The sequence below is a fragment of the Ixodes scapularis genome, unplaced genomic scaffold, assembly GCF_016920785.2.
Source record: "Ixodes scapularis isolate PalLabHiFi unplaced genomic scaffold, ASM1692078v2 PGA_scaffold0__279_contigs__length_252992795, whole genome shotgun sequence".
Lineage (NCBI taxonomy): Eukaryota > Metazoa > Arthropoda > Arachnida > Ixodida > Ixodidae > Ixodes > Ixodes scapularis.
The window spans coordinates 137376032-137636879 of record NW_024609835.1 but is presented as its reverse complement, the minus strand read 5'-3'; the positions used below and the strand labels follow the sequence as shown (position 1 = coordinate 137636879).

The 260848-nt window shown below is 44.6% G+C and overlaps 1 protein-coding gene and 1 pseudogene across 1 annotated transcript; one reads left to right on the top strand and one right to left on the bottom strand.

The window, feature by feature from the left end:
- Positions 1-87529: 87529 nt before the first annotated feature.
- On the bottom strand, positions 87530-89037 carry LOC121835545. Its single transcript, XM_042289902.1, has 2 exons — positions 88525-89037; positions 87530-88330 (listed from the first exon to the last, which is right to left on the bottom strand). Exons 1-2 carry the CDS (start codon positions 89008-89010, stop codon positions 87620-87622), a joined length of 1197 nt encoding a protein of 398 aa, XP_042145836.1. The 5' UTR covers positions 89011-89037; the 3' UTR covers positions 87530-87619.
- A 17378-nt stretch (positions 89038-106415) lies between these two features.
- On the top strand, positions 106416-211826 carry LOC120838122 (annotated as a pseudogene).
- The last annotated feature ends 49022 nt before the right edge of the window (positions 211827-260848 follow it).

The window sequence follows — 260848 nt, the reverse complement described above, 5'->3', positions numbered from 1 at the left end:
CCCGGAACGGTAGCCCGCCGACAGCTGCCGAGTACGCACCGAACGAGTTCACTCGTTTTCCAGTCGCTAGCTTTTGGGTATACAAGCGACGAGTACGGCACGGCATAGCGCACGCACGGCGGCAGCCGCCGAGCACGGCACCGAACGAGTTGACGGGTGTTCCAGTCGCTAGCCTTTGGGTATACTCACTAACTCTTGCTACATGTGCTGGATAACTACCACGTATGCAGAATTAAAACAAAATCAGCTTACCTTCTTTTTTTAGACGGCTAGCGCAACAGAGGTAGCCGTAGGTGCCGCTCGGCCTGCGTGCTCGTTCAACGAGAACGACCATGACGTCACGCCCACATAGCGGCTGATTTCCAATGTTGCCAGAACCTCGAGCGGCTAGTTTCGGTTTTGTCGGCCGCGCCCCAAACACAACTTTGAGACGGCGATATCTTTAAAACTACGCACAATAACGAGAAAAAAATTACACCTTTCAATTCAGGGAGGCTGACTGCACTAAAAACAGTCATAATCCCAAAATCGAAAGTATGGACCGGAGTTGCCCTTTAAGGGGGCTGTTTAGAGCGCATGCTGAGAGCGAGCTCAGGTTAATAGGCTGGTAAGGCCATAAAATCTTGATGGTGTGGAATGCACATTGCGAAAAAACCGTAAAAGCTCGCCGTCAGCACGTGCTCAGCAGTCGCGCATACGCAACTATGGGCGCCTGTGAGTACTCCCTATGAGAGGCACATCGAGACTGCAGAAAAGGTGACGAAAATAACATCTTTTATGCCGGGGTAACACTGCTTATATATCATTAAAAAAAAATCTGTACACACATTCGAACGCGAGTCAACGCGAGATCCATGCTTCGAATGCGCTTGACAATCTGTTCTAGAAGCTTGGCAAGCGGCATTCGAACCACGGATATTGCGGTGACTCGTGTTTGCAGACTCTCTTTTGTATGATGTATGAGCAGCGTGACCCCGGCTTTATGGTCATTGACGGGATTAGGACGAAAAAGCGTCTTTTTCGGATTCCCAGCCTACAGCACGAGCTTGATGCCTTTCGCTATACATTGGGCGCATGTAGAGCACTCTCGAAGCTGACGAGACGCCGCAGTGTCATCGAAGGTGCGGAAGCTCGCGCTGCAGGCGAGACAACTGAAAGAAAACTTCCATGTAGTTCTTAACGCGATTTCTTAGCACCACGCTCTTTTCGACGAATAAACGTTTTACAATCGATCAACCTATCAATGCACTATAGACAATCTTTTTCTTGTCAAAATTTCTAATACGGGAGTTTTTTTTTTGGCGATTTCCATCGCGGGTTTTACAAACCTACTCTCACGGCTTCGTTTGTAGACCGCCGGGCGCAGTGAGTATCAGGTTCGCTCGAGAAGGCTGACGAGCGAACCTGCCGCCGCGGCTTTTTGTTGAAGCCCGCTAGGTGTCGTCGATATCGCTGAACTCTAGGTGGCTGTATGTCTGTCTGTCTCAGGGTGAAGACATACGTTTTTGCCCTGAATGTGCCAGCGCGTGACGCTCTCGCGCACTCTGTGCGTGACTTGGGCGGTAAAATGGCGTCTATGCATTAGCCAAGGCTACGCGCTTGAGCTGAGTGACAGCGGATTGAGCGCACTTCAAAATGCATAAACAAATGATTGGGCCGAAAAATGGCTGAGATGTCACCACTCAAGCAAAAGCGCGCGTGTGTATGAAAGCACTCACTGAATTCGTCAGCAGGAGATGGTGTTAGCCCCTGACGTCAGCAAACGCGAGAAATGGAAGTACGTGCACCTATCTAGAGTTGCCAATTCAACAACTGAAAAAACATTTTGTATTTAACACTCCCGAACTACAGTAAGCCTCGTTACAAAAGCTATGTTAAGCGATTCTGGAAAAGTTCTGAACTCATTTCTGCCAATCAGAGCGTTTCTTATTTATGAGCCTGCTGGATTTAGAAAGTGATAAAGAAGAAATATCCTAGCAAAAAGAATTAAACTTAAGATCATTCAATAAGAAATGTTACAGAGAGATAGAACTACTATTTCCAGTAAAACATAACTTATTAAAAAAAAAAAAAAAGTAGAACGAGGATCGTATCGTTAAACATCTAAATATGAAGCTCTGAAAATCCCTAGCGTGAGCAGGTTTTAGTAAATCATGATTGTAATAATGCAGAGTCCACAGATGCACGTTTTTATCCACAGATCATAGCTTTATTACTGATCTGTGTATCGCGGTTTAAGTTTGATAGTACAGCAAACGTTAATACACCATTCATTAAAACCATAACTCTAGATAGAGCACGCAAACAGTGTCGAATAAATTTGATGCAAATTAAATGATAAATACCTGTCTTCTTCAACTCGAATAGGGGGTTTGTTTAACTCGATGGGCAAGGTTGTATGTCGTGGTATCCTGGTAATTAACCCAGCGACAAGCACATTTGTAATACATATATTAAAATCAATCAAATACATTCATTGATCAATGCATACAAACCCAACCGAGTTTTATTAACTTCGATTATTAAAAGGCGTCACTACTTTTATCTTCAAGAGCGCAGGACTAAAAAAAGTGAAATGTAATTGCAAATAAGGTAAGAAAAAAATAAAACATGGTGAAAAGAACTGATTAGCTCAGTTCACGTCTATAGGTTGAAAGGTGGGAAGCAAACTAAAATCAAAGACAATCATTATTTCCAGAACGGTAGTCACTCAACGGGCAACAGAATAACAAAAGGACAGAAAAACGAGACCGTCTCTTTGGCTTCCTTTCGGACCGGCGTTCCCAAGTGGCGCCTACCTTGGACGAGCAGTCGGATCTGCGTCTCGTCCTGTCCATAGTCGTTGATCACCTCGCAGGTGAAAATGCCCGAGTGGTCCCTCTGGGCCTCGGACACAGACACCGTGGACAGATGACCGCCCGACGTCGCACTCTCCATCACCTTGAAGTGACTCCTGGGAGGAATACGGAAAGCATCTGTAGGCGTACAGGGACACTTCCTGGTTCAGTAGGAGCTAACACTCGACTGCACATGATAGTCTAATGATGTTTTGAGGCATACTACTTTGTATTGTGGTTAAAGGAAAGGAGAAAGTAAAAACAAGAGTAAAAGCACATTGATGGGACGATGACGAGCCTGGACTTCAGAGCTTCGCCGTTCTGAGCTGTGGCAGTTAAAGGCAGCTCACACATACATCGCAGCGCTATATTAAAATTAACGCTAATGCGGCGCTAACTTGAACATGAGTTAGTACTGATGCAACGCTTTGTAAACGCTGTATCACTAATACAGCGCAGAGTCATTACTGCATCAGCAAGGTCATGGCTATTTCCGGCATTGACTAAGGCTTTTGTTATTCGCCACTCCAGCAACACGGACGGAACCTAACGGGCAAACACTGAACTGGCCAAAACAAGTCCTTTCGCGATTTCCGCTCAACTCCTAGGGCTTCCCTGGTTACATGTTGTCGGTGGTTTGAGCGAGAAAGCAATTGTTTCGGTGACTTTGTTATACCTGTAGTATCAGCTTGTTCCCAGGTTGCCCTGTACGCAACCGCGTGAACCAGACATTTCGCGTTGATCAACGTTCATCAGCATCATGAATGCACTGTAGGCAGTCCTTTCACCGCTTTTTCGAAGAAAGTCAAGCCTCTAGAAGCTCGCCTAAGCCTACGCATCGCCGCAGGCTCGAAACGTCGAGGATAAAAAGCGCGGCAAACCATTTTAAGTTCAATGCTTGCTTGCTGATGTCCCAGCGTTGTGCGTAGAGCTGGCACACAGCACGGCATGACCTGTATTAGACCTCCATATTTGCCCGATAGTGGCGCCCCCTATAGTTCGCTGGAGTCGCAAATACTCATACGTCTCCTGCACGCCAACGAGCGCTGGCTGAAGTCGGCTGCGTCACGCCGGTTAAGGCCCTGTCACAATCAGGAAATACGGCGGCGACATCAACACAGCATGTTCATCGACAGTTGATCCACTGGGTTCTCGGTCGCTCTCTTACCCGACAGATATGTAAACTCCGGGAACACCAGCACAACGCAGGCGACAGCGATAATGCTGCCTCGGTGTGACGGCTTAATTTTGTCAACACAAACAGCCGCAACTTGTGTTGGACGTCGAATGTTGCGCGAATTGGTGGATGAGCGAATTTTGTCTTGACAACACGAACAAAACAGATAGCTTCGGCGGCAGGGTGACCGACAGTAAAAATCGACTCAAATAAAGCTTTGGCAAATGCTATTTAAAGAGATAATGAACACGACTTAAAAGTTTTGTTGAACTGAGAAATATAGAAGTCGTGTGCATTCCAGGTAATGTTGACGAAGTTTTAGCCTGAAGTTGGCGATTGCGCGCCGCATAAATTAAATGAACAGATCCAGCAAGAATCACACCGGGACTGATGACAGCGTCGCCCTAGACTGCAAAAAATACCAGCTTTCGAGTCACATGGACCACGTGACATCAATTTTGGTTGGTTAGACTATTGGTCGAAGTGAACCGAGTTCGCCCTTCTTCCTTTTCGATCGTAAGTTGTTAAAAAGGAATCGTCTTTTTTCTTTTTTTAGTATTGAAACAACGAAAACCATATATCTTGTTTAAAAATGTTCCTGCAATAGAAATAAAATACTATTTCAGTCCGCTGACGCGTGGACTCATACAACCGAGCGCTTTTCACTCGTGAATATTGGGCGGGGACTGACTTCAAAAGCATTTAGTGTGACAACGATATAAGATTTCTTTCTTTTGTCGCACAAAAAAAAAAAAAAAATAGCGCACCATGGTGTTTCGTTTGTTTCGTCGCTCGATTCTTCGTCCCACGCGTGAAAGGAGCTGCAAAAAGTGTTCCATACTCATACCGGTACCCCTCCGGGTCCAAATCAAAAAGCCTCTCTTCAGACCTCGTCTAGTATGCCCCGATTTTTTCCTGCACATCCACGCAGCCTTTCATCCAACGGGACCTTTCAGAACCTGTGGTGTACTGAAGTGTTGTGCGCAAATATGCAAGAACAAGGACATGGGTAAACACCCCCGCGCGAGCCCAAGACTCCGCCCCTTTAACGCCGAGCCTCCTCGAGCAGGCTCATACTCGTGTCATGTCTTGGGACAGTAAAGCTGATGACGTCCGCATTAAGCCTGTCACACTGCGACACGTGACAGTTATTGTACTTCATACTGCGATAGCTCCACTCGCAACGGGACTGGCAATAAACGATGTTGACAAAAGATGAGGTCCATACACAGTTGCGTTTGAATGCGTTTGACTGCGTTGCGTCGACAAACGGCCTCGAGTCACTGGGTCATCCGTGCTTCGTGTCAAGCGTGCCAACCAATGCAAGGAGTAGCTTAGCAACCTGCACACGAAGCACGGATGTCCTTGTTCCTAGCAGTCGCAATGCGGTACAACGCCCTCAAACCACAAAGCGCCAGTACAGCTCACCAAGCCATCTACGCTCATGACCACTAAATTCTACCAAAACCGACGGTTCACCGGTGACGTCACCTCCGTTTTAAAGAATGTTGTATGGCGGAAAGGTCGAGCGCCAGTTTCGGTTCCGTTGATTTATTTTACAGGAAATGATAAGCTTAATAGGACTGCGCAAAAAGATTGAGCATATTGCCAGTTCCCCAGAGAGTCGGAAAACACTATTTACTAAAGAAAAAAAGAAAAGATTAAATTCCTCTTCATAGTGCCTTTCACAATAATCAAGTCGAATGCGAATGCTGCTCTCTTACATTTTACGAATGTTATTATTGTGTATATAAGACAATCGATTGTTGAAAAGGTCACAGCTAAGGTAGTGAACATTTAAATGGTTGTTGGAACTACAACTGCCGGCAGCCCAGTCCACATTACTACTGAAGTAATAAAAGGACACAACTACTCCCCCGTTGAAAAAAATCTAATAAAAATCAACCAATCATTTAAAAAAGCGAGCGAAATTAAGACGACATCCAACACCGAGAGTGATTGGAAATATAGTCATAAAAAGAATTTTTGTTATTTTTTTTTTTACCGGAAGGCTCTTCAATAGCTGACAAACCTGCTACCCCTAATCGGGGATAATGAGTAAAGTGGAGATATTGGGCCAGTTGGTTCATTGCAAGCGAAAAAGCGCCGAAAAAATACAGGGACACAGACGAAGTCGTCTGTGTCCCTGTATTTTTTCGGCGTTTTTTTGCTTGGGGATTATGAGATCACTGCTATTTTTATGATTTACGCCCCCGCACGGAAGTGGCCCTGGTGGTAGTTTTCTGTCCTTCGAAGATCGAGCGAACTGGCACTCCGTACGAGGATATTTCCATCCACGCCGCACCGCACACGATCGAAGGTAAACAAACAAAATGGCGGAGTGTTCCCCGTGTTGGCCCGGCCTTCAGCGCGGTGTAACAGGGCGCTCTCCGACTTTCGGGGAACAAATCGGCGAACCTAGTTGCCGGGCGACAAAACAACAACAAAAGGACATGTTTTTCAACAGTTGTTGTTGCTTCAATGTGAAAATCGCAGGAAACATGTTTCCTTCGTATTGACGGACAAAGTTGTCCAACTGTTTCCTCCATATGACAGCGTCTGTACTCTGCGCACGTCAGAAAACGCTCCCGTCTTCACTCCTGCCTCAACTGCACCGACGGCGGGCTGTCACAGGGACGTATGCGCAATACGCTACCTCAAGCGCGTTTTTTTCTTTCCCTCTCGCAGCTGTTGCGCGTCGCTCAAGTGCGCATAGCATGCTGGGAGATTGGTCCGGTGGTTTCGAAATGGCCGGCCCGAGATGGGCACGAACCAGGGTGGAAAATGAAAATGAAGACGATTTAAATTGCGATTTAAAGCAATATTTAAATCACGCCGGTTTTACTATTACGATTTAAAGAAAACTTTTCTCGTAAAAATAGCCCACACAATATATTTAATGTTCAATTTGCCTATAATTTATTGCTTTCTGTGTGCATTTGATTTGCATTTAAATCGGGTAATCATCGAACAAATAAAATTCATAGCAGGATGAACACAAACAAGAGGCGGTGCTCTTCTGAGTTGATTAGAGGGTTGATCTTTCTTGTGCCCTCCACTTCGTTTGTCAATTACGTAACCTCCAATTGGAGGACAAATCAGAGCGCCAAAGAACGAGCAATTAGAGCTATTTTACTGACAAAAAATCAATATGTTTTTGTTCTAGTATGGCGGGATTTACACCAACAAAAAGCTGTTAATTGTGCACTTTCAAAGGTTTAAAGTTTCAATAATTCTTCGGCATTGTTTTCAGTAATCGGACGGTTTGATCAGTCAATCTGTTATATAAAAAACACATCTGAATGATAAAGAATCCCTTTCTCTGCTACAATGTTTTAAATAAAATAAACCTGACTTATTTTATTCTTTTTTTTTATATCATGGCTTCTTTTCTACACTGCTACAAACCTATTTCGCGCCCGCGACGCCAGCGTGCGCTGAATGCCGCCGGTCGCGTTGGCTGCGCAAGGTTGGCGGACTCTGGAGTGTATGGTTTTTGACGACGTAATGTCGCAATGTTACGCTTGGGCGCGTGCAAGTTACCTTGGAGTATAAAGGCCGGTTCTCACATGAGCAGCGCTACATAAGCGCTGTTCTAGCGCTGCTCACGTGTCGTCAGCTACTTATCGTCTGCCATGAGCAACAGTTTTGACGGTGGGCTACAAAGCTGGTGAAGACTCGCGTCAGCACGCGCTTAGCGCGAGGTCAGCGCTATGCTTGTAGCGCTCTACTGCATGTGTGAACACGCCTTAATGGGGTCATGAAACGATTTTCCTACTTCTTCCTGCTTAGCTTTAATCCTCAACTCAAATGCGAATAGACCTATTGCAATATTACCCAAGCATCAAGGAGAATGCAGAGATTGGTGTTCCACGCGCCACACGTGCACGCCTTCCCCGTATAAAAGATTCGAATTAAATAACCAAAATAAATGAACGCGCGTGGAAGATACAATATGTTTGAGGTTTTTGCTTTAAAAAATTTACTACTGCTGAGGCCAGCACGTGCGGTGCGTGGAACACCAATCCCTGTATTCTCCTTGATGCTTGGGTAATTTAACAATAGGTCTATTGTGAAACCACGTCGTCGTGACATTCCTCGGCACCGGTGCGATGACTCTTAGCTTCTACCGTGCTTTTTACGCACACCATAGAACTTGTCAATCGCCAGTGACGATAAGTTCCGTCAGGGCACTCATTGGCCACGAGCGCGAATTCAAATATTCGTCGACGGATTGATTGTTGACGAGTGCATACGTCCGAGTGACGCAGTTCTCGTGTCCAGTGAGTGATCTAGGCTCGGCTAACGTCAGGTTGGCACAGCTGACGCGCTTTTGGAACCGCGGATGTATCATAGTGAAAAGGCGGAGAGCTTCCGAAGGAAAGAAGGTACAAAATAGTCCGCTATGTTTTCAAATGTTCGTACTGAAAAGCTGGCTTTTGACTTTCTACCCTCTTCCTTTTGGCCAACTAAACAATATGCGATTAGTAAAGTCCCAGTTTAAAATCATTTATCTGAGCCAGAGATTCGTTTAATGGCCCCATTAAAAGTGCCATAATAGCTCTGCGGTAGTGCTATGGTTAATGTTACAGTATTTTAGACAATGTATTTAATGCCCGGGCACGACGTTGTTGACGCCTCATCATCAGAAAGCTCGGAGTCACCGCTTTTTGACCCTCCTATGATCAACATGGGTAGCTATACCTGAAGTGAGCACGAAGCAAGAGAAACTTCAATTTCAGCTCCATTATTGTGTTTGAATTCGGCATAAATGTTGACATTTTCCACCAGTGGTGTAAGAGCGAGAAATATAACCAGTAATTCGTTGTGTAAAATACTGCGGCATTGGAAATGAAATTCGTACAATAGGTATGAACGCGCGAGTCGTAATGACTGTAGAATTTAGACGACGACGTACTCGATGGACAAATTACGAATAGCTACAAGAAAACCAGTTAAACTGTCCACTAAGGGTGGTCATTAACTCAGTTTGTGCGATGCAGGCTTTTAAAACACTCTGTCTGGTTTTCTCATGTTCCAAGACCTTCCGTTTCTCATTTCATGCCACCGCATTTAACGATTAACCCAACGACGCATTCTATATACCGCGAGGCAGGCGAGCGAGGCCGTGTTGCCCGGCGCAAGGCGGAACCCGAGCTCGCCGTCGCGTCGCCCCATCAGCGTGAACGTTGCTCCGCGTTCTAATCGTCGTCCCGCTAAGTCCCTCAGCGGACGGGAGCGAGCAATCGGACACCAGCTGGTCTCATTCGAAGGCCTCTCCCGCGGCACTCTGCGGCGCGTTCCCCTCGCGGGCCTCCTCCCGCGCTGTCCGAGTCGCGGACACGGCGAAACTGGACGTCACTTTATCGCTTGACATCCTTCAACACCTCGGCCAACAACATTGTCATTTCGCGAGAAACGGGCCAGAATATCCATTCCCCCGTTTCCACAAAACTCTCCCCTTTATGTGAGTTCCTCTAGTTGCCCCGCACTCCGCCGACCTCGCGAGCTCGGCAGTTTAGCTGCTTCCTTTTCGGGGCTACGCTTCTCTCCCTCCTCCTAACCGAATGACATCCCTAGTATTCCCCTCTCCCTCTCCTCTTTTCTTTCCGCCTTCCCTTCTCCCCTTTATCTTCCTTCTCGCCCCGTTTAATGATCGCCGAAGCTGCAGCGCAGTTGGGAGCGACACCAACACGCGGAGAATGGGCCAGGAGTCGCTGGCACCAGATGGACATTTTTCTTCGGTGCCTTTCGCCGGCCCTCATAGATCTCCGCTTTGGCGGCCCCTTTGCCCTTTCGCCCCCACAGAGCCATCGTGGCGGAACCCAGATGGGTTCGCCGATTGAACGTGGCTTCGTCGCTTCGGTCGTCCCTCTGGGCGCGAGAGAAAAAAAAGAGCGTACGATTTGTGCGTGTCCAGCCGGCGTCCGTTGCGGCTCCAGCTGATGCTGATGGGCGCGTCGCCGAGGGCTCGGCACTCCAGGCTGGCGGCGTGGCCCCGTCGAACCGTCTGGTTACGGTACGACTCCGTGAACCGGGCAGGCACTGCGAGTGTGCGAAGGAAACCACGTCGAGCACTTGGGAACGGGGCTCAAATTAATATCTGCAATCAGTTGCCATAGTACTCCGTTAACCCCGACTCCTTTTCACTATATATATAGAAACCGAGAAAGAGGAGGAGAACAGAGCGCGCGGGGTCGTCACTGCACCCGACTTTGATTGAAACGAATATAGGGTAGACGCTAAGCTAGCTGTCAGTGTCTCTACTCACATTTGGAACGCGTTCGGTTGCCAAACGCAGGCGTTCAGTGTTCCGCTTTCGCATTCGAACGCGATTGAACGGTGTATAGAGACAAAGGCAGCTAGCTTTAAGTCTACCCACAATTCATTTCGATCGGAGCTGAGTGCTCTGCCGACCCCGCGCCCTATCGCTTTCCCCTCTCCTTCAGTTTCTGTGGGCTGCAAGAGCTTGAGCTCGTGCAGTGAGAGTGTCGTCCAAGGCGACATTCTTGCTCTTTGGATAAAAGCTTCGCTCATGCTTATTAAGAAAAGGGCAAAAAAGAAGTTAAACATTGTGCAAAACTTAGTTGTTAGTTTCTGCTTACAGTTTAACATTTAGAGCGCATCTCTTAAGTGCTCGTTCCCGTGTGTCACCATCGGCGTAACCGCGCGCGTTGCGTTATGGTACGTCACACACCCATACACCAATTCAATTCCCCGCTAACCTTAGAGAGGGAACTGAATGAGTATATAGGTCTGTGACGTCCCATAATGCAACACTGAGTCTTCAGTTTCCCCGCTAAATTTAGCGGGGAATTAAATTGGTGTTGAGGTCACGTGACGGTCATTTTCCGGCTACATCTAGCAGAGAAACTGGATCGTGGGGCGTCATTTTCACCGCTAAATTTAACGGGTAAACTTGGTTTGTGTTTAGGTCACGTGGCGTCAATTCTCCAGCTATATTTAGCGGGGAACTCTGAAAGGAGGGGAGGTTATGGAGGAGGAGGGAAGGGTCCTCCGTATCCTCACCTCCCGTACCCTCCCATTCTCCTTCTTCATATCCTCCTCCTCCTCCATACTCTCCCCTCCTCCTCCTGCGTACCCTCCCGTCACGGTATATCGCAAGAAAGAAAAACAACAACGACCAAAAGCTGCGCTCTAATTTCGCACTACAGAGATCTGTAAACGTCTTTCAATTTTTTTTTGTGGATAGACTAATAAACGTCAAGCGCGCTTAGTAACGACCATTTTATTATCGCCGGACTCCTCATGAGACTGCCACTCCTACTGATCAAAGAACGAAGAACCATTTAAACCAATCAGCAGACGGAAAGTACAAACATTTCTTGGTAGGCCCTAGGCTCTGGCTGTAACTTATTCAGCGGGTTGCGCGCAGTCCATCAAAACTAAAGTAACGATATACTGGGTGTATCAAGGAGTGGCCAGGCTCTTTAAACCGACCGCAATATTCGGTTTCTTAACCTATCGCGGTACGACTTTGTGCAGCGTTGGCCACAGATGGTGCATTTTTTTTGTAAAATTTGCAAAGAGCGAATTTTCCCGAGGAAAAAGTAAAGAAAGAAAAAGGCTTAGCTCCTATGGAAATGCGGCGAAGCCACCGGTCTTCAAACAATACGGCGCCGTTTTGCACGGAAGACAAGAGATGGCGCAAGCGGTCGCGATGCCAACTGCGCCAACGAACGAGCATACGGCACCGAGAGCCGGCGTCTTTAGCAGACGAACTTTTCGACTCAAAAGCGGAGCGAGCTTTTCTGATATCAGTTGCCAATGCATTATTTCATCATCCTTACTCATAAAACATATTGAATGAAGACATAATCCATTGGAAAAATGGTTTGTCGGGATATTTTCAAATTTTTTGGGGGGGTACCGATGTCGTCTGCTTTGCAGTTTCTTGTTACAGCGCCTGTTTTTGTTACTGCGACTGTCGCCGCCTGCGGAACGCGCTCCGCTTTTGAGTCGAAAGGATTGTCTGCTAAAGACGCCGGCTCTCGGCGCCGTATGCTCGTTCGTAGGCGCAGTTAACATCGCGACCACTTGCGCCATCTCTTGTCTCCCGTGCGAAACGGCGTCGTATTGTTTGAAAACCTTTGACTTCGCCGCATTTCCATTGGAGCTATAAGCCTTTTTCTTTCTTTACTTCTTCCTCACGTAAGTTCGCTCTTTGCAAATTTTACAAAGCAAATGCACCATCTGTGGGCAACGCTGCAGGAAGTCGTAGCACGATAGCTTAAGAAAACGAATTTTGCGGTCGATTTAAAGAGCTTAGCCACTCCTTGATACACCCAGTATAACTTTCGCTGAATCTTAACTTCAACTAAACCGCTGTAATTAGTTGTCGTCCGCTACACATGGGAGAGTTTTATAAAAACCGTTGCCGTGTTCCGCGTACCGCACCACTGGAGCCTTAGAAGCATATGTTTTTATGTGCGCGCCCGGAGTGATACCGTGACCGCGTAACGCGCGCTTTAAAGCATGCTTCAAAGGCTTTAGTAGTGCGGTACGTGGAACACTGTAACGGTTTGCTAAAAAGTCTTTATTATCATGCATAACATACTCTTTTCACGTTTTCAGGTATTTTAGAAAGAAAAAACAAGTTCAAACACAACACCATGCACGCTGTCTCTTTCAAACATACGCGCAGCGGATCGGGTAAAGCGAGGCACGGGCTCATGCTTCAGGGTGCTCTCGTGGCGCAAAAAATGTCCTCAGATATTTAAGCAGCAAAGGCGTCTGACACGCCAGAAAATTCAGGGACGCGCAGAAATCTCTTTTTACAAGAGAGTGCTCAGAATCAAGCGGCCCTGAATCAGGTAACAGGAGCACGTCCTAAGCTTTCCATGCGCATTACCGTTTTGGCGGCGAGTTTGACTGAGTATTACTAACTACTGAGCTCGCTTTCTAAATGCTGGTCACCGATCTCCACAGCGCAATTATTGCTTTCTTTTGATGCAGCTAATAAAATCAACAAACTTGCCCTTTTTTCTAAAATAAATTAAACAAACTACATACTGCCTCTTGGCTATACGGATGATGTCTCCTGAATGGGAGGCGAAATGTCCAATTAAATTGTTATTTCTTCAATGTCAAGTCGATATAGTTTGTTTAATAATGATGAATCCCGGCTTCTGGAACATTTTTGCATTAAAAATATTCAGAACAAGTTGCAGATATATGTTGGTAGGCTGTTTTGTGGAGAACATTTGATGAACGCACGCGCTTTTACTTTCTCCTCTGTGTTCTCAGAGACCCAATGGCTGCGATCCGTAGAGCTTGTGAAATGATGATGTTAGAGAAACTCTTCCTTAGTTAGAAGTGAAATTTTGCGATGGGACAGGCTTCAGACGCTCACTCCATACTCAGTGTTGCAAAACAGACTTGGAGCTTAGGTCAACCTGTTTGCCCACCCTTCTCATCTGCTGGGCCAGTTTCGTAGTTTGAAGCGAGTGGCTGTCCAAATAAAAGTGAAAGCAAAAGAGTTTTCAGGGCGAAGTATTCGAGAATTCCACTGCAAAACAAAACAAAACAAAAAAAACCCGAAACAAAATATCTTTGTTTGCTTTTAAATTTTGTACCGAAACAAAAAAAGAAGTGTACAAATAATGCTTACTCTCTTTTTCTTCCTCTAACAGAGCACGAGAACAGATTGCCAATTTTATTCTAGCGAAACGTTACTGAACGCACTAGCACAGAGACGAACAAACTCGCAGGTTCATGTGTTTGTACTTTCAGTAACGTCCAATAGACCGATCTCACCAAGCGCTCGGGGCATGCGTGACGCCGCCATAACTTTAGTTCGCAGGAAGCAGGCAGCAGTGCACAAGACTGAGGGGGATCGGTGGCCGAGTGGTCTAGCGCACACCAGCTCGGAGCACGTGGAGCGAAAGCTCGCGCTGCAGAACCCAGGGATCCTGGGTTCGAGCCCCACCCCTGCCCGTTTCGATCTGGATGAGCATCGTACCGGCGTGCGGTCGTGTATCACTACTGCGTGAAGCACGTTAAAGACCCCAGGCTAGCGGCTGTACCGCACTGGCTAAATTTCTCATCTACAGCTGGGAGACTCGTCGCCCCTGTGAGGCAGACCAAGTTCTAGGCTGTATAAACACACACACAACCCAATTTTTTTTTGCACAAGATTTCTCGTGCCGCCTCATGCTCCACACGCGCAGAGCTCCAGCGAGGTTGTCGCACGTGCAGATCGAAAGACTAAAGTTCCCTCGATGCATTGCGGCAGCGGCGGCGTAGTCAAACTGGCTGGTGAGATCGGTCTCTTGCAATCATCGTGCACACCTTTTACTTAGGAATAACATGACCCAGAAAAATTTAGCGTCGCTCTTTCAAGGAAAATCGTTCGTTAGGCCTCGCAATTCGCTGGCTAGAAGGGTTACGTTGACCGCAGTAATTGGTCCCCTACGTAATCTGCGGGAGGGAGGGGGGGGGGGGGAGAGTACACAACTGACTTGTACTATGGGTGCTCGATGGCGCATGCATGGCTACTCTCCGAGCCTGGCACAGGTGAAACAAACCGGAAATTCGATGCTTGTCCCGGAAGCCTGCTGGACTCTATTCAGTCGACGTTTCGGTTCGTGTTTTTTTGCGTCATTGAGTAGGTTTGATTATTCCTCGTTTTGTATTAAATTCCGATAATAAGGCATTTGAACGTGGGACATGTGCGCACTTCATCGACTAGATTCTAATAATGTCAACATCCAGTGGCTTCCCGGAAGACTTCTCGGGTCTGCATGCTCTCTTACTGCGCAACAATCATGCTCTCTCGAGATGGCGAGACACAAAATCCAGCGACCTGGACGCTGTTCGAAGCAGCGCTCGGAAAGCGTCGAAAACCTGTCAAGCGCTCATTTTCGGGACAAGCCGCTTATACGTCCGGTGGCTGTTTCGCTTCATACCCGTTTGCTCAATATACCATAGAGTTCCCTAGTGGAGATCGGCGGAGTCGACAACAACATTTTGTCAACGGCTATTTCTTTTTCCAGAAAGCGCGTGTAGTGGGCATCGGGCAAAGGGGTGTCCAAACTGGACATTACAAAACGCACGACTCCGACAAATCGTGAAAATTGAAGCGGGCGCGTCCGCTTCACGCCCGCTTCAATTTTCACGATTTGTCGGAGTCGTGCGTTTTGTAGTGTCTTGTTTGGACACCCCTTTAAGCTGTCAGGGCCTAGTTGTTCTTCAAGCTCATTCGAGCCGGTCGCTCTGCGTTTTCTCCCGCCGTCCAAGCAGACTGGCGTGGAGCGACATGAACGCCCCAGGTGTCCGTCCCGCCGCGCGTTCGTAATTCGCGACGGTGCTTACCGTGGACCTTGAGCGTGATGACGGTGCTGAGTCCCGTGCCGACGCCGTTGCTTGCCTGGCACAGGTACGACCCTCGGTCGGCCACGCGCACCTGGGCGATGCGCAGCGTGCCGTTCTCGAACACCTGGTAGTCCGGCCCGCTCAGGATCTGCCGGTATTCCGTCGAACCGGGCTCTGGACGAAAAAAAAAAAGACGGCACGCCTGGTCGTACATATGCTTTAGGTCACTGCTGTAAAGTATTTCGCGCGTACTAATGCGAAAAAGTACAACGTAAAAAAACAAAAACGAAAAACAACAACTGCGAGTTCTTTTTTTTTATTTTGCGAAATATGAAGCAAGTCAACTACGGCGAACAAATAGAAGGATAATCGAATGACAAGAAATCAAAATACGATTAAACCAAAAAAAAAAAATGCACAGAGACATTGTGCGAGTGAAACGTCACGCGTAGTGTCCCTGCGCACATCGCGTTTTTTGGTCTAATTGTATTTAGAAATTCGTCATTCGCTGGTATGTTTTTATTGGTTGCCATAATTGGCTGTCTCCATGTTCTGCAGGAAAGCTTTTTCAAGTACCTTTTTTTGGGGGGAGGGGGATTGTAGGTGTTGAATTGTGTTGTTGGGTGATGTATCAGGCGGTAATATTATTTTGGGTGCCCAATCATCCTAAACATAATAGATGCATAACCAATGAAACACACGTACGCTTCCCCTCACCGCTCCCTGAAGTCCACAATATACAGGGTGTTTCAGAGAACGCAGTCCAAATCGCTCTTGCGAAAACTACTCATCGCAACAAAAAAGGGCTTGTGGCGTTTTGGTCCTGGGCCAGGGGCCATTTAGAAAAATTATTAAACTCCGGGATAATTAAGTATTTAATTATTTTTGCATAATTATCTTTTTTAATATTGTGTTTAAGGGCATGATTTAATTTAGAAAATTGCTCAGCATCATCGAAAAACACTAAATCAACAAATCGCCGAATGATAGAAGGCACGCGAAGCATTTTACGGCTTTCTGAAAGACCAACAGAAACGACGGGTATTTAAGTTTCGGTTTGCTATCGGAGCGCATCTCAGCCCCGGCGGCACCGCGACCCGTGGAGAAATAGTGCAACCAACCTCTGCTGCACTGTCATCGCGCGACGCAGCACAGGCTGGTTGCACTATCTCTCCACGGGGCGCGGTGCCGCCGGGATTGAGATGCGCTCAGATAGCAAACCGAAACTTAAAAACCCGTAAATTTTGTGCGGTTTTTCAGAATACCGTAAAATGCTTTGCGTGCTTTCTATCGTTCTGCAATTTGTTGATTTAGTGTTTTTCGATAATGCTGAGCAATTTTCTAATTTAAACCATGCCCTTAAACACAATATTAAAATGGTTAATTATGCAAAAATAAATAACAACTTAATTATCGCGAACTTTAATAATTTTTCTAAATGGACCTCTGGCCCAGGACCAAAACGCCACAAGCCTTTTTTCGTTGTGATCAGTAGTTTTTGCAGGAGCGATTTGGCCTGCGTTCTCTGAAACACCCTGTATATATACAGGCTGTCACAAAAGAAAATTTACACGGACTTTTTTACCGCAAAAATAAACTAGGCATCGCCGAACGCTCATTCTTCGCCCAAAGGTAGCGCTAGAGGTCAGACCACATGCCAAAGTTTCAGCCCGATCCGATAACTTAATCAGAAGTTATAAGCGATTTTCTGAAATTTTAAATGTGAAAATTGCGGCCGACGGAGCTTTCGAATACATAAGGCTCTATTGCATCAGAAACCGAAACCAGGCAAAAACGGGCTCCATTTTCCCATTGAAATTTTCAGAAAATCACTTATAACTTTCGATTAAGTTATCAGATCGGGCTGAAACTTTGGCATCTGGTTGTGACCTCTAGCGCTACCTTTGGGCGGAGAATGGGCGTTCGGCGGTGCCTAGTTTATTTTTGCGGTAAACAAGACCGTGTAAATTTTCTTTTGTGACACACACACACACACACACACACACACACACACACACACACACACACACACACATACACACACAGACACACACACGCACATATATATATATACAGGGTGTTTTTTTTTATTCTTACACATTTGTTTAAAAAAAACCGTGAACGCTACACTAATGCGGGTTGTGCAGGTGGGTTATACGGTCAGGCGGACATTATGTGGGTGGCTAATCTTTGCGATAAGTCGGCTAATTAATTAAAATTTGTTAATTAACTTTTTAATTAGTGAAAATAAACATATGGTTTCAATTAGAAACTTGTAGCGCATCATCGAAAACCACTAAATCAACTATTTTTGGAAGGATATAACGCCGGGGAAGCATTTTACCGCATTCTGTAAAAGCGTTCCATTTGGACGCGTTTCTAGATTTCGGTTTCTTATCGGAGCGCATCACCGCGCCCGCGGTCCTGCTCCCCAGTGGCTGAGACGCGCAAACCACGTGAGCCGTACTTCCCTCCATTCTACGATAGTGGCGAGGAGGTGGCTTCGCGCCGCGACCGCCGGGGAGCAGGATCGTGGGCGCGTAGATGCGCTCCGATAAGAAACCGAAATCTAGAAACGCGTCCAAATGAAGCGTTTTTACAGAACACCGTAAAATGCTGCCCCGGCGTTATATCTTGCTAAAAATAGTTGATATAGGGGTTTTCGATGATGCTCAGCAAGTTTCTAATTGAAACCATAAGTTTATTTTCAGTAATTAAAAAGTTAATTAACAAATTTTAATTAATTAGCCGACTTATCGCAAAGATTAGCCACCCACATAGTGTCCGCCTGGCCGTATAACCCACCTGCACAACCCGCATTAGTGTAGCTTTCACGGTTGTTTTTAAACAAATGTGTAAGAATAAAAAAAAAAACACCCTGTATATATATACATATAAGGTGTTTTTTAAGCTGAACAGAATATGTTTTTTTAAAAACCATGAAAGCTAGAATAATGCGGTCTGCGCAGGTAAGTTATACGGCCAGGGGGACATAGTATAGGAGGCTAATCGTAACGATCGGTCGGCTAATTAGTTAAAATTTGTTAATGAACTTTTTAAATATTGAAAATAGACATATAGTTCCAATTAGAAACTTGCTCAGCGTCATCGGAGACCACTAGATCAGTCATTTTCAGAAAGACTTTGAGCGCGTGAGAAGCGTAGTAGTGCACTAAAGTTACCACTCGTGGAGTACGTACAAAGCTAGTGGTTGCGGTAAGGTGCCCGCGCAATTTTTCCATCTCTTATCTAGCCCCGGACTTGTACCTGCTCCACGAGCGGTAACTTTAGTGCACTACTACGCTTCTCACGCGTTCAAAGTATATCTGAAAATTACTGATCTAGTGGTCTCCGATGACGCTGAGCAAGTTCCTAATTGGAACTATATGTGTATTTTCATTAATTAAAAAGTTAATTAACAAATTTTAACGAATTAGCCGACTGATCATTACAATTAGTCCCCTATACTATATCCCCTTGGCCGTATACTCTCCTGCGCAGACCGCATTAACCTAGCTTTCGTGGTTTGTTTCTAAAAATATGTTAAGCTTAAAAAAAAAGAAAAAAAAGCACCCTGTATATATAAATCTTTCATATACTCTAGAGGCCCTCTGTCAGAGGTTTCCGCATATATATTTTTTCGCAATGCGCTAAAATTGTCAGTCATTGGTCGTTCTGGAATATATATTAGCGGCAGAGGGCATCCATCTTTTCCCAGTTTAAATTCAGTGACCATTAAAATAAGAATGCAACCGTTTTAATCAATGTATAATCTACTCGAAAAAAAACTCAAAAATTAGTCTGCATTACGGGGTAGCATACGCAAACATATTTCCGATGCCGCACTATCTACGTTAATTATTAGAAATAAATTTAAAAAAAATCTATTGGAAGCGTGGTACTTTCCAAAAATTGCAAACCCTTACGTAACCCGTCATGTGAAACACAGCGACAGCTGAGGTGTGAGGTCGGAGCAACTAAGGTGCCATGTCGGAGGAGATGGACCGAGTGAACGTAAAAGTGCGAGGGAGCCGCACCATAGTGTCCGCATAAGCCGTTTCCTATTAAACCCACTAATACCCGTGCCACACGGGCAACTCGAATGCCATTTACAACGAATGACATTTGAGCGGACGGCCAATCAGCGCGCGACACTCCGGGCGTGGCGCACTCCACGCGCGACAGATTGCGAGCTGATTCGCCGATCACACAAATGTCATTCGTTGTAAACGGAATTCGAGTTGCCGGTGTGGCACGGGTATAGCACACCCGGCGAAAGTTCTATAGCGTTTGGAAACCAATGTGGGTGTTTAAGTAAAGAGCATTTCAACAGTCTGCGTAAGAGCGGAGCCACTTCGGTACAAATAGTCACACGTGCTAAACGAAAAGCGCCGATTGAACAGGGACAAGGAAGTAGGCAAGACGAAGTGCACTTTCAGATGAAGATTTATTGAAACACGCACAATATCATATTTTAGGCTGTTCATTTAGAAAATAAATCTTTGGATCTGTCACTTGCTTTCTAAAACATAATGAATCGTAAAATTCTAAGGAAATTTTAAATGCGTATCTCCCGAGAGTTGTTGTTTCTGCTAATTTTGAGTAACATGGGCACCTATCCCAGTGCACTGCCAGATTGTCCGGTGGGGACTGTTTTGCTGACCGTGCATGTTATCTCTCTACCATGCATGACCATGCATGTTATCTTGCTTGCTTGTTATCTTGTTATTAGCGTTTCTTGGAATGTTTTGGCGGAGTGCCGAAAATGGCCCGCGTCGATATGGAGCGCGGTCGACGGCGCGAAACCGCTTAAGTGTTCTAGCTGTCACTGTAAAACAACGCCGGATAGCCAGTTTTATGACACTTTGGTGTAGTCATTTTAGCTCTTGTAGTGTACCTTAATATATTAGGTGCATGAAATACACCCCACGTAACGAGCAGTAAATGTACTATTTGCAACATTTTGACAAAAATCAAAAAGGTCACAAAAAAGTCCCTTTTTATGCGAGTGCCGCTGCCAAGTCCTTTAAATTTAGGTTTACATTTTTCTTACTGCAAAATGAATAAGCAGTTTATTCACCTTGAACCCATTTTTTTGCACCAAAAAACAAAAAAAAAAAAAACAAAACACAAGCGAAGAAGTGAATAAATTTCCATCGCGAAAGCCAGGAGACCGGACTAAATTATTTTAAATTAAGCGTTTTATAAATTGAGCGGTCGTATAACGGCGTCATTCCTCAAGAGGTCGCCCTAACACCACCACCACAAGTTTAGCCGTTTAACTTGAGCAAAAAAAGAGAAACTAACCCCGTGACACTAATTTGACTTTCTCTCTCCCTTTACATTTCCTTACACCGAGCTTCTTTCTTTTCTCTTATTATAATATTTTAGTTTTTCGAGACAGCGGGAGATCCGCGGAAGGCGCCAAAAGAAGAAGAAAAAAAAAGGGCAGTTTATGAGACGACTCCAAACCCATCGATTCCAATCGATAACTTCACCGCTTCAATGCCGGGAGGAGCGAGAACTAATTACGCGAAACTCCGGCGTGCGCACCCAATCAGCTGAACGCAATTAAACTAAAAAGTATTCTCACCCAACCAATCAACGACAACAACGAAAACGCTAGAACACAAAGAAAAGTCGCAGCCTCTAGCCGCAGTCCCCACACCCTCTCCCGCTCTCTTTTTTGTTTTGTTATTGTTCCCCAAATTTTAGAAGGTTTTGAGGGGGGGGGGGGGGGGGGGGGGTTGCACGCGAACGTCAGTTGGGAGACACTTTTGGTTCTCCATTTAATTTTTCTCCATTCCACCCCTCTTCCTAACCTTTTCCTTTTTCTCTCGCGCGAGAGCGCCTGTTTAACGGTCTCCCTCGGTATATACGCTCTCTTCTTGTCGATTCCCGAGAAATCCCGTGAGTAAACGCGAGGTACGACAGGTGTCATCCATCTTCATTTGCCGAAAGCTTCATTGTGCCCTTCCCCCCCCCCTCTCCCCCTTTCGGTACGTTATCTTTTTCTCGGTCCGAAATACACCAACGTACCGTCCCGTCGCCCGCCGTCAGAGCACGGAGAGAGTGCGCGCGCGCTGATCGTTAATTGGCGATTACCGAGCCGTTAATCTTGCCTCGGGATTATTTACTACCCGTTTATCCACTCCTTTTCAATCATCGTGAAGGTCCTCTGCTAACGGCCGCCGCGACAGGACGAGTAGCGGTAAGAATCAGAAAATAAAATAAAAGAAAGAATGGCACGTACCGAGAAAGCAATAAAAAATAAAATTAAATAAACGCCGGCGAAAGGAGCGAGCAAACGGGAGTTAATTATAACGGCCGCGTATTCTCCACCACCGCTGCGTAGCGCTCGGGACAAGATTAGGCATGCCATTGGCGCGTGCGTTCTCCCCGACAGGTTAAAAGGAAGCGTGTGTAATGAACCGAACTTTAATTTTTAGAGGTGCCCGGGGATTAATGAAAGGCCGAGAACAATTACTTTACCTGTAGAAGCGGTGATACGTAGTTTTTCATTTTAATTCTTGTAAAAACGTGTTTTTTTTGTGTTTGTTTTGTTTTGTATGTGGGAGGCGTCTGGTGTCGGCGTCAGATGAAAGATGAAAGAGAAGGCTCTCGGCCGAAACCTCGTTTTTATCGGTTCGCGTATCGGGGATTGGGGAAACTACCTCATGCTTGCAGGGTGATCGAAAGTATGTGCATGGCGCTTCCTAGACTCCTGGTTTGTTGAAGTTTCTGACTGGGCAGAGTACGCTTTCGAACCTTATTTGGTTAGGGTCACACTGTTTCTCGATGCATGTTAATATTCAAACGAGCCATTATTAAAGAGAATGTTAATGAGTCCGTAAAACGTCCCAGACAAAAAAAAAAAAACAACACATTATTACGTTGTGCTGAAATATCCAGCTCTATAGACTATAATCCATTAATATTGACGCGTCTCGTAGGAGCACACTCCCGCGTTTTTAGTTTAGGAAGCGAGGCTGATACGTCATGTTCTATATGGAGAGCAATGAAAAGTAATTTCGCTGAATAAAAAAAATTATATGTACGCTCGTTCAAAAACATTTTTTTTGTTGCAGGTTTGTAACGGTAGCATTTTTTTATATTGAAAAGTTCGAATAAGCTCAATTAAGGGTGTGATTTAAACCCTGATTTAAAAAATTTGGAAATATTTTTATGTTCACTGGCAACTTAAGAACCGTAGCAGGGTGCGGTGAGTCGATCGACTCCCGAGCAGCTTACTAACGCTCCGCGGTCAATGAGATTGCATTATTAGCCGATACGGGTGCCGAACGACCAAACAGAAAGCGAGAAGTGCGAACATGTATAAGTCACGCTCTGCGTTTCTTAAAGGGATGCTTCAACGAAATTTGAAATATACCCATCATGTTCAGAAATAGACTGAATATCATCCACAACATCCGTAAATGACAATCGCACGTTTTTATTTTGAGCCTGACGGCTGTATTTTTCGTTATAAACGGCCCACTCACGCAAGCGCTCGGAGAGCAGCCAGCGGAGAGCACGTCACATCCGGCGCAGTCGTGACGTAGTCTGCCTCGGGATGAGCAAAGCTGCGGCGAGGCTGACGTCGTCAGGATGCCCTAGCCGTTTCAACCACCGCAGCGATCGAAGCACGCCAGCGATCGGGCCACCGCAACTAACCGCAAAGCTGCTTTTGTGTGAATTTAGAGTGACGGGTTAATCTTGTTAAATCTTGTAGAGCGAAAATAGTGATGTCTGGGACACACAAAAGAGAGTCCCGATGAGAAGATAGTTCCTCCATCCCCTCCTCTCCCCTCTTGTGCTAACCGTAGAGCTCTCGGGATGACGTCAGGTTCAAAGCATGTATTCGCGACTCCAGCTAAACGGGCGCCACCAAGCGGGAAAACCTGGAACCAGCCGGACCAGGTCGCTCCGCGCTTCTCCACGTCACTGATGGCTTTCGCGGACAGGTGTCGTCGGCGCGGTGGCGAACGAAGTAATTTGACGAAGGTCCGAAAATTTCATAAGTTTGCCCGAGTCTTCATTAGTGTGGTGAAGCCTGAGTAGATTGTTTCCTTCCATTGCATGTTTGAAAGCCCGTTTATTCCACAACACACGGTCGCGTGCTTTCGATTTCTTGGATGGGGAGGAATCACGGAAAAACGTTTTGATTTCTTGCCTGTCTCGAATCACATTCAAAGTGACGACTGCTTGGTTACTGATAAGTGGTTTCTTTATAAGGATGTAGAACAGTGGACTGAGGACGACAGACAAGGTGTTTCACTGAAGGGAACACCAATGTTGCAGTCAAGTGAATGGGAAGGTTCGATAGCTGCTTTTCTTGAGTTTGGTTGTGTTAGATTAGCTTCAGGTTTGAGCCACCCACGCCGGCCGGTGCGTTGGCTATTCATCTTGGCTGCTTTTCGCCGAAAAAGCCTCTGGAACATACTGAAGAAGTTGGGCTGATTTCGGAATTACATGATTCAGGAAAACCTGCTCGCTGCATATGATTAATGAGGGAAATTATCTGCTTTCAAAAGGTGGGGAACGCGTCTCGCAAAGCTAGAAGCTGTCACGACATTATGATCTATCGCGCCTCCAATGTTTATATTATACCCCCGTCGAAGCCAGCAGCAATATACGTCTACATTGCTCGGGTTGACCGGTCACAAAAAATACTCATTTTCTCCGTTCAGGATTCGAAGTCAAGTTCAATGCAGAGGTTCTGCGTAAATCTCCGATGAAGACTCTCTTCAGTTTGTCCGTATTCGTCTCCGTGCTACCGGCTAGAACCATTTGGCTAAGTTTAAGTAGCATCTCTCTGTCTGTCAAATATACCTTTATTCAGCAACTCACCTAATAGCTAGTCAGCTAAGCTCATATTTCAACCCGAAGAATATACTAATATCGCTTTTGTGGGACCATAGTACGTAATATAATACATAACCCGCTCATCAAAATGACTTCTCGATTGCTACTAAAACCTGAATTAAAATACGAGTTTCAGCTGCTTAGTGGGGCGCCAGCGGGTTAATATGCTTCTTGGCTCAAGAAGCGCTTGCTTAATTTTCGTAAATTTCCTGCAGCCTGTGTTGTTGACCGAGCAGACGACTGGAGCTGTTTCTTAAACGCCGATACGCACAAAAGCTGGATTTTGCCGACAGGTAAGTCGCATGGTCGAGGCATGCGAGTTAGCTGAAAATTGCTTTCGGTTTAACAATTCTGTAGTCATCGCCGCTTTCCTTAGATGATCAAAACTGATTAGAGTTTATTACCATCTCTCCGGAGCCCATAGTTTCGGTTTTGAATGAAATTTCCGAAACGAAAGTTTGACATGAAAAGAACAAATAACGCCGGGAAAACAAAACTATGCTTTGGAAGTTTATGTGCACCGGGTACACTTAACGGTCTCAGTTCAAATACGTATAAAATTGGGCATTAAACAAAAGAAAATTTGTTAAATTGAATGCGCCACCCGTTCAGGTGGCCCGGCCGAGCTGACGCGACCTGGACCCAGCCACCATTTTTGTTTGGTGGTGGCGCCCCCTACAGGTCGCTGGAGTCGCGAATGGTGATAGGCAAGACAGTCATCGTCACTACCTGTCAAGGTTCCTAGACGGGCATTACGAACGAGGCTTTAGCGACATCCACCAGGTGCTCTTTACTAATCGTTTAATTCGTTTTAAAATTCCTTTTCGTGGCTTTTTTTTAACAAGATATAGGTGTGTTCGATGTGATACTTCTCCTTTGAACATGTATAGACCAAAAAATAAGCGCCGAAATTTCGTTGTAATATCTTTCTAAGCTGTGGTCAGTGACCATAGGCTGAATATGGTCTTACGTCTATCGAAAAAACAAAGACAACGCATCTTATAGAAAAATAAAAACGATGACGGAGATCCCTTTGAAATGGTTTCAACGGCGTGACCCAATGACAACAGACCTCCGTCCAATCACGAGCTAACGGCCAACACGTCACCGGTCACGGATGAGGATAGGGGGGCGGTGTGGGGAAAGAGAATAAAGCTCCATCTCTTCTAAAGGAGCACTTTCGTCTTTCCACGCAATGAAGCGGAAGCAAAAGAAAACAACAGCGCCAAACGGCGTAATAGATCTCCAGAGTCGAGCTGGAAGACCTGGCCGAATCGGGCGCCTTTTTATCACGGCCGCGTCCGAAGAAGGGCCAGCCTCGGCTCTATCTGCGCGGGATTAGAGGTGGGGATCTAATCGCGGGCCGGTCATCTGTCAGAAGTGGCCGTCTTAAGCCTTCTCCATGGCTTCGCCAAAGGGACGCCGGCAAAGTTGGCCAGATTTAAAGTGTCGTCAAAGGCCTCTTAGTTTCCTCGCCGTCCTTTCTTTCTGCCTCTTGCACTTGGCCTCTTTGTCTCGAGCCCCGGGATCCGCGGGCTGCTTAGTGTCGCCGCCGCTTTTCCGCAGGACTCGAATTAAACTTCAATCAGGCCACGAGAATATTTTACGGTGGGAGGAATACACGGAAGGGGAGCCTCGCCGAATATGTATTAACGATCGCGGCTATGGTGAGGGGTATACGGTCGTCGAACAACGTAGTCGGAGGAAAAAAAAAGTCTTTGCTTTGGCAAGGGGAAAAGCAAACGTGTTGCCTAAAATAAAATCTGACAAAACACACACACACACGCACACGCAACGCATACAAAACGAACAGATCACTTATCGAACGACAATTTTGATGACGTGAACGATACGTTGCGGACGTGTTTAGGGAAGTCATAAATCGCCAGCTCACGCTTTGCGTAATAGCAAAGTAAGCAGTGACGATCAGTGGCCTTCCCAGAGGGGGGACAACTCTGTGGTCTGCTAGCGGAGCCAAGATCTTGTTTCCTATTTGTGGGTTGCCGTTTGTTTACGAACGTGTGACGTCACCAGTTCCATCATGAAGACGTTTGTTTTGGGCGCCGCGTCTAATGATAATTTGATAATATTGTATAGGAGACCGCATTTGCGATGCAGTCCTTTGCGCCTGCGCACGAGCGATGGAATGGGGCATCGACAAAAAGTTTAGTGTTCCTTAAAATGTTCACGTTTGGCGCTTTGTTAAACAGGTTTAGATTCATAGATAGTTTTGCGCGACATACACATTGCCTTAGTTGAACTTCAACCCACATTAGCGAACTAGATAAACTAAAACTCTACAATGTTATACCTGTTACTGTCATATTTAAGGCGGGATTTTGCTTCCGATCAAGCTGCGACTTTGAACACCGCAGCTTTTACCACTCTTTTTGTGCCGCACGAAGGACGTCGCAACTTCGGAATCGCAAAACAAAATCGCCTCGTGTGAATCAAGAATTAAACTTGATGCACAAGGAAAAACAAATCTACGGAAAGGCATCCAGAATTGAACAATACTAACTCCAACATCTCCAGCGTCATTAATATTCTTTCTCAAAATCGTTTTTGTCCGCTTCGTTAGAAGCACGGATCTCCTCCTGAGCGTTTAATTATCTAAACGTCAAATTGGTGTTGACTTTTTTTTTTTTTTTTTTTGTCACGGTTGAGGTGAGGGATATTGCGAGGATTTACGCCTGATCAAAAAATAAACAGATGAAAAAAAGAAAAAAAGAATCGCGATTGGACGTACCGATTTGAGCCTGGACGGAAATCCCGATGAAGCCTCTCTCCCCGAGGACATGTGCCCGCGTGTTGACTCCTCTAGACTTTTGCGCACAACTCGAACCCAAGTTTGAACCAAGTGGTGTGTGCTATGTTGCTTTCTTGATTTCTTTCGTATCTTTTTTTTTTGTTTCAATCTTATTTGCCTTAGCGTCACGTGCTATTTGCCCGCGACGCCGGTGCGCTGAGAGAAAAAGTTACTGAGTTTATTGAAGTACTTCGCGAACACTCTTGTTCTTTTTTAATCCATGTCGGAATATGCGCGGCTTTGCACGTTTTCTCAAGGGACGAATGCGAGTTTCGCCGGCGACAGGAATGGTACCTTAAACCCAGACCTCCTTCGCAGAAATGTACGCGCATAACGTACACTTAAGTTAATATTTGGAAATGTAGGCAGGTGGTAATCGGCCGATGGTCAAGTCAGCGGAAATTCCCAAAATGTTCGTACACACGTTCATGCAAAATATATATCCTGGCTTTTATTTTGTTCATGCCAAAACGTACCCCGAAAGTAATGGCGTTTTGCGCAACCAAATAAAATTTGAAACTGATGGTCGGCACACAAAATAAATTAGCGAGAAAATTATATTTAATGACGATCACAATTACTCTGCTCAAAGTGTATTTGTCTACGATTGTATTTACTACTACATAAAATGTTATGAATTACAATTGCGCAGTGTCTTTGACAGTAATGTGTCCCAATTACTTTCTTTGAAAGTCAGATATTTCTGTGATTTTGAATGGACCGAATGTTTTAGCAATGAAATGTATTTGTTAACTTCTTGCCACATTGTTCTTGGAGACAAAATACCATGTTTTATATTTGTCCCAATTTATGGCTTTGTTTTGCCAAGACATACAAGAAGGCATGCCACCGAGCTTTCAAGAATGATCTATATTTCAATACTTCCCTATACACCACTGACATTGCTAGAATGTTTTTTTTTAGAGCAGTAAATATCTTGTTTTTTAAAACCCCGTCGGGCAAATTTAGTGGTTGCCGCAATTTGGTCGCCGCTTTCAGTGCGTAGCTTGTAATTTAACCCGAGTCTGAAGCCGAATTCATGGGCACACAAGGAATGGGTCAGATATTAAGTCGCCTTCTGACTGAGCACTCGTGTCCAAAACAGGTCAAGGGACACCGCCCCAAGCTATGACGGCGTTTTATACGCGGCAAAGCAACTGCTAGGTGGCCCGAATTGATGTAAAGGTTCTACTCAAAGTACATGTAGTACAATCAATATACATAAACGCTGAGTGCAACGAACTAAAACTCCAAATCTAAATTTGAAGATCGCACAATTCTAGAAATTTCTACCTAAAAATTGGTGGGATAATCATCACGCACGAACCACAACACAAATAACTTTTAAATTGTCTTTCCCTCCGACTCTGGAAGACAGGGCCTTTGCGGTTGAGATGAGCCGTCTTCCATACGATGAGAAACTGAGGGAGAGGGCGAGATGAGAGCGCGAGGGTGAACCAGAGCCTAGTTTGTGAACACTACAGCGGGTCCCACCATGCGCGGAGGTTGGACCCAGACTTGTGCCTATCTCAAATTCTCTACTCAAGATACTGTATTTCAAATAATTCTTGAAGTATCTTATTATCTTGCCATTACTTTTGATCGAGAGTGCTTGATACTGTATTTCAATTACATTTTTGAGTATCTTGTACTCATTATCTCAAATATATTTTTGACATTCCGCCATTTTCCGAGTTTTTCGGTATGAAGTGGCGTGGGCGTGGCACGAGCAAGCGTCAAAATTGTTTCGAGCAACCAAATCCTGTTGCTAGCTCCGATAAGCTACGGTGACTTAGATTGAGCTCGTGAAATGATCGCTTTTTAACCCATTGTGACTAATATTTCAGCCTAAAGTTCGTACAATGAAGGTTTTCCCCTCACCTTCCCTAAGGCGCCTTTTGTTTCCCAGAGTTTCTCCCCCCCCCCCCAAAAAAAAAAACCCTCAAACGAAAGGGGTGGTTTTACGGAAGTGAAGATTGCCACCCAGAACGGGAAAAAACTCACGACAGCAATGCCGATCGCAGTGTCAAGAAAATAACAAATAAAAAAAAAAGAAGTGGACACAAATATGAGACACTTTTTTTTGCTTGCTGTATATTTGACCCCAATACGGCAAAACGTCGAGTTTTTTTATTTTATTCTATTTTATTTTTGTCGTTCGTTCGGCACTTATTGCTCTCGCGAACACTGTCTCTAAGCGAACATTGATAAGCAGAGAACAGGACAGGAAATTAACAATAAGTAGGATGAACCCTCAAAATGTCAACAAAGCGTCCCCCAACGCTGAGTGCCTTTCTAAACGCAACCTACTTAAGAAGGTGTGACCAGTGCAGTGGCTATTATGTGGGCTCTCGTTGTTATTCATTCACCAATTTCATTACCACAAGTTCGTTTATAGTGAACTCCCCATATAGGAATTATCTAAGGCGTGATATTCAACAATGTCATTATAACTTATATGACTTTTTTTTTGTCCCAGAAATATTTTCTAACATGTATCAGTAATATCCCGATCCTTATAGTTGGACTGCATGATGTCTTCTTTTTTGTTGTGTCAATTTTGGGATGTTGCGTGTTAATAAACCATTCTGGTAAACCAGATTTGCGCAACTAATTCAGTTTGTCACTTACGTTGATACAAATTACGCAATGTGGAAGTATCTTCAAAAGTAATTTTCTAACTGTTTAACATTTCTAACTCGAGATACCTTACAGTAAAAGTGACTTGAGTAGTATTTGAAATATTTTATGAAGCAGGTACTTAGTAACTTAAATACTTTTATCGAGTATTTTGTCCAACACTGGCCTTGGGCCCCACATTAGACGCGACAAAATAAATCAATAAATCAAAACTCTTTTCGTCGGAGCAAAGTGCCGGCGCAGAGGACGCAGGTGTTTCTAATTCTGTGTCTTCTTTTCTATCACGCGTAAAAGGGCAATTAGCATTCGCTCTATTTCAACCTTTTCGTGCGCGGCTCTCTCTCGTTCCGTCTTCACCCTTTCCGTCCTCATAGAACACCCCGCCTCTTCGGCGAAGCGACAGAGCCACCTCGCTGAAACACGCAACGCGTAGACACCTGAAGTCTCTGTTATGCTCCGACGTTAAGCGCAGCGAACGCAGCGTAGCGCAGAACGCGCGCGTTTTCTTATTCGGCGAGCAGGAACTCGATATCTGAGACCGATGAGTATCTGTGCGCTGCGCTACGCCGCGTTTGCTGCGTTCGACGTCGGAGTATTTAACGGAACCCTAACGGCGAACTATTTAACGCCGAATGAGAGCCAATGTCATCGGCACCGTGGCAGTCACGGCGTAGCTTTCTTTACGAAATCGATTCGCCGTCAATAGACACAGTCTAACCCGGGGGCCACAGACGAAGTTTTTACTGCATGGTCGACTTGCCCCTTCCAAGGGGCCTTGGGCTCGCGATCCACGGTTGAGTGATTTGTTCTAGGTTTCATCGAAGAAATAAAAAATAAAGGCGGAACGCATTCGGAGACGACTGTGTGTTGTTTTTGTTTACTCTTTCCTTTAACTTGTTTGCTACAAACGGTCTCTTTTACTTTATTCAGATCCAAATAATTTAGCCTTCTACTGCCCTCCGTATTATTGTAATGAACCCGTCGGTTCACGGGTATTTCTCTCTCCTGTCAACTGAGGAAAGGTATAAGAAAACTTTTAAGAAAAAGAGGAAGGTAATGAATATAAATTGTAGTCATTGTGTGTTGTCATCTTCATCGTTAAATTTAAAACGAAAGTATCTCGAAAGTAACTAAGTTACTATGACGAAGTAACTGTAACTGTAACGCGTTTCTTATATTTTTGAGCAACTGTAACTTCACCTCCAATTCATTTTTGACAAACTATATGCAACTGTAACTAATTACTTTTTTTTTAGATATCTTACTCAAGACTGGCCGAAGGTTGGGGGTTCGGAAAACGCGCCCAGTCGTTCTCACGATGTCAGCGAATATAGCTGCTTTTGTTTCTACCCACTGCTCGAACGCCAAACGCCGACGTCCGGTGTTCGAACGCGAAACACCGCGCGAAGAGCAGACGCCACTCCTGTTCGCTCTGATTGAAGAGAGACGGACAATAGAGACAAAGGCAGCAGGCCTTTGCGTCTACCCACTAATCTGTCCAATCAGAGCTTGGCGCTCTGACGCCCGCCCGCCCACTCATCTCCTCCTCCCTCTCTGCTTCTGTTCGTACATTCCGTTCAGCGCACGCTGACAGGGGAGTAGGCTACGCACGTGTGGTCACCGGACCAATGAATCACCTGCCTGACATCGTCTTACCCAAGCTTCCTCCGAGCTCGCATGCGCGGAGAGCATCATCACGTGATCACGTTGTTAGACCAACCAGACCGATGTTTGATTGGTCTAACAAGTGCGTCACATTTATCATCCTTCCAGTATAGCGCTGGACCAATGAACATCTTTTGTTAGCTCGTGGCTCTTTTTTTTTTATTCGTTTTTATTTTTCTAAAAAGGTAAAAAAAGCAATACAATACTGATAAATTTTTTAAGTAGGTACTTGGAAACTTGGAAAGATTCAGTATGTTTTTCTTTTGTTAGGCTACTTGTATTTTGCTGCCCTCGTCTGGAAGGAGTATTGGTATAAGACTCAGTAAAATACCGGGAAGGAAAGCGCGTCTCACCGATGCCTCTCTGCCAGGTCACTCTCGGGGGCGGATGTCCGTCGGCAACGCAGTCCGCGCTCGCGCTGTGTCCTTCCACAGCCGATGTGTCTGCTGGCTCGCGGATCCAGTGAGGTGGCACTAAAATCAGCAAATGAGAGAACGGAAACATATACGTGGTATAACGGTTTGACTTTGACACCGTCCCTTCAGCCGCACTCATTATACTGCTTGTACGTCATACAAAAGGCAGGGCATTCGCTGCAGAAATGACGACGGAATCATGTGCGGACACTCCTCAATCATCTTCGAAGAATATTTGCTTTATACGTATGTCTATGCTTCGAACACGCCTGGAGACAGTTTTATGATAACCAATGTGACAAGACCGCTTACGCTCCGAAGTTTCTTAGCGTTGGCGGATGACAAACTCACGCGGCGTTGATTGCTAGCTGGACTACAAAACTTACTTCTTATATATGACAAAAAATAAAAGAGTAAACAATGTAATATGCAAATAAAAACTCCATTTAAGTTATTGCGGTTAATTCAACGTCCAATACTACGTCTACCGCGATGTGATTCAAATTATTCGTGTAACGTAAGTGTTATATGTAACATAAGTGAGCCAAGTTCGCGTTTATACATAAAAGAGTCGACTATCCAATGATAAGATTTCGCCGAGCGGTGAGTAAATACCAAAAATTGTTGATGGCGAAAATATAGCCAAATAAGTTTTGAATCCATCGCATAAACGGGTGTTCAGTTACCTTACGCAAAGTAAAAGAAGACAATTTATTATTCAGTCGGTTGTAAGTCAGTCGACATCGGAAAAAAAAAAAGAGGAAACTGCTAACGTGCTCTTGCTGTTCGTATTGCGAAGAACAGTAACGCACTTCACTTCATATAACCAGTTTGATCACGTGCGAAGAGAACCGTTGAGTTGCGCTTAGAACCGGTGACCTTTTCTTTTTCGAAACGTGCGCAGAATATCTTTCACTCTAAATGGCGAAAGTTGACAAACACGCGTTTTGTTTTTATGTTTTTCATCCTTTCAATACTCACTCGTTTGCTTATTTCCTTGTTGCCAAAGTTAAAAGTGGTGCTTGGACATAGCCCACAGAATGTGGAAATCTTTTGTAATCCGAAAGCAGCGAAAATCAAGATAAAAAAAAAAGGAGCGAGTAGCGTGTTTGAAGATTACTAGTTTTTATTGGCCCGAGGCTGGTGTTGTTTGCACTCCTTATCTCCTACGCCGCGAGCGGTGGCAGGCACATACACGCACAGACATCCTCCATCCAAATCAACGTCTAAAAACGAAATTTTTAAAGAACCAGGACAAACAAGAAAGCGAAAATCAAAAGGAGATATAGCGGCGGTTGGCGTATTTTAACGCTGCAAACACCGGTGAAAATAAAGCCACGGAAGCACATTGTAGCTATTTGTGAAAAAAAATAAATAAATACATTTAAGTGAGACCAGAAAGATTGGTGTCTCGTGTGTAGAAGTACGAACTGTGCGGAGAGAGGCTGAAAATGGCCGTCTGTAATCTATAAATCAGAATGATAAACCAAATTAGAAGAAAAAACATATGTATAAAAGAAAGAGTTTGCGAAAAAATGATGGAAGAGAAAAGAAATCGCGAGAGACGAAATACGATAAGAAAGAAACAAGATGTGCTGTGTTTTCCGGGCAAAAAGAGACTCAAGGAAGGTGTTACAGTATATACCTAAAATAGGGAACATTTATTTCCTGCTTTCTCCCGGTTCTTGCGAACTTCGCAAAATCCGGCAGCTGAGCGCTTTTATCTTTGTAGGCGCGCCAAGGCTACAAAGTCTTTACGCTTTTTTTTTTTTTTGTGCCCCTTGTTTGTTGAGAAGACGCACTAAAAGAGCGGACAAAAGCCATGAGCGCGAACGCCTTCTAACAATGTCTGAAATAAAAAAAAAAAAAAAGAGGTGAGTCATTTCGAACCAAAGTACCGGTATAACCTGTCTGCTTTTAGCTGGGGAAGAAAATGTTTTTTTCTTTTAGTAACTTAAGCATTGGACATAAAACGTAGCAGCTGTAAAACAGGGCCTAGAGGGGTTCTTTAATTGAGGTACTATAATGCGAGCATGTTATGCCGTTTCACTCGAAGTCCGACTGCAGGAGACGCTGCAATCGGAACGACCCGATCAACCCACTGCAAAAGTACATCGTCATGGCGGTCAACGTCACCAATTAAACCAGTCACGCGGAGGAAAGAAGAAAAGCGCTGGATCACGGCGAATTTGCTGCGGGCTGCGGGTGATATGGGTTTAGGCTCAAACGAACAAAGACAACGAGCACGAGCACCCTGACGATGCACTTTCGGCGCCACGCTGGTTGATTAACCCCATTGAATCGTAGCGTCGGTTACGGTATAGAACCTAATATTATGAAACAGAGGATAAGGAAAGTCTTGGGCTGTTATATTACGTGTTTATATCAGCTTTTATTAGATATCACGGAGAATGTTACAGATTTTAAATCGATGAAGATTCCGTTTTGACAAAATGTACAAATGTTGGGCTCCGAAAAATGCCACATTACTCAATTACATACGGTATGCCACCAACGACTAAAAAAAAAAAAAACACGTTTTTTTTTTTTTTTTTTTAAATGGGCGTTTGAACAAGGTGGCGATTTCTTCGGGATAACGTTATTAACCGCGGTGGACGTCAGGTTATGAGCATAAGGCAATAATTAACGAAATAATTACCTCAAATCTGCCAGCCAACGTTTAAAACAGCGGCTCATTCCAGTTAGAGAGATGTTCGGTGACCATCGCCGAAATATACCTAGCTCTCGTTCGAATTCAGAAAACTCAATTTTGCTTCGCGCTATTCTCTGGCAAATATAAAGGGGCGATGGAACCATTTTTTGTACCTTGTGCAAATACCGCTTAGAACGGATCCCTGACGTCAATGACATGTGAAACACCCGTTCGTTTTTCACCACACGCAATCGAAGTCGCAGAAAAAAATTAAAGAAATACGAGCAGCGTTCTCTCCCTCAACTCGCAGCCAGTACAGGCGGCCATGCGGTCTGGAGCCGATTATAGGCCGCCAGTGTTGATCATATATGGGGTTGGGAAGGCACAGGACACTCGCTGAGTTCCAGACATTGTTCTGGTTTGGTTATTGTGGTCATTTCAGCGATTGAACACGGGCCACTACCCGAATGCTCCTTCAGCTATCGATTATCACGAACGCAAATCGAGTTCCAACGAAATGCTCGGGTCCAATCTATGAGCCGCATTCAAATATCGCCACTGGAGGATACTACGGTCTCCCAGTTAGGCCATCAAGTTTCCCCAAGGAGAGATTGAATGAAAACGCTCGCTTTTGTCCTTGAAATTACACCGCGACAAAGGAGTTTCCCGGGTTGTGGCGTTGCGTGCGAGTATCCTTGAGTCCCACCAGCGCCAAAAGCTCGTGTAAAGTGAAAAAAAAAAAAAAATATTTTAATTGAATATAATTGCACCGCCCCTTTAAGCCCAGGGAAGACTGAGATATCGAAACTAAACCCAAAAGTGCGACTAAAGCCTCTCCCGGAAGCGACATGCGCTTCCGCAGCGGGCGCGGGTATCGAGTCATTTGCTAACGCGCTGCATATTATATTATCGGTCAAATATCGGCGCTTTAGCAGTCGTCAATCGATCAGACATCATTGAATTTTCTAAAGCCGAGGTCGCACTGCTCATACATCACACAGAAGACAGTCTGCAAACACGAGCCAACGCGAAGTCCGTGGTTCGAATGCAACGTGCCAAGTTTCTCCTTGAAGTCATTGCCACGCGGCATTCGAGGCACGAATCTCGCGCTGACTTGCATTCGAATCTGTAGGCAGACTGTCTTTTGAATTATGTATAAGCAGTGTGACCCCGGCTTAAGGGTTACATGTTCGAAGAAAAAGCGCAACATAGTCTGTTGTCTTCTCGGGCACGTAGCTTTCGGCACGCATTGTTTCTTTCGTTATTGCCATGGCAAGCATTGCACATAATAATTTCGCCATTTAGTAGCACGAAAAAAAGCAGCTTTATTTATTTGTACTGACTGGAAACAAATCTCTAAATAATATGTACCAGATTGTGCGAATATAAAAAAGTAGTGTATTCTAGATAATGAAGTGGCTAATTATTATTTTAAGTTCGTATACGAATGTTTGCCTCCGTCAACAACAGTATTATAAGAAAATATTTATTCCAAGGTGCTCTAAACAAAATTCTCAGTCGTTGGTGACACGACTTGTATATCGATTTCAACAATCATAAAACGTGTTGAACGGGGTTCAGACCGTCGGAAATCAGTCTATTTTTTTAATAAAATATTGTTCCACAAAAAACAGCCTCAAGCAGTAATTGTTTGTTTTACTTAGACGACACAAACAACTATTTCATTAGAACATACTCAAAATTTTCTTTTTGTTGAATAAGTTGGCCAGGATTATCTCAACAAGGCTAAAGTTACAACACGCGTGCACTATAATTCTATCGCTGTAATGCGCTAACAAAGTCGCGTTACAGCCTGGTAAAAACAAAAGGAAATTGAATTACCTCAGGATAAATGTTTTAATATATTTCTTTAGATCTTCGAAAGCTCAACTTCTTATTAAAAAATAAAGAAATTACATCGTCTTCCGCTATCTGTGTTCTTTGACGCTGGAACTTTTGTTCAAATTGAAACCTTCGCAGAAATGGGAATGTGTGCGAGGAAGTATGAGCGGATCACCCGAAGGAGAAGAAACTAGTCTTCTTTGCCGCTGCCGGTGGTACTTTGTAATGTTGAAGCTTCAAGAAAGAAAAAAAAAAAAAAAAAGAACAAACGAAGAGCAAATGAAGACGGGAGAAGAAAGAAAGAAAAAGAGAAGGAAGTCGGTTACCGAGTGGGCCCAGGCTAATGAGGTAACTTCTTCACTTCCGGACCTTCACTTTTCGTTCATTCAAATTGAGAAACATAGTTACTTATGAAACGTAGAAAGAAAAAAAAAAAGAAGTAAGAAAGCTATCGTACAACTCTTTCTTTTTTTGGTCGACTTTCTTTCGCGATCTTTATGGCGATATTTTATGCGTCGTGTTCACTTTTCTCTTTCGTATTTCCTTCTACCTTATTTTTTTTTAAAATAATCTAGCACACATCAAAAAAAAAAAAAGAAAAAAAAAAGAAAAGAAAAGAAAAACAACGTTAGGCTTATAGAGGCACAATGTTTACGAATATATATTACTCGTTTATTTTTATTATCTAAATTATTTTTTGTAAATATTTACGTGTGTCACAAAACAAAACTACGTCCCCCCAAAAAAAGATCGAGCAAAATTATTTAGCTAGACTTCTTTCCTTTTTTCTTTTTTTGCTACGACTGTCTGGAGAAAGCAACAAGAAAAATAAATATCTAAATACATCCCTTTTTTATTATTTTTAAGCACCGCTTTCACAAAACAAACATAAACCAGTCAAGTTAAGAAGAGCGCCGTTCATTTTTTTTTTACCGGACGTTTTCACGATGTACACGTAAAATAAAGCAAGATGCTCATGTTGCAGAAGAAGTCATTTGCAACGGAAAGGTAAGCGTAATTGTACCTTCCCCACCCCCTTTCCCACCTCCCCCTAAAAAAAAAGAAGAAAAAAAAAAAGAGCATGCTTCTAAAGATTTAGAAACTCTGAGGCACTCCTAAATGAGTGCGCACACGCACACGCCCATAAGACATACTTAGCTGAAAAACATACCACGGAGGTGGGCGGCATCTATGCCTCGACGTGACATCTAGTCGAGCATTACCTTTCGTTAGGATTCTAACAACGAATATATATATATATATATATATATATATATATATATATATATATATATATATATATATATATATATATATATATATATATATATGTAGTTACAGGGTGTTTTTTTTTTTTTTTTAAGCTTTACAGGTTTGTTTTCAAAAACGTTGTGAAAGCTACACTTATGCAGTTTGTGCAGTTGAATTATATGACCAGGGGGGCATAGTAGGGGGCTAATCGTAATGATCAGTTGGCTAATTAAGTAAGATTTATTAATTAAATTTTCAATTAATGAAAATAGACATATGATTTCAATTAGAAACTTGCTGAGCGTGACCGAAAACCACTAAATCAGTCATTGTCAGAAAGACTTTGCGCGCGTGAGAAGCGTAGTAGTGCACTAAAGTTACCACTCGTGGAGCAGGCACAAGGCTGGCGGATGCGGGAAGGCGCCCGCAAGATATTTTCGTCTCTTAAGCGCCTCAGCAAGACATGTACGAGTTACTCAAATAAAGTAATGAAGTTAGGTTACTGAGTATTGGCCTCAAAAGTATTGTGAGTAGAGTAGAAATCACTTAAATGGAAAGTAATTGAGTAAATTACTAACTACCGTACAAAGTAACGAATTACTTTTGAGGTTACTTTTATATTTTTTATGGTAAAAAGTAAGAGCATATATGATTTGATCCGTTAGAAAAATTTTGCTAATCAAATATAAAGCGGCTTGTATTATGCAGAAATGCTTTAATAACTGGTTCTGCTTCACGCCTAATTGTTTTGTTCTTTTCTGTTTTTTGGTCAATGATGTACTGCGCCGCGGTGTACCATTTCTAGTTTGAAGTTTAGCACTACCTGAGCTTGATTTTGCAGACTGTGTTTGCTTGTTTACAGTGTTGCGTGAAATACAACCAAAAAGTACTTGAAATAAAGTACAAAGTAAATGAGAAGTTAAGTACTTCAAGTAAAGTCGTAAGTACAGTCGTTCTTACGACTGTACTCACGTAAGTCGTAGGTAAAGTACTATAAATGCAATGTACTTTCAAAGTAAACTACACATACTTTTTAACACAATTTTTCACGATGCCCTTTCATCACCTATACAGTGTTTTTTTTTTTTTTTTTTTACTTCTATGAATTTATCCAGGGGTATTCGGAGGTGCATCAGTTCTCTCGGAAGTGGCGGCAAATATTGGATAAAGTCCAATCGCCTCAGAGTAGTTACTTGACTCTCGCTGACGAACTATTTAACACAATCATCTAATAAGGCCTTATTTATATCGGTCTTATAGCCGTCTTTACTTCACTGAGATAAATATCCAGGTGACGTCTCGAAAGATGTTAGCGCGCTTTTAGATGGAAATACATCATTATTATGTTTTCAAATTTGGGGAATGTACTTTGAAGTCGGGAGTTGTACTTTCCGCGAAAAGTACCAGAAAAATTACTTCAGCGATGTACAAGTACAAGCTCAGAACGCATCAAATAAGCTTCAAAGCGAATCTGCTTTTTTTTTTTTGCTTTTTTTTGAGTGAGGGGTTAGTGTGTACACCTTCAGTAGTAAACGAAAGTTCCAACGTTGGGGGGCAGCGGGGACAAGCCCTTCCTTCAAATGCGTCAAGTCTCCTTGTGCTTCGGGGCACAAAGAAACGCCAGACTTCGGCGCTAATCCCCCAGTTACTTGGCCTCACATGCGACGTGTCTGTCCGCTCCCTGCGCCGTGGAAGGCACGGGAAAATTTTAGTGGTTTTCGGACACATGCTTCTCCCTCTCTGCAAATATCAGCTAATCTTCAACATTATATCTTTTAGTACAGGAATGTCTGCAGATAAGCAAAACTACCACTAAAATTCAAAAGTAATTTGTAATTCGAGTAGGTTACTCAGAAAAAAGCATTTAAAGTAATCTACAAATGTCTGAAATAAAAATGTAATTAAAAGTCATTAAGCTACTCAGAAAAGCAGTTAAACTGTAGTAAGTTGAGTAGAGTAGTGGAACTACCTACAAGTCTGGACCCAGCCTTGTACCTGCTCCACGAGTAGAAACTTTAGCGCTCTACTGCGCTTCTCACGCGCTCAAAGTTTTTTTTCTAAAATATACGAATTTAGGGGTTTTAGACGACACTCAGAAAGTTTATAATTGTAACAATGTGACTGTGTTCACTAATTAAAAATTAATTAACAGGTTTTAGTTAATTAGCCGACTTATTGTTGCGCTTAGACCCATGCATATACAGTCATGTCTCGTTAATACGGACGCCTCCGTTCCCCAGAAAAATCGTCCATAATGTGAATCGTCCATAATAACGAATCAAGGTCAAAAACACAAACATTAGGTAATAATTGTTAAAAAAAAGCATTGTTTATTTCGCCAAAGAACGAGGAGATATGAGTTTGCACTGACGCTTTCGATCCCACTTCAGTGTCCGAAAAGCGCAACACTTCGGCCACTTGAAGTGCACGTTCTCCGTCCCCCTCCTGCTCAAGGTAGGCGATTGCTGTCTCCAAGCCACGGTGAGCTTCACATCGAGTAACGGTTGGTCTCTCTTCTTCATCGGCTGTTTCTGTCGGCGCAAAGTTTTCGACAAGTTGATGACCCTGTTGAGCGGATTCACCGACAAGCTCCATGATCTGCCCGTCGCTCATAGGCTCCCAGCTGTTAGTCTCTTCGTCTATATCCAAGAATGCCGATGCCTCTTCATCTGGGTTTTTCACCCCGAGTTGTCGAAGAGCTTCACGAAGGGCTGCGAGCGGAAGTTCATCCATCGGATCCTCCACCTCCATAGCAGAGCTGTTAACAAGAATATCTGCGTGACGCCAGCAGTTCACAATGGTTTGAGGCCTCACCGCGTCCCACGCCCTCTTCAGCTTTTGAAGGCACCACCTCAAGTCAACAGTTTGGGGTTCGTTGTCTTCCGCGCAAGCGATGTAGTGCCGCACAAGTTCACCTCTGTAGTGTGCCTTAACCGCGCGAATAATTCCTGCGTCCAAGGGCTGTATTTTGGCGGTCATGTTGGGTGGAAAGAACTTTAAGGTAAGGTTTTCATAGTCCGCACGAACAGAATGGCATGATGCGTTATCAACCAACAAAACAGCCCTCCTCTTCTCAGCCTTCAAGAAGCCGTCGAATTTGGCCAAGAAGATTTCAAATATCTTTCCTGTCATCCATGCTTTCTTGTTGCAATTGTAAGAGCAATACATGTTCGGGTCAAATGTCTTTCCAAAACATCGTGGTCGCTCCGCTTTTGCCACGACAATGGGCTTCCACTTGTGGGTGCCGCTCACGTTGCACAAGAATCCCACCGTGATTCTCTCTTTGCTTCGCTTGTTTCCAGCCACAGGTTCGGATGCCAGAGTCGAAGATGGGCCCAACTTGTAAAAAAAGCCAGTCTCGTCGAAGTTGTAAATATCATCTGGAGAATACTGAGCAAGAAATTCCGCAAGCTGTTTCCAAACACTGGCAACGGCGGCTGTATCCACGCTTCCACTCTCTCCATGAATACGGTGGCTTGAAATTCCATGCCTTCTCTTAAACCTGCTGAGCCAACCCCTTGAGTAGTTCAGGTCATGAATGTCTGCATAAAGACGTGAAGATTGCAGACATTAAAATAAAACCACTGCAGAGAGAACAGTTATTTTAACGTAGATGCGTAATTGCACAAGAACGAGCAACTAGAAAAATCATTAGAAGAAACAACATTTTTGGGGAGGAATGCGTTACATTTTGAGAAAACATTTTCAAACTCAGTGCTTAAAAAGATACGCTCAGAACTCACTTACCCATCGTTGTGCCGAACTCCTTCGCCTTTTCTTGCAGCATCTCGTCGCTGACGGCGGCCCCTCTGGAGCGCATTTCCGCAAACCAGATGTTGACGGCCTCCTCCAACTTCTCAAACTTTGGGGGTCGCTGCCGGCAGGAACTGGAGCTCGCTGTGGGAACGCTCATCCATTTCTTTGATTCTTTTAGAATTGCGTGGACTGTCGATTTTCCGAGATCAACGCCAAGGTTTTTTCCACTCCACTCTTCCACGTACTGAACAGACGCTGAAGGCGTTTCAATTTTGAATTTGCATATCTCCTTTTTCTGCTGAGCAGAAAGCTCTGTCCGTTTACGCTTAACACCTGTCATCTTCTCCACCTCCGAAATGACCGGAGAAGCGTCCAGCCTTGCCTCTTGCCTCTTATGCACAACGAATGTGATTCATCACGTATGCCAAACCGGAAGGAGATGGCATACGTTTAAGCTGGAAAGACAAGAAACAAAAGAAAAATGACCACCTTCAGGCGCGCAGGTCTTATCTCAAGGGCGGAGGACAATAGCGAATTCCGGGTACAAACTGTGACCTCTACGATTCACTAACCTTTTCTTCTGTCGGGTATGTGGACTCGCCTTCAAAGTAACCAGACGGGGAACAAAAAGGCAATGGTGAATTCCGAGTAGTACACACTGGGGTCACTAATATTTTTTTTTCGTGGACACGTGTCCATATTAACGAGACAAAAATGCCTGTATTTTCCCGTTTCGTCCCCAAAATAGCCGTCCATAGTACGGACTGCGGGTTTCTGTGTTAACGGGACAGAATTGCATGGCGGGAGACCGGTCGCCGAAAATTTCGTCCATATTGCGGGGTGTCCCGATTAACGGGGTCCATATTAACGAGACATGACTGTACTATGTCCCCCTGGCCGTATAACTCACCTGCACAAACCGCGTAAGTGTAGCTTTGACTTTCATAGCTTTGAAATCCTGCGCGTTAAGTCCATGACGTCACAAAATGGTCGTTGGCTCAACGAGATGGTCATTCGCTCTTTCCACCTCAACGTGAAGGCGAAGCCGATCTACTTCTCCTCCACTCGCCCGAAATGCCGAGAGAAAACAAGTGGAAAAGAGGTGACTACCGACTAAATCGCGTCTCGCGCCGTCAGTATTGGATATGCGGAGGGCAAGTTCGTCTGCTTCTTGCGCAGGGGGTAGCGGTGACGTCAGAACGCCGAGCCCTGACTGGCTGATCGCGACCCCCTATCTGAGCGTCGTCTGCTCCTTTGCAACGTCGTCTGCTCGCAACGCCGTCTGCGTCTGTCTTACCTTTCCTGCGACTTTCGGGAGTGCAGAGGCCAGATTCCCGAAACGATCTTACGCCAAAAATGTGCGTAAGACAAAACTTAAGAACAAATTCGTATTCAAAAAACCAAATTTTCGTAAGTTTTGCGCAGGTTACGACGAAATCCTACGACAGCTCCGAAGCTGTCTTACGCACTTCTTACGATCAAATCAGCATGGCCGACAGCGTCGCGGTCGCGACGACCCACGGACGTTTATTTTTCTACGTGTGCTTCTCACGCGTCCCGACTTCAAGCAGCAAGAAAAAAGTAAAACGTACTTGAAACAGACCACGACGAACAAGAACGCAGGATCCACAAACACCCGGGAAAAGCTCCAACGGCCACAATTACACCGAACACGACCAAGCGAGTACGGCAGTTAGGCCTAGAAGGCACTCCGCGACTCGGCGACCATCTGTCCACGACTGGCTGGCGTGCTGAATGAAATATGCCAACGCGACCCTTGTGAACCCTTCCCGCATTATACTTTGATCGCTGACCTCAATTTTGGATTAAGAGGTCAATTTCTTCCTCTTGTTATCACCTTGTTTCCCGAGGCAACGGTGACTCTCGCCGGTGAAAAAGCGGTGAATCTCCGACAGACGCAGGAAAGGTAAAGCAGCCATCGCTTTGACTAGCAGACGTAAAGCAGACGACGTTAACTGCGCCAACCCGCCGACGCCGTTAAAGAATGAGGGGTCTCGCCGCACAGGAAAGGAGGGAAAGAGCATTTGGGAGGGAACTTGCGGGCACTAACACGCTTACTCTCGGTTCTTAGCAAACAAATCTTGGCGCCTCGGGACACCTCGCCAGTGAGTCCTTTGACTTCCCTCCTTGATGCGCGTCTGCTAGTTGGTAGACAAAAACAACGTACCGCTCGAGTTATTTCGTCTGCCCTCTCTGACAGGCGAAGTCGAGCTCGTTCGTAAAGATACTTCCGAAAGTCGCAGGAAAGGTAAGACAGACGTAGACGACGTTGCGAGCAGACGACGTTGCAAAGGAGCAGACGACGCTCAGATAGGGGGTCGCGATCAGCCAATCAGGGCTCGGCGTTCTGACGTCACCGCTACTTCCTTTCTCATGCGCAGAAGACGAAAATGAGCCCACTTGCGAGGCGTATTGCTCAATATTTTTTTTTTCGAGCAAGATTAATTTTTTGTCACGCGTGTTCCGACCAGACTGTTTAGACGTAGTTCTAAATGTTTCTTAAACGGTCCAGCAAACTCTGAATAAAAGGTTAAAAAGCGCGAACAAACGAGGACAAAAAAGAAACACGGACGACACGACAGGCGCTTCACTCTCAACTGGTTTTTATTAACACCATTGTCACCTATATATACACATTGCCCAAACCACATCGGATTCAATCGCGACAATCAGAGCCAACCTTCCAGAAACACCATCTCACTCTGGAGCAAAGACAATTTGTATTTGTATTTGCTCCAGAGTGAGATGGTGTTTCTGGAAGGTTGGCTCTGATTGTCGTGATTGAATCCGATGTGGTTTGGGCAATGTGTATATATAGGTGACAATGGTGTTAATAAAAACCAGTTGAGAGTGAAGCGCCTGTCCTGTCGTCCGTGTTTCTTTTTTGTCCTCGTTTGTTCGCGCTTTTTAACCTTTTATTCAGTAATGGACCAACTAGCCCAAACCCAAGTTTTAATGCAGCAAACTCTGCAACTCACCAAGTTGCCAAAATCGGTTGACTCGAGCGAGCGAATTGAGGCGCAACGAAGAGCGCAGTCAAGGCTACGGCGTGGGCATAGCCAACATTCAGTTAAACTTCATCACCATTGCCCCCTTTTGCTTTCTTTTGCTTCTCCGAGCAAGCGTAACGGGAGACGTCAGAAACGTTTCTTCTCGGTGCTCAGCGGTGTCCACGTGATTGGAGTAACGCGCCTGCGCAGCGCGATTCTTGGAAGCCGTCGGCCGCCCCGCCGTGGTCCAGCCGTTACTGCCGTCTTTCGCGTCACAACCGCCGTCGTCGTCTCACCGTTTGTGATTATTGCCTCTCTAAGCTTCGTCCACACTACGGTCACAACTTGCGCAGACTTATGCCGCAGTTGTTCAGAAGTCGTCGAATGTCGTAGACGCCAAAATGCGGCGAAGAGCGCGGTGCCGGCGACACTTGCGCCTGACACTCGCCCACACCACTCCCTCCCGTCGTTGCGCAAAGAATCACGTGACATCTCGTACCACGTGATAGTCATGTTCTTGGCGGCCTGAGGCCAATGTTGCCAGACGGAACCGAAGTTCCGGTTTCAATTTCTGCTCGTGTTTAAAATTAGATTTAAAATATATATATCCCCTTTTTCGCGAAGCAAATTCTGTAGTTTCTTTTACTAGGGCTTTTTAAGGCGAAATCAGTCATTACCCTGAAATCTTCGGAATTGAGCACACTTGCCTAAAACCCCAAACGAAAAAAACAAACATACAAAAAGAAAAAGAAGCAAAGACTCACAGCCGGTAGCGGAGAAAATTATTTCTCTGCAAAAGGGTACAATCGTACGTATTTGCGTAACGTGAACCAGGCGCTTTGGCTGAAGCGAACACGACCCGAAATACTCGAGGCCTGCGAAAAGCCACATCTACCTCCATGTAACACCATCACATGTAACACCATCACAACTGAGCAACTGGGCCCGATGCTGAGCGCTCTTTGTCGCATTGACTGGACTCGAGGCCCAGCCGAACGCTGTGATGACGTCAAGGTTCTAGTGTACTGGTTTTGATGATTCTAGGTGGTGTTGCTCAAGCACACTGCGACATCGTATCGAAAGTGACACCTCTTCAAGCTGTCCGCTCCCATCAGCCCCGAGCCTCCTCGAAACTCGGCGCGCACAAGCGAGCGAGAGCGTCAACCGGCGTTCCATCCCCGCAAAACGAGCAAAACATTAAAACAAAAAGCTCCGTTCCAGAGCGTCAACGAAACGCCATTTTGGAAGCACGCGCGCAGCGGCCGCAAAGCAGGTCGTTACGTCGTGTCAAGCGCCGTCGCGGGCCGCTTATCGTGCGCACCGATGTTCGCCATTTGGGAGGCAGGCGGGCGGGCCCCTTGTGCTAGTTAAGCTCGTTAAGCGTCATGCCAACTAATGAACTGACGTCGATGTCGCCCTAATTGACCGGCCTTCTGCGCGCGATGGCGTTGTGATGGCGATTATATTTTAATCAACCGGTCGGCACGGCCGGCTGAATGCGAGCTTAGGGTGGCGGCTGCATCCTCCGCCCAAGACGGGAAGCCCATCGTTTTTTTTTTCTTCCCCGTTTGGGTCTCTAATCTATTCGCCATTACCTCACTTGGTAGTACGGACGCCCGGCTATAGGCGGAGCTCGCTATTGGCGCCAAATTGCACTCCGCGTGACGTGTAATGGCTCTCTGATTATGACCTTTCGCGACGCGCGCGACTGGAGCTGGGCGGCGAGTGATGCGTCAATCTGGATTGTCGGATCTAGTGACGACCGTCTCGCGCGGAACTCGACCCGGCGATGAGAAGCGGGCGATCGGCGGCGGAGGCGGTGAAGGAATGGGAACCGTTGAGCGGACGTTACGGTTCGTGGGCTTCCCCTTTCGAGTTGCGAGACTGACCTGACGACGAGATCTTTCAAATTGAAGGAAAAAAACGTTACAGACGTTAGAGTGCATAATAGGTTTAGAAGGTAAAAGAGGTCGAGGAGCTTCAAAGACTCTATGTACTGCTATGAACTGCTTCAGAATTTACGGCTTTCTTTAGCGTCAAGTAAAGAGGGGAATGAAAACTATCGCAAACGAAATCATGCTCCTTGTATATCTCGGGCGAAACGTACGCCAATTAAATCACAATCTTTAAAAAAATTTTACCCCCCGGTTAAGTAGCGATTAATTTAAAAACCTTTATAAGAGGAGTCATATATTTGTTGTTATTAGCTCGGGCTAGGTTTAAACTAATTGTTTGACGATAATAATCCCTAAAGAAGACAAACAAGGAGGACAAATGACAACCACAAGACTCCAAACGCAGCTAGGTGACTGATGCGAGACCGAAAAACTCCGCCTGGTCCTGGTATTGAACCGAGACCTCTCCCTTTCCAGTGGAGCGCTCTACCAACTGAGCTAACCAGAAGTTAGACGTCAGTGGAGCAAACAGGTTTTATCAACGGCCACCAGTCTAACACTAACCAGGGTGAACGGCCTGCATTTTAAGGTTAGGATGATAATGCAATTAATGCAAAGTGCAACCGAGCTGGACAAGAATGAGGATAATAATCCCTGGAGGAGGCCGTTCAACTTTGTTGGTGTTAGACTCGTGGCAGCTGGTAAAGCCCGTTTGCTCTACTGACGTCTAACTTCTCGTTAGCTCAGTGGGTAGAGCGCTCCACTGGAAATGGAGAGGTCCCTGGTTCGATACCAGAACCAAGCGGATTTCTCCTTCCGCGCACAACTCACATAGCTGTGTTTGGAGATTTGTGTTTGTCCTTGGTCCCCCTTGTTCCTTTTCTCCAGGGATTACTTTCGTAATTCTTGTCCACTTCGCTTGAACCTTTGCAATTAATTGCGTTATCGTCACTAATTCATTGCCTTCTGTCCATTGATAGGGCGAAAGGCATGTGGTGGAAGCTCACTTCCAACATAAAAAACAACATACATTACTATGGCGGCAAATTAATATACAAAAGAACTTCCAAAGTACTTTTTTTTTTTTCAGGACACAGTATTTGGTTTTTGTCCCAGATATACGATTTTTTCTGGTTGCTGCTTAGTTCAACTTTTTTACGGGTCTTCAGCAATTTAGGGTCACAGCATACATTGTATGGAGTCATATGCCTATTTATTCGGGCCAACTATATAATCAACAACGGGGTCCGTCGTTGCAAAGTACGGGGCGCCCAACACAAAGAAATGGGCGGTTTCATTTGGATTCAGGCAACGAGGTGCAGTCGTAGTTTTTATTTTGCTTCAAATTTTTATATTTTGTGGCGGATGTTCCAAGAAGAACAATCCTTTTTATTTTAATTTCCTGACATGTTTAGTTTCTGAGAAAAAATCTCAAAGAAGCGGGAAAGAACGACGAGGCTTTGACGATTTTCGCGTGTGGCGTTTTTGAATCACTCTCAATCTCAAAGTAATCAAAGGAGAGCGTCTATAATTCTTAGTGTGATATATATGCAACTAGGTAAAACGATATTATAACTACTATTTATTATTCGTCGCTCCAATCTTTGTGAAAATCCCCAAATATGCCTCCGCGAACAACTGTGACCTAAACTATAGATTTTGTTTTTGATCGACTATATTCAGTATCGCGTTTAAAATAATACCAGGTGTTCATTGCCTCCCAAATTAAGCAAAGTTTGTGCTTTTATCACGTACGAGTACTGAGATATAAATTATGAAACAGAGAAGGTTTTCACTTTCGTTCAATATCAGCGCGCTGTATAAAAATAAAAGAATTTTCTTTTTCTCGCGTCGCGTGTTTTTGTAGCGTGAGACACACTGGCCGAGGTTGAGCAGTTTCGCGTGGCTCCTGGAGAGCCGTGCTGCACATGCGCGAGGAGCAGTGACGTCACACGGCGCACAGCTGGCGCACCGGAGCTGCCGCCGTCGCGCGCTCCGCCGCCGCCCCGCGCGCCTCGCCGGTCTGCGCATTCCAGAGGAGTGACGTCATAGCCGCGGCAGACGCACTGGCGCCGCCGCGTGCCCAGCTGTGCGCCTCCGTTGCGCAGTAGCCAAGTCTGACGCTGCACCGGAGCCGCTTGATAGCGCCTCTCATTTTTTCACACCGTTATTTTACCCAGAATACATTCCGTTAGAAATACATGCACTGGTTTTGAGTTTTAAGCCTCTAAATATGCCAAAAATGATTCTGTTCTGTTATCAGGATGAATTTCGCATTAAAAATATAAAATTTCGCCTTTAAAAACCTAGGTTTCTAATAGGAAGTGCATTTTACTCTAATGTTTTACAATATCATACTTTGATATTTGTAACGTAGTATAGATTATATAGCGGATAGGGTTTAGGCTTGAGTCCTCTCTAATCATGGCACCGGCGGGAATTGTCTGAGAGCCCGCTTTCGGCAGTTGTAATTTTAAAGTGTTTAGACGTTTGAAATTGCCAACTTGTTATTATACGCCTAACGACATCAATGCCTTTTATATGATTATTTATTAAATGCCCGTTAGATTAATATAATAAAGAATAAAAAATACAGCTATAGCCCAAAAACTCACCATCAATATTTGCTCTTTTTTAGCATATTTAGAAGCTTAAAACTTAAAACTAGTGCATATACTTCTAACGGAATGTATGCTGGCTATATGAAGAATGTAAAAAAAAAAGACGCGACGCAAGAAAAATTAAAAAAAAGAAAATTTTTTTTTATACAGCGTGCTGACATTGTAAACCTTCTCTGTTTCATAATTTATTTCTCAGTACCCGTATGTGATTAAGACACAAAATTGGCATAATGTGGAAGACAATGAAAGGTTCTACACGTGGTAGTATTTTAAAAACAAAACTAAACATAGTCGACAAAAAAAAAAAAAAAGGATCGCAGTTTAGGTCAGTTGTTCGCGGAGGCATTTTTTTTTTCTTTACAAAAATTGGATTGACGAATAATAAATAGTAGTTGGAATGTCATTTTAGCGATTTGCAAATATTCCACAAAAATATATAGAAGCTATCTTTTGAATACTTTGAGATGGAGGGTGATACAAAAACGCTACACAGAACAGTCGTCAATTTAACCTATAAACCCACCATTGGCATTTGCTGTTTTTTAGTATATTTTGAGGCTTAAAACTCAAAACCAGTGCGTTTACCTCTAAGGGAATGTATTCTGGGTGAAAGAAGGGTGTAAAAAAAACGCGACTCAAGAAAAAAAAAATTAAAAATGTTTTTTTTTATACGGCGTGCTGAAATTGAACGAAAAGTGAAAACCTTCCCTGTGTCATAATTTATTTCTCAGTACTCGTACATGATAAAAACACACGTTTTACTTAATTAGGAAGGCAGTGAAATGTTATACATGTGGTATTATTTTAAAAGCGATACTTAACATAGGTAATTCGAAAAAAAATCCGCAATATAGGTCCCAGTTGTTCGCGGAGGCATATTTGGGGATTTTTACAAAGATTGGATCAACGAATAATAAGTAGCAGTTGGAATGTAGTTTTAGCAATTTGCATATATATCACAATAAAAAAATATAGAAGCTCTCGTTTGAATACTTTGAGATTGAGAGTGTTTAAAAAACGCCACACACAAGAAATCGTCAATTTAACCCATAAACCCACCATTGGCATTTGCTGTTTTTTTAGCATATTAAGAGGCTTAAAACTCAGAACCAGTGCGTATACCTCTAACGGAATGTATTCTGGGTAAAAGAAGGGTGTGAAGAGAACGCGACGCGAAAAAAACTAAAAAATTAAAATTTTTGTTTTTTATATACAGCGTGCTGAAATTGAACGAAACGTGATAACCTTCTCTGTTTCATACTTTATTTCTCAGTACTCGTACATGATAAAAACACAAACTTTACTTAATTTGGAAGGCAATGAAAGGTTCTACACGTGGTATTATTTTAAAAGGGAAACTAAACATAGTCGACTGAAAAAAAATCCGCAATTTAGGTCACAGTTGTTCGCGGAGGCATGTTTGGAAATGTTTAGAAAAATTGAAACGGCGAATAATAAATAGCAGTTATAATTCCGTTTTACCTACGTGCATATATAGCACACTGAAAAAATATAGATACTCTCCTTTGAATTATTTGAGATAGAGAGTGATTAAAAAACGCCACACATGACAATCGTCAAAGCCTCGTCATTCTTTCCCGCTTCTTTGAGGTCTTTTTCCTCAGAAACTGACCACGTCAGCACATTAAAATAAAAAGGATTGTTCTTCTGGGAACATGCGCGACGAAATATACAAATTTTAAACAAAATAAAAAATATGTCTGCACCTCGTTGCCTGAATCGAAATGAAGCCGCCGCATCTATAATAATATATGACTGAAAACCCCGAGACACGGACGAGAAGGGAAATGTCAAATGTTTAACCACCACTAGCTCGTTTGCATCCTAACTTTTTGTTCAATAATATATGTCTTATACTAATATTCGACCTAATTAATCGCTAGGCGCCGAGAGGCTGAAGAGCACGCTGCCACCATAAATCTAGATTCTGGACCACAGAAGAAGAAAATAGATGGTGCTATGGAGATATTTCTTATACAATAAAGAAATATAACAAAATTTCTGGTGCCTGTTTGTATTGACCGTTTTCTTTGTGGGGATCACAACTTTTGGATATTCGAGGACTTGAAAAGCGTTTAGGCGCAAGCACTGCGTATTCGGGAGCACTCTTACGAGTTGTGTACGCTGCCATTTGGTTTTAATTTAAACGTGGCTTAGAAACTAGACCCGTGCCTAACTAGAACGTCAAAAGGTATACTTACTATTTAATATTCCACGTGGCTCGCTGATGCCGAGGCATTAAGAATCCTGCTTGGTTCCAGAATTCCGGGTGTGCACGAACAATCAGCAAATAAAGTGTCTTTTTTTTGTGACTACAAGTACTCATCGCGTTCTGGTTTATGAGCCCAATTAGCGAGTAGTCGTCAGAAAGTTCTTAAATAAATAGAGATTTTTAGTTTTCGGTCAAGTTTGCGGTTTGAAGTGACATAGAATGGCAAGGTCGACAATCTTAATCATCGTTTCTAAAAAAATCATCTGAGAGACTACTTCATGTGAAGAGAAATGTACGTCATTGGAAACTGAGAAAAACAGCGAGCTCACCGTGGACACGCAGAGGCGCGGTGTAGTTGACGTAAGCAGCGGCGTTGGACGCGAGGCAGGTGTAGTTGCCGTTGTGGCTGGGGCTGAGCGCCTCGATGGCCAGGGCCACGGAGAAGGCGTCCAAGACGCGCACCTCCAGGTCTGGCCCGGACTTGAGCGGCTTGCCGTCGCGCAGCCACGAGATGGACACCGGCGGGTCGCCGCGAGCGATGTTGCAGTACACCCGGGTGCGCATGCCCTGGTGCAGGTTCTCGTCGAAGGCGAACCTCTCGATCAGCGGGGGCACTGCGGGACCAAGAGGACAAAGAACCTTCCTGCCGTTGCCGATGCTTCCGTGGCCGACAGGAAAGAGGTTACCGAGTCACGGCCTCTTCGATATATATGTTCGAGTGAAATATGCAATCGCGATATCATAGTTTCGGAAAAGGATTCTGCTTCTGCCCCACAAACTCCGAGACAAAAAGGTATCTTAAAATGTTTGTTACTGGCATGCTTTGAGCCCTGCTAATTGTTTGTACAAAGAAGGTGTTGATATACGCCGCCACTACAGTTCTGTGTAGCATTGTTGAAGAGACGAGCGCGAGTGTGTTACTTTAATCGTGGGTATTGAACCCAGGATTCCTGAGTTTTGCAGCACGAACTTTCGCTTTACTTGCTCTAAGATGCAATGCGCTAGAACACTAAGTCACGGATCCCCAAAGATCAAGGAGAAGCGAAGTAAACATAGAGGAAATGGAAACCCAATGCCAGGAGTGCAGATTCTGATACTCGGTTAACTATCAGCTACTGACTCCTCGGTTGAGACGACAATGAAGTTTTTAACAGAGGGAATGTGATCCTGCAATATCAAAACACTCATTAAAACAAAGAGGTATCTCGACGAACTGTGATTTATACATTTTCTGCGACGATTCTCCCGACTCTATAGGGGCATTCACACCGGGGAAAAATCCATCCCTTTGGTCTTCGGGATGCGCATCCCGTGGTAACAACGTCACGCTTTTCCGCGGAGCCGCGCTGATGTAGACATCCCAGGGGGATGGGGAGAGCTTTTGCTCGGGCTCCACAAACGCTCCATGTCTTGGCTTGGGATCTCGTCCCAATTGGAAGTTTTTGATCGCGTGTCCGGCAAATTTACAGATTTTGCTCGCCGAGATGCTGGCGGTGGCATCAGGATCGCCTAACTTGTTGTGGCTTGCGATGTCGCGAATATCGTCCGAGGCACCCGGAGGAGTCTACAATATTTATCAATGCCGCCCTCGAGCATTGCTTCAAGCCGCTACTGGTACAACTGGTTTTTGATTCGACGTCCTTTGTGCTGCATCCACCCATTCAATACGCATTTTACTTTTATCAGGAAGCATTATGTCGTCTTCTGCATCAAACAGCGCTGCTGCCATGATCGCGTATACCGTTTCATGTAATCCTCTATTTTCTACTCTCGTCATCGCGCACCGAGCTATGCTGTCGAAAGTGCAACCGCTAAATGCGTCTGATAGCACTCAAATCCATCTCGGCTCCCTGTTACAGTGTTCTAGAAGGGGTGTAGTGGCAAATGCGGCGCGCCCTTCGTGAGGCCTTCGAAGCGGAGGCCGCTGTGTGGCGCTGGCATAATGCTCCGGGAAGGAGGGACTTCAGAGATACTTTGAAAATTGTTTTCTGCAGCCCCTGTGCACCAAATTGAAAAAAAAAATCTAAATATTTGTGATCTTGGAGGCCATATGATGACGATTTAAGTGCGCTAACTCAAATACTTCTTCTTTCAAACGTCTTTATTTACAGACCAAATGAATGAGCGCCCTATGCGCTCTGCTGTATGGTCTTTTATCTCGTCGTCTTATGTGGCCCTGGTGTTACCAGGGGCAGAGAGACGTCGGGCGGCGGCGATGATTGGCTCGTATTGCTTGAGCAGCCTGGAGCCGAGTGGGGGCGCCTGCGGGTCCTCTAAATATCGGAGGATCGCCTGGAATGCCGCCAGGACACGACCAGGGTCAGGAGCGGATGGGGGGTTGAGCCACTCAGTAAGAGTGGAGGGGGGAGGTGAGAGGGTTGAGAGCGCGCGAACGCGGGCTGTTGAGTGGAGCGGGCAGTCCCACAAAAGATGGGGGAGACTAGCAGGAATGTGGCAGTGGGTACACTGAGGGTTGATATGGACCTGGGGATACATCTTTGCAAGCAGGGAGGGAGCGAGGAGCGCTCCTGACCTGGCTTGCTGTAGAAGGGAGGTCTCGTGGCGAGTGAGAGGAAGGTGGGAAAGAGAGGGGAAGTCAAGGGGGTTAGCCTGAGTAGTCAGGTAATGACGCCATCGGCTGGCGTGCTCCTGCCGGGCTTCGTGTGAATCGTGAAAGGAGCCAGGTGTGAGCTCCGGTGGCGTAGGAAAAGTAGGGGCCCCGGCTCGCGCGGAGAGAAGTTTAGCGCGCGCAAGTCGGTGAGCCCTTTCATTGCCGGGAATGCCGCTGTGGGCGGGCACCCAGTCGATGAGGGGATGGTGGCCGGCTGTCCGGATAGAAATGGCTGCCCGATGAATCTGAATAGCGATGGCAGATGATGGAGATGAGTGGCGGAGAGCACGGATGGCTTCTTGCGAATCTGTATATATTACGATTCTGGAGGAGGGTACCAGGGTTGAAGTGTTAACGGAGGTTAAGCAGTGCAGTATAGCACAAAGTTCAGCGTGACTAGAGGAGCAGGGGGTCATGAAAACTTGTGTACCGCGTCGATGACCGTCGACATCGCACCATGCCGTGCTGAAGATTGGAGTGGAGTTATTGTCCACAGCCGCGTCCGCGTAGAAAACTAGAGCCGATGAAGAGCGAACAAGGAGAGAGTGGAGATGTCGGCGAGCAAAGTCGCTGCGGCGGGCTTGCGCTTTTTCACCCATGTTCCGAGGGAGGGGACGGAGTGCTGTGAGACGGCAGAGCTCCCATGGCGGGGGTGGGGTGGGTAAAGGTAGGAGGTGGTCGATGTTGTAACCTAGCTTACGCAGTGTGAAGCGCCCCGCTAGAGTGGCTCGGAGTCGAGTTTCTTGAGTTGCGATCTGGGTGGAGGCCAGGTCGTCAAGGCTGTTCATCTGGCTGCAGCTGGTGAGCGCATCGATTCGTGTGTATCTCGGAAGGCCGGTGACAATTCGTTGCAGTTCCCGATTAATTATTTCGAGCCTGAGTTTTTGGGTGCGGGTAAGGTGGTAGTACGGGTAGCCGTACATAATGCGGGACACCACAAAGGCCCTAGCAAAGATACGGAGATCATGTTCGTGCACCCCGCGGGAGAGGTGGGCTACCCTGTTTAACAGGTGGTTCAGCTGTTTCGAGGTGCTGATGGTACGCTGAAACCAAGTCGCCGCCCGGCTGTCTTGGTCGAGGTGAAAACCAAGAATCCGGATGCTCGTGCGGCGTGAGATGGGAGTACCTGCGAGCGTGAGCTGAATGCACTGTTTTTCTGCTTCTTTTGCTGGTGTGCGACGATCGCCATGAATAACGACGAACTCCGTCTTGTCGGGAGCGGGAGCGAGGCCAACAGACTGGATGTAGTCGTGAATGATGTCGAGCCCAGCTTGAATGGCATCCTGTTGGTAACCGGGTGAGCCAGAGTGGGTCCACAACGTAATATCGTCGGCGTAGATTGCATGTTCGAGGTTAGGCACCTCACTAAGGCGGGAAGGAAGGCCAGCAAGGACGATATTGAAAAGTAACGGAGAAAGAACGGACCCTTGTGGAACGCCCACTCGGTTTGTATGGGTGATTCCGTGGGATGAGCCGACGTGAACAGTGAAAGTGCGATCTTCGAGAAACGCCGCGATTAAGTTGTATGCCCGACCGGTGATGCCTAGCTGTTGTGCCATTGAGAGGACGGAGGAGTGCGGGACGCTGTCAAACGCCTTGCGCACGTCGACCCCTGCCACAATACGAAGATGCGGTGATGATGTAGATAGCGTATCGTGCTGGAGGCGGCTCATGACGTCCTGAGTGGAGAGTCCAGGGCGGAACCCGTATTGCGATGGGCTGAGCAGCTGGTTGGATTCAAGCCACCACTGCAGACGGGCGTTCAGCATGCTCTCAACTGTTTTGCAGAGACATGATGTGAGGGATACTGGGCGTAGGTTTGTGAGAGACGTAGGTGGTTTGCCGGGCTTCGGAATAGGACATACCGTCGAGTGACGCCACTCGGAAGGGACGCACCCAGAATCCCACACCAGGTTGATCTCCGTCAGTACGGTCTCTTTTAGGGCGGTGGGAAGGTTGCGAAGTTGCCCGACGGTGATGTTGTCAGGGCCTGGTGCACTGTGTGTGTTTGCCCTATCCAGGGCGGCCTCGAGTTCGTGGAGGGTGAACGGGGGATCCAAGCCGATGGGCTCGGGAACAGGGTGAATACGAGTGTAGCACCCAGGGTCATGCCGAGATGGTTGTGGAAAAAAGACATCAGACGCTCTTTCCGCTAGCTCCTCGAAAGAAACGCCTTCGCGGAGGGCAACGGCAGCGGCAGGTTGTCTAGGTTTGCGGTCTCCAAGGAGAAAGCGCAGAAGCCTCCATACTTTGGAGAGATTGGTATTACCGGAAACGGAGCTGCACATGGAGGTCCAGCGGTCAGAAGCCAGTTCCGATGTGTATCTCGAGATGGTGTCTTGCACCTGGCGCAAAACCCTGAGGAGCCGACGCGGTCTACCAGATCGGCGGTAGCGAGCCAACAGGCGTATGCGGCGGTTCCAAAGGGTGAGTAAATGTGCATCAGGTGCCGGAGCGTCCCCGGGAACGGTTAGGCGTTTGGTGGCGGCCTTGTGGGCACACTGGATGGCTTGTATAATGTCTGAGAAACCGGTGACGTCCATGACAGAAACCAGGGCTGCCCGAAACTTGTCCCACTTGGTGATAAAGGTGTCCCGACGGGTGTTGTGGTGAGATGAAGTTGGAGATGGGAAGTGATAATGTAAAGTGATGGGAAGGTGATCGCTGCCGAGGTGATCGCTGTGACCTGCCACTTCCAGCGTTGAGGGAAGCGAGCCCAGGTCAGGTCGGGGCAAGTATCTTGTTGCCGGGAGGTTTGGCCGATACGTGTAGGTGTGTCTGGGGTATTCAGGAGGGAAAGTTTGAGTTCGGTGAGGTCCGCAAGGAGCCGTGTACCGCGAGGAAGGTCAACATCGTAACCCCAGGCCGTATGTTTTGAGTTGAAATCACCGCATACTATAATGTCGTCCTTGGGGTAAAGACGAGAAAAGTGTTTGATGAAGGCGACATTTAGCGGCTGCCTGGTGCGACGATTTAGCGACGTGTCGGGGGTCACGTACACAGAGAAAAGAAGAACAGGTCGGTGAGGAAGGAGGAGCAGTCGGCAACCCGTGACGCTGGTGATGATGGAGCACCACTGTGATGTGTCGAGGGGAGTGAATGGGACTGAGCGATGGACATACAGTGCGGCGCGGATACGAGGCAAGGAGGCACTAGTCTCGGCGTCCGGAGCAAGTCCGTCGTACTGTGGCAAAGCCGGAAGTGGGCCGTTGAGTTCTTGTATAGCGAAGGCAGCGGGTGTGTCAGATGGAGAATGAAGATGAAATTTTTCGATAAGGTCTGCTTTTTGCGTCGGAGCGAGCGACAGTTCCATTGAACAATTGTGGGTGCGCTAGTCATGCTTAGGCGTGAATTGCGCGGGAGGGCCGAATGGAATGATGCCCTGCATCATGAGACGCTCAATGACTGCACGGGTGCAGGTATCCACCAAAGTAGAGATTGACTGCTGCATGGCAGCAAGCTGTTGCAAGGCAGCTTGCGTTTGTTTTGTGAGAAGGGCCATTTGTTGGGTCATGGCCGTTAAGTCGTCTACTGCCGGAATTGGGGCGGGCGTCTCGCGAGCGGTGTTGACAGCCTTCACGGCTTCTGCAAAGGATGTGCGAGGCGGTTCCGATGTAGGGAGCTGCGTGTGGGTGACAAAGGCGCTGAAGGCCGGCACATGGGATTTAGCGGCGAGAATCGGGCGGGAGTCCGTCTTGGGCGTAGTAGTTGTCGATGAGGCTATTGGGATCGTTAGCGCAACTGGCGGCATAGCTGGAAGTGTGAGGGTTGGAGTCGGGGGCACCGATGGGGGTGGTGGTGGTGGTAGTGGTGGTGGTGGTGGTGGTGGTGGTGGTGGTGGTGGTGGTGGTGGTGGTGGTGGTGGAGGAGGCTGCTCCTTCGGGAATCCTCCGGGTGGCGGACGACGCTGTGGAGCCCCGCGGTCTCGTTGAGCCATCATGCGTTGAATTTCTTTTCTTTTTGGGCAGGAGCGGGCCGTGGCGAGATGGGTCCCGCCGCAGTTCCGGCACTTGGGTTGGGCAGACGAGCACTGGTCTGTGCCGTGCTTTGGTGCGCCGCACGTGGCACAGCGGGCTTTGTCACTGTTAGGGCATTGCGTACTGCGGTGCCCGATGCAATGGCAGGTGTCACATATATGGGTTTGTCAATGGAAAGGATATACACGCACCGTGAATGAGCCCAGGCCCACGCGGAACGGGAGGCTGGTGCCCTCGAACGTGATTAACGCCGACCCAGAGGTGCCGAGAGGTCGTGGCTGGAGGATGGTACATTTCCGACAATGAAGATGCTGCAGGAGCTGCGCGGAATCCATACCACCAGCGTTTTTGATAAAGCCGCGAGTCTGGCCGCGTCGAATAGCCTCGTAGGCTTGGACGGGCACTTGTTTCTTGTCGATCGGTATGTATGTTATCTTGAGTAAAGCGTCACGCACTTGAGAAGAGGTGGCATCGACCGCGAGTTGGTTACTGCGGTCGAGGTACCGTACTTGGTAACGGGGTTGTAATGATGGGTGAGATTGGAGGCCCGTTTGTGTAGCGATGGCGGAGTCAATGGTGAGGAAAGGTGCGTCCATGATCCGACATGGCTGGGTTGGTCGTAATATGACGGTGTGGAGAAACTCGCTTTGGGGCGAAACGGCTTGAGGCATCCCAGACTGGGCCGTCTTACGGCGGCGAGACACGGTATGCCAACCATCCTCTAGAGCGGACGAGGCATCATTGGAGTGAAATGGACGGCACGCGGGTGTGGCGGTGAACTTGACGGTGGAGGAGCCGAGGTGCGTGTTGCGAGCACGTTTAGTTCCATCGGCGGCGTAGCGGATGTGGTACGGGCTGCCAAGAGGGGGGAACTCACCCGTGGGATCATCATCACCAAGGATAGAGAATGGATTCCGAGTAGTGATGGCAGTTTGCCTCGACGCGGCACTGAGTGATGAGTGAGGCAGTGAGATGCCTGCGTTAGCGGCAGCAACGGCGGTGGGTGATGCGTTCGGGTTTAGGGTTAGCGAGGCGGTAGCAGCCGGCGTAGGCGCCTCAATGGGCTGAGAATCCATATCATCAGGTAGAGGGAGGTCCTGGGGGGTTCCGACGGTGCCGAGGGTCGTCATGATGTCCTTACGGAAGTGTGAGCCGAAGCTCAGGCGTAAGGAGAGCGAAAAATGCCAAAAATTAAAGGAGCTGAATCGAGATCGGTAGGAAGAGATGACGTCTTCTTCTTCTCCACTCAAATACAAAAGACCGCTTCAGCTTCCCTTTAAAGTGAGACGAAGTATAGGTTGAAGCATATCTTCATATTCTAGGTTTTCACGGGAAAAGTGTAGGTAATGCATCAACTGCACATATCCCGTTTGTGGGAAGGAATCCCCGATGCGAATAACTTAAAGTTAGAAAAAGCTTTTGTCTTACTTCTGGAGTTAAAGAGGAACCGAAGACAATCGGCTGATACGGCTGAATTTTGCTATGAGGGTTTTGACCTGAGATCTCATGCAGCGAACACTAAAGATCTGTGCGGGCTCGGGCTAGCCCTGAAGCCCTAGCCTGACTCGCCAGACGGGTCCGGCACGGGCCAATATATGAAAGCAACACCATCCGCTGCATAATATTAAAAGGCCAAACAGAGTCCTAGGCGTTTTTTTTAAATCTTTTTGTTTTCAACTGGAGTAAATGGTTTATATATTGTGAGAATTCTATGTACACCCGCTGGCGAGGAGCTCCCACGTTATCCACGACCAAGCAGACCGGATTGACCCCGTCCGTATACAACTTGTTCAAAACATAAAATAACCACATAAATGCATAAAGAAACCAAGAGCGAAGTTTCGGTCCTCTTTATCGAGTGTTTAATGAAGAGGACCGAAACTCCGCACTCGGTTTCTTTATGCATTTATGTGTTTATTTCATGTTTTGAACAAGCTGCATACGGACGCAGCCAATCCGGTCTGCTTGGTCGCGGATAACGTGGGAGCTCCTTGCCAGTGGGTGTACATAGAATTATCAAAATATATAAACCCTTATTTATAGCATACTGCAAACCAAGATGGTTCAAGCAGGAGTGAATAAGAAAGTAAATCACACACCGTACATGACAATATACAAGCAATACCTTCAACAGGAAGTACAAATACAGAACTATTATACAGAGCATAAAAAGCTACCAGCAGCAGAAGGAAATGTAGCACTGAGGACCTATGAAGTCATGAAGTGGAAGGAAACGGCTAAGTGGGAAGAGAATTCCAGTCACTAATTGTTCAGGGGAAAAAAGAAAATTTAAAAAGATTGGTGTGAGCAAAGTAAGGTGCCAGAAAGTGTGGCTGATAATGTCTGGTCTGTCTCGTAGTAACGGGTTGTATTTATGAGTGCCGATTAATAGAAAGCCTATCATTTGCTTGAAGATACAAAAACTTCAGCCTAGCCTTTTTATTTTTTTTCCTGTAACAAATCAATTTGGTTTATTTGCATTGGTGAGGAGGGAGAGTCAGATCGTCTGAATTTATCGTAAATAAATCTGACTGCCCGCCCTTGAACTCGTTCTAGTTTATTTATAGCGTTTTTGGTAAAGGGGTCCCATACAATGCTGCTGTATTAAAGCTTAGGTCTTACGAGTGAGCTGTACGCTAGTAATTTTACATTAGAGGGCGTATTCTTTAGTTTGTGCTTAATCAATCCAAGCTTGCTAAAAGCAGCAGATGTTATGTTGTCTATATGTTTAGACCAGCTTAAATGTTTGTCAAATGTCAGTCCAAGATACTTATAATTATCTACCTCAGAAACGTTATAGTCCCTTATTTTGTACTGAAAGGAAAAACATTTTTTTTTGGTTCGTGATTCTAAAGAAAACAATTTTCTCGAGATTCAGGCTCATCTTCCATTGGTCGCACCAAACCTGTATAGAATTTAAACTCAAATTCAAATTCAGTGCTACTTGATCACTCGGACACGTTACTTCTTTAAACAACGCACAGTCATCCGCGGATAAACGGATTCTCACACCTGAGGCAACAGTAGAAACAATATCATTACCATATATCAAAAACAGTAATGGCCCCAAGACACTTCCTTGGGGTACTCCGGAAGTCACATCAAGCATCTCTGAGCAGCCAGCACCAACCTCTAGACACTGTTTACGGCCACGCAGATAGGAGCCAATTCATTTTACTATGGCTGGATCGAGACCAAGACTTTGCAATTTCAGGAGTAGTTTTTCGCGTGGTACTCTGTCGAAAGCCTTGCTGAAGTCGAGGAATAAAACATCTATCTGCCCAGATTTGTCCAACGTGAAGGGAAATTCGTGTACTGTAGTAACAAGCTGAGTTATTGTTGAATACCCCTTCCGGAATCCGTGCTGAAACTCGGTCATTAAGTTATTTCTGTCGATGAAGTCAGTTACCATATTTGAAATCACATGTTCTAGTAGCTTACACGATGTACACGTCAAAGAAATCGGTCTGTAGCTGCTCATAGATAGGTGGTCCCCTTTTTTTAACACCGGCACAACCCTTTACTCCAGTTAAAAAAGAGATAAAAAAACGCCTGGGACTCCGCTTGGCCCTCTAGCATTATGCAGCGAATGGTGTCGGATGTTGGTCTCATATATTGGCCCAAGCCGGACCCGTCTGGCGAGTCGGGCTCGGGCTTCTTGGCTAGCCCGAGCCCGCGCAGATCTCTAGTGTTCGCTGCAGGAGATCTCAGGTTAAAACCGACACAGCAAAATTCAGCCGTATTTGCCAATGCGGGCCAATAATTTTCGTACCCGCGGTGTCAGCCATCAAAACACTATGCCTGCGTGACCTTGCACTTCCCGAAGTCCTACATTGACGTCCAGGGAGGGTGGCGGAAGAAGCAAGCGTACAAATAAAAATTGGCTTGCTCTTTATGTTTATACAGCCTTGATGGAGATGCGCCTCAACGGGTAATCGGTCTCTTAGCTGTAGATGAGAAATTTAGCCAGTGCGGTACAACCGCTAACCTGGGATTTTTAACGTGCATCACGCAGTAATGATCACACGAACGCGTGCCGGTACGAAACTCATCCAGATCGAAACGGGCGGGGGCGGCGGGGATCGAACCCAGGAGGTTCCCAGCGCAAGTTTTCGCTCCACGCCCCGAGCTGAGACGCGTTAGCCCACTCGGCCACTTCCTCCCTTCAAGCGTACACTCATTGCGTCGTCTTTTATAACCGATCGGCACGGAGGTTCCCCTATCAGAAAGCGCCGAAGCGCCATCTTTTGACCTCAAGGGCAAAAGGAGGTCACGAGGCGACTTCGCTTTCCTGAATCGCCTCGTGAGCACAAATCCAAAGAGATGGACGCACTCATGAAATCGCGGGGCGATAATATATGCGCAGGTTGGCTTACAAACATCAGGCAGTAAATTCCCGCATTGTGCGCAGTCGGCTCTTTTACATTAGGAGGAGGACAGATCGGTGTATTGCCGTATACGTATTTGCACAGATTAATCGTCCCATTGCATTAGCTCCGCTGATTGCAGTCTGGTTCAAATGCAGTTTCCAGCTTATGTTTTTGTCGTATGTTATACCTAAATACCTCAAATTGCCAACCTGCACTATTATTTTATTTCGAATATGCAGTTGAAGCGGTTTACTAATCATCAACTCGAAAGACTTAAATTTCGCTCCTCGTCGCATTAATCGAAAGACGGATATTTGTTAATTATTCCAGACAGTTAACCTATAGTATTAATTTAAACAACGTGAAGAACAATAGACCGACCTCACCAAGCGTTGCGCGCATGCGTGACGCCGCCATAACTGTAGTTCATAGGGTGCAGACTCCAGTTCACGAGACAGCTCATATCACCTCGTGCTCTGCTCGCACAGAGCTCCAGCGGGGTTGTCGCGCGTGCAGAAAAACTACAGCTCCCACGATGCACGGCGGCAGCGGTGACGTACTCAAACTAGCTGGTGAGATCGGTCTATTATGCGCTGCAATGCTCAGAAATCCCGGGCTCAGTCTTCGCACCTGTTGGTTTCGACAGGAACGATCATTGTACCGGCATGACATCCGAGATCACCGGAAATCTCGGATACCGGGGTAACTGCGCGCAGCCTTGCCACAACTAAATCATGTATGTAAAAAAGAAGAAAAAACGGGCTAATATAAAGTTACTTTTAACCTAGGTCAAGTCTCAACTGTCAAATCTTCCCGCGCTCTTGGGTTGCGAGAACGTGCTACGCCAATAGCACTTAGAACACAAGGCCTGCACGCTTCCTCCTCTAAACGTCACCACTAGTGGACACCCTCAGCGCCCCCTAGCCAGCTTGGGTGAGTTCCATCGTCTGCTACATTGTCTGCTCCATCGCCTCCTTCAGTGGTTTGTGTAGCAGATAATGAAACAGCTACTCAGGCCGAGCGTCTGTTGCAATAGCATATGATGAAGTTTGACGTTCGCGTGGAGCACCAAATGCATGAGTGAAACTGCCCTACTGCTGTGCGAAGGGCTGCAAAGCCCTCCGCTGGACGCTGGCACTGGATGCCATTGTTGAGGACACTCTTTATACTCCGTCCACTCTTAAGCAGAGAATGCAGCCAACGTCACAAGCACGAGTGCTCGAGGTCGCTGCTTTGACGCGTTCTTCCGCAGAACGAGTACGCGCGCTAAAAATGCATGGCTCAAAGCCAGGAGCGCGTGCTAGCTCGCGCTCCTGGCCCAGGGAGTGTTTGCGTGCACGCTGCAGATGAACTGAAAGCTTGCTATCAGCTCGCGCTCAGAAGTCGCGCACACAGCTCTGGCCGCCAGTGAATACGACGCGGTTGTGAGGCGGCCCCTACTCTCGTCAAGCTTCAGTCTTTTTACCGCTTGGGCCGGGTCGGGAATCCATGAACCAAACGTCATGCGCAGGCCTTGTCTTCTAGGTGTTATTGGCTACGCGCGGAGGAACAAGAACTGATTGGCCACCGACCGTAAATGTTCCTCTAAAGGCAAATTTATGATCGTGTGAACGGGGTACTACTTCACTGACCGAGTTACTTGGGGGGATTGGTAGCCGAGTGGGCTAGCGAACACCAGCTAGGAGCACGTGGAGCAAAAGCTCGCGCTGCAGAACCCAGGGATCCCGGGCTCAATCCCCACCTCTGGCCGTTTCGATCTGAATGAGCATCGCGGCAGCGTGAGGTGATCACTACTGCGTGATGCACGTTAGAGACCCCAGTCTAGCGGTTGTACTGCACTGGCTAAATTTCTCATCTACAGCCGGGAGGATCGTCGCCCGTTGAGGCAGACCAAGTTCTAGGCTGTATAAACATATACCGCAACCCAATTTTTGTTTTAGCGATTTACTCTTTTTTTTTTGCAACAAAGGGATGGGTCACCTTTTTTCGTGTCAAGCTAACCTCATGTTGTTCTAACATCCATGTGACCAATTTGTTTATTGATGCACAATGTGCATCGAAACTATGTGCAGCACGCGTGCTTCTTTCAGCATGTTTGTAAAAGGAGCTGCGATCAGGCGGATCTCCCCCGGGCTGAGTGGAAAAACTAGTCGGTTCAACGGCGGTTTTTGGGGCCAGCAGCTGAACACGGAATTTGAATTTGGGAGCAGGGACCAAAGTTGGGCATCGATCCCAACTTGCTCGGCGGCGATCTCGTGAGCGACGCTTGCACAAACAGCGACGGCAGACGGAGGCGACTGAGAAACTCATTTCCACCGGGCTATTTACACAGCAGTGGCGAATTAGAATGAGACTCCCGCGGCGCTTTCGGAATCATTGTCTGATGCTTTGAATCCAATTTTAGCTTGGCAATGGTTGAGCTCCGGGTCGCCTCTATTGATCCGAGGTCTGCGCCGAGCGAATAAAGGCTCCATTGTGCTCCGCCGAGAAGCGCCGACGAAGTTGACACGCGTTTAAATTCTACGTTCTCTCTCCCTCTTTCTCTTTCTCCGGAGCTGCACTGTTTGTTTCCACTGTAAGCTTTACTCGCATTTGTTTCTCAAACACGCATATTCTCATCATCGGTGTTACGCAAGCCGGGGCTCATAGATTACTACTGAAACTATGTATTTACTGCGTTTTTCATTCACTGGTGATCATACAGTGCTTGTGGTGCCTGCACATTTCGTGCTCGGGCCACACGCACGAACGCTCAAAATGGTACCGTCCGGAAACTTTATTTTAATCGTCTATAGATAATCGCAGGCATGGCGCCTCACTGGTGCGCCATGCGTGCAAGCAAGTGCAGCGTGCGCGTAAACGTAGCTTTGGCAAGCTTGCGATTGCACGTGCTTATCCGCACGAGCAGAGACATGGGGGCGGCCAGATGCCGTGCTTGCAATCGTCTATTAGCGGCGATATGTTTTGGTGGCTCCCTCGTATGATTTCCTCTCGTGACGTCATTACTTCGCAAACAACAAGTCCGATGGTGATAGTAATGAGTATATCTGGTGGAAGCTCGAAATATTTGCGCTCTGAAACTAACGCTGCCAACACCGCCAAAATATAAGATCTTCTATTCCTTTCATTTCCGTCGAGGAGAAATCCTTTGCTGACGTAATAGTCAGCATTCGACCAATCGTTGAAGGCCGATGACAGCGACGCTTTCAATTGCTCACGTCGACAATAGGCCTTCCCAGAGAAGAGCTTCTGACCGGAGCCATTTTCAACGTTCGTGCATATGGCGCGTGGTTTGCTCGCTATCCAAAGTCACCAAGGTGCGCGTGCTGGGCTGTGGAGATCGCACACTGGCCTGTGGATTTATAGACGCTTTCAGGCAGCTGTGCATGGGTGCCGCCATAACTGACCTTCAGTTTTTATTCCCTCTTATTCCGTTCGCTGCACATCATCATTACCATAGCAGGACAGGTCATTGCCATTTTAGGTGTTACTGTGTCCTCCTCCCCAGCATAGGCCTTTGTGGAGACCCACCAACGCCCGCTTCAGTGGCTCGGCATCTCAGTAAGACAAGGGAAGGTCGGCAATGGCGGCTAAATTTGGCGCGCGCTGAAAGCGTCTATAAACATTCGACGACGCGAATTTCAACGTTCATGCCCATGCCGCTCCCTTTTTCCACTTTTTATAGTCCGTTCCATACTTGTGTATACAACTAAAGGTGAAGCTTGGGCTAGTCCTAGTTGGCATGGCATATTTGAGCGACAGACATAGCGCTGTCTATGTGTTCATCCGGTCTATCGTCCTTTGCGCTGTTTTAATGCGCAAGTATACAACGCTGTGGAAGGTACTGGTGCGAGCGCATGAGTACATCTATAGTTTCGTTTACGCGGGAACATGTGCAAATGATCTGCGAGATCAAACCCCATACTCGCGCCAGCAGCTTTGTCAGCGTTGTACAATAAATATAAAACATAGTACAGGGTGATCCGAGGAGACGCCAGGCTCTTTAAATCGACCGGAAAATTCGGTTTCTTAACCTATCGCGCTACGACTTTGGGCAGCGCTGCCCACAGATGGTGCATTTTTTTTTTGTAAAATTTGCAAAGAGCGACCTTACCCGAGGAAAAAGTAAAGAAAGAAAAAGGCTTAGCTCCTATGGAAACGCAGCGACGCCACCGGTCTGCAAACAACACGGCGCCGTTTCGCACGGGAGACAAGAGATGGCGCAAGCGGCCGCTACGCCAACTGCCGCCAACGAACGAGCAGACGACGCCAAGAGCCGGCCCTTTAGCAGACAAGGAACTGCAGTTCCTTGCGGTTACCGCGCCTGTCTTTTTGGTTTCGGCGACTGTCGACGCCTGCGGAACGCGCGCCGCTTTTGAGTCGAAAAGATGGTCTGCTACAAAGGCCTGCTCTCGGCGCCGTATGCTCGTTCGTTGGCGGCGTTTGTTGCGCCATCTCTTGTCTCCCGTGCGAAACGGCGCCGTGTTGTTTACAGACCGGTGGTGTCGCTGCGTTTCCATAGGAGCTGAGCCTTTTTCTTTCTTTACTTTTTCTTCAGGTAAATTCGCTCTTTGCAAATCTTACAAAAAAAAAAAAAAAAAAAAAAAAGCACCATCTGTGGGCAACGCTGCACAAAGTCGTAGCGCGATAGGTTAAGAAACCGAATTTTCCGGTCGATTTAAAGAGCCTGGCGTTTACTTGTATCACCCTGCACAAACTAAAGCCACTAAATAAGCTACGCTTCAGAGTAACGACACTTCAGACCCCATGGCGCTTAAAATCATGGTTGCCAATTATCTGAAACTTTATCTGAATTTGTAGGAAGCGTTTTTCCGTCCTCCAGAAATGTTAGAACAGTTCGCGACAGAGCAAAACGGTATTACCTGAGCTTCCTTCTACCGTGTCTATAAGCTGCGGAAGTCGCACTTATGAAATGTGACAAAAAGACTGCCGCAAACATCCGCAAGCTCTGTAAGGCAGAAGCAACGGCCAGAAGCGCACCTTCAATGATGATGGTAGCGAGTATTAATGCGGAGCGCGCGCTCTCTGACAGGCGCCGCGCAAAGGGATTCCCCCTTCGGAGTGGAGTTCCACAACTTAGTTGGTTCTAGTAACGTTGCTATAGAGCAATCAACATGCACGTGCTGCACACCATTCCGATGTTTGAAAATACAGCATAGCGCGCGCGTTCGTTGCTTTGGTAGGCTATGTTTTGGTAAAAGGGCATATCAGGCGCCAAACGTAACAACACCTGTCTCTAGCGCAGTGGAAGGCATGGGTTAAGGCTAAACTCCATGGGACGAATTGTGTGACGAATAACTGGCGAACGCCGCCCGTCGGCACGCTCACTTTGCGCGCGACGTAGAAGCCACTGTGTTGACTCCACGCGCAGGGAAAAAGCCGCCGGGAAAAATTCATGGGTTATTCCCAGCATATTCGTCCCATGGAGTTCAGCCTCTAAGCTGACAGGGCAATATGGGGTTTTAGAATAGGGGGCCCCAACGTATTCAGTTCACCGAACAGCTTGGAGCGTAGAATTGCTCATGCGCAGACGTTCTAAACACGTGCACAGCATCGCCATCAGGCTCTTCGGGGCTCCCAAACATTGCGGCCGCTTATTATAAAAGCCCCATTGAATGCGACAAGCACGAGCTAGTCCGTACTCCTGACTTTGAAACGTGCTTTTCTAAGGGCAGCCCTCGTTTCGCGTGGGGACATTTCAAAGCTGCGATCTCGCGCCTGTTGCAGTCACTGCTATATAAGCACAAGTAAAAGTAATTTGCCGCTAGAAGGTAAAGACAGCGAAAAGTTAGTTCTCCACAAGGAACGCCTGATATGTCCGCTCGAGATAAAAATTTTCCCCACACTCTTAGAAAAAAGGGTATGGATAGTCCTCCCTTAGGGGAGGAACGGTCTTGTAACCTATGTTCCTTTAGAAAGGGAGAAACTTTCGTCCATGAAGCAGGGGAGCAAAGTTCCTCCGTCGCTTGCATCTCAATATGGCGGCCCCGAATCAAGCAAATCGAGCCCAATAAGGCTTGACGAGGACGCTACGTCTCTTGTACGGGACGAGAGGAGCAGCAAATAAACGCATAACACGAGCTTTCCGCGAACTGTGTTTATTTCCGAAGCCAGATTCCCGCCACAGGCGTTTCGAAAGCAGTCTCTCAGTCTTCTCGTCGACAGCACTGCGATGTTAAACGGAGACAACCGATACCCATTACTTCGCGCACTTTGCGTCTTACCTTAGGTGTTCCTCGAGTCACAATTCCTTCGTCAACCGCAAATCACGGAGAAGGGCAAACTCAATCCGCGAACCAAAAGCCGCTCTCGAAAGAACAAACTCGAAGCCGCTGTTTATCGCGTAGCGTGAAAGGTTGAATCGCTAGCCACCAGATGGCGGGGTCGCGGGGTCAAGCAGAGTAATTGCAAGTAGCTCGGCTAGGTGGCGCTAGGTACCGCCCCATTCATGTTCTACAAAAATTAACTTGCTCCTCCCAGGCCACTACTGCGCTTCATATTCGGGATCCTCTACTATACACACATTACGCATATTACAAGCATCAGGTGAACATACATTGAGCACATACACGGCACACACAAATATCAATACAACGGAACACCACACAAACCCGAACACTACAGCCGTGCTCTGCGTTTCCGTCTTTTATACTGGTCTTTTTGAACGTACGGAACTTTTCGGTGACTTCCTAAGCAATAAAATATATTCCCAGCATGTTGATTTTTTTCCAGCAATGCCATACCCCTGAGAGTATTTTAAATGGCTCAGGGGATGAATCTCTGATTAAAAAGTAAACGCTCGATCATGCCGTAATTATTTGAAAGCCAATAAATCAAGCCGCCCCAATGCGGTTCGAAGCCATGAGTTTGTTTCCCCACACGGCACGTCGTAGCCTGTATTTCTATTGGTTTTTCTATTTGTGCTGTTCGCGCAAAGCTGCATTTGCCGTCTTAAATTAATCTCTGTAGAGCGGATATTCACTCAGCTGGAAGTGATGCTTCACGGGCTGAGAAATCGCTTTTCGATCAACTTGAATGCAGTCAAAGCTGCGACTAGCGGCAGGTACGGAGCTACGCCGTGGCGAGCTTGAAAACTTCTAGCGCTCACCCCAGCGCGCCACTTGGAGGGCAGTTTCTCCAGGAACCGTAGTATATTTAAACAGCAAAATAAAAGGTAGCTTTTTTTCCGATTTCACCTACTATTGTTTTTTAATGCTAAAATTAAACACAGTAAATATACGTACTTTCCGTCACGATTTCGTACTGTTGTCCTTTCCCCAGAGCGCAATCGCTGTCGGGGACGAGACAACCGACAGTCACATTGGCCATTGTACGATATGAGCTTCTACTGTTCAGACCAGCGTTCCAACATGACTATCCGCACGTTGATCGATTGCACGTAATCCCTCAAGTGGTATTAAACTTTTTAATGTAAAGCGGAATGTCAACCTGCGACACCCCGCCCCCTCCGATCACGGCCCGACCAGCGGCATCAATGCCCTAGAGTTTACGATGCCATCTTCTTGGTACACCACTGATACGCGAACACACGGTCACATCGGCGATAATTCCAGTCTTCTGTTCACAACCCACGACACTGCCATCACGATGTTGCAGCTATGTTGTTGACACGCACAAATACAGAACCACGTTGAACGCCGGTCGGCACTCGGCATCGGAAAACAGAACCGAACTCAGCACGGAAGGCACCCAGGCAGCCGGCAGCAAAACCTGCCTGTCTTGGACGCAGTTCCTGCGGTTTCCATAACGTCGGAAACGTCGACACAGTTCCGCGTGGTTTCGCTACCGTAGTTCCGTGCCGCGCGAGTCCCGCAATCCGGAGACAGCCATCCCCCAGTGTACGTGGCGCTGCTGGCACTGCTCCGGAACTTCGCTGTTTCTAGCGGCTTCGTTTGCTCGTTTGATAAAATTAGTGATAAAAACGTCAATGCAACCGAAATGTTCTGCTCGTTTAGACTAGAAGATGGAATTACAGGCGGCCTTCGCTGCCGCTGAAGCTCAATCAACTCAACAGCTCTTTATTAAACAACGTGCGCGGCCTGCTCGAAAAACGAAACCGAAAGAAGATGAGTCGGGAGGGCGAAAGCTTTCTCCCGTCTGCCTGGAGAAGGAGAAAAACGTTTCCTTCCTCCCCTTTTCTCGTGTCCGCTTGGGGGCGCGTCAGTAGAAGGGAGGAAGACGCGCCGTTGCTACTTTTTTCCTCCATTTTTTCTTAGAGTGCAGTGCAGTACGACTGTTAGCATGGGGCCTTTAACGTGCGTCACACAGCACTGACATATGAGCGCGCGCCGGTACGATGTTAATTTCATATTAAAAGAGACAAGGAGAAAAATAAAAATCAGGATTCCTGTTTCTGCAGTAGCGGCATAAATGTGAGCCCAATATAGTATTTGTAAGAAATGAAAATAAAATGGTTAATTTACAATGGAAGTATTAATTAGAGCAGGACACTTTAGCATATGTCTTTAAATGCATGTAAGTTATATTTTTTGATATGTTGATAGTTTATAGCACAGTTCACATCGCGTGAGATGCAATATGTATAGATGGTATTCACTAGCTGCCACGGCTGAGTTTGTGGCAGCCAAGCATGTACTAACCGGTGAGCTTCCACAACCCGTACTCAGCCTGCGTTTCAAAACACCTAGAGAGTCGCTATACAGAGACGATAAATAGGAGCTCGTTTTTAGCATGCGTCCTATACAACGGGATCGTCTACGTCATCTGGTTAATGTCCTTGCATTGTGTGAATACCATTTATAGGATGTGTATTTATGAATATTGATATCGTTTTTCCACGTCTCCAAGCGCATGTTTTTACGACCTGATTCGACAGCCCTATATTCTAGAGACCGCTCGCAGCATGAGTACTATTCAATTCGCGGAACGACTCTACACTTGCAATCCATCGATTCTGCCGTCTTGGACATTTGTACCCTCAGAAATCTGTGATGAGTTTACATAATATAACATTTCTCTCTGAAACTGACGACTTTCATATTATATTGTATTGCGTTATTTTAAAAAAAGCAGTATATAACAGTAACAGTGCGAAAGAATCTTGGATGTTGTCCTGAGGGTGCATGAAGGAATCTTCGTGTCACGCTAGGTGAATATTATACTGAGTCCAGCCCCGGCGGCATTTGTTCTTAATTATCCACCTAACATATCGAAAACCAGCCAAAAAGAAACGAAATTAAACTGCTTGCTCAGCGCCTCAAGGTATGCGCAATGTAAGAGCCAATTTTAGGGACAGTCTATCTTTGAATTCGTACAAGCTGTCGGCGCCATCTGCTAAAGAGTGTAAAGTATGCCCGTGAGGTCTTCTCTCTAACCCTACTTTTGCAGCCTGAAAAAAAAAAAAAAAAAAAAAAGGTTGCGTGGTGGTTAAATCTGATGGTTTCTAATTTTATTTTGTATATAAATAATGATTTTGAAATATTTATACTGCCAATATACTCGAGTGAGGGCTCAAGAACATATGCCTTGTACGTATTTTGTCAAGTGTGTTAGCTTTCTTGTAAAGGAACAGGATGAACTTAAAATTAAATTTTAATATAACACGATTCCTCTAGCACAACACACACCGATGTTTTCCCCTCTAGCAAATACGTAAACAGAAGTCGCCCCCTTTTTTGATACCCGGGCGATATCTGCCTTAGATACTCATAATTTCGAGTATGCTCTTATGGAGCCTGGCTGCTAACCATCAAAAGTGAAAAAAGAGAAACCAACATAATGCATAGATTATGTCTGGAAAACAGATCTTTGTTCAACGGAAATATGTTTGCACTAAAAGGCGAAACCAAATGTGTCTTAATTAAATGGAAAGCCAAGAAACGCTGTGGTCACCGACCTCTCAAGAAACACAGGGCGGGGCGAGCCCCGCGAGCATCTCATCATCGCTCCGCGGCCAATCAGATTGTTTCATTAGCCAACAAGGGCCGAGAAGAACCAATCACGAAGCAGAAACACTTGGACATAATGAGCCACGCCCCGCGTTTCCTAAGCTGTCGGTGATTATGGGCGCAGTTATTGAAGCCCGTATTGGTTTTTGCTTTGCGAATCGTGTACTATCGAGACCGGTTACAATACCGAAGTCAACGGGAATCAAAAATCACATCGCTATATCCGCTATTTCGTTATAACTGACTTCGTTACAACCGGTATCGACAGTACAATGCCGAAAGCAAGTCGTCTGCTACTTGCACAGGGGTTGCTGTAACGTCAGAACGACGTCAAGCTCTCATTGGCTTGGATTGAAAGGATAGAGGGTAGACATCAACGCTAGACGCCTTGAGGCATCTAGCGTTGATGCTCGCCGCGACATCACCCCTGAGCTCAGCACCGAAAAAGCCCCCTCCTCCTCCCCCTTTTGTCACGCCACTGCAGCTTATTTATATCAAAAAATAAAAAAAAAACGCAAAAAAAAAAACTTTGGTATTGTAAGGGACGCTGCCAGGGAAATACTTCCAAAAGGCGTTCAGACTTGTGCTACGCTCCGGTCTTTTCAACATTTTCAGAAATAAAGTTACAAGTTTTTTTTTACGTTTTTTTTATAACATTCCTAAAATAATTTTATGTATCTGCACTTTCAAAATGCTCTAGCGTTTAGTTTTACACACATCAGAATGGAAGTTACTAACTGCTATCAACTGAATAAGCTCTACCTAAAAATTAAGCCCACGATGTATTGCTAAATGTGAAGTTTCACGTAACATCGCGAACCTCCTTTTTCAATTAAGACTCTTTTTCAACCCAGTGCATAGCTTAATATGTACCGCGAGTATCAGTTAATGGCTTTTGGAGTTCTCTGCGAGAAAATAGATGAGCGGGTATTTTCAAAGCTGTTGCGGGGAAAAGTGCGTAAAGCGGAACAAAGGCTGTACAACACTAGAGCGCACGACACAAGAGCGCCGACATTAGAGCGCCGACAGTGGAGCGTCGCGACGTTAGCGCGCGCGACACGAGAGCGCGCGACGTTAGAGCGCGCGACTCGAGAGCGCTGCGACATTTGCGCGCGTGTCATTAGAGCGCCCGTCACGAGAGCGCACAAGTCCAACGCGAGCGGCCCGACCCGACCGACCACTTGTTCGGACATCGCGTGCTTTATCTGAAATAGGCGGGGATTTATGCCACGGCATTCAGCAAGGACCTTACGAATAAGTCGACAAAAGTTTTGCGTGTGGCAAACCAAAAAGTGTTACAAAAAGCTGACATCAGAAAAAATATGAATAACAGTAGCATTCATTTCCGCAGGAAAAATCATTGCAGCTGACCTCGCTAATTAGTTTTTTTTTTCTGTATTTTAATTGATAAAGTTCACCACCGACCTGACTAATTTTTATTTGAAATTATTTTATAGCGTTTAGTAGGAAACAAACTACATATAACACGCTTAACCGTATCCTGGTGTTTTCAAGATCAATTTCGGGAAAGGAGCCCTCGTGCCAAGTGTAATACGCTAACCATTCATACTTTCACAAATGATAATTGTACTAAACGCTTAATCAGGGAACCTGTGCCGACAATGAAAATGAAATATGCGTTGATGTCAGCGTTGCAGAGGAATAGAGCGCTGTGGCAAGACCGACAGCATCCGATGTGGCAGGCACCATTTCCTACGCGATTCCCGGAATCTGTACGCTATATAGATCTTGACACATTGATGCTCTGTCTTTGGAAACGTTTTCGTCGGAAGAAAGCTGGCCTGCGAATCCTACAATCAATCCTTTAAATTTACTACCTGTGGCACTATACTTGTGTTGAAGTTCGGTGTCTATGCAGGTTTAAGACTTTTGTGTTCGAATTTTTATTTCTATATGTTTGTGCTGCGGTTTTTCCTTCGATATTCATATATTTCAGAAATCTTTGGTATCCATATATTTCCAAATCAAAGCACTCTCATTCGGCCCTAGAAGATTCGACTATTTCCTAAGAACTAAGTTGAAGAAGTTATGATTCTGTAGAATGCAAAGAACGGACAAAGTGATAGACAAGTCTTTATTCTTTGTAGGCTCTTTTCCGGGAGATGCAGAAAGGGCATTGCCTTTAGGTTGTGTTCTATCAACAATAGAAGGTGACGTCGTCACCGCACCCGACGCATCAACGAATGAGAATTTTGGAAAAAAATTCTCAAATGTATTTCACAGATTTCCAGGGGAGGTATTCCTGTATCTGTCAAAAGGTTGGAAAGCTCCGCATCCGATAAAATTGCGCTGAGCTTTGCTTCAATGAGTTTTTTGCTGATAGTTTTTTTTAGCGGTGAGCTCTCTTCATTACGGCCATGGACGTCACAATATATTCTGTTTAAAATTACGTGAGGCACGTCTAAATAGCCACCATATAGATCGGAGCCCAAATGCCTGTCAAGTATAGACCAAATATATCAAAAAGTAAACTATTTATAGACTATCCGAGAGGCGCACCACAGCAGCGTCAAGAAAGTCTCGCTGCTCCACCCAACTGCAGATAGTCCCGGTACCTATATGCCCCACCCCCTTCCCCTGCCCCCTTTTCTCTCCGATGTCAGTAAACAATTGGTTAGAAAGAGTCAAACCTGTTTTCTTTTTATTTTTTTTACTAAAGGCGTATTTAATCAATCAAAAATTACCAATGCTTCGATCCGATGAGTCGCACAATTCTATTCTGCCTGTGGAGCCCCGGGTACATCACACATTTTACGGTGTTCGCTTAACTGGGGTGCGCTCTTGTGTCGTGCGCTCTAGAGTCAAGCGCGCTACTGTGGCAGCGCCCTCGTGTCGCGCGCTCTAATGTCGGCGCTCTGGTGTCGCGCGCTCTAAAGGCGCTCTCCCAGCTCGCGCGTGTAATGGGCTGTAGGGCTGTAGTCTCAGCTTAAAATTGAACAGAGTATTGCGCATCGCCGAACGAAAGAAAAGAATGTAGGTGCTTTTGATTAAAAGCTTAAAAACGTCAGCCAATGGTTGATACCCTGTGTTGTACAATGTTGATTGTAACAATACATTGCAAAAAAAAAAAATTTTTTTTTTTCACTAGTGACATTAGGGTTTTTATACACCAAACGATCCAGGTGCGAATTCGACTCACAAGTTCGAAAAAAAAAAAAAAGAAACAGTATGTGTTATTTGTAGAATTTTGTGTTTTCGGAGTTTATTTTTCGCAAAATTCGGAGAGTGTTTTTCAGAGTTTATTTTACGCTGAAATATCGGTGTTTATCCAAGTTTATTTTTGTTGCATTCCCATTTTTTTTTAAAATTCAGAGTTTAACTTAACTGACTTCTTAAAGTAAAAAAATAAAATTCAAAATGAAAATAATGTCAGGATGCCATTCATCAGCCTCTCAGATAGGGAATTGCAGTATTTGACTTATACCCTAGTTACACTAACGCTCTTAGCTGTCATTAAGCCAACAACAGTTGATTCAATCGCGATAGGCTGGAGTTACACGGCGTCGCCATTGAGTTAAACTGAGCCTGGCCTATCTCAGTTATACTCTATTTCACCTCATGGTATACCGCAGTAAAGACTATAAACGCGAGCTCCTTGCTCTATAGGCACATTTCGGCGGCACAAGCCTCCACGCACTAAGGGCAGCTGCCAAAGCTATGAGCTCGCGCTTCCAGCCTTCGCTGCGGTACAACATAAGGTGAAACGAAGTATAACTGATGGGGTTGAGCTCCAATAGAGCTAAAGATGGCGGCGTCCGCCGTATCACCGCCCATGGAAAGTGCCAGCGAAGCACTCACTATTGCGGAAAATTGGGGAAGGTATCTAGAAACTATCGTAGCAGCAAATATTGTCGGAAGAGGTATGATTCGGTGCCAGAGCTGCCACTAGAACGATCACGGCACATCGCGGAAGCGAAAGCTCGGCGAGGGCGGCCATTGTAATATCGGTGCTGATACCACTTTAGTTGTGTTTCTTTTGCTCGAATTCGAATGAAACGTTCTGATTATCGTTTGTTTACTAGAAAAACTAAAAAGAAGTTAATTTTATTTTGTGTTAAGTGTTTCTATTGAATAAAATGTGCGTATAGAATTCATTTGCATTGCTATTAAAACAGAATATATATAATGTGACATCAGTTTTGGTTTGGTTTCGGTTTCACCCATCGAGTTAATAAATAACTCTATGGTTTCAACTCTGTTCCTTGACACGCATTTAAACTGGGGTTATAAGACCTATATACCGTGTAACACCGGCCAAATTAGTTGAGCCCAGTAACAGTTGGGAGATGTCAACGACCGTTGGCTTAATAACAGTTGATAGCGCTAGTGTAACTAGGGTATAAGTAATGCTAAAATAAGCTAAGCTCTTGCAGCACAATGTCTTTTTCTGGTTTCAAAGATGCCAGGATTGCTCACGAATATCTAAGGCGAATTGGGGGGATCGGTGGCCGAGTGGGCCAGCACACACCAGCTCGGAGCACGCGAAGCGAAAGATCGCGCTGCAGAACCCAGCAGCCTTGCCCGTTTCGATCTGGATGGGCATCGTACCGGCGTGCGGTCGTATATCACTACTGCGTGGTGCACGTTAAAGACCCCAGGCTAGCGGTCGTACTGTACTGGGTAACTTATCTACAGTGGGTAACAATGTCGCCATGTTCTGGAAGGCTAAACTCCTGCCTTATAAACAACTAACGACTATCTTTTTTTATGGCAATCCTAGCTAGGCAATCCTATTGGATACGTGAAACGTTCCAGCGTCACAAGCGTTTAGCGATAGCTGCATCTCGTGGGTCCACCGATATGCAATCGGTGTCACGTATAATAAATTTCTCGCTAAATTTGGCGGGCAAGCTGAATTGGTGAATAGGTCGCGTGACGTCAATTTCCCCTCTCAATTTAGAGGAGAATGTGACTTTATATGAAGGTCACGTGACGTCAATTTCCCCGCTAAATCTAGCGGGGAAACTGAATTGGTGTTAGTCACGCGATGTCATTCTTTTTCGCTAAAAGCGGGGAAAGCGAATTGGTGTTGAGGTCACGTGACGTCAATTTCCCCGCTAAATTTAGCGGGAAACCTAAACAATTGTGCAGGTCACGTGACGTCAAGTTTTTAGAGGGCAGCTCTTAGGCGGCCGTTTCCGGGCTGAGCAGCGTCGTCGTCGGCGCCGGCGTAACCGCGCTAAATTTAGCGGGAAAATTGACGTCACGTGACCTCAACTACAATTCAGTTTCACCAGTACATTTGGCGGAAAAAATGACGTCACATATCTCGGTGTCACCTCACCTATGAACAGATTCAGCTTCTCCTCTAGATTTAGAGAGAAAATTGACGTCACGTGACCTCAACAGCAATTCAAATCCCCGCTAAATTTAGCGAGAAAATTGACGTCAAGTGAATTTAACACCAATTTCCCCGCTAAATTTTGCGGGAAAAATGACGTCACATGACTAGGTGCCACGTCATCTATGAGCAAATTCAGTTTCTCCGCTAGATTTAGCGGGAAATTGACGTCGCGTGCGGAGGAGGAGGGGAAGGTACGGAGGAGGAGGTAGGAAAGGAGGAGGAGCAGGAAGAAAGGAGGAGGAGGGAAGGTGGAGGGAAGAGGATGAGGAGCAGGAAAAGAGGAGGGGAGAAGGTAAAGAGAGTGGAGGAGCGGAGAAGATGTGGAGCAGAAAAGGAGGGGGAAGGGAGGATGAGGGGAAGAGGAGGAGGAAGAAGAAAGGAGGAGGAGTGGCATCCCGCTGGGGGTGCCACTCGAGCGCGACAGAACAAGCCTCGATCCGCGATCCAGCTTACTACAATGGACATCAGTGCTCGCCACTCTCAGCATTTCTTAAGTTGCTGCTTACTGTGTGGGGAGCAAGTCGTCTGCTTCTTGCGCAGGTGTTGCGGTGACGTCAGTACGACGCCGAGCTCTGATTGGCTTTGATTGAAAGGAGAGTGGGTAGACCTAAATGCTACATGCCTTGAGGTCTATACCCGCTATTATGCTTTTCAGTCAGCCAATAAGAGCTTGGTCTTCTGACGCAAGGTTAGGCAGAAATACTCAAAAATGTATTTGGAAATACAAATACTGGGATATATTTAAATAGTAGCTAAAATACTGATACTGAGATATATCTGTAAAAGTGTATCGCGATACGTATCGGAAATACATCTTAAAAAGAGGCAAAAAGTATTTGGAAATACGAATACAGGAATACATTTTAGGGTGGGCAGAAATACAAATACAGAAATACTGATACTGCAATACATTTTTTAAATTTGGTTGAGACGCCAAATGAGATGAAGCTTGAAGTTGGAGGCTTAAGTTTTTTACCCTAAAATTACTTTCCCGTAGGCTTGGCAGTTTGCCTTGAAGGTAGTGATTTCGGACTACGAGGAGTCTTCAATGGGCTCAAGAAAACGTTCAATCAAGGACTGACCGCGGTCCCTTCCCTGAGATCCTGTCTCTCTGATGAGGGATGCGAAAAGACTTCGACCTCCAAATAAATTATATGTCATCCTAAATCACCACGCCCCTGTTCAATAAGGACGCCTCTGTCAACATTTATCACATGACGTCACGGTGGAATGAACTGGCATTCTTTATCTGTAGGTGTGACCTTGAACACGAAACTTTAGCACGCTGCTGTATGAAAGGACAATACGTACTTTCGTTGTAGGTTACCTCGTTGAAGATCGAGCAGGCAGTGTCATTTGAATCTTTCGAGAATAGTGGACTACTTGAAGTATCCTGGAACACCTGTCTTATCTTCTCTTACGTTTGAAAAAACAAAAACAAACAAACAAACAAACGATACGGTGGCATCCCTGTTGTAAAGGGATGCTCTCTGCCACTGACGCATGGATTGCAGTCCTCAAGGTTTGTTTTGCATACTCGAAATAGAGACCTCGTGGATTGCGACTTGATATTGCCGGCACAAGTGCGTGCTCTCCGAGAAACAGTGAGCTCGAGACGAGTCGCAGGTGAACGAAGTCTGGGTCGGCTCAGCGAGGCCACGTCTGACTTCCTTCCTGGGTTTCGGATCACCAGAGCAGCGGATTACTTTCACGTCGGCGGATGACGTACCCTTGAGCCGTCCAATATTATGGGCGCAGCCACAGGAACATTCGAATATGTGTTGAACTTCTCTGCGTAAGTCATCCTACTCTTTCAAGTCAACCACCGCCAGGCTCTTGCTGCAACGGACTGTGACTCAGCTTTGCCGGCAGGGTGTACTGCGTACGCTAATGCAAGAGAGGTTTTAGCAGCGGGCATTGAATGTCAGCAAATAATAACTCAAGAAATTTCTACCTAAAGACCTGCGGCAGAAGATGCTCTGACTCCACTCCTGGCACGCCACCTAGTTTGAGTCCGCGACTACGCAACGCTTCTCAGAAGGGAGAAGAGGACGCATAGGAAAATAGTTTGGAGAATCGGAAGGAACCTTGGTGAGCATGGTAACAATTCCCCAGCACCTCCTTGGTGCTGGTTCCTTTAAAAATAAAAAACAAAATGCGTTCGATTTTTTTTTATTGGGGGGGGGGGGGGGAGGGGAGTATTTCTCAAGGAATGTAACGAAATACATTTCACTTTGATTGTATTGCAACACAAAGGAACATTCAAAATGTATTCTGATACAGGAATACTGATACTGACGAAAAAAATGTATCGCGATACAGAAATACAGATACGAAATGTATTTCTGAAACACTCTCGCGATACATTTGTATCGCGATACTGCCCAACCCTGTTCTGACATCATCGCAAACCCTCTACAAAAAGCAGACAAACTTTCACTCCGCATAGGAGTTACTCTTCAAACCATGACGCTGCACAGGCGCCAAGCTAGGACTGCGACAAGCGTTCACCCATAGTACTGCTTACCTTTGACCGACACGAAGAGCTTCGCCCTGGCGGTTTGTCCCTGCGTGTTTGCCGCGATGCAGGCGTACTCTCCGGCATCTTGGACGCTGGTGGCCAGCACCAGCAAGGTGCCGTTCGGGAACACCTTCTGTCGGTGGTGGAACGGCAGCCGGCGTCCGTCTGCAAGAACAAGAACGAGGTGGATTCCCGTTCAGACAAGCACGCTGTAACGAGCAAATACCGCAGACCCTCACGGCCACTTTCTGAGCCCACTTAAATATCGAGGGGAAGAACAAAAATACGAAGGTGCATACCGAGAGCGTTGCGCTTTTGGTCACATATATTTGGGAGAGTGTGAATTAAATTAATTTTATTAAAACGTTCTAGAAATGAAAGTAATGTTTAATACGGCGCTAGATTGGTGCCAAGTAAGGCGTACGTTGTAATTTGTTTCAATTCAAGGTAAACAAAACCACACAAAGAAGAAAAAAAAAAAACAGCTTGCACTGTGACACAGAGAACAACGGGAGTAAAGGAAACGCGGTAAACATAATTTTGAGACCTAGGTTTTTGTCGACCTCGAGATTTATCGAGCACTAAGCTCAGATTTCGGAGACAGCATTTTCAACTTTTTTAATAAATAGGTTTCAGTAAGATCGCACAACTATCGGCTGTAAAATGTGAGCCCACTAAACGGTGTTGATGTTCGAACCCTGAGAATGGAAAGGAAACTTGAAGTGGAGATTTGGGCCAGTTGGTTCATATTGCAAGCAAAAAAGCGCCGAAAAAATACAGGGACACAGACGAAGGGAAACAGGACAAGGCGCACTCTCAACTGATGTTTATTGAAAAATTCACACGTTATATAGCCACACACACACACACACACAAAAAAAATCCTTTTCTATCTACTCAGCCCGCGTTTCAAAAATTCAAACTCATTTGTAGATAAGGATACCGACGTGTCACTTATACAATTCTTGTCTCTGGTCCTAATTGCATACGCCTCGTGTAATTCCCGCGACACTTTATCTTTGTATCTAGCCAAAATCTTGGTGTCATTCAATATGCAATTAGGACCAGAGACAAGAATTGTATAAGTGACACGTCGGTATCCTTATCTACAAATGAGTTGGAATTTTTGAAACGCGGGCTGAGTAGATAGAAAAGGAAATTTTTTTGTGTGTGTGTGTGTGTGTGGCTATATAACGTGTGAATTTTTCAATAAACATCAGTTGAGAGTGCGCCTTGTCCTGTTTCCCTTCGTCTGTGTCCCTGTATTTTTTCGGAAACTTGAAGACCCACTAGAAAAGACAGAAAAAAAAAAACAAAAAAAAACAACAACAACAGAAGACAGACAAGCGTCTCACACTTGTTTGCTACTTTTCTTTTGTCTTTTCTAGTATATCTTCATGTTTCCGTCTCAGTCTCAAGGTCCTAAACATCGTGATTAATACGCACCAGGTTGCCTTCACGTTGACCATTTTTTCAGCCCACTAAAGCCTGATTCACATGGTAATATTTTACCAACTCGCGATTTTGAAGTTGCGACGTCGCTCCTGCGGTAAAAAAATACTTGGTGGATGCTGCGGGGCTCAACTTTGCAGCTGCGAAATCGCACGCAAAATCGCACCACGTGAATCAGGCTTAAATGTATCGTGCAGAAAGCGAACAAATATCGAGTTCAGACATTTACTCCCATGTTTATATATTTGCAAGGTCACGCTCAGTGTATTCTTAATAAATCAAAACCTTTAAATGCGTGCTTTCAATTCCTTACCTGCAACCTACAATCTTATCTGAAAAAGAGCAAAAAGAACTATATATAAATACATATTTTTTAGATGTTTTTTTTTATCTATGAAGCTCGATGCATATTCCACTATCGCGTTCACATATACGTAACACAAAACTTGAGCCAAAAGGGAGATACAAAAAACAACCAAAAATATGAGTTCAGCAAGTTTGGTCTTTCTCCCGCCCATTCAAAAGGCTCCAGTATCGTTACGACGAATTTACAATCTTCGAACGGAGTCTCGAAGTCGGGGCCGAGCTCGCAGGCTGCTTTAACTAAGCAAGGTACCAGACTCCCTTTTCTTCGCTCTGTTTTTCCCGCTTTTCTGTTTTACTTTCTCCTCTCCCGGTGGAGAAACTTTGTCCGCGCTTGCCGGTCGCTCCTTCCCCATTGGATACGAGTCACGTCTAGGTGTTCCCGAGGAGTGCTTTCCTTTTTTTTTTTTCTCTCTCTCTTTCTCTTCCTACTTGTCGAGGCACTCCTTCGCCGAGGCATCGGCTGCCAGCGTATTGATTTCCGAAGGGAGACTCCAATTAAGGAAGAGAGAATTTGCAGTTTATATTGGAAGCGCGACCCCTCGAATCTTGGGATCCCAGGGGCTCGTGCAAACTTTGCCTCGAGCTCTGGCTGCGCTTATTGCGAACAGCCACACTCTGTAGAAACGAGCGGGGACGTTGTCGCTTCGTGGACGGCTGGCATGGGCTCGGTCGCCCAGCCGCCCGCGTTAATCGAGGGTATCCAGGTCTGGCTCAGAGCTGGCTTCGATTTTGCACGTTAAAATAAGAAGGCAATAAAAAAAAATCTTTAAATAAAAGTTTATTAATAAAAATTAAAAAAAAGATACTCAGATTTTTTTGTTTGTTTGTTGTGCGTTGAGAGTTCTCGTGTTATTTGTTTCTAGTCTATTTTTAGTGCTTTCATATTTTCGGGCATGAGTGTACATGCTTGTAGGGTTACTTCGGCCTATTGATATATATGTATATATATATATATATATATATATATATATATATATATATATATATATATATATAACACGGGCACTTCACACCATCGTACGTGGTCTCCGAGGAGGATATGAACGAATATGTGCAGATGAATGAACCGTACTTAAAGGAGCTGTGCAACGATATTCAATTGGAATGTTTTTCTCTCTACACGAGCTTACTGGCACACCTGGGACTCAAGGATACTCACACGCAACGCCACTGGCCAAGAAACTCCTTTGTTGCGGTGTAATTTCAAGGACAAAACCGAGCGTTTTCATTCAATCTCTCCTTTGCAAAATTTGATGACGTAACTCGGGGATCGCAGTACACCCAAGTGACGATATTTGAGTGCGGTTCATAGATTGGACCCGAGCATTGCGTGGGCGCTCGACTTGGGCTTGTGACAATTGCTAGCTCGAGAAGCATTCGGGTAGTGGCCCGTGTCCAATCGCTGCAACGACGACAACAGCCGAGCCATAACAATGTCTGGAACTCAGCGCGTGTCCTGCGCTTTGCCAACCCCAGCGCGTAGCTATGATCAACACTGGCGGCATATAATCGGCTCCAGATCACGTGGCCGCTTGTTCTGGCTGCGAGTTGAGGGGGTGAAGGCTGCTCGTTTTTCTTAAATTGTTTTCTGGGACTTCTATTCCGTGGGGTGAAAAACGAACGCGTGTTTCATAGATCATTAACGTTAGGGATCCGTTTTAAGCGGTATTTGTGCACAGTACAAAAATTGTTGCATCGCTCCTTTAATCCAATGAATCAAAGAATTAAAGTTTCCAGGAACCCGCCGAAAGCCAAAAATTGGCGGAGCCAGGATTTGAACTCTGGGCCTCCCAATGTCCGGTCGGGTGTGCTAACCACTACACCACTCCACCTTGGCTTTCTGGCGTTTCCTACCTGTCTTATTAATGCACAAGAAACGGAATGTATCCAATCGGAGGTGTTCTGGAAACACACGCCGCCGCGTGGAACGCGGTACGACGCTTAGTGTCACGTGGTACGTGCTCGTTTGTGCTCCAGAAATCCTCCCACTGTTTGTCTCGCCCCGTGTACATGTAGTATTCTTTGTTTATGAGCTTTTAGAGACACGGTATCATCATCATCTGCGAGAATCAAGAGCCACGTTATTGAGTATACAACACGGGCACTTCACACCATCGTACGTGGTCTCCGACGAGGATATGAACGAATATGTGCAGATGAATGAACCGTACTTAATCCAATGAATCAAAGAATTAAAGTTTCCAGGAACCCGCCGAAAGCCAAAAATTGGCGGAGCCAGGATTTGAACTCTGGGCCTCCCAATGTCCGGTCGGGTGTGCTAACCACTACACCACTCCACTTTTTTTTTTTTTTTAATTAAAAGTATGTTTATTTACAAAGTTTTAAAATGATCACATTGGTTGCCATACACTTATCATGTCAGTGAGCACTGTCTGACAGGCGAGGACCGCGATTCACACACAAATTCAAAATGTATGTCGCTCAATCATTTCTCTGTAGCGTCACATGCACCCCGAGCAGCCACTCGCGCAGCGGCCCGGGAATCCTTGTTTACCACTGAGCCTTTAGAGCGCGGTTATGCATACGCGTTCCAAATAGCGACCAACATTCAAGCCCTTGTTGTTCCGTCGCCTCAAGAAGGCTGTTCACGTACAGAAAGCCGTCGCAGAAGTGTTGCCAGGCGGGCTTGGATCCCTCTCGGACCTCCAAGTGATCCGTCCTCGACCGCCACAGCGCATATAGACCGAGGAGTGCCAGCAGCTCCCATGCCCTACTCTGTGCACTGTCGCCGAAAAGCAGAAATTTCGCGCTCTTCCACTCTACGTAAAGATCTATCTGCAGCACTGCTCGAAGCTCTGCCCGAAAAAGCTCCGCATTCGTACAGTACAAAAACACATGTTCAAGTGTTTCGGGAAACGGACACAACGCACAATTTGTTGACCAGGGTTCAAAGAAACCTTTTTTAACCAGCCACGTCTTGACCGGCAGTACTTCGAAATGGAAGCGTAGGAAAAAATTCTTGACTGCCGTTCTGACAGGGTATCTACGTAAGCGACGATATACATCCGATTTATCCACACTTCCCGGAAAGCTGCGATAGAGTGGGGGCGGTATGAGCAAATCAACTGTGTCCCAGTATAGAGATTTCTTTTTAACTTTCTGCAGGTACTCGTCGGAAAAGCGGGCTCGGAAAAATTCCTTCGCCGCTGCTGTTTCCTGGTAAAACTTCAGAGCACGTGCTCGGAAGTCTCCAGTGTCCCCCTTGAGCCGCGGCCCCAAAACGCTTCCTCCCAGCTCCTTAAACGCAGAAATCACGAGAGGATTGCCTTGATCGCGGAAAAATAGGAAACGCTGTACTTTCAGCTTTAGTTCTACGTTGACAAGGCCCAACCCTCCTTTCTTCTGGCTTACAAATAGGTTGTCACGCCTCATACGTTCAAAACCCGAGTCCCAGATAAACGTTGCGAAAAATCGATGCACCTTCGCCACGTCACTTTGGGAGCACGGCAACACTTGTGCCGCGTACCAAACGGTCGGGAAAAAAACAGAGTTACAAATAAATGCGCAATTGAACAAAGAGAGTTCCCTAGCATGCCAGTCAAGCACCTTACTTCTGAGGCGATTAATGTCCAAACCACCGCATCGGCCACTCAGTTTCTCTGCGGTCAAACTGAGCCCTAGGTAATTCGAAACGCTCGTCGTCCAGGTGACACCGAGGAACTGCTCCGGTTTCAAGTCCCAGTCTCCAAGCCAGGCTCCGACAGATTTGTCTGTGTTCATCGCCGCACCGGAGACACTGCAGAAGTCTGCGATGTGTTGGGTTACAGCGCGCACTTGCATCCTTGACGAGCACTACACTGTGACGTCATCTGCGTAGGCGAGCACTTTAAGCGTACCCGACGCTAGGGACAGCCCACGAATGCTCGCGTCACCGATAATGGCCCTGCACAACGGTTCCAGGTACAATGCGAACAGAATTGGCGACATCGGGCAGCCTTGTCGCACGGATCGGGTAACTGCAATGGGAGCCGTCCTGTTGCCGTTGACCAGGAGCCGCGTCGTGATGTCACGGTAGCACAGCTGCACATATCGTAGCAGTCGCACCCCGATCCCACACTCCTCCATGAGCCGGAAGAGGAACGAATGGCGAACCCGGTCGAAGGCTTTGCTCAGATCTACCTGAAGCACTGCCACTGGAACCTTCAACACCTGCGCTGCCTCGCACACGATTCGCATCGCGTGCAGGTTGGTGCTGATGGTCCGTCTCTTGATGCCGTAGGCCTGATGCTCTCCTACGACGTCCCGTAGACCCCACTCCAGCCGCTTTGCCAGAATCTTGGCTAGGATTTTATAGTCGCTTGTTAGCAGACTGATGGGCCGGAAATGGTCGACCTTCGGGGTACCCTTTGAGTTTTTCTTCTGGATGAGCACCGTTACCGCCTGTCGCATGGATGGTGGCAGCAGTCCTCGCTTCAGTACGTCGGCGTACACGTCTCGTAGGATAGGACACAGCTGGGCTGAGAACGTCTTGTAGAACTGGCTACCGAGTCCGTCCACTCCTGGCGATTTGCGCGGAGCTAATTCCTTGATGGCTTCCTCGACCTCTGATGCCGTTATTTGCCGGTTCATTTGTTTTCGGACCTTTGGGGATATCTTGGGCAGCGCCACTCCAGTAGTTTGGAGAACGCCGTCGTCCTCCACTCTCGTAAACAGGTCGGTGTAGGCCTGCAAAAACGCGTCTTCGATTTCCTCTTGCCGGGTAACCTCGACGTCGCCTACTTGGAGCTTCCCGATCTTGTTGCGTGAAGCGTGCTGGCGTTCCTTCGTCTTGAATATTTTGCTCGGCTCTTCATCTCTCTCGAGGAACAGCGTTCTGCTTCGGACCATGGCACCGCGGTACTCCTTCTCGAGAAGCTCCAGAATATTGCCTTTGCAATCGCGGATATCTTGACTGAAGAGTCCCGGGGAACGATTTTCCTCTGCGATGAGGATTTCCAGGGTCTTCAGCAAGCGGCGCTTTTCCGCCCTTTCGCGCGCCGCTTTTTCCTGGCTGTGCCGGAACGCTTTGAGCTTGACGTCCTCTTTCAGCTCCTCCCAGGTTACCGCGTTCATGGGCACACCTCCCGTTTTGCCCTCGAGAAGCTCCTTTATCTGCGTGCGCAGTTGTTCGTCTTCGATGAGGCTTTCGTTTAGCTTCCAGCTACTCCACCAAGAGGACTTCCGGGTTCGCGGCACGGGTCTGCCCAGCGTTACCGTGACCACAGCGTGGTCCGAGAACGCCAAGGGTAGGACTTCTAGCACAGGCGTCATTGCTGAAAATTCTCCCGAGAGGTAAATACGATCCAGTCGAGCATGGCAATTTCCTTGCCAATGCGTGTACGTTGGGTCGGCTGTTTTCTCGTTGTCCTTAGCATCCACCAGGTCGAAGTCGCGGAGCAGTTTTCGCAGTTCCAGCCGGCTGACGTCCGCTCTCAGCCGCTTTGAGCAATCCCTCTCGGCCAGCACACAATTAAAATCACCAGCGAGGATCGTTCGACAAGGTGTGTCGAGATACTGGCGAAGATTTTTGAAAAAGTCCCGTCGCTCAGTCGCGTCATTAGGTGCATACGCAGATACAAGCCTGTGAAGCTGTCCGCAGTGCAGCATTTCTACAGCGCACACCCGTCCGTTTCTGTCTCCCTCCCAATCGGGGCAGATTGCGATGTTTTTCTTCTTGCGAATCATTATCGCCGTTCCTCCGCTCTGTCCAAATGCCCTCGACAGGAAGATGACGAAGTGACGATCAAAAAAGCGCGTCAACTCCTCCACTTGACCGTCTGTGGCAATCTTGGTCTCTTGCAAGAAAGCGACATCAACCCGCTCGCGCAGAATCGTATCCAGCACCCATTGCTTTCTTCTTCTCGCCAGAAGACTTACACAATTGAGGGTTGCAAACTTAAGGGCTCGCATATTGTGGAAAAGGGGGTGCTGGTAAAGTCATGCGACGAGGACACTTTCCAGAGATGAGTAGTGAGCAGAGAGAAAAACAAAAAAGAAGTGACCTACGGAAGGGCCGGCCGACGTCGCTCTTCCGTCGGGATGCGCGGCTTCGGGTTAAAGCGCTCCTTCCGTGTGGTGTTCTTGTGCCACTTGAACTCAGAGCGTGCTGATGCTTCCCCTGGCCGCATGATGCACGTTTCACTGGCGTCGCTAAGGTCGGAGTTGTCGTCGCTCAAACTGACCTGGTTCGTGTCTTTTGATTCCAGAGCTTGGATGGCCTCTACGTCTTTTGATATAGACATTTGGACGTCGCTCGATATGACAGGGCTGCTGCTCGACGCTTGCGCATGGTCGAATTTCATGGCGTCCCCCTCGGGCTGCAACTGTGGAGGGTGCACTTCTTTCAGTTCATCGACCGGGGCCTCTTTCGCACCGACTGTGGCGGAAACCTCAGTTTCGACGTCCCTTGCGGCCTCCTCTGCCTCTTCCTCGTCCATGTTGAGGACACCATCTCCATCCGCCACCACTTCCTGCGTCACTGTAGCGTAGGTACGGACGCAGTTGTCTCGTTCATGTCCAAAGCGATGGCATTCGTCGCATCGCGGTACGCGACACTCTCGTCGAATGTGTCCCGTACCTTTGCAGCGTAGACATAATGGATCACGTCCCGGAATCACGACCAGAACGTTGCCACCAGCAATCCTCAACTGGTGCGGAATGCGTTCTAAAGTGACGCCCTCCTTTAGGCTTAGCCGCACCAGTCTGGTCGTCGACTGGGGGGCTATGTTGCGCTTTTTGCACTCCCAGGAGACTAGGGAGAGGGAAGTGACGTCAAGTACACAGCAAACGCAGATTGGGTGTTGATTTCGTTTTCTTCTGTCAACATCCAATCTGCATTTGCTGTGTCGTTGACGTCACTTCCTTCTCCCTAGTCTCCTGGGAGTTCAAAAAGCGCAACATAGCACCCCTGGACGCCGATGAATCCTTCCGCCTTCCATTTTTCACGCGTCAGGTCCTGAACCTTCCCAAAGGGCTCTAGGGCCCTCCTGACGGTTTCGTCTGACGCGTGGAAGGGGAGCCAATGCAGTTTCATGCGGACGTCTGCGTTCTCCGGGTCCACGACGATGCAACGCTTGCCCTTTACCTCCAGTTCCTTGGCGGTGACCAGGCGCAGCTTGGCTTCCTCCGTCTTGAAGGTCACCATCCAGAGATGATTCATTTGATAGGCGCCGAGCGCCTCGATGTGCCCGATCACACCAAGACGTTCCATCTCGGCCCTGAAATCGCCTATCTTGTATGGACGAGCACTCACGTCACCGTGCAGCAGCACAGAGTTGCGCACAATGGCTCCTGATGGCAGAGGAGGCAGAACAATACGATAATCCGAGTTAGCCGAAGAAACAGATGAACCGCGGCCGGCGAGGGCCGTTATCGACGCTCCTGAGGAGCTCATGATTCTCCAACCGTAGTGCTCGGAAGCCGGAAGTAGAATGACTACTACTACACCACTCCACCTTGGCTTTCTGGCGTTTCCTACCTGTCTTATTAATGCACAAGAAACGAAATGTATCCAATCGGAGGTGTTCTGGAAACACACGCCGCCGCGTGGAACGCGGTACGACGCTTAGTGTCACGTGGTACGTGCTCGTTTGTGCTCCAGAAATCCTCCCACTGTTTGTCTCGCCCCATGTACATGTAGTATTCTTTGTTTATGAGCTTTTAGAGACACGGTATCATCATCATCTGCGAGAATTAAGAGCCACGTTATTGAGTATACAACACGGGCACTTCACACCATCGTACGTGGTCTCCGAGGAGGATATGAACGAATATGTGCAGATGAATGAACCGTACTTAATCCAATGAATCAAAGAATTAAAGTTTCCAGGAACCCGCCGAAAGCCAAAAATTGGCGGAGCCAGGATTTGAACTCTGGGCCTCCCAATGTCCGGTCGGGTGTGCTAACGGTCGGGTTAGCACACCCGACCGGACATTGGGAGGCCCAGAGTTCAAATCCTGGCTCCGCCAATTTTTGGCTTTCGGCGGGTTCCTGGAAACTTTAATTCTTTGATTCATTGGATTAAGTACGGTTCATTCATCTGCACATATTCGTTCATATCCTCCTCGGAGACCACGTACGATGGTGTGAAGTGCCCGTGTTGTATACTCAATAACGTGGCTCTTGATTCTCGCAGATGATGATGATACCGTGTCTCTAAAAGCTCATAAACAAAGAATACTACATGTACACGGGGCGAGACAAACAGTGGGAGGATTTCTGGAGCACAAACGAGCACGTACCACGTGACACTAAGCGTCGTACCGCGTTCCACGCGGCGGCGTGTGTTTCCAGAACACCTCCGTTTGGATACATTTCGTTTCTTGTGCATTAATAAGACAGGTAGGAAACGCCAGAAAGCCAAGGTGGAGTGGGTAGTGGTTAGCACACCCGACCGGACATTGGGAGGCCCAGAGTTCAAATCCTGGCTCCGCCAATTTTTGGCTTTCGGCGGGTTCCTGGAAACTTTAATTCTTTGATTCATTGGATTAAGTACGGTTCATTCATCTGCACATATTCGTTCATATATATATATATATATATATATATATATAAACGACGTTTTCTTTTCTTTTTCTTTTTGTCCAATTAAAAACACCTTACAGGGCTAAGGTATTGAGAAACAGCGAATATTAAATCAGGTGATTAACACCGATTGCGCAATTTTGGCTCCGCCTTTTACTATACAGTTTCTATTTTTATGGCTAAGCTTCTCTTTGTGGCCTGTAGTGATATTAGCGTAGTAATTCTGCTCAGGTTTTGTTACAGTCCTGCCGAGTATCTTTAATCGGCTGGGAAATAATAGCATAATTATAAGGAAAATTGAGACTTGGTGGCTAATTTCTTTCGAATTAAAAAAAAACATATTAAGGTTTTTATGTTGATAAATTACGGAAGATATAAAGTTTACACCAATATCTATCGGAAAAACGGGAGTAATAAGAGCTATAGTTAATTACGAAATTAATTTTACATCAAACTGTCATTCAATGGTACGTGATGTCGGAAGTAGTTACAATAAAAATATTATTGTATTATTACCTGCACATCTTGATTGTCCATCAAAATTGTGCACGCGCACCCTTCTGAAATGTCACGGAAAGTTGTAAAAAAGTATAACTGTAATATATATATATATATATATATATATATATATATATATATATATATATATATATATATATATATATATATATATATATATATATATATATATATATACTTTTTAAATTAAACCTTTTCTCAAAACATACTAAGACAAAAATACCCGATAAGAATGCCGTCGTTCTTCATATATATGAAAGTCTTCCTGCATGTACAGGCGTGGGGGGCAAGGCGTGTGCTGGGGAATTTAATAGTGAAACTGAAAAGTCAACCAAATTTATGGAGACAAAAACTAACATTAATTTATGTGCAATTAAATATATTTTATTCTTCCGATTTCGTCATGTATGACCGTAGAAGAAAGAACTGCCAGAAAAAAAAAACACTATTCTATTACTGACATTGATTTGGGGAAATCAATGCATTTTCAATTATCGGCTCTTATGGGCAGTATACCCGAAAGAAAAAAAAAAGACGGAGGACACCTAAGCATTTCTTATGAGTTCTGAATGCGAAAGCATGACTGCTGTTCTTCCGCTCCCTTAGTTCGTCTGCGGCGTACTGGTGTGGACAGCCCCGTTTCGCAACTGCTGAGGTTGCGGCCGACGGCCGAGCGCGCGCTCTCGTGAAGTGGCCGCGCCGCGCTGAGCTCGCCGTGCAGCCTCTCAGGAGTTTGCCCAAGCGGGCTGTGCGGCTAGGACCGTACCTCTTACCGCGGCCGGGCCGCTGCGTGCGCTGCGCCGCCATGGAAAGGGCTTCTCTGGTGGCGTTTTGTGGAACTACGGCGCGCGAGAGCCAATGGGAGCCTCGTTCTTCGAAACTATGACCCGCGCCAGCCAATGGGAGCCTATCCATCAGATCATGGCTTCACTTCGCACCATTGGGAGAGATGAATTTAGGTGCCGTTTGTCGTGGCTTCAAAGCTGATGACGTTGGTTCGCTTCACGGGACAGTTAATGCTTTCGCATTAGAGGTTACAGGAGTAATGTTTCTACAAGTACTAAAGTTTAGGACGACTTATAGCCCCTTCCCCTGGCAAATGCCGTGCGCTCCGCGCTAGCGGTCGTCGAGCGGTCGGCGTCCGTGAGCAACAGGTCACGTGATCCATCCCAGTGGCAAGCGCTGCGGAGCTAATCGAGCATAACGCTCCCAGCGCCACCGCTTCCAAAGCGTCTGCTCTCGCTTTGGAACAGTTGCGGCTCCCATTGCTATCTTGTTAAAAGCGTGAAGTTCTGATCGGAACTTTATGCTCTGCAAAAATTGGTTGTTTACTACTTGATTAATGGTGACCCCAACGTTAGGACACAATTCATTTTTCCTTACAGTTATATAAGCCCGATGAAGCCAACCAGAAGCACTAGTACGAGCCGTAGGATGATATAAAGCAATACCAAACACGTATGCCGTAAAGCGATCGTCATCTCAGAAGGCGACCTCCATCTGCGGAGTATTTGGCGTGTTCTCTTCTAATTATTCCCGTTACATCACAGAGACCAAAAAACGAACAAACGACATACCTAGCTCTTCATCCAAATAGGCGCGCACAACGCCTTCGACGTAACGCGGTATCTTGGGCCTCTTCGCTGACCAGTCAAACGACTCGGCAAACACTTCGCCGAGAACGGCTGCCTCGTCGTCACTTGAGCTGGAGCTAAGCTGGTATCTTCGTCGCTGTCACTGCGTTTTATTAGACCCCCTGAAATTAACTCTAAAGATGTCATCGCTGCAGTATGCTCGGGCGAGTCGGTCATGACGAGGGGAACGAAAACAAGCAACCAAGAGAGCCCACCCAGCAATTGAAACGAAAAAGCCGCGAGACTCCTTCACTCCCCCGCGGGAATGTCGATAACGAAACTGAAACGTTGCGAGAGACGACTACAGATCGTACTCCTCCAAAAAAGGCTGCGCGGAGAACTACTCCGGACCGCTCGACGCGCTCCGCCACTTTTCCGCGGAGCGGTTGGAGCCGCTCCGCGAGCGCCCCACTGGCTCCAGATCTACAAGCGGCACACAGAGCGATTGCTCTCATCTCGCGAGGGAAACAAGAATCCGCTCGGCGAGCGCGCGCCGAGCGCTCGCTATTTGCCAGGGGAAGGGGCTATTATATGACGACGCCGAGGACGACGTCCTAGAGTTCGACACCAAGTACGGCGTCTAGGACGACCGCTAGGACAACGTCAAGGACGGCGTTTAGGACGACGTCGAGGACGACTTCTGGGACGGCCTCTAGGGCAACCTTAAGGACGTCGTCTAGGACGACGTCGAGAACGACACCTAAACGACGACCCCTAGAACGACTTCAAGAACGACTTCAAGGATGACCTCTAGGTCGTTATCGACCTCTAGGGGTCGATAACGACCCCTAGAGGACGACGTCCAGGAAGACCTCTAGGACATCAAGGACGACGCCAAGGGCGACGTCGACCTTGAGCATATGATTGAGCGGCGCGTGTTTGTTGACGTATTTTCATGGGCATCTTTCGGGCGCAACGCCGCCACCTTTTCGCGAAATGGTACCAGTAAGACTTTCTTTGCCTTAAAAGTTAATCTGCTGATCTTACGAGCCGGGAACAATTGCGAGTGAGGGCTGAACCGGAGACTTTTGGGCCAATGTCTCCCATGGACCAAGATATCGGGCGGGCGGTCATAGCACACAGCGGTTGTCAAAAAAGGACACCCTCGGCCTGGCTTCAGCACCAAACTTCATCCTTTGGGACTATACTGAGACGCTGGACGTCAAGGTCAAATTTAAGTATATTCACTACGTTTCCAGGAAATCGTGCGGCGATTGACGTAACAGTGTTTGACCAAAATATCTATAAGAAACAGGATGTATTTAGCCTGCAGCCTTAGACTGATCAATTCTGCTTGCAAAGCAAACAAAAGGCTGATCAGCGAAGTATTACAAAAGAATCTGGTAAAAAAAGAGATTTGAGAGGCGAGTCAAGGAAGACAAGGCACCCGTACAGTTTTTTTTTGTAGTCCCCTGCACTACAACTTATACATTCACTTCATTTTTGTTCTTAATAATATTTGGAGATTAAAAACATAAAGGCCGACGTACAACCTCATTTTTCGACAGGAAATATAATCCTCTTAGCGGTCTTTTCTTCCTAGCTTCCAGGGGAGCCATGTTCGGTCAGGTTGGGGCAAGGTGAAATGGGGACAAGACAAAGGCAGGGAGCAAAAGTGAAGAGCTTGATGCACGTATGCGACGGTCACCAGGAATTGAGAACAAAGCCTTCTCGCGAAAATTTTAAACGAGGGAGTAAGAACCAGGCGAGCTGTTTGTGTTTGCATTCGTTCAAAATTGAATACGAAAAGCTACAAAAAAAATGAATGCATTTTTTATAGATAATAATTTTGGCATGAGATGACTAGCAGCTACGTCTCTTTGTCTGCAAGATTTAGTTAGGATATAAATATTTGTAAACATGGGATAAGTTTTCACAAATATTGTAACTGAATTCAGTATCAAACAAATAATAAACCTTAAACGATCTGAAGCTATAGTAGTTATCAGTCGGGGATAACCAGTTCACAGTGTTTAAAGCCTCTAGATTTGGGAATCAGCCCTTTGAACGGGTTTCGTTACAAGCAGAAAATATTAGAGCAAAACTCTTAGTTAACATTCACCAATTTTCATTGGAAGCTGACATAGCAAATCGTTGCGATGTTAACTGAACAGAACCATAAGATATTTGTTTATACGATATGCGGCTCTTATTCATTATTTTTTTTGCCCTAGAAGTTCACTGGGTTAAGAATTGTAATAAAGTGTAGGACTAAACGCGTTATAAAAGTAGGGTCCACATTAAAATAAAAAAAAAAAAACCCTAACGAAACAGCATATGTTGTGTTTTATCATGTCCTTACAAACCAAAAGCACGTTCCCTGTAAACGAAAAAAAAGAGGAAAGAAATGAAAGTCGTTTACAGTTTTCTGTAACGCCGAATTAGAGCGCAGTTCTTGACGAGGAAAGAAGGGTACCGAAAGGACAGTATGCTCTCCTCCTGCTCCGTAACCTCTCCTCCTCCCCTCCTCATTCCCTCCTCCTCTCTTTCTCCTCCCCTCCTACCCCTCCGCCTCCTCACCTTTCCCCCTCCTCCTCCCTCCTCCTCCTCCTCCTTTCATTCTCCTCCCCTCATTCTCCCCTTCTTTCCTCCCTCGTGACGTCACTCGTAACCCTAGTGACCCTCGTGAGTCACTAGGCACACTTCGAACTGCTTGTTGCCAGCGAGATTCTTGTGAAGGAGACATTTCTGCCTCCGTAAAGCGAAAAATGTGTGTCTATAATCTCGTCTTTTCTCGTGGATTTTATTATCTGTGTTCCTCTTTGCAAGTGAGAAGTTTTTTTTCTAAAGATACATGCTAGAGTTTTTAAACATTTGAATATGCTTATGTATGCAACTCGTGTGTTCCTGAAGATGACAATAATTTGCGTCACTTATAGATTCAGTCGCTTTTCAACGTGAAGTCGCAATATTTTTTTTTAGAGCGCAGCTCTTAGGGGCCCGTTTCCAGCCTGAGCGGCGTCGGCGTCGGCGTAACCGGGGGGGGGGGGGGGTCACGTGACCCCCCCCCCCCCCCCCCCCGTTCGCATTACGTCCGGCAACCAAACAAGGAGCGCCGAAAAGGGCATCGTCATGGTGCTTGTCGTATTTATTGCGCGTTTAATATCACCGACTAAACTAAACATGCCCACAATATAAAAATCCAGGATATACGCGCTGTTTACTGTGTGCGACTGGTTTAGCCGGGGATATGCGCAGAGCAAGTCGTCTGCTTCTTGCGCAAGGGCTTCGGTGACGTCAGAACGACGCCGAGCTCTGATTGGCTATGATTGAAAGGATAGGGGCGTAGACCTTAATTTGGGTAGGCCTTAAGGTCTACCCACAATTTTTTTTTTTTCAATCAACCAATGAGAGCTTGGCGTTCTGACATCCTCGCAACCCCTGTGCAAGAACCAGACGAATTTGCGCTCCGCACAGCAGACGTTGCAAGGACGACGAGCGTCGTGACGATGCACTGTTGGTGCTGCTTGATTCGTCTCCGACGTATCGTGGCGTTGACTTGGGTCGGACTTAATGAAAAACGGCGTACAAAACCAATGAACGTAGATACCCAACAAAAACACAACAACAACAATACTACCGGATATTTCTTTAAAAAAATTAACGGTTAAAATATTGTTAATGAAATAATTTAACATTGTTGAATACAAAATACAAACTGTATTTTATATTTAAAATAGTTCAAGAACAAACGCTACGATTAGAAATATTCCACCGATTTATTAATCCCGTTTATTTTTTAGATATTTAAAGTGCTATTGCACGATAAACGAGAAAACAAGGGAGCGTAAGTTCTCACTAGATTAACCGGACGCGAGACGTATTCTTGTAATAAAAATGAGAACCCGAACACCACACATAATTACTTTGATTAGAGGTTGCATTGAAACTGAAAAGCGCTTAGGTAATCTCGATAAACTTAGAATGCTGTAGAGAAGAAAAAAAAGTTATCAGCGGGATCACCGCAGAGCCGGCTACTGTATTGTGATTGTTTCTAAAATCAAACTGTATTTTCGACTCAGGAACACTCATCTGCGGAAGTTCATATGAAGGGAAGTGTGCGCGAAAATAGCTTCCATTGCCAGGAAAGGCGTATGAGTGCCGGGGTGTTCGTAGCTTCGCCCGAATTGCCACAAAATCTTCACGTTTTCAACGTCACTCTGTGGCGTAAACGATATTCTAGACAACCAAGACAACTAAATTGCAAAAAAAAAAACATTGCCTCGGTTCGAATTTTGTTTTTAATTTTGCATCATCATTTGCGTTTTCAACCAATCACAAACACCATTTTAACAAAAGCGGCATACTATTGGTAATTCTTTTTGCAAGAGCAATTGTGCTAGGGAACAAACAAAATTTTGCAGCTTTAAATCTAGATCAATTCGGTATATAATAGCAATTTCTCTCCGAAAAGTAGTACTGGGTGATAATTTATGTTACTGCGAACAAAAACCCACAAACAATTCCCGAATCGAGCGGCGTCAATGGCTCTTCTCGGCTGCATACTAATGCCCCTATTCTAGAAAATGAACAGCTCATTTTCCCCTACTTTGGAGTCCAGGGTTGTCGTACTTCCCAAATACCTTTAACTTTCTGGTAACCGCTAAATAAAACAAAAGAAATTAGGTGTGCCGGTGCTTTTGTCAGGCCGTTCTATGAACTACATCAATAAAAAAAAAATCGCAAAAACGACTTCTTTTAATGAACAATCATATCCAGCAGAACTGATCGTGTGTGGTACTATATGTGAATATAGTACCGTCAACCAGATGGTTTCTTTTTGTTTCTCTTCCGGTGCATAGTAATACGAAGTTTTTATTTTCTTCATTTCTTTTCTCGAAGCATACACTAAAGATGCTTGAGTATATCCAATGCACCACTTAAGAAAACCTTTGTAAAAAGTTTCGTCGCACTCGCTTTATTTCTAATTGGCATTTTGGTAAAGTGTTTTCTGCGACTGAATAGCGCTCAATAACCACCTGGAGAAAAAAACCTAAGAAAATTGCAGTACTATAGATAATTCACGGAAATTTAAAGGACCCCATTATAAGAAATTCCACGGGTGATTTTGGCTTATAAGTCTTACGTCTGTTGACATTAGTCGTAAGGTTAGACTGGTCAACCTGTCCCCGGGAGGCCGCATACCTTCTATACCGAAGTATCTGGAAAGTGAAACGAAATATCTTCCGGTCAATATGTTGCCGCTACTGAAGCTTTGAAGGCTTTATAGTTTTAGCGCTGCAACCTTCCTAGATTTATTTTCTCCAGTTCAGCGTCCTACATAATTCACGCGTTCAAAGTAACAGCACCGTAAACAAACAACAACCTTTTTACAGATTGTCTGGCGCATTCATTTCAAGAGGTATTACCTTGCACTCACTGTTTTCGAAGAACTGCGTATAAAGTATGCGTTCGTAAAAGGGAATCACTCGTATCCAGGAATAAATACGCGCTTTATGTACTTTTGGTCTTCGGGCGGTTGCCATCCGAGTTTTTTTTTTTTATTACATTGTTGTCTTTCTGCCTTGTGGCACGAAAACACTGTTGAAGCCCTGACAGTACGGTCTTATGTCACTTGATGCCAAGAGTGAAAGAGATGCACCTTGCTGCCCAGGCAGTACGAATGATGACACAGGCATCATTGTTGTTTTTGATTTAGACAATCATTTATTTAATATCAAGCCGTTCTCGTAACGGACCATCCGTTTCTTTTGGCTGCATTAATCATTTGCAGAGATAGCATCGACTACCAACTGCCTTGAGCATCGTCGTAGGGAAACTATTTGTGAACTTCGCTGCTAGCTTCATCTGAAGCTAGCAGCGAAGTTGTCGTTACTTTCCAGTTTTTTTTTATGAATAATATATCATTGAACGAATACGACCTAGTTATTTCTTGTCCTTTCCAAATTGTCTTTTCCGACATTTAGAGTGTCAAGTCGGCCTTGCACAAACTTGTGAATACGTTCTTTCTCGCGAGTCACGACCCGAATACAGCCACGTGTAGATTTGATGAAAAAAAATCAAGTTATCTTTACGGACGCGCTTGTACTTTGTAACTGTACACTTACACTTTAGTACACTGAAGCACTATCTACGCCGCGGTTGCTTTTCTTTTGTGCGCAAACGCTTTTTCATTGGGTGAATACACCGTGAGTCTCGAATACACGCGGAGGGCACTGCGCATGTTTCGTAATTTGATTTGTGCCACTACACCGGCGGGGTGTTAACAGTCGAGGCAAAATGTACTGCCTTTTGCGCGGGGTTTGTTTCTGGCTTGCCGGGTACAAACTGAAATATGTCCTGGGACTCTATGAACCTAGCGCAACCGTCAAAGAGCTAGCAATGTGCTAGTGCTACCAAGGATATGGCATTTGTGTTGGGTCCGCGTTTTTCTCCGTGCAATTCCTTCAAGCGCGCCAGTTGAGCGCCTGTTCAGCAAAGGGCAGGGACGTGTTCGCCATCAAACGAGGGAAACTTTCAGGCACTAATTTCGAGAAGCAACAGCTGCTAAATTACAATATGAAGTATAACGCGCACTTTTTAGTCTTTGTGCAAAAAAACTTGGTGAAGGGCGTTTTCTAGTTTTTCCTAATTTTTTGTGTTCTAGAAAAGTAACTAAGTTTAAAAGTAACGTCGTTACTTTTTAAAAGTAACTGTAACTGTAATGAGGTCCTATTTTGTTGCGGTAACTGTAACGATAACTTCGCTACTTTTTTCTGAAAGTAACTGTAACTGTAACGAATTACTTCTTAAATGTAACTCACCCAAGACTGCTAAAAACCCTATCGACAACACCAACGGCGCGCTTTGCGTACAGTATAGTGATACTATGCAAGGATATAAAAATGGCGGCACAGATATGGATGAATTTGAGCGCCACGACGTGGAGCTTGGGAGCTTCGGTACTCTGAAAATCAGTACAGTGGCTCTAGGCGATACCTACTCATTTTCGTATTCACATCAAGAAGCGCAGTAAACAAAGTCCAGCTTCTCGTGGAACGTTACCGATTTCGCTCTTTATGCGTTGAATTAGGATGTGCGTAGGTGCATCTTAGATTAGCGTCACGTAATTCGATCAAAACTTGCACATTTCAAACGCCCAAAATTATCATTTCTTTCTTTGATAGCCAACCCTCGTAAGGATTACTTCGCGCACCGAATGCATAAGGCGCAAATCCTTATTTTTTCATCGATGTCGCGAGTATAAGACATTCGGGGCCCGCCAACATCCTCCCCTTCCTCGATTGAGCGTCATCGCAGTCTTTCGAACCGTTGATTTGACACAAGGACCAGCCGAACGTTGGCGCTGCACTCTTGTTCAATCAATCTATGTCCGCGTTCGATCTCACACTTTTAAAAATGTCTGCGTGTCTACTTACTCGCGAAACGCTCGAAGAGTCAATCTCTGTGATCTACGAAATCAATTCAGCAAATGATGAGGCGGAACGTCTGTTTAGATCTCAAAATTAAATCTCCGCTGTGGCATTACGCGATGAAGCATGACGTTTTGCATTGCGCAATGCCACAGCGCAGACTTGATTTCAGACATGTACAGAGCGCGACACTGTTAGCGCGAACGAGCGATCGCTGGTTTTTCCAGTTTTTCTCTTTGAAACTAGGGGATGTCATCCGAGTTATCATTGCTACGGAAAGAGCTCAATTAGTTCTATAAGGTAAGCGATAACATTTTGTGCTCGCTAATACTATTTAAAAGTAAAATGCGAAAATGCGCCCATGTCGTGTTCGCGCTAGCAGTGTCGCGATGTGTACAAGTTACTAAAAAAAGTGATTAAGTTAAGTTACTGTTTATTAGCCTCAAAAGTAATTTGAGTAGAGTAGAAATTACTCAAATGAAAAGTAATTGAGTAAATTTCTAATTACCATAAAAAAGTATAAAATTACTTCGGAGGTTACTTTTATATTTTTGTCCTTTTTATGCTTTTTATGCTTTAGGAGGTACGTAGGTTTTGATCCGTTAGCGAAATTCTGCTAGCCGAATATAAAATGGCTTGTGTTTTCGCAGAAATGCTTTAATAGCTGGTTATGCTTCTGCATGCCTAATTGTTTTGTACTCATTTTCCTTTTAGGTAAATGATGTACTGCGGATGTATCATTTCTCGCCTGAGGTTTAGCACTGCCTGAGCTTGATTTTGCACACAGTGTTTGCTTGTTTATACTGTTGCGTAAAGTACGTCTAAAACCAACTTGGAAGTATAAAGTAAATGATAGCTTATGTACTTCATGTAAAGTAGGAAGTACACCGGGTGCAACGTACTTGAAGTAAAGTAATATAAATACAGTGTACTTTCAAAGAAAAACATAAGTACTTTTTAACACAATCTTTCAGGATTCCCTTTCATTCCCTATAGAGCGTTTTTTTTTAACCTGAAATGCATTGCTTTGAGGGAAATCGGAGGTGCATCCGATTTTTTCAGAAAGGGTGGCAAAATCGGTGGTGGATATTTTTTTTTTCGGAAACGGCGACAAATAAGTCGCCACGGAGTAATTGTTTAACCCTCGCTTACGAACTATTTAACACAATCAACTTATAAGGCGCTTATTTGTATCGGTCTTATAGCTGCCATTACTCCTCTCAGGGAAATGACCAGTTGATGTCTCAAAAGACAGCACAAAATATACAGGAGCACCAGATGAGCTTCAGAACGGGTGCTGAATTTTGTTACCTCCTTTGAGTGAGGATGCGGTGTGTACACCTCCTGTAGTGGGCAAGAGTTCCTACGTTGGAGAGAAGCGGGGAAAAGTCCTTTCTTCAAATGTCTCAAGTCTCCTTGAGCTTCGGGACACAAAGAAACGCCAGTCTTCGGCGCTAATCCCGCAGTTACTCGGCCTCATTTGCGATGTGTCTGTCCGCTCCCCGTGCCTCATAGCGGGGTTATTGCAGTGGGGGGCTCGTGAAACTTTTAGGCAGTTTTGGACCGTTCAAACTACTAACCCCTCCCCCCTTTGCCTACGCCACGTGTTTCTCCCCCTTTGCAAATATCAGCTGATCTTCCAACATATCTCATATTGTACAGGAACATTTGTTTATAAGCAAACCTACCACTAAAACTCGAAAGTAATTTTTAATTTGAGTAAAAGTTACTCGGAAAAAGTAAGTAAACTATAATTACCGAAATCCAAATGTAATTGAAATTTAGGAAACTACTCAAAAAAGTAGTTACACTGCAGTAACTTCTGCAGAGTAGTGTAAGTACACACAAGTCTGCTTCATTTTGAGGTCTAAACAGATGTTCCGCCTCATCATTCGCTGAGCTGATTTCGTAGATCGTAGAGGTATGCTCTTTGAGTGCCTCGTGGGAAAGCAGACACGCAGGCATTTTTTAGAGCATATTGTGATACTTTGATTACACACTTTGATTATTCTAGGGGGCGCTGCCCGCGCGCGCCTAGGGAGGGTCTCACCTTTTTCCCAGTGTACGGAATCGATGGGGTAGCTGAGCAGTCGGCAGTGGAGCGAAAGCGTTTCGGTGGCCACGGCAGTCCGGTTCCCGGGAAACGGTCTGACCGCCGGCGGCCCGTACACTCCGACGCGGGCGGACGCCGTCACGCTGCCTGCCGAGTTGGAGGCCGTGCACTGCCAGAGGCCCCCATCCTCCGTCTTCACGCGGGAGATGTTCACGTAGCTCACCAGGTGACCCTCGCCTCGGGTGGCCTGGACCAGTCAGAGAGGACGAGAAAAAAAATGCAGCCATCTATTTGGTACGTTCTGACGCAATAAGAACTTTAACTTAAATAACAATCAACAACAATAAGATCAACGAAAACAACACACTGGTTATTCAGAGGTTTACCCAGACTGTCAGTTATGCCGCCTCGAAACGTTGCGGTCTAATATATCCAGTGCGTCCTTAAAGGAGCTGTGCAACGATATTCAGTTGGAATGTTTTTCTCTCTACACGAGCTTACTGGCACACCTGGGACTCAAGGATACTCACACGCAACGCCACTGGCCAAGAAACTCCTTTGTTGCGGTGTAATTTCAAGGACAAAAGCGATCATTTTCATTCAATCTCTCCTTTGCAAAATTTGATGACGTAACTCGGGGATCGCAGTACACCCAAGTGACGATATTTGAATGCGGTTCATAGATTGGACCCGAGCATTGCGTGGGCACTCGACTTGGGCTCGTGATAATTGCTAGCTCGAGAAGCATTCGGGTTGTGACCCGTGTCCAATCGCTGCAACGACGACAACAGCCGAGCCATAACAATGTCTGGAACTCAGCGCGTGTCCTCTGCTTTGCCAACCCCAGCGCGTGGCTATGATCAACACTGGCGGCATATAATCGGCTCCAGATCACATGGCCGCTTGTTCTGGCTGCGAGTTGAGGGGGTAAACGCTGCTCGTTTTTCTTTAATTTTTTTCTGGGACTTTTATTGCGTGGGGTGAAAAACGAACGCGTGTTTCATAGGTCATTAACATTAGGGATCCGTTTTAAGCGGTATTTGCGCAAAGTACAAAAATTGTTGCATTGCTCCTTTAAACATGAAGGGGCTTTACCATCAAGTACGGTGAAACGCCATCGTGATGCTGTGCTTCGAAACATACGAATTGCATAGGATACACTGCAGTTACCATAGCAGCCGTCCGGCGCGCCGGACGGCGGGAGGCGGGACACGAGCCGGAGAGAAGGTTACTGCTTGTGCAAGCAGCGTCTATGAATAGTTCCGCAACTGAACTAATCTAAAGCCTGGTTCAGAGAGTTGCGTTTGACTGCGTTTGACTGCGTTGCGGCTTCGAAAAACCAGGACATCCCTGCTGCCTATATAGCGTGCCAAGATGATTCCTTGAATTTGATTCCACGCTTCGTACGAAGCACACATGTGCCGGTGACTCGCTTTCGGTTCTCGACGTAACGCAGTCAAACGCACTCAAACGGAAGTGTCTGAGCCGACCTTACTAACTTTGACTAGCCTAGCATGCCTCAATGGAAAGTATTCATTGGACGCAATATTTGTGGGTGCCGTTTAGAACGCATGCTCAGAACGAGCTTACATCAATAGGCTGCTAGGGCCGGCAGTCTTGATGGTGCGGAATGCACGTTTCAAAAGAACTGTGGAAGCTCGCCATCAGCACGAGCTCAGCATTCGCGCACACAGCTATGGCCGCCAGTGGATACTCCCTCTATCCTTCTGTGTAGGGTGATGATGTCCTTCGAATACTTCATCTGACAAACATCTTCAGTGCAGACAAAGGCGTGGGCACGAGCGCGTGGCTTTGAAAAGTGCTTGCTATGCACGAGTTCTCGTATAAACAAAAGCATTCTTTTGAGGTAAACTCACGCTCTTAAACCTTTGTCTTTACTGCAGACATATGTGAAATGAAGTATAGTACCCAGTGCCGACAGCACACGCTCACACAAAAAAAACAAATACAAATAAATAGCGGAAAACAAAATGCCGCCGTACTATGGTGCCTGGAACGCGTCTCCGACTGGTGTGTTTACCGCGGCCAAAAAAGTGGTCCCTCGATTTCCGCCTGATGACGTCATAAAAATGTCATGCTGTCGCCGGTCGCGAGCCTGGCGGCGTTCCAACAGTTGTGGTATATATGGCAGACGCCTGTTCTGCTGGAGGTCGCTTTCCACTGTGACAGTTCACGGAAGGTAGTGCAGCCGGAAGTTGGGACGCCTGGAGCGACGCCGTGACGACAGCGCTACTTGCGTCCGCTCGTGCTTTTCGCCAGCATTTCTACGGTCAACCGCCAGGATCGCGACAGGCAACAGCATGACACTCGCGTCATTTGTTGCCACATTGGGACCACTTTTGATGTATGGGCGGGATAGGGCGCTAAACACACCAGTCGAAGACGCAATCGAGGCACCATAGCCGTACCGCAATTAACGCCAAGAGCGCGTGCAGTGAGACGCTCTTTCAAGCTCTTCAGGACAAAAGAGAAAAATAGGCGTTTGGAAAAAAAATGTCCAGATGCATCACCCTAAGCAAGGTGCACATGAAGACACCCTAGCCTAACCTAGGCTTCTTTCATGTGCGCTTTCCTTAGGGTGATGACATCTGGCCATTTTGTTCCTACCACTTTTTTTTTTTTTGTTGTGTTCCTAAGCGCGAGGAAGCGCGTCTCGTGGCACGAGCTCTTGGCATTGATAGTGCTACGGCAGCATTTTGTGACCAGCTATTTCGTTGTATTTTCATCGAAAGCGTTTGCTGTCGGCATCGGGTACTACCATAGGTACTGCAAAGAATGTCACCACCCTAAGCAAAGCGCACATGAAGGGACTTTAGCCAAACACCGACGGTGACGTTCCTTTTGCTAGTTTCCGCTCTCGCGCTCTCCTGCGCTCCGTCTGCCGCAACGGGTTGTGCTACGTCGAAATTGTATGTAGCGATTGCGACGCTAATACTTATAAGATCAAAAGAAAAACTAGAGACACATAGTTTTGTAAGATGCCTACATTAAAACTTTCACTGTTTTTTTTTTTTAGAATTAGAGGACCTTTGTTGCTTTTCGTTAAGAAACGCAGGGCCCAGCGAACGCGTCCACTGCCCCTGTCACTCGGCGTTTGTCGCCCGCATGGTAAGCGCTGAGAAAATGTAACGGTGGACGTGCCAAATGTCTTAGCGACAGATTAAGAAACGCAGAGCGTGTTTGTCAAGTGATAAGTTGAACCGACTGACGTGAGTCGCAGAGTTGTGAAACATGGTGGGCCGACGCCTTCTTGCAGGAAGGCTATGAGCCTTTAAAGGATGTCGAGGGAAATTTCAAGTTTGTAGTTGATGATGAATATGGTTGATAGTTTCTTCTCACAGCTGCTGGCAGAGCTACGCTCCCGAGGCAAGCTTGGCGTCGTTCGGAGTCAATGAGCCAGGCCCAAAACTTGCAGCAACGATGACGGCGACCTTAACTATTTAAATGGCAGCTGAAATGTAATTTGGCGGCGCGTATCCAGACCTGTATTTATATTAACCGTATGTATAAAACTGCAGCAAGCAAGTATAAATCGCACCATACGCTTCATTTAATTTCTAATTACTCTTTCGTTTATTCCACGACCTTATTCCTTGGGTCTTGATGTTTTTCTAACCAGTAACCATTGCATTTTTCCTAAAAGCAGACTTTTGTTTTTCTCTCGTGTGCACGGGCACGAGCCTCAAGCTTTCGTACTTCGACTCGCCTTAATATTGACTGCAAAAAGTTATTAGCGTGCATTTCCTTCTTTTGATACTAGCGAGTTTTAGAATAGGGGGCCCAAGCAATTTGGGGCACTCAAAGCTGTAAGGCCCCCTATTCTAAAACTCGCTAGTGCCTAGGCTCAATGAACAGCCCTGCATTGGGAGCACGGGTAAAGACACGTGCTCGAGCTTGTAATTTTTGCGGTAGTCACAAATGTTTTCCGCAAGTAAGTTCACCATAAAAGCACGTGCTGGCTGCGCGCTCTCTGCTGCGTGAAAACGTTCTGCAACAATAACTCTACTTCATTGTCACAAAATTAAAAAAAAAAAAAACTAATAAAAGACTCATTTAAAAACGCTGCGAGAAGAAACTAAAGGCCTGTTCACACATGCAGCGGAGCGCTACAAGCATAGCGCTTACCTCGCGCTAAGCGCGTGCTTACGGGAGCGTTCACCAGCTTTGTATCGCACCGTCAAAACTGTGGCTCATGGCAAACGATAAGTAGCTGACGGCAAGTGAGGAGCGCTACATCAGCGCTTCGCTGCATGTGAGAACCGGCCTTAAAGCCGCAATATTCTTAAAATAGTAGAATGCCTTTCGTGCAATAACTTTCAAATTCTCGTCACTTGAAGGTAACGGAAGCGTCAAAATCGGACAGTGAAACCATCGGGTTCTAACACGACGGCATAGAGCGCGAAATGAGAGGCCCTCACCTCACTTAGATCCACCCTCCCGGACCTAACGGGGTGCACACGAGTACCGTCCAGGGTCCAGGTGATCTTCGGAGCCGGAGACGCGGTCGCCTCGCACTTGAGGTGTACGCTGTCCCCTGCTCGCACGGAGGAGTCCCCGAAGGATTCCAACAGCACAGGAACTGTGTCTGCAAACAGACGGCATGTGTGTTTGGTCAATAATGTTTCCTCTAATAAACACAAAAAAGCGCAAGCCTAGCTCTTTCGCTTTAACAACATGTTTGCCGCCGTAAAAACGAGAGGAGATGCCAACGGTAATCGAGTATTTGGATAGATAGATGAATGGATGGGGTGCACTCGGCTGAAATATTTTAGTCGGGCGGCCTCTTGCGCCACGTAGCCAGTGTATCTTAATTTCACAATGTATTCTGTACATAATATATTTATATACAACATACATATACAAAATATTGTTAAAAATATACAAAATATTGTTAAAAAATGTACAAAAAATATTGACTTAAAAAAAATCCGTGTGACTGCAGCGACTGTTCGCAACCGGGTGCGTGCCCGTTCAGCGCTACACATTGATAGAAACAAAATAAAAAAAATAAAATGCATCAGTCTCTCGACTTACGAAACCATTCATATCACCGTTGCTTTATTATCTCCATATTCCCAACATTTTTTTTTGCTGTGGTTAACTTATATGTTTCCACTAAATTAAATTAAAATAAAATCCTCATTCATATGATAAAGATGTGGTGGTTCAGATAAAAAGCCTATGGAAGGCTTGACTAAGGGTCTGCACCCCCTAGTCGTGCCATCGGCAACTGAAGAGTGAAACAATCTACAACCAAATATCACGTGTTCAGCCGTCTGCTCCTCCGTTCGCACACATCGCGTGTCTACATGTTGTGAGCCATCCCATACAAGGCTCTCTAACCTCGTTTTGGTGACGTCACCAGAAAGAATATGCAGGAAAGGACGACCAGGCAACGCTCTGAAAAGACACAGCCATCTTGCGTGTGTACCAGTTCGACCGATAAATCAAAACTCAATTTCAGTACTTTTTTTATATAAACAACCCTACTATTTTTCGATAAAAAATTTCAGTACAATGACGTCACCTTAATACGGACATCTCCATTCTTCACAAAAAGCGTCAATAGCCTAAGTTGTCTATAAGAACCAGACAAAAATGCCTCTATATACTCAGTTTTACCCGGGAAATGTGTTCGATATAAAAGGGTATTCGTATTAACAGGGTTCATATTAACGAGACATGACTGTATAGCCACCAGAGGCGTTCGTGTAAACGGGACAAGGTTGGATTGTCCTCGGGGCGGGGCGTACCTCCAAGAATGAGCTGGGCGGTGCCCTGGGCGCTCTCGTGGGCGTTGGACGCCGCGCACTGGTACATGCCGCCATCCCTCGTGTCGACGCTTCCGATGCGAAGGGCCTGGCGCTCGTCTAGCAGCTGGATCCTGGCCCGGTCGATCACCAGCGGAATGCCGTCTTTGGCCCAGCGGACCTCGGCAGCGGGACGGCCCGACACGGCACACCGGAACACCGCCGGGTGCCCCACGTGCGCCGTCAACACTTCGGGTGACAGCGACACCCGAAGGGGAGCTGCGATGACGCGATAGATCGGTCAATGTAGATACGCTTTTAATCAAAATCACTTTAGGGCTTTAACGCGAGTAGCAAACGAAGGACATGTGGGGCGTGAAAGACAGAAAAAACAATTTCGACGGCCGCGGGATATTCTGACGTGTAACCGAAATGTCGGTTACCCTGTCGCCTTCTCCGCAACCATGAAACCGTTGTCACATCGCGAATACATCGTACAAAATACAACCTACAGACACTGTTTCAGGCCAGGCGCGTTTCTTTCTTGCATGACGGTTCCGTCGCACTGGTCAGACAAAACCCGTCTTTAGGCACGCAAAATGGTAACCGTGTCGTGCGCATGATTAGGCAGCCAGAAATTAGTCATCCTCAATGGACGTCCGGTGTCTCAGCTGTAGATAAGCAATTTTTTCAATGCAGTAGCACCGCTAGCCTGGGGTCTTTAACGTGCGTCACACAGTATAGTGATACACGACTGCACGCCGGTACGGTGAAACGGGCAGGGGTGGGGATCGAACCTGGGAGCCTTTCTGCAAAGCGAACTTTCGCTCTCCGTGCTCCAAGCTGTGGTGCGCTAACACACTCGGCCACCGATCACCTCTATTTTTGTAGACACGTTCGAAACATTACATATTTAAAAAAGAAAACGTGCTTCGAAGATACTTGAGTCCGCAGACAATTTTGTCATATAGGTCTGCAGTGAGCGCAGTGTTTTTTGTAAAGTGCCTCGTGCAGTACGACTACGACTTTAAGCCTGCGCCAATTTGCGGCAACCAGGATTAAATCGGATTTTTAAACGAGCATAAGCACAATGGCTTGCATGATGTGCGCAACCTAATGAGTTGGCAAATCTTAGAGGGCAATAAAAAAAAGTTCCACGCACAAATCGTGGTATATGTTCTTTACATCCTCGGTACAGAGAGGTCTAATTAATATTGTCGTAAGTGACTGCTCCATCAACCGAGTGCTTGTTTGAAGAACAAAAAGGCCCTAGTTTTTGGCGACTCCATGTGTCATATACAAATGGTTTAACAGCCGTCTGACGATGCAGAACGCCTTCTTTGAATACCAGGCCATCTCCGAGCATGAATAAATCAATTTCTACAGTGAATAACCTTTAAGATGTCCCAAGGGTGCTCATAATCTAGCCTTAATCACTAGACGCTGATAATAAAGGCCATGCGACAGCGACCACCGAATTTTAGACGCGTCGTTGAAGCCCCAACTCTCAAAGCGCGACACTTTTTCTAATTTGCTATCAATTTGCAGACTTATATGGTCGTCATTATTATTTCATCGTGTACTTGAACAATTAGGGGCGTAGGCCAATGATCTGAACGTATTATATTTAGTGTATATTATTTTAATGATGCAATCAGGCCTTAGTAATGAGGGAGTTTAGAATGTGCTTATTATTTTAGATGTCTTAAGCTGACCTTAGGTATTCCAAAGCTGTACTTATAACCCTTGAGTCAGATAAGAAAGTATTCATCCCAAGAAAAAGAGTTTGCCAATGCCCTCGGAAACAGTCACACGTCTGTTGTCATAGTAAGGTGGGTTCAGTAATTCTATAATTCCTGTGTGCAGAAAAGAGCGAAATGCTCTATAGATAGGATATCCTTATAGTTTGAACACATGAAGGAAGTAAAATAGGTATACGAATTCTGTTAGCCGTCAAATGGCAGTTTATTGGGATTTTTGTATTTTGTCCAGCTTTGCATATCGAATGATCGAGTGGCTACCACCGTAAGCGCAGGTTTTCAAGCTTGCCCTGCTAGCGCCCATTTCGAGTAGCTTCCCAAAATTATCAACTGATTCTTCGCTTCATCACCCTACAGCCCAAGCTGTGTGCCACAAAGTCTAATCATAAACAAGCTAGACATCACGTGGTGCATTGCTCCGTTATGTGTATTACGCGTCGTTTTCATACACGCATTGGAACATTTTCAACTTTACAGGAGGCAACGTGACCCCACGGAGAAGACGTGGAGTAGATGACAGCGGTGCAACCGACTATACAAATGTGCAGCAAAACCTGGCGCGACAAGAAAGGGGATTAAATGAACGCCACTGGAGTAGCGAATGTCACACAGCTCTTAACTGACTTTGTGTTTGCACATGGCAGGTCGTAGCTTTGGCTGTACTCCGTCCTAGTTTGAGACGAAGCATAGCTGGCTAGGATCAACCATGTTTCGTACTTATTGTCGGTACGATGACAAAAAAAAAATTCTCATGCATACGGAGACCAAAGTATCAGCTCAATATTACCGTTTTGTAAGAGTTTCTTGAAAGGGGTGGGAAACGACGTCGGTTTGAAATGTTTCTCACTTTACACAAGCATGCTGGCACCAGTATAATTTAAGTATACTCGCATGCGATGCCACTACACAGTTTCTTTGCCGCGGTCTAATTTCAAAGATAAAACCCCTTTTTTTAAATTTCAGTCGCACCTTCGTAATATTTGAGGACGTAATTACGAGGATTGCTGTTTTGACATATTCACGGAGACTATTTCGTAGTGACTCTATTCAAAGGCGGTTTCTACACTGGACAAAAGCATTGCGTGAGCACTGCATCAACAAGCATTCGGTCTCGTGTCCAATTTATAATAAAATAATAAGGTGGGGTAGTTAGTAAAGCATGATGAGGGCACAAATAGCACGAAGGAAGGACATGAACCTTAACACGAAGACGGGACTAGCACAAGTCCCGTCTTTATGCCTATACCCTTGTCTGTCCTTCGCGCAATTTATGTTCATCGTGCCTAATCAGTGCAATGACGAGAATAGCGGAATCCCAACCGTGTCTGGAATGCAGCACGACGTGCTTTGTGCTTTGGAAAGAGATACGAACATTCGTGGCATATTTCCACGCACCTATCCGTGTTAGCAGACATGCATGCCCATGGCCGTGTTCCAAAATTTACTCGATCTTACTCCAGGGTAAGCGTTTTGTACCTTCGCGTTTCAAAACCTACCCGCTTCCAGCGCTTTTCAATCTGTGTTGTCACGTGACAAGACCCGCCGGTGTAACTCGGATCCATTTGGGTGAGATTTGGAACACAGCCAATGTCATCCTTTTCATCAGCGGAAGCCATGTCCCATTACTCGCATGCAACTTACATTTAATGACATCTCCATTAACTGTGGATATTTTTTTTAATTACAAATATTTTAAACGGGAAGTTGAGTCACTCTTGCACATATAGCTACCATATTTTTTTAAACCTTTTTTATGAGATTGTATGAGTGAAAGTATGCATGTTATGAATGTATAGCTGTTTATGAGCATGCCGTATTTTGTACCTATATGTCTAATACAAAGACTTCCATCGTTTTGAGACAAAAGCCCCCAAATGAATAAATAATCAGCACAGAATCAGGTGGCCGCTAGTTCTGTTAGCTAGTTGAGGGGGCAATTGCTGCTCACTTTTTCATTATACGTTTTGTAACTCCCATTGGGTGGGCATACAAACTATAGCGTGTTTTATTAGTTTTGAACGCCCGGAATTCATTTTAAATACAATTTATTTGAAGTAAAAAAAAAAAAACAGTTGCATCGCTCCATGAAAAAGTTTGATTAAAACAAAATATGTACGACGGAATACGTTTGTTCAAGCGCGCAGACATCTCCGTATTCCTGTATTATGGAATGTGTAGGAGTTTCAACGTAAACACAGCCTTAAAGGGGTACTCCGCCGATTTTTGAGCTACCTCAACTAACTATATTTTCTGACTCCCAGGCCTTTACCCTTTCTGGAATGCTATTTAATATCGTGAAATTCATAATAGTTATTGCGAAATCGGCAAATGAAAATGATGCAAAAACAGACATTCAAATATACCCGCCCTTTTCGGGGCCGTGACGTCAGTGGAAGTTCAGCTTGCCAGTCGGGCGAGTAGTCTAAAAAATAGAATATGCCAAATATTTGTTCCGTGCTGGAGCGCGGGGACTGGAGCGAGCTTCCAAGGCATTCATTTGACACCATGAAACTGCTTCAAATCAGTTGGGAACAAATTCTACAGTCCAAAGAGTGAACCCCTGCACTTCCAATGACGTCACTTTTTCATTGTTGCCAGTAGAGACTTTCAGTTTGAAAAACACGGTGAGGACCAAAATTGTAAATTCAATAACTTCGTGAAAAAAAATTATTTTGACCTAATATTTGGGATACTATTTTGGCGATGTTGTTTGGCGAGTTTAGCAAAATTTCAAGCAAATCGGGGACCATGAAGAAATCGGCGGAGTACCCAAGGACACATGCAAAGGAAAAAAAAAATTTTTTTTAAACGGCTTAGATGGAAAAAGGACGCCATAAAACGATTTTACAGCGAAGAAAAAAAATTTTAGAGCTGTATTTACGGCGCAAAACGAATTTGTAGTTGGCGCCCGCGGGCACCGCGGAAAAGTGGTCTGTATTTATCACGTGACTGGTCTTTATTTATCACGTGGTGCTTGCGCTCTTTCGGAAGCTTCCTATGGCCTCTAAAAGTAACTTATTCATCTTTGTTTGAAGTATAACAAAAAACCAAGACGAATAAGTAACTTTTAGAGCCCAAAGGAAACTCCTGAAAAAGCGCAAGCAGACGTGATAGACCCAACGAGGTAGAGGGGCTTAGAGTGATAAACCGGAAGTTCGGAAGTGGCACCCCCCCGGTTGCCGCCATATTTTACGCAAATGTGACCACTCGTCACGTGACCTCCCAAGAGCCGTGACGTCACAGGTAAGATGGCAGCGCCCAGAGCTGGCGGATGCGAGTTTGTTCGGTGCGCGGTAGCCGTGATGTGCAGCTGCTTTCCGACGACTTCGGGCTTCTTCGTGCTCGCTGACGCAGGTATAATGTGAAAATATGAAGGAATGAGACTTTATACCGTTTTTGCGCAAGATCGCTCTGGATCATCTGGATATTAACGCCTGTGAGACAGCATCGCCGTACCGGTGCTCGGATTCCGGGATGTGTCCGAGGACCGATAGAACTTTGAGTGCTTTTAACATGAAATTTTCGCATTCTCTTAGCTTTGTTTGAACGTTGAAATATCTGAGAATCTACGCGAAATGTATACGTCGCGTTAGGGCCTAAGGGAAGTTGGTTCAGCCTTCCGTCACCGAACAACCATAGCAACTTTTAGCGAGGAAGCTCCTGCGATTCTTTTGTGCTAATCCACGATTCTACATTCGATCGCTTTTCTTCCTCTTTTTTTGTGTGTGTGTGAGTGCGAAGTGCACCCTTATTTTCAGCTACGAGGATGGCGTTTTACTGAGTATGGGGAAGAATAAATCGTTGCAGGCACCTGCTTCAAAGCTATTCGACTTGCTATAAGAACAAATGTTTTGGTGCATGCGTAGATTAACTGCGCATTTTTTCTGTTTTGTAGGATTTATTGCAGCTAGACTCTTTTCCATCAAGAGTGCATTGTATTAGTCGGTCAATTATTTAATTGTTCTAATTACCTGGGTAAGATGATTCATATTTGTGCTCATCCCTTGCCTGGAGAGCAGTCTTGTTGAAAAATGTTGACTACCATTCCTTTCGGTCTCTTCAATAGACTCTTTTTAAAAGTGTGGGCTGTCTATACTTCGCATCACCGTTACTTGGAAAAGGCCAACCGCCACAGCCCCCTCGAGCCAATCAGAGAGACGGAGCGAAGGTGTGTGACAAATCTGTGCAGACAAGCACTCTGGTGATATGCTGTCATGTGCCTCTCTCCAATGTGTGTATTGACTCACCGAGACGGTAGCCTTTGCCGTCTGCCAAATTCTGATGAAACAAATTACAGTAGCTACTATTGTAATTACCCCAAGCTTTCAGACTTTGGGCATTTGTTCGACAAGAATGTTATGTCCGCCATCCCTGTGAATTCGGCTCAGCACGTATTGGACTCGAATGCTGCATTAGCGTTCGACGTGAACTGGGGCCCATTCGTGTGCTTTACGCCGAAAAAAATGGTGACAGTTGTGTTGCTTGATAAGGTTCTGCAAAGGGTCTATTGTGTCATACATATAGGAAGTGTCATGCTATATAACAATGCATCAACACATACTATTAAACTATATGCTCAGAGGTATGTTTGTTTCTCCATTTAACAAGTTACAGCAGTGTGCTTTAATGCTATTATCATGTGTGTAGTTTTAAGTATCCTCTCTGCAATGCCTATGAAGGCCCCTGGAAGGAATAAATTAATAAATAACATTTTCACATCTCTGGAGTTGGTTTTCGGATGCACCACATGTTCAGGAAAGGTTGAACGAGTGCAGCCCCTTGCAAGAAGTCTGCCAGTCTGGTATGACCCCTTAATTAATATTGAAGGGTCAGAGATGCGAGTGTCCTCGTAAGGTCCAGAGCGTGCAGTGGACACAATTCTCGGTGTGTAGACTCTCAAGGCATGAAGGCAAGCGGAAATATGTTTATCTGGTTAGTGTATCAAATATGTTTATTTCCACTTGATTACATAATTATTGATTCTTAGGAAATGGTTCCATAACGAGTTCTTTCTGCGACAGTCTCGTGTCAGGCGTTCAGTCGTAGTACCTGTGGACCTTGTTGTCGGATGACGCTCCTGGCACGTCGGTGTTCAGTTTGGTCGAGTGGCAACTTTGACCGACTGATGCTGTCTTGTAATCATACGTCATGTGCGGCCACCGACGTCTGATGCACTGAAGCTGCAGGGCTGGCTTCTAATCCGAAAATTTTCCTGGTAGTTTTCGGCATCAATGCAGCAAGCTCGGGCATGTATTGCTTACGTGGCTGTGCCTTTTGCTGTACCGTTGACTTGATAGCTGGCAACAATTTTTGTTTGCTATCCAAGTCTGGTGATGCTTGCAGTTCACTTTTGAGAGCAACCAACCATTCTATTCCTTCAAGTCACTCAGGGGCATTCTCCCTCAAAGTTGGAAATTGTGTGCTTCGTGGAGTGGACACAGAAAATTGATGTCAGCAAATTTTTAGGTATTGTCCTTGGACGACAACCAACACCAAATCCACTGTCACTGCATCGCCGCTCACCTGCTTTGTCGTGCATACCTCTTGTTGAGGTGATGGACATGAGGAGCTTCGGGGTAATCAGGGATTCAGAATCTTCGATTCAGCACCTTCGGCATCAGGGACAAAGGTCGCCGAAGGTAATCCTTAATCTCCCGTGGTCGCTCCTCGAGACGTAATCGAGGGTCGTTTGGCACGAACCATCGCAGACCAATTCATTGGTACGGGCTGCTTTGGAAGACATGGTCGGCTTCATGCAGTGGAAGCAAAGCGGTTTTCGGTCGCACATTCGCATCACCTACGTTTTCCTCGGTGTACTTTGTTGAGCACAAACCTACACACAATGTCGGGAATGCTTCGGCATTGGAGTGTCTCATTGAATTGGCATTGAATACTAAGAGGCAGCCGGTGGCGGTCGTCATGCCATTGTGGCGTAAGTTGCCCTTGGTTTGTCAGATGCCGCTTCGCTCGCAGAAGTCTCGGTTGAAATACCTGTCAAACTTGTTCCGAAACAATCTCGGCAATCAAAATAAAAGCCAGGCAACTGATGGCAGGAAGTAGCTTCCTGATCTCCTCCCAGACAACGTCGTGGATGATGTCGTGGATGCCTGGGAGGCTGGCGTCGAAGTAGTAGCTGGACAACTTGAGTGTCGAGACGCCGGGAAGTTGTTCATAGTGGCAGGCTCGGGCATGCAGTGCACATTCCATGTTGGAAGCCTCGGTGATATGAACACTTCGACTGTTGTTGGGGGTTGCGGACAAGGCTGCCGAAGGTGTTGTCCCTCCCGTGAGGGGCATGGGATTCTTAGGTTCTTGTCTTCTGTAGCATCAAGGTCGGCGTGGGCGTGGGCGCTCGATCAAGCGCAAAACATCCTCCACGAGTGCGGTGGCGCTCTCGTTGGGGCAGTGTCCTGGACAGAATCAAGAATGCGGCTCTCTCTCGTTGATGTTGGCTGACAAATGCGCGCTTCAGCTCGATCTTGCAAACTTCCCATGACGTTAAGGAGGATCCATGGTTCTCAGACCAGCGCCGGCAGTTTCTTCCACGAGAAGTATAGGTTCTGCAGGAGCTGGTTGTCTGTCCACCCAATGTGGCGGGCGACACTGTCATATTGTTCAATCCAGTCCTTGACGTCTTCATACACCTTGCGTGAAAAAGCGTCGGAGTGTGATTTGCGACGGGCATGCAAACAATGGTGGGAGGGGACACGGTTTGCTGCTACAGGTTTGTCATTGTTGGCTTAGTCAGCTTCGGATTTTCTGACAGGAGACCGAATTCCGGTGGTTTTTCCTGGTAGCAGCAACTGGCTCGGATTTCAGGTGCTTCGTGGTGTATTTCCGAGGTTACTTTTTGTGGTATTCGGTCGTCTTGCGGTTGTTCTGCCAGGATCGGGTCAGGACTTTGCTCACGGCTCGACGGGGGTGTAAGACGCAGGATAGTCCGCCAGCCGTGTCCCATTATCGAGTAACTCGGCTGAAGAGCCGCCGGGTTCACACAGAGTGAAGGGCTATGGGTGCCCAGCACCTCCACCAGAACATACGATTACTGCTGAGCATGACCTGCAGTGTCCCAGAATAGTGAATATTGATAGAAGCTAGGACTGGAACAAGGATCCGTGACAGTATAACAAAACTCGCAGAAGAGAATCTATCCTGACCACTGGAGAAGCTGCATTGCTTTAGTGGCATTCTGTCCGAATAAATCCTCTCCTTCGGGGTTTGGCGACTGCCGTGGACGAACTGAACTGAAATGGATGTGGGACCACTTTTCTGGTAATGAGCCACTGCAGACTGTTGCCACAAAGCGGCGTGAGCTGGGTACGTAACACGCTCGATGCAATGTCCGGACAGCTTGCAATTCGCGTAACGAGTGTGGATGAAACGTTTGTGTTGACGAAACGTGCGACAGACCAGCGGGATCAATACCAACTGCAACACCTGTGCTCCGTGAAAGTGCACGTCTACGCCGGAACAATTTCGGAAGCAGCACAGCATCACCTAAAGCATGGCACAGGAACTACCAGCTTGAAGGCAGCTCTTCGGTGCGCCGCACACCTGTGCTCCGTGAAAGTGCACTTCTACGCCGGAACAATTTGTAAGCAGCACAGCATCATTCAGCACGGCACGGGAACTACCAGCTTCAAGGCAGCCTTCCGGTGCGCCGCACAACCGAAGTAAGCCCTCGGTCATTTGATCGAAGCTGCACCACGATTGCACACCGCCAAGCACTACTCACGCAATTTCCGTCGCTAAACTGTGTATCCAAATATATTGCACACGCTTCACTGAAAACCTCGAAGATTCCGATGGTCAACGAGAGCACAGAAACGTCGCCTTAAATTTTATCCTAGCGGTATCCGAATCAATCCGAGGTCCGAGCAACGTAGGTCAGATTGTCTCTTCCGTGGCAATATCCCGGTCGGTCACCAGCGAAATGCACACCGTTCCTCCGTATTTTCACGTTATACCTACGTCAAACACCACGTTGAACTCTGAACTCGCTTTCGACCGGCCTCATATGACGGCTTCCGCGTCTGAAATCAACTCGCCGAGACGAACGACAACCAACAAAGTATCCGACAAGCTCCGGCCCAGCTGGGGCCAGCCGCTGCATGGGCGCTGCCATCTTTCCTGTGACGTCACGTATTTGGTTTGGTCATGTGACGTGTGGTCAAATTTGCGTACAATGGCAGCCTCCTTATGGGGGTCACTTTCGAGTGCAGACCGGAACCCCGGTTTATCGCTCTAAGCCCCTCTACCTCGTTGGATAGACCTGTGCGCCGGTCAGGCGACGGCGGCGGCGCCCCGAAGCAGACGAACTTGTGCGGCGGCGGCGACGGCGACGTGGAGAAACGCGTTGAAGCGGCGTTCGCACAACGCACAGCGTGCGGCGGCGAGGCAGCGCGGCGGCGCGCGGGCCTACCACGTGACCAGCGGCGGCTCCCGCGAGCGCCAACTACAAATTCGTATAGCGCCGTAAATATAGCTCTAAAAATTTTGTTTCTTCGTTGTAAAATCGTTTTATGACATCCTTTTTCCATCTAAGCTGTCTAAAAAATTTTTTTTTTCCTTTGCATGTGTCTTTTAAGTTAAACCGAGCTATTGGTTTATGCAATTATTACTCAGCAACACACGAGGCTCTGTTGAAAGGCATAATAAATTATCTTCGTTTTGTTTGTCACGTTTTATATTTTGTGTGCAGTCGTCCGATGCTGTAATTAAATTAGGTCGAACGAATGAAACATGCTATGCAGACAACGTTTCTTAATGATTCTCCGAAACAGCATAACGCATTGTTTACTTTTTCTTGCCAGCAGTGGCGCATCACTGTCGACCTTTAAACACGTTCCATTAATCCCTAAAAATACGGGACGCCGTTGGGCTTGCTTCGCAAACATTCTGCTCCGCCAGACCGGTATTGGATACTGCGCTAGAACTTCGCTCGGCACCCTGCATATTAAACCCGACGACGCGTACGCGCTTCTTATTTACAAATGCTATGTTTCAGCGAGGTAAACAGAACTGAGATGTAATTTGTATTTTTTTATGCCGATATTTTTTTTTCTCAAACAGAGGAAAAAAAAGTTTTCGGAAATGAATAAAATGTTTGTCGCACATCCAGGCTCCCCCACGATCTACATATATATTGGAGGCGGAAATCCTAAAATATTGTATTGGGAACAAGCGGGAAAGGCTGAGAAAGAAGGGAAGAGAACGCCCCGTGACAGGGCAAAGTACGACTGGGGCATAAGGGAGGCCTCCGTTCCACGTCCGCGTCGCTTGATGTATAGGCGTTCGACCATGCTTTTGTGATCATCAAGATTGATGTTCGTGATTGGCGCATCTGACTTTCAAATGCGAAATTCCACGCTTGCGCATACTACCTGCGCGGTGAACGTGGAATTTCTCAGGCCCCGTAAAGGGTTTGCGAGCGAGCCTTCTCTCGCAAGGTCGCGTTCGCTGCTCATACTTGGCGTTAGCCATTCCTGAACACGTCTCGAAAGCTGGACAACATGCACGGCAGACTTATGCGTCTATGGGCGCCTATGTTCTGGTTCCTAACGACGTCAAACTAAAAAAAATTAATTCGGAAAGTTTGTTTCAAAACGTGAAGAATACGTTAAAAGCTGTAGAATAACGTAGTTTTTAACAGAGGCAAAATTCGAGTTTAGCTGGGAGCACATGTGTGAAAGAAACAAACAAAAAAATGCATGCAAATCAAAACAAAAAAATATCTTCACACATTTTTGTTTTTTAACAAAATGCACCAGGGTGTTTGGTGCACAAAAATCGCGTAATCCTTGAAGAAACCATATATGTGGATGACGCACATTACACACGCCGGTTTCTGAACAATGCGAGGAAAAGTTTTTGCTTGTTCCAAACGTTTTCCGATTTTCGGATGTTTTTATTTTTTGGCCCCTGTTTTTATTTATTATTGAATATATATATATTTTTTTTAAAATGACTTGATTTACGTCTAATAAAATTAGAACTGGCCGCGGAATTCTACCTTAATGCGGGCTGCAGTGAGAAGTGGAACCACGACTTTTTTATACTTAGTTTGAGCACAACGATTTCTACGAACGTAGACAAAACAGTCCTATAATATAAAAAACAGCAAAAGAAAGCACGTCTTTATAATAATCACTGACATTTCACAAAACGCAAGGCATGGCGAGACGTGAACACCTTTATCATCGCTTCGCAGCCCATGAGACTGGATTACACGATAGTGAGTCGTAGTATTGCGTATACGAGCAAAAGCAAAAAGTGTGCGTTAGCGTTACCGTTGCGTGTTCCACACTGCGCGTGCGCGGAGCCCAAAACTGCGGCCTTGAATCGGCGCATAGCGACGACAGGTCAGTGCGCAGCGTGGAGCACGCAACGCTAACGCAAACGCGCAGCGCTTGCCTTTGCTCCTATGCGCAATACTAAAACTCTCTAATTAGAATGTCAAAGTACCAATCACGGAGCAAGAGGACTGAGCATAATAAGCAAGGCCCTGCGTGTTCTTAAGCTTTTGGTGACCATTAGTGCCGAGATGTTTCGGTGGCGCCCTCCTTTGGTTTTCCTTTTGTGACGTCACGACCATGATTTACTTCTCCGCGATTGGCAAGATTTGACTGGCCGTGAACCGGCCATTGGGCAGGCATTTACGCTTTTGGTCGCGCACGTCGGTAATAGACTATTTTCACCATATGCTGGCCGATTCATAACGTTGCTCGTATGAACCATAATTTGATACAGACAGAATACATATGGTTCTCTGGATGAGCAGCGTGCTGTTTGTGAGTCGTAGACTCTTGTCTATACTCTAAAAAAAGGGAGTAGTACTTCCTCCCTTAAAGGAGAAACTCGCGTGACTCATATATTGCTCTATCAAGGGAGGATATTTCCTCCTACAAAACAAGAAAAAAATTTCCTCCCTTGAGAAGGGAGGAAAGTTGCCACCTATTATTGCTCGTGGAGAAAACGTTTTTTCCCTAAGAAGGGAGGAAAATTGCCACCTGTCTCCCTTCGTGTAATTAATATAACTTCCACCAGATGGCGTTCTATACAAAACAAAAATGTTGAAGCGTTAATTTGTTTTTTAAGTTTCTCCAACTCTTGAACGCTACATAATAGATACAGATACAGTACACACAGAATATACGGAACACAAGCAGATAAACTACTTGATACGGTGAATACAATTACAACGCGTTTTCTAAATACGCCCCTGGTATTAATGGGTGATTTTAATTATTGCCTTGCACAAATCTGGCAATAAGCCCGTTCCTACAAATTATAAACCCATCTCACTAACCAGCGTTCCTTGTAAAAGTTTTGAAAACATAATCAATAGGCAACTAAAAAAAGCTTCTTAGAATCCAAGTGATTTTTTCCCTAGCTAAACATCGCTTTCGAAAATATTTATCTTGTGAAACGACACTTTCGTCTATCACAAGCGACTTTCATGAACAGCATTTGATGCGGAATCTCAGGTGGACTGCATATGTCGAGACTTTGCCAAAGCATTTGACAAGGTATCGCACCGACATTTATTGCTTAAGTTAAGTAGACTTAATATCGACTCTAACGTGTTTAACTGGCTAGTATTATCTTTAACGTATCGGTCACGATTTGTAACGTGTAATGGTACTAATTCCTCCTCTGCACCCGCCTCTTCCGGAGTACCTCAAGGGTTTGTTCTGGGACCTCTACCCTTTTAATATATATAATTGACTTGTGTGCGGTGGTTGCTTCTTCAATCAAACTGTTTGCTGAGGGCTATGCTTTTTAGCAAGTAATACCTAATGATTTTGACTCACAAAAACTATAACATGACCTAGATTCTATACTATTGTGGTGTGAGCTCTGGTCTATATAGAGCTCAATATTAACAAATGTAAAATAATTCGCACAACACATAAAGCCAACAATAATTTTGCTCATAGCATTAATAACACACCCTTGGAACTTATGAACTCATAAAAGTATCTGGGCATGATTTTACGTGCTGACTTTCCTTGGAAATTTCATATTAACCATGTGACTAACAACGCCAATCGAATGGTTGGTTTTCTCAAACGTAACTTTTATCTCGTCCCATCATTATTAAAACTATTCCTTTATAAAACACTAGTTAGGTTCAAGCTAGAGTATGCAGCTTCCAGCTTCCATCTGGGGTCCCTCTGCCCTTTAACGTATTGATTCACTTGGAAAGTATTGAGAATACAGCTCTGCGCTTCATAATGGCCAATTATAACCACACCGCAAGTGCAGCATCAATGAAAGAGAGTTTGTTACTCGCAATCCTCGCACATCGTCGCACAGTCTATTGTATTTGTCTTTTTCATAAAATCTATCACCATATTCCTTAGCTTAAATCACAACTAATCATCCCCCCCCCCCCCCCCCCTACACACACTTTGCTTCAGCACGCTTTGATCGTCGTCACAAAGTCGGTGACCCATTTTGCCACTCTTACGTTTTTTATGACTCTTTTATTCCCAGAACTTGTAAAGATTGGAACCACTTACGCGCATCGCTCACATCAATTAATGACTACGCACTTTTAAAGCGCAGCTCTTAGGCGGCCGTATCCGGGTTGAGCGGCGTTGCCGTCATAACCGAGCGTTGCATTATAGCGGGCAAATTTTCCGCTAAATTTGGCGGAGAATAGTGAGTTTTTGTAGGCCGCGTTTTCCCTTCCGCTAAGCCCTCAGCAGCGAAGAAGCCGCTGCTGCGCATGCGCACCGATAGTCTTGACTGTATAGAGTTCCGGCTATCGTAGCAGGCTGCGGAGGGCGTTGCGGGGCGGTGAAAGCAATCTACGAAACGTCCCTGTTGTATCCGCTAAATTTAGCGGAAAACTTTATCCGTAAAATTTAGCGGGGAAATTCTTCCGGTAAATTTAGTGAGGAAATTTTTCTGCTAAATTTAGCAAAACAATTTCCCGCTAAATATAGGGGGAAATATTTCCCATAAATTTAGCGGGAAAAATTTTCTAGCGAAATTTAGGGGGGGGGGGGGATTTTTCCACTAAGTTTGGCAGACCTAAGTTTGACGGAAAATTTTATCTGCTAAACTTTGCGGGAAAATTCTTCCGCTATATTTTTGGGGAAGTTTTCTGCTAAATTTAGCGGGAAACTTTGTGTTAATTTTACTGCTTTATGGGATGGGAGCAGGAGAGGAGGAGGGGAGGGTACGGAGAGGGAGGAGGGCATACCCTCCCCTCCGTACCCTCCCCTCCTTTTCCTCAAGAGCTGCGCTCTAGTTCGGCATTACAAAAAAAAACTATAAACGTTTTTGATCTTTTTTTTTTTTTTGTACGTCTATTGCCAAATTCATGTTCCCTGTTATATTTTTCTTTCCTTCGTATTATTATTACTACTGTTCCCACTCTCCTCTGTAATGCCTTGTGTCCTGAGGGTAAAATAAATAATTAAATAAATAAATGAATAGTCCTATTTTTACGCCTTTTTTATTTCTGTGTATTTGTGAACTAGTTGGTCATTTTTATTGTCGTTTTGAAGTTGAATTTTATGAAGTTCGTGTGTAGGTTGTCACCAGCGAGCTGGCACCATTGAGTAATTGTGTAAGCGATGCACCAGGTTGCATGCGTCTGCACCTGTATTTTTAACGTTGTTTTTTAATGAATGCACCGTTTTAGCGAAGAAGGAGCACAACGCTTGGATCAGCTTTTCAACACATAGTATTATATCGTGCAGCATAGTGGAAAAAAAAGAGCTAAGCTTCACACCAATAAGACGAATCTGTATTTTTTCTTTACCGTTTTCTCTCGTAATTCACGTTTACGTTAATGGGCGTCACAATTACCCGATTTTGAAATTCTGTCAGAACCTCTAACATGAGATGAGGGTCCATACCTTGAACGTCCAAGGTGACCGTCGCCCGCTCTTCGCCGACGCCGTTACTGACGAGGCACAGGTACTTGCCGGCGTCTTCCGGTTCGACTTTGCGAATAATCAGCGATCCGTCCGACGGCTCAAACCTCGAGCTTCCAGCGAGGACAGAACGACGAGAAGACAGGCTGTCGGACGTCGGCAGCCGTTCCCACCTGCGGCACATATGCCCGACTGTTAAACGAGCAGTGTCACCAAGCTGTCAGTTGCGGAAAATCAGAAAGGGTTTGAAAAAAAAAAAGCAAACTGTAGGGATAGTTACACTAACGCCCATACAACGCTTTTACATTTCAGTAGCTCCCATTTTATAATGGACATAAGGATAGTCTTATGGCCCATCATTGTACTTTATATTTTTAAACGAGTGATTTTTTTAGAAGCTGAAGCACGAAGCACGTGTGAATGCGGCCATACCCACATTTAGAACGCTACGCAATATTAGACTCACGTTTCTGGAATGTAGAGGGGCTATTTTATTCCCATAATGTTTAATTAATACCACAAACGTAGGTACTATTCACCGCCAGTGTCGCGTGTTTTTTTCTTCCTCTCATAAATGAAAACTACACGCCATTTATTTAACATTTAGTTTTGCAAAGGTTAAGTCGCACTGTGCGACCTCCAAAAGGTGCCTTCTCTTCTCGCTATCTTGAGCAGTAAGTAAAGTGAGCCAGACTATAAGATCGCAGTTTTACGCCTTTGCTTTGGGTAATAGGCTCATATACGACTTGTACACCAAAGCAAGAGTGTAAACTTAAAAAAATAAAGTAATTTGGGAAGTCCCGAAGGTGCAGTGCGTGTTCAGTGCCCACACTGGCGTTCCATGTTTGTAAACTGTACCGGGAATTATGCGTGTGTCGGCTAGACTGGGGACTGTAGTGCCCGCGCAATACTTCATTAAAACTTTAAAAATCCTACTATTGCATGTTCCAGTGCAAAACTACGCTTCGTCAAACTCCGTTACTGTATTCAAATTTAGTCCGCGTAGATCCAGTGTGCAATACCGAATCTGTGTGTGCAGAGTAAACTTGAAACTTGAAGCCGACTGGAGTGAGAATATTCGCTGGAAGAAAAGTGTAAGGGTACGGTCTGACATGTGCGCATCAGTAAACAACACTTCACTGGCACTGCAGCCCAGTTCTCGTCGGTACGTAGACTAGTGCAAATAGTCGACTGTGTCACCCTGATAGTGCCTCCGCCTTATATATGTTTTACTTTCAGTGCTACGTTCTTGGAAGGCACGTCAGCATTATACCGGGCGTCCGCGAAAAAACCGAACCCCGTTTTTCGCATTGAAAATGTAAACTAGACATCACGGGGAGCACAAACTCCGTCAGAACGTAGTCCCAGCCGTTCGAGCAAGATGATGAAGTTTCATCACCAACCGTTATTTTGTTAAGAAGTTATAAGTGATTTTCTGAGATTTTCGATAGAAAAATGGGGCCCAATTTTATCTGTTTTCGGTTTCTGGCGCCATAGAGATCCACGTATTGGAAACCTTCGTCGGCCGCCATTTTTCCACCGAAATTTTCAGAAAATAGCTTATAACTTTTGAACAAGATAACGGTTGGTGTTGAAACTTTGGCATCTTGCTCGAACGGCTGGGACTGTGTTCTGACGGAGTTTGAGCTTCGGCGATGTCTAGTTTAGTTTTGCGGTGCCAAAAACAGCGTTCGCATTTTCGCGGACGCCCTGTATATACCGGTCAAAGGAGTTGTCCATGTTGTGCAACTTTTCTGGGCTAAGGTAGTAATCCTGGAACAAGATGAGGTCACGTTTGAGGTGGGACTATTAACTTTTTGCGTTGGTATACGTGTGCGTTACTCTTAATAATAGTATTGTTTTTTCTGGTTTATAGGCGCAAAGCTAAAAGCCTGACCTACATGAGGCATACTTTATACTCTATCTCGCCTTATGTAGGCCAGGGGATGACCAAATAAATTCGAAGGTTCTAATAAACACGAAACACATTTCCGCAGCTTTTTTTTTGTGGCATATTTTCCCAGTCAATTAAACTTTCTGAAATTCCGAGGGATTGGAAAACTGGAAACGTAACCCCTGTGTTCAAATCTGGTGACCGCCACCTAATTACAAACTATCGGCCCATCTCCCTAACTAGCGTATCATCTAAGCTCATGGAACACGTACTTTCCCTACTGAAAAAAAGTATAGGAATCTATATAAGAACTGATATGAAATATCCAAAAATTGATATGCGACATATGAAACTGATATGAAATATACAAAAACTGATATGCGATATAAGAACTGATATGAAATACCCAAAAACTGATATGCGACATATAAGAACTGGTAAGCAACATATGCCAACTGATATGAGATATCCAAAAACTGATATGCGATATAAGAACTGATATGAAATACTTAAAAACTGATATGTGACATATAAGAACTGATATGCAACATATGCGAACTGATATGAATGTGTCCAATAAACATATAAGAAATAAATTCATATAATTTTTTTCAGTATACGACGTGCCGCGCGGGAAAGCAAACACGTGACTTGGAACCCCAGTGGAGCGGCTTTATTTACTGGCTTTCAAATAATTACGGCATGAGCGTTTGCTTTTTATTAAGAGATTCGTCCCCTGAGCCGTTCTTAATACTCTCAGAGGTACGACATTACTGAAAAAAATGCAACACGCTAAAAATAGTATTTATTGCATAGGTGGTCACCGAAAAACTCCGTACTTACAAAACGACCTGTATAAAAGGCGGAAACGCAGAGCTCCGAAGTAGTTATTGGGTGTGCTGTTGTATTCATGTTTGCTGTGCCGTGTATGTGTATGCACTCAATGTATTTGTTCAACTGAGGGTAGTGGTATGCGTAATGTATCTACATGGTGGCGAGAGTAAATAAATATATTTTTGCAGCACATGAATTGGGCGGTACCTAGCGCCACCTAGCCTAGTGTAACTGATATGCGGCATAGGAAACTGATATGAAATAATAAGTTCTGACATGAAAAAGGTGTCCAATAAACATATCAGAAAAAAATTCATATAATTTTTTTCAGTAGGGTTACTCCAATATATTCACTTATTTAGAAGATAATAACCTCTTTTTTAATCACCAACATGGTTTTCGGAAAGCGTACTCTTGCAAAACCCAACTAGCGGCGTTTCTTCATGACATTCACGCAGGTTTTAATACCAACATTCACACTGACGCCATTTTTCTCGACTTTTCTAAAGCGTTTGATAGGGTCCCTCATCAACGTCTTAAAATAAAACTTAACGAATTTAAGATCCATCCCACTATCGTAAATTGGATATCCAAATTCTTGACTAACCGCACCCAGTACACCACTATTAATAACTCTAAATCCCCCAGTGCCCGGTAACCTCAGGCGTCCTTCAGGGTAGTGTACTCGGGCCCGTACTCTTTTTAATCTACATCAATGATATTCATGAGCACATCTCCTCATCAGTTCGGTTATTTGCAGACGACTGCGTAATTTACAGGCCCATTCTCTCGCTCGACGATCACCATACCTTACAGACAGATATTTCACAAGTCATTCAATGGTGCAATAAATGGCAGATGACTCTCAATTTCGACAAATGTAAATCCCTTTCCTTTTTTCGTCGTGCCCTTCAACCTATTTCTTACCATTTTGACGCGTCCCCTATCACCGTTTGCAGTTCATATAAATATCTCGGTATTCATTTAACATCTGACCTTTCATGGACGTCTCACATCAGCAATATAGTAGCTAGCGCAAACCGTACCCTCGGTTTTTTGCGCCGAAACCTGAAACCCGCAACACCAGAGATAAAACAATTAGCATACTCAACTTTGGTTCGGTCTAAGCTTGAATTAGCTTCTTCTGTGTGGTGCCCTTGGCAATCTTACCTATCTAACAAACTTGAATCCATCCAAAACAGGGCTCTTCATTTTATTTTTTCTGATTACTCACCATTCACGAGCATATCTGGATTGCGCGAAGCAGCTAACCTTCACACGCTTTCATTGAGGCGCCGAGTGTCCCGTCTCTCTCTCCTTCACCGAATCTTTCACCATAACATGCCTCTTTGTGAATCTCTGCTTTTACCCCCGTGGCAGATTTTCCCCCGCTTTGACCACTCCTGCAAGTTGCGGCCCATTTTTTCGTCAACTACTTCATACAGTAATTCAACTTTACCTTTGGCAATAAACGATTGGAACATACTACCAAATGACATTGTTACCATAACTGACACACATAAATTTGCCGCCTCTGTAACCACTTTCATCTCTTCATTATCCGACTAGTTCCCTCTTCTGTTGTGTTAAAATTGCCTGCGGAAGTGTTCGATTAAGAAAAATAATAACAAATGTACCACTCCCTTGTGTAATGCCCGTAAGGGCCTTCAAGGATAATAAATGATGATGATGATGATGATGATGTACCACAGGAAAGGCTATAAGCGCGAGCTCCTTGCTGTAGGGCACATCTCGGCGGCACAAGCTCTCATGCATTAAGGGCAGCTGCCAACGCTATGAGCTCGCGCTTCTAGCCTTCGCTGCGGTACAACATAAGGTGAAACAAAGTATAGGGAGTATTCACTGGCGGCCATGGCTGTGTACGCGAATGCTGAGCGCGTGCTGATGGCGAGCTTCCACAGTTGTTTTGCAACGTGCATTCCGCACCGTCGAGAGTGCCGGTTTTAGCAGCCTATTGTTGTGAGCTCGTTCTGAGCATGCACTCTAAACAGCACCCGCAAATATGGCATCCAGTGAATACTCCCTATAGGCAGCCCATTTTTCTTGTTATTTTATGAGTTTATGAGTTTTTATGAGTTGAAATATGGTAAAATTCGTCCTTCGTGATTTACCTTACATGCTGTTCGCTACCATATTTAAAGCCGGGGTCACACTGCCTATACATCATACACAAGGCAGTCTGCATACAGATTTGAACGAGAGTCACCGCGAGATTCGTGCTTCGAATGCCATATGGCAATTAGTTCAAGGAGAAAATTGCACACGGCATTCGAACCACGGATTTGGCGGTGACTCGTGTTGGCAGACGTATAGACGTTTTTTATTTTCTTTTGTTCTTTAGTCACGTAGGTTTTATCATAGAGTTAATAACAATAAACGCTAGAGGTTCAGGATGCGCCAGTGTACTGTTGCATTTTGAAGCAGACAGCAAGCAGTCTAAATTTGACTTCCGGTAATACGTTCCTATCGAAAAACGCAAATGCGTTTTCACTTGGCGCTCGATTATAAATGCAAATATTGCTTAGTGTTGTGGTGGAATAAAAAGTTAGTGACGTTTTACAATCGGATGTAGAAAAATATTTGTCGTTTGAGCGTTTTTCTTTAGAATGCATGGCGTCGAACACTGCGCTAAAATAACCCAATACACATGTATAACACGTGTTGACGTCGCAGAATGCTATTATAGGGCACGTATTTCTGCATGTAGTCACTGCTATAAAGCACGCAGAGTGATTCAACTTAAAAAAATACCAAAAGGATGCTAATATATGTCAAATCAAACAATCAAAACAGACGACAAGAACGAAGCACGGAGTTGTGAAACGAAGAACACGTACTGGCCTAAACCGCAATTTTGACTAACTAAAAAATCGATCAAGAATAAGAAAAAAAAACATTAATTACACAACTTACTCTTTTATAATGTGAATAAAGCTACATAGTACCCGTTACGAGCAAAGAAACTACGCTTATCTCTATTATTCCCTAGCGAAGAAAAAAATATAACGTACGCTTTTTTATAGGAATACACAGGAAGACTGCAAAAGGAGACTGCCTGCTGTCTGCTTCAATTTGCAACCGGGAGTCCCGTAGACACTAGCGCCACCTGAGCCTCTAGCGTTTATTGTATTAACTCTATGGGTTTTATATCTGGCGTGCGGGAAGAATATATAATAAGACATTTCAACCTGGAATATGGGTTGGGGGTAACAGATAACAAGAATGTGTGAGAATCACGCATTTTTCGTGAACACCTTCCATCGGCGTGGAGAGATTAAAACTATGTTTGAACGCATACCAGTAGTGAGGACATTCAAGATGGCTGCGCCTTTGTGAAAAAATGTGTACGAGCAGTGTAACCTTGGCTTAAGCCAGATGCGGGAGTGTATTCCTGAGAAATATTTTGCTTGCACAAGGGAAGGCGTTGAAGAATGATGTCTGAAGCAATTACTATAAAAAATATCCAGATTCATTCAAACAACGTTTAAACTGCTGCCATAAGCTTTGAAACTGAGTTCTTTCTTTCTTAAAATCGCTTTGTGTGCCTAATTTTTATCTTTTTAAATACGCAAGTAGACTAGAATGCACATTTTTTTTTTTACGCTTTATAGCTTGAAATAATGTATCACCAAGCCCTCGAAATATTTAACTAACAAAGAACCGAGAAAGAACTATACTTAGCGATTGAATACGCAAAAAGTGTATCCATTCGCCTTGGTTTCATATCGATTCTGTTCCTTTGACCTCTGTTCGATTCCTAATCTCTACTTTACCCTTGTTTGTTAATATTTAAAAAAAAATAATATATTGGCACGTGCACATTTTATATATTTAGGCGTTAAAGTATCTATGACAATGAATTTTGTTGTACCAGCATGTACATGAACATTTTTAGTGGTCGTACCTGTTCCTTATTAGATAGGGCCCAGGCAAATTTGAAGCCACAGTACGGTTTTGACCAAGCAGCCTGTTAGAAGAAAAGCGGGCAAGCACCGAGACACTGCGTTTTTTCTAGAAACAGTTGACATCCTTAGCGGTCAGGAAAGTTTCAAAAACGTAAAAAAATGTGCTGGTTTATTAAAACAAAATTGCCTCGGAGAAAGGCATGCTGGAACGGAAGACGAACAAAGCCTGCGTGAGTAGACCCAAACCACTCTGGCAGCTCTAGTTCACGTCAGCTGTCCAAATCAAATCCCCAAGCAACATCCAACAACAGAGATGAGCCTTCCGGCTTTCGACAGCACCCCAACACAAACATACCATAAAACAAGAACGCGAGAACCGAGTGAATTAAGAGATCGGCACCGACAGCTAGCGGAACCCAAAACCGGATAAGAAACTTTGTAAAAAAATAAAATAAAGAAACGCCATAAAAAAAAAAAAAAAAAAAAGACGGGTATTGCAGCTAGCCGACGTGTCCAGTCAGGTCCAGAGACTCGTGTGGCCTTCGGAAGTCGGGATCGGTCAAAAGGGCGGACGACGTAGCTCGTATTTTCTCGGTTCCCGCGGGAGATGCCCCGAGCGGCGTGATGGATAGAGACAGAGAGCCTCTTCACTTCCTTCGACCCCGGACTCGCTCGGACATCGCGCGGATCCCCGAAGCGCCCCCCTCCGGCCATGTGCATAACATGTCTCGCAGCTGTCAATATCCATACCCTTCACCGCTCTTACGGTTTCTCCACTCTTATCGGAAGACGTCTTCCTCTTTCCTGGGGCTTCCGACTTTTGTTGCTCGCTTTCCGCAGTTCCTGCGGACCACCACCGCCAGCCCTCGTCGTCGTTCGCAGCCAGTGTGCCTAGATTACAGAGTGCTCCCGACTGCTCGATAAAGGTCACGTGGCATATGGGCCGCTAACAAGCTGCGAAGAGACGACGAGGGGGTTGATCGCCCGGCAAGCGTCTCCGCATCTCCTACGGCTTTCCTCCTCACTACACCACAACGCAAACCATGCGCACTTGCGGCCACTCTCCCGGAACGCCGTTAGATTGTGAACGCTCTTCGTGGTTCGAGTTGCTCCCTCTGTTCAATCTAGGCTGACCATTCGCAGCCGATCGGCTTACGACAAACAGCGGCCGGAGAAGAGCGCGCTATCGCGGGGGTACCTCCGCTGAACGAGCTGCTCGTCTGTGCCGGTCCTCGTCCGCGCGCGAAACTGCCGCGGCGATCGAATTTCGAGTTCCGGGTCGGTGTGTGTACACATGCACCGCTGCCGTTGTTGTTTATTTGGAGAAGGAGATGAGGGTGGTTCGCTGACAATCACTACTCGACGGCTCCGAGGAAATGGACCGGCACATTCGAGAGCGCTGGCAAATGTGCGGAGAAGTTCAAAGAACGAAACCGCCGCCGGGAGATTCGGGGCGTAGCTATCTGTTACGCTTTAATTACCGAGTCTGGACGTCCGATGGTCGTGCGGTAACTTTTTTTGGGGAGCCTCGCGATACACAGCGGCAAGATGGAAAACGTGGATGATTAAAAAGATTAGCCGCCGTGTCGTTATTTACGGAACGTGAAATATACCTGTTGAAAACATTTAGAGGAAAGGTTGCGACTCCGGGATTCGGGAAGTTTTATTTTTTCTCTACTTTGCTTCAGAAACAATGCAGCGTCTTGGTTTTGGGTAAGAGGCTGCTATAGGTGTTTAAAATAATAAAATGTGGCAAAAATAAATTTATGCCTTGAAGTTTCCCATAGAATATGTACATTTCCTATTGGGACTATAATGTATAAAAGACACATACGTTGTAACAATGAAAATTTTGTGCACTTTTTATGTGATTGAGCACACGCCGAACATGCGTTTTGGATACAATTTCAACACCTCAATCGTAAAAGAATCTCTAATGGAAGGATTCAGCAGTATATGTAACCGGTGACACACCACTTCCAATAAACGCAGACGTTAAAATGACACAAGTTATATTGATAAAAACCCTTAGTTTTATAATTGGGAAAAAGCATCCTTTATATTTCCGGAATGTGAAAAAGTTGGTTTCAACCATACGGGGTAATGCATTTCCTATTTCCTACTACACGCAATGGGAAATTTTACCACTATAGGAAAGTAATTTTGCTACTGAGTCGCCTCTTTCATTGAGTCTGCATAATCTATGTCTGCATGTCAAAAAATAAAAGGAGACTATAAGCGCTTTCACGTGTCGGGAAACGGCTGTCTTGACGTCACGGGCCCCATTTGGAGTTTGTTCATGAAGTCAGGTATGCAAGTTCGGGTTGCCGAACCAAACGATGGCAAAATATCGAAATCAATATTGGATTTAGTTAATGTTGGAAGGATCTAAGAGGAATCTCAAATCCACCAGTTTATTTTTGTTGCTGTGAATTATCGGGACGGCATAGGTTTATACTTCGCTGACTTCCAATTATACCCTTTGTCACCTAAAAAAAAAAAACTTTTTGCATAGTTCATGATTCTGGTGAAGTCGTTCTTAAAAGAAATGTGTGACCAAAAAACAAAACCGGTAGTTTTAGCACTTGAATTGTGCAAGACACGATGAAAAACAACAATTATGCGAACTTAATGGCATATACAAATATGGTAATTCTTCCATATTCAAAGGCAAGTTTGAAACGCTCTGTCAGATGTCGCACATTTTTTTACTACGGTTTTTTTAATTAAAGGGACATTGCAACAACTTTCGTACTGCGAATAAATAGTGCTTAGAACTATTCCTTGACATTCTTTACCAACAAAAGACGACACACTGTTTCATTTTATTTTTTTTTAAACGCGATGACAGTTGCAGAACAAATTGGAGAAATTAGAACACCGTTCACCCCCTCAACTTGCTACCAGAACAAGCGGCCACGTGACCCAAAGCCGATTATGTGCAGCCAATGTTTATCATGGCAGCACATAATGGGTTAGCATGGGTTAGCATGGGTTAGCAGAACACGGGGCACCCGTTGAGTTCCACGCATTGTAATCCTTCGACTACTCTCATCATCACAGCGATTGGGCATGAGCCACTCCACGAACGCATGTTGAGGCATTGATTGTCACGAACGCAAATCGGATGCTCTCACAGTGCTCGCGTCTACTTTATGAGCCGCATTTAAAAATCGTCACCTCGGAAATCGCACAGCTTGGTGACGAAATCCTTGGTATATCATTGCTGAAACCGCCAACAATGCAATTCCAACAACTTTGTCATCGAGTTTTGCGAAGGAGACGCCGAAAGAAAACATCCGCTTTTCACCTTCACACTACGCGGCGACAAAGAAGCTTCTCAATCAGTGGCGTTGCCTGCGAGTATTCTTGGGTCCTGCTAGTGCTGGTTACGTTGCCTTTATGTGCGCTTTGCTTAGGGTGATGACATCTGACCATTTTGGTCCGAAGGCTTATTTTTTATTTTACAGCAAAGTTGTATATGACTCGTTGGTCGGGTTTTTTCGTGTCCGCCGACAAAACTGTAGTCGACAGAAAACCCACGCGCGTGTCTTAGCTCTCATCATGAGGTTTCGAAACTTGTTTTTATAAGAAACCCCCAAAGCAAGTGTCAAAAGCACGTGATAGATGATAAGCACGTATCGCTCCCCGCATGCGTTTCTCGGTAAATATTGCAGTTGCATAAGCTACCGTGGCAATGGCAGAGTATGAAGTCTGGAGTGACTTCACTAGCCCCGCTAACAATGCGAAGGACGTAGCGCTCCCCACAGGCGTTTCTCGGTAAAGATTGCGGTTGGGTCATTCCATGCCAAAGGAGACGGCAATTTTCGTCATATTTTGGATATGCTTGAAAAAAATAATATGAATAAAGACACATTTGAAAGTAAGGATGGCTAAGTTTGAGGGCTGAATTATGTTTATTTTTGCTGACGTCATGCTCCAAAGTGCCGGGAATTTGAGAAAACCTCCTGTATTTCAAAATATTGCTGAAAAAAAGCTATTCTTACCACATAATTCTACGTTTGCATGCAATCAAGCATAAATATATTCTATCTTACCTTGAAAGGAAAACACCTTACGCCGCCATTTTGGGTCCAGACAGGCACTCCAAACAGAAGCAAATTTTTAAGATTTCTTGATTTTTTTTAGACAACTTGAAATTAAAATTTGCCTAAGAAAATTTTTCTACTTATTTTTATAAACCTTATACTTGACTAGGTTGCATTACAACAGTAAAAAATCATTCGGACAGTTTGTAATTAAATGGTGAATATGACACTTTCTTCAAAAACTGCCCTATAGAGGGTAAAAAAAAGCCATGTGGGCAACGGTGCTCGCATTTTCTGAAATAGTCAAAAGTTTAACCGACCCCATCTGTTCAACATATAAAAAAATTGGAAAAGTACGTTTTGTTATTTTGGAGAAATTAGTTTTTAAATATGAGGCAGAACGGCATCACCTCCAGGCATCCACCTCGTCGGGAACGCACGCCGTCGTCTGCTACGGTCGAGTGAAACACTGCACGGGGTACTTACTTTCGTTAATTATATTTGTATAGCTAAAGCTGAGGATCTTGACATTATGACATGTCTATTTGTAGTGACTAGAGACTGCATATTTTTTTTTTTTCTAAACTATATATGTCCGGGTGCGCTTGCAAGTTGAATAGCGACAACTCGAAATATTGTTCGGGATACTTTTTATCAAAGCCGGAACAAAGCACATTTGCAGCGCAGCGACGTTTTTGTTTCTTATGTAGATAAATATAAAACATAGTCAAGAAATACTATATCACATTTAGAATATCAGTGTTTCATTAGCTTTCAGTTCATCTCATAGGCTAGAACACTGCGCACGTCTGGAACGTCACGGGTGTGAACCGTCTGCCGCGATGTCTTAAATTCGCATGGAAAACTCTTCCTGCACGATGGACGTGTGTGTTATTTTAGCCACCACGTAATAATATTCTTTTGGCACGCTAATTTGAAGGCTTTAATTCCACTTTACATGCGCTCAGGTGACTGGAGACAAAGCAGTCGTCTACTAACCGAGTTTGTGAACGCAGACGGTTCATCAAAATTGGTTAGCAGACGGGCGCGTCTTCCCTTTTTGGTCATACTGCGTTTACTTGTAAAAAATGAAATAGTGAACGCTGGAGATTGTCAACGATGCTAAGCGATAACGGTAATTTTCCTCCTTTTCAACGAAAAGGTATTGGGGTACAAATACATAGTGCAACTGAAATACATAGAGTGAAACATTAAAAGAAACAGAACATTAAGAGTGGATATTCAGGCCAACTGCCATTCGAAGGTTATAACAAAACAAAAGTATGTTGCGTGTTTACCACTTGTAAAATATATGTCTCCCCTATATGAAAAAAAAAGTTCTGTTGTGTGCTCCTATCGAAAACCCCTAAATATGAGTATTCGCCTGCCCTTTCTGGTTTATTGATATCTTATCTGAGTGACATCTGTACATAGTATTTCTGGTCTATATATTACATTCATGTACATAAGAAAAAAAGAAATGTCGATGAACTACAAATGTGCTTTGTTTCGGCTTTGATAAAAAGTATCCCAAACAGTATTCGAGTTGTCGCTATTCAACTTGTAAGCAAACCCAAACATAATGTTTACACAAAAAAAAAAAAATATCCCCTTTCTAGTCACGATAAATAGACATGCCATAATGTCAAGATTCTTAGCGTTAGCTATACAAATATAGTTAACGAAATTAAGTTCCCCGTGCAGTGTTTCGCTCGACCGTACCAGACGACGGCGTGCGTTGCCGACGAGGTGGACACCTGGAGGCGATGTTGTTCTGCCTCATATTTAAAAAATAATTTCTCCAAAATATCAAAAAGTACTTTTCTAATTTTTTTATATGTTGAACGTCGGTTAAACTTTTGGCAATTTCAGAAAATGCGAGCACCGTTGCCCACATGGCTTTTTTTTGCCCTCTATAGGGCAGTTTTTGAAGAAAGTGTCATATTCACCATTTAATTAAAAACTGTCCGAATAATTTTTTACTGTTGTAAGGAAACCTAGTCGAGTATAAGGTTTATAAAAATAAGTAGAAACATTTTCTTAGTCAAATTTTAATTTCAAGTTGTCTAAAAAAAATCAAGAAATCTTAAAAATTTGCTCTTGTTTGGAGTGCCTGTCTGGACCCAAAATGGCGGCGTAAGGTGTTTTCCTTTCATGGTAAGATAGAATATATTTATGCTTGATTGCATGCAAACGTAAAATTATGTGGTAAGAATAACTTTTTTTTCAGCAATTTTTTGAAATACAGGAGGTTTTCTCAAATTCCCGGCACTTTGGAGCATGACGTTAGCAAAAATAAACATAATTCAGCCCTCAAACTTAGCCATCCTTACTTTCAAATGTGTCTTTATTCATATTATTTTTTTCAAGCATATCCAAATTATGACGAAAATTGCCGTCTCCTTTGCCATGGAATGACCCGGTTGCTTAAGCTGCCGCGGCAATGGCAGCGTATGAAGTGTCTCATATATATGAAAAGTTTTGGTAGAGTGTATCTACTTTTCTTTCGTAAATCATTTGGTATACACCCTTTTGCTGTTTGCAAACGTGAACTGCCGATTGCGTCCCAAGCGACTCTCGATCGAACCGCCTTTGTAAGCCTGTTGAGCTTGCTTATGTTACCAATGCTAGAAAGCATAAATGCGACATGGACAAAAAAGTTCGATATTTAACGAGGGCCTTCAGCTGTACAACATTACATCTTGGAGGAGGCACGTTGGCTTACAAGAATACTCGAAACAGTTTAACAGATCTCGCACTCCTTCGTTCTTTTGGCGTTCACCTAGAGAATTGGGGTTAAAGGGATACTGAACCGTAATTTGGATTTCGCAAAGTAAGGCTGCAGAAGTGTTGAACGGGACGCTACGAACTCCGAAACATCACTCGTATATCGATATCTCAAACGGATGGCCGTACTTTTGGAAAAGAAGGGCGCGATCAAGCGAGTTCTTTGACGTAACTGTCCTCCGGGAGAATTCGAGAATGAGGAGAAGCGGCCTCGCTTTCTCTTCCTCGCTTCGGTTCACCAGCTTGACGGGACGTAGCGAGGAGGAGAGAGACTGGGAATCGTGACGTGCGTTGTCTCGTCGGCCTCGTCGGCCGGGTTCAATCGCGCACTTCTTTTCCAAAAAATACGGCGATCCGTTAGATATATCGCAGTATGAGTGATATTTTTTGGTTTTGCAGCTTCCCGCCTATCCGCCCGGCCTTGTTTAGTGAGCTCGAAATTTCGGTTCAGTATCCCTTTAAGCGTTCATCTATATTTCAAGCAACGGTGTTAAGGTGGCCTGGGTGCCATGGCAACTCGTCGCTCATTTTTTTTTCTATAAGCCGGAGTTTTTTGGGACGCTATAGACTGGAGCACCACCTGGAGGCGTTTGACATAAAAAGGGTCTATTGTGCGTTGGGCCATCGTTTCAGGTGATACCAATGCTTCGCTCTCCAATCACCTTCACAGTGTATATTGGAGCCTTAATTTTTTCCTTCTGGAGCGCGTGAAAGAACGTTTCCTTGCACGCGCTCTTGGCGTTGACTTTACTAGGACGGCATTTTGTTTTCGGCAATTTATTTGATTTATTTGCATTTTTTCACATGAGCGCGTGCTGTCGGCATTGAGTGCTACAAACGATGTCATGACCCTAAAGAGAAGGATATCAAGGCACCCTAGTGCCAGTAAGCTTGTGTAGAGTGAGAAATATTACTACCCAATATCGTTGCACGGCCCATTTACTTAAGGTGTAAACGAGCATAGAAAGCTTTAAGTGACCACATCGCTCGGCATTGAAATCAGATTGGCTTCCTCACATAAAGGGTCGTAGTGCGGTGAAGCACGCTCTCCGGTAAGGGTTGCCTGAATAGTCTTACCGTAGTACCTTCGGTATACTTTTTTACCCATTACGTATACATGGTATTAGGGGCGAAGCTCCTTAGGGTCTAGCCTTGTCCGCCCGGCGTCCGTGCTCACATCGATCTTGCTGGTACTCGCGCTCATGCTCGTGAGCTCAGGTGCTCACGTGCTCGTGTAGGGCAAACAATTAAAAAAAAATGTTTGCGCAGTCGACAGGATTCGAATCTGTGTGACCACAATCAAATTTCTAGTCCATCGCCTTAACCACTCGGCCACGACTGCGGGACGAATAGGGGGTCCGAGATATGGTAATAACTCAAGAGCTGAGGATGTCATGAATGAAACGTTGCATGTAGCCGCTCAATGTCTATACAGGAGAGGGCGCTGCGGTCAAATGCGTATATAATCGCGTTAAACTTTGCACGCATTGGCTCAACGTTTATAGACGAGAGGGCGCTGCGGTCAAATGCTCAAATGCGTATACACCCACGTTCCATACCACGCATTCTCTTTCTAACATGGATGAAAACAAACGAAAGGCTCAGCATGCTGCGACTCAGCGTCTACGCAGACAAGCACCACCAGAGCTTGGCCCCAATCAAAATCATTCACCACGTGGAGATGCGGTCAATTTTAATGCGTTAGCATAAGTATTCAGATGTCAGGGCGAAGCTGACGGCGTCCCTCTATGGACAAAAGGGTTGAAAGGGAAGCGCGCCGCGTAGGGAGGAGGGGAGCAGTAAAGGACAAAGGCGACAAGGAGGCGACGTCACGGGGCGCCAAGCCAATGCGCGCGTAAATGGTGGGGCGAGTCTGGACTTGTAGGTGTGCGAAGCGTGTACGCCTTGGTTTGTGCTACAAAATGGAGTGTGAATCAAGTATTAGTGCTGGTCCAAGTAGGCGGCAAAAAATGAAAGGAAGATCTATTGGTGGATGCCTAGAAAATGTTTTAGCATGACCCTTGGGAACCTCAACACACGTCCCCCTTTAGGAAACGCTTACACTGACCCCGCAACGAAGCCAAAAAGAAGGAGAAGAAAAATAGAAAAAGCAAAAGCAAAAAAAAATATATAAACTTTCAGCCTTTCCACTCTGGTGAAGAAGGCAGAGCAGAGGAGCTGTAGCTTCTGTTCTCGGCGGTGGCTTCCTAGGCGAGCGATCTGCTCTTCTTTCGCAAGGGAACCCGAAGCGCGCGACGCAGTGGAACTTTAGGCGATAGCGGCCTCGCGGCGGTTGCGGAACCATTCGCGCTGCTGCGCACATCGCCGTTTGTTCCGTTCCCGCTCTTCTTCCTTCGAAGAAATGCTGCCGCCATCTACAAGCGACGGCAGCAACCAGCTGTCTGGTTGCCAAGGTTGAAAATTTTGCCGCGATCTGTGAGCGACGGCGGCAAGCAGACAACCGGCAAACACAACACTCTGGACAGCTACCGCCATCTATGAGCGACGGCGGCAACCGGAGTGTTGTGTTGACCACGGTTGTCGAGATTTGTTTGGTACCGGACACGATCCTGGGTAAACTAGCCCTCACCAGCCCCGCTGTAAAAGCCAAAACAGAAAAGTGAACGGGTCCCAGTTGGCGTTTCCTAAAGGGCGACGTGTGGGGCGTTTCCCAAGTGTCATGTTAACGCATTCCTTAGGAATCCACCAATGAAACTAATTTAACTTTTTAATTCTTACACAAATAAAAAAAATGTGGTGAGAGCTTGACGAGTGCCGTCTTCGTCATGGATTTATCTGGTTCAGTGGACATGAAATGAAGGAATAGCCACCATGTTAGTTTTTTTCTTATCTTTTTAAGTATTGATTTTAGGTGTCATAAGGCAATTGCAGTATTTACGGCCATTACTATTAGAGAATAGATCAATTTAAAAAATCCAAAAAAGCTAATGTTTTTCTTTTTATATTACTCAGTCACTTTTTGTGTTTTCCTTTTAGCGATTTTAAAATTGCGCGCAAAAACTGCACACCAAGCCCTGCCCAGAATGGTGCTTGAAAGAGTGACGCAGTCGTTTAGGTCACGTCGTCACGTGTGTCGTCGGCGCACACACCAAGGGCACGCTGCCAACATAGTGACGACAATATCGGAACGACGATGTCATTCTAAGCGTTGTTGTGGGCGGTGCTTCATGCGTTCTTTTTTAGCGTAATTTTTAAATCATGAGAAAAAGGCCAGATATTTTGGCTTAATATATAAAAAAGTGATTAGTTGATTCTAATAGTTTTCGGCGTCAATTTTAAAATTTCAACATGAACCCTAGATCAAATAATTAATAAGTTAATTAAGATATATTGCTTAATTCGTCCGGTTACCATGACAATTATCCCCTCGTCTAATGTCCGCCAAGTTCGAGAAGTACACGATGAAGACAGAACTCGTGTAACTCTCGCCCCAATAATTCTTTTTTTATTTTTTTATATTTAGAATTAAACATCCTGTATGTTCCGTGTGATCAATTACTCCTGAGTATTGGAATATATGAAGAAAAAACATTATCAGTGTATCTTTCATACTATATAGCATAATAAACAATGGTTTGCAGAAAACCAAACAAGGAAGGAGGCAAGCAAGTGAATAATTGAAAGCGAAATCAGAACACATGGTGTAAACTCACTTTTTTACGACAACCTGTAATTACTTAACTTCGATCCATTTTCAGATTACTGCGTTATTATTCCATTCAAAATATCTCCTTGATCGATAAAAATAAAATAAGGACATCTTGTACTGTGGTGTAAAGAATGGCGATGCCATTTTTAAATGTTCTTGCAAATTACGATATGTTACGTGCTTTCGTCTTCGTGCGCACGCAAAAAAAAAAAAAAAAAAAGATACGAGTAGAGCCAAGTGCAAGATGATGGACGCGAGGCACTTACAGATACTTGGGTGGAGGATAACCTTGAGCAGCGCAAGGCAGTTCTACGGTGTCGCCATCGCGGGCCACCACTGTCGAACGCACATTGGTGATGCGGGGAGGGACGTTCACTTTCAGGTCTGGAAAAGATCACCAGATATCGGAGACATAAGCAAGAAAGCTTATATTGAAGCGGTCTCGTTAAGGAAGGCTTACGGCCAATCACTTTTTAATAATGTTCGCATGAGCACGAACTGTGGGGAAATAAACTTATTGTCTGCCAAGAACACAGTACTGTCCGAAATAAACTTTGCGGAGACAGAAATAATCTACATCCCATTTTAAAACAAAACATATAGAGCAAAAATAAAAAAAAAGAAAGAGAAGAAATTCTTGACTTGGCATTAGTACATTTCAGTAAACGTGTGTGAGATTGGTTTCATCGCGCTTGCAAACAAAAGCGTGAAGTTCTATTTCAATAAAAGTTTACGGTCACTTTAAGCTACTTCAGCTGCAGTTGTATTGATTCCATTTGGTCACACAGCTAGACACATTGCCATTAAAGGAGGAGAATTAAAGACGTTCGTGCACAAAAGTCAGACAACCAAAACCAACGCTTCACAGCTTACCAGTGACGACTAGTCTACCGTAGGAACTGAGTTTCGTCTCCCCCGTGAGGCGGTGCCAAGTGCGGCAGCGGAAGTCTGCCGAGGCATCGGACGGCTGGACACGACGAACATGAAGCTCGCCGCTTGGAAACACGCTCATGCGACCACCTGGAAAAAACAAATACAGTTTTTTTTGTGCCATAAAAGTTGATTTAGAAAGTTGGTTATATAAAACTGGCAGACGAAGAGAATTAAGAACTTGCCGCGCCGTTTACTTTTTATTTAATTTCGATGGAATAAAAACATTTTATGCTTCGGGCTACATCACACGTCATAGCGTATATAATCCGCCAAAGCCGAGATATATTATCAAGCTAACCTAACAGTGAGTGATATGTCGAGTGAAGCGCAATAGGCTAGAATTTAAAATTTGTAGTCGAGCTTACGTGCTGTAAATCAGTTCCACAGCCAGCGAGATATACAATGAGTAAAATCATATTAAGGCTCCAAGTTAGCTCGCGGTAGCGAAGTCTATTGCAAAGGAGAATATTGCACTATACTTGTACTATTATATATCAGAGCGGAACTTACGCTAGTTACCGAGAGGACAATTGAAACATCACAAAAAGCGCCACATCGAGGTGTTCGTTGTTTTATTCTTCATGTGTCATCGACGGGTTATTTAATTAAGTGATAAGCGTGGATCATGATAATAGAAAGTTTCAGTAGATCGTGTTTTCTGGCCACGCTATTTGTAGCAGGAGCTCGCGCTGCCACTTCGATGAATGCCCTGAAGCGCGAGCCTGTAGCGATAGAGGGCCTTTGAAAACGATCTGCAAAAACTCCCTATTAGGCTTTTAATCTGTGCGTATATTTTCTCTTGCCCTCCAGCTTTTAAATTTACTTTTTTTTCATGTGAATGTAAAAATAGAAAAAAAAAGTTCTGTAATGCATTAAATGCAGTATTTAGGAGCTATTGTTTCGATTGTTTTAAAAGACATTAAATAGTCGTTTTGGATGTAAAGAGTTTTTGTTTGTATTAATTTAGTGGAATCTGAATAGGCGCCTCACGTCACGAGGGAAGGGAGAAGAGAAAGGGAGACAACTGGGGGGAAGGAGAGCGGGCACTGCAGGACGTCGAAAAGAGAGATTGAAAGAGGAAGGGAGAGAAAAAGGAGGAAAAAGAACAGGAGAAGTTGAAATCAAATACTTTACTAGGAGAGTACAGGGCACACGACGAGAATATATCGAAAAAGAAGAAAACGAAGATTCACGGAATCACGCTTGACGGCCGGCAGGGGTACCATCTTCGCATCCGCGACCGCGCATTTCGAAGCGTCGCCTTTAAGTGCTCTGGTGGCCAGAGGAGGCGGGTGGGGGAAAGAGGCGTCGACAAATAAACCACTCCACCAGGGGTTGTTTAGTGCGCAGTCGTCGCACTGTCTAATGCGAATGAGGAGAGTTTCCTGTATTCCCCTAGTAAAGTATTTGCTGAAATGGTGTGTCACGTCACCCAGGAAGGGGAGGGGCAGTGAGTACACCTGAGGGGAATAGGGGAGAGATGAGGAGAGAGGGACAAGGAAAGCGTTGTTTGGAGGTGGGTGGGAAGAGAGGGCAGTGTAAGGAGTAGCGAGGGGAAGGGATGGATGGCTGGGATAGCCCAAAAAGGGGACAGGGGGAGGAAGGAAGAAGGATGGGGAAAGGGAATTCCTGTGTGACGGGACATACATTTCCCCGCAAAATTTATCTGTGAAACTAAATATCGTATAAGTCACGTTCCATCAAATCTCGTGACGTCGATTTCACCCGCTAAATTTAGAGGAAAGCGGTATTTGTGTTTAGGTCACAGAATGTCAATTTTCCCGCTATATTTACCGGAGGAACTAATTTGTTGTATACGTCTCGTGAAGTCAATTTCCCCGCAAAATTTAGTGGGGAAACTGAATTTGTTGTTTAAGTAACACTTAATTTTTTTCCGATAAACCTAGCGGGCCAACTGAATTGACGTAAAGGTCACGTTAGGTCAATCTCCCTGCTAAATTTAGCGGAAAATGCTCGGACAGACGGACTAACAAAAGTTTTGGATCAAAGGGTTCCCTTAAAAGCCTTTCATGTTTAAATAGAATGTCATAAATGTAGCTATACCTAATCTTCATGGCATTGCGCGAGTCATTATACGTGAAAAGTTTATCTTCGTAATTAAACTGTTCACTTCCCGTTCGCTTTTCTCTACCTCAGTAGTGGCTGGGAAAAAGCGCGAAACGAATGTTTACGTAAATTATGCGACATTCACCGACAAACGTAACCGACTACAAATTGCAGACCTCTTGCTCTTTTCTGCAAATCAAAACAGTCTCGTGCTTGCATATCAAATACATAATCACTCTAAACCATGCGAGTAAAAAACGCATCAGACATATTACAGCCTGTAATTATTCTGCAAAACCTATTTATTGCGTCGTGTAGAACCTTTCATCCCTTTAAATTACGTACTACGAGACGACGAAAATTTTCAGGTAAGTCAAGAACGAACATAAAATAGCAGCCCACAATATTTAGAAGGATCGGCATTCTTTGAAAATTGGCAAAAAGTAGCATTTGTAGGTATTGTTTTTTTAAAAATCATCCTTTGTAGTGGCGAATAATACCCAATAAAATTAAGGAAACAAAACAAATCTCGCGCACCGTTTCCAGGTCTTACTTCTGGCTAATCTTTTCCCCTCCAGATGTTAAAGGAGAGTCTTCCAATTTGTGCTAACGACTGCATTTTTGCGCCGTTTCTTCTCGACTCAGAACGGCGCTTCCTCGTTTCTTTCATTCTTATAGAAAGCGCTCGTGCGCAAATGCCGTTCATAATTCGTGTTCGGCCGACCGCGAGTGCTTTATGGGAAGGCTCTTCCAAGCCACGGACTGCCCCGAGTTCTGCGGTTCTCCCACTGTAAGGCCTGCAAATTGCCAATTTCGAGCTCGTTCTTTGGATAAAGCGACCGATTCGGGTAATGTAGAAACTGACTCCAACAGTTTCCATTTTCCTTCCATTTGTGGTTTTGCCAAGCGTATTCTACGAAAAGAAAAGCTGCATGTAAAAAAAAATTGTTAGAGTGGAGCGGCATCTATGGGGAAGTATGCATTTTTTAATTACGACGCTAGAAGTAGCACAAGCATACGGAGTGTACATATTATTCAAACAGTTCACTTCTGCGGGCTGCCATTTTTGTTTCTGGGGCTTTGAAACACATCTAAACACGCGTAGTACGCGTTTCAAATATATTTTTTATTCTTACATTTTATTGCGAATTAGCAGGCGCCGCACATGTCTCCCAAACCCAGTGGCTGGAGAGTCATGATCGGCTGGACACGTGCATGCCCCCTGCAACTGTAACAGTTAAAAACTTTTATTTATTTATTTATTTATTTACAGCGCTTAGCAACAGCCAGAAACCTAGAATGGTAGGGGGTCATCGTTTTACTAATGAGTCAGAATTCACCCCAAGGCTAGAAGGCACGCGCATACATCTATACGAACTAATAACATGAGGTAACGACCATTTTCCTGCGCTTGTTTGGGTGTGTGAAAAATAACGCACACGAAGGAACATGATAAACCCGGTGATGCTCTGCGTTAAGCGCAGTTTGATTACCCCCAACAGCTCGTAGCGTATTACAGTAATTAGGACCGGTTGCACCAACGCCGCTCGCGCACGTTGGAGCTTAGCCGGAAACTTAAGCTGAGTTTCGGTTTCGTTTTGTTGCATCAAAATCGCTTATCGCTAAACCTAGCACTAAACCACGCCTATCGTGAGCTCTCAACATTGGGTGCTTTGCTTTTGGTTTCACCACTCAATCTATAGAAATAGCAACGAAGAACCAAAGTCCTTTATGGTTAGCATATTTGGACATCAAGGGAGCGTACGATAATGTGAGCCAGAAAAAATTTGAGTCACCGGAAGGGGTATAATTTAGATACGAAGTTTGTTAAGTTTCTTCAGCAGGTGTACACAGACAATAAGGCAGTTATAACATGGGATGCAGGAACTACACAACCTACAGCAATAAAAATAGGACTCAGGCAGGGCTGTCCACTGTCACCCCTGCTCTTCATCATACATCTCAGTTAATGGAAACGAAATTAAAGCAGTGAAACTTAGGTTTTGATGTGAGTTATATGGAAGGAGGGAGAAATGTAATACAGATAATACCAGGACTGATGTATGCGGATGACATAGTACTCATGGCTGATAACCCGGAAACATTACAGGAACTAGTTGGAATATGTGGAGAGAAAGGGGACACCTTGGGCATGAGTTTTCATAGCGACAAGTCTGGAGTAGTGATGTTTAACGACGAAATGAGGGAACCCCTGAGGATACAAAGCATTGCAATTGACCATGTAGGAAAATACAAATATCTGGGAGTCTGGCTCAACGGGGGAAGGAAATATCTAGAGAAACATGAGGAGAATATAATTAGAAAGGGGAAAAGAAATTAATCTATTTTGAAACTCAAGGCACTATGGAACTATAATGGATATTAAGTGGTCAGAGGTATATGGAAAGGAGCGATGGTACCAGGACTGTTTTTCGGCAATGCAGCACTGTGCATAAATTCAGAGATTCAATTAGAATTAGAAATTCGTCAAAACAGCGTAGGTATATTGGCACTGGGAGAACATAGAAACACACCAAATGAGGGAGTACAGGAAGACGTGGGATGGTCGTCTTTTGAGAGCAGGGAGTCAATTAGTGAGTTGAAATTTGAACAAAGGTTGACCGACACGTATGATACGCGGTGGACACGGAAGGTATACAAGTATTTATACATCAAAAGTTTCAATACAAAATGGACAAACCGAACCGAATCTTACATTTAAATACCTACACACTAGTGATGGGGCTGAACAGACTACTTCAGTAAAAAAGGGCGTGAAAAAGGCAGAGAGAAAAAAAGTGGGAGGGAAGAATGCGGGAGAAATCAGCTCTAACAGTGTGCAGGTCACGAAAACAGGACATAAGAAAGGAAAATATGTTTGACAATTCACTGGGAAGTTTTTTTGCTGTTCGAGGCAAGAGAGAGAGAGTTTTGAGGACGAGGACGTATAGGGCTGTTCGAGGACGTATAGGGCTAAATTTCAGGAAACAGACACATTATGTGCCGCCCGCCAAAATGATAACGAAACACTAGAGCCCTTGGTTTTGAAGTGCATGGGGCTTCGCCCTACCCTCCCTGAAGGGGTAACGTATTTGGACGGGGCCCTGGGTTTTACTGGAGACGGTAGAAGAACGGAATAGAAAAGGATTAAAGTGACAAGATGCGATTAGAGGATTGGTGGAAATTATCTAGGTAAAATTGAATGATGAACAGCTATCACAGCTGGGGATAGGCAGGAGAGAGGAAAATTGCGACTCTCCCCCGCGTGGCTCCGGCCCAAAGTCTCAACCCTGTCTCCCGTAAGTCCCGTGCTGGGATGACGCCGACAAGGTTTGACCAGAGGGGAATTGGCGACCCCCTCGCCGGTGGGAAGAGGCAGGGGGGTGGTGTTTTTAGTTTTAGAGCGCAGCTCTTAGGGGCCCGTTCCCGGCTTGAGCGGCGTCGGCGTAACCAAGGTCACCCCAAGGTCACGCGACCCCCAAGGCCATCCTAAGGTCACGTGACCCCCCCTCCGAGGTCACGTGACCTCCTCCGAAGTCAAGTGACACAGCCCCCGAGGTCACGTGACCACCCCTCAGGGGAAGTCATCGTCACTGATGACGTCACCGGCATCCGCATCGTCATCGTCATCATCACTGATGACGTCATCAGCGACGTCACTGGTGACGTTACCGGCATCCGCATCGTCAGCGTCATCATCACGGATGACGTCATCAGTGTCGTCACTGATGACGTCACCGACATTCGCATCGTCATCGTCATCATCGCTGATGACGTCATCGGAGTCCGCATCGTCATCGTCACTGATGACGTCATCAGTGACGTCACTGATGACATCATCGGCATCGTCACGTGACCCCCAAGGTCACGTGACCCCCTCCCAGGTCACTTCCCCCCCCCCCCCCAGCACCCTTCCCTCCTCCTCCTCAGGAGCTGCGCTCTACTTCGGTGTTACAGGAGTTGTAAACGGCTTTCACTTTTTTCTTGCCCGAACCCCCGGAGGTCCACATGGTGACATCCCACAATGCCTGGTGATAGGTAGGGGGAGAACATTGGTCTTAGAAGGGCAAAAGGAATCATATAAAGTTTTTGTCTTTTTTGACTCAGATTAGGTGGTGCAAGCTACAGCCTGTTATAAAGGGTATAGCCATTAACATTCATCCATCGGTTGTTTTTGGTGTCGTATTTCAGACATGGCGACTGCTTTGTGGCGGTTGACGCGGTGGTCGAAAGTGGCTGTAGAAAGAGTTTTAAGCCTACAGCAGTACGACACTCTCGACAATATGACCTTCGATAGTGACAAGGATGCAAAATATTGTCGTGTAAAGTCTCTATAGACCCCTGTTTTCAAGGTGGCTCTACACTCTAAGTGCGTGTTAGCCCTAACCGGGGAAGGTACGCAGCTGTATGGCTCATGTCAGTGTTCCCGTTGATTTGTTTATCAACATGCTCATTCGTATGTACTTACTTAAGCATATCTGTAACGTATTGCTATTTAAAACCTTGTTTACTTTTACTTTCAACGCATATCTCTTATTCTGATCGGCGAGGCGGCAGTGCATGCTCCCGGCAATCAGCAGATTGTCGACACATCTTCCGCTCTCATCAGATGTGTCGGTCAGTGCCGGCGCAGTGTAACTGCTCTTGTTTCTTGCTCGCGGACCAAGAGAAAAATAAATAATGGGAGACAAATGGACAGAGGGTATCCATAAGCGGTCTAACTTGTTAAAGCTGAGGTTCATTTATGTGCTCGTTGGTTGGATCAGCTGCGTCCTGCTGCGACCGGCCGCTCGTGCTGGAGCAGCTGGCGGACGTACACGAACAACGACGGTACCGCATCGTTCTTCGAAGACGCGTGTTTCGGGGAGAAATTCGCAGCAGTCAGCAGCCGCAGATTCCGTGCGTAGGTGTCTGGCGTAAAGTTCTGTGAGCAGAGCTTCGCGTTGGAGCTCGGAGTTCACGGTCTTCAGAAGTCTATCCGGCGAATGGCACCTACCCACACCTTGTGCCTCTTCCGGTTTCTTCGGAACTGGTGGAACCGCAGCTCCGGGTTGCGCACCGGATAGTTGGTGCAACCCACAGCACTACAAGTTGTGCTCGGCATTGCCCAACGCAAGTCCGGCGAGTCTCTCCGACTCCACGACACGCTCGTGAGCGAGCAGCACCGCTTCGTTCTTTTTCTCACGGTCGCGGAAGCTATGCGGGAGTGAAATGAACTGGCAGAACGCAAATAAAAATAGGGTAACAGAAGATAACGCCGTAAGCACCTCTTGCCGTCAGCAGAATCGCAGAATGCCACGGGAAACGAAGCGTCCGCGGCGTCCGTACGAGAGTGTAGGACGACACTTATGTCATTGCTTAGTGTTGCTTCACTAGCTCACCCGGTGCCAGCGTTGCCCACCCGCTGTCGGGTCGCTAACACAGCCGGTAGAATATTTCTAATATTGGTTTTAATCGGAAATCCGGCGTCGGTTTGACGTGATATTTCGGGTATGACTATATTTTGACTTCTAAAGCGATATCGGCTATTTCTATAAGGTCGACTTTTTGAGTGGAGTTGCCCTTTAAAGGAGGGTGTCGAACCAAAATGTTTTTTGTTCCGGTTTTCGTTCCGTTTCAGGGAAAACGGTTCAGCTACGGTTCAACTCCGGAGTGAAAAAATAAATGTTGAAACTAGTTCGAACCGGTTCGTGCTCATATGCTACACGTACGATTGACGACACCAAAAGATAAACTATGCATGTTTTATAAAGGTGTTACATATAAAAAATAAAGGCTCACATTACTGTGTAGAACCAAGGAGTAACTGCTGGGGCTACTCGGGGCGTGGGTGAAAGCGCAGTTCAATGTCAGGCGGCTGACCCAAGGAGCAGAACGTCGTCAAGCATATCCGGAAAAAGACAGCACCTCTGAGACGATAAAATAAACTTCAGTGCAGAACAGGCTCGCTCCACGCTAACCTAGGTCGCAGTCACTCCCAGGGATACTTGCGCCAATGCGTAGAGTTCTAGATGGCGTTCCCTCCTCTCCTCCCAAAACTGCCACATGTCAGCGTCCCTTGAAAGCCGCGGCTCCTTGTCTAGCATTTTCAGGAGGAATGCTATATCAAGTGGGCTACTGGAATCTCGAACGTGCACGCCAGCCTCAACCTTTCTTTCATTGGGGAGCGCTTTCAGGGCGTTTTCCGGAACTTCTGAAGCCGCCGCAGTTTCAGAAGACAGGGTAGAATCTTGCTCACATTGCAGAGCTATAATCCGCCTGCAAGTCTTTGTCAAATGCAACGTGGCCCGGTACTTTTGCTCAGGGGTGAGAAGAAGGCTGTAGAGGGGATCCATATACACTGTTGCACAAAGACATAAGTGTAAACAAGTTGTCGCTACCTCTTTTTCGTTGACTGGACCAAGGCCTTTGCTAACGGCGATTATATCTTGAAAGTGTCCATGTAGTATCCCAGCCATGCTCCGTAGAAATCTCCTCCAGTGAGCTGTTCCTTCTGCAATGTTTTTGTCGCCACTCCTGCCGGGAGAAGCGATACTGCGAGCATTTCGACTTCCGCCCATACGTCTTCAGTCCACATGAAGCTATCCTCTTTTGAGAGGAACCATCCAGCGAAGCCTCTCAGTTCAAGTATCCTGGTGAGCATATGCAGCGTGGACATCCACCGCGTTGGACAATCAAGCACTGGTCTCGTTAACCCTAGCTTTCTGATTAGGGACATCACAGATTGGACACCTAGCCTCTTAACAAGCGCACGGCTTTCATCAACAATTTGCCCGCAGCCTGAGCTTTTCAAGGCGTCACTAACTGCCAGATGCAGCGCATGAGCGGCGAACCTCATCCCTTATACCCTCCGGGAAGTCAAGTTTGGTGTGACACGTTGCGACGTCTACCTCAAAATATTTGGAACACTGAGAAGGCCCTTTTGCCAGCCTGCTTGCTCGAGGGGCTCTTCACGCGTCAATTTGAAGGTGTTGATTCGTGCGTTTTTGATATTTTATTTTTAACATTGCAATCGGATGTCGCAGAAGACGAAACATCGAAGCTGTAGGCACTGTTGCGTACCGGACTGTCGCAACCCCGGTAGCTTAGCAGGCGTGAAGCTCTGCAGGTTCCCGTCGAAGCCGTGGAAAATACAACGCCGTCGGAGATGAATAAATGCCGTAAAACATGTAAAAGAAGAATTCCGTTCACATTGCGTGGCTTGAGGTGGATTTTTAAATGCGCTATTTGACTCGATATTTGGAACTAATGCGCACGAAGCCCGGCGTTGTTCGAACCGAGTCAGATCAGTCCTTTGACACTCTCACTACTCTCTGCTCCGCCGACACATCTTGATCGAACGACGCTTTGTGGACGTTTGATCGTAGTTACCGAAAACCGAAGCGAACTAACGTTTTCTCCACTTCGCCGATTGCAGAACGGACTGTCGTTTGCGCCTTTAGCATGATCGCGAAGCTGCACACGATGGTTGCTCTATTTCGACCCGTGTCTGTGCGGTTCTAACATCGTCCCCGGAAATGCTGAATACCACACGCGAGGTACAGTTTGCTATACAGTTTGTGTTCTGTACCTCGCGTGTGGTATTCAGCATTCCCCTAACATGTGGTAGAAGGTACGTGGGACAGACAGGAAGATGCATAAATGAGAGGCTACGTAAACATGGCTTGTTTATGAGGTCGATGGTAGGGGGACATTTGCTTCTGCACTGTCAATCTTGTACTTGTTCTCCTAATCTGGCCAGCACCGCCATCATAGGTCGATATAAGGAAAAACTATCCAGATAAATTTACGAGGCGTATATCATACAAGGTCTGGGGAGCTCTGCATGAGCCATCCTTCTGTCACTTTATCTGAAGAGGAAGTTTTGTTTTTAAACGCCTCGATGCGCCAAAACCATTGCCCCGCACCCTAGAGTTCTCGTGCCATGAGCACGTGCCTGTTGGTTATATGTCTTCTTTCGTCTCTTCTGGATAAAATATTGAGTTGTGAGTTCAGCGTCTTTCCTGCCTCCTGTATTCTTCTACAGTTTCCTCACTTTGTTCGCTGACCTTAACCATGTTGAAAATTGTTGTGAACGTAGATCGAGAAATATTTCGATGGAGTTGTCAAAACTCGGGAAGACGAGTCAGGCATTGTCGTGTAAGCTATATACATTTTATGCCGTTTCACACGAGTGAAGCCATAAAATTATTCAGGGTGTGAGCCACGGCATTGCATTTGTCCCACGAGGTGTCACTGCCTTTCTAGATATTACGTTATTTGAAGCATAAGGTAATTTCGTTTAGGTTTGTCGATGCCAGTTTCCGTCGCTCGGCCTTCAGTTGGGGCACCGGCGGAGGCGGGGGGGGGGGGGGGGGGGGAGGAGTATTTAGTATAAAGTGCGCCAAAAAGGTCAGTATTAGCCACAAATGTCTCATTTAGCATTGATGAAAAAAACTGTTCACCTATGTTTTTCTAACTATTCATCTATGTTTTATACAAACTATTCATCTATGTTTTTATACGAGAACGTACAGTGAATTAAGTCTCTCGAATTAAAATACAACTATTTACTGCATGCAAGTTAGGGCCCTATCCTGCTTTCATATTTAATGTATGACTCTTGCCGCGCATTATAGTGGATGTAGGCAGAATTTAGTTTCACTGATCACATCAGCCTCCGGAAGGATTAAGTGTCGCAATCGAACACCTACATCGAGCGCTTACCACATGAAACCTCTATCATTAAAGTTTTGTGCTTGGCAGACAATTAGGTATTATACCTTATACGTGGAGTGGCGGTAATGTTAAGCCATATCTCTCTTCGTTTAGCTGAGTGTCCGAAGGCACACGAACCAAATTTCCAGATGAATAAAAATGGACACATTAATATTGGGAAACGTTTGAATAAACCGGTAGCGAAAATAAAGACAACCCCAAACCACTCAGTTACGAGCTGATTAGGATAGCCGCTACACTACACCTGCGTGCTCATCTGGAATTATCTTTCAACTGTAATGCAGCTGAGGGTAAGTAGTGAGAGGTGATATTAGGGAATTTGATGAAGACTTATACACTGGGCAAAGCAACTGGCCTTGTGTGGCGTTTTCGATTTTCAGTAACCACCTCTAGCTTGTTCCGCTATGTATTGTGCGAATTAGGCGTAGTTAAGGCAAAACGACATGATTTGTGAGAGTCAAGAGATCATGTGAGTTTGATGAAAGCACATGTTTTTGTATTTATGACGATCTCTTAAATCATACCACAAAACGATATAAATAATAATTCTACCAGCATTTCAATCTTAAAAACAACAGTTTAAAGATAAAAAAAAAATAAAAAGGTAGCGGGAAGCACATGCTGAAACCGGAGCATCACTTTTTGAAGTATCTTATTCTTAAAGTTGTTGATGTGTATTGTCATTAATTATCACAAATTTAATGTAAATAGTCTTCACTCTATCGAAAGTAAGTATCCTAATATCGACAAAAAGGAACGTTGATAGTATGAAATGAACGCAGTGGAAGTTTGCAGCCGGCGAGTGCTCAACCACAACACGGGCATCAATGCCAACCAAGGAAGAGTCCTTATACCTCATTTCAAAATTTTTCAGCTTTTTCTGTTGCATACTATTTCGAACTCAGTCTAAAATTGTTCTGTTTATATAAGATGTAAAGCTACCCTTCGCAAGAAATTTTAATCATTTTTATTTATTATTGGAGACACCTTTAGTACCGTAGAAAACAAGCCCCAAAAATTGGAAGCATTAATTATGACTTAACACCATAAAAGGAGACTATAAAAAAATATTGACTTTATTATGCCAAAAATTTTGTAAAATCCCGAAAAGATTTTATTCTGAAGTTTGGTGCATTTCTGCTGGAGCTAAAGAGAAGCTGAAAAGGTTCTGAAAAAAAAAAAAGAAAAAAGAACGTGTTGAAAGTAAATTCTAGAGTTTTTTTATCCCGTGAATCTGTATATTACGTTCGTTTCTTCCAAAGTTAAAACTAAACGTGAGAAAACACGAAGAACCTCTGACCAGTGTTTACGTCATACCCAAATCTTTTGATCGCCAAGCGCGTGTCTCTATTAAGAACAAAGAGTGCAATTGCAAGCTTGCCCGGTATATTCCCCCACACTGAGACCAGTCGTAACGTCTTTATCTGACCTCTGTGAAAATAAAAAGAGCGCCCGTGCATAGCTTTGATAGGCGCTGAACATGCGCGAGAGCGGAATTTCCGAAAGCTCCTAATATGACATCACGCTCCGGGAAAGAGGGGCTTCAGCGATACTTTGAAAATTATTTGCTATAGCCTCCGTGCACCAAATACCAAAATTAACCTCGATATTCGTTGTCGCATTTTTATACCAATCGATTCCATATTACATTTTATAAAAAATAATGTGAACGTAAAGGTTTTTTTTTTTACTTAATGGATTATGTAAAACGTCGTCGAACCGAACAGTGCCAGAACAGCCATTTTCACCCACTTTCACGATTTGTAAAAAAAAAAAAGACATGTATAAAATACTGAGAGATATTATCTGCAGAGATGCGCCAATTAAGTATTTTTCTTTTTATCGTAAAAGTTTAAACGGAGAGCGGTTCTCATGTAGGAATGTCTTGAAAACCTCAAAAATCTACATGTATCCTCTAGGCCTTTGGAGGTAGAGGTACTATGCCCTCTAAAGTGTTTTTTCTCCAAATACAGAACCGCTTCAGTTTATTTTTTTAAAAAACAACCAAAAATGATTATATCTACCATTTCTTTATGCAAAGCTGAAGAGAAGGTGAAATTGTTTGCGATAGTAAGGCTCAGCAAGTAGTGTAAAAAAATCAATTTCAATATCGATATCGAATATATTACAGCCTCCCGCGAAAAAACGGCAACTATTTTTAACGCAAAATACTGAGACTTAGAAAAATATAAGAAGTTTTTAGTCTAGAAATATATGCTATTCTGTTTTTCGTAATTTGGTTTACAGGCGACAAAAACGCACAATATATTTTTATTAAAAAACTGGTTCTTGAATTTGAGTGATTCATTATTTAAACACTTTAAATCAACCGCGGGTATCTAGTCAAAAGACGAACAAAAACTGCCCATTTTATTAATGTTTCTAGACTGTCTAGAAATTTAAGCATTGCAGCGATGATTTTATTCGTCTGGATTTTTTATCTTTGATCAGCAGGGGCGGTTAACTGGCAGAGCATGCGTTTTATCAAGTCCTGGTGCACTGACCGTAAGTTGTCTTATTACGTTTATCATAGGAGTTCCCGTCAGTTTCGAACGAAATTCCCAAGCACCTATAACTGAATGCACATTGCTAAATATAAATTAAGAAAAAATCTTTCAACGAATTTAGTAAATAAATGTAGGTATAAAAGTAGCTACGAATTTATTATGAAAAGAATTCGCGATGCTCGTGTTCAAGAAAGCGATCAGCTCGAAGACTTTATTATTAATTTTAATCCCATTCATACGTGCGCTTGGTCGATACTTGTACTTGCGCTGAGTCTGGCCACCCTGTAATATTTATTAAAATATGCGCGTATCTGTTCTTTAGAGGGAACACAAAAAAAAACTCATAATAAAACTCATTTACAAAAAAAGGAAGAAAAATACAGCTTTATATTGTCAACCGAATTAATTTTGCGCCGGTAATTTTCGTTTTGAAAAATCGCTTTCGTCCAGACCCTTGGGGCAGTTTTCTTGATTACCTTTCGTTAAAATTATTTCTTACCGAGTTTCAATAGTGAGACTAATATATGAGTAATAAACGTTATTTTTTGGTTCCCCGTGCGGTTTCTGGACAGGTTTTGATTTGCACCTACAATCTCGGCTGGCTCAAAGAGCAGCTCTCTTAGAAGGACGCAATTTTAAACTTTAAAACTACGGACGCCTTTCGCGCACTTTTTCATAATTTGCGTTCTCTGAAACTAGCTGGAGAAGCATTAGGCGCTGCGTATCGTGTTTAATAGCGTGGATATGTTTCTGTAACTACGCAACTCTCGGGTTTTCCTTTTCTTTTTTTAACCTTAAGCGGCTTACGCGGAGCGCGCTCCATCTTTTCCTCTTTTCCTCGCAGAAAAGTTGAAAAGACTCGTTGAAAGAATCATATTTAGTGCTCCGGAATGTGGCATTAAACATCACGCTTCACCAAATTACATCGTGTTCAGTGTACTGCAGGCAAATAAACTAAGAGAGAGAGAGAGGGGGGGGGGAGGAGGAGATGAGATTACGCGGAGATGCCACAGCACCGATCATTGATTGACAGGATGTATGGAAAAGACATGAAGGGTAGCTGCCTTTGGTCTCTAACCGCTCTGTCTCCCTCAAATCGGAGCGATCAAGAGCGTCGTCTGCAGGGTGGTCGTCTGCTTCCAGCTCACCGTTTCGCATTGAAACGGTGCGGAACGGTGGCATTCATTCGAATGAATTTGAACAGTAGGTAGGGATAAGGTCAGTTATATTCCGTTTCACTTTAGGGAAGACTGCAGTCCCGCTAACTCGCTGAAGCCAAACAAGCGTCGCACAAAGTGCATCGTCAAGGCGCCCGTTGTCTTTGCTGGTTTGCTCTCCACGACGAAACCAATCACGCAGAGAAACAAGAAAAACGCACAATTCCAGTTCCCGCATTGTGCGTGATTAATTAAATCGGTGATGGGCAAAAACACAAACAAAAAAAAAACGCACAAGGACGATGATTGCCGTGACGATGCACTTTTGGAGCTGCTTATTTGGCTCCATGGGATTGTAGCATAGCCTGCGGTTGGAATTTAAGGTCGTCTGCTCCTTGCGCAGGAGTTGCGGTGACGTCAGAACAACACCGAGCTCTGATTGGATGTGATTAAAAAAAAGAGCGGGTAGACCTTAGTCCTAGATGCCTTGAGGTATACCCACTATTTTTCTCCATGAGCCAATAGGAGCTCGGCGTTCTCACATCATCGCAATCCCTGCGCAAGACGCAGACGAACTTGCGCTCCACGTCGACTTTGTGCCTACCCCCTGTACTTCCAATAAAAGCTCAGCGCTCTGATCTCTGCGGGCGATCGCATCTCCTTCTCTCCTTCGATTTCTCTCAGCATTGAAGTACAATTTTGTAAGCCGATACAGTTTTCGGGTTTTCGTCACTCGTCGAGGTTTGTTTTTGCGTGTTGGGGACAAACCGAAGTACGGGCAATTTCAGGTTATACTCGACATAAAATTTAAAGAATCCTTCGTCTTCTTACGAAATATTTCGTGCTATCTTACGCTTAACAGGAAAAAAAAATGTTTATGCCGCGTGACTATCTCTCGTTCACCTTTCAGCTGAGACCAGAAGCTCCGCCTTCAGCGTGAGCTTTCTGCCCTTGTTAACACAAGTGTGAACCCGCAGTCAAGCACAACCTAAGCACCGTGGAAGCCAGCGAGCTCGCGCTGAAGGCGGACCTTCTATTCTCAGCTAAAGGAAACGTGGTATAGCATTGGTCGCACCACTGAATTAAATCAAAATACCAGAAAATATTATAAACGTAAGAAAAAAAAGTCGAATTCGTTACAAGTATCTTGAGCTCTGACGACGTGAGAGACACAACCATTGATTAACTTTCATTAAAGACTTCAATCGAAAACAAAAATGGCCGTGCTTTTTACTTCTCCACTTCGCACTTCCAGTACGAATCGCACGCCATTCCAATATCCCAGTAAAATCATTAATTGTTTTATTCTTTTAGATTAGAGATGGTGGTTGGGGTTTATCGTGCTTTGTGCCGCGTGTTTGCCTCTTTGTTATCAGTCAATGCTATTTATGCATATGCTGCGCAGAGTAATTAAAATATTCGATTTGACCACTTCTGTTGCTTTTTGTTCAAGTTTACGTGTGCTGAGTTTTCCAGACATTTAATAATTTAACGAATATTTCAGTGTGAAAGCACAAATTAGGGGGGAGGGGGGGGGGGAGGTTGCACGCGTAATAAGCTTGAGTGCATAATACATCTCAGCTAAGGTTAGAGGGTCACTTCAGACCCCCTGGAGATTGTTAACATGCCTCCGAAATCTGCTCCAGGCCCTCTCTCCGCCATAAGCTCCGCCAATTCGCGGCATCCCAGCCGGGTTCAAGACCTCCAACTGAGAATTGCCTCGACGACAGCATATACTATTTGCCATATTTCCTTAGCTTGAGTGCAATTAGTGCTAATGGTAGCTTCGCAAGAGACACCCGCGTCTTTGCAAATTCAACACAGAATGCAAAAAAAGAAAAACGAACCAGTGGTGATGACTTCCGTTTTCTGTGCGAGCTTGTGTTCCCAAGAGACGACGACGACGTCTTCTTTCACGAAGGACGGGACATGACAGCGGAGGACAGCCGTGTTTCCCGCGATGGTGAACTCGTCGTAGACTTGCACTTCGTAGTATTGCTCCACAACTGGCAGAGGGAAAGAAGGCGTCCATGAGGGTAGAATTTAGGTTTTGTGGTGCGCGAGAATAAGCGAATTTGTTTGAGCGAAGAGCTTTGAAGTGAATGCCTACTACCTAGTGGCAAGTTTCAAAAAATCTTACGTAGCAATCATGCAATATGAGAAGTTTGAACAACTCTCGCTACCTATGACTTCCCAAAAAAATATGAAGGTGGCTACGTCGAAGGCATTATAAGAGCTCTCATGTCGCGGGCCTTCTTGTCAAACACCATCTTAGTTCTTTTCACGTTAATATCCCTTCTTTTATCCTGGTTAATATTCGTGAGAAGACTCGTTAATTTTTATCTGGTAGGCACAATTTGTGCGTTTATCTTTTTTTAGAATTTATGACAATTTGCGCCGCTTATTTTAGTTTATTGTAACGCTGAACCGGTTTATGAATACGGCAACAGTTGAGGCCCATCGAAACTATTGCAGAGACTGAAAGCTCAAAAGACGCAGGGCGCAGCCTATGATATTCATATTCCTTGCTTCGGAATTCGTTTTTCAGTGTTTACATCAGTAAACGTCGCAATCTCATGGACCGAGGAGCGATAATGAGATACTTGCTACTGGCCACACCCTTCGTTTTTTAAGCTGTCACTAACTTCAGAGAGGTGGGGATACGGAGTCGTTTTTATTTATATGATTATTTATTTATTGATACTGTCATCTCTTAATTGATTTTGACAAATATAGGTGAAATTAGGCAAGCAAAAACATTCATATCCGCGCAATCACACAAGGAAAAATAAACGTTCGCTAGCAGAGATAGCTTGGGCATAGAAGGGATTGAATTGGCTCACACCATACAACCCTTGAAATGGAACAAGTATAACTGCAGCACAACAAGCAAAACTGAACACATAACGCGTGATCAGTCAAATATTCTATTGCTTTTCGTTCCATTTTATTATTATTCTGTCGCTCTTTATCCCCCCTGAGAATTTCGCGTGAGCCCTACAGCAACAAAAACTCGTATTTTCGTCTACCTGGCCCCGCGATATTTGAGGTCAGGTAAGTATTGTGAAGTTCTCAAAATAACGCCCCTAGGTTCATGGCACGCTCGAGAAAAAAGTGCCGTCGCCACTACGGATACGCGGAATATAAACCGTATTTCGAGTTTCGCGTGGGTACGCTTCTCGGCAAATTAGCGTGAGTGCCCAATATCGCTCAGTGTGAACTTCCGTCAGTCTTGCGACGTGCAAAAATGTTGCGAGAGGGCGACGTTTAAAACGAGGCGTAGCGAGACCAGTCAAGCCGTAATTACTAATACGCAATGGTGCTTGTCCCCCCGAGGAAGATAGCTGCAGCCGCGGTTGCGTCCTGGCACTGCGAGTATTAGTGCAAGGCCACTCTATGCGACGCTGCAGTCTCGTGGGTGGGAGGCGCATGCGGCGAGTGCATTATGAAACTGTTTTGAAGACCTAAACATATAAGAAACAGTCCACAGCAACTTGCTGCTTATGACAGTCACGAAGTTCTTGGTGCCAGAAGTGCGAGACACTCGCGCCGACGCAGGGGTGTTTAGTGTGTAGGAGCGAGCGGACGAGCGGGGGTACAGAACCGCTCCCGACGTGTTAGTGGCGACTATACCTCGGTAGCTCTGGTGGTGCTACAACACTCTCAAAAAAGCCAATGCGTCTAGTTTTCCGCACAACACTCGGAGAGCCAATCATCGTAACTTACTGAGGCAGCTCAGCGGATGACGATGCCGAAACATACGTTTAGAACAAGAAACGCAGTCTGAATTGTGACATTAAGCAATGTAAAACGTCGCGTTTGCATTGCTTAATGTCACAACTCAGACTGCATTTTTCCGCTCTAAAAGTCACTGAAGTTTTTTAGAGTGAAGAGTGATATCACTGTGTTTTGGAATAACGAACAAGAAATGCAATATTTTAAATATCTAGCATAAAATTTACTAACGTCCACAGCACTTACAGTTTACAACATGTGCTAAAATACAGCATGCTGTTTTCAAAATTTATTTTAGCGAGTTTCAAATTAAAGTACCTGAACCCTATTCTAAATGTGACAACGACGCAAAACAGTAGCCTCGTGATCACGTGCCACTCAAAAACGCGGTTCAAGCCCGGCGCATGCGCAATAGCGGCGACGCAATTTCTCTTCGTACGCAAAGCCGTTGGTAAGGCTATTCTACGTAATACTTCCCATCATCAAGCAGCCACGCATGCTCATATTTGCAAGCACGCACGCACCTTCTTGTACATACGCGCGCGCAAGTCACACCTTCGCAAGGACGTAAACCCGCAGAATAAACGCGCGCGAGTGCGCAGTTATCTCAAATACACACGTACAAAACAAGCCATCCGCACTTACAGCTAGCGGGGAATATCAGTAACGGTTAGCGCCACCTTCAACGTTTATTATATTTCGTGGTTTCCGCTCGCGCTTCCCGGCAAGCATGCACAAAGTGCCGCGATGCATCCACGCGGAAAAGGACAAGCGAAGTCAAGGAGAGCGCCAATTTGTCACCGGCTGTTCCTAGGAAGCGGTTTGGGCGAGATCCCGTCGCCTTCCTCCCTCGCGCTCTCGTACCCGGCTTCATTTGTCACGGCAGAAATGTAGCCCATTTGCGTAGGGACTTGGATCTTGGAGCACTCATTAAATGGAAGGGCTGCCGCACTCCGGGGGCATTCGCTCCTCGCCTCCCTCTTCCACGCCCCGTCGTATTTGTTGCGCGTTATGCGCCCGGGGTGAATTCGTATTCCGAGGCGTGCGTTTCGTGCGTGCGTTCGTACCGTTCGTCGCGGGAAAGTGCCGGTGAAGTGCTGCAATTCATTAACTCAATTCACCTTAGTCTATCGTGCTTCGTTTGATTTTTTTTATATGTCTCTAAGTATAATTTTATTAATGTTCTAAATTGGCGTGCCGAAAAGCAGTGTTTTTTTTTATAGCGCTAAAATATAGCGTGACTGGCTGTTTGAACGGACGCCGAGCAGTAAGGTAAAAATGAGCTGTGAACAAAAACAAGCAAGAAGAGCTATAAAATAAAGGAGGAAAGAAACTTGTAAAAGTCTTACAAAAGTAGTGTATTAAGACGATACAAACAAAAGAAATGACTAGAAACAAGGATAATAATTAAAAGAGGCTAAACTAAAAAAAAATAATAAAATAAGAAAGAAATGGCACAGAGAGCGTAAAGTGTAAACTGATAGGTTTTAGAGATTACTGTCGTAAGAAATTTGTATCAAAAGATACATTAAAAACAAAGGATTATTAAAAAAAAAAGCCGGTGGAAGCCAGATCCTAGTCATCCTGTGTGTAGAAGAGCGATGAAGATCAGAAATGGATGTAGTTCCTAATACACTTGGCAATGAATCTCGCGGTTTGTAATAATCTCGAGTTGTGCTTTGCACGCGGCCTCTTTTGGCAGGGCTTTTTTATTAAAAAAGTCGCCCGTCCTCGCTTGCGAAGGTGGTAAACTATCGTGCGTGATTTGCCTGTGACATGCGAAATGCGTGAGTGTGATAGACAAGGAATTCTCAGATATTGGAAAATTAGTATACACCATAAAACCCTAAAGAACAACCTACCTTATTTTTTCCCGCCAATGATGGGTGTTAATTGGGACTTTTAGGGTATTTAAATAATTATCTGCCTCCTTGGGCATTTCCCAAAGGTGTTTTAAATACATAGGGCCCCTTCGCGCTCCGTCTTTTGGGGGCTGAGTAAAAGAGCCACTTAAGGACACACTGCTAGGGCTTTTCGATTATATAAGGCCGTCACAGTAGAGACAGGTGACGTGATGGTGTCACGTGGCGTCACCTGGTCATCGGAAGTCACCTGACGCAATGCTATAACACTCACCTGGCCTCGTGGCATCTCGTGACGATATCGTATCTCGTGACATCAGAGTGCCACGTGACGTCGCAGAAGACATAAAAAGTGGTATTCTCTTAACCTTATTGGCTCACGTAGGGCGACTAGGAGAAAACGTCACGGTGTCAGGTTGCACTGAGACGTCATTGAGGCTACACCCGCGGACACCAAATCCCTAAGGCTCACCTTTCGAAATAACTGGCGGTATTTTCTTTTCACTGGCCACTTTCCCTTATTAAACGATAATTCAAGGAGAAGTTCGGCTCACCTCCGCGCACGCGCACTTCGGTGCTGACCACGGTGCCGAACAGGTTGGTCGCCCTGCACCGGTATGAGGCGCCGTGCACGTCCTGCGAAAACTGGGCCGCTCGGAAGGGCGGGAAGTGGAGCGTGCCGTTGGGCAGTGACCGCCGCAGGCCGCCCAGGGGCTGGGCCTCGCGGCCGTCCGCCAGAAGCCACGTGACCCGAGGCTGGGGCTGTCCCTGGGACACGCAGTGAAGCCAACCGCCCGTCGAGTTGGAGAAGCGATACTCCGCCGGGAAAGGTGCCGTGAACCGGGGTCCTAGTCGCTGGGGACTGGCCTCGCAGGGTCCTGCCCGAAAGGAATACATAAAAAAAAAAATATATATATATATATATATATATATATTAACGTCCAATTTACGATAGAGCCCTTGACTCATTTAAAGTAGACTTATGGTCCCTGGCAACTTGAGAAACACAGGGCGAGGTTTATTATGTTCCCAATTCTTGGTTCCTGTTTTTTGTTCTTTTTTTGTTGTTCTTATCGGGGAAGGCAGCAATCTCATTGACTGTAGAGAAATAAGATTCTCGGGATTCGACGCGCCTCACGTTTCGTAAACCTCCGGTGACTTTTTTTTTTTTTTTTTAACTCTTTTTAGAGCGCAGCTTTCAGGCGCCCGTTTCCGGGTTGAGCGGCGGCGCCGTTGCCGTCGGCGTAACCGCGCGTTGCATTATGGGACGTTTCCTATAATAACGTCACACATGACGTCACGTGCGACATCACAAGGATTGCCCTCATGAAGGTTCGAGGGTTACCCTCACGAGGTCACGAGGGTTACTCTCACGAGGGTCACGAGGGTTATTCTCACGAGGGACACAAGGGTTACGAGGGTTACCCTTACGAGGGTCACGGGATTACCCTCACGAGGGTTACGAGGGTTGCCCTCACGAGGTCACGAGGGTTACCCTCACGAGAGTTACTCTCACGGGAGACACGAGTGTTACGAGGGTTACCCTCACGAGGGTCAAGAGGGTTACCGTGAGGGTGACGAGGGTAACGCTCGCGACGTCACACGTGACGTCATGTGTGACGTCAATATAGAAGGCTGGTGACGTATGATGTCACGTGTTAGCTCACGTGACGTTATACGCATGCAACATTGCCAATATTCCAGTTAAATTTATCAGGGAAATGTTTTCGCTAAATTTGGCGGAAAAATGTTAAGGCTATATTTGCCTTCAAGACGTCACGTGTGACGTCATGAGGGTAAAACTTTCCGGCTAAATTCAGCGGACAAATTTCTCCGCTATATTTAGCGGGGAGGGAAGAGGGGCATACCCTCTTCTCAGTACCCTCCCCTCCTCCTCAAGAGCTGCGCTCTAATTCCGGGTTACAGAAAATTGTAAACGACTTTCATTTTTTAAAGCCTAGAATGCAGTATTTTCTTGTCAACAAGGTTCATACTCGTTTCAATAAAACAAAATTTACATTATATTTGTTTTTACAAAACATTACGATAGAAGATTAGGAGGGAGTAACACGATTCAATCCTAAGTATACGGCGAGAAATTGACATTTGACGCGCACTTTGCGTATAAACTTTTCGATTCGAACAATTTACCGTGCTTCTTTATTCCCTTGATGAGCTCCGCAGATTGCCGTGATTACTTCACTGCGGGACTAGGGAACTCGAAATAAGTAGCCCCGCCGTAGATCGGGTTAATGCCACGGCAAGGAAAACCAGACTCGCGGGCATTTTTAGTGCTCTAAGAAAAAGTAAGAAACTAGATGAACATGCACATTTTAGAGTACAGGAAGTCCTCGAGAAAAGTAAATTGTTTTTCGACCTATGTAAATAAACTATACATCGCAGAAAGCTCAAACTTCGTGAAAATGTGCGCTACCGGTAAAGATAGTACGCTAAAGTTTGAGAGCTTGACGTGACCTGTAACAAAAGATAATAGAAAAAAAAAGACATTTCTCTATGACCCGACGTCCAGCTTAATATTGTGTAGAGAAGCATTGACATTGTGGACTCTTGTGGGATTTATGAAAGTGAAAAACACTTGTCAGCAGGGAAAATGATATTATTTCTTTCTTGCTTACAACTACCAAAGGCAAACTGTCTCAAACCTTTGTGTTACGTGCTAAAGTTTTAAGGGTCTTTTGTTTTATCATTTGAACTTCTGAGTCGTTTTAAATAATTCACTTGTTTTATATACAATAACAGCGAAAGAAAATACGAGTAATACATTGCCTTTTATGTTAATACCTTTAGACATTATAATAATCTCACAAAGTCCTTAGCGCATTAGCGCGGTGTCAAGTTCACTATATCACAAGATTGCACGACGCCACATGGCCGCGTGCCTTTGAAGTTTTTGACGCCATATTTACGAACAATGCTACATTTGAATGTTGCGTAATATGTACCATAAATACTGAGCGGCGGCACAGGAAGGTTCTCGATAACGGGATTATTATATGTCGAAATATTCTCGACACCTGCGTTGTACAACCTTGTTGTAACGGAATACGCCCCAAGAACTTGGGTTATTCTTATCGGGCTTTCTTGTTATCGCCGTCATATTCGTTTTGGCATTCTTTATGTGCAATGGGATTGCGGGGAAAAAAAGCAATCGAGAACATTAAGCAGTTTATAACGTACAGCGTGCACAACTTCTGCAGGGTACACGCGAGCGTTAGCCAAATGCTAAAGAAAATTAGTCGTTGGGCGTTTCGACAGTATAAGGCTGGTCTGACATAGTATGCATCGGTGATTTATGCCGCATATGAAACATTTAGCCAATGAATCACGATTGCTGGCCTGGGATTTTGAACTTGTCTCCCGCATTAGGTATAGTCGATCGCGCGCCCTTACGATATTTATACAGCTCGAAACGGGCAGATGTGTGAATCCAGCACATGATCACTGGATTCTTTAGTACACATTTCTGCTGCACGTACCCCAAGTTGCGGTACTTCCAAGAGTTAGCCGAAACTTCGGTCGCAGCAGACTAACGACCTTGCTAGGAGTACCTTTCAAGAAATAATAAAGGAATAATGCTGAATAATGACAAGGTATCGCGCAAGTTGTTCCGCCTCCTGCTGCTCGCGTGCTTTCTTCTCTTTTTATTTTTTTATTGACAGTTGTGGTGCAGCAGGTGCACACTAATCTTAAATGAGCTCGCAAGGACGAAAACTATTTATTTATTTATTTTTATTTAATTACCTTTAAAGGCCCACAGGGGGCATTGCATAGAGGGGATACATGGGATGTCATCACAGTCGTTCAATGTTGCAATTGTATGAAAATATAAAATGAAAAGTAATCACGCTAACAGAACTGAATAACCCGTAACATGGCGCATGGTCACGCACACCGGCATGTAATAATATCTAAGTGATTAAAAAGTAATGCAGGAGAAATGTACAAGTGCCAGCAAAAAAGAGGGTACATAGGGAACCTTATAAAAGACTTACTCAGCGATGGTGAAATTAACAAATGGAAATATAAAGGTACCAAACGTACACGTGCAACTTATAAAATAAAAACAAAATAGATGTCATGACAAAGAGCCACGTAACACTGAGACACACGTGTCATGGTTTGTTGTTTGAGCGATTTCGCTTGACAACCCATTCCAGTCGTCTATGGCCTGCAGAAGCAGAGAAAATTTATACAAGTTAGTTTTTGCGAAGCGAATATGAGCTATGTTGGGGTGATCATGACGAGGAAAGACACGGAGCGGTGAGATTACTTCTTTTTTTTTTTTGCGAAATTTAGTTGAAGAGTGAAAGAGCTTATGGAAATACGATAGCCTAGCAAGATATCTTCTCTGCTGAAGTGTTTGTAAGCCAATTGATGCTTTAAGTTTTGTGACGCTTACAGGAGCGTATTATTTGAGTACGAATCGAGTTGCCCTATATTGAAGAGATTCTAGCCTGTCATTTTGATGTGGGTTCCAAATTATAGATGCATACTCCAAATTTGGCCCAATCAGAGGAGTGTATGCTAGTAGTTTTGTTTCATTTGTTGCCATGTACAAATGGCTTCTCATAAATCCTAAAGATTGACTTGCCCTTTTAGAATGTAGTTTATAAAATTATTCCATGAAATATTGGGACTTAGATGAACACCCAGATAATTAAATGACGTTACTTTATTTAAGTTTGAGTCTATGAGGGTGTAGTTATGATGTACAATGGAAGAACGGTTTGTAAATGTCATCGTTTTCGTTTTTTCTATATTTATTTGCATTTGCCATGTTTCACACCATAGCATTATGCTATTCAAGACTTTTTGAAGGGCAATGCAATTTGATTAATTCGATATTGGTATTAGTATTGGTATTTATTTCGTGTCCAAAACACCGCGAAGGCTTTGATATTGGGGCACGTAAAAGTCACAATGAGTTGAACATGCAAAGACGTGAAATGCAGGAGTGACACATCAGTCATAAGAAAACAAATTACAGACACAACTCGGTATACAAAGTAAAATAAGGCATGGAAAAGAAATCATGCCGCACAAGACTATTACAAAAAAGTTTAATTCTATGGATTGGTGACCCTTCAATACGCTTGACAAGATCAAACGTATCGCAGAGTCGCGTATGTTTAGCTGGCACACGTAAGCTTGTACTACTCAACAGATCAGGGACATCGAAACGACCGTGTATGAGTTCCTGTAAAACCACCTCATCTGGCCAATGCCTGCGGTCAATAAGGGTTCTGAGGTTTAAAACTTTAACAAGAAAATTATACTCGAAAAAGAGTCTTTTGTTAAAATGCCTGTCGTAGACTATGCGTATCAGACGATTTTGTACCATTTCAATGCGTCTGCAATTGCTATATGATAGAAAGTTTTACACAACAAACTCAAATTCAAGTCTTGGCCGAACCAAAGCACAAAATAAGCGTAATAAAGTATCAGGTGTCTGGAAGTGTCGAGTCAAACGTGAGATCATCCCGAGCACTTTAAGACCGGTACCACATATGTTAGTGACATGAGATTTGATCAATAGTTTATAGTCTACTAGCACTCCAAAATTCCTGACTACATCAGATCGAGCAATAGCACAGTTTCCCTGCTTGTATTATGACGGTATACCACACAGTCGTCTGCAAACAGTCGAATTTTTGATGAAACATTGTTAAAGAGGTCATTTATATAAACTAATAACAAAAGTGGCATAGGAATTTTTTCCTATGCCACTAGCTCCTTCAAATGCATACATGAGATAAACGGCAAAAAAAAAGAAAACTGCGTTAATTTTTAAAAAAAGTATAAAAATGTTTCAAAATTTCATTTCATGCTGCTGTTTGCTGTTGTCTCTCACCGCGAAATATTTTTGACGACGGCGTTATTGGAAGAGTTCCATAGATACTCGTGACTTTTTCTCGCCTTGGGCCTTTCGTCGAAGCTGGCTTTGCCGCAGATATTGGCTTTCTGAGGGGAAGCCCCCTTGATGGGAGCCACCGCAAGCAGAAACGGGAGGAACGATTTTCCGAGTCAATATACTATCGTCATACACCGCGACAACTTCATTGAATTTCACTTGAACAGGCTCAAGAAACCAATAATACTCCCTTCCGTGTTTTTAAAAAATCCACAGGGAGCCAGTATGTTGTGTGGTTTCCGCCTGCCGACCGGTGGAGAGAAAGGAACACAAAGCTGGCAGTTCCTAACGCAAGCTGCAATTTTTGTTTTCTGTTTAGTATACAGCAGATTATTTCGTTATCACTGTAGCAGTATAAATTCTTGGAAAGTTACCGTTCTTTTATTTTGACCAAAATATACACCACAAACGCCGTATAGTTAATTTATTATTCAAGGCGCCAGCCGTTGTCACAAGCAAACAACCGCCGTGGCTCGTAAAATTAATCAGGTAAGGAAGCCTTTTCAATATGTAGACAACAATCCTCCCTAAACATACAAAATGTACAGGAAAGGAGCAGCGGTAAAACCCACAGCTATTGATGTATCAAGGTTATTCTCGCCTCTTCTATATAGGAAAGTTTAACGTATAGGTTTTGACCTCGAATGGGGTCACGAGGTTGAGCACCGACAAAGTTGCCCCGGCGTTTCTTTGCTCATAAATACATTGCCACACTATTTCTTTAAGAATGATTTTTTGTCGAGACACCCGATTCGCTGAACGTCAGGGTCCACGAACTTCCTCCAGTGGAACCAATATATGTATATACCGAGCCGACTATGATGCGACCGACAAAAACAACTAGAAGCTAGCCACCGGCGGCAACAAGAGATATGACAAGCCCCCCCCCCCCCCCCCCCCCCCTGCCCCCGGGCCTCCAAAGAAGCGAGCGCCTCTTTATCACTGTTGCGCAAAAATGTGCGATAGCAATTGTTAAGCGTGCAACTGAAACCTGAGCTGGTCTCAACCAGGTTGGTTCTCAAGAAACCAAGAACAGTGAGATAAATTGCATTCTACCCGCTGGTTTATAGATAGGACTCAATCTTCTGGGTTGCCTCAAGGTTTGCATTTACTTTTGTTGAGAGATATTTCCTCTAGGCATATTCTATCTCGACAGGTAGAAAGCGTATCGCACTCCTCCCTAGGGGGCAGGCTGCACCCTATATATGTATGTATATATATATATATATATATATATATATATATATATATATATATATATATATGATGTGCTGTTGACTTAGGTACCAGGTACAAGAATCATTGATCGGTCAAGATTGGGTTGCAAGTTCCGGAAACGTGCTCGTGAGTGATATGGCGCCATCGCCTCCCTTGATGATTGTTTCGTTTGATGGTGGCTGCTTGCGAGACGCGACCTTCTGTAGGCCGGGGGGGGGGGGGGGGGGGGGGGGGGGCACGTATTGTCAAGGACCAAGCCGTGGTGAAAAGAATCCAAGAGCTTTTGAAAAGCAATGATGATTAATGACGCGAAACTACAGAATCTGAGGCTGCCATGACAGGCTGTGCTTTCCTGTCGTCTGGCCCAGCGGCTAATGGATGATCGGTGACTCTGCGGAACATTTATATTTGCGGGCTTGTTTCGGTCATTCACCGTGCTGATTGCTCGACCAAAGCCCATTCACTTTTAGATGGTAATCTTTTTTTTTTGTTTTTTGTTTTTGTTTTGATTTTTTTTCGTATTTTGCTTTTTTATTGCTAGAAGACAACGATCAATATTGATAACAACCATAGGCGTTAATTTGCCTTTTTATGCTTGTGTTTATGATGGAAATATGGCTTTTTTATGGAACAGTCTTCAATCTCGTCATTGTACTCATTAATATTGTTTTCATTTAACTTATGTATCTTGTACCATACTGTGTTGTTACTTTTTTTTTTTTTTTTGGATATAGGTATATCGAGAAGGTGAGGTTATTTATTGCTTTTAGTATAGCCTTTGAAATTTCTCGAAAGGATAAGTTTTGTGCCACTGAAAACTCATATACCTCATAATTCATTATCAAATATGATATGGAAAGAATATTTTCAGCCCTAGATTTGAAAAATATTACAGTGGATTTATTTGAAAGCATTCTACACCGGTTAACAGACAATTCCTATGTGCATAAGCTTAGAAAAACATATTTTCAAATTTACGCTCGTCAAGCCTTTTTCATCCGTGACACTATATATATATATATACTTTTTTTTGAGAACGAAGGAAAGCGAGAGTGATGACTGAATTTATTGAATTCTAGTTAAGCGAAGGAAAAAAGAAAGAGCGCTGGCAAAAAAATTGGGCCAGGAGCGGGGATTAAACACGCAAACTTTGCCTATCCGGGGCGACTCCTTAACCGACTGGTTTCGGCAAACGCAAAATTTGACCAGCTTTCTGTGTACTGTTAGTTTTATATTTTTTTAACTGAATCTATGACAGCGGCTGCTGATTTAAGGCCCGTGCTTGTTCCACGTTCCGGCACTCACGTGGCACATCTTTTCAGCTTGCAAATTTCGGAAAGGGCCGGTCTTCCAAAATATTTAGGAAACCACTACTCCCTAGGGGGCAGGCTGCGCCGTTTATATAATGGAAGTGAGGGAAGATTGGCAAGTGCAGCCATAGTAATACTGTGAACTGAAACGGGAGAGAGTCATAATTGTATTTATTGGCATTCATATTAGGGGAAAGGTAAGGGAAAGAGAACAGACGAAACATTGGGCCAGGAGCGCTTATCCGGAGCGACACCTTTACCAATTAGACCACCCCGCTCACTGGTTTCGGCGGATTCAATTTCTAAATCAGCAATAGTTGTAGTCTACCTAGTTAAGCAAATTCGAAACTAACAGCACACATAGAGCAGGTAAAAAATTAAGTCCGTCGAAACCAGCGGCCGGGATGGTCTAATCGGTTAAGGCGTCGCCCCATATATATATATATATATATATATATATATATATATATATATATATATATATATATATATATATATATATATATATATATATATATAATATTCAGCTTACCAGTGCTATTGCGTGCATTTCATTGATACAAGATCAAATACGAATCGAAGATTAAACACCCCGTTTTAAATATTTAGTGCTCCTGTACTACTCTTGCTAGGGTTTGAATGTTATTGTTGTTTTTAATGATTCCAGTTTAAAAAAAAAGAAGAAAAACGTGATGTTTTAGTTATTTGTTTATTTTTCGTAGAGTGTCATCGTCAATATTACTTGCTTTCTTGATTATACTTTATTGTTTCTGCCAAAAAATACAACCAGATTTGCTTGTTTTTAGACTTTTAATAAAATGTATATTTTTATATTTATTTGCCAAAGTGCAGAAGGGCAGAGTGGCTATCGGTCAGTACGGCGCTATCTGTGCTCCTTATTCAGAAAATACTCGCAAAACAAAATACGTGTGAATATATGTATAAGATTTACTACCTAAAATGCCCCAGTGTGTTTCCCAGTGAAAAATCGAAACGCTTCATGTGCTTCTAATAATCGACTGATTAAGAACCATGCCTTTTGTTGTGTCATAAGCACACCGTACAATTTATGATTTCATCGGCGCGCAACAACGTGCATTTCTGCACAACCATATGCTCTAGACAAGAAAAAAAAGAAAGAAAGAAAGCTGTCGCGAAGGTTTAGCTTATAATTAATGAATACTTGTACACTAAGGATTAGCCAATCTAAAACTAACTCCCTCCAATTATTTTTCCGAGTAAAAGGAGTGTCTACAAAAGCGTGTTTCCCTTTCAAAGCAATCTCAGCAGGCATCAGAATAACCCCACAGCCTTTCCTTTTCGTCCACTTTCCCCACAAAAATAAATAAATAAGAGCAAATGTTATGGCAACGAAAGTGATTCATGTACAAGGTCTTAAGGATCGTGCGTGTAAATACAGCAGATGGGAATAACAGCCCTCGGAATCGGGCAGCAGTGTAAGATCGCAGCGGGAGAATAATTTACAGTCGCGGTTCGATAAAGGAGCCAGCTTCGTGTTTCTCGGCGGGAACACGTTTTCTGCCCAGTTCCCGAAGTATGTTTCCCACATACGCAAACTCTTTAACTTTGCTCGTCGAGACCGCCGCTGTCGGCTTGTTTACAATCAAAATATATTGCTACAACGCCACAAAAAGCAGACCAGAGCAACGCGTGGCTCAACCAATCAGGAACGTGGGGTGGCGGCATTTCCGGAGACACGCTCTGCTGACCGGAAGATCCAGTGTGCACAAAAAAAAAAAAAAAACTAAAATTTATATACAAAAAAAACAACATTACTAGGAACACAAACTGCGACGTTTCTTTAATTAAAGGCGTTCAGAACGACGAAGGAGCAAACGGAAGCACACGCAAAGAAAAAAGAGGACCTCGTACGTGATTAGAAATGTGACGCGGTTTAAAATTGTTTTGGGCACCGTGCGGAAATACAAAAACCGAACTACGTTTCTGGGAGAGGGTGGACAGGCTGGGTTTAGATGGAGAACAAGCGGGGAAAAAAGTCGAGATTAGCGAGGCGAATCGGAAATTAGGAGGAACCGGCAAGGCTGTGCGTCGTACTTTCATAAAGCTCAACTTTACGCCTTGTTTTTTTTAATACTATTTTTATTATACGTCGGACCGCAGCACATTTTAAAATAAATATACTGCCCAAGTTTTTTTAAATTTATTTATGCAATATGGTTTAGCATAGGACGTTGTATGATGCATGGTAAGTTACCATCGCGTTTAGATAATAAAGCGTCGATAATTATAATTATATTTTATTATTAGATTCCCAGAGCCTACTGAACGGTTTTGATGCTGGTACATCTGAACATTAAAATGCTCATAAAAAAAAGGTATTTACAAGCTTTAACTACACAGAATATGCGAATATTACGACTAGATAAAGCGTAAAAATATTGCCAGTACACGGAAGCACACACTCTACAATCGCCCACCTCGCCTAAAAATTACGGTGTAGCAATGAAAAAAAAAATATAATAGGCTCACGAATTTGGAGGTTAGGCGATGTTGCTAATGCATTCATTTTAAATTCTTAAACTGTGATGCAGCTCAGGCCATAATCCTGTAGGCTCAAACGTCGAGATGAAAGCAATATAATAAGCGAAACAGCGGTGGGCCAGGAATCGGCCGCTCCCCTCGTTGCCTCGACTGACCGCAACAATTTGAGCGCGACTAACGTTTAGGAGAAAATGAACGTCGTCATTAGCGGCCGCCTGATTCCCCCGGAGTTGAATAATTAATTGGTCGGAATTTCATCCCGGTACTTTGTTCGCGTGCCTGTACTAAGGCCAACCCCATTCCACTGAATGCGCTCTTAATATGCACACGCCTTCGAAATTGATGTTCGGCTCTCTGTTGATCCCCCAGCTTGCAAAGTCAATAAGTGCGTGTGAATATTAAACGCTGGAATCTAGTTTTTGCGTGTACTATACACGTTTTCGCGTGTAGGGCATTCTAGAGTGGGAACCGCCTGATTCGCACCAATACATTTTTTTACGGATTTTTGTTATACACTATACTGTGGCAACACCACCTGGACCAATCAACGCCTGTCAACTGGACTTTTTCAACGTCATCACAGTGAGGCTGAGCGAAGACTCTGATTGGACACGAGTGCCACGTCATCATTCGGCTGGGCGTCGTGTCCAGTAAACGCGTCGAAGGACGCCTGTCGTCGGGCTTGGGCCCAGTCGTTGTGTCGGCGCCATCTGAGTGTGATCACATCACGTGGAGGTAGAGAAGGTTGTTCACAGTATTTGATTATTCTAAATTTGTTTTTACCCCAAGAAAAAAAGAAAGTTTTGAGCATTGTTTATACTCCGTGCGAAGTGGTTTTTACACTATGGCTCTTGAGATCAAAATGAGTATAAGTACGCCCTATTTGAGTGCGCTGTTTACTGCGCATGCTCAGATCCAGTTCACATTTATAGAAAGCTAAGACCAGCAATCTCGATGGTGTGGAATGCACGTTGAAAAAATGCTGTAGAAGCTCGGTGTCAGCGCGCGCTCAGCATTCCCGCACACAAATACGGCCGCCAGTGAATACTCCAGCAACTTACTGGTGGCGCTACCTGCTGCCCTGCCGGTGATTTGGAGAGCGAAGTCAGGTCTGTGCGGTGCGGGGGACATTTCGCCGCTTACCGTCATTGCTACAGTGTTGTCATGGCGTTATAGTACAGTTTTGGGACCGGAGCGGCTCGCGTGAAGCGTTTGGTGTAAATCGCGATAGGTGTCTACACTGGCGCATCGGCAGCAGTGTCAGTATGGTGGTGGTCGTGCGCGTGCACCGCGTGCACGCGCACGTGCGCACTACAACGACTTTCTGCTGCCATGTCGAATGCAGCAACGCGATCGTTGTCTACACGCGCAGCCTCACAAGATCCCGTTGCCGAGTCGTGCCGGTCTAAACACTACCCAGTATTCTAGTACACTGTAGTTATGGTGTCCGGAGTGCGTCTGCGACTGGTGTGTTTAGTGTCCTATCCCGTCCATACATCAAAAAGGTGTCCCGAAGTGGCAACAAATGACGTCACAGAAGCCGGAGTGTTCTGCTGTCAGGTGTCGCGATCCTGGCGGTCGCTCGTAGAAATGCTGGCGAAAAGCACGAGCGAATGCGAGTGTCGCTGTCGTCGCGGAGTCCCAACTCCTGGCTGCCGAAGCTTTCGTGAACTGCCGTTCTGGAGAGCGGCCTGCGGCAGAACAGGCGTCTGCCACATCCGCCGCCACTGATGAGACACCGCCAGGATCGCGACCGGCGAGAGCACGACACTTCAATGACGTCATCAGGAGGAAATCGAGGGACCATTTTGGGGGGTGCGTTAAACGCACAACAGGCGGAGACCCGTTCCAGGCACCATAATGGCGTCATGAAGTCACACTTTGCTGTAGCCAACTGTATCCCGAGCGTCCTATTATGATTTCGCAGCCTATGAGATTGCGACAATGGCCGATATAGTAATGCGCAACAACGAATCACAAAGCGAGAAGCGTGTAGAAAACAAGCCACGCCGCGCGTTCCTGAAGTTGTCAGTCACCATAAATTCATCGTAAATTAAAAAAAAAAACGAACAGAAAGTGGATAACGTATACGCCACAGTGGTTTGTAATAAAATTGCGATATCTTATTTTTGAAGCAAGTTGAGTTCAGGCTTTTGCCTTTGTTGCTTCCGGCCTACGCAGTGCATATTTTCACAGTTTTACCGTAACGATTTTTAAAACTTCCATTCAACATTGAAAGAAGACACATCTTTCACCTAGTAGACTAGGTGAAAGATGTGTCCAGGCCACCCAGGCGAAAAATGGTGAGTCGCTGGGCTGTGAACGCTTGTGCGGCGTCTGATATTTTGTCAGAGAGAGCTACTGCGCACTTTAGAACGCCATCTACAGTCCAGCAGGAAAAGATGGCAGCCCGCATGAGGTGATTATTAAAATGTGTATTTAATAGCTGTCAAAACGTAATATGTGTATATTTTTACGTTCCTCAGATGGATGACCTAAGCTGCGAAGGGGCTCACGCGATTTAATTCAGTTCTTTTTTTATTTCCAACAAAGTGTTGAAGGCCTTCAAACAAAAATTCGCTACAGACAGTTTGAAAGGAGCGAGGGTTTTGTATCCTCACAGTGTTTACGCACCAATTGGCTACGGGCGTGAAATCACATCGGATGAGTTTAATTTTATTTAACGGGGACAGTAGTTGAGTCTTAGAAATAATAAACTAAAAGACGGACCGAAAAATGTATTTTTTTGCTGCTTGTTGCACATTGTCAGATGTGAGCTTAGCCTTTAAATATGCCGGCGTAAAATATGCTTTTGAAGTTTCCAGAAATGTGATAAATTATCTTCAATACAGAGCAGAAAGCGGATATTTTGCACAAATATTCAACTGCACTCGAAAACTGCTCATATGTAAGGACAAGTCAAATGAACGCCCAAGACGTCTTCAAAACATATTCTGCGCTAGCTTCTATGAAATCAGAAGGAACTTCTGGGTGTTTATCACTTCACATCGTCGCTAGATTAATGTCAAAATCATTTTGGCCAGATTATCGTTGATATACGCCGTGTACCCTTAAGGTGATACTAGAAGCTCCGCCTTCAGCGCGAGCTTTCTGCCCTTGCTAACGCAAGTGTGAACGCGCAGGCACGCGCTACCAAAGCACTGCGGAAGCCAGCGAGCTCGCTCTGAAGGCGGAGCTTCTAGTCTCAGCTTAAGGGTAAACGGATTATAGAAGAAGGAAATAAAACGGGATGGATTCTTGTTGCAATTTGGTGTCTACTCATACTGGCCAAACCTCCCAGACAATTCGTGACCCTTTTGAAAGCCCGCGCCACCACCTGTCTGCCACTGCTTGGTCATCTACTCTAGAACATAGATTGACCACGAGAGCTGCGTGAAAGTTCGGCGAGGACTCGGATCCAATCACGCGGTTCGTGTCCAAGCAATGGCGACCGCCAATGTTGCTCGATGAACTTTTGAAGAGGGTCTATTGAATTCTTCTTGCGTAAATTGAATATTGTCGTACTTTTTAAAAAGTTTGCATATCTTGTTTTTATACTTCACTTTTGTTTTTTCTGCCACCGACCGCTTATCAAAATGTTTGGTGAAGTATTTTCCATTCTACGATCTCTAAGTTTCTCCTGGGTGCCACCAGAGCCGCAATATAAAACAAACCGCGTTCTATAGAGTGCCTGACAGCGTCACACATAACAAGTACCATCCTTAATTTTCCGAGTAGGCTCACCCTACCCAAATTATAGTTCCAACGCCCCCAGAAAACTTACTGCGTCTGCTTTGCCGCCAAGCGCTTGGGAGAACCAATCTCTGAAATCTACTGAGAGATCTCGGTGAGTAACGGGGCTGATAACATGCCCGCGTGCAGGACCGAGAAGGAACGCTTCTCCGTACTTCTAGGAGATTCGTGTTTGCTCTTACCCCGAGTGTAACAGATAAGGAAGACAACGTGGCCTTACAGAGTCAGTCGCGCCCTAGCTCGACACTGAGACATTCTTGGCCGAATGTCGGAGATACCGACCGTAGTAGATAAGGAGCCCAGCGCGACCTGGCGGACTCACTCCGACACTCCCGCGCAAGTGAGCTGTCGCGCCGACACCTCGCCGCTTGCTGCTGCTTTATCGACGCTCGTTCTTTCTTTTGTTGCTGGCGAAAGTTGTCCGATTAAACCTTTATTTTCAGTTTTACGTTTGACTATCCTTTTTCATTTTTACCACTATGTTTAAACCTGAAAAAAAGCTGTGTGTAGTGTGGCATTTAGCATAAGGTTTCACCATGCTAAGTGCCAAAGCGCAGATCGCTTTTTGGCGTCTAGACATATTATTAGGTACAACGTACGCTCTCGATTTATTAGAGCGTGGACTAGTTGGGATATTCATATTAAAAATAGCGCGAAAGAGACGGGACAAAAAGACGAAAAAGCACACAGGACAAACGCTAACTGGCAACTAAACTTTATTGAAAGCTTCCTACTTTGCTGTCGCCATGCACGCGCTTAGTCTTGCATCAACAGAAACAGGACGTACCGCCAAATCCGCCCATTCATACCGCCCACCGCCAGTTCCAAAAAGTCAGCAAAACAGCTACATCACCCCGCCGCACAATCCGAACGAGGAAAGGAATAAAAAAAACGCCGCGTTAATATTATCAAGTTAGATAGTGTTAATGAAACTGTACTCTTTCGGCTGCATATATACCAATGCGACGCTTATGCAAACGTATTTGTCACAAGCATGTATTTTTGCCGCCTCCAGCAACTCTCGTTCCCTCCTTCCTTTGTTACGTCCCTCCACCTTCGCACCGTCCAGTCTGGGGGAACAACCACAAGTTTTACAATGCCCCGGTAAGTGGGAACCGCAATTGTTGCCAAGAGAAGCCGCATGCTCTCGAAGTCGGTCATTTAAGCAACGTCCCGTTTGCCCTATGTAAACACGACCACACGTTAAAGGAATCCTGTAAATCATCTCAGTGGCACAAGGCACAAACTTTGTCACGTGTTTCTTGCTACAAACGGGTTTCTTCACTTTCAGCCCGCTCACCATAGCGCACAATTTTGACAATCTGCACGGGGCAGTGAAGACAACGTCCACGTCGAACTTTGATGCTATCCTTTTCAGATTGTGTTACACCTTATGAATGTAAGGCAGCACTACAAAATTCTTTGGTTTCCTCTTAGGTACAACGGAAGAGCGTTTCAACTTCTTTCGAAGGGATTCCGCAACTGCCTGTATTAAAACCGAGGGAAACCCGGAGTGTTCCAAGCGAAGTGTCTGGAGGTCCAAACTCTCACTAACTCCATGCGGACAGGACTTCACCAGAGCCGACCAGAGGCAGAGCGAGGCGATGCCCCTCTTTATCAATTTAGAGTGGGCTGAGTCAAAGGCTAAAAGGGCCTTTTTTGTGCGTGGCCTGTACATCCAGCACACATGGTCATGGGAGTTAAAAGACAACCGGACATCTAAAAACTGTAAAAAACCTTCCAACAGAAGTTCAAAGGTGAAATGTAAATGCTTAGAAGATTTGCTAAAAACTTCCAGAGTAGTCTCGACTAAAGAGACCAGGCTTTGCTCTGCAGGAACACTAACAGAAATAATAAAATCGTCGACGTACCTACAAAACCTTCACAACGGGGATGTCAACCAACTCAACAGTTGGGAATATGTTGTTTTCTTTTTACGATAATAATCCCCGGAGAAGGGAAATAAAGCACAAACAGAAATCTCCAATCTTAGAGATATGTGTTTGTCCTTTGTCCCCCTTGTTCCCCTTCTCCAGGGATAAATATCGTCATTCTTGTCCAGCTCGCTTGCACCTTCGCATTATTGTATTATCATAGTGTTCTTTTTTAAGCGAACTGTTACAGTAAATGGTTAGACTTACACACGACGCGAATATACAATAGCCGCCCTATTTAATTACGAACCTCGCGCTTTCTCGAGTCTATTACCCGAAGTCACGCACGCGTTCGCCTCCACGGTTCGGGCACTGCGAGCACTTTGTCTGGTGCTCATTATGACTAATCGGCGGCGAGTTCCGAACGTGCGGTGCAGCGGTGGCGTGACTCCAGGCGCGCGCGTTGTCGCGTGATACGCGCGGGTCACGCGTTCGCCCGAGTGCGCTCTTTTGTCCTCGAGGACGGCGCCTTGCGGGGCCCGCACACGGCTGCTTTGAATAGCCGCGACTTGGACGAGCTGCGCGAGGGATCTATTGGAGATGGAGTTGGGAGTGTTCATCGTTAGGACGCGCTTAGGCGATTAGTGGAGCGGCGCTTCGAGTACCTCGGTAATCGCGCTAGAGTGCCGAAGAAATAAGAAGATGAGTGGGAAGAGTGTGCTAAAGAAGGGAACTTCAAAACAAAATAATGCAAAAGTGCAAAATAAAAAAGAAAAATGAGACAATGGGTGATTAGGTTTAAATGGTGCAATCATCAGTGTCCTGAGTCTAGTTGTAATTTCATTATTTCGTTTCAAAGAGACGCGCTAATTTGTGACACAATTCAGCGGAAATGCTTGTGCTGCGAAAGTGCCGGGAGCGTCAGCCGCCATCGTGGCTGTGGGGCAAGGCTGCTGGCCTCTCCCCAATCGGTGGGTTCGGATCTCGGCCGGGGTGACCGAAATCTGACAAAAAATATTATTGTGGAAAAGTCATTACGTAACCGAGGTTTTGGTTTTGCGGGTCAAATCATTATAAGGCGGTCAGAAGTAATCCTCAGTTTCTTTAGCTGGGGCGTGAGAGATGCCCTCTGTTGTTACACGGGACCTAAAACCTCGAATTTGATTTAATTTTTATATCACTCAGTGAGTATCAATAATATATGTGCTTTACATCACCCGAGTAACTTACACGCTTAAGAAACGCGTCGCGTGGCAAAACCCTGCACCTCCATTGCAAAAACAAGACAAAACAAATGACGGCAGTGGCTTTCATAACGCCGAAGAACAACTCGCGAAGCAAGGAACCTGAACATAATAGGTCACGGCCCGCGTTTCTAAAGCTGTTTTTTACAATAGTTTGCATCAGGAAAATCATCTGCCGCCCTATCTTCTCGTTTATTTACTTTCGAGGCTCACAAATCAAAGTCAAATTGGACGTTTGATGTTTATACAGCGTAAGATCGGTTTTCCAGGATGGGGCGACTTGTCTCTCAGCTGTAGATGAACAATTCAGCCAGTGCGGTACAGTCGCTACCCTGGGGTCTTTACCGTGCACCACGCAGTAGTGACACACGACCGCACGCCGGTACGAGGCTCATCCAGAAACGGGCAGGGGTCGATCCCAGGATCCCTGGGTTCTGCAGTGCGAGCTTTCGCTCCACGGGCGTCGAGATGGGTATGCGCTTTAGCCCGCTCGGCAACTGATTCCCCTTTCGAGGCTCACGTTGTGGGCTCGGTCACTCGCAGTTTTGTCTCGTTTCGCGAATTAACGCGGATTATTTATTTTTATTGAGGATTTGTAAGGAATTTGAAAGCTAGCTGAGCATCTTGCGTGTTACTTGTTCTCGGTCGGCAGGGCAGACAACCTCGAGGAGACGAGGGGCCGTGAAGCACAGGGGCTATCAATGAAGATGTTCTCGTTGTGTCTGGGCGTAGTGAGGAAATGTCTTGTTTGTGTAAAACTAGATTATCTTTAAAAATGTTGTATTCGCCTAAGTTGAGGTTGTTAAATTAAAGTTCTAAACTAGAACGTACCTATCTAGAAAAAGACGCAATGTCTACAAAAAATCCCTCGCGTTTAGGACGACAAATACCCACAACAACAAAACAAGTGCTCTCCCACGAAGCACGTGGAAAAGCAATTTTTGCGATGCCTTTTTGTAACATATAAACTCCCTTTTTTTTGCGATACCCACTTATCTATTTTTGTGCTGTTAGCTACACCGTTTGATATGAATTTGCTATACACTCCAAGAAATGCCTGCGCGTCTACTTACCCGGAATGCACTCGAAGAGTTAATCTTTGTGGTTTACAAATCAGCTCAGCGAATGATGAGGCGGAACATCTATTTAGACCTCAAAATGAAGTCTTCGCTTTGGCATTACGCAATGCAAGCATGAGGCTTTGCATTGCGTAATGCCACAGCGCATACTTCATTTTTAGATCTAAACGGACGTTCCGCCTCATCATTCTCTGAGCTGTTTTCTTTGAGTGCAGAAAGCGAGTGTTTTTCGGGTAAGTAGACGCGCAGGCATTTTTAGAGTGTAATTTGCATAATTTATTTTAGAGACCTGGGAAGAAACAAATCACCTTTAATAGTTTTGTGCATCAAAACTCTCGACTTTACCAAAGTGTTTTCTTTTTAACAGCATTGACCACTTTTGAGCTTTTTTTAACAACAACCAGTACCAGTTATGAAGTAGAACAATAACACCGAGGATTCGCTCGAAGACACAATCAGCAAGCTATAAAAGTTTACTACAAAATACGTTCCCAATGAGAGGCTTCTAGCAAGCTCAACGAATGTAACACAATTGCGAAAAAAGTACCACAAATTGTCTCCTTCTTCGAATTCCGCGTCTTACCACTTAACTTATTTCTATTTTTGTATCTACTGTATTTTAGCCTGCTTGGCTTCTAGGAAATTGCGCACGACCTATCAGCAAGATACGCTCAATGCGGGAGTGACATGTAGAAGGCGTAAGCAGGGGGAGCTTACGCAAGCTTGATTGACAAGCACTTAGATGAATTAAGCCCTGTCTAGGGGAACCGTGCTTCGAAAACCTTGGCAGAAAGACTTCTTCGTTCTTTTTAGGTTTAGATGGATTTCTTTGGCATGTTTTTTTTTGTTCGGTGTCACTGCAATGGTTCCGCAGCTTTGCGCACAAGTCACCGAGGCAATCGAATCATCGTATATGGGAACCAGTTTGAGCAGGAGGATAGTTGGGGACGTTGATTCGGCATTTCTAGGTATATGGTTAACCCGGATAAACGAATTAAAAGATTGATATTAATCTTTGTATCTATATATAAAAAAGCTTGATCTTTTGTTTTTGAGTATTTTCGGAGGTTCCGAAGATTGCCCTCAATAAAGACGAGTCAAAACGATGTGTTATTGTTTGTCTGTGTGCATGCACCGTCGCGGACGGACAAATGTTTGCCGGATTAATGTGATCGAAGGTTGTCGCAGGTTGCCTTCAAATAAAACAAAAGAGCGTGGCCGGGAGATAGTTTTAAATGCGAGGGGTGTTCATAAAGTTCTTATTATTGCGGGCGGGGGGGGGGGGGGGGGGGGGGGGGGGGAGGGGGGGAGGGGGGGGTGACAAGAAAATTTTCGAAATTTGTGTTGCGAGGCTATCCCTGCAGTATCAGCGCGTACTAAAGGTTCATCGCGCGAAGTACGATGATTTGAATATGCGTTTTGATAACAGAGCTTGCACCGCCCACTATGTTTCGCGATCGCTTACGTTCATGCAAAAATAGCATTGAAAGGAATCTGCAACGAATATGTGGTCAGCTTTGCTAAGCCAACCTTGAAAACTATTTTGATCGGCCGATCACCATGAATGAGTGTTAATTGTACCATGACACTCTCGAGACAAAAATAAACAAAGCCAAAACAAACAATGGAAGAAAACAAGAAAAAAAAAATCACTACGAGGTACCAGCATAGATGATTGCTTCCTCCTGACGAGGTTACGGGGAGAGGGTGGGGGGGGGGGGGGGGGGGAGAGTGCATGAAACATGCTAACCAAGGAAGAGAACAAAAAAGAAAGTGTTTAAAAAGGCAAAAAAAATGAGTTAAAGGTAAATTTAAGAGTACTTTTATCCAGTGAATCTGAATAGCACACTCGTTTTCCTCCAAAATGTAATTAAACGCGAGAAAACACAAAAAAACCTCCAACCAGTCGTTACGGCATAAAATAATATTTCCGCCGCCAAGCGCGTGTCAATCGCGAAGGCAGCGCGTACAATTGCAAGCTTGCCAGGTATTGGCCTTCTTGAGACGCCCCGCTTTACGTACCCCCAACGAAGGGTGAACTTTCAATTTTCTCTTTTTCTCTTACGACCAAAACACAGATCTGTCGTATCTGGGTTTATTATCTAGTCTCGTAGGTTCGACGTCGTTCACGCATTATAGAGAAGTTACAATGAAGCCCGTTACAAGCTCAAAAGATTGCAGTCAAACATGCTCGCAACCACCTCCATTGGCCGTTGGAGCCACAACCTCTCATGACGACAGACACCATCGTAAGGTTACTATCATGCCTCGGTTTTTCGTGGGAGCGGTCGCCTCCGGTCTCGCAGGTGACAAAAAGTCATCGGACCACACGAGCCACACCCTCCTTTGATGATGTTCTTGTTCGCGGCTGGCTGTACAGCCGTTGTATGCTCGAAGACAACGCGACCTTTATGTCCCCGGTAACATAGCTACTCGTTGATTGGCATCGTGCCGTCGTCGGTGGTCGTCGAAGCCAACTATATTCCTGCAATAAGGCTGGAGTAAAGCCCCCACACCACATTCCCATTCATGTACCCTACCTCCTTTCTGGCTTGCGCAACGACCAGCTGTGACTAACGTCGTCAACAGCGTTCTTGCTGTTACAAATCAATCAGCGACGAAAAACACCATCACTTCCATTTCAGCCAAAAGTAGGAGCCGAGTTTCTCATCTTTCCAAGGATAACACAATCGATTTTTATTGTCACCTCACTGTGCACTTGAGCAGCCGTTGCCGTCACCGAAAGAAGTAGTCCAGTAGCGAAAAATACGTTAATGTGCCAGCCGCGTGGTCGTGCTCGTGGGTCCAGCCAACGTCGCTCAAGTCTCACCGCTTAGTAGCCTAGTAGAACCAGGACGCCGCCGTCTTTTTTGTTCGTGTTTCAAAACTTTCCAAGGGTAAGGTTGTCGTGATTTCGCGTCCCAAATAATCGAGATTAGGCTAGATCATGCGTCATTTTGTCGTCACGGGCCTAAGGCGAATAGTAACTGTTTAGCGACCAACCGAGGTGTTCTAGTTTCTAGAATGTTTCTATGGCAACAATTCAATGTTTCAATGGCAACAAGCCTACATCCGTACTCGTGGTGTAGCCAATGGGAGCACGCGATATCTAGTGGGGGAAATGGTTTGTTTGTATGTTTGCTAATTTTTATAACCACGGTAACTTCAAACGTTTATTAGGCCCATGCTCTCGCCCATGGCTCTCAAATGGCGGTCCGCGGGGGGTTTGAGAATGAAGGTTTAGGCTTAGCTTGTCGTGTCAGGCGAGCTGAGCAACAAGACATTGTAGTTGCATGTCATAAAACGTTTTCTGCATGAACAAACATTTTTTTGTGATATGTTCTTTCTGCATGTAAATAAATCAAGCCTAGTGACTTTATTTTTACAATAGCATTTAATGCCTACTGTAAAAATAGGTTTGTCGTATATTAGTGAGAAAACAATTTGGTCTCGATGGAGCTAACTGAGACCTTCAACCTGCATCAATCGCTTCTACGAGCACGGAGAAAGGTCGGCTGTTTGTGGTCTACCTTTACTCGAGTGACATTTTTGTTTACATCCCCTCATCGTGGTCGGGATCCCCGAAACGACGAGACGACACAATAAGCTATCTGATTGCTGATATACACCCTATTTCATTATTCGTAATGATCAGGCATGTACCGCACTACCACATCAATGAAGTCCAGAATGTAAAACACACGTCGCCCTAGCACCTGACCACCCCTGTCGTGTACGTTGAAGTTTTCTTTCAATGCATAGAGGTGCACCTAATTCCCTTAATGCTTTCTGCTTTCACACTCCCATCTGCACTTTTACTGGGATAGCAACAGGGATACATTGACTCAGGAGATCCGCCCCACGGTGTCGCGTCTATAATGAAAGTGATTATGCAACGGGTATAGAGAAGTTGGGCGAAATATTCTTGCGGTTATTGCCTTGGTAGGCTGTTCAAGTCTCGGTGGTGACAGCTCAAGCAGCAGCCTCAACTGGCAAAAGCTAGCCGTCGTGACGATGTGCGCCATTCAGGGAGTGCACAGAGCAGTGGCTCACTTTGGTGAAGGCAGCCGTCTCCAAAGATTGAGTCCACTCGATGCGGACAGCTACCACCCCCAAGACATCGATGTTTGAAGCGCAGGTTGTACTGACGTAGCGCGGTTGTTCTTGTTTCAGAGAGTTATATGGTGTCGATGAGGTAGTTTCTGTCGTCGGTGTCGTCGCTTAATGATGTTGTGCCACGCGTTTACTCAGTCTTTCTTCTAGGTTCCCAAAATACCATCAAAAGTGCCACTATACGCAGAGGAAAATGCACCCGACGCTAACAACATTGGCTCTTTCAACCATGATTTCAGCCTTATTTGACTCGAAGCACCGAAATAAATAAGTAGAAACAGAACACTTCTCGCCAAGTTATATTTTACGCAAATTAAGAAAAACGGCAAATTATTTCTAAAATTAATGAAGTAATTTTCTAATCGAATTTTGTTAGCCAAGGATTTTGTCTTCTTTATTATTCGCTCCCTCTGACGCCCAGAAAAGCGGCAGAGGAAAAAAAAAAAGTAGGGATTTTAGCGCTGCGCGGCGGGACATCCGCGCCCTATGTAGAAAGTCACATCATTCTGGCATGGGTTTTCTTTGTCTCGCGTGAGGCCGGGATTGCCAACTTAATAGCTGGGAGAGAAGAAGCGTTCGGGATCTAGGCTCCGCCCCTTCTTCTTCGATACGTCACAACTCGATTAATACCCTATTGCGACCAGAATAGCACCCCCGCCTTTTTCACTGTGTCACTGACTACCTGACTACATGTTAAGCAGTTCAAACGCTGTTCGCTTGCAAAAGGAAGAAAAGTACCCCCCCGCCCCCCAACGGCGCTTAATTATTTGTTTATTCTTTCTTAGCTCCAAGTCCAGCGTTGCCTCTGCATCCTGCATTTTTCAACAAAGCAATAATGCCGGTACAAAATAAAGGGAAAACCAAAGAGCCTGCTTGTAAATAGACCCAAAGTTGAAACAATCTTTCAACCCCGGTAAGATAATTTATCACTTCCTCTTGGAAGCACACTAGAGGACGGTTTGGGAAGAAATGGCGGAAGAGAAAAGGAAGAGGAGCAGGAGGCGGCGCTGAAATGCGACGCTCTCATGAATCAAGGCAAGAAATTGCTCACTCTGCGTTTTCGCGCTTCGGGAAGTCCGGCCCAGGCGTGTGGAGCGAAAAATCCGGGCGTGTTTCGATTTACATTCATTAGCAATGCTAATTACGCAAATTCAAGAATGGTCTCCATGTTTACTTTTCTTTTTACTTACGCTGCTTTTACGCAATAAGTCGTCATTATTTGTTCCTTATCAAGTTGCGAGAGGTTTGAATAGAGATGGCTGAGCAGACCATTCAATAATTTTCATACCCCCAGGCTTCTCTAGTCTGAAGTCAATTTTTTTCTTTCTTTTTAGTTGGAGATGTGCACCTATTTTTTTTACAGAATTTGTCGGAAATTTATTTATATATATATATATATATATATATATATAATATATTACTCTTAATTTGCCTGCTTATAAGAACAAAAGTTCACACCTAGACAAAACGATGTCCGGGTTATTCTTCTGAGAGAATACGCTTGTAGGCTCCCTACCTGCTACATGCCGTAAGTAACTTCATAATCTTTTCAGCTGAGAAAGCTCGAAATCCTTGAAAGACTCTGTCGCTTTTCTTCCTCCCTTTTCGACTTCAAAAGAAGGCTTTTTCCAATTTTATTTTTAAAAGCAAGCAAATAATTTTTCTTTATTGTTTTTGCTTGAAGCCAAAAAGGACCTCGTTATATTTCTCTCGATTCCAGGGGGTCCCAAGTCGTAGCTTCGTCGCTTTTATTACTTTTTTCTTAGAAGAAGAAGGCAGTAAAATAAAGAAGAGATAACGCAATTCACCGTAGGTATCTCATCTTATATCTATTTTCGTTACTAATTTTTTTTAAAGCTTTTATGCCCCTTATTTTCAATTCGTCTTTTTCAATGTAACTTGAGCAGCCTCTACGTTCGATCCCGTCATGGAAAAGGTTATCTGTTACCAGAATAATCGAGCGGGCCTTTGACATGGTAAAAGAGCGCGCAGAAATTCCACGTCAAATCACCAACTAAATTTAAATTACAACTTCACTACGTGGCCTTTGTCTCCTTTTGTCTCTTACTCACTTTTTATTTACCTAATTTTATAAATATACTACACGAATGAAAATCAAAACGATTATCATACGAGGCGCTGTCGGCGAGCCACTTTATTTGTGTTTCTTTTTGCCAATGTTTTCTTGATAATGAATTAATAGCTTCCTGCGACGTGCGGGCTCCTCAACGTGCTATGGTCGTCTACATTCACTGAAAGGACAAGAAGTGCTGAGGGAGTCTTCGGGAGATCGGTGGCCGAGGAGGCTAGCGCACAGCAGTCCGGAGCACGTGGAGTGAAAGCTCGCGCTGCAAGACCTAGGGGTCCTGTGTTCAATCCCCACCCTTGCCCGTTTTGATTTGTATGAGCATCGTACTGGCGTGTGGTCGTGTATCACTACAGCGTGGTGCACGTTAAAGACCCCAGGCTAGCGGTTGTACCGCACTGGCTAAGTTGTTCATCTACAGCTGAGAGACAATTCGACCGTTCAGGCAGACTAAGTTCAGGCTGTATAAACATACACACACACACGCACCAAGGGAGTCTTATGAACGGTTAAATTCCTGCGAGCGCTCCGCGCTTCCCGCCGTGCTTTGGCTGCTCACGCGCGCTCCAGGTGCACGAGGCACCAGAGGCAAGATCGCGCCGAAGGTGGGAAAACTGAAGCTCCTTCTCAACCGTACTCAGCTTGTCAGTAAATAGTATATATAAAAAGAAAAAAAAAGGACGATTGTTTGTTTTGTCTAGTGAACGAGTTCGGTACCGCGGTTAGCCCACAGAGCAAAGTATCATCTCTACGCCGACAGCAGCGCTACAACTGCACTTCTCGGTCGGGAGATACTCTGTTCCATCCACAGCACACTCTCCTTCCCCCTGTAGGAACGCAGGATAGCACTGCTGCGAACTTACAGTTGATACTCGGCTCCGTAGGTTGAATCGTGGCACCGTTGTCGCCCGCGCGATCTTAACACTTCCCCCGTCTGACGCAAAAAAAAAAAAAAAATATTGTACGTGTTTCTGCTAAAAAGAGGACTTTGCAGCGTCTGGTGTTGTTCCGAAACGGAAAATAAAAAAAGATAAGCCGGTTGCGATAATTCAAACCGAGGAAATATGTCTAAAAGCCTTAAATTAACCTACAAACAGAAACGACATTGCTCTTTTTGTCGCTTTTATTATATTAAAGTGTTTTCAGTTGAATAGGCCATGATTTATTTTAACAATAAACGCAGACGAATGACAGAGAGTGATCATGTATTCTTGCCTGGGGATAGATACTTCGTAGTTGTAATATTAATAGTATTATACTAAAATATAATATCAAATACTTTAATTTCCTTCGCTGAAACGTAAGTGTTCACTTTAGCTTGAAAAAAATAAAATCACAAAAAGTTATAAGAAGGTTGGAACTACATCAAAAGCCAACTTCTAAAACTAAGCATAAAAGAGTTGTTAAAATTTGGGGGTTTACGAGCCAAACCAACGGCGGGCATCTGGCACGCCCCAGCGGAGGACTGAGGATTAATTTCGACCACCTGGGGATCTTTTGACGTGCAACCGAAAGCTCGGTTACACGGCGTCTTCTCCGCAATAAGCCTCCGTCAGATTGCGGGCACCTCGGCCGGGATTCGAACCCGCCACATGGGAATCCGTAGGCCGACGCTCTCGCCTCGGAGCCACCAAGGAGGTATAAAAAAATTGTTACACGGGCAAGAACTCCCACGTGCAACTAATTCCCGAAAGCCGAAAAGTTGATGAATATAGCTAAACATTGTTTAATAACCTAATAAAATTATAAACCTATTTTATGAAACGCTCGCGTTAACAAGTAACATAGCAACAAAATAAAACATAATTATTAAATAATATCAGAAGAAGCGCATAATCACAAAAGCCAAACGAAGGTCATTTCCCAATGACATGTGAGTATCTCGAATAGTAAACAAATCAAGACCTTATTCGTCCTTCTTCTTTCATAATAATCGTACCCACATTCTGGACTGAGGCCACGTGCTTAACTTGATTGCTATCACTCCAGTAAACAACAACAACAACAAAAAAAATACAAGATAAACGATCTGATCTGTTTTCGAGCAGATCTATCCCGACAGAAAATTGCGAGCTTGCGATTGAAGCTACCCGCATCACGAGAGCACCACCGTCTCCCATTCTTACAAAAAAAGAGAAAAAAAAGAAAAGAAAAAACATATAGAACCAAGTAGCGAGTTAGCCCTCCCTGCTGTCCACGACACAATAGAAGAAGCGAGCTCTAGTGCAAAGAGGGAGCTGCGAGTGAAGATGGAGTCTTAGGAAACCTACCATGTAAAAGGAACCAGCGGAACACCTTCAACTGAGATCAGTTTCTGAAGCGAAACGATTGTTTAATTATGTGTCGTCTCACGCTCCGCCTGCTGCCGGCCTATGCATGTGTAAAACAGCCTTTTACATGTCTCGAACTGTCATACAGTATTTAGACATCTAGCCTCGCTTTCACTGCTAAATATGATAACACACCGTTGCCCGAAACTGACCCTATTCGCTGAAGAAGTCTTATAACTTATTAGCTCTGAGAAGCATTCAATAACATGCATCATTTCATTGCGGCTGTTCCGCCGTAGCTTCTTTATTATTATGAAATTCTTAATTTTTCTTATCAGTAGCTTCTTGACTGCGCTTTCTTTAATTTCAACATTCCATTAAAAATATCTTTAGTTACAACTAAATGGGACATAGTCCGGTAACATTGTCATACATCTTGCGTATTGCGTAAAAGATGTAAAATATTTATAAAGAAAAGAGAATATTTTGAAGACACGGAACTCACCAATAATTATGGTAGAGTGTACGATGGTATGTGCACGCTCGTCAGTGCACATAGCTACATCGGAAGGTCATTTTGTAATATCATGTCTTTAAAAAGGGTTGATTTGTCAGTAGTGACAATTTTTATTCATCCTCAAGCCTTGTTGTTCATGTTATATGACCGAGAACAAACGATTAAGTACAGTATATGGCCGAAACACTGAACAAAATAAATCTTGAGTAATATTTTACTAAAACTAATCCATACACGTAGTTCACGCTCGAAGGGATGTAGTTTGTTAACAGTAGATATCTTAATCGTCTGAATTTCTAATTGCGTGTTTGTTTTATTTTTTTCCGCATCAAATGGGCAATATTTGAGAATAACCTTGGTCCACTGTTGGTTTTAGCTTCTTGGAACAACATGGAGACCACTCAGCTATAAAACTAAGAGTCCAGTGTACAATGAAAAGTTATAGGCGCAAACTTGCCACCTTGCCGAGTGAAAAAGGCACGTATGAAACTCACCAACGTTCAGACTGACAGCTGCCAAAAAATGCATGTGAAGTAATGTAGACCTATGTGCAGTAGGTGTTCACAATCGCTGCTTTTCGTTCTTACGCTTGCTGTAAACGCCTTGAGTTTAAAGTTAGGTCAACCATTTTTTTTCTTGAAATAATTCTAAGACGGAGGTTATCAAATTCAAAAAATGTCATCTTTTTTATGTTTGTTTCAAACGTTTTTTTTTTTATTTCTTGTGGTTTTAGCGATTTGGTATCTTGGAATTGGAGTCTTTACTAACCTTGGGAATAATTTACGCCATTTCACTTTCGTCCCTAATGTATTTTTAGTACTTTGTATGCTATTACTTAATCATTTAATGTATTGTATATATATATATATATATAAACCGGGATAAAAAATTGTGATTGACTGAAGAAGGGCCTGACAGGCCCGGAAACACTTCGCATCGCGTCATTCTGTCGCTCGTGACGCAGCTTTTAAGGGCAATCCTTTTTGATATATATATATATATGTATATATATTCACTGACACTGAAGTACTTGCGTCTGTGTCGGCTGTTTCGAATTGCATATAGCATATTATATCGACTAACGCTGTCTGAACGTCTTAAAAAAGTATTTTCTTTTATATCGCAACTTTTTCCTTCGAAAATATTATTGCATATATAGAAGAGTACGTGGATTTATGAATTTGAGCTATGCTTGTCGGAATAATAACCCGGGAAATATATTATTTTACACAAATCCGTTAATTAGTTAATTCCACACTTTTCTAAATCGGGTGCTTCAAAGTACATAACCAATTAGGTAAATCACGATCATATCGCTATATTCACATTTCAGTAACGCAGTACTCGTTTGAAACCAACGTTTAATATTCTTGAACTCTCCTGCGACGTTATTTATTTCGAGAAAATATTTTAATCTGATGTTTTGAAGTCGTGTTGGTGTCTGCGGTGTGAACAATTTTTCGATAGACGAAGGTCAAGCTGTATGTGAACACTTGAAATAAGTATAGAATAGACCCTTCCGGAAAATTTCAGGAGACCTTGCAACGAGGGGAATTGTGGGGCTGTTTGGACGTACGCACGGTGCTGGCTCGAACGCTTCGTATATCTTGGTAGCGGCGCGATTCATTCTTTCCTATTGTTATGAGCTGAGAACACCCCAAAATAATTAAGCGAACAAAAGAGATGGTTATCGAATATTCTTTGTTGCGGTTCTTTCGCCTTCCATGCGTTTTGAAATCATCACCTTTTCAAGCCAACGTAAACCTCGTCTTCGCTTCTTGGATAATTTCACAGGCCGTCCATGCGAACGTCACACTGAGTAATGCAGACGCCGGGGCTACAACACATTTCCGGAAATGACTATTGCAAAAATAAACAACCGGAAGCATTTATCTCTAAAGTAGCATACCGCAAGGAATAAAGTATTTAGGAAGCGATCGCCTAAATTTGTTTAAAACATATCAAAGTAACCTAATAAAATATTTCTTGACCGGGAGGAACTATAATTGTAAAATAAATTAGTTTTGGTAACGTGCACAAGACTGGAAACACCAAGATGTAAAAACAGCAACGCCGCCATGACACTAAATTATACGTTGGAAGATGTTCTGGATGTAGAAGTCTCGTACAATACAGAAGAGCTAAATATAACGGTGCGAGTAGTGAATATTAAATTGTAAGCAATGAAACAAAATACTGTTGTGTAGAGTGCATGACAGCCTGAAAAAAAAAATAATTTGTCCGGGTTTTGTATTGCCTCACTCAGGCGTGATTTTGTTTCATTCGTGTTTCCCAAACTTTTTTCTTTTAGAGAAAGAATATAAATTTTATATATTGAAATTTTAACTAAAACTTAACAATCTAGTGCCAGCAGTGTGTAACAATAAATTTGATGTGACCTACGCTAGTCTAGTGCATGCAGCTCCTCTGGTTTTGCCGATGGACAACGAACCACGAAGATTTGATTAATAAAAATTAGCGTCAAGCCCTACTGACATACAAAAAATGCTATTTTTTTTACTTTAAAGAAAGCCACAAATGCTTTGTTTCTAAAAAAAATTGGTTTATTTTATAAATATATTTTAATATCGTTTCTGGGAAACGATACGTGAAAACTTGAATCTTCACGCAAACTCAGAACAAATCATGCTTTTATAAACCTATCTACTAATTTGTTTCTATGTTATAGTGACTTAGAAATCGACAATACATTTTCAGGCCCCATTATACTGATATGGGTGGCAATATTATATTAATCTTATGTGTATGAGTGCACAGCAGACACTACAAGTTTGCGAGAAATCCATCGAAAATTGTTCACCGCTAAATTATACGCTTACATGCTTCAAATTAAATGGCCGATTTGAAATTATACAATTGATCGTGCTTTAAACAACCTATATTTGGTTAAGCCTCGAAGTACAGTGATAAACAGAGGACTCCCTTTTGCTTCTTGCTTCAAAACAACGCTCCGCGAACATTTATTTTCAGTGTAGATAAAGCGTCGGCATTTGCTCGAGGTCTGGCGCTCAAGCGCTGGAAATAATGGTTTCGGTTCTTGACATATATTTTTTTCTTTCTCTATAAATAATTTCTGTGGCTAATATTTTGCGTCTCGCGCCAAATGTCCAGACCAAAATGGAGCGATGAAATGAGAATCGAGCGTTATCGCGAGGGATCGTCGACGCGTTTGCATTAATAAAAAAGCGATGACTAATGCAAACTATCGGCTGATTTCCCCGAGGAGAATAGAAGCAGTGTTTTGTTTTTGATATTCTTAACACCTTTTTATTTGTTTACCCTAGTTGCCGAACTACTTTTCTTTTGTAAAATGCTTGGCGCTCAGAATTAATTACCGAGAACGCAGTTCGGCGCCTAATTATTTAAAATAAAAATATGAACCAAACGAAATAAAAAGAAAAAGTCTTCAAGTCTCTTATTTTTTTATTTATGAAATTTAAATTTTTTTTCTCCAAATTTCGGTGATTGAGTTTTTTTTAAATTTATATTTAACGTAAACTAATGAAAGACTTTAACGTCTTACAAATTTAGTTTTGCATTTCTAGTCGCCGCGTGTTTAAAATCTTATCTTTTTTGGTTTTCCATGGCAAAAAATGTGTCTATCATGTCCTGCCTTACCATATATAGTCCATATATCCGAATAATGATCCGATCACTCTTTATATTATCTAGGCATGCAGTTATGACGCGAAACTTTTCGTTTATAAGTTCTACTTGTTAGTTTCGTGCAACCGTAATCCGCATAATATGTAGAATGAACACGCTATTTAATGAAAATATAAATCTTCCCGGCCATTGACGCCATTTTGATGCGCTAAATTCTACGAATTTGAGGCGTCTATTTGCACGTAGCGAGCGCGTAAGTACACTCGTCAAACTTAAATGCGTACTATAAATTAAAAACAAATTTACATACATGTGCTACTACTTTGAAAACAAATACACGCACGTACGCGAACAGCGGTTAGAAATTAGCAAATACACGAACACGTGCCCACACATGCGCTCGGGCAGAGAAACGGAGGTGCAGTGCTCAAAAATAACGTCCTATCCGGGATACAGACCTGTTCTTCGAAAGACAATTCGTAGCAGGTCAACTGGTAGCAGGGCAGTTCGTGACATAGGGCATTTCGTGATAGAGCAATTTGACGCTGTGGCAGTTCCTCAGACTATTGAAGAAACTAAGTTTTTCCGTGCCACTATTTTAGCGCCGAGAATATAGAATCTAAATGAAAAACTTCGGATGACGACCTATTGACACAAATGTTTGGAGTCTCTTATGGCTGGTAGAATCGCTGTTACTTTCACAATAGACGCCGTTTGATTTCCCGGGACTCCAACACGATCGTGTACGAGTCATCCCGATTAATAATCACACGACAGCGGCATTTGTGCAAGTTTGTCAAACGTTGCATATGTAACGGCCCCAATATAATTTTGCAGAGAAACGTCAGTCGTGCATCACCGAATACCTGGATGTTCCTGGAGTCGCTCAAGAAAGAGCAGGCACCGGTCAAAATGAAGTTGAGCCAAGGCGCGAGCGGAATCGTCTCGACCAAGGTGTCGAGGATTTAAAAAGCACGGGACAACCGCCTTCAAGCGATACTTTGACGCTACGACGGAACTGACAGCACAGACACCCTCGAGGCGTGCGCCCGAAACATTTCACAACGAGTAATTGTATCTATCGAGGTACAAAGATAATTTTTAAATACAATGTTTTTTGACAAACTTGCTTATTTGCCGCTTATCTTCCGACGAGTTACTGGGACGACTCGTGCCTTGATTGGGTTCGAGTCCTGAAAAACCAGGCAGCGTCTATTGCGAAAGTAACAGCGATCGAATCAGTCGTTAAAAGAGTCTCCAAACATTTGTTTCAATAGGGCCTGAGCCGAGGTTTTTTGTTATTTTAGAGCAATATGCTCGGCACTAGGAAAATGTCACAAAAAGCAAAGTTCTTTCAATAGACTCACAAACTGTCACCGTGACAAATTACCCTATTATGAAATGCAGAAACTTGGCTCACAGATGATATCTCAAACTCGGAACTAACCATACACCCCTCACATTTTATTTTTCGTAATGACAGAGCAGGCCGAAAGGGAGGTGGTGTGCTTGTAGCAGTCAAAAAGACATACCGCATTGATTGTTCTGATACTGTTTCAAACTTTGAAGCCGTTTGGGTTAGAATAAAAACGCCTACCATGTTTATTATTGTAGTTGCTTGTTATAAGCCCCCAAGTGTTCTGGATTTTGCTCCGCTACTTCATGTTTTTTTGGAGTCTCTTATTCTTTTATACCCAAATGGTGTACTTGTTATTTCTGGTGATTTCAACTACCCTGAAATTAAGTGGTTCATTCTGTCCGATAAAATACCATTTTTATCGTGGCAAAACCTTCCAAAACAGTCTCGCGATTTCGTTGACGTTATATACTCTTTTGCGCTTTCTCAATTTGTTAATAAACCCAGTCGTGGTGAAGCCATGCTTGACCTTTCTTTATTTCAAAACCCGATCTAGTTGCAAATGCTGTGTATATGGAACCATTAAGTGATCACATATCTATTAATGTTGAAGTTTTTACTCCATCATGTGAGCAACCTCTTCGGGCAAAAACAATTTCCAGACACTCTAGGGCAAACCTCGACGCTATTAACAAACACTTTTCGCGAATTTCAGCTTGGTTTTTAGAACTTGACTCAAGGTATCTGAATGAAAACTGGCTTTTGTTTAAGTGTAAACTGCTTGAGTTGTGTGACAAATTTATTCCGAAAGTAACCATTCACACGTCGTTTTCGAACTCGTGGTTTTCAACACGTTTGAAGAGGTTTAATAGGTTTTTTCGTGCCGCAAAGGCGTCTCAGACTGCTATTTCATGGTTAAAATAAAGAGTGTTATTTAACTTGCAAATATAAAATAAAAAATGCGAAAAATATGTTTTTTAACTATGATCTTTGTAATATACTGAAAACAGACCCCAAAACGTTTTGGTCCGCTGTGAATTCAAGGCAGGTAAAGAACTCGGTCAGCTTGACTGACGCCTCTGGAAAAAGTTTACAGACCACAGAGTCTTGTGGGCTCTTTTGTACTTTCTTTAGTGAAGCGTTCACTGATGAATTTTTTCCATTACCCTCTTACTGCCCAGAATATTATATAACCACCCAATTGGATGAGATGATTCTGACAAATCACAGAATTTTAAAATTAATATCAAATTTACCACCTAACTCCGCTCCCGGTCGTGACCCTATAACTACAAAGTTTCTAAAGATTACAAGTGACATATCTAATGTGCGCTTATCCCGCATATTTCAAAAATCTCTTGACTATGGTGTTGTTCCGGCTGACTGGAAATCTGCAATGGCTGTCCCGATTTTTAAAGATGGCACAAAAGATGTCCCTACCAATTTCAGACCCATATCTCTAACCTCTGTTGTAAGTAAATTGATAAAACATGTCGTTTATTCTAATGTAATAAATTATTTATGTGTAAGCAATATACTCTTTACACACCAGCACGGTTTCCGGCGGTCGCACTCCTGTGAATATTAGCTTTTTGAATTTTTAACGGACATCCACAATAACCTATATAAAAAACATGAGACTCATGATATCTTTATTGATTTAAAAAAAAGCGTTCGATACAGTCCCACATTGCCATCTTATCTAAAAATTAAAGGCACTTAAAGTAGAAACGTCCGTTATAGACTGGATTGAAAATTTCCTTTCAAACGGAACACATAACGTTGTTATAGACAACAATTGTTCTTGAAAGGTTAAAACAGCGCAAAAAACGACGGACAAGCTAAAGAAGGACACGGACAGAGCGCTGACTCGCAACTAAATCTTTACTGGACTCAACGGGGCAATATATACGCACAATTGAGAACAAAAAGAAGAAAATCAGCATAAAAAACACTCAAGACAAAGCACAAAAAACGAAGTATCACCTCTAGAAAGACAAACAAAGGCACGCGCTACAACCAAGCTAATCAAGTGGCCAGAAAATGAATCTCCTTCTTTGTTAAGGCAAAGGAAGGGCTGCTGACGCACATGACTCCCAATCTGTCTATTTCTAGGGCCTCCAAAATTTCACGTGTCAGCTGGTCCCGGTGATATTTAACGACCTCGCACTGTTGGAACTGAGGCAGGCAGCTGCAGTCACGGCAATGTATGCCAATGTGACCGGAAGCAGTTAAAGATACGTTGTGAGCATGTTCCCTCAGCCTTTCGTTGAGACAGCTACCTGCCTGGCCGACATAACGCCTGCCGCAAGACAGAGGGAGGGAATACACAACTCCCTCAGCGCAGGTGACGTAGCGATTGCGATGCTTCGTAGTGCAGGCCCTCGCCTCCCTATCAGAGGGATTAACGGCTCGGCACAATCTAGAAAGCTTGTCAGGAGCGGTGAACAAGACGTCCACATCACACCTGCCCGCAATACGTTTGAGGTTATGGGTTACGCCATGCATATACGAAATGACGGCGAATTTTTCTACTGCTGAAAGGGATATCGCTCGTCTCAGGCCGTTTTGCTTTCTTTGAGCAGTGACTCAGCAACAGCTGAGTCACTGCTCAAAGATCTTGCATCGCCCCTGTTCTTAGCGACTTATTTTTAGCAAGCATTGATCGCATCATTCTAGAACACCTTGAGGGTACCAAGGTTGCAAGCGTTTTCCGCTATGTAGAAGATTTTTTAGTCCTGTTGGAAACTGACGTCTTGTACTTTCATTCATCGATGACTCATATTTTAAGCATCTTTTCTAACTGTCTTTCGCCACTTGTTTTAACTCATGAAGTGCCTGTAGCCGGATGGATAAGATTCTTAGATTTAACATTAACAATGTGCCCGGACCATATATGCTCGGCTAATGAACCTCGGGCCGGCAAGCCTCTTCTGCTCTTTGAGTCTGCTCATTGAAAAATTGTAAAACGTGCAATCGCGAAGACAGGCTTTGCGAAGGTCTTGCTTTCACAAAGTTCAACCTAGCTTCGATAAGCAAACTGAACGCCTCACTGTCGCAGGGTTCCCCTCGCACGTGTTGACAGCTGTTGCTGAGTCACTGCTCAAAGAAATCAAAACTTGGCCTGAGACGAGCGATATCCCTTTCAGCAGTAGAAAAGGACGAGAAAGAAGAAAATTCGCCGTCATTCCGTATATGCATGGCGTGGCCCATAACCTCAAACGTATTGCGGGCAGGTGTGATGTGGACGTCTTGTTCACCGCTCCTGACAAGCTTTCTAGATTGTGCCGAGCCGTTAATCCCTCTGATAGGGAGGCGAGAGCCTGCACTACGAAGCGTCGCAATCGCTACGTCACCTGCGCTGAGGGAGTTGTGTATTCTCTCCCTCTGTCTTGCGGCAGGCGTTATGTCGGCCAGACAGGTCGCTGTCTCAACGACAGGCTAAGGGAACATGCTCACAACGTATCTTCAACTGCTTCCGGTCGCCTTGGCATACATTGCCGTGACTGCAGCTGCCAGCCTCAGTTCCAACAGTGCGAGGTCGTTAAACATCACAGGGACCAGCTGGCACGTGAAATTTTGGAGGCCCTAGAAATAGGCAGATTGGGAGTTATGTGCGTCAGCAGCCCTTCCGTTGCCTTATCAAGGAAGGAGATTCATTTTCTGGCCACTTGATTAGCTTGGTTGTAGCGCGTGCCTTTGTTTGTCTTTTTAGAGGTGATACTTCGTTTTTTGTGCTTTGTTTTGAGTGTTTTTTATGCTGATTTTCTTCTTTTTGTTCTCAATTGTGCGTATATATTGCCCCGTTGAGTCCCGTAAAGATTTAGTTGCGAGTCATTGCTCTGTCCGTGTCCTTCTTTACCTTGTCCGTCGTTTTTTGCGCTGTTTTAACCTTTTAAGAATGCCCTACCAACTCGCCCAGGCTTCAACTTTAGCAACAATTGTTCGTCTCAAAAACTTGTTAAATTGGGCCGGGGTACCGCAGGAAACCGTGCTGGGTCCATTGTTGTTTCTAATTTACATAAATGACCTGCGGGATCTTCTGAATTCTCCTATTAGATTATATGCGGACGACTGCGTGATTTATGGAAAAATAATGAGTGTAACCGACTGTACCCTTTTGCAAAATGACTTGTCACAAATTCAAGCATGGTGTCGAGAATGCCAAATGGAGATCAGTGTTGACAAAACAAGATTTCTTCACTACAAAAAAAAAAAAACATTACTCAGATTGACTATTCACTTGCTACCATATCAATTGAAGCTGTAACATCCTACAAGTATCTTGGCATCAACGTTAACCCCAACTTATCATGGGAGCTTCATATAAACTACATATCTGCGAAAGCAAACAGAAGTTTGGGATTTTTAAAGCGCCATCTCTATAATACCACGCAAGAAACAAAGCTCATTGCATACAATTCTCTCATCCGTCCTCAACTCGAGTATGCATCCATTGTCTGGAACCCCCTCAGTGGTATCTGGAAGAAAAATTGGAAGCTGTACAGAACCGGGCTACACGTTTCATTCTCCACAATTATCAGCCTACAAGTGTTACCGCAATGAAAGCAAAATTAAACAACCCTCTTTTAAAACACAGAAGAAAAGTATCACGTCTTACCCACCTGCACAATATATATTATAATTTTCCTTTAAAAAAAGATAAATACTGCCCTCCGGCCACCCACATCTCCCCCCGCACTGACCATTCACTCAACATTCAACTGACTACACCTAGGACGAACCTATTTAAATTTTCTCCCTTACAATTGGCTATTACTGATTGAAACAACTTCCCGGAACCTATTGTGAGCATCACAGATTGCAATAACTTCCGAACTGCCATTTCCTCTCTCGTCACCACCTAGCGTCCTGTTTGCACGTGTTCATAAACATCCTAGTCTTTTTTTTTTGTGTTATCTTGAGTGTTTAAATTTGCCCCCCCCCCCCTTTTATGTAAAGCCCCCTGTGGGCATTTAAGGTTTAAATAAATGAAATGAAGTGAAATTAAATGTGACAAACTGCCTTGCTACCAGTTGACCTGCTACGAATTCTCTTTCGACGAACAGTACCACATAAGCACGCACAGCCAGATACGTGTATTATCACACGAATATGTGCAGATACGTACAAACACTGAGATGTATGTGCCCTCCCTCACGCGTATATACCCATAGGCATACACATACGTTCACACATATGGATGTACACGCAAGCATACCCACACACATAGGCACTCAAACGCAAAAACATACAAACTGGCACGCACACACACACGCATACATCTGGTCGCAACAGTCTATTAGTCTCCACAATCTTCATTAATTGACACAATGTTGCACCTCTGAAAGCCTTTATTATGTCTTCTGTGGTGTGCTTCAACTCTCCCTAGAGTATTTTCAGAGACAAAGGAAAAATAAATCCCCGCCAATCTGAATATACCTACCACACTGTCTCGCAAACATTGAGACATCATATTCTATTTTGACTTGACACGAAGCGTGTGGTTATAAAAAAAACGCGGCGAAGACCTTTAAGACTGCTTACGTGTAGGAATGCGAAAGCATTTTAGTCCCGCGGGTGAAATGTTTTCGGGTATTGTTTCTACAGGTGTTAAAGTTGTTTCTGCCGGTATTGCATTCGGTGCGCCTCCTTAGATGTAGACGCTGCTGCCAATGTCGAAGCCGTAGATGTAGACGCGGTCGCCTCACAGTCCATCGCACGCAGCACACAACGAGGACAGATGAAGTCCGAAGCGCAACTGACGCTCCGGAGGCAGCACGCCGCGTCTTCCTTTTGCACACGGCGCTGCAGTGGTGACATCACGCTTCCCCACTGCGCAGGCGCGGCGCCCCCGCCGGCTTCACGGCTTCCGTGACGAAGCATCTGCGTTGTTGCGCTTTTCTTTGCGTTTTATTTCTGAGGCGCGTCCACCTTCAGCTTGAGCGGCGTGTGCTTGACGACGTAGTTTTATGGCCGCCTTTCGGGCACAACGCCGATGCCGTCTTTTTTCGTAATGAGACATGTAAGGCGTTCGCCTTAAAAATTGGATGGCCGTTGTGATCCTGAGATAAGGAGAAAAAAAAAATAACGGACGAGGCGACAGAAAATTTTATTTGAGATTTTATGTCGTCTTGCCCGTTATTTTATTTCATCTTGACTCAACGTTGAAAAATTTAAAGAGAGGAGGAGGCTAGAACGCGCGACGACGCCTGAACGCAGAGCTCTGGTTGGTACTATTAGTGGGTAGACCTAAAGCTAGCAAGCTTTGCCTCCACCCCAGTCGTCGAACATTAGAACGCTGAACGCGGGCGTCCGGTGTTTGACTTTCGCATTCGAACGTGTACGACGAGTGCAGTGGAGCCAGAGGCAGCTAGCTTTAGGCCTCCTAATCGTTCCAACCAGAGCAGGAAGTTCTGACGTCCCGTCTCGTCTCCTCCCCTCCCTCATTTTACTGGCGCCTTGCTGAGAGTTCTTGAATTACTCTTGTCCTGGTAAATGGCCACTATGCACGAAACATGGCCGCGTTACAAAAGAATTTGCAAAGCAAGTTATTTTCTAGATGAGAAAAAAAATAATAAGGAAACGCTGTACAAGTACAAATAAGAGATATCCCTAGAAAGCTGCATGCGCAGGTTTCGAGTGGCTTACTGATTTCCGCGTAATGGGGCGTTAGCACTCGCGGGTTCGCGAGCGGATCTGCGAAGGCGTAAAGTGGATTTTGGAGCCGTGTGACCGAATCGACTCGCAGAAAATCTAAAGATGGGTCCCGGACATATCATACTTTCCGCCAGCGACGAGTAAATTTCGCCACCTCACTCAAAAATTGCCTTTCCGCCTGCGCGGGTCCGTCCGCGAACCCGCAAGTGTAAATGCGCCATTAAAGCATTTCATTCCTGTTCCGCTGGGTTATATTAGCGTATTGAAGGGCTCTGGTTATAGCAAATAGAAAATGTTAAGATTCTCGAAATTCTGGATATCCTGTAACCAAAGTGCGGGCCAACAAAAAAACAAAACAAAAAACATTGACACTTACAAAAAAGAAAAACACAAGAAACAGTATAGCTTAAATGTGTGTTAGGAGAGACTAGGCTAGAAGTACCGTTTTTTCTAATAGAAACAGCGCACTTTAGAAGCCCTAGCTGTTTTTTAATGCGCAAACGGGAAAACGTAGAAACCAGAAATGGAGGAAGAAATTTCCATTTATTAGTTCCTTCGAAACGGGCTTTTTAGATGTTCAGCTGTAGCCGACCTTTCAGGAAGGTCCACGAAATGTGGCAAATCGTGAACACAGAATGAAAGAGACTTTCAGTCGTTTGATCCCGAAAAGCTTCGTACCCATACTTACTGGCGTCATGGAGTAGAAAGTCAAACGTATAAAAATAAAATAATAACGGGGTACGAAGAATGTTTATTTGCGTATCTCGTTAGAGGTCTAAAATTCGTTTCTTTTTCAAATCTGAGTTCTGACCCCATATGGTGCTGAAACATCTTTTTGGCTACGCTCGAAAGGTTTCTTGCGGTGTCAATCTTAGTTTTGCTTCCTTTGACACTTTTTCTATACTTTCTATTCTTTACTAACATAAAAATGTCAATAAAAAAAAAAGTTTTTTTTTTGTAGTAACTTGAACATGCAGGTCTAACGTTGAAACGCCTTGTATAGTGACTATGAATTTATATTTATTACGAAATGCTATAAAATAAACCAATCAAGAACAAAAAAAAATATTTTAAAATGTAAAGTTTGGATATTTTTTAGCTTAGCCTAATACAAGTAAGATACTTATGTTTACTTTTTTTATTCTTTCTCAAAACCATTTTTGTTTCTTCCGGTGGAGACCTTCGATTGAACCCACTTTGTATGCGCCGAGAAACTGACGGGGACGAGGAGACGAGAGGGAGCGGAGCTGTCAGAACGCCGAGCTCATGTTCGAATGTTTATTGGGTAGGACTCAAGCCAGCTGTCTTTGTCCCCACTGCACTCGTCGAACGCGTTCAGATGCGGAAGCCAAGTGCCGAATGACAGCGTTCCGCGTTTCAAGGCGTTCGACAAGTGCGGTGGAGGCAAAGACTGCAAGCGTTAGGCCTACTAATCATTCCAATCAGAGCTCGGCATTCTGACACCCCCGCGCCCTCTCGTCTCCTTTTCCCCATCGTGTTCTCGGCGCATGCGTCAGGGGGGGGGGTTAAATATTTGTAAGTTATTATTGAAAACAATGAGTGTAAAAACAGCTTTATGCTCCCAGATGCGCCATTCAAAGCACTGGATATCAGCAGGCACTCTGGCTAGGTACACTCAATTTCCAGCTCGCCATTATTCGCCCATCTTATTGTGAGTCGCGAGGCGAATTCACAATAAATATTTCGCAAAAGCGTCAAGAAGACGTTTCCAAAAAGTCTAATTTCGCCTTAATTTTTTTTTCTTTTTCACAAAAATTAAACGAACAAAAAAGAGCATCAACTCCCAATATTTTGAGCATAAAGCTTTTCCCGGGGGTGCAATTAGCATGACCGCAATAAAGCCCCTATTCACCGCATTCGGTGGGAGTTGGTACCACGAGGGCGCCACAGTATTTGGTGCCCCAGTAGACTTCCGGTAGTGTATTTATTTCTTCTTCAGTAACACACAGCGATCGGAAAATAAGATTTTCCTTCGGAGAGGTACCTGTAATAGGTTTGTAAGAACCTACGCGCTTTGTAGAACGTAGTACAAATAACAAAAGGATGTGTGACAAAAGGAAAAGAAGAGGAAAACCGGAAGCGCGCAGGGGTCCACCGATAGTGGGCGGCAGCGAGCTTGTTTGCAAGCAAACATTGGTGAATATTCTGGGAAAAGTGGCACGATTCATTCTTCTAGAAATGCTCGAGGCACGTGCCGCGCGCCACTTCTGGGAAATGCATGAAGTCTGAAATCTAGCTCAGTGCTGCGCTGTGCTCTAGCTGTGCCGCCATGATCTTCCCTAGGGCTGCACGTTGCACGTGCCTCGTGCATCGACGAACATTGCGCTACTTTTGAAACATGAAGCAGCTTTAGACCGCAACAGAGCCGTTTATTGGGACAGTTTATCCATTCATTGGTTTGAATAGGCGAGCATCTCGTGGCCAACGACAGGCCACAAAACAGCCCTTAGCGGTGGCCGTGAGCTCTAAAATTGACTCGACTAATTAAAGCCGTCTTAGCGTCGCTAGAGTAAAAAAGTGTAACTCTTAGTGACTGAAAACGTGGCGCGTGCACGGTTTTCGTCAAGTGCATATTCAACGGTAGAATGAACGAACGCGCGTTCCGAACCAGAGCAAACTGCGCATACATGGGTAAATTACTTTCAAAATGTAATTTAATTACAATTACAATTACTTAGCTTCCAAAGTAGTTTAACTACAATTACAATTACTACTACGCAAAAGTAGTTCATTGCAATTACAAATTACTTTTTAAAAGTAATGCAATTACTTTACAATTACTTATTTCTGAGATTTACCCACCTTGGGCCATATAACTGTAAACGAGTTATATGGCCGCTGTATAAATGTCATGCATTCTACTTTCCTTTTATGAAATTTGTTAAATGGATTATAGAACTTAATAGTTTGGAGTAATGAACTCCTCCCTTGTTATATTCTCAAAAAATAGAAAAATAAATGGCGACAAAATCTACAGGTGCTAGTTGAATCTCAGAGCTTATGCAAATGGTATCCAAGTCAAACCAATAAAAAATAAACTTAAAAATAATACAAGGAAACAAATATGCGACAGTACTGGTATCATAAAACTCACGTAAAAATGGCTAATAAGAGACACTTGTAAACGACGTCAAACATTTAAATATACGACAACTTACGAAAACATTTCAGCCACGATGATTCGCTGCCTCTCCCTCTCTGTGGACTTGTAACATGCCGGATGTGGGTAACCGTAGCACGCGAACTGTGGTCGCTTCCACAAAACTAGTGTCGCAATAGCAGCAACTCTATTGTCAGGGATTCTGGGTTAATTCAGTGCACGGTAAAACCCAAAAAGCTCCTGAGGTAGATAATAAATTTAGGATCGTCATGTAGCCAATCATTAGGATAGCAATGATTGTATCGCTGTTATGCGTCTCATAAAAGAAGACCGATTTGAATTTAGCATGGCAAGAACAACCTCGAAAAATTATGATACACTGTAAACGACTTTAGTTTCGCGAATTTCGCGAATCGCCTACAATTCGCGAATTTCGCGAATCTCCTACGATTCGCGAAAAATAAGTCCCGCGAGCAATTCCGGTAAAATGTAAACACATTGGAATCTGTATTGCGACCCCACCGCGTCGCGAAAATTAGAATCCACGAATTATTCCAAAACTGCGGCCTCTTAGACGCCTCGATTTCATGAGTTACTTGAGCGTGTTTCAGCTGGAAGATATAGACGAGCCATTATTATTTTCTTTATTTTTTTTTATAACTAAGTATTATTGAAAGTGACAAAAAAGTTGCCTACCTACAAATGTTTCCGCAAATTGGAGGTCGCTTTTCGGTTTGTTGAATTTGCTTTCAGAGACGGTGCGGAGAGTTTGCACCTCACGATTATATTTTTTACATTGCTGCTAATCTGTTTAAAGAATTTTTGTAACAATGCCCCGGCAGCCTTTCCTTTCCCATTGTAGATAAGACTGTTGCAGGTTCTCAATGCAAAGCAGCAGTGCGCGCCTCGGGACGGTTACACAGGCCAGGACGAGAGGACAACGCGTGGAGGGTCACGATAGAGGTGTAAAAACAAAGTGCCAAGCCAAGCCCTCTATATATAAAAAAGAAGCCTTCAACAAACAACAAATGTAAAAACAAGCATCCTACAGTCTAAGGCCGCGGTTTGTAAGTTTTGGAATCCCATCCAATCAGGCTTACAAACGGTTGAAAGGGTTAGGTAGAGCGAACACTAAATAATGAAGATTTATACAAAAAGGTAGACGAGGATTGGGAGAAGCAAGAGCAGTGTAGCAACAACAGTTGGAAGTAAGGCTTGCAGGGTGAGTCGTGTTAATGAGACCTGCTGTTTCTTTGCTTCTTCGCCTCGATGTTAAAAAGTAGCAAGACTTACTGTTAGTGGTACCAACATACGAGATAGAGGAGAAGGGCGTGAAAAACTCATAAAGAAAAGAGAATAATTTCATGAACAAAAAAGTCCCCACCCTTGAGACTGAAATATGTAAGCGAATATGCTAGCGGCGAAGACGCGTAAGGAGAACCTCGAACCTCCCCGCCTCGACGCGATGATGTGATCGGAGCCAACCAGCTCGACTTCGACCCCCCATGCCCCCGTGTGGGAATGAGAAATACGAAAGACCCCTAGAAACAGGAGAAACAGGAAGCGAACGAGACGAAGAGTCAGATTCAACTACGACAGGAACGAAAACAGACGCGAATGTAGCCCTCATTTATCAAATTATTTCTCAAATTCTTCATTAAATTGTTTTACAGTCTACAAAATCCTTCATTCCGTTCTATCCCAGCCTCTTTTTCCCGTCCCTCTTTTCCCTTTTTTGAGCAGGTTGGGAGACACTCTCTCCCCTGTCGCTTTGGCTGTGCTGTCGTTCCGTCCCCAGGGGGGAAAAACGCCGCCTCCGCAAAAAATCTTGCAAAAGTAATTGTAATTGTGCCTGAAATTTGGCAATTACTGACGCTAGAAAGTAATTAAATTACAATTACAATTCCTTTTAGCCAAAAGTAATTGTTGCAATTACAAATTACCAGGAAAAGTAATTAAATTACAGTAATTCAATTACTGTAATTGAATTACTACCCAAGTATGAAACTGCGTAGTGTCGATCATCGCTAAAGTACTGTAATGTAATGTCTTTAATCGGCTCTGGAGAAACGCGGCACCACGGAAAGGCAACAGCCTGTACCAACGTTACTAAAACTCTCAGTTGGGAAACTCCCATAGAGACAGTAGAAGCGTATGCACTTGGGCTAGTTGGTGATCCATGTATGTGAGGTTAAAAGCGCTGAAAACAACGGACAAGTAAAAGTAACGTACTTGTCCGTTGTTTTTAGCGCTTTTAACCTCACTCCCATAGAGACAGCTTTGAAAAAGTGGCCCCAATCTGTCTCCAAGCACCGAGCTAATGACGAACACAACGCCACCATTTCTCCCGCAGCGGCCACTCGAGCAACTGCACGTGACTTCTATTTTGGCTTTAAGAACAGATACAGCGGAAGAGGTTACAGGGGTGCCACCCCCGTCTCCCCAGTGGACGCGCCGCGTCGAACTACCGAAGTTAAAAAGCACCTAGGTCGGGACGAGCTACCTGAAAGCCCTGCTGAGGCATGGTTGTATAAAAACAATATTAATTTTGCCACAAAACCCTGCAAACTAAAGATTTTAAAAACATAACGCGCCCTTCTTTTTGTACTAAACTCCAATAAATTTCATACAAAAAGAGTCTTTTCCGTTTGCTTTAACGCAAAAACAGGCTTTCAAAAGCTCAAGGTGACCACAGTACAGACAAACGATAAAGAGTGGCACTGTTGTCGCATTTAGCTCGGTCTCGGTGGACGTCAGCGGCCCAGGTTTCGACGGCGAGTTTCGCAACTGAGTGTTTTAGTAACGTTGGCCTGTACCATGGAGGCCTGCGGTGCTGCGTCTATTGGACATGATAATGCGATGAGTATATATATTCAAAGATGATGACAAGATTAATTGTTGCTATTGCGAAGGATGTCAGTCCGATTTGAAGATGTCCACATTTCGTTAAAGTGGTCATGAAACGATTTTCCTACTTCTTCCTCCTTAGCTTTAATCCTCAACTCAAATGCGAATTGTATAATCACCTGGTCGTGACATTCCTTCGGCACCGGTGCGATGACTCTTAGCTTCCTTCGGCACCGTGCTTTTTATGCACACCATAGAACTTGTCATCCCTCAGTGACAATAAGTTCCGTCAGGGCACTCATTGGCCACGAACGCGAATCCAAATATTTGTCGATGAATTGATTGTTGACGAGCGCATACGTCCGAGTGACGCAGTTCTCATGTCCAGTGCGTGAGCTGGGCTCTGGTGACGTCAGTTTGGCGCCGGTGACGCGCTTTTGGAACCGCGGATGTATCATAGTGAAAAGGCGGAGAGCTTTCGAAGGCAAGAAGGTACAAAATAGTTCGCTATATTTGCAAATGTTCGTACCGAAAAGCTCACTTTTGACTTTCCAGCCTCTTTCTTTTGGCCAACTAAACGATATGCGATTAGTAAAGTCCCAATTTAAAATCATTCCTCCCAACCCAAAATTTGTTTTATGGCCCCTTTAAGGCGGGTCAGCAGCGAGACAAGGGGATCTGCAGCCTGCCGTTCGATCGGTGCACGGTTGCACAAAGGAGCCCCAGGAGCATGATGGTGCTGTCGCTCACTGGGGTCGAAGCATCAAGCTCCAAGTCAAAGCAGAAAGTTGCCGCCTCCGAGGTACCGGGGCCCAGGGCTTAGATTGAGGCACTGCCAACGCCCGGTGTGGCATCTTATGTGGCATCCTCCAAACGTCGTCGTCGTGCTGCTGCGAGACTGAACGCTTCTATTACACGCTTTACATGTCGTTTCCAATATTGTGACGTCGTGGTTTGCTGATTGGTCGACGCCTTGTCGTATATTTAGTTTGCGCTTTAACCGCGGGAGGAATATTCGGCGCTGGCGGCGGCCTTTGCTCCGGCTATTGGCCAAACTCTCTCAATAAACGACTCTGGACCGCAACAGATATATTTTAATACGATTATTATCTCTACTCGAATATTTTTTAAATATTGCATTAAAGTTTAGCCAACACCTCGTTGTTCGAGTTTAAGTATACACCCAATGAAGCCTGGAGCCTCTATTTGCCCGCAAAGCACTTGGGAAAGCTAATCGCTGCAACTTAAGGAGGAAGCTCGTTCAATGACGAGGCTCAGAACATCTGTGGACCTAAAAACATAGTCCGTGTTTTAGGTCCGCATGGTGAAAAGCATTTTTTTTTCTTACGATTTTTACGTTTACGCATATCATAAACTTCGTCATTTTTGCTGCTCATCCTGCTTAGACTACAGCGATTCGCAATCTCGAGTGCTTTGTGGAAAAATAGGGGCTCCAGATTTTTTAGACCGTTATAGATAGATGCTCTTGTCTATCATACTGTGAAACACTGGAGATGAGAGTCTCTGACGCTACTTCTTGCGTCCATTCGCCAGTTCTCCTGGGCCATAGCCTTTACTTCAGAAATCCTACCAAATCCAGGTTTTGAACCTAGTTTTTCGTCTTGAGATAATCTTGGCGCCTCTTTTCGTGTTCCCTCGTATTCGGGGTTTAATTTTTATTGTGACTATTCGCCAACTTATCTTTGCGATAACCCTTTATTTTCGGAACCTCTTCCAACACGTTCCTAAGTCGAGCGGACACTCTATTAAGCCTCTCCGAGTCGTCGTCCGATCGCCATAAACACAGAATCCCACTCGTTTCCCGAGCCTTCGCCGGGAGGCTTACATCGAAATGTCCAAAATTAAAAAAAAAATAAAGAATTGCAAGTTCTTTTTGGAAAACAAATACAAAATACACTATCTCCTATACATCTAGCTCTCAATGTTTTTTTTTTGTTTTTTTTTTTTTAAATAGCGTTTACCCAAGACGGCATCGGCGATCAGCATTATCGGCCCAGGAAATGATTCGGAACATGGGGGCATTCGCGAATCTGATCGTTTTTGAGATCCTAAAAAGCGCTTTGAGTCTCAGGAAGAGATAGACTCTGTATGCTCCCAAGTCACATGACAGGACGGGGTTAGCGTTAACAAACCCTTTTTTGTGTATAGTGATTCTTTGCGCGTTCTTGTGTATGAGTATGTGTGTGCGTGCGCGCGTGCGTGCGTGTGTTTATATGTGTGTGTGTGCGTGCGTGCGTGCCTGCGTGCGAGTGAGCGAGAGTGCGCCCGTGTGAGTTAGAGATCTACGGGAATGCACAAACATGTTAAAATATACTTAATCCCCTAGGAGATTCTGAGCAAGCGCGTTAAAGATGTGTGACATAATAGAAAAGCAGGTTAATAGATATGTTATAGAGATGTGAGCGTGTGAAGGGCACTCACGTTTTTATGTACGCATATTAATATTACAAAAATAAAATTTGACAGAGACACTTAAGACTGCCTACGCATGGGCGATTCCCACACGTATTATATTATAGCATTATAGCAAGTGACGCGCCGGAGGCAGCGCACTTATTTTATACACTCATGACGTGGCGACACCTCTTCCCCATTGGCCGCGCTGTCACGTGCCCAATGACGCACACGCTAGGCCACACCTAGTCAGCCAGAACCGTGGAGCCGCCGTGGCGTAGGGGAAGCATACTCGCCTCACACCCCGGGTTCGATTTTTACTCAGACTGAAATGTACGAATTTTTCTCTTCAAAGCCATTTATTTACTTTTCTTATAAGAACCTCCCTGAGAAATTTGCAGCGTCAATCCGAGCATTTTAGGCGTGTTTAGATTTGCGCGTAAGGGGGCATTAATGCTTTCACATTAATATACATATTTTCGCAGTTTAATACCTTAGGGAAGGTGTAAGGCTAAACAATGTTTTCTTACTTGCAATATAAACTGGAAAGTAAAACGTTGACGTTGGTACCCGAATAATAAAGAGCTAAAAAACTGTTTGTAATAAAATTGTGCCTGTTTCGTTGTACTCCGGTGTTTTACGATGAATTTATTTTAATACTACTGTTTTACTAATAATATATAAAAAAAGCGGTGAGGAAATGCACGCCAAGTAAAATCTTTTTTTACGGAAATGTTTAATTTGAAAAGATTAACATTATTGACCTAGATTAATTCATACTTTGTTTTATCATGTAAAAATGAATTCAATCATTTTTGCACTTATATTATAAATCAGCTCTTGTAAAGAGATATTAAAGGCAATAAAAAAACCAAAGTAAAATAATTGTGTGAAGAAAACGCGTCAGTATTTACAAAGTAACTGTGAATCCTATATTGACCATTCCCAGAGCAGCGCCAATGTATCAGTCACAGGTAGAGCAAAATACCCTGCTCTATTGGCAACAGCTAAGGCAACCCTAAAAAATTAAAAAACAAAAAAATAAAACTGATAATGTAGTGTTGTGGATGCGTTAGGGCGTCGAGTGAGTAAACTAAGAAACCATTCTCATTAAATTATCGAAACGGTACCTAAGAAAATTCAAGCCGCTTAGGGCCTACAAAAAAAAAAATTAAAATAGCTGGAACGAGACAATTATCTTTTTAAACGGATCGCGCCATTCCTAAGAACCCAAGTTCTCCTTCGTGTTGCTTCTCACGCACACATGATCTCACTAAAATGAGATATGCGATGTAGTTGCGTGGCTGTGGATCGCGCAAAAACAAAGCGACGAAGCATTTTGACGCCGGGAGCGTTTGATCTTAAACCAAAATGACAAGCCTTCCCCTTCTCCCTCCCCCACCCCTCCCCCCCCCCCCCCCCCCCCCCCAAAGGAAAAAAACAAAATAGCAAAGTGGAATTGTATATATCTCGTTGAATCCCCGAGGGTATTTCAGATTCCCCTGGGTGATTTCGGGCGAATATACCGAGGAAGCCAGCGAGAGATTCCGATGGGAGCAGTCGATATATATGCGCTTATATCAAAAATGGGGAGAAAAAGTGTTACTGACTCAGGGAGGGAGGTATAAGCGAGGAAAAAATCGCCAGTACTTGTAGGCGTCGAACGGCGAAAGCGAGTGAAGGGCGTTAGAGAAATCCCACGCAGCAACGATGTCCTCCGAATTTTCTGGAAGAACTAAAAAACAAAAAATTGACTGAAAAAAAAAAAAAAAGATTGCCCCCGTGCGTATGAAAAATGGCGCTTGATGGCAGAGATCTCTCTAAAGGAGAAGGCCGAAAAAAGGGTGAAAAAAAAAAGGGGGTAGTGAAGGAGGACCAAAAAGAGAACAAACACAGACAAACCGAGGGTATACGGTTGGGAAAGCCCGACCGAGCTGAGATGTTCGAAATAAATGAGGATAAAGAGGGAAGAGGAAGAATGAAAGGAGAGCGGGTAGGAGAAAAAAGAAAGGCACTCTGGGCTTTGCCGAAGAAATCAGGAAAAGAAACCGCCAAGAAAAAGTGTAAAACAGAAAATAAATAAAAGGGGGAAGGAGGAAAAGGAGTTAAGGAAGAGAGGGAGGAGAAAATGGAACGAGCACTCGGAGCCTCCGTAATGAAACCATACGTCAACTTCGACATCCAAAGAGCTTCTGCGACGTAGAGAGGAAAGAGAAAAGAAAGAAAAAGAGGTGTGGGAGCAAAGTTCGACCGGACACTGGCGAAAAGTCAACCAAGCTGAATCCCGCAGAATAGAAAGAATGTACCGCCGCCGAATTCTTCACGTCGTCGTTGTCATATCTGGAAGTCGGCGACTTCAAACTGAAGTGAAGCTAGATTCCAAAGGGCTGTCAGGACAGAAATAGTCAATGCGAGAAGTGGCACCTTCGAATATTTTAGATTTCACCACTTTGAACAGAACGTTCGGCGGTAAGCGTTTGTCTTTCATACGTGAAAACCCGCTTTCATATTCTCTCGAGACTTCCTTATTTCCGACAGGCGATGGCTGGTAAAGATGTTCGTTTCTGTGACGGGTTGTCGCTAAGTGGAGTGCATTGAAGGTCTCGTCCAGTTAGTGCCTTTCGTTCAAATTTAAGCCAGCAAGCGGGTCAACTAAAACACAAGCTGAGAGGATTGACACCTTTTCAGACACGGTTACCGTGGGCGCTTACTCGCATTTTGCTGGCCCATGTTAGAACCGAATAGCGAAATTTACAATGGAGGTGTACAGCGAAGGTCTTCCCATCCTAAGATTTCTTGAAGCAAGCTTTAAAGTCGTCTGAATTGTAATAGGGCGGAGTTGCATTTCGGATACTTGGTCAGATTGACTGCATCAAGCAATGAACAGGTTAAGTGAAATGATACATCGCTCGAGACATACAGCTAAACGTCGTCGAGTGATTCGGCAACTAGCACTCTACCATGATACGAGGGATCAAGTCAAGTGAAGATTCGAGTAACTGTTATAAAAGCTTGTCCAATAGAAAGCATAGGCCGCCGCGCGCTTCCTCCGCGCGCGCAGTGGAAAAACACTTACCCCCCCTTCACACTGGAAGCGGATCCGCGTTCGCGAAGCGGTTGCGAAAGCGGTTGTATAAAGATCCAGTGCAATTACACGCGCATTTGATGTCATCGTGTGCGCGTGAAATTGTTCTGAATCCTTATACAACCGCGTTCGCAACCGCTTTGCGAACGCGGATCCGCTTCCAGTGTGAATGAGCCCTAAAAGTTGCTGGGGACCTGTTTGTGCCTTTGTCACTTTCGCGCCCGAACTTATTTTTTATCCGTCTTCAAATCTCTACTCTGTCGTCGTGGTGGTTTCACAGATCCATTATTTTTTAATGTTTCGTTGGTTTCTGACATTAATTCAAGCTTTTGATGCATAACTGTATCAGCAGGAAAGCATTCAAAATTCCGAAATTCAAAATGCCGAATTGTCGCAACGCCTAAGTTTAAAACACCAAAAAATTTGAAAAGCCAAAAAGTCAAAAAGTCGAATATTCAAATAGCCAAAAAATCAAAACACGGGAACATCCAAATGCCGAAACATCCTAATTCTGGTATTACGCTGGTATCACCTAGCTATACAAGGAGATTTATTTTATTGCCAATGGAATCAAAGTTAGGGGTGAGGTGATAGGAGAAAACAGCGCAAGAAAGACACAAGGACAAGCAGACGAAAGACACACACAGTGCTGTTTTTCGTCTAATTGTTCTTGTGTCTTTTTTGCGCTGTTTTCTTCTGTTATCACAATGCACCGACTAGTGTAACTTGAAACTCTATTACGGGAGAGGTTACGCCCGCCGACGTGCACAAGCTTTCGTCCATTTTTTTTTCTAATAACCATAAAAAGTTATCCCCGGATATAACTTCCCTTCGCATGGGTCAAGCTTTAAAAAAGGGAAACATATCTTTCTGGATATCTTGTCGCATAGCAGAGCGATTCCTTGTTTATTGCATTGCAGACGAATACGTTGTGTGCAATTCCTCCAGGATAGCTTAAAACATCGACATTGTCCCGGTCGCCCAGAGCAGCTGCCAAACAATTTTCGCGCACATTTTGCTTCTTGCTTTGGGAACGGCTGGATTATCCTCTGGTTGCTCCCTCAACGTCGTATTCGACTGTAGCTTGCTCCCTTTTCATGGTGGTGATGAGCCGGAAGACGCTTACGTGGTGTCCGCCAACCAATATCTCCCATCGTCGGTGTCACGCCTCACCGGATTTGTTGCCCCTTGGAAACCCGGTCTCATCGAGGGCAAGCACATTCAGAGGGATGGCGGGAATATCGGTGGACTTCGTATGATCACGCTGAATTTACATCTGGCGACACGACCAACACGGCGGCGTATTTCCCAAGCAGGTTGTTGTCCCCCCATTATCGCAGCAGATTAGATGCTTCTTGCGGCAAGAGTGGTTACAAAAATGCATAGGCATCTCGTACCTCTTCGGTGGGCAAGAACGAACGGGCTGCAAGCTGCCTCACTTTGATGGCGAAGTCATCTACATAACATTTGTAGAGCGCTGCCAGTCCTATGCGCTGCATTTCCTTCCATACTGATTGGCACCATTGGAACAGACAACCATGTACATCCGACGACGGGAGCAACGACCGAATAGCGTTGATTGCTGCCGATTCGAAGTCTGTACTCATGGTTTCGGATTTAGTGGAAGTCCAAGATCTGCGGCGAAGTTCAGAACTTCTTCGAAAAGCGCCTCGTATGCCTTTTGAGTTCGTTGAGTCACCAGACAGTAAACAAAAGTGAACACATGGCCATGAAGATAACTGTGAATTGTGTGTAGCTGTTTGAATAACGGCGATCCTGTCCTAAATATTCCGTTCATGAGGCACATCCGAGCGTCGTTCAGTTTCCTCAAGTTTTCGTCCTTGAAAAAAATTAAAAGTTGAGCTCCATCTACGCTGGTACACTCGCACCGCAGAACCTCCCGGCCACCTAAAGTTGTTCTGAACTCGCCATCGGTGATGACCGCCTGCACAGTAGACGGCTCCTGTGGCTTTCTTCTTCTCACAATATGGCGCAAGATTTCATTGCTTGGAACGTGTTGCCTTTATGACGCTACTACATCTGCTGGGACCTGCTGCACAATCTTCAGGAGTGTCTCACCCGAGGACGCCACCAGGGCTTTGATCCATTCTTGAGTACGAAGAACTATAACCCTGCAGATGTCCGGAGCATTACTTGCGTGGGTCACTGTCTTCGAAATTATCTTGTAAATAAATACTTTCTGCAGGAATGTCGGTAATAAGGCTAGCGTTGCATTCGCCTCGCATCTCGCACCTCCAATAGTGTCTAGAACCAAGTTTCGCTTTTTTCTTCTGGCCAATAGGAGTTGTCCCGTCCGACTTATATGCCTAGCTTTACGACGGTGGGAAATATACAAAATTTTACATAAGTTTAATCTACGTTGATATTAGTGCCATTGTTGAACGAGCTACAAATACTCATGTCAATGGAAAGTGATATTGCGGAAGACAAACAAAGTGGTAGTGATAAACCGCGTTACTTCTTTTTTACCTTTTGTGGTTTTCGGAGTTATGACTTTGCGCCAGTTTGATTTTTTTTTTAAATATATTTTAACTTTTTGTCATTTCAATTTTATGGCATTCTGACGTTCGGCCTTTTCATAAATCGGCCTTTTGATTTTCGGCGCTTTGATGGGGACCCGTATCAGCAGGTCTGGAAGGATACCTTAATTCCCTATCAATCATCAAGTGAAAACCCAAAAATCACTCCGTCATCCCTTTGAAAATCTCGAGATTTTTTCTTCCTTTTATCGTATATTCACGAGGCGTGTTTGTAATTGTTTTGCAATCATCTGTGGATAATCAATCTCATTTCGTTGGTGAAAAACGGGACAATACTGACAGCATTTTGCTATCTTTTTTTTTGTTCGAAAGTAGATATCGTGTACTGTCCAGGAAGGAACATTTTTAGTTACCAAGCCACCATCATCAAACCTGAGTTGCCTCTTTTAGACTGAGCAATTTTTTTTTGTACAAGTTAAATACATTTATGCAGGAAGCATTTCGTGTGGCGTCCCAATGTCAAGTGATGTCACAATTTGCCCGCTATATTTAGCGTATAAATCTCTAAATTTTAGTTGAAAGCGTTTCTGGTGAAATCACAGTGTCACGTGTTACCACGGGTCGTCAACTGACGCCATGGCCTACGCGAAACACACACATGATCCACTACGAAACCTAAAAAAAAAGCGAGCGCTTTGTAAGATTGCAACGAGCTTAAAGCTAGACTACTAGCGGTCATCGTCTCTAAGCTCCGTCCCTGCTTTCATTCCTCTAGAGATTCTCCCACGCAGCCGGCAGAGAAATGTATTTTTTGCTGGTGAGACGAAACAGGTCGTAGAAAAATTAGCCAATGATTATCTATTAAAACTCTCAAAATGGTTAGAAACAAATCGCTTAGCTTTAAATACCAGTAAAACAAAATATGTTATTTTTAAGCCGATAAACAAACGCGATCACAGTACTATCAACATAACATTTGAAGGTACGTTGCTCGAGCAAGCTACAGAGCAAAAATTTTTGGGGGTGTGGTTTACTGAGGACCTCTCTTGGTCAACCCATGTTAAAATGCTCAAGGCTGAACTGTCCCGAGTTACTGGAAGCATATACAAAGTGCACAGTTTACTACCGACTTGGCTTAAACAAACATTATACTACTCTCTATTTTACTCAAAAATGAGCTATGGCATCTTGGTGTGGGGAACTACGACAGAAACTAATTACAACAAACTAATTATCTTGCAGAAAAAAATCTTGCGTATGTATGAAAATTATAAAGGAGACAGAAGAAATTTAAGCACGCAACCACTATTTAATAAATATAATATGCTAAAAGCAGATCAAGTATTTTATTTCAAATTATTACAATTCATACACAGAAATAAGCTCCACACTACGCCAACATACAATCTGAGCACGTACAATATTCGAGACCCAATAAGGAAGATGCCGGCAATAAGAACTAACTATGGCCGACAAAGGCTGAATTTCCAGATAAATAAAACTTTGAATAGAAAAGATATGTCTCTGGATTTCCACCAACCCTTTAATAGCTTTAAATGTTCTTGTAGAAGGATGCTCGTGACAAGTGAAATTGCTTTTTCATCTTTGTTAGTGCCGTAAACTTCATGAGTGTTATAAATGTCTTTAATTTTTGTGCATATTTCCATTCCTTGTTTCTTGATGTTTAAGTATGAGAGAAAAACCTTTTATTGATTTTTTATTAATACCACTGTGCTGTGGCAAATTTTAATGTGATGTATTGTATACTTGTATTTTTTTGCAGTCTACAACGGAAGCATGTCTTTGTTCCTGGTCATTTTCAATGATCCGTGTCTTTTTATTATTTTTTTTATTTTTCATGGTATAAGAAATGCTAATTTTGTTATATATTTTTATAATGTTGCACAAATGCTTCTCTCTATTTTTATATCGGTTTTGGCAAATGGCGCATTTTGTTTTGTTTTTCTGATGCATTTTCCACCGTGTTTTTTTGTATTGCACTGCTGAACTGTACGGGGGGGGGCAGAGGCTCTGTCAGGCACCAGGCCTTTATCTCTGCCCCCCACGCGGATTTTTCCGCAAAACAAATAAAGGAAAAAAAAAAAAAAAGAAAACCAAAACAAAAAACGGAGAATTTGACCTAGACTAATTGTCCTGGTCGGCCACTCCGCACGACTGTCCGAACTGAGCAGGTACAAAAAGAGAGAGGAGGCAACAGAGCTGACCGGTGGAACCACGAGTGGGACACCGTTTCGATTGAAGCAGCCTCGAAGGAGCGGGACACCTCTCTCCGGTCCTCGGACGATGCTGACCCAAGGGCCGCGTGAGGACGCGGGGGGACGGGCCTAGGCGGAGAAGGGGGGCGGCAAGACCGGGTCCCCTCCATCAATCCTTCTTGCTCTGCGGACCCCCGTCATGGGGGCCGCCACATCGATCTGGCCGGGGATCCGCTGCTCCGATTACAAGTCGCTGCTTCTCGACCACACGGCTGCCGACCCAAATATCGATAAGCTGCGGGGCCGGGCCTCTCGGAATTTCGACTGTTTCCTCCATTGGACGGAGGGCCCCTCTCTTTGAAGGAGCACTTTTATAATGTCAAAAGGCCCAGAGGATCGGACGAGGGCCCGGATTTCGTGCTCGAAACTGCCCTGGAAGATGTGACGCTTGGGCCATTGAGGGTAGCTGAGGGCTGCGAGTTCCACGAGAAGGGCGCGATGTCCGCGTTGTTATCTTGGGATATTTTGAACTGAACGTAGGTACTGCTTTTGACAGTAGAATTTAAATCCCTGTAGTGATAGAGCTATACTTGAAAATAACTTTTTTATGTCATCTTTCGGTTTTACCATGCCATGATCAGGAGAAATTTTCTCAGAACAAAGGTCTTGTAAAGTTACTGCTAACCGGCGAATGCAGAGCTCTATATAAGGCGGCATATTGCCCTAATATGTATGTAGTTCGTTGCAGTAAGTTATGGCGGGGTAAGGATTGATACTTTAGCAGGCAATGTTGTATATTTTATTAATGTATACTTTCTTACTAGACGGCAAATGAAACGGTACAATTATTTTTTTTATATCAGTTTCCTAAAATAAGAAAGGAACCTTTGTGTTCTTACTGCACATAAAACGCCACCAAGAAGGCCCAAATCTTACAAACAAACATAAACCGTATGTGACGCCTATTTTTTGGAGTTTCAAAACTTTAGAAATAAAACGTGATAAAAATGTAACAAACAATATGCTACATCTCTGATGAAATTGAACTGGAAATAAACTGGAGATATTACCGGAGCTGCCTATTCATGCTGCCGACTCATTTGTGTACAGATCTAAGCACGGGGATTATTGCAACCTCTCGCACCGGGAAATATATTTGAAAGACAAAATATATTTGTAGGCGCACTATATCTATTCGGTTTTTCAAGAACAATATTAACGTTCGCTTAAAAGCTACATACACCGTTTCGTTTTAAGTCTAAGTGGAGCCAAGAGCTAGTTGCAACACACACGCAAACGCACAGACTAAAAAAACAACGTCACGACGCATGTTTCTAATTTAAAGAGACCAGTTGGCGGTAACACACGCATAAAAATACCAAAGATGACGTGATCTAACGCTTTCTGAGGAGCTTGAGTGGCCACATCGGCTCGCAGCGTTCGTAGCGCTCGGACTTATGATGAAAGGGAGTATGGCTGCTTCTTCTTCAGGATATATGGTGACATCGACTTGTACATATTAGATTGAAACATTAGGGGTTCAAAAGCGTCGAAGCGGTTGTGGTGGTTTGACTGTGTAATATGCAAGTTGGTGCTAGCCGATCATATCTTATAATGAGTATCTGTAATTACTACGAGGGGAGATCAAAAGGGCACCTCTTGTAGCCCCAAAAGACACGTGCATCCAAACCTATCTACTCTGAAGAAACTTGATGCGTAGAAAGTTGGGGAGGGGGGTTAGATAGCGGACGACCTCTTTGGACGTAGAAGCACAGACCAACGTACCAGAAGCTTCACCAAAGTATCCACGAGACTGGTGACGAGTGAATGAGGTAGAAAGGGGGAATGCTCAGAGAGATGGAGCTTTCTCTGTCCCGTGTTTGTAGTTCACACCTAGCAAGACAAAAAAGAAAAAAATAAATCAAAAAGAGCAATGAATCCTTCCACCTCGCCGCCATCCCTAAAGTGCATGCAGTGAGCAGAACGGCCCTTGCCGGCTCCCATTACACCGAGGAGGGTGGACGGAGAACGAGGGGTAGCGCGTAGGCGGCGCGGCTGATACGGCGGAAAAGTCGGTAATCCCGTTTACCCAGTATATAATCATTGGGTAGAGGACTTCTTCCGGTTCCGTCGGTGTCCTCTTCCCCTCTCGACGGCGGGGACCGGCGCGTGTTCGGGATTTGGAATCAGGGACTCGACGCCGGGATGGATCCCCCTCTCGGCCGCCAGCACCACGTCCGCGGTCTGCACATGACTGGCTCGCTTCGGAGCCGCCCGCTGCCTCTTCGGCACTGCCTTTCTTTTAGCATTGTCGTCTGGTACCGACTTCCCCTTTCGGTTCGACTGCTCCTCGCGCACGCGCAAGCCCCAACCTCCCCCCCCCCCCCCCCCCCCCCCCCCCCCGACGTGGGCGGTGTAGCCCAAGACGGCTGCAATCAGCGTCCCCTTCTCTAATTGCAACATCCGATGGCATTTCCGGCGCTGCGACGCGGAACTGGCCCTCTTCGTACGAGCTCCCGTGGACTTAATCCGGCTTCGTATCCAGTCCCCTCGCCTGTGTCTCTGACTTTTAGTTTTGTTTTGTATTTGATTCCGAGTCTTTGGGGATAAACTCTCGTGAGTAGTCTCCAAATGCTCGTTATCCAAGTACTCGCAACGTCTCTCGAACTTTTCTTTATTTCTTTGGCTTTAATGTCATTGGCAGAAATGGCCACCAACTTTGTACGCTTGATGAGGGCTAGAAGTTTTCTTTCTCATTCGGTAAGCTAATAGCGTAGAAAGATAAACAATTTCATGTCACAGTTTGAAACTCAAATGAGCGATAACTATGCTCCTAGAAGCTGTCCAAAACAATGACAGTGTGTAGATTTTTTTAAATCTGATTTATGCCATATTTTACGAATAAGAGTTTTCACGCAGAACCCTGAGCTCAACCCAAGCTACGAAGCCACTATATTTGAAAACATTCGTCACGCCACTATCCTGCCCACCACAATTTTCTCGTCGTCTTCACTTTGTTCTGGCTAAGAACCGATGCAGGAATGTGATAATCGTGCTGAACATTTTTCGTAACCGAATTAGTTATTTAAAACAAAATGCAGGATGCATAACAAAAGCAGCTATCATGGCGTCAAAATTGTCTATTAATGGTCGCCGGGCGCGAGGTTTAGTTCCGCATGCTTGGTTGCACATTGCCAACTCTGGTTTTTACTGTTGTCTTTTGTTGACGTTGAACTTGAACTTTATTCCAAAAAGTTTGCGCCGAAGATACTGACAAAACGCTTCCAATAGTAAGCGTGACTAGGTCCGGTGCCCTCGTTAACCCGGCATAAGCGGAACCACCAATGGTCTAGTTATAAAATGGCGTTCAAGTTTATATTTTAATTTTCATTTTTATTTTTTTTGCAATAAAGATCTCCTGCATGAGTCGGTTCAAACAATCGGTCCTTGGTACTCTCTCTGCGTAAGGTGTGGCTGTAAACGTTGCTGTTTGGCCTCATGTGATGCCGTTTTTATTTGTAATAGACAAGGTTCCTCAGGTCTGCCACTACGCTTCTTAGATTCGCTTGCTTTTTTAGTGAAGACTATACAAAAGATGACTCCTATAAAGCTGGTGACGCTATTAATTATTCGCGACATTATCCGCTATCAGTCGTGCGAAATAGTTTCAACGACAGGCAACCTGCCGTCAAATTTAATATCATAAATATTTCATTCTTGTCGTTTTTATGCGGTTGCTCTATTTTAAGTATTTTACCTTTTACTTCAATTTAGTGCACTGATGAAGTACAATTTAGAAAAAAAAATTAAATCTAAAAACATACTTGCTTTCTAGGGTTGCATATCTGATAACTATTTTGACGAGATATAATGACCTAATTAAATATATTAGTTAGGTGATTTAAGTTTGCTAAACAAGGAACGTTAAACTAATCAAAGGCAAATTATTTCTCGGATTAGTGTCTCTTGTGCATGAGTTGTTTGATTGGCAGTTATAAGACAAAACCGAAAAAAGCATGTCATAGTTTGATGAAAATGTAAAAGTTTGTCAATTTCCTGTCATTTCTAACTTTAATTCTGGTGGTTTCGGTCCCTCCCGCCTCTTCTTTAAAGTGTATAGGCGCAATAGGGTCAGTCAGCGAAACATCGCGCAGAAAACGTTGTTAATAACCTTCATTTTTGTATAGTAACCTTCGGAGGTAGAAGAATAGGAAGTATACTTCAATGTGTGAGCCTATGCTTTTCTTTGTCTTTCGTTAACACAACTTTTACGATATGTGACAGCATCGTGGCGAAGACAAGTGTAACTACTTTGATGCAAGTTGATCTTTTTGCAAGGAGCAAGAAAAGAGGATAACAATTTTTGTAGTTACCAGCCCGCATTATGCAACAATGCAGCCGCACAGACACGACTGCCTCACTGGCATCATCGAGCAGGCTTTGCTTAGAAAACAAACAAAAGGCTTGTGCACGTATACGCAACACAGCTAGTGTATTGCAAAAAAAAATGTTGTTTTTTTTGGCGCGGGTTTTAGTTGCAACTTTTTACTTCAAGTTCTCTGCATACAAATTCCAAAAACGTTATAAAAAAAAAATAAAAAAGAAAGAATGCATCAGGGAACACGAACGCGCAATGCAACTTCCCCTTCATTCCGTGCGCTTACAGATATCTAACTTTCCGCGGCACTAATTTAGGCCCTTCCATTTCCTGTTTACACGCGAGGCGGAAATTCGCCCGAAAAGAAGCTGAGCGCAAACGCGAATATTGTCCCGTGGGTAACCCTGCATAAAATGCGCACAGATGCACCACACACGAGCACACGCGCGCACCCTGCGACAAAAGTAATCCATTCCGTCCGCGCAAACGCAAAGCGCACAAAAGACATTACACGTGGGTTTTCATTGTGGAAGGGAACGTGAGCGTGATTGAAAGTGTGTTTCGAAAAGTGCGCGACGCAGCGTGGCCCGAGAGAAATACGAAGGCGACCGAGACGGGAGCTCCAAAATATAATTTCGGGCGAAATAAAATAAAGTCGAGGCCTCGCGGCGTGAAGTACGCACCACTCAATAACCTCTTCGACACTTTTTCCTTTTCGCCTCCAGCCGTGCAGCTATCCATCATCTCCCAACATCTTTTCAACGGCCCCCGGCTGGCTCCCCTTTTCTCTCCTTCCCGCTTTTCGGTCGACGCCTCACATTTCGTGTGTACTTTCGGGGAGCGAAAATTATTTGAATTCAACCATTTTGTAATTCTTTTATCTTGTCCCAGGGAACGGGTTTGCTTGCCTCTGTTTGTCGTGGAAAGAGAGTACGCCTATATCTGGCAGGGGCAGCGCTGAACTTGTGGTCGCAGATTTTTCATAAAAAAATCGACACCTCGAACATCATCTTTAGTCATTATTTATAAAAGCTGCACGCACAGAGCCTGCCTCTATATAGCTTATTGAACGCGTAATGGTATATATAAAATATGTCTTTACACTAGTGATCGCACGCGTTATAAAGGTTGCATTTACCTCGATAGCTTGTCGATAAAGAATCAGGAGCAAGCTGCGGAAATTAATACGCATCAGACCAAAACTGACGAATACAAATGTCATTATAGTTTTTTGCAGCAAAAAATTCCAAGAAATTGAGGACCGCATGCAAAGTCGATAATAGGATTCCCCATATTATTATCCGTTTGTTAGCTTTCTTGCCTTATTTTGAGTGACTTGGTAAGAAAATGTATAAAATATATTAAAAATAAAATCAGGGCGATATGAATGGCCAATCAACCGCTTGAGAGGATAACGGGGGGGAAATTGTAGTTCTGTTTGGTTAAGCAAGAGATCACAAAAAGTATAAAGGAAAGTGAATGAAACGAATGCTAGAGGGGGAGTGACAAATGTCTTCCAAAAAGGAAAACAATTGAGAAAGGAATTCAATCTAAATATACGAGGGAGCATAAAAGAACTGAAATATTATGTCAACGCAGGGTAGCAAGAGAGGGAAATAATAATGGTAGAAAGAAAAATTAAAGAGAGAGAGACAGATGAGAGAGAGGGGAAGGAAATGCAAACAAGGAACATCTCTGTCTGTGAAATTGAAATCTACAAACAAGTCCTATTACTTATCAAAAGTTACACCCTACCCTCCTCCTTCTTCCTTAAATGTCCCCGCTGACCCCCCCCCCCCCTTTTTTTTTTTTTTAAGGATATAGAATATTAAAGTAAACTAAGAGGCGACCTCGCAAAATAGGCCACTTCTGAGTTGTATTTTTTAAAATTTATATTTATTCACAATTTTACGCTGTTTCTTTTTGTTCCTTTGTTTTGTGGCACGTTCTCAGTCATATTTACGAAAAGGACGCATTGGTAAATAGAAAAAGAGTCAACTTTGTTAATTCGACCAAACGCGATGAAATCCGGCAGTTCTAAAGGAACATTGTTAGTGAAAACAGTTAGGAAATGAAATGGTAAAATAAAATAGTTGTAATATGTCGGGCGCACACAATTTTTTTTCGTCGAGGACGGTTTCTAGGATTGCGTCTAGGATGACGTCTTAAAGGACGACGTCAAGTATGACATCTTTCAACCGCAGCCGACGCTGCGACAAGATGGAGCTAATCAAGTAGTGCCAAAAGTGCCTCGTCACGGCGCTCGCCGCATTTGTTTGTTTGCTGCAATGTTGCTTCAACCGCTCAGTTGGGAAACTGCCATAGGAGCCTCCTCTGAAAAAGAGGCACCGATCCGTACTCGAGAACTGAGCTAATGGCGATCACAACGCCGCAATTTCTCCCGCAGCGGCCGCCAGGGGAACTCCACGGCTGATTGTATGGGTTCGGGAGTGTCGTGTTCGATAGCGTCCGCTGTCACTGTTCTATTTTGGCTTTAATCGGCCATTTATTACACCGAAACATATACGGGATGCCAAGCCCCGTCTCCCAAACGGACGCGCCGCAAATTACTCCCGAAATTAGGCCTCGCCCAGGTCGGGACGCGCTACCTGAAATCACCGGTGACATATGGTTGTAGGAAAACAATATTAATCGTGAAGCAAAACCTTGTAAACCAACGATTTTAGAAAACATCACACGCCAGTCATTTTCTACTAATCTCCTATAAATATTTCTACAAGACAATTTTTTTCCGTTTATTTTTACGCATAAACATGCTTTCTGAAAACTTAAGGTGACCAATGTAAAAAAAAAAAAAAAGAAGGGTGGCGCTGTTATCGCTCGGTCTCGGTGGACGCCAGCGGCCCAGCTTTCAACGGTGAGTTTCCCAACTGAGGGTTTTAGTAACGTTGGTGTTATGTACTTCGGATACTTCGAGTTCCGTATAGCAATAACACTTTATTAACACAAGCGGCCGGAATGGCAGCAGCCTTCCTGGGCGCGGTTCCCGAGTCAGCTCAGTCGTTGCAGAGTGGGTCGGTCGCGCCATCTAGTGAGGGCGTACACATCAGTTGGTTTGCTGTAACTAGGGTTCTGCGTTTACGGATAAATTTGGTAAAATCCGACAAGCAGTTGCTGCTATATAAATATTGCCGGTTTGAATTGATCCGGAAAACTCAGAATTTAAGGCCAGTCAGTTGTAGAAATTTAACCGGTTTATACCTTTTCTAAAATCGTAAAACGACTTTATTTTTTTTTTTTTTTTTTGTTACCACATTTGTTGTCACAATAGCATATTTAAAAAAAAAAAGTTGTTTCTTGGGCTGCGGTCGAATATGTTTGACCTAACTTTCCGCTCCACTTGGTGCCTTTTTCCTAAACACATGTCTTTCCCCTAACGTCAATTTTTTTCTCTCCGGTCTCCATTTTGTTAAGAACTGGACTTCTCATTCGCAAATATGCGAGCCAAAGAATGCCTAAATTTTAAAGTGGTTGGAAGCAACAATATTACTGTTTGGAAGTTTTAGCATATACACAAGTTTTCACGGTTAATTTGAAGGGCGATTCAGATCGCTTGGTACCGGAATTTCAATCGGCACATCCATCTGAGAGACAAATGTGAATTTAACTTATCATATAATTATTCTTGAAAAAAAAAGATGATTTATGTCTCAAAAAACTAATTTCTTGTCATTTTCTTTAAGAGTGATACATTATTAAGCTCGGAAACTCCTTTTTTGTATCTATGAAAAACACAAATTTTTTTGTAAAACATAAACTCCGAAAAACACCCTTCTTCAATTTTCCTAAAAGATAAACTTGAAAACGCAGAACCCTAGCTATAACTGACAAACCAATCACGCAGACTAAATGCATGACGATCCTGCGCTCTTTTCTGTGCGTGGCTGGTTTAACAGGTAATAGTAACAAACTCGCAAACAAAAACAAAAAAACGAGCACCGTGACGGGGCACTTTTCGCGCTACTTGATTAGCTATATATTTGATTGTAGCGTCGGCTGCGGTATGACTTGAAGTGAACTGTAGTGTAGGGCTCAAAATTTGTAGAACGTCTTGAGAATCACAATGTCCTTGACGTTATGTGCTCGTTAACGGTAAATATAAGCAACACCCCCCCCCTCCCCCCCCCCCCATCAAAAGAAAAAAGAAAGAAAACAAATGACAATACGAAGTACATATACAAAGTGTGCCCATATGCTCGTTCACCCCTTATTGCGACAGGTTATCATTTAGATGCCATGTATGTAAGCTTGAAATATAGTCACAACATCCGTACACGCGCTCATATTTCGGGGAATTTTCCGATGTCGTTCTTACGATTATATCGCTCAACAACATAAACGTCGCCTCACGTCAAATCTAGCCCCAAAATTGGAAAACTGCTCCTCTTTTTTTGTATACCCTGGCATTGTTTTCACGACAGTGCGATACGTCTCCAGGACAATGCGATACGTCAAGTTCTGCGTGAAACACGAGAGATCTCAGACCGGCATTGCTCAAAGCTGCGTCGATTCGAACGTTCCACCCAACCACCACCCACGCGGTACCCGTTATCTACATCGACGCTTATATATCATTGGAGTCCAGAAGAAAAAAACCGACAGAGAAATCAGGAGTGGCATGCATACCGTTCACGCGAGCGTTGCAACGTTTCACTTGGAGCTTTTCATCTCTTTACCAATCGGTAAAAAGATGAAAAGGTCGGTGGGGACATAGCGTAAAGGTGAACGTATAAGTATGTTTGTATGTGTGTGTACGGGGGGGGGGGGGGCAAGAACGAATAAGGGGGGTGATGCAGAGCGCCCTTGCATCGCACGAGCATATATCTGATCGCGCGCTGGCAGCACAAACAGACGAAACGAGTACCAAACAACAAAAGCCGAAGATGAACGGTTACTTTCACCGCGCGGGCATCTTGCGCGGCAGCGAGGGGGGCCGTAGAGCATGATAAATAGACGCCGGGTTCGCGAACACCGGGATTCATATCCGTGCTCGGCATCTGTAAACCCGCTAGTGTAATACCCGTGTTCAGATCCCTGGCTCCCCGCTAGCTGCTGCAATCCGACTTTTGACTCGTAATCCTCAGACGTTACGACCGCTCCTCCTGCATGCGCAGGAACCGCTCATTTTTGGGGGGCTGCTGCTCTGGCCGACTGCTGCTGTCATTCCCAAGATGCGAGTGTATATGGCGTCGGGGGGTTTGTCATTTTGATGTCACCCGTGCTATGGTAGCCTAACATTGTTCTTGCCCTGGTTGTATAGACGAATGTTGCCAACAACTGCTTTTATTCTGAAAGCAAATAGTAAATGCGCGTATTTCCTATATAAAATGAACGTTCAGTAGATTTACGTGTCGAAACAACGACGTATACATGGCACGCCCCAGCTAAGGCTAGGGTCTAGTGAATCTCGAGATATTTAACTCTCGGCGTAGATATCAGTTACGCTGCACAAGCACGATGATAACGTTACTTTTGAGTGAGAAGGTAGGTCTGGGATTTATATCGCCACGGCCTTGTGTAAAGTTATTGTACCGAGGACCTTACCAACGACGTGCTAGAGCGAAATTCGCCATATGCCTCGCAGCAATTGCTGCGAGTTTGTCCGAAATATACTCGGGTTACGTGCATGCCAAACATCAGTGAGCCATTTGATTTAAAGGGAGAAGATTTGAACAAGGTCGGCCCTATATAAATTTTCTAGGAGAGTGTTTTATCTTTTTTTAGGATATGTATTTACTTAATGAGGTATTTTCTGCCGCTTCGTATATTCGATGCTGGATCGTCGGAGCCGTGGTAAGTGGGGAAACCACTTCCGTCAAGCACCGTACTGACGAGCTTCACTTGAATGAAGTATTTTTAATGATTGGCTCTTCTGAATGCTGCTGGACTGAAAGCATGCCAAAATACCTTCTTTTTTTTTTTTTCGTCTGAATTAACTGTCTGCCACAGTGTGGAGAATAGAAATTAAGATATTTTAAGTCTGGAATAAAATCATGATTTAGACTGGGACCTGAATCACACTGGTTTTGCAATTATGAATTAAGTCAAACGTTTACGTCAAATATAATTTGTTTAAACTTTGTATTTACTGTTTTTGTATTATATGATGTGTAGTATGTGCCCTTGTTTTGTTTTTAAATGAAATAGTCGCAAAGCAAAAATATTTTGTAGCAGGTTCAACACGAACAGCTCTTCATCAAAACTTTGAGCTCTTTTTTTTTAGAGCGCAGCTCTTAGGCGCCCGTTTCCGGCTTGAGTGGCGTCGGCGTCGGCGTAACCGCTAGCCTCCCCCCCCCCCCCCCCCCCCCCTCAAAGACCTCAGGAGGACCTTGGGTTCCTTCGGGAGGACTTCGAGAGGACCTCAGACTCCTTCGTTAGGACCTCGGGAGGACCTCGGGTTCCTACGGGAGGACTTCGGGAGGACCTCCGGCACCTTCGGTGACCTCGGGGGGGGGGGGGGGGGGGGGGTTCTATTGCAAGAAAATAAGAACCCAAGAGAAACAGCCAAAACAACTTTTCACAGACTAAGAAAAAAAAATAACAATCTGCTTTTGTTATAGTGTGGCGGGTTTATGTAAATAAAAAGTTGTTAATTAAACTGTGCCTACAATTTTTGAATGTAGACATAATTTTTTTTTGCAGTTTTGGTGATGAAACGAATTGATCAGTCAATCTGCTGTGTTTAAAATACATTTGGTAATAATTACTTTATTACCATCTACTGTGATTTAAATTAATGTAATCTCCTTTATTTCATTTTATGAAGCAAAATTATGATTTTTTTTTCACCCTTGACCGCCATATCTATATCAATGTCAGCATAGCTTACAAGGGAAAAAAATGGATTAAAATAAATATTATGGAAGGTACACACACAAACAAGACCCCGGAACCTATTACTACTGCAGCCAGGTGTTTCGCAGATTTATTATTGTGGTATCGAGTGTAGAGGCTATATTGTATCACGGAAACCCACCATTCCATCGGGAATGCAAGTTTCGATAATTTAAAAACGAGAAAAGTTGCTAAATTCACTAAAGGTCTTGGTACCTAGAAAATGCCATTTAAATCTGTCATGTTTGCAGGATTTCGAGAAGAAGAAGCGAATAAAAGTTTCATACGAGCTTGTCATAAATAAATGCCAGTTTACTAAAACAAAACACGACATGTGTACAAAAAAAGACACTAAGTTGCCGGAAAATTTACGTAATATGGTTAATCAAAGCTGTTAATTATTTTATTGTTTATGAATACTGTTCACCCTTAACAGGGGCTGTGACAGGTACGGAGTCGAAGCTCACATTAAATATACAAGCCCACAAACAAATGAATATGTTGTGTGATACAAATTAAAACGTTAGCCACATACCGGTTTGTTCGGGCTGCGTTAACAGCACGCTGTCTGAGTTGTGACATTAAGCAATGCAAAACGTCACTCTTGCATTGCTTAATATCACAATTCAGACCGCGTTTTTTGGTCTTAACATATGTTTCGGCATCGACATTCGCTGAGCTGCCTCCCTAAGTTGCAGTGATTGGCTTTCCGAGTGTTTTGCGGAAAAGTAGACGGACGGGATTTTTTACAGTGAGGGTGTTCGGGCTGTTTTCGCTGTTTCTTCTAAACTTGACTGCACAGATTGGGGATTGAGGACAGAACATTTAAGCATTAATCCGTATTCTGAATTTGATTGTGACAACATCGTACGACAACACCTACACACTAAGCGGGATTCAGGTTCGACAAATTGCGTACAGGTCCCCGGGAGCCGTGTTCGCGAGTTCGCCTGATCTTTCTTTCTTTTTCACGGCCCAAATTCGAGCAAAGTAATTATCGGTCTTTCAGTCTCGAACCCGCTGCACTGCGCGACTGCTTTAAAGCAGACTCCCAGCCCTCTAATGGCAATGCGCACGGTCATTTAAAGCTCGATTACTTCTCTCGGGCTAATTACGGAAAGCTCGGCTGCGGCGCCTATTGACCCTTTACGTGTTCCACGGCTGAGACGACGACTCTGGTCTGCCCAAAGTTTCTGTTTGCGCCGGCATCCGCGACTTCGAAACTCGACGAAGTGAGCTTTGCGTTAGGCTTTTTTCTTTTCTTCCTTTTTTGATGCGGCGGAGTCGCAAAAATGTTGTGTAATGCGAATAAAACCGAAGTGTTTTTATTACGTTGTATAGGCAGCATGTGATGGGTCGGGAGTCTTAATTGGCGCTCAAAATCGCAGCTTGTGTTCTTTAAAAGCAGCAGCGGCGTTATGGAGTTATTGATTCAAGCAACTTTTGTCTCTGCTGCCTCGGTGTTTTGTGTGTGCTGCGAACTAATATATACGAATTTAACTAATTGGGATAATGGGCTGGCTCCCGGCGTAGTGCGCGCCTCAAGTAAAAAAAAAACGAGCTTATTTTTCGCTGTTAAGTTACGGTGCCAGTAAAAAAAATAAAATTACAAATGCCGGGATAATAATAAGTAAAAACGTCTGGCAGCTTGTTTGATTTTTTCGGGTAAACACAGGCGCATAATCGAACCAAAGGAGCTTTGACTTTGTGTTTCTTTGATCAACAAGTAACACATTATGGGGAGTAATTAGGTTGCTTTGTTTTACTAAGTTCATCTTAATGGTTCTATGGTTGTCTGTTTTCGCAGTTCCCTCTTATGTAATTTACGTAATGCCGTCGAGCCTTTGAGGGGTAGGGGAAATAAATAAATGAAAACTGGTATGCGCGTTGAAGGGTTGAGTTCAGGACCCTCAACCTTGCGACGGACTTGTAACGGGCTCCGAATTTCACATTTTGGTTCTAGAATTTGGGATTAGAACCTGGCACTCTGGGCTCTGGCAGCTACCAATGCTATAAAATGTTTTTACGTTCATTCTGAAGCCGGAGTGAGATACATCCATGTCTTTTTATGACAAAAAAAGTTCTTGAAAGGGTATTTGACGCCCTAAGAAGTCTTTCAAAACTTAAAGCGCGGTTTTGCTTCAAACACTAACACCCCCGGCTTACTAAAAAAGCACAGGGGCGCTCAGGAACTCTTTCGTGCCAAAAACTTTGTCCTGAAGAGCCCCTTATAGGTTTTGCACAAAGCACTCTCTCAGGAAGCGCCGAAAATAACTTTTTAGAGTGCAAAATGTGGACAAGTCGAAGGAAACCTAATAATTCTTTTACTACGGGATTTTTCTATTGTGTATTGTTGTTTTGTATAAACCGAACTTGCATCGGACACTCTTAGTGAATCCGATCCTACAATCCACTTTATAGGACTGCCTATTTGTTGTTGTGAGCGGTTTTAAAACTCTGGGATAGTCGCGTGCATAATAAGATGAATGTATCTTTATTTCTTCGTACTTTTTTTTTACGAATCTCGGATAGCACTAAGTAATCAAATCTCTAAAACGTTAAGCAGGGTACAGAATGCGTCACATTTAAACGTGAACACAAAATTTACGGTTTTCTTATTGCTCTTTCGCAGATTCCTGACTTTAAGGTGGAAACAAAAATTAAACATAGTCACTGATTGCCTACGAAAACGACCTGCGTTTCTTGAACTGTCGGGCATTATGGTAACTTTAGTTACAGTACGTTACACTACCCGAATAAGCTTCTGTGGTTTACGAAGTTAGGCGGTAAAGACCACAATGTACGTGTAAACTAAAAAAAAATTCAGGTGTCGTGTTTGTGCAAATAATGGCACGCATAATGTCTGTCACATAAGGATTTGCTTGAGCTTTCATGGACAACAAGCGCGTCGGTGTGAGGCACGTGACACCGCATTGCCATAGGTGAATTCCTCCGGTTTGCATTTATCCATTTTCTCTTTTACGCTGTTTTGGATTCGTTCGCAGGTTGCTCTTAATGTCCAGCGAGTTACGTTGAGTTGAAGATAGGAAAGTTTGCATCGCCTGGCGCCTAAAACGCCAGGGTGAAACGGTAATGTGGATGCTTGGGCTAGTTGGTAATTCATGCTTGGATGGAACAGCGCGGATGAACAGTCACATTCACATGCACACAGGAAGGAAACAGACTCGCAGCGCTGACTAACAACTCAGTCCTATATTTCTTTTGCCTCAAACTTCAACTTCTTCTCCTTCGCCAAACTGCGTATTTGGCGTCAAACTGCGTATTTGGCGGAATATATCCTGCGACTAGGATGTATATGTTGCGACCTTGTTTCACAGTTAAAGCGATGTACTCGTTGGTGGCATCAGGAGTAAGGCAGTGGGAGATATAGGTAAGGTCTTTACGAATCGCCACAATACCTCTGCTTGGAGATCTACCTTCGAGCGAGTGAAAAACCTCATAACCCGATAAACGAAAATTGTCGGCAATGTTTGATTTTGATAATGCTATAACCGGAGATTGGTATTTATACAAAAATCGACGAAAGTGGGAAAGACGGCGGCGAAGGCCCCTTGCATTCCACACTGACAGATGGTTGCTTGGTATCGAATCTCACCTATTTGATAGCATGTCCAGATTAAAAGCTGGGGGCCTAGGCAGAGAGTAGGCTCAATCATAGTTAAAAGTGTAAGCATGATACCTTTGAAAGCTGTTTCTCGCTTGTTGATAAGAAAAAAAAAAGTATTTGCAGCTTGAAAGATAAGTGGCAAAAGGACGTCAGTGGTAAGGCTGGTTTTTTATTAAGCTGGATCGGTGGTGACTCCGATCATGGCTCCTCGGAAAGAGCCATCTCCTTAAAGGGATACTGAACCAAAGAATTTAGTGCCCATAATAAGTAACGCACGTTCTTTCCACGAGCCAGCAGCCGCTGGCGTGCGCGAGCACACGCAACAAAAATGACGTCACAGACCTCCATTCGCGGTTGAGAGGACAGTGAAATGCATGGGCTTCGGACTAAAGGAAAATAAAGACAGGCTTTTCATCTCTACAAGTGAAAGCTACGTGTTCGTTAGACCCAATTCATCGCTTACCTTTTACACCAGACACCACTGTCTAGAGGAAAAACTTGTCTTTATTCTCCTTTGGTCCGAAGCCCATACGTTTCACTGTCATCTCAACTGCGAATGGAGGTCTGTGACGCCATTTTTGTTACCTGTGCTCGCGCAGACCGGCGGATGCTGGCTCGTGGAAAGAACGTGCGCCACTTATTACGGACACTAAATTCCTTGGTTCAGTATCCCTTTAAGGGCTCTGGGCCGGTTTTCTCGAAGCGATGGTAAACCGATTTTGGTAAACCACGGTGCCTAGGAAGGAAAAAGTACCTAAGCAATGTAATAAACGGCTGGATACAGAACAACAATATTTATTTTTGATTGGGCAGTAAGATGCGCCATCTATCGGTGAAACAAGCCAGTAATTTTTTTTATCCTCTTTTTCTGCTGGTTGTTATCTATCTAGTATGGTATTTTAAGTCAAAATATAATAATGTTGTACTTGAAGGCCAATTTATTTGCTTCAGATGGTACGAAAAAAATTTAGCTACTATGCTAGAGTTTGTCGACGAATATTAAAAAAATGTAAGAAACATTTCCTTCAATATGTTTCGCCATAAACAACGCATAACTTTCCCGTGTGCCTTCCAGTCTGGCAACGCCGGTGCTGTAGTCTCGTTTTCGTTCCTTGCGACACACGTTTCGGCGATTCCTGCAGATCTCAACTGTTTGACCTCTCTTCCGTTTGCCCAACCGATCCACCGGTGTCGAGAAGCTAAGCTCCTCGTCACCGTTGAATTGCTGGCCACCGGGGATATGTAGAATCCTCGATGCTGTCGGCATACTTTCGGCGCACTGCGAACAAAAAAACAGTACAATGTCCCAGCTGTTCACCCGGAACGAAGACTTTATCGAGGATAACCACCTTTCTCCGCAAAGTAATCGCTGCTCACGAGTTGGCGTGCATAGTGTAACAAATTAAACGTGCTAGTATAAATATATACTAACACTCGTTCGCAAAACATTTTTTTTACTCACCATAAAAACACTTGCAAGGCTTATGTACCGTCATATGTCTTGGATCCCGGGCTGCTGAAGAGTGATGCATTCGCGGAATGCTGCCGTCGGTTAGTTTAGTAGTCCCTCTCAACTACCGCTTTGCTTTACGTGCTAATAGGTTGATGGTGCGTCAGTAATATAACAGCCGGATCGAAGTGAATGTTCAGCAGAACCAAGCAGAACTATCAGCCCGCATTAAGCGACGTCGCGGCCATTTTGCTTGTAGGTGCTGCTCGTCCCTCGGCGCTTCTGCTCTCCCAGTCACGTGACCTAGAATTCCCCCTTCTAGGGACAATAGTTAACTTTAACCTACGGTTAGCGTTCGAGAAAACGGGCCCTGGTGGTAATGGTCGGCCTGCTTTTCTTCAGGGGGATAGCAAATAGTCCTGATATGTTGAGTAATTTCCAATTTCGGACGCGTTTATGCGACTTCTTGGTGCCTTCCCGCGTTTATAATTCTCCAATAAGCGGAAGAGTCATATTAAGCAATGATGGGATGTTTCGTCCCCATTGGCCGTCTACAGAAGATAATAGGCTGTAGACCATGCGAGCTGCTTTTTTGAGAAGCGGAATCCAGTTCTGCCATGCATTTCCTATGATTGGCGGAGCGCCAGAGGTGGAAGTAGTCTTCCGCATTGGATTAGAAGTGGCAGCCGCTGACGTCGATGGCCTTTGCTTTTCTCCCTTGGGTTCTGAAACTTGAGTTTTGCGGTCGTTTGAGGGAGGAGCCCCCTTTGTGAGCTTCTGTTGGTTCTTCTTTAAAGCTGCAGCATAGCCATGGGCGCTTGGGTTCTGCTTGTTAGATGTCTCATTCATTGTGTTCTGCGAGTGTAAAGGTCGTTGTTAAATTTCAGCCGTTTGTTTTATTTCTCTCTATTATGAGACGGCGGACCTTGTGGCGCGAAAGTCAACTGCGTGTTTGCGTGCGTAGCTGCGGGTCTCTTTCTCTTTGCCATTTTGGGCAGCAAGAGGACGTGGCAGCGTGAGCTTGACTGCAGTTCGCGCATTTCTCTTGACCAAAACACATGTCGTTGCCGTCGTGGGCTTCTCCACAGCGACTGCAGATGGGTGGGCGCTTGCAGTTGGTTTCGCGATGTCCATATCCACAACATTTGCGGCACTGAATTGGGTGTTCCTTGAACGAGGACACCAACGGCGAACGTGACCGAGATAAACAAAACTCAGCAATGTTGTTTCGCTGAACGCTCGCTATCTTTACTATGGAACTTTGTCCAAACCGCCGAATTCTCGCCTCTTGGCCTCCTGGTGATCTCACATGCTGTTCAATTTCGGCATCAGAAAGTGAAGTGTCGACGTCTTTGATCACTCCTACTGCGAAGTGCCGCGGAACGGGCTCGTACGCCCGAACTTTCAAGCCGCAGATCTGAGTGCAGGCAAGGAGCCCTTGGGTCGTCTGGCCGTTTCGAGTATCCACTGCAATCAGATTTAATCGGCTGTTGAGCCTAATCTCGTGGATGCATTCGGGACACATCTGTTCCAATGCAGCAGACAGTTTTAGGCTGCTGATCACTGTGATGTTCTGGTTTTCAATCGCTGGTACAAAAATTACAGTCAGGCCAACTGTCGTGGTAGGCGAGTTGGTAACTGTGTTTCCACTTTTGCTTGAACTGGAGTTCTTTTTGCACTTGTTAGATGTCATGGCATCGTACCATTCACCTTGGTCGGTGTCGGCGATTTCCATGTCGCTAGTTAACATTTCAGCGTTAGGTGGAGATATGTGGGGTACGTGATCAGGAGCTCTAACTTCTGCCAGGTTAGTGACGGAGGTTTCGTTCTCTTACTCAGCGGTAGAGGATCCGGATGTTGAAGGAGGCATGCTGTAGCGCTCAATTGGAGTCTTTTGACTTGCCGTTAGCGAAATGGTTGCGGTAGCCATGGCGAAATCAAATGGCAGTGTCTATTCTGCCGGCAGCCGGCAGAATAACCGGGGGGAAAAAGTGCCGGCAGTAGTCGCCTATTGGGTCTCGTATAAAACGGGTTGTAAACACGCCTATTCTAAGCTGTGGATTAGCTCAGTGGGTAAGATGTGCGCCTCATACACGGCAGGATCTTAGTTCAATCCGCCGAGGGATTTTTTTCTTCTTCGGACTTTTGTTTTTTGTTGAGGTATTAGGCGATATTTACGACATCTCTCTTTTAGAATTAACACTGAAAAAAAAAACACACACAAAAAAAACACGAATGTTGTTGACGAAACACTTCCTTTTTGGGGGTGAATGGAGGACAGCGGGGCTTGGGCCGGCCGGCACGCCGCCGCGATGCGGTGGTACTGGTGGGCCAAATAGGTCAATATATTTCTAATGAGCAGCCGCAGACTGTCGCCGCTAAAGGAGGGGGAGTGGGGGGGGGGGGGTATGTTAACGAGCTCCCCACTGATACACGCGCCGTCCGAAACTGCCGGCATTTTTTTCCCCGGGCTATTGTGCCGGCTGCCGGCACAATAGTCTCACCCAAAATACAAATTTCGTTATTTTACCGGCAGGTGTCACGTGACTTCAGGCAGCCAATGGGAGGCGACTACCGGTAGAATTTCGGAAAAATTATTCTGCCGGCTGCCGGCAGAATAGACACTGCCTCTGAAATCAAATCAGGGTTTAAACCCCGAGCCGATCGAAAGCCACCCCTCCGACAAGTGGAGGAAGCCTTATTAATTGTTCGCTGAAGCCAGAATTGCCTAAACTGGTGATTTTATAAATAAAAATAAGCACAAACAAATGAGCCGAGAAAAACACAGACCTGTTCGAAGCGCTTCGTCTTCCTCCTTTTTCTTATTTCAATGCGGCGATCAAGTGCTCCACAATGCGTCTTTGGCGCATTGAAACGCCTCGAGGGGCACTTCAGTCAAAGGGTAACATGAAGAACGGGGTGAAAACGCGCGATGACGAGGCAACTTCTGCTTACCCGCAGTTTGGGGGGGGGGGGGGTCAAAAACAAATGGGTCCGTCTGAAAGAGCAAAAGCAGATGGGTTCGTCTGCTCTTTACGCACCAGGTGCGCAAAAAGCAGACGAACTTGCAGGCCCAGTAATCTTCTTTTGCGTGCTGCCATCTTTGCCTGCAGGTTTGTGCCACGCATTTTGAACATGTGCAGTAGCTCTCTTTTGCAGATATCAAACACCGTGCACGCGTCCACACCTTAGTGACTAGGCAACAGTTGCCGGGAAGATAAGCGCTAGAAAGTTGCATAGATAGAAGCACGACCCTAGCGTTGGAACATCTTAGACATGGGTGAAGGGCACCGGAGACTGGGTGAATATTTCTGTTTTTTTCACGAAATGGTAAACTTACACCAGCTCGCCTCTGCCATCACTGTTTTTTTTTTTAGGAGCCCTACTTTTTTTTTTTAGTACTACGATTCACGAGGAGAAAAGCCAGTATGAATGAACGGAAAGTCAAGTCTAAAACGAGGTGGTAAAGATGAGACATAACACAACCCCGAGACAGCAGGCAAGGAAATCACAAAATACCCACGAAAATTCGCAAACGCAACTAAAAATTATTTCAGCTAAAAAAAAAAGCTTAAATTGGATATGTCATAAAAAGGCACGAACAGCACAGTCAAAAAACTTTCAGCCTTTCCAGTCTGGTGAAGAAGGAAGACCAGCGAAGCTGTACTATGGAGGGAATGAAGTAATGGCTGTCCGCAAGGCGGCAAGCCAGAGTGGAAAGGCTGGAAAGGTTGCCGCCATCTATGAGCGACGGCGGCAAGCAGACAACCGGCAAACACAACACTCTGGACAGCCTCCGCCATCTATGAGCGCCAGTGGCGACCATACTGTTGTGTCTACATTTGTTTGGTACCGGACACGATCCTGGGGAACCTAGTTTTTAACAGCTCTGTTGTAATAAAGAAATTAAATTACCCGGTACTGGCGTGCAAAGAGGGCGTTGCTTTTTTTTTCTAATGTGGTTTTTCTGTCTCTTCGTGGCATTTAGTAATTAAACCCCTTTTAGGAGAAATAAATTTCAACTGTGTTTCAGTCTATTCGTGTGTGTGCGGTGCTTCCCTTACCTGCAGTCTCGGGTTGTGTTATGTCTAAACCAGCATCGGCATCGAGGAAAATTAACGACGTAATGGGTTTCTTTTAAGAAAGCAAAAACGCAGCGTGCTGATTACCTCATCCCGTATATTGTCTCGCTCACGTTTGCTCATGAGCTTAGTGGACCGTGACAACAATCGGTGCTGTGCTGGCAGGAAATGACGTCCCCCGCAGGCTGGAAAAGCTGCTGTCGTGTCCTCGCGAATGATCTCCCTGGAGACCTCCGGAACCGGGTCTTGAGTCCCAACGTCTTTTTTGCCGTCTGCTCGTTTCACAGAGGCAACAAAGCAGACCAATGTTTCGTTCTCGCAGTCCTTGTATTTGTTGTTAATCCTCGCGGGAACATACAACCCTTGATACATTTTTCAGTGCGGTTTTTTGTTTATTGTCGTCGACTCCGTCGCCGAACAACACAATCAGAAAACCTATCCAGATTTTGTGCTTTTTGTTCATTTTCCTACGCTCCCTCCCCTTCCTAGATAAGACAACTTCTTAATGCGGACAAACTAGGTGGAATCATCGTCGTGTTTTTTTTATTTTATTTTTATTCAGCTGCAATGTGCAATAGCCAAAGTCATTGCAGGAAAGGCATTTTCCTCAAAACCTTGTGACAGCCTTCACAAGGGCCCTGCGGGATTCTTTGATACTTTTCATGTATTACATGCACATACTTTTTGTGTACTTTTTACTAAATTTATATTCTGGCTTTGTACGGCATCTTTGGGAATTTATCAGTGTTCCCTTTCAACGGTCGATGTGTCTACCACTTCACTACCATTCCTGCTGCATATTATGAAAAAAACAAAAACAAAACTATAGAATGTGTTGATCGCAAACGGTTTGTGCGCTTTGGAGCGTTTCGAGGTGGTTAGCGGGGCTGCGCTGTGAGTTCCCCGTCTTTTTGCTGTTGTCTCTGCTGCTTCCTACACTCGCGGAATGCTTGCCTACACTCGACATCATTCTGCCTCCAGAAACATGGCGACGTACTGAATCTAGGCCAGCCGGCTCTCAGCTTACATGGGAAGGAACTCGCTTCGCCCGATGTGGCTGTAGTGTGTGTGATATGTCGCGATTGATGCCAGATGAGGCAACCTATGACCTGATATGTCGTATACTGACTTCATCAACCATGTTTTAGCTGTTTCCACACACTTGATCTGCTTAGCTCAGAATAAATAAAGAAAAATCTCTGCTGAGCTCAGACAGTGTCTGGCTGGAACTACTTGGTCCCATGTTTAATCCCCGTCGTCAGTGTTCTTGTAGTTGTGTTTCAAAATGGCCCCCATGGGGCCTATGTGCTTTATGTAATTTTACGTACGTGTAACGGTCGAGCATAACGATCGAGCATGACAGATATTTTTTTTTTTCGGCGAAACTAGCTGGTATAACACATTTTGTATAATAGTTAGCTTGCTGAATTTTTTGTCCCAACTGATATCGTTATTGATAGACCACTTCACCAGCAAATCCTACGAAATGTCATGCGAGAATCTGAAACCGAGGAAAAAAAGAGAAGAAAAGAGAAAGAAACATGGAAGGAGAGTGGTTCATTCTGCCAGTTTTCTCGAATTTAAACAAGCACCAAATCGCACTTTGCTTGCATCCTTTTAATGTTATTTATATTTGTTCATCTATATAAATAGGGAACATGCGAAATGGACATACGACAGGTGACGTGTATACGTATACACATGCATTCCGTCCGGTCCTTGTGTTTTTCCGGACAACAGTTTCTTTTTATTATCTGGACTTTCTAAAACAAAAGTGACGTGCCTTAAAAAAAGAAAGAAAGATCTGCCTGACGGCCTGATGCGCGAGCTGCATTAAGCCGCGATGGGATATGATGCGCGACTAAAGGGACAGCTATGACAATGATGAAGACGGAGCGGTTGTTACTGGATTTCTTTGGATGAACCGAAAAGGGCCTAGAGTACTAAAAATATATGTGATATAAATACATCAGTCTGTTTTGTTTAAATTAGGAACAAACATTTTTCTTTTTCTTTGGGTTGCCGGATAGATTTTAAAAATTAATACTATAAAAACTATTTTTAAAACCAAATTATATTCACGTGAACAAGCTATTCCATGTCCGGTGATGTCTCGTTAATAGGGACACCTGTGTTCCCGTAAAAAATCATCCGTAAGATGAGTTGTCCATAATAACTAGGCAAAAATGGATGCATCTTCCCAGTTTGTCCCCGAAAGTGGTGTCCATGTAGCGGGATATCCATATTAAAGGGGTCCACGTATTAACGAGCCATGACTGTACTCTCTTTTTTTTTTTATCAAAACTGAAAGGCTGCCAAGTTAACTACTATTATGGTCGAATATGCTGATTCTGAGAACTAACTGAGTGGTAATTTTTTTACGATCGTCAATATGACATTTAAGAAAAAAGTATGTGTTTACGTCATGTTTCTGCTGACTGCGTCGCACAGTGCACTTGACTGTACAAAAGAAAAAATGGGTACCGCGCTGTAAACAATCCTCACTGAAAATGAAAGAGAAGATACAAATTTAGATAACATATAAAATGTCCATATCTTTGGACATAATAAGATTCACAGATTCAGTTTTTCTGGGTGGTACCCAAAAAGCGAGTAAACAAGGCAGCGGTAAGTGTTGTCAAAAACCGTGTGTCGAATAGACGAGGAGCTTCCAAGGTAAGAAATATCACGGAAAAAGCGAAAGGAAATCCAATGGTCTGTCGAAATATACTATATGCAGAAAGCTAGTTTACTGCGGTAAGTTTAATAATCTTAGAAGTTAAACATTGTTTACTCCGTATACCACGTCGCAAATATTCCGGACACGTTCCCCCCTTTTTTTTTTTTTTTGAACTTTTTATTCAATCAACGCACCATTCTGTATACATGTTTTCCCTCATAAAAAACGAAGCGCGAACTGCGAGCAGTCGCGACGTTTATCGTCTTCCTCGTTACCTCGTACTCGGATGCACTCATTGTTTATAGAAGCATAACCTTCCCAGACGGCGGGTCGTACTGTCCACGCGACATCTTCCCCAACGTCCGCCGAAGACGCCCTATAGCTGCACGGCGACGCCGCCACCGGCGCTAAGGCGAGCCTTTCTTTTTATATCTCTCTTCTCACCTTAGAGAAACAAGGGCTGCGGCGCCCACGGTCGTATACAAACAACGCAGTAGTAACTCCCACTCCATCGAACCTTCTCGCGCAAACAAGTCATGCTCCCCAAAACAAACACACAGACACACACACAGACGCGCGCGCGGGCGGAGAGCATCGTCGTCAGCGGGAACTCCCAGCGAAGAGTGCCCTGCAGGAACCCTCGGAAGAGGAAAGACGGCGAGGTGCAGGGGCCTCATAAAGCAGGGTCGTAAATGTGTCGGGCCCCGTGTTTTATAAGAGAGCCCGGGGTTCGTTGGACCGGCACCTTTCTGGTGGGAAAGGCTGAGAGACCTTCGGGGGGCCCTTTCGGACGGCGCTTCAATTAATCGAAAGCGCGCGGTGAGTGCGGCAGAGCGACCGAACTGCTGGAGGGAAGTTGGGGACACGAAGTGGGGAAAAAAAAAAAAGGGGGGAGAGAACCTCCGCGGTGTTCCCCCAGCTACCTGAAAAGGGCGGGGCCATGTGCCCGAACTAGGGACTTTGGCCGCGCTCATTTTTACGCGGTGCGCCCGGAATTTTACGGGTTGGGTTTTTCTGCGGGGAGGTTAGACACGCCGCTCCGGCCTTGTGGATATATGCTCTGCTTTTTCGCGCTGAGTAGAAAGTCGTATTTTTTTTTCCTGGGGGAGGGAAGGCGGGAGGCGAGAGAAAGAAATAAAACAAGACCCAAGGTTCTTATCCCCGCTTTTCAATCTGGTTGGTTTTGGTCGTGTTCAATTTTATGCCGTTCTCACGAGGGTGGTGTATTCGGGCAGATCACCTAAGGTCACCCTAGCTACTGCGAAATTGGGATTTACTATCTACGCCGTGAACTGCCATAAATGACCAGAAGGAGAGAAGCGTGACTGCTCGGAACAAGATTACTAACTACTTCTCTTGTGGTCTTCAATCTGGGGCCCTTCTAATCTCGTAATGTCTTCTTGGAACTCCGCAGCTCAGCACTTGTTGGGCACCAAGTACCCATCAAAAAACAAGAGCATATCAGGTGAAAACTTGGTATTTGAAGCTGTTTTATTTTTATTTTTATTACCTCATCCGTTGGATTGGTCCAAATAAATTGCTATAGCTGACTAGGCGAGCTCTCGAGGCCCGTTGGATAGGCACACTATGCGACACTGTTGGCGCGGACATGACATCGACTATTTTTACTATTTTACTACGGGAGGGTTATGGCGTCGGGCACCAACATTTACTACTTTGGTTAGTGCTTTAATGAACACTTTTCGCTACCCTATCCCTTTTGATGGCTGCTTTACGACTCTTGGGGAAAAAATCGGCGATCGCTTGATTGCGAGAACAGTGTCTCAATGTGCACGGGAAAATCTCATAAACGAGGATCAGTTGCGGCAGTGTCTGTAATGTAAGTTCCCTCTCTTTTTTGATACGGCTTTTATTTGCAACAAGTTACAGCGGATTTCTTGTAAGTCAATTGAACCTTTTTAGTTCCTTAAGGCTACTAGTTATGTTTAAGTATAAACTCATCCAGTGAAGTTTTTTTTTTTACGAAGTTATAGTGTTAAATTGAACTTCCTTCCGTATAAATGAACACGATACACGAATAAGACGCAACTTCGTATTGACGCTGCTGAGTTGTTGGCCAGTACAGAAAGCTGGATGTTCTCTCCTTATTTTTACAGAGTTTAGAGATGTGATATAATTTCGAGCGGCTGCTGCCATCTTGAAAGGTGGAACTTTCAGTATGGGCGGAAGCATTGTTTTGCTTTAACCACGCCATTGTAGGAGAGGGGCTCATGTTCAAAACAAAAAAAAAGTCCATATATAGTGCGTGTGTCACCGAGATTCGGCCAAAATGTTCCACGAAAAGCTACGCATTGCACAAAAAAAAATTGATGTCGTATTGTTCACTGTCGAGTTTCCACGTTTGCGAAGTTCTTCTCATTTTCGGATATCTAAGGATTGAATCAGTTTGGAAAATGGCGTCGGCTGTTGCTGATTGAAGACACAGCGTCCGCGTGTCATCGGACGGTGAGCGTAGCAGACGGAGTTTATTAGGGAGTTTTAGGGAATCATTTTTGCGCATCCGATACGGTGCGATGGGCTCTCCGATACGAACTGCGCATGCGCAACCATAGAAGACCTGCACATGCGCAGTTCGAAACGAAGGACCCATCGTACCGTATCTGATGAGCAAAAACGGTTGCCTCAAGCTCTCTATTATTCGGAAGAAGACGGCGGTGTGTCACAATCAGGTGCGTGCATGGGCTCTTTCGTCGTGTTCAAATGGGCTGAACGTGAACATAAAGAGTTGGACATAAGCACTTCACAAAGGTGGCTGGTTTTATTCAGCGCCTCATATTTTGACGAGCCATGCGTGAAAATAATGTGTTTTTTTTTTAACTAAATTATTGCACTAAGTTTTTTTTTCTCTTTTTACAACGACGTAGGGCTAATCTACCGATGTGCCGGTAAGGTACAAATCCTGAGAATGACTTGTACGGTACCTATCTTATTTTTGTGCGATTGGTAGTTTTTACAGGATACTTTTGGCCGTTGTGTTTCGCTTGCCAGAACGACTGCGTATTTTTATTGCCTATTTCGAGCGTTTAATTTTCTTCCGGTGGACCAAGACATGGGACTTCGGACGAGAAGACTCGTCCAAAGTCCCGTGTGGCTAAAATATAAGATGTGTAAGTACCAAGGTGTCAATGACGAAAAAATCATTGAATCCCGAAAAATCATTAGTCTTACTGCACGCGTGTCTTCTTGTGGGTTTGTGTGCCTTTTTGGGGAGTGGGCCTATTTAAGAAGGTGTTCTGAAAAATAAATCTTTAGCTGCGTTCAGAGTTTCGTGTCTGTCCGTCCTTTTTTTGTTCCCTCGCTCCAGGGTTACTGTCTATCCTTAACCAGCTCGCTTGCCTACTTGCTTTAATCATATGTTCTCAAGATTTGTATTTGGTAACTGAATCCTCGGCGTAATTCAACTTTCTACCTCTACATTCATGGGCTTATTGCTTTCAAACACGTTATTCCCTGTTGACTAATTCTAAACATTTTTTTTCTTTAACATAGGCGTACTCAATGGGTAAACAATAGTATTCATGGCACTATTTTGTCCACATAGATCTATTAGCCATATAGATGGCTTTACACTGGAATGTAGTTACATCGATTTAGAAGCAGCGTATTTCTATTGTGAACCGATTACGCGCAATGTTCCGATTCAATATTAGAGATAAGTAAAAATAAAACAATACCGTACGTTTTTTGTTTTTGTTTTTGATTTTCGTCTGCATTTATTGGCACGTTCACGCATGATATTTACGTTGTTAAAGCTGCTGACCGGGTAGGTAATACTGATGTAAATAATATAATAAAACTATTGACCTGAAATGATTGTCGTTTCTTTTTTTTCTTCTAGTGGCATCAGTGGTTAATTGTATTACCGAATTTAGTAATGGTACATAACTTAAGAAAGCTAATAATACAATTTAAGCAATCTTCATACGTTGAATATATATTTAACCCCCCCCCCCCCTTTCCCTTCTACGAAGTAAGGGAAGCGAAAACTTAAAAGTATGTTAAAAGGATCGTTTATAAATTGTGGACGATAGAAGAACATTGATAATAGGGACATAAAAAAACACCCTCCTTTTTGGCGGAAAGCCAATTTCGTCTTTTGTTTTTATTTTGCCCTCTTGTTATAGCGCTTATTTGTCCTATACTGATTGCCGCAGATATTATCTGCCTCTTTTTATGAGGCTGTGCTTGAATTCATTGATCTCTTGGCGTTTTCTTTCAAATATAGTTTTGCTTTTTTAGGAAGATCATTTTGGGCGCGGTCATTATTTACTCGTTTTCTTATACAGTTTTAAAGCACAATTTGAAACGACGGCTCGCTTCGCGCGTGGAATTATTATTTTTTAAATTATTGTTTGGCCACGCTTCATGTTTAAGCTATTTTTCCGATATGTATGTATGTATGTAACATTATAGAAAATCTCTATCGAAAGAAAGGCAAAGTACCCTAAAATATATAAATATATTTTAATATGCATCCCGGCTGACAGAAACTATTCTCCGTAATGTATCGGCCTGATTGCGTATAATACCGGAGGCGTAATGTTGCATTAAATGGAACAAAAATTGCAAATGAAGCATGCGATGAATAATTGAACTAGACTGGTCATATTTCCGACTGAGTACCTCAAAATAAAAAATTTATAAAAAGGTATTCTTTTAAAACGCCTGATCCTTATATAATATACTATATAATAGCCACCTAGAGTCTTATCTATATTATGCGTTACTTGGTCTCACGCCAAGAAATGACCCTAATATAAAGGCTTTTATCAGGAAAATGATATACATCTCATATTGTTTTATTGCACACTGAGATAGTTCTACTTCTAAGGTAGCCCTTGTTCTAAGTGTTAATATTCAAACAGCGCCAAATGTCATTTTAAGCGATCTGTTAAATTTGAACATACTTTTGGCGAAACGTAACTTTTACACGAAAAACAATATACATGCTTGGTCATGCTGACAAATTCTGGTAAGCACAGAATGTGTGATAGGCCTTCCAGGGAAGAAGAGAAGGGCGTCTGAACGGCACAGCCTATCAAAGATTCGATCAAAGACGCACGGCACGCTTGCACGGCGGATTAGAAGGCGATGCGAGCGGGGCCCGATAACGCTATCGCGTTGCACTCTTAAAGGGCAACTCCGCTTCATTTTTGATATTTAGAAAACCATGCAGCCCTCTTCAGTATCATATAGGAAGACACCATGTCAAATAATACGATCTAATTCCGTCTATATATTTATTAAACTGTCTAGCAAACCTTCAAGTGAGCCAAGTCGCCGAAATCTGCCAACTCTAGCGTGCGTCGTGAAGCGCAATCATAAGCGCAGTCAATACAACGGAGTTGGAGCAGCCAATGTTGAGCCTTTACGTCAGAGGCATGACTACGTCATTCTCACGTTTTGTTTGTTTTTACTTCTCAGAGCGAAATCGAACGATGACGTCATGAGTTTCTCCTCCCGGTGTCGGCTGAACGGCGTCCACGTGTTCACCGTAACGCGGATGCGCTAGTTTGCGCTGCCCTGCGCGCTTATCGGTATGTTTCTCCGCTCCCCTCCTCCATCTTTCGTCTCCTCCCCTTCCCCCTCTCCCCCGGGCCATCACCGTCCACGCCATGCGAAGCGACCTGCCTGCATCGCGTGTCCAGTCCCTCGCCCCCCCCCCCCCCCCCCCCCCCCCCCCGAACGTCACAACGCAACCGAAGTTTCGGTTTCGGTATCAGCTGATTAGGATTACACAAATAATATTCCACATTTCGCAAATCCGAAGACGTAGAGCTGTTTAGTAGTGCTTTGTAAAATGGAATCACATGTAAGCCTAAATTTTTCGGAATTGAGCAGAGTGGCCCTTTAAAGGCGAAGGTAAAACGTCCTCTACATTTTAGGGCGCAGCTCTTAGGCGCCCGTTTCCGGCTTGAGCGGCGTCGGCGTCGCCGTCGGCGCAACCGCGCGGTGCATTATAGGACGCGTGACCTCACTGATGACGTCATCGGCATCGGCATCGTCGTCGTCACTGATGACGTCATCGGCATCCTCATCGTCATCGTCACTGATGATGTCATCAGTGACGTCACTAATGACGTCATTGGCATCCGCATCGTCATCGTCACAGATGACGTCATTGGCATCGGCATCGTCGGTGATGACGTCACTGATGTCACCGGCATTCGCATTGTCATCGACCCTGATGGCGTCACTAGTGATGATGACGTCATCAGTGACGTCACATGACCCCGTGAGGCCTCGTGACCCTCGTGAGGCGACGGCGATGCCGCTCGGAGGGAGGAGTAGCAGGCAGGATGAGGAGGGAGGAGGGGTAACCTTCCCCTCAGTACCCTTTTCTCCTCCTCCTCAAGAGCTGCGCTCTAACTCGGCGTTACAAGGGGTTCTAAACGGCTTTCATCTTTTTATGTTGGTTCCTGAGGCTTGTCCGAAAGGGACGTCTGATTGGTAGTGCGTCCCGCAATTCAAATATCGTGTCTGGCTTATCATAACGATCTGCTAGAGCACCCCAGTGAATCTTGCTTCCTTATCGTGTGTCAATATGTTGGACAATAAAATGCGTGCAAACAAAACAAATACTATATTAATATGCGCTCGCCAAATTTGTTTTTTGAGCGATATGATGTAAATGGCTTTGATCGCTTGCTCTAGTTGCACGTATAAGCATGCCGAAAATTAATGGTAATCTCAGACATCCATCTCGGCGGGGACGACACGCTGCTGCTCTTTGGTGACATCTCGGACCGTATCGTATTTGTAACCGAGGCAATGATTCTGCCTTGGATATTAACGAGCGTTCCGCGTAATAAGTGGTCCGACAACATCATAAATGATATGGCGCTGTCATATGCGCTCCGGCGATCGGAGATCATAAAGTCGGAATGCGATATTCCATTCGACATCGTTGTTATCTTCATGTGGTGCTCATTTTTCTACGCTCAGAAAATAAGTGCTTCTTTTTATTCATCCTAAAACTTTAAGAAGGGAACAACGACTCGTGTAGAAAGAGCTTTGTCAGTAATAGAGTAGGCTTTTTTTTATGCTTTTATAGGAATGACGCAGTGTCGTTATCAGTCATACTCGTCTCCCACAAGACGTATACAGGGTGTTTAAAAAAAAGTGGACAAATTCGATAGAGCAAAAACTACGCGTCGCAAAAAAAAAACACCAAAAAACACGCTTGTATCGTTCTAGTCCTGGGCCAGGGGCCTATTTAGGAAAATTATTGAAGTTAATTAAGTTGTTAATTACTTTTGCTTAATTACCTTTTTTTAATATTGTGTTTAATGGCATAGTTTCAATTAGAAAATCGCTGAGCATCATCGACGAACACTAAATGAAGGAATTGCAGAATGATCGAAGGCACGCGCAGCATTTTGCGGCTTTCTGAAAAACCGCACCGCTTCGACGGGTTTTCAAGTTTCGGTTTACAATCGGAGGGCTTTTCTGCACCGACGGCAGTGCGCCCCGTTGATAAATAATACATCTAATCTTTGCTGTGCTGTCCTTCCGCAACGCAGCAGAAGCTGGTTGCACTATTTCTCCACGGGGCGTGATGCCGTCGGTGCCGAGAAGCGCTCCGATTGCAAACCGAAACTTAAAAAACCCGTCGAAGTTGTGCGGTTTTTCAGAAAGTCGTAAAATTCCGCGCGTGCGTTCAATCGTTCTGCAATTTATTGATTTAGTGTTTTTCGATGATGCTCGGCAATTTTCCAATTGAAACCAAGCCCTAAGACACTTTATAAAAAATTTAATTACGCAAAAATAATTAACAATATAATTATCCCGGACTTTAATAATTTTCCTAAAAAGGCCCCTGGTACAAAGCCAAACGACAAGCCTTTTTTTTTTTTTTTTTTTGCGACGCGTAGTGTTTGCAATATTGACTTTGTCCTTTTTTCGTGAAACACCCTGTATAATGTACATGCATATATTTTCGGCGTGAGTTGACACGCGCATCTATCTATAGACTGTTGTGAAGTTTATAGTTTTACACCACAGCATGCACGAGCTCGTGACCTTAAGAGGAAAGCATAGAGGACTCGCCATACGCTCGAATCATAAAGACAAGGGTATATAATAAAGTAGAGGTATATAATATAATATAAAGAAGAGGTATAATAAAGTAATTATGGACAAGAATTAATGCAGAAAAAAGTGCCGCATTCATGTTCCAGAGCGTCTAACACAGCTTAGGCTACAAAACAAACTAATAATTAAATTTAATTAAACTGATATGCGAAGTTATTGTTTCGTACAATTCGCATAACGTGGGCTATCAAAATATCGGACGTCTAAGGTGTTGCACAAAAATTATCACATCGATGAAACCAGCCAAATGCCATCGAAGTAAAAGGATTCAGCACCTTGGATGCCATGTGCTTTCGTACTCGTGATTGAAACCCTATTATTTCCATCTAAAAAAAAAATGCAGCTTTTGCAGAACTAATGGCGATAGACCATCCAAAATATATATTTGTTATACTCCTGGCCGAGATTCGTTGATCTCTTTTTTACCAGAAAGTGGAGAAATATTGTGCACGCGGCGATATTGACCGAACTAAAATATACTGCGGAGGCGCGGGTTTGACATATCTTCGATAGTGAAGGAGGCTGGCAACACTGAGCAACTGCGCGTGAATTGATTGTTTGCGCCCTGTCAGCGCTAGCTTTCTCCTGTGCGGTCCGCGTAGAATTTATTACTCGGGGCCCCAGAAAACGTGTCGCGGTTCACGGCCAACTCTTTCGATAAAACGACCCCCTTGGCTTGGAAAGTGCGCGCCCGTAACTTCGACTCTGACGAGCCTCGAGGGAAGTGACAGGCCGGAAATACGCGACACCATAAGACAAAAACATGCAGTTCGTGAGCTCTCCTCGTAAAACAAACACTCGAGCACATCGACACATATTCGCGGTGGGAAGCACGCCAAGGGCGCTTCTGTTTTACCACCTGGCAGATCGTCGCGTGACGTGGTCGCCGAAGGTGAAAAGGTAGAGAGGCAGACAATAGTGAGGTAACGGGAGCCTCGCTGCGGCGAGACGCCGAAATACACTTGTCCCGAGCGATGGAATGTCCGCTCATGCTCCTCGCGTTCCTCGGATTACCGCTTCTTTTCTCTTTGGATTTAAAAACCATGTTTCGCGTCTTCGCCGCAATAAAGGCTGTCCGCTGAAGACCAGACTCCCCGAGAAATGCTCTGTGCTACCAGATCCTCGCCCTCCAAATCTGCGACCGGGCACTCTGCGGCCCCGTCATCGAACTGCCAGGATTTGTGAGTATAGAGGAAGCCAAGCTTTTACTCACTCTTGGTAGTGCACGTGCTACCCACGCGGTTATCTTTTTCATTTTCATAGTGAATAGAAGCTTGGTATTGCATATGCTTGCGCTAGGACAGGAAGTTGAAGTATCCTCCCTTTGGGTTGTGAAAAAATTTCACCGGGCCGGCGATACCCAAATTTCTCAACGCGAATGGGAAAAAGTAAACTGTGACGCTATCCTATCCTCTATATTTTGGCTACATATCAATGCGTGAGCTGGACTAGAGCGACAAACAGGAACAGCTGACCCCGAAAAGCCTCGAGCACGTGCAGCATGCACACGACGTTACTTTTGGCAGGCTTGCAGTCCCTCGAGGCTCGTGAAGTAAGCACTATTCACCTCATTCGTCGGGAAAGTGTACACAAGGGTGCCACAGTATTTGGTGCCCCAGCATCTATCCCATAGTGTATTTATTTTTGCTTCGGCAACGCACAGTGATCGGACAAAAATATTTTCTTTGGGGAAAGTACCTGTAACACGTTTGTAAGAATTTGTGTGCATTGTAGAACATAGTACAAATAAGAAAATGATGTGAGACAAAAGGAAAATAAGAGGAAAACCGGATGTGGGCTAAGGTTCGCTCATAGCGGGCCGCAGCGAGCCTGCCAAAGACACTTTCTCCTGCATACTGCACCATAGCCTCCTCTATACTCACAAAGCCTGGCAGTTCGACGACGGAGCCATAGAGCGTCTGGTCGCAGATTTGGAGCGCCAGGGTCTGGTAGCACAGAGCATTTCTTGGGGAACCTGGACGTCAGCGCACAGCTTTTGCAACGGCGAGGACCCGAAACATGGTTTTCAAACCCGACGAGAAAAGAAGCGGTAGCTTTGCGGTGGCGACGACCCGAAATATGATTTCAAACCCGGACGAGAAAAGAAGCTGTAGCCCGAGGAACGCTAAAAACACGACCGGACATTCCATCGCTCGGGACAAGTGTGTTTCGGCGTCTCGACGCTGCGAGGCGTCCGTTACATTCCTCTCCTCTCATCCGTTGTCTGCCGCTCTACCTTTTCCCTTTCAGCGCCCGCGTCTCGTGGCAGTCTGCCAGGCTTTGTCAGTATTGGGCAGGAGATAGAACTATGGGGGTGCTTTATCGAGCTTGTTGTCCCCAGAGCCCGGTGTTTACTAACACAGCATAAGGAAGAAATTGAACCTCATCATGCATGGTCTGGACAGGAGCGCTTCGCTCTTCCCAGCGCTTTGGTCGAACGAGGAGCGGCCTTCGAATCGTCATTTTTGATATCGCGGATCAAAGCCAAGCGAGAAAATTCTGTTTGTTGTCCTCACAGCTGAAGCGTGCCGACAGAGGCGTGACTGTTAGATCTCCTCCCCAATAGAGGAGGCTATGGCTACATATGTTTGAGGTTTGTCGGTGTCGGTTGTCTCTGCTTGTCTCTCCAGACTCCGTTTAAGCTGAGACTACAAGCTCCGCCTTCAGCGCAAGCTCGCTGGCTTCCGCAGGGCTTTGGTTGCGCGTGCCTGCGCGTTCACACTTGTGTTAGCAAGGGCAGAAAGCTCGCGCTGAAGGCGGAGCTTCTGGTCTCTGCTTAATGGTGAACGGAGTATAGTGGGATTCGGGCGTAGATATTTCTATTCTCTGTTTCTTTTTTTATGCTGAATCCGAAGTGCGAAAGCCTCAAGAGGATATTCCATACTTTTTCCAGAAATATATATCAGTATTTTGGATTGTCTATCTTCCATCTCAACGGGGATTCTAGACAAAAAAAGAATGACAACTAAATGTCATTGGTGATGATTGTGACGGAACACGGAAACACTTCCGCCTGAATACGGAAGAAAGCGCGTTCTGTTTCAACTGAGATGCGTTGAGAATTTCAATTTTACCGGGGAAGGAAGTAACACACGCTGTTGTGCATTTGTAGGCGTGTCGAAAAGGCCAGGAATTCGCAAACACAAAAAACAACAAGAAAAAAAAAAAGTCAGATCTGTTTTCCGCTTTGGAATTCGGAGCAAGTCAGTTGCGCTTTTCGAGCATTCGTTTTATTGCGTTTGCATGAGTCCGTGCGTGTGCGTGGCAAAATGAAGCTTTCTTTTTCTTTATTACGTTATGTATTTTTTTTTTTTACATTCTAGGAAAGTTGTGTGCTGTTGCACTATAGAAGAACTCGTTGATTACTACAAAACAAATAGTACAAAACAAAAAATCTTACCGCATAGGTTCGAAGAATTTCTTGGCAAAAAGAAGCCATTGCATCCGCGTTGGTTGAAGAATAAAAGATAGTGCTAACGCCCGTAAAGTTATAGAATTCTAGTTTATTGAATCTATAAAAACGATAAATTATAGCGATGCTACGTTATCTTTTTGTACCCTTATAATTCGGCACGCAATTTACGCCGTCTTTCATGCTATAAAAGATCGAAAACGTGACTCCTCAGAAGCCGGCGTCCTTTTGCGTTCGAGCGTATGGGGTGTACGCAAAAATTGCTTGGGTGAGGTTGAGACGGCACGTGCTGTCCCACGCGTGTAGAGATATGGAAGTGACCAGATGCACTTCGGCGAGACCTTTTTGCTGCTTAGGTGTTGCTCGCTCACGTTCCTCGCACGATAAAAGATATAAATGGAAGATGTCCTTCGTGCAGGTTGAGGCTGGTTTGCTACGTCATACCGGAAAGGAGAAAAGAGGTAGACAAGGGACTTTTATACACCGATGTTTGCGCACGGCGATGCGTGACATTTCTTTCATTAATACATAATGTATTTACTAACAAGATGAGAAAGGCCGGGAGGTCTTTTTGTTGTCCCACCCCTGGCGCTGGCTTCCTACCGTCAATAACACTTCGGCGCCCTGCGTGATTTGAGCGTTCACACGTTGAAAATGCATGGCAAAAGGCAATTAGCACGTGCTGGAGGGGGGGGGGGGGCGACGAAAAAGGAAGCCCTGTACTCATCCTGTTTGTGACTTTTGCCGTTCTATTGCATCGCGTAAAATTCCGTTTCTTTTTTTTTTTTTTTTTTTTTACAACAGGGTGTATGTGCCGCTAACGTTGTGAGTCCTCGTTATCGCCAGTTTCAGTAACTTGACATCACAATGGTGCATATTACCCCTTCAACAAAATATAACAAAACAGTCGCCTTTTTTTCTTGCACTCATTTTCATAGCTACTAACGACATCGTTCCTTAATGCAGGCAATATACCAAAAGTTTGCAAAGTAAAGAACGCCAATACTGTTTTTACGAGTAGCATCAGTATGTTGGCTATACCCCGGTTTCACGAGCTTTGTCAATATTTTCAGCACTGAGCAAGAATCGGAGAGAGAGAGAAGAAAGCCAGCGCAAGCCGAGGTGTACGCGGAGAGTCGCGATAATGAGCTGATTCGCTGATTTCAGAAAAAAACAAAAAAAACATTGGTATGAAGGCTCTGCAAATGCCCACGAAACACAGAGTTTGCATGTGTATTTATAATTGAGGATTTCAACGTGTGCGAACGTCGCCTGAACACATTTTGATAGGTTTGCTCTAACTTTTGAGTCAATAACAAGCGCTTTTTTGGTAGTTCTTTCTGCAGTTACGTTAAACGCTCAACCCTATCCCCAGTTCAACTAAAAAAAAAAGAGAGAACCGCTTTGACAGCTTAACTTATTAAGATATTATGACTGTGGTCTTTAATGTGTTATATGAAAAAGATGGATCTAGTAGTTTCTGGCTTTAGGGTACAAGGCTAATTTCTGTCAAAATTTTTTTGTTTTCAATAAATGCTTACAGCTATATAACACAGAGTTTCATAAGTATCATGCAATGCAGGTGAAGAGGACAAGAGTTCATTGGCATCTTTTTTGTAGCGAGGCGGTGGCGAACGCTAAGGCACTGCAGTAAGTGATGTGGATTTCCTAAGTCTTGTTATTCAAGGTGGGTACCCGACGCAGTTATTTTCCGTATGTCTGAACTTGTTTAACCTACTTAGTTGCTTATACGTCCGATTCTGTATATCTTTATTGTTTTTATGCCGCTTTTCTACTGACCACCCACTTTCTAGTTATTACCGTGTGTATAGTGCAACACTATTTGAGAGTTTAAAAAACCGTTTTCGCGCATTCGATACGATACGACGTGCCCTACAGTACGAACCGCGCATGTGCAACCGCAGAAGATTCCCACTCGTGCAGTTCGTACCGGAGGGCCCATTGAACCACATCGCATGTACAAAAACGGTTCCCTAAAACTCCCTATTAGCACAAAGAAGTGAGAACTGTTTGTGCAATTTAAAATATATAACTAAACCTATAGCAGAAAGGGGTGATTCGGCGCATTAACCCAAGTAAAAAAAAAATTGGTACTCGTCAGTTTTCCGTGTGAGTAACAACACCGATGCCCTTTTTGCGCTAACACTGTCGTGCAGTCTAAGTGTTTGCTTTCTGGCATGCCAGGGACTCTGGATGTTTGTTTGTGCCTTCGCCTGTATTTTAATGAACACATCTGTTTCACAAGAAATATGTTTTTTTTTGTTGTTGTTGTTTTTTTGTTGTTTACCATTTACTCAAGTGGCATGTTTACATGCATATGCCTATTTGTATAGCTTCTAAGTTCGAGTCAGTCTAACCTGGACATTAAAAAAAAAAAAAAAATGTTGCGCTCCCCCTTCGGTTATTGTAGAAACATATTCCGACTTTCAATTTTTTCGTTTTCACAGCTATGCAACGACAGCCTTTTTATTTAGTTTGTTCCCTTAATTATTTAGAGTTTCTACCACTTTCTTTTATAATACACGATATGCCTTAAAAACTAACCCTTTTCTTTCAGACAGTCGTCCATCTATTCGTCCGTTCTTGCATAACCTATGGCAGGGCATATCAAAGCAACCGTCCCGGTTACCGTGTCAACTTGAACAAAACAATGTACGCAAAAACTTGGTCAAAATTAAACAAACCTATACTCATCGCCCGTTAGGAATTGCACCCGGAACACCTCGATATGCAGCCTGATTCTTTACCTTTTTACCTCGGCCGCTTCGCCACTTTAGTTCGCCTCCTTCTTTGCCCTTGTCTTTGTTAGCGCTTTTTTAATTTATAAGTTATGTACCAACTTGCCCGCTTCGCCACTTTAGTTTAGATTACCGCTAAGCCAGCTGACCGACTTTCAACGTGCAACAGCTAAGGAAGCTAAGGAAGCTAAGGAAATTCTAGGGCCATTGCTATTTTTAATTTATATTAACAATCTCCCGGTTAACATCTCCTCGTCTATGTGTCTGTTTGCTGACGACTGTGTCCTTTATCGTGAAATAATAGACAATCATGACACCAGTGTTCTACAGTCCGACATTAACACTATCATCGAGTGGTGTGATTTATGGTCAATGAGCCTTAACGCTACCAAATGTAAGTCTATGCGTGTATCTCGACAATCTTCTGACAATCCTAACTATTTTCTTCATCAGGTTTATATGGAGCCGGTGTCGTCTTATAAATACTTCGGCGTGCACAAAACATCTGACCTTTCATGGAGGAATCATATTCAGTATGTTTCATCTAACGCTAACCACATGTTAGGTTATGTTAGACGAAATTTTTCATTAGCTCCAGTTGCACTAAAGTTGACTCTTTATAAAACATTAATTCGTCCAAGGTTGGAATATGCAGCCTCTGTCTGGGATCCTGGACAAGTCACCCTCATTACTGCATTGGAAGCCATTCAAAACAGATCAGCTCGTTTCGTCCTTTCTAACTGCCACAACACGGCTAGCGTGACTGCCATGAGAGCTACTCTATCATTGCCGCCTTTAGCCTTGCGCAGTAGCATTTCTCGCCTTTCTTTATTCCATGAGATTTATTTTCACAATTCTATCCTGCGCGACAAATTAATATCCCGTCCTTTTTACGTTTCTTCTCGCAACGATCACAATCACAAGGTTGGTATTCCAATTTCTAACACAACAACATTTCATTCATCGTTCGTCCCTCGTACATCACGAGAATGGAACCACCTTCCCGGGACAATTGCCACCATCACGGACCTCTGACCTTTTCAAAACTGCAATTACTAATCTTTTATTTGTTGAGTGTGTTTAACTTATTTCTAGGCTTGTTTTCCTTTTCTGTATTTTTCTTTGCTCTCCCCTCTGTAATGCCTCTGGCCTTAAGGGTAAAATAAATATATAAATAAATGTGCCCTGCATCTCCTACTGGGTAGAAACCGCACCGCATACCGACTCTTCGTAGAATATTGTAATGTTTTAGAAGGAGCCGGGTAGTGGCAATATTGAATAAATTATATATGCTCGTCTTCACTCCTCGAAACGACTTTTTGATGTCTTTCAAACTAATTTACATGATTCCTTCTTAAACAATGCATTACATGCATTATAAGACTTTTGTAGATTACTATCAGGTTTTAAAGTTCTTGGCTATATCCTTATTCAGCATTTTATATTTTACCATTTAAAAAAAACTACGTGTTCACAAAAAAAAGGCGACCGAAGCTAGCAGAGATAAATGACAAAAGTAACCTCCTCAAAGTCTCCAAGAGGCAGACGGCGTTAGGAGCTACATCTCTTAGCGAACAATGGGCAGCCGCTAAGAGACTTCCCAGAAACTTATTGCTTCTATGTATCTACGCCTTGTTTATACAATGAACCATTTCCAAGTAGTAAGCCTCTACGAATGCATATACGCTACCAACAATTCCTTTTTTTTTTTTTTCTGCTGTCGCCCTTTTTGGAGGGCACGACCAACGTGATCTGCGCCTATCTTTAAACATGTTTCGTCTTTTGATGATTTTGTTTTGCATCGCTAGGATGGGGCATAAGAAACAATGAAAACCGTTACAATGGAATGATGCCCATGTGTTATGATAGGCGGAGGCCATGTAGGACTGCCCTTCATTCCAAGTTCGCAAACAATCTCCTGGACGGCGCTCGTTATCGGAAAATGTGTCACGGTTGGAGGAACACCTTATCCAGTCGGAGCTGAGTTTTTCATGGACACGCCTGAAAGGAGGCACAGAGGCGAAGTGGATGCTGCCGGGTCTCATCTATGCGGATGACATTGCATTGACAGCGGAGATGGCGGAGGACCTGCAACGGCTGTTAGATATATGCGAGACGGAGGCGACTAATTTGGGCCTTCAATTCAACGCCAAGACATCGATAGTGCCACAGTTAGCAGACCCAGAAGAGAATACACTGAGCAGTTCGATGCTGAACGGGGAAATGGTGCAGGTGCCAGAATCATACAAATATCTGTGTGCTACGCTGGCTAGCGAGCCCGAGTACCTGATCGAGCAATATGAACAGCTTTGCCAAGCAGCCATGAGAGGAATCAATGTTCTCCGCAAGCGTAATTTGTAGAGCTCCAGTCGTGCTTGTGTGACTGGGGAGCTTTAGAAGGCGGTGTTGTTTCCTGGGCTAACCTTCACTAACGCAATACTTTGTGTACCTAGCTCACTGCGGGAAGTTCTGGAACGTCGCCACCGAATTAAACGTCGGCAGGCCTTGGAATGTTACCAAATGGTCACGCATCAAGCGGTTTAGCGAGAACTTGGGTGGTCGTTATTCGAGGCCACAGAGGCAACAATAAGATTTCCAACTACAGCCGCCTCCGCCTCATGAACCGCAGCCGTTGGGCCAAGGGACTCTTCATCTATACACATTTGACGGAAATACAAATCTGCTGGAGAAAGCGACTCTACCAGCTAAAGAAGAAGTATGACTTCTTTACAGCCCCAGTGAATGCCACACCAGACAAGAAGTGGAAACTGGAGATTTGGTTGAGGGTGAGAGAGCAAGAAGCGCTTCTGTGGGCAGAGACGACACAGTCTAAGTCGACGCGGTGCATGTACCCTTAGGGAAAGCAGAAAATCGTAGCAAAGACTGCGCTTTACGAGAACAGCCTGGGCAGCCGCCTGCTTTTTGAGGCGCACGCCAGAGCCCTACGAACGCAAGTGTATCGCCGGCGCTATACGACCAGACGGTGGAATCGCTAGTGTGTCGAGTTTATGGTGAGGCCGACGAAACCATTGAGCGTATTGCACTGATGTGCGCCGGCTTGCATCCAACACAACTAGCAGAGTACAGACAGGCACCATGTGAGCCACGCTGGCAGCAGCACTCGACTTTGGGCCACTCCAGGCGCAGATTCTACCCCGATGGCAAAGGAAGGGAAGAGGTGAGTGGTGGAAACCACTAAGAAAAGGTTAGAATATTGGTGGCTGCTCCTACACAAAAAAGGCAAAAACGAAAAAAAGAAACACAAGCTAGACCTTTAGCACGATAGGACCGCCCGATTTAAGGGGAAGAGCCGCAAATTATCATCATCATGTCCCTTACCTAAACGCAGTAGCTCCTCATTCTAATAACCCATTCCAGCTATTTTCGTGAACTTCCCGGTATTTACGGGAGTTCATTTTATATATCCCCACCACTCCCTTGTCTGTTGTTTTTCCATTAGCTTCTAACGTCAAAAGGTGTTACATCGAGATGCTCCATGATCCATTCATTGAAACTGGTCCTCCAAGATACGAGTTTCCGTATGCCCCTTGATCTATCGTTTATGTCCAGTCGTCCTAGGACGGGTACATCCAATATTTTTTTTTCACGACTTATCAGTTATATTGACTTATGGCCAATTGGGGGGGGGGGGGGGTATTTACAGGACGCCATATTTGAGGGCGATGTTTGGAGCGCATGCTCAGAACGAGCTTACATTAATAGGCCGCCAAGGCCGCCACTCTTGATGGTGCGGAATGCACGTTGCAAAATTACTGTGGAAGCTCGACGTCAGCACGCGCTCAGAAGTCGCGCGCACCAGCAATGGTCGCCAGTAAACGGCGGCTTCAAAAAGACATTTCCTAGAACTGACAATCGCTGTACATCGGTGCTCCTCTATCGCAGGGTGTAAAAAGTTATTGTGTCCCTAGTTTAATTTTATATTTGTGCTTACTTGCGTTGCCTCCCTCCCCCCCCCAAAAAAAAAGAGAGAAAAAAAGCTTTTTCCTTCTTTTTTTTTAAACACGTCTAAATTGAGTGTATTTTACAAAGCGCTGTAAAAGGCTGCGCATGCTTTGTATCTTTATAATGTGGATGGATTTAATAGCTTTTAATTATGCCCACCATATTTGTAATTGAAAGGACACCTTTAAATTTAATACTTATAAAGTTAATTACTAACTATAATTATTAACCTACTTGTATCAAACACTTATTTGTTACCTAAATTTGCCCTTTGACAGGAACCAGAATTACATCCACCCTATTTCTTTTGGATGCGTACTTTTCACAGGAATGATTTGGCCCGCGTGTTGTGAGACACCCTGTACCTATAGCTGAGTGCTTCTCCCAAAGACGTGCCTTTCATATAGTATATATCTTACAGAAATATACAAGACATGACCCGGACCATGACTGTCATCATTGTATCAACTCACATGGAAACGCCCAACAACAAATTCGTCTCTAGTTCTATTTGTATTCCGTTGGAAAAGCATGACTACTTAGAAAGCCTAAGCTGGTTTGTTTGTCGTCACTCAACCTTGAAATCCAAAATATCGACTCTCAAGATACTACTTCCCTCGCCTTCTTCTCGAGATGATAGACTTTCGTCGTGTGAGTTCTTTTGGCTTCGCAGTAATGTGCTGTTCATTAAGTTCTCAACTGCCGGCAGGGGTCGCGTCTGCCGACAATCTTTCGTGAGCTAATGACCGGTGGAAGGGGATGGGAGTCTTATGAAGCAACGCAGGAAAGAAAAACATTATAAAACCAACTTAGTTAGAGATATCATGATTTCTATAGCCTACGATAGAACAGTACCGCTGTACCGCCTTCGCCCGTTGTAAAAAGTGTATCCTTGGAGCTGACGTCGTGCGGCAAAGTTTTGAGTTAAGGTTTGTTGTCCTTTCCTCTTAAGCAGGTCATAAGCTATTTAATGTTTCGACATAGCAAGTTAGTTCAAGTCACTGTAAACGGTTAAGGAGAGATAAAACCAAATAAAAAGTGGAGCTTTTTAAACATTGCCGTGCAATTTTGCACATGTAGAGAAATTAGTTGTATTTATACATTAATAACAGAACTACCATTCGAAAACGCATTTACCGTGTATCATTTTGATATATTTTGCGTCGCTTTATATTAAGTTTTTCCTTGGTAATTAATTTCTCAATGTGTCTCTAAAATGTGTTTATTTTACGTGTTTCATTTTTTTGCATTGAAATGTTTTGTTGAAATGTTTAATAGTATATGTAGATGTCGTAAACCTTTCATAAAATAAGAAGAAAACAAGATATTACTACGTGTATATGTCGGAGCAAAATTGACGGCTGTGCAATGTGCCAGAGAAACATCGGCAATCTCCACGCCTCGAGCTTCGAAAGTTTAGGTCTCCTGAAGAAAATTAGCTGGGGCGTTCGCATATAGCTGAACGCTCTTTCCAAGAAAATGTCTTTATAGCACTCACAGTGACTGCGTCAGGGTCTGGTATTCAACTTCTGGATGCCCCAGAAGGATACTTACACACTCTTAGAAAAAAGGGTAGGGATAGTCCTCCCTTAGGGGAGGAACGGTCTTGTAACCTATGTTCCTTTTGAAAGGGAGAAACTTTCGTCCCTGAAGCAGGGGAGCAAAGTTCCTCCGTTGCTTGCATCTCAATATGGCGGCCCCAAATCGAGCAAATCGAGCCCAATAAGGCTTGACGAGGACGCTACGTCTCTTGTACAAGACGAGAGCAGCAGCAAATAAAAGCGTAACACGAGCTTTCCGCAAACTGTGTTTATTTCCGAAGCCAGATTCCCCCCACAGGTACAGAAACTTGCGTTTCAAAAGCAGTTACAGTCTTCTCGTCGACGGCACTGCGATGTTAAACGGAGACAACCGATACCCAATTACTTCGCGCACTTTGCGTCTTACCTTTGGTGTTCCTCGAGTCACAATTCCTTCGTCAACCGCACATCACGGTCAAGGGCAAACTCAATCCGCGGTACCAAAAGCCGCTCTCGAAAGAACAAACTCGAAGCCGCTGTTTATCGCGGCGTAGCGTGAAAGGTTAATTTGCTAGCCACCAGATGGCGGGGTCAAGCAGAGTAATTGCAAGTAGCTAGGCTAGGTGGCGCTAGGTACCACCCAATTCATGTTCTACAAAAAATAATTAGCTCTTCTCAGGCCACTACTGCGCTTGGTGATCCTCTACTATACACACATTACGCTTATTAATAACATCAGGTGAGCATACCGTGAGCATACCTTGAGCATACTCCTCGAGTCCTCGTGTGTAGATCTCTTTTATTTGGGAGACGTTTATGATGAATCTCGACGTCTCTGTCGCAGAACGCGAAGGACATTCGTTTCTGGGCCGGAGCATTGGCCGCTCCGGTGGCCTCTAACCGGATTAGTCAATATCGTCGGGGTCCCGATGGCGGAGGCGTGCTCATCGACTATTCAAAACAGGCGTCGGCGCAT

Excerpts from the sequence above, each read along its gene's own strand:
- LOC121835545 (XM_042289902.1), bottom strand. The coding sequence starts at position 89,010 with ATGAGCTCCTCAGGAGCGTCGATAACGGCCCTCGCCGGCCGCGGTTCA. Across the intron at positions 88,331-88,524 it reads AAGGATTCATCGGCGTCCAG|TCGACGACCAGACTGGTGCG; the intron begins GGGTGCTATGTT and ends ATAGCCCCCCAG.